The sequence below is a fragment of the Falco cherrug genome, chromosome 6, assembly GCF_023634085.1.
Source record: "Falco cherrug isolate bFalChe1 chromosome 6, bFalChe1.pri, whole genome shotgun sequence".
Classification (NCBI taxonomy): domain Eukaryota; kingdom Metazoa; phylum Chordata; class Aves; order Falconiformes; family Falconidae; genus Falco; species Falco cherrug.
Window position 1 is genome coordinate 81,255,374 of NC_073702.1, and position 288,358 is coordinate 81,543,731.

At 41.2% G+C, this 288,358-nt stretch overlaps 3 protein-coding genes across 5 annotated transcripts; 2 read left to right on the forward strand and 1 right to left on the reverse strand.

Moving 5' to 3' along the window:
* Window positions 1-32,986: 32,986 nt before the first annotated feature.
* NTPCR (nucleoside-triphosphatase, cancer-related) lies at window positions 32,987-45,853 on the forward strand. 3 transcript variants are annotated; one of them, XR_008732731.1, is made up of 6 exons: window positions 32,988-33,132; window positions 35,581-35,743; window positions 36,840-36,936; window positions 39,656-39,865; window positions 40,227-40,507; window positions 44,571-45,853. XR_008732731.1 is itself a non-coding variant. In XM_055713482.1 (5 exons), exons 1-5 carry the CDS (start codon window positions 33,099-33,101, stop codon window positions 44,637-44,639), a joined length of 573 nt encoding a protein of 190 aa, XP_055569457.1. In that variant the 5' UTR covers window positions 32,988-33,098; the 3' UTR covers window positions 44,640-45,853. The 3 variants fall into 3 exon arrangements, 2 of the variants coding, with proteins under 2 accessions (XP_055569458.1, XP_055569457.1); XM_055713482.1 differs by lacking the exon at window positions 40,227-40,507; XM_055713483.1 differs by lacking the exons at window positions 39,656-39,865; window positions 40,227-40,507 and having other exon boundaries at window positions 32,987-33,132.
* Window positions 45,854-50,804: 4,951 nt separating this feature from the next.
* Window positions 50,805-210,502, reverse strand: PCNX2 (pecanex 2). Its single transcript, XM_055713484.1, has 34 exons — window positions 210,263-210,502; window positions 203,994-204,199; window positions 201,285-201,399; window positions 198,974-199,010; window positions 196,796-198,085; window positions 188,302-188,449; window positions 187,988-188,133; window positions 186,678-186,771; window positions 172,380-172,515; window positions 169,055-169,197; window positions 167,556-167,709; window positions 167,433-167,465; window positions 160,096-160,267; window positions 154,987-155,097; window positions 153,327-153,418; window positions 142,439-142,548; window positions 140,164-140,260; window positions 133,286-133,378; window positions 132,620-132,770; window positions 128,371-128,512; window positions 123,144-123,321; window positions 111,285-111,395; window positions 106,491-106,618; window positions 91,850-91,908; window positions 88,777-88,992; window positions 77,054-77,307; window positions 72,614-72,847; window positions 70,358-70,461; window positions 62,718-62,862; window positions 61,283-61,513; window positions 60,673-60,947; window positions 59,523-59,707; window positions 54,511-54,959; window positions 50,805-52,438 (listed from the first exon to the last, which is right to left on the reverse strand). The coding sequence occupies exons 1-34, from the start codon at window positions 210,413-210,415 to the stop codon at window positions 52,262-52,264; spliced, it is 6,369 nt and encodes a 2,122-aa protein (XP_055569459.1). The 5' UTR covers window positions 210,416-210,502; the 3' UTR covers window positions 50,805-52,261.
* A 4,595-nt stretch (window positions 210,503-215,097) lies between these two features.
* Window positions 215,098-258,565, forward strand: MAP3K21 (mitogen-activated protein kinase kinase kinase 21). The gene is given in 11 exon segments (XM_055714099.1): window positions 215,098-215,375; window positions 215,377-216,010; window positions 234,281-234,461; window positions 239,440-239,588; window positions 240,336-240,511; window positions 245,031-245,271; window positions 247,203-247,325; window positions 250,543-250,693; window positions 251,758-251,852; window positions 253,478-254,263; window positions 255,320-258,565. Coding segments are annotated over 11 exon segments (3,072 nt in total). The 5' UTR covers window positions 215,098-215,264; the 3' UTR covers window positions 255,745-258,565.
* Window positions 258,566-288,358: the final 29,793 nt, after the last annotated feature.

Below are 288,358 nucleotides of genomic sequence, written 5' to 3' on the forward strand. Positions count from 1 at the left end.
TTGCGGTCCAGAATGGGAACAGGAGGCCTGTCGTGGCAGGGATGGTGAATAGGCCAAGTATCTGGTACTGAAACCAACAGTGTCTCAAAGTGAAGAAGAAAAAGAAACACACACACACACACACACAAAAGGAGAATCTCCCAGATCAGGCATGAACACAAGAGTCATTACTTCTCTGAGAGAAGTTATTTGTGTTCTGTCTGCTATCTCAGTGATGCCTGAACTGTCTCAAAGGGAAAGGAATGTTAGCATACAAACAAGAAAAAGAGTAAGAACAAAATGGTGAAGCTTTGTGCAACAGAAAGTGGAAACTCAGAGACTTTTGTACCAACACAGAGTAGTGACAGTCCTTTGCGATTGCCCTGTTTGACATCAGTCCCTAGGTGTGGTTTGTCCTGTGTACATTCCGACTAGCTAGCTGGCCATGAAAGGTGTCAGTCTGACAGCCAGAAAGACGTACCTCTGCTGTAGTGGCCTTTGAGGAGGTGGCTGCAGCTGGAAGGAAATGGATGGAAGTGGAACTCATTCTCCTTTTACTTCATACAAAAAAACCTGCCAAAAAACCCGGAGGTGTTTCCCTTCCTCTGCCTTCCCTAGATCTGGAAGGAGAGAAAATTAAAACAAAATCTGGTTCAAAAGGATAACAAATGTTCAGCTCCAGTGAATTATCACTATTATGAATATCATTATTTTTACTTAATGATGCATCTCAAAAAAACTACTAAGTGTGCACATTACTTTGTTATTGCACAGTAGTGCACGTTAGAAAGTAGAAAATAATCTAACCAGTCTTCCTTAAATTTAGAAGTTTTGTATTTAGAAAGCCTTGCAATACTCAGAGCTTAAACATGCAAGCTATAACATTTATTGTACCATACTGTATTTTGCTCCATCGTAACACAGTTCTGCAAAGGTCAGCAAAGAGCCTATTCAGAGATCTTCCCAGTTACAAATTTTCCAAAGGAAATCCATTTTCCAGCGTCATTTTAAAAACATATTATATTCCAAGCTGTTAGAGGACTTTTTTTCTTTGAACTGATTTCACTTTTTGTTCTCCAGCACACAGCCCACTTGCAAAGAGTATTTCCAAGACTCGTTACTCACATGTGAGATCCCAGCAACACTGCAGAACCCACCACTAAAGATGTGTGATACTGAATCAGTTCCCCAGCAGACTGACCTAACCTCTATAAATGTGTCATTAAAGGTAACTACTTCCATCCCCCACCTAGCAATCTGCACATAGAGGGAACATTAATCTTGAAGGCTCTCCATTTTAATCTCCAGGAATATTTCAGCAATTCATTTGCAGCAACATTTAAGTGACTATGGAAAGATGTGAACATAGCTTAAGTAACCACTCAAGTGCTGAGACTACTTTTTTCTCTTTCTGCAGCCAATTCTCAGACCCCTTTAGCTGACGAAAATAAAGTTGTCCTTTGAGATTTAGAATTATACCACATGCTGCAGATTCAGCTAAAAACGCCTTAGCTGCTGGACTACAGTGTCATACAAAGCACATGCCAATAGCCTGAACCACTGTGCAACCCTCAGACAGGCCATTTCTTCTTCTAACCGTGACAACTGACTGTGGGTAGTGAGTGATTCAAGTGGAGAGTAGCAAACACTGTCATGACAGCGAGAAAAGCTAAATCTGTTCATCCCATGGCTGAATTTGTCCCTTTCTGCTATCAGCCAAGGGTGACAGATGCAACATTGTGTTAACCTGATGTAATTAAAAGATAGACCTGGGGGGAAACAGTACAAGTGACAGCTGTCAAAACATAGTTCAGGCACAATATTTAAGCATTTCTTATCAGTGTTTGTTCATTCAGCAGTTGTACTAATAGAGAAGAGCTTGTGTACAGCTGCACATGCATGTCCGTACTTTGGACAAGCAGCCCTTGCAGGCTTCTCGCAGAGCTGTGCAACACTTTAATGCTGATTGTTAGCACACCAGCTCAGTACTTTTTATCTAAGCCTGCTTCTAGACAGTGTTTTATGTTTGCAGTGCTATGCGTCACAGAAGTGGATCTCAGACTTTCCTTGTTCAGTGGTCCTGTTTCTCCATCCCACTGATAGCCAATGGGTTTAAATTGTCCCTTTGGATACCTTCAGCTTAGACAACTTCTGGCTTGACAGTGCTGCCTTTGTGGTTAAAGATAAGTACCACAAATGAAGAATGTTTTGCTAGATTTTACTCTCTGTAGCAGGGATGGTCAAGGAAAATGCTGTCCTGTCTTACAGTGGAAGCTTGGCTGATTCCTTGCAGCTTTCAATTGGCAGGATTCATCCCAGTTTCTTCGAGCACAGTTTCTTAAGGAGTACTGCAGGATTCGATCCAAACCGAAAACGAGTCTTCCACACTTCAGTCTGAAGAAAGAAGTTCTAGTGTCTGAGCCATTTGTCTGGCTGTAGTCACAGGGAATGCTTCCAGGCACCCTGTACAGCCAGATACAGGGAAGCTCTACATGATCCACTGCAAACTGCATGGGCTCAGCAACCACAGGTTTGCTATTCCTGTTACAGTACTACTCTGTCACAAAAAAAGCCAAAGGTCATACTTGGATGAAGCTAAATGTCATACTAAGCTGTATAAATAGATTAAAAGAAAGCTGTAAAACTTCTGCTCGGTGAAGTGCTGGTAGGCATGGTCTGGATTACTGCATCCAATTTTGGTAGCTCACTTCAAGGAAGAGATCTAGAGAAAGTGTGCAGCAGGGTATGATCAAAGGGATGGGAGAGATTTAATCTGGAGAAGACAAGGCGGAGGGGAAACTACTGTGAGCTTCATGTCCAGAGAACGCTACTGCAGTGCAGGGAACTGATTCTTCCCAATGCCTGTTGCAATAGGACAGAATTAATGGCTTTGATTGCACAAGGGAGATGCAAATTTGACATTATGAAGGCTTTCTACTGGGAAGGTTAGTTTAGCACTCAAAGATGCCTGGGGAGGATGTGGAATCTCTATCAGTGGAGGTTTTTAGGAGATTAAACAATCATCTGGTCAGAACAGTTAGGGAGAGTGGATTCAAGGAGCTCTCATAGTCTCTTCCGATCCTATTTATACAGTCCTAGATAAGATTTTTTTCATTTGGTTTAGCTGCAACTGTCTCTTCAGATTCCTGCTGGCAAGGATGACATTTGAGAAAACTGGTGGGTAAAACACCTCGAAGTGGATGTTTCTACATTTGCTTTGCACACTACTGTGATCACTGAAACTCCCCAAACTTTAATGTGTTAATCCATCAAAATAGTGCTTTTTTTTTTATTTCAAAACCTGTGAGTCTGTAGTGGAAGAACGGATGGATGTTAGACATAATGAAACCTTAATCCTAGAAGCTTCTGAGTAATTTCCCTTTGATTCTGTGATCACAATAAGGTTTAGATAGACACGCATACACACAAGAATGATACAGAAAGAATTAATGATATACTTTTATAGCACAAAAAGTTCATTTGAGCATGGTTTTCCTCACAAATATCTCAGTTCCATAAGTCTCGCTCATGCAGGTAATCCCCTTAAAACTGAAGGTACAGAACCCATAATGGAAATAGCACAGCTCATCAGAACAGGAGCTAGGACTACAAGATTTTCAAGGCCAAGGCACCATTTCATACCAGTAAGCTACTACTCTTGCATGACATCCTTGTAACTACTGACAGCTGGAAAAAAGATGATGTTGTCTGGAATGAAAATCAGAGATTAGGCAAAATTTATTTTCTTGCTGCCAATGAAAACACCAACACAGGAGGCCAGATTTTTTTTAAAAAAAACATGTGTCAATATGCGGATATGCATGTGTTATCTTTTAACACTGGGTGTTCCCCGCTGCTGTATGTAATTTAAAGATCTGTTGCCATGAATAACTTATGTATCCAGTCTTGCTTGCTCACCATTGTTACATGTTACTATTCCTATTTTCAAGGACAATTTAACATCTTGAATCATATTTTTTTAAGGGAAGCCCCTGCTGTACTTTTCCTGTAGTGTTTTATTTTCTCCTGAACTTTTGACCTAACTATAAACAGCTTTTAGGTTACCATATTTAATGCAACTATCAAGATGAACTCTCATCTGAGCCTTCTTCATCACTGCTTTCCCACACCTCTTCCTCTACACTTCACATTAGATTTCAGGATTTAATTTTTTGTATATGGCAACACAAAGTGAGTCAGTCATTGGAAACTCTTCCTGCAGTGGTATAGGATTTTTAGTGGTAGTGCGATGTGCCTGCACAAAGCATGGACCAGGGGAATCTGGTTTATGATCCCCATTTGCTTGTGCAGCACACATTTCAGTACACATTGAATGCTGAGCAAGGGAACCTCTGAAGTCTTAAAGTATAATTCCCACTTATAGCTGTGGGCATTAAATGAAATTAGTTGATGGCAAGAAGTTCAAAGCAAATGAGAGATTCTTGATGATACAATACATGGTTAAGCTGCAAAACATCTTAGCACATGTAAAAATGCATGTATGTCCAAAAAAGGACAAATTCACAATGAAAAATCTGTTAAGATCTGTTGAATACAAAGATACCACCACTGTCTTAGGGACTCCCTGAGCCAACAATCCCTGGATCTTGGGAGAGTATTCTAGGGAGGGATAGCTACAGGCTTACTCTGGTCTTACACTCCTCTCCAGGATTCCCCTTTGGGCTACCACTGGCAACAGGATAGTGATTAGGTGAAGAGTCCCATACTTTCTACTTTCACACTGGCAGATGACTCTTAGCTACAAAGTTGACAATATCATGCAGATCCCAGCAAATCTCAGGTACCGAGCACAAGACCTACTCTTTGCTCAGAGCACAGCTTCTCACGTGCTTGCAGCACAGAGCTGCATCTTGCAGCCAGCTAGCCTCAAGGGCAGTGGTAGCACCGAGTGGCTCCATCTGGCATGGGGGTCCTGGAGCAGCAGGGACACCAGGATGCTGCATTGTAGGATGGGAGGTATCTTGGCAGGGGACACCGCTCAGGAAAGGCACACAGCGGTCAAAGGCACGCTCCCAGGTGCAGCCTAGCACATGTCCCCACCTTATCATACAATCCAGTGTGATCATTCTAGTATCCTGAGGTCCAGAATCTGTGCCTCAGTTCCTCCTGAAAGTAATGTAGACACAAATAATCAGTGATATCACCTCTCCAGCTTGATACACTTTCAAAGACACTCAAGAAAACAAACAAAACCCCCTTGTCATAGCAACTACCCTCTTGCTAACCCAAAGCTAAGGCTGCTGAAATCTGTGACCCTGGGTATTTTGCCCTAGTTCTAGAAATGCTGTGATTCATACTGATACCAACAACATCCCTTCATTCAAAGTCATGCACAGACCAAGCATGGTGGGCAGAAAGAACCAACAGTTCTCTGCTAAGGAAACCAACAAACCGTTCCCTCAGCAAGCTGCAATGGGCCTGCCTCACATAGTGTTAACTGCAGACAGACAGACAGTTCTCTCCAGGCCTGTTTAAAACAGTGCAGAGAAAAATCTAGTCCTCTTAATTAGACAGCTGCCTACCCTGCTGGTGCTTGTTTTTTGCTCTCCTGCCTTCTCCTCTCTCTTACACAATGAACACTGTGGAACAAAAAGTGGAGCCAAAGCAAACAACTTAGACCAAGAGTTTCACACAAGAAAGTTGAGACTCCCAAGTTCACAAGCAAACACCTACCAGATTTTCAAAAGTTTGGATGCGTGCTGCCTCAGCCTATAAAAAAGGAACAATCACACACCGTCAGAGTTACAAGCCCAGCCTTGAGATAAGGAACCTCGTCCCCATCATTGGGATACACTACATCACTTCCTCAGGAGACCAGCAGTGGAGAGTAGGCACCCACCTCTTGAGCATCCGTTGGCTCTTCCTAGAGAATATATATGAGCCCCAAATTGTTAACTCCAGAGACGAAAATCAGTGAGAACACTTAATGCAATCCTCTGTTCCGAAGTCTGAGACATAAGTTGCCTTTATCATGTTAGGGGAATTTATTAGTCATATTATTCTGGGGATACTGTGCCAGGCTATGTTCAGTCTTGGAGCCCTCAGCCCTAGTTGAATTATGCTATTTGTAAAAGCCAATTTCAAACCATTTCCTAAAAACCAAACTCTTATTTGTGCATATTTGCCCAAACAGACTTAAAATGAATTCCCAAGTCTTTGCAGACTTCACACAATTCATCAATTTCTCATGATCAGTCTGGGGAGGCGCAGAGGAAGGCTCATGGTACTTTCATGTTTTCTCATTAAAAAACACCCATTGGTACATTAATAAGACAAGAGCATCTCAGCAGGACCTATAGCTATGTGACATTTCAAGGCTTTTGAAGAAAATGCACAAAAAGGAAGTGAACCCCCGCAGCTACAGCCAGCAAGAAAACAAGTAAATGAGCTTTTGGTGTGGAGAACAAAGAGGCAGGGAGCCAGGAATGGATAAAGAAAGTGGAGATATAACAGAAAAGGGGAGATCATTCTGCCTGGGAGCCTCATTAGTATCAACACACTTGAGGAATGAAAGACTTCAGAGGTCAAACTGTTCTGATGTGTCCAGCTCACTTAGGCTAAGATAAAGGACACCAAAAAAACACTGTCCCGTTCTTTCCAGTGTATCACACCCTGTACTGAGCCCCATTCTGAAAGGGCTAAACAAACTGGTTACATTTATTGAGTGTATGTATTATACCCTGTTTATTTTTTAAGTTTTTCCTTCAGAGTAACCCTGCAGAGCAGGTCAAAGATGGAGGAAACCATGTCTCATGATAGGACTCTCTGAAGCAGTATGCCTAGATTCAGTTACAGTAGAGCCAGCCTATCTCAGTTTTTTTGCAGACATGCCTCTCTATTTGGGCCTATCCATCTTCCTGTGATTATCCTTTCCTTCTTTCAAACAAACCTCATCTGAGACCATGCACACCATGCATGCCTTCACGGCTATCAGCGGTAAATCCCCTGCTTTGATGCTACTGCCACGTTGATGAGCACTTCTCCACTGGGAGCAGCCGTTAAGCCCTACCAGACTGAGGGAGTGAAAAGCATCTGCAAATACTGGCTACAAGTCTAAACACTGACTCCCCTGCTCTGGAGCATATGCAGCTGCTGGCAGCAAATAAATGTGTGCTTTCCAGAACTATTTACTAGTAGTGAAAAACTGTTTTTAAAAAGTAGAATCAACTGTTCAAGATTGCCTTTCCATGAACGTCCATAGTTTGAGGAATACAAGTTTACTGTGTACCTGACCTAATGGATTCCCCACCACAGTGAACATGCTTCACCCCTATTAGAAGGGTATCTCCCTCTAGCAGGAGGAAAGCATAAGCCTTTTATTACTCCAGCAGTTTTCACTTATTCCTGTGTGCTTGACAGCCATCCTTCCAAGGGCCTCCATACTTTGTTAACGTACTGAGTGTATTAATCCAATTTTGCAGCTTGCTGAACTCTCTCTATTACTTCACTTTGACCAAGCAACTCAACTTTTATTGTCACAGGTAAAGAAACATCTTAAAATCTTATATTTTCCATCATACGTCCCCAGGCCTTTTAGATATATTTGCATATTCTTTGGCATATAACTTTTTGGGGGAGTTCCCATAAAACACATATTGCTTTTTTTTTTTAACCTTGGGGTTTTTTTTACCATGTAGGAATAAAATACTCTCACAGAGATGCCACGCAGCATAATTAAATCTTCCAATTTATTGTACTGTTTTGGAAATTTTCAGTCAGCAAACCAGACAGTATCTGCTATAGCTGTCCTAGAAATACTGAAGTTTATAAATTTCCAAAACAGTTTCCTCCTGATCTAAAAATGTCCACATTTAGTCTCCAACAAGGGATTGAGTATTTTACTTTCACAACTTGGTCAAATTTCCTTCAGTTTTTTAAAAAATGTTAAGAAAAAAAGCTTCAGTTAAAGGTAAAATGTTAAAAAAAAGCTTCAGTGCTATAACCTTACACAACATACCTCAATAAACAAACTTCAAGATATATGGATACATTTTTTCATATAAAGGAAATAGAAACTGAAGTTGCTTGAACCCACCATATAAAAACAACAACAAAAAAATTAAAGAAACTACCTTAGTAAAAGGTAAAATACAGAACTTTTAATTAAAAGATCTGTTTTTCCCCTTAAAGAAAATCCCTACATAGTTTTGGGACTTGTGACCTTTTAGGGTTGTTTGATTTTCATAAAAATCAAGCATTTTCATTTATCAAAATCTTTTCATGATGAAAGTAAGCAATTCCCTGACCAGTTCTTTGAAGCAACTTGGATTATCTATCCATATTTGGCATGTACAAGAAAAGAATAAAAAATATCCCACAGGTGGCTTCTTCCAAACTGACTGTAATATTAGCAGGCAGATGCAAATAATTAATTTATGAGCTGATATTTATTGTCATTTCAAGGTGATTAGTAATGTGTGTGTGAAGTAATGGAACTTAATAGCCTTAAGGAACTGTTTGGCACACCCAATCCAAAGCACAGCACTCTCATCTAGAAATCCCAGAGACAACTAGCATAAAAAAATACCGTGAACGGGAGGCATTCTTAGATCGTATCCCTGTATCTAAGTTAAGTTGAAGGAAAATAAATACTGGCTTTTATTCCTGTATCACATGAAGAAACAAAAGGGGATTTTAATACTAAATAGTTCAAGTTGACCCTTTGGTATTAAACTGCAAACAAACTTTTAAGAACTCCCACAAATCCAGTATTATGTTTGGAACAGAACTGCTGACAGTCATCGGAGCAACAGTTTACAGTTTAGGCTGGTAGACCAGAACTACAGATAGTAAAGTAATCATCTTTCCAGCACAACTATAATCTGTAAAAAGAAGTGTTTAGGTAATATCTAAGCTTGCTTTCCTCAGATGTACAATCAGAAAATACTATTACCTGACCCAACTTTTAGAGAAAAAGTATTCACATTTTTCTTCCTCAAAGTTATGCTAATAAGAGGATGTTATTATTGATAATGTTCTTCTAACAGGACTTGGATTTGCTGGATTGTCACCAGAAATTGTCTATAGATACCAAACGTGCCACTGGTTTTGATGAATAATCAAACTAAAAAGTTCACAAATTTATTTTCTTTCCATGAAAACAGAAGTGACTTTCATGATAGTTTACGGAAGCTGACAGTCTGTTCCTACCCAACAGGTACAACATGAACAGCCTCCACACCGCCGGTTAGTGGCGATAACCCTGGGAAGTGCTTCTGTTCCTAAGCAGAGAGACTGAATGAAGAAATTGTCTACGAAGGTGCCAGGCTGGGGAGGAACTTCTGGTAGTTTGGACATTTGAGCTTACGCTTCCAAATTGTTTCCCATCTAGCACTAAATAGCATTATTTGGGTAAGAGATTGGAATCCAACCCATACCTATTGTCCTTCCAGTGGTTTGAGCTTTTTTAAATGTCTTGCTTCAGGTAACTGAAAGCAGCCATTGCTTCCTGTGAGAAGCCACACCAAATACCCGTTATTCAGTTACCCTTGATTTTCCCTTGTGGCAATTTGAAATGGCTGCAGAAAAAGTCCAGAGCAGAGATATAACGAAGTTGGTTAAAAACAAGGCAGGCAAACACTGCACAATACCACACAACCTGCTCTAGAGAGCAGCACCTCTGGGAGGAACTCCATTATGTCGATGCTACGAGCTGAAGTAAAGTGTATGGTGCTGTCCCAGAGATAACACATCAAACAGCAAGAAGAAAAATTGGGCACAAAAAATATATTGGTCTCAAATGCTGTTTGCTGAGAGTGCTGCCTCCCACTAAACAGCATTTTTCTGAAGAAATGTTTTATGGTTATTTCCCTATCTTTGTTGTTCTTTATTTTTTAACTGTTGACACACAGGAAGTTTGCACTATCCACTGCCAGTTTCAAGAGCCATCTAGTTTATATTTTGAGTCAGGCTTTCTATGTGTTTCTGTTTGTCCTCCACATATCCTTTCAGTGCCTTGGACAATTTAAACAAAATTTGACAGAGATGCTGATAAACAAAAGAAAACAGGCCACTGGGTAAGAGAAGACGACCACCAAGAGTGCAACAACTGAGGGAAAGGAGGAGGGGGGATCTCACGTTAATGGACACCAAGGAAGGCATATGGGAAAGTGAGACATTCCTAGTGCTTCAACCATGGGAAAGTCTTCACTGCTGCGATCACAGTTCAATCACAAGAAACAAATCTAAGGGGCTCCTTTTGGAACCAGACCTCAGTTTATGATCACCGGATCGTCACTGTGCCACGTGTAGAGACTTCAAAGCCATAGAAACACTCTTGCTGGGTCTCCTGATCTCTGCTTGAAGCCTGGAGACAATCTGCCAGTAGGACCAGCAGAAAGTGAGAGCACAAGGTTATGCTGTTATCCCATCCTCCCTGCTTCTGTGCTTTCCCCCTCCCTCCTCCTTATGACATTCCCTGGGAGTCCTTGGGAGGGTCTGTGCTGCCCAAGTTTTAAAACATCCAAAGTCCCTTCTTCTCCCAGGTGTGCTGTTCCACAGTTGCACTACAGTTATACGTAAATGAATATACAATATTTTTTAAGTAATTTTTCATATTAATATTAAATACTAAATATCTGGTCAGTCAGACCCCTTGCAGGCAAAGATTTTAGTACATAGTATTGGGTGTTGCTTCACAGTTCTCTGCTGTCCTACTGAGCTCACGAGTCTGTCAAGGTGGCAAATCCCTGTTAATGAGGGGACCCACAATGGAAAACTGGATGGTCCCATCAGAGAAGAGGAACAGAGGAGTCCTCTGAGTATGTGAGATGAAAAACGAAAACATCAGATGGGTCCTGTAGTCCCAAAATGAATAGAAATGCTTTTCTTCATTCTCAGAACCTCCATTAAAGGATATTACTGCAATTGTCTCAATATAAAGAAGCAGTACCATGGGCAGCAAAGCTAATCAAACCTATTTTACTATGAGCTGTGTTTTGTAGTTTTTGCTAATATTTAATCAGATGGCAGAGCTGCTTATATAATCTTTTGCCATTAGGGCATTATATTGTTTTTCTTCTATGTGTACTCTCTGGTGTCTAAAATGACACAAATCTGTATGCTTGGTTTTGTTTTTTTTTTTTTCTTGTGGAGACACTAATAAGGGTTCTCTCTCCCCTCCTCCTTGGCTTCCTCCTGAAGCTCATAGGATTAATAACACCTCTGAGATCAATGCTGACCTGCCAATCTGCCTGAACCTGTTGGTCCACCTCAAAAGTTGTTCATGGGGCGGGTGGGCATGATCCCCAAAACCTTCTTGACTTACAAAAATGCTGTAAGAAGACAAGATAACTGTGTTTATTTTTGCAGCTTCATTGAGAGGTAGAAGATGGTTTTGTACCTCGTCGCAGTGCACTGAAAGAGATGTACAAAAATCCTTCAGCTCCCTTCACTGAACTTTCTCCTAAATGAAGAGAAGGGAGGAAGTATATGAAAAAGGTACACAGCAGCAGAAACATTTTAAAAACTCATTCTGAGAAAACAGCGTGGCACAGCATTCGTGTTCCCAGATGAGAAAACTCACTGTGGATTTTTCTACAGCCACACCATCAGTGGGATTGTAGTTGTGTTTTGTGGCTGCTGAAATAGGAAGGAGCCAGAACTGGCAAACCAGCTCCATCAACTCAAAAAACCTCACACCCTCCACCATCCCCACCGAAACCACTAGACTTTTACAGCAGGATTGAATTGTTATTTCTCGATTAACTGAACAGGACTTGCAATTTCTGTGATTTGTCTGACTTTTTCCTTGCTATCTACAGGCACCCATCTGTGCTTTTACTTAAACAGTTCCTTCCCTGGCTGAAGAGACAGGAAACATTTCTTAGTAATCTACATCACCCTCTTTTTCAAAAGCTTGCTAGTGTAATAAAAATTGAACTCTAAACAGCCAGTATTGAATGGATTGGAAGAAGGTCTCTATAGTACAGTATAGTAAATCAATATTTACTGTGTGACAGATGCCCCAGAATTGTGGAAAACTCAAAAAGTATTGTATGAACTTTCTGACAGCTGTATGTATAGCCAAGGACTTTTTGTCTACTAAGGTAGAAAAGCAAGCTAAAAATCCACTTCTTTCACAGACTTCAGACAGTGAGAACCAGCTAATGCAAAACCTGTATACCAAAATAGGGAAGATAACAAGTCTTTTTGAAGTTCTACATCCTCACCTCGTAAGAAATAGTGTGGAATATTTTGACTACATTCATAAGCCCATGTTGATAACGCCTACTGGTTTGAGGACAATCAATCTCTTAACGTAAATGATCTCCCAACCAAGCAGAGCTGGCCGTGGGCAGTGTTCTGTGGTGTTGGCCTTTGAAGAGCTTTGGTGAAAGGCTGTTAAACTATGTGTGCTTAAAAGAACAGGGGGTTACTCCTAAACATTTATGTTCTGAAGAGCTAATGATTTGGTTTATGAGTCCTGACAGGTCATGACCAATACTGTTGCTTTAACTTGTGGCTTCTATGACAAAATCAGACCTTTCAAGATAGTCAGGGCATGTGCCCACAATGCACACTGGGAGCAGAGGGCAGAGATGCTGGAGAGAGAGCAGAGACCTCACATGCTCTGTATCCAGATGCAGTGCAAGCACCTCAGCACTGCAAGATACCTTTCTGCCACTTAAAGCCTTGTTGCAATACAAGACTGTGCTGCTTCTCCCTTCCAGAGCTATAACCTGCACACGGACAAGCACAGAGCAGATAATGCTAACGCAGGTCATTTATAGCTTTGGCATCTCCATGCCATACACCATTGCAGTTGTAGAGATGTGTCCTCTGAGAACTGCAGACAGGCTCAGCCCGGCCTTGCACAGCAGGGAGAGAACAGCAGGACTATCCAGCAAGGGAGACATCCTCCTTAGGTTGCAGCTGGGACCACTGAGAAGCCAGAGATGCAAGTAACCTAGAAACTACAACATATATGACTACACCCATGAAAGCAAATGGATGATTTAGTCCTCTCCTGTGTGATTGCTTCAGTCCTTAAACATGATTAAAATATGAACTGAACACTGAAGAGGACTGAATTTAAAAAAAAAAAAAAAAAAGGGAAGAGTCTCTTTGAGACCCTTTCTCTGAACCCACTCATTCAAATGTTCAAAGAGAAAAGGTGGCCTCTTTTGGTTTGTGGGTGGGGTTTTTTTGTTTGTTTGGGTTCTGGTGTGGTTTTTTAAACTGTACCGGTCTCTTGTGGGATTGTGAGCAGCCTGGGGAAGCTATCTTAAACAGTTTTGAGAACTAAGGCATTTCCCTGTGTTGGGGACTTTACCACAAACAATTTCCTCCAAGCCAAACTGACTGAAAAAGCACTGGTTTTATAACACCCAGATAAACAAAAACCTTGCTGTGATGAACCACCAGAAGTTAGTCCAGAAATCACAATATTAAAAAATTTATGATACTATAGTCACTCATAAAAGTAGGAGAGATTACTCTGACAGGAAATAAAGCAGTTAGCTGAAATTGCAGCTAATAAAAATCTTTCCCTTCACAGATAGTTTCATGTGAGATGGAACATATGCAGCTAAACCTGATACAATAATGGATGCTTTGGTATCTTTAGATGAGCGGTTCAGCCAAGATCAGGTTCAGACTGCTTCTGCATCCTACCAGGTCTTCTTCTGTGCCCAGTGAATTGACGGGGTTTTCTTGTGGGTGGCATCTCTTCAGCACAGCAGGCAGAACTGACACAGGTGGGGGGTGGACAAAACTGTAGGCACTATGAGACACATTCCCTCTTGCAAAATTAGAGTTTTTATTTTCCTGGAGCTCCCTCTTGCACTGTTGAGGTATGAGGCAGGTCACTCCTATAAAACACAAGCTATGGGAAGGACACCACAGGATACATTATACTCTTGCACCAGTACAATCCCATGCAAGTAACAAAGGTATCATAAAGCTGAATGTGTCCCACAGACATCTGTCTCTTTTGGGATGACAGGTAATATCATTACTTCCCCTCACCACTGCAAATTATGTGTGCTGAAGTAACTGTACCACTTGTCTTCAGTTTGTTAGAGCCAGCTTCAAAAGAAACATATTTTTACAGTATAGAACAGGAGTGGATTGAAAGCTACAGTCACAGAAGATGGAGTTGAACAACCTCTCCTGAATTAGCAGCACCCTATCCCTCCACAGTTGTACATACAATTTAAGAGGTTTGGATTTGATTTCCCATTCTGTCCCACCAAAAGTACCACGGCAGCATTCAGTGGAATTTACAGGACTCTCCACTAGGGCTAAGCCGTCTAACAGTGCAGGGAACAACCCACTTCGTTAAGTGCTGCTAAAAAATAGTAACAAGAACATAGGGATCCACCGGGTCTCACTGGAGATCCAGTGAGGACATAGGTGATCAGGATGAGCAGAGATCACACTGAAAAAAACTAGTGCTGCCTAAGAGAAAAAACACGGTGAGGGAGAGCATTTCCATTCCTGCTAAGAAAAGTTCCAGTGACCTGTGATTTTAAAGGCAGTTTGTACTTTCAGTGAAATTGAACCTTGAAACCTTCTGCAGACCAAGACTGTACATCAACTACAAGTAAGTTTAAAACAGAAGACACTCATCTAGCCAGAGCAGACACCCTCACCCAGCAGTTCCTGAGTCACTTTAATGAGCTGCAGTCAAAACTAATTGTATGGAGAAGTGCCCAATCAGATTTAAGGTCTTGGAAGTGATGGAAAATCCATCATGATTGCTATGTCCCAGGAGCTAATTACCATCCCATTAGAAAATTTGGCACTCCATTTCCAATATGAGTTGGTCCAATTCCCCTTTTAGACCTCATTAAAACTGCCCTACTACAAATCTTCCTGTTTATATTAAGAACGATTAAGTCACCTCAAGTCACCTGAATGGGTGATTTTGAGAGCCTAATTTTTATTCTGGGAGACTTAATGAGTTTTCTACACGGCTGTTCTCACATCTCTCCCTTCCTAAGAGTATTAACACCAGCACAGGACAAAGCTCAGTAACAGGCGCACTAATGCTGCATAATGGCAGAACGTGCTTCTCCATCCCTGCTCTGGATTCCCTCTGCTACACTGCCAAGGACTGTGCTAGCTACTCAGCCTCAGCATACAACCAGGAGCAATGTTCAACCAATCACCCCTCGACCCCTGGCCCTTCCCCATCCGTTCTGAAGCTTTCTTTCTCAAGACACAGCCCCCACTGGGCAAGTGGGATCTACATCTTTTTGCTTCCAAAACATGCAGCCTTTCACTTGTCATGCGTAAATGCACCTAGTTCATAACCAGCTGCTCTTCTTAAATGCCCTACCTTGCTCATTTTTTTCATTCCACCAATGTTTACCATCTGCAAACTTCCATGCAATGGCCTTGTATTTTCTTCATGCCACAGATGAAAACTAATTCTCTAGATGAGGCATTAATACTTTTTTAGCCTCAAAAAACTGCAAGCAAGACATGTACTTTTCCTGTACAAAAGATGGCCAGCAGTGTAAAGGAAAGCAGTGTTTCTATTGACACAGATGTGTCACAGTTCCACTAAGGTATCAAACACAGTACAAAAGGCTGTTCCTCCATTCACCCTTCATAGCTTGTTTGAAAATATTTTTTTTAAAGAAACAACTCTAGCCTCACAGTTCTTCCTTTGACCAAGGACACAAGTGATGTCTGATGGCTGCAGCCTGCAATAAGCATACAAAATTCACAGCTGATTTTAAGTAAAAAGAGTTTAAGTTTTGGAGCTATGCATTCTCTGGTATTTACTACGACCATAAGATATCTAGGAAACAGGTGAGGGGAGAAAAATTACTATCTCTTTTTTTATGGACTTTGTCCTGAAAAAGCTTTTCTGTAAGTACAGACTTTTCAAAATCACATGACCTTATAAAAAAAGGATTGTTACTATTTCTGTTGTGGTTTTGTTGTTACTGGCTTTTGTTTGTTTGTTTTAACATACACTTAGCAAATCCTTTTGGCAGAAAGTTCCACAGAAAAGTCAAAGTTGGTCTTCTACAATCTGTATTTTTATGGTAGGAAAATACAAACAGGTGTATAGAATTTATTGTCTGTCTGGCATTATTTTAAGTGTATCTTGCCACCAGTTGTCTTCTTCAAACTACGTTCCATGACACATGAAGAAGACTGGAGGAGTAGATTGAAATAGACTGATTATCCTTACAAAAAGTTTCACTGATTTGCATTCCCCTCAATTTGTATGTTTCAAGCAAATGATTTTTCTAAGGTAAGGTTTTCTCCAGATAATTATTTCCCTTACTTCACTCTTAAATAACTCTTCTCCAGCGTTAAGGACACGACTCTCTTTTCTAGACAGTTCTAGACATTTTGTTAGCAACTCAGCCACTGTTTTATGGTTCTTCCAGAATCAGACCAATACTGTAGTTTATGGTGACTCGTTGCTTTTTAGTTCTCCTGTGCACTCTAGTATTTATTCTTGTTCAACATATTCATACACTGGTGCAGCTTCAATGAAGAGCAGGAGGCAGCACAACAGTTCAGATGCCCCCTACGGCATGACCCTAAGCGCCCATTGTGTCATACTGGTAATGGCAAGGAGAGACAGAAGTTGGGGTACAACTTGTAGGTCCTCTGCCTGCCAAAACCTGTCCCTCCTTCTCACAGGACAAAGTATACAGAAGAGAGGTTCTTCCAGTTCTCATGAATAAAAGGCAGGGAAGAGAAGAGGATGTTCTGCCATCCTGTCAGAACATGACCCAAACTTTCTGCTCAGTTGCACTCCAGAGGCCACGTTCTGCCTCTTATTTGTCTTTAGTGAGGCTGTAAAGTGCATAGGCTACAACCAGGCATAAGAGAAGGAAACAATTTTTAATCTGACTCTGTGTGAAAGGAAGAAAAATTACACAAACACAAGCGCTTAGGTGTTTTTATAGACCAGAACCCCTGAAGACCTACTCCAGCAGAAGATTAAGGAGCAGAAACAAGGCTGAAAAGGAAATCTGGCACAAAAATAGTTTGTGTGGTTGTTTTCATTTCAGAGTGCATCACTACAAAGACAGAGAGAAGTCAAAGAAACCAACTTTTCACACATCCCATATCTTTGGGGATTCCATATACATCCAGTGCACTGTAAACTGTAATTACTGAATAAATGATAATTCATTGGTTTGTTCATTTCTAAGCACAGGAAATTCTCTCCACTTGTACCCTCTCCCTTGCCTTGCTCCTGCTGTTGGCTGGAACATGTAGTGGAGAAGCAATCGAACACATGAAGCATCAAAGGAATAAGGAATCAGAGTTCAGTGTCTCCTACAAGATAATCAGTGTATCACACTTGCTAGAGACTAAGATCAGAGAATAAAAAAACCCCAAACCCATAGCTTTGAAGTAATAAGTAGTCCAGCAAAAGCTACTCTGTGGAGACTGAAAGCCATTTGGAAAATCATCCTCCTATGAGTCTTACTGCATGTGTTTGGGTTCAGCATCTTACTGAGAATCCTTAATAAGAAGTCAATACCTACAACAAACAGTAAGATACATCTAAAACTTCAGCTACAAAATTAAAGACTGCACTTTCCAGTAAGGAAAATACAGCATTCCAGTAATTTTTTACAGTGCAAGGGGTGAAAGACTCTTTACATTGAGTGACATTGAGCTGGTGCACAGTTTTTAATCTCTTTAACTGTTTATGTGGAATACTTAGGGATCTATCCTGACAAAACAACAAAAGCCTCAGTAACACCTACAGGTTTTTTTTTAATTCTTCTTGATGTCCATAAATCTAAATTGAATAGTGAGCGTTGTTGACCACTCTGTGATCTGTACTGGATTCAGACCAATTTATATGTCATCGTGAATTACTGACACATTGTAACACCAATTTTCTGTGTATGATAAAGATAAAACACAGCACGTAATTTTCTGACTCATTCTCAAAAATTGAGTAATCTTCTTAACTACCGTCTGCTTTGGAGAAAAGGTGGTGGAGGGAAGAGAATGTACATCATAATGAGTTTATTAATGCCACCTTTATGAAAAAATGTGGTCAAAATATATTGTCTAACGCACACATCTGCATGAAGGTAGACATGCAGCTATGAAAGTTGACAGGCTACAGACACCATCACAGGGTTAAAAATTTCTGTAAGTTCAGGGAAATCATCTAGAATCTGCATTGCTGGCTCAATCCTGACATGCAGACCACAGACTGTACACTGAGTGTCTTGGCTGAAAACAAAACTCTTCATTAGAAAATGAACTTTCTTAATACTGACCTGGACAACCAAGAAAGGTTTAAAGGAATTTCTTATCCCAACAGGAAAAAGGAACTGAATTTAATGCCACTTCAGAGAGGTGAGACAAATGGAAGACAAATGGGCTTTGCATGCAGTTTGTTCATTGCTTTGAGGATGGGCACCTACATTGTTAACACTAGGAAGTGGGGTAGATGTAAGATGATGCAAGATCTACAGGCCGAGGATTGCTAGCAATATGATATATGGAGTGGAGAGCATTGAAGTAATTTCCATTTTATTTCACCTGATTGTATGATATGACTGTTTGTATTCTTCCCCTTAAACATTCTTTTTCCAGTTCAGCAAAACCCTCCAGCATTCTGAACTGTAATACTCCTAAGCAGATGATTATATTCAGCAAATTATGAAAATTTTCTCCTACTGACAAGATAATCCTCATCAAATCAAGCTGTCCTTATGGATTCCACAAGCCAACTCAGATGTCACATTTAAGTCAGGCTTCTTAAGGGAACAGAAACTTTTCAATCTACCAACACTTCCATCATGCATCATCATAGCAAAGCAATTTGAGCCACACACTGTAAACAAGAATTAAATTAATTTAGGAATTTACTTAAACTGGTAAAGAATATTATTTTAACTGTAAACAGACATCTGTTGTGATACTGACAACCATTCATTAGCCCTGGTGTTTGCCAACATAGTGCAGCAGATGTTATTTTCTTGTTGTGTATTTTCATAAGATGCGGTCATTGTTTAAACTACATTCTAACAAGGACTCAAAATTAAATGGAACCACTTAAATTAAAAATGGAATGTTGTTCTCCAGTGTGAATTAATTACAATGACACATTGAAGTGAGAAGAAATAATTCATGTTCTGTAAATAGCTGAAAATTTGTTGTAATGTTAACATTGGGCTGATTTGTATGCACAAGTGGAAATAAAAGTATACTGGAAATGCTTGTTACTGTGTCTCTGAGCCTTCTTTTATAACACAGATGTGTGCATAAATAACATATATTTGACAGAAGCACATGTATACGTGCACATATAACACAGTCAGGTATTTAAATTCTGAATTTTTGTCCAAGCCAATGTATTTAGTGGGAAATGACAAAATAACTTTAATAAACAGGAAATCTCTCTCTTTTCTCAGTCTCTCGAAACTGAAATGCAGACCAGTGTGTTAAAGAAACCTCCCAAAGTTCAGGTACTTTACATCCCATTTCTCTTCTGATACAAAGAACAGTGAGATGTAATGATGAAGGTTGTCTTCACACTATTTCAGTTTAACACCAAATGATGGTAAACCTATGCAAGATCACCCTGTATTTGAGTGGTTCATATATGTATCTGGTAACAATCGGAAGTGTTGGATGCTCATTTGGACTGAATTTTAAATCCCTGAAGGTTCATTCATCACCAGCCTGCAGTCTGCAGGAACAAGAATGCTATTTATATTTTGTTTTTCTTATCTTTCTCTTTTTCTGACTTTACTACTTGTGAAAGGACCAAAATTACTGTAACTGGAGACTAGACCGGATAAAAAGATGTTCTCTTCATCACCAGAAAAACTGCCCTACCTTGTCCTCTCAACAAAACTTAAGTCTGAAACTTAAAACTAGCTGCCAGATTCTGACTACTAATGTGTCTTTCATCATTGTGCATTTAATAGAAGCTTTATGGCTCAGTTTGAAACTCCCTGTTCAGCATTCAAGGAACACAGAATACGTAAAGAATTCTACAGCTAAGGACAAGACAAAGCTTGTAGGTCAATGTAACTTCTTTTTTTAGATGGACAGTTATAGCTTTCAGAAAAACTTGAATAAGCTTTTGGACATGCGATCCCTTCCTGGGGTATGAAACATGTAATAGAAGCAGCCTACTTAAGAACTATGTAACAGAGAAGACTGAGAACCATAACAATTACAACAAAACACAAGACCACTGAAGACACTAAATTTTGCTATTTGAGATTGAGACTACACAAGATAAAGGCAGCAGCCGAGTTAAACATGACATCTCTTTCCTGAGAGATCAGAGACCCTGCGATTAGCCCTACAGTTAAAAGCACATGACTAAAAGCCTGTTCATGTCCCAGGCTGTGTGACTATGCTATTCTGTTACTAGCTGTAAAACTGTAGTATCAGCTTCCTACCTGTTCCACCAGAGCAGGCTCACACCAATTACATTAATCTGTGTAAATTGCATATGGGACTTCAAAGGAAAGAACTGTAAAGTACAAAGAATCATGTAATGAATAATACTTGAAAGAAACGCACAAAGAACATGCAGTGTTAAGCCCAAAATATCCACAATTACCCGACCTTCAGGTTTTGCCTCCAGCTAAAGTTCTGAACAAAACCTTGCAAGGAAACAGTGGAAGCAGAAATCAGGGATGACATAACAGGAATGGACCTGAAGACCATTTCATTTATTGAGATCGGTGGGTCTTGCTGAAAGTATAAGATCTGAGTCAGTGCAGGTGAGAAGGGGAGAGAGCACAGTGGTCTAAGAGCCCCTTCCCTCCCAAGGTCAGCAAGCATATCAGGCTATTTGGAGGACGCAGGGGCTGCTGTCTCTCACACTGATGGGATGTAACTGCAATCACCCTGAGTTTCCAGCCCTTGAGGCAGGCAGCTTGAGCCTGAGATGAAGCCCATCTTTTGTTTTGATTCCAGTTGCCAGAAACGAATGAGTTTCCAGCAGTTTTAGTTACAAGGCAGGAAGCAACAAACCAAAACAACAAAAATTAAACAAAAAATCAGAAAAGTGCAATAGGAGTGAAGAGACAACATAACAAGCTACTAGAAGGACAATATGCAGGATATATATGTATGTGTATATCTGTGCCCGTGCTGTACTGGTGCTTCCCCTATATGCCAGAACTTGGCTTGCTGTTGATCATGTTAATCTGAGACACCAGTGACTGGTATTCTCAGAAGAGGACATTTAGTATCATTGCTTGCTAGGCATGATGCCTAAATATCATTCCACCCCTTGAGGAATTACACGCCAAACTTAAGTACTTTAAATAGTGGCATATTCTTTGGATGTGGCTTTGACTGATACAGGTTTTATAACAGCTAATAGCACCTACTGGAAAGGCTCTGGGACCTCCTTGAGCAGGAAAAGCACAGAAGAACTAGCACTACCAGCAAGGAAAGAGTGTCAGAAGCATATTTAAGACTCTCCAAGCAGCATTCAGGTTTTTGTAACAGTCTTGATAATGATCTTACACTTACAGAGCATCTTTCATCCAGAAGGACTCATTTATGGGCTGTATGCATACCATGGGAATAACTGTCGTCCCTTCTGCCAGCTTACACAGTGAAATGCTGTTTACACCTCTGGAGGAAAATGTGCTATGTGAATTGCTACATCACAACCCAAATGGATTAGGACAGGCAGTGCCAAGTGCTACAACAGTCAAATACAAAACATAGTAGGGAATTTGAATGAAACAGAACATAAATAATCAAACCCACATTCTGGTCAGGACACTGAGATTAACAGAGAAACTTCAAAAATTTATCATGGTATTAGTCATCATACTTTTTGCTTTTAAATCATTGGACCTTTTGGCTCTCACTTAGGTTCTCTCAGTGTACATTCATACAGGCTGCTCTCTGAAATGTTAGCAATCAGCCAGCTGAGCCTGACAGAGCTGTTCCCAAAACTTTAAATAGTTATGTTACATATAATATATGGTAATTACTGGCATTTTAATTGTACCCAATGTAAAATAAGAAGGATTTTAAATCAAATTACATGAACGAAAAGCACTTATAGAATAACATTTATATTTTAAATGCATTAGGATAATTCTCAGTAGGTCCAACTACCCTCTTTGATTCAATTTGTTTCTGACTTAGTTCCATCATCCTTACTTACATAAGCTGTTTTTTCCCATAAGGGTTGGAACTGCCCATGGAGATAACGGGAGCAAACTTAGGACTCCTGGAACAGAGGAAAGATACCATGAAATTGGTATTGACTGCAACATTGTAATTAAGGCTGGAGTAAATTTGCTCTTGTCAGGGTGCAGTGAGGCTGTGTGGGAATGGATATGGGATGAGGCCAGGGCCTTGAGAGTACATAAAGCAGAGACTGAACTCACTTTGTCACGGGACAACTAACTTCATGCTACAATAAGAAGGAGGCAAAAAGCCCAAACCTGGTCTGAGCTCCTTTAATTCAGTTTCCAGGGGGGAAAGTGTTCCACTTTCACTCAAAAATGGGGAAGCAAAGCCACAACAAGGCTTTTCTGGCCTTGGGTCCAAGCAACTCGGAGTTATATCCTTCCAACCAACCTATCTACCTATAAAAGCTCTGCCCTTAGGTTAGGAAGTCAGAACAAGCACAGAAAGAACCATTCTTGCTATTCTTTCACCACAACACTAGTCTAGAGCACAATCCAGGTAAATAACAACCATTGATGTTTTCATTTAACGGTGTGGGTCAGGAGACTTATGACTGAGGGAAAAGAGAGCATCTCCTGAGCCTTAGCTGTTCCCCTCCACCCCCATGTTTTTTTCCTTTCATGGTTTCCCTAATTAAGAAAGGACTTTTATCACACCACCTCCCACTAGCTTAACAAGTCAGAGCAGTCAGCTCTCTTTATGAAACCAGATTGCTCAGGTGATTTTTAGATGCTATTTTCCAAAAGGTTCTTTCCAACAGTTAAACTTAATTCCAGGTTAACACAGATTTTGACTTTTCCCTCTATGGAACAGGAATAATACTAAATGGGGAAGAGTTTCCTAGTGCAAAAGCAGGTATTTCGAAAGAAACTGGAAGGAAGAAGCCTTCCACCACCCCTAGGAACAGGCCATGACATTGCTGGCCTGTGGACCTATTGTGACAATAACAATGGTAAGACTTAATACAATCCTAAGTGTTTTCAGGGTGATGGCCAATCTCCGACACAAGGTCATAAGACAGGGATCCATCTTTTATTAAATTTTAAATGTTAAATGTATTGCCTTGCCATGATATTTCTACCCACTTGGTGTTGATCCACTTGCTTCACTCATGAAGGATTTTTACTTGAAAAACACCTAAACTACAAATGGATCCAAATATCAGTCATGCAGACAAAGCACGTATTATGAACAAGTAAATAACAAGCTTTTCTTCTGGGAAGAAAACAAATCCTCAATTCCTGGCAAGGAGGCAAACCACTGTTCCTAGCAACCAAGACTTCAGAACAACAATCTAAACTGATGAATCAGAATTTGTAATGATAGAAACAGAATTATACACAGCCCTCTACAAGGGTTTATAGGAGAAATTAAACATAACTACATTACCAGTAACATGACAAATGTAGCTAAGCTAGAAAACACATGACAAAACCCAGTAACTAAAGCAAATGGTAACCATGAAGATGGTTTTATCATTTAAAAAATGAATTTCATCCATCTGATAGCTCAATTTACTTTTTTTTCCCCAGTAATATTGAGCTGAATTGGCTATTCAGCAATTTCATTACCATTAACTGCTAATGCTGAAATAGGTTTTGTTTTTCACATCAGGCAAAAAATGATTGACAGCCATGCCAGAGTTTGTATAGATTTTAGCACAGGAGAGACTGTTTACTCTCTGTGACTTTCCTCATGGTGGCTGGGCAAAACCACAGGTGGCACTAAGAGGAATTTATTTAGCAGGCAGAATTTCTTTCCTTTGTCCTTTTCTTGGTAGAAAAAGAAGGAATAGAAAAGTAACTACCAGTGACTGAATTTTCTTGGGAAAATGTGTTTGTTCTTATAACAAGAGCATGGGTACAGAATCTCCCTTAAAGTAAAAACTAGGGTGAGGGGGAAGATGTTACGAGAGAAATGCACAGACATTTCTTTGATATTGACACCAATGTAAACACACATCGCATCGGATTAGTAGAACAGCATCCAGTTTCTGTAATTAAACAGACACAGACAGAACAAGATTCACTGGATGAAAACCAAAGCTAAAATAATCTGTACAGGAAAAAACCCACAAATTTTAAATGTAGGTAATTAACTACTGGAATATTTTATTGAAATCTGTTGGTAGATTCCTCAGCATCCCACTTGGATATCTTTCCAAAAGATAAACTCTCAAACAACCATAATGTATTAGGCTTCACACAGACTAAGTGAGTAATATTTCATGGCATGTTATAGCACAGATATGAGTAGATGTGCATAATGGTCTCTGCTGACCCTGAATGATCAGAAGCTTTAACCCAAACAGAATAAACAAAAGAACAAGAAAACAATTTATAGATCCTTCTGCCAACTTCACTTATGCTGATTAGTATCTTACTGGATAATAAAATCTAACTGAAATAATTTCAAGGTATCACTATTGTGAGTAAGGCTGGAAAAATCGGAAACTTTCTGTTTTATGGAAATTTGTAGTTATGCTGTCTCTCCGTTTCTTCAGACTTAATACCTTTTGAAACTAATAACTAATTTAAAAAATAAATGGGACACTAAGTGTCTGAGAAATTAAATTCTTGAAGCTGAGGGGCCAGTTGCATAATTTTCTTTTCCTCTTTGCCAGCAAGAATCAACCTATTGACATACCCATGTCTGCAAACTCGCTGCAAGAATGTGGTGTCTGGTCCTGGCAAGAATCCAGTCATGTTTCACAGAACTCCTGGATTTTGTTGGAGCACATGGAAATAGACAATCCAAATGACAAAGTCCATTTGAGTTTCCAAAATGGGTCTTTGAAAAGGCCATTCACCTAAGGTTTTTGAAGAGCCAAACTGCCTTGGAGTAATCTTATTGTGAATAAATAATGGTATAAAATACAAGAAAGAAAATGTAGGGGTAAATGGATGTTTTTCACAATGATGAAGTTCACTGGATCTACACTAGGGGCTATTTTATTCAACTTCATCACAAATTACATAGAGGAGAGTGTACAGTAAAGTGACAAGGCTTGCTGCTGATGCTAAATTGTTCAGGGTAGAAGAAAACAAAAGCTGAATGTCAAGATTTACAGAAGTACTTCATGATACAGAATGGCTAGCAATAAAATAATAGATGTGGAGGGAAAAACAATGCAATTCACAGCAAACCAGGCTTGGTATAGATTTGCAACCAAACCTGAATGACAGGCAGTGAAGAATCGTACTACCTACAGATCTAGGCAGTGGGGCAGGACATTGAATCCTTTTTCCCATTTATGAAAGATAAAAGTAATTTCACCCAGCAAAAGGTGGGACGGACTGTATTGCCTCCTGAAATGCTTTGTGAGGGCAGAAAACAAGCTTGTCTGCTCACCTCATCGGTTTGGTTGTGATTAAAGGCTTGTCTCCACGCACACCAAGGAGCACAGAGGCACAGTGCCAAACGGGGAATCTGAATAACCTCATCAGAGGCACTTGCTCCAGCTTCTCCAGAGCCAGCACAGGAGGGGGTTAAGCCCACAGCCAGGGTGCAGAGCCCCTCAAGATAAGTCAATGGAAAACCACTCCAGAACACCTTACAGACTGAAGGGAGTTTACTGCCTACAGAGGTATGGGACCCACCATTGGGACTGCACCAGACTTAGGGGATGTTCAGGGGATGAAGCAAAGGTGAGGAAAAGGAGTGGTCAAGGTGGTTTGGGGAAGAACAAGCATGGAAAAATAAGAGGGATAAAAGGAGCTGATTTTATATGAACAGGTTGCTGGTCATCACTCTTTATCTGTCCGTGCCCTGCACTTGATCAGCACAGTCTTCCCATCTTCTTGCTCACTCCATTTTAAGCTACTTTCTCGGGTGCAGGAACCCTTTATTCTGTATGCCACTGTGTGTCTAATGTCTAAGTGCCAGCAACTGGAGTCAGACCACAGATCATAGAAGCAACTGTAGAGACTGGAAGCAGTGAGGGGTCTAAATGCTAGCATCTGGAGTCATACCATGAATCATAAGGGCCATTGTGTCTGGGATGCCAGCAATAGGATAAATTGGAGCATATTAAGGTGTAATTGCCAGCAACTGGAGTAAGAACCACAGGTCATAGTGACACCTGTGTCTAGGGTGCCAGCAACCACAGAGACCAGAGTATATACATATTTTGTGGGTGCACATGTCAGTGTACGATCATTAGCTGAAGCTGGATTACCAAGCAAGTAGGATAAAGAGGCTTGGGAACTGAGTATCAAAGCAGCCACAAGTCTGGGTCAGATACTGGAAAGACCAGAGGGTCTGAAAATCAGCTACTGGAGCAATCTGGTAGTCCAAACCAGCTCCTGGATACTGTTTGCATTTATGTGTCTGTGCACAAGGCAAACGGAGACAAGAGAGTCCAGGGCCAGCTGCTGGATAGGCTGAATGCCTACAGCCAGTTCCTGGAGGATCCATAGTGTGCCTGTTTATGAGTGAGCACATGTGTGCCTGCATCTGTGTGTGTATACACAAGAGGGTCTGAGTAACAGCAAGTGGAGTGGAGCCACAAGCCTCAGGGGCTTGTACATCCAGCTGCCAGCAACTGGGGAGAGTAAGAAATCCAGGAGCCAGCTACTGGATAGACTGAGTATCTACGGTCAGCTTCTGGACAGAACCTTACTGTATGTATGTGTGTGTGTATATATACGTGTAGATTTTCTATTAAAGGGCTTTCACCCTGATCAGCCAGAGAGAGGAACAGGATGAATCCATTGCTACTGTTTATGCTGTGTTTTCTGTTGATGTTGATCTGCACGGCCAATCATTTATGTATGTATATAGGTACACTGTGTGTGGGCGTGTGTCTATTGGAAATACAATACGTGCTCAGTCTCACTACTGGTTGAATGGGGGAACAAGGAGCAGGAGCAGCCTTTCCTCCCACCAGCTACCAGATTCAGCAACTCCTAACAATTTGCATGATCTCTCTGCATTTGCGCTCTTCTGTGTGAGTGCCAAAGAGACATTAAGGCCTTCCTGGAACACCTTTACACTTGTCCACCAGTATAACGGAGGGCTTATTACTGCATCCCTTATGCATAAAAGCCATTAATCAAAAAAGAAGCATCTCTGAGGAAAATAAATTTGAAAACTATATTCTTTTAAATACATATATATCTACAGCTTGTCAGACTGGCTTAGCTTTTCTTTGTATTCTCTTAACTATTCATGCCTGTTAACTTCAGATTTTTTTTACTGCATTTAAGGAGATTAGGCCCCAGTGGGAGACAATTTGCTTCACTTCCCTGGGATTTTTGTATTCATCCTATAGTTTCTCTGACTGAACTGTCTTACAAGAATTACTGCTTGATGCACTTGTTCCAGTATAGCAGCTTGTACCAAGCACTCAAAATAGTATAGAAATTCATTTATGTTCCTGCCTATGGAAACCAACCATCAAAAGAATGACATTTTCTGGACAAAATTGTTACACCTTAAACAGCAACTGAAAAACTTAGCAATACAATCAAATCTATTCTCTGTTGCAGTTAAGTTCTTCCTCAATTACAGTTTATCCCATTGACTCTAATATAGAGCAGAATTCCGTTGAAATCTGAAATATGCAGGAAAGTATCTATATCAAAATAACAGATTAACAAAATAACAGCAAATTTATTTTTATCATGCCATAACAAACCAAGCTGGATTTTTTTTTTTCAGAGTGAATTCTTCTTGTTATTTCTACCAAATATATAAGAACACCATATAAAATGTCATGCAATTTCAAGGAGACTATTTTCTTTTTGAAAAAGTAGGAGGTGGGAGATTACTGAAAAGAGCAAGCAAGCAAGCTGTTTCATGGAGAATAGAAACAATGAAACCTGGTTTCCTACGGATTTATGCTATGGGTTGAGCTCTATGTGGCTTCTCTTCTGCCTAATAAGGATTCTGTTTATGCTTTATAATTCCCCTCAGACTGTTTAAAAGGTCCTCCTCTTATATCCCTCATATCCAGGTGTGTGTTTAAAAAAATGTATAGCAATTTATTAGATTTTTTTACTTCTTTCTTTCTGCCAAACTGGCTGCAATTGCCCAGGAGGTGCAACCATGCTATGCTGGTAGAGAGAGAGGACTACATTCTTTGAAGGTTCGTTGGTCTCTGTTTACAATAGAAAATCCAATTTCACAAATATTCTCCAACTTCCATATAGAGGCTGATATAATTTATTTCTTAAGTGTCTGTTTTCAGGAAATGCTTTCAGGAATTTCCTTCGTTCTGGAGAACACAACCATTGATGGAACATACAGGATTTCTACTGCACGCGCCACACAGAAAAGTTCCATAGATAAATCAATGACAGAGGGTGTACCACAGTTTTCATCTAGAGGAGGCCCTGCATGTCGCTAATGGCTTATCTCTCTGGGAAGTTTAAAGACTGGCAGGCTGTAGATGCTCAATGTTTAATCTCAGACACCTGCTGTCACCATGATTACTCCACGGGCAAAACAAAGTCAAGTCAGAAATACCATCACTGGTATCATTAGATGGCCAGTGGTATACAGCTAGGAATACAGCTAGGCCCACTATCTGTGAGCAGGAGCATTCTCTGCAAGTGAGAAGATGGACAAAATAAAGAACTCTTTAAAATGAAATCTCTTAAAAACAAAGTGTACTTCCCTACCCTGAGGTAAGCAAAACGCTGTACAAACTTGAGGTACCAGGAACCAAAAAGCCATGTTCTGTTGGAGAGCAACTCTCTCCTATGAGGGGGGAACCCCCCCAAAACCTAACACCAAACAAACCAAGGGCTAAAACTGTAACAATGTACTAAGCCTTCCTTGAGGCAGAGTGCTGGAATGTAAACTACTGCCCAATTGAGGGTGCATGTCAGAGGTGGTAGATGACGCTCATTCCTTCCAGCTTCTACTCTAGGGAATACCATAAATATCACAAATGACCTCTTTTCTTAGCCACTGGTCTGGAAACTTGCAGTTAATTAATTTTACCCCATTCAACATAAGTCTAGGACTCTATCCAAGTTTTTTTTAGTGAACATCCAGCAATACATGTAGGCTCCCCCAGGCTTAGCTAACAGTTTGTAACGATGATTGGCAGCTCCTCCCAAGGTGTCTACAGGTCACCCAGAATCAAAACCTGTCCTTGGTACTTGAGAGTGGGTCTTTTCCAGGCACCAGACTTTTGTAAACACTTATTTCATGGCCTTGCCTGACCATACAGTTCAATTCAGCTTGACTTGAATTTAACTGACCCTCACCTAACAAAAACACAGTCTAGGTAGTTGGACAGGAAAATATTTTGAGCTGGCAACCTTCTAGGAATAAATGACTACCTATTAAGCTACCCATACTTGAAGGGGAAAAGCTGTGTTTTTCTCCTCTCATCCTAAAAGAAGTAAAACCCATGTTGTGTATTTTCTTTTAGTTAGCTACGCTGCTAGGATATGTCCTGTTTCTACTTACTTCAGCTAAACATATCCAGCCATGAATGCAAAAATCCCATGACCAAGAGAGCACACAGGCAGACTCCAGACTACTGGTTACAGCGTACAGCTACAGCGAAAGCAACTTGCACACTGCACCTCACGCTTCTTGAACAACCTGCATGTTCTATGCAGTCACCAGATTATAGAATAAATATATCAAAGAGAACAACCTTAAATAGTAAACCTTTAACAAAACATACATAAAACTTCCAATTCATTTAGCAAACATAAGGTCTTCTTAACAGCAAAACTACAAAAGCACAACTGGCATAACTACTGCCTGGTTTTGGTGCATTTGAATGACTTCAACCTAGGCAGAGCATCCAGAAGGAGAGAACATTTTATGGTACAAATTACAATGGAAATCAAAGTGGAATGCTAACTAATTTAAGCCCTGAGGCTGCAACTACTTTACTCACACATTTGTTTGCAAGATCAAGGTCTTAGCCACACAGCAAAATAACTGTCAGAGTCCTGTATCTGAGAACAGGGTGAAATAGTTCTTAGAATATCGTACTAGAAATCAGAGTTCTGTCAAACTGTAGTGCTAGCCCTAAAATTCTCCAAACACACTTCTGAAAATGAAAGGTTGATTTATAAAACCTAGTAAAACTCTGTATCGAACAAAACAACCTTGTCTGGGTCTCTTTATGTGGCCTGCCTGGGCGACCAGCCAATAGACTGGAATAGTTTAATATTATATAGAAAACCTACCTGTAAAATCAATCACAGTAAGCTCTGCACAGGAAGTTCAGGGCAAGGGTGAAGTAGCCAGTTATTAAGTGCTGTTCTTGTGTTAATAGTCTAGTAAATATGCAGTTCTTCTCTGTGGTTCTTGCTTTAGATTAAAGATGCCTGGCAAGCGCCCGCAGGAAGCTGTAAGTTAACATCACAATTTCATTGCTCCTGAAAAAAAACACAAAACAAAGTCTGGAATGTAAACTATGAAAATGAAATTTTCATTTTAGATGACATGGGAAGCTTTGTTACCTCTCTACCCTCCTACCCCCCAAGACACATGCCAGAGTTGTTAAGTTTTTTTAATTAAGTATGTAAGCATGAAACATGTTCCACACTACTCCTGTGAAATGAGGAATAAAAGTCATTATGTTTACAAGAAAGATAAATCAACTAAATCTGGTCATTGGTGAAAGCAGAGAAGAGGCAAACAAGAAGTTGGAGTTACGATCTCCCCTCTGAAATGACCTCTGGCCAGATCCAGCAAAGTAGTTAGGCCAAAGAAAGGTACAGATATTCTAAACTATGATACATACAATCCTTGGTCTACTTGGAAGTTAACACTTAAATTTTGCTTCTGATGACTCCCCAAATTTTACATAAAACTGAAGTTGTATATCCAGTGAATAGTAGTATATCCAGTGAGTTGACCATATGTAATATATCCAGTGACTGTACAGCGCTGTTGAGAGCAGAAACTAGGTCTTTCCTCCTCTACATTAACATCTTAACTGTGCTCTGTCTGGCCCAATCAGCTTGAATTTGTGGCTGTACCATGTCTCAGCCTTAATATGAAAAGCCTGTGAATTTGGTTATAGGGGTACTCTCCTGGCAAATGGACAATACAGATTTCAACTCCCTTGAGGCTGCAGTTGAAAAGGATATGTTTCCTACTACCAGAGTAAACGCTAGCCTATTACGTAAAAGAGAAGTGCTTCATCTGCAATTACAGAGCAGCTGTAAAAGGTTCTGGTTTATAAATCCCAGCTAAAGAGAAATATTCTTCTACCATCCTGAACCGCTGTACCAGATTTAGGGGTAGGGAGTGTTTCTAAGCATCCTCCCCACTTTTCCTACTGGCAAGGTTCCTTTCCCTCTGTACTGTCTTGGGGCCCTAGGGATCAGCTCTGGTACTGCATACCACCCAAGGGAACAAATGTGTAATTTATCATCCCCATCCCTTTGTTGCAGTTTCTCCTTCTAAAAGTGGTGATGGCAATTTCTACCTCACAAGAGTGCTGATGAGGAGTGTACCTGGAGCCTGAGAGAGACTTTTCCTTTCCTCAGAAGCCAGAAGTGTGGCGGTAAAAGGTACTCATTATGCAGTGCAATAGCTGATTGCATCCTTCACACTTTTAGATGACCCACCATTCTACACAAATCCTGATCCTAGCTGACCTGAAAGTACTGTGCATACTTTAAGGGTGCAGTATCACTAAACAGAGGGTTGCTCTTCACCCTGCTAAGAATATAAAACCATACAAGAGTGGCCGTATGTGATGTCTGTTGTGATGTACACTCTACCTGCTGACCTACACATCATCTGGCTGACAAGGATACCCATTATCTTTGTGAAAATGATGAATAAGCTCTAAATGCTTGGTAAATTACTGAAACTGAAAGCCAGAGAAAGACGTGCTGAACCTGAAGAGATCCATTCTAGGTGAAGCAATCAACAACAAAGATGTATCCCTTTCATAGCTCGGTATTTCTGGGTAAACATTTCGGTGCTTGTGGCCGGGCAGGGATCAGTACGCCTTGGTAGCAGGGCATCGCCTCAGTCAGATTTCTGCCTGCGCACCGCAGCCCTCCACACAAAAATCTGCCGTTTTACAGCTCCCCATCACCACCGTCTAAACAAATAAGCCACAAAGAAGGAAGCCACATGCATACGGCTTTTAGGGATGCAGACAGATGTCTGTCAGCATCTCTGTTAAACCTGCCAAACCTTTTCACTTGTGACCCAATTTGCCCAGCTCTGTAACAACCCCCTAGCTGTTTATTAACCCCCTGGTTACATCAGTTGTCTGCATCGACATATTAGACAACCCATTTGTCATTTAACTGACTGGTTTGCTGCATGGTTGGAGGACGTTGTTTACTGAGACGGGTAAAAAGCTCTTGGGAGAGCCTTCTTTACATATTCAGATATTAAACAGATCAAGCTGACTGGATAAAGAAAATGCTGATCCACACTTTGGAAGTCAATCGTATTTTCCCCTCCGCCCTAACCTTTAAATATCGTCCGTCTTCTGGGAAATGCCACGGCAGCGACCCACCCCCGGGCCGCGCCCCCGGGGCCGCCTCAGCCCGGGAAGGGCAGGGCCCGCCGCCCCTCGGCGCCCGAGCCCCCCGGCCCGCACCACCCGCCCGGGCCGGCTTCGCCGCCCCCGCCGCCCGGGGGCTCCAGGGCAGCGCCCAGGCTCCCTCAGCAGCTGCCGCGGCTGGCGCGCAACCCCCCGCCAGGCCGCTGGAACCGGCAGATTAAAACCGCGCGTCGGGCGCTGCGAGGCAAGGCGGCCACAGCCGCCACGTCAGGCACCGCCGGCACGGGGCCGGGGGGCGGGCACCGCCCGGGGCGCCGCTATGGAAGGGGGGGACGCGGGGCTCCGCGTAACTCCAGCGCGGCCGCCAGCAAAGCACCGAGCAGCGTCTCCCCGCGGGGAGCAGGCGGCGGCGGGGCTGGGCCCGGGGCGGAGCGGAGCGGGGGCGGTGCAGGGCGGTGCTCCCGCCCTCTGGGCCGCGCCGTGTTGGGGAGAGGGCGGAGCGCGGCCTGCGGCCCTCGCCATGGCCAAGCACGTTTTTCTCACCGGACCCCCAGGTAACGGGGGCAGGAGGAGCCTGGGGAGCGGGGCCCGGGGAGGCGGCGCGGGCTGCTGGGGGCTGCCCTGGGGCCCGGCCTGGCGCCCGGCCTGGCCAGCCGCCCTGCGCGGGGCTATGGAGCGCTCAGAGCCAGGGGAAAGCGCCTGCGGCCGGGCCCCCGCCCCGGGTGGTGATGAGCCCCGGGAGCGCCTCCTGCTGCAGCCGGGCCCGGCGGCTGCCTGCGGGGTAACCTGGCCGGGTAGCCCCGGCTGCAGGCCTCTACCTGCCCTCCTCCCCGGCTGCCGCCTGTTGAGGTCAGAGCTGCCGCATTCATTAACTTGTTCCTAATGAAAGTCCACTCTAGCCTCTGCTTTGTCCTTGGTTCCTGCCCTGCAGTTCAATGTTGGGAAAAAAACACCGCTGGACAACTATTCCTGCTTTAACTAAACTGCTGCCTTTAATAATTTCTGAGCACTCGTTTTTTCTGTAACTTAGTTGTAGTGATTTAGCTCTTACAACTTAAGTAATATTCAGTTATAGGTAATAATTGGTATCCCAGGTGGGCAGGCCTTGACTGAAGCGATGGGGTAGTTCATCATGGTGGGGGAATCTGATTATTGAGTGTTAAACTATAAGGTTGATAAATAAACCAGTTACAATGCAGAGCTTTCTTTTGTGGTCTGGAAGTAAAGCAGCAGGCCTCATTCTCCTTCTTTTGAACCTTTTGCAGATGACTGTCTTCTCTGGAATTAATTTAAAATGCTACTGCTAGGCTGAGGAAGCAATACATCCCACCCGCTTCATTCTGTCTGTCTGCTTGAATAAAGGCGGCCTTCTGGGAGATGTGGGGGTTAGGCCTTGCTTAGGCCTTGTCTCTGTTCATGTGACTGAAATTGTATTGTTTTGATTAGCTAAATGTATAACTGTAAGTTTTCTTAAACTTTCGGGTTTGCTTTCCTTGGCAATTTACTGAATGAAGGTAAACAAATTGGAGATAGCGAATCTGAGTCAAATGAGTATAAATTCCCTGATAGAGACAAGGCCTTGGAGAGATGGTAGATACCAACACTGCCACATTTGTCATTTTATTGTTTAAATGCCAACAATCCCTTTGTCTTCAATTTTGAAAAATTCGCCTAATAGTCTGACTAGGTGTCCTTGCAGCCACAGAATATTTTGCCAATGATACTGACTGTTAAGAAAGTAGTTCCTAAATCTGCTTAAAATCTGAGGGAGGAATTTGGTATGTGCCTGTTGAAATAATTTCTGTTGGTGTCTTTAGGCACCTCACAGTTTGGTCTATGTTCCTTGTCTCTAGGAATTTGGAGGTTTATTCTGAAGGATATTTTTTATCTTTTGATTTTATTTATTTTTTTACGGCAGTGATTAAAAATGAAGTGGTAACACTAAAATTTGTGAGATGCAATAAAGTTGAGTTTAAAAGGAGACTGTCAAGGGATGTACTTGTACAATGGCGAAGAAGAAGAAATAACTCCTTTGTGGGAACTGAGAGGATGTCTGGAATGTGGCCAGCGTTCATGGCATAGAAGGTACATCGAACTGTGCTAGGAGAGATCAGGTGGCAAGGGTTTTAAGGATCTGTCTTAGGGTAAGAAAATGGATTATAGGACCACAGGATAAATCAAGTGAGAAGGGACTTTAGGAGGTGTAAAGGAGGGTCAGCTGTGAGACCAGACCAGGTTGCTCAAGGCTTTATCCAGTCAGGTCTTGAGAACCTCAAAGGGTGCGTTAAGACTGCGTGGCCTCTCTGGGCAACTTGTTCCAGGGCTTGATTGTCCCCATGATAAAAAAGCTTTTCCCTGTATCTAGTCAAAACCCTCTTGCTTCAATTACCTTAGGAAGTGTGTTTCTGTTGTCAGGTCCCACATGGCAAACGAAATTTCCAACGTCTCGGGGCACTGAGTTCTTCCAGTTTCTAGGACATCAACAGCAGTGTGTCCTTTATACCAGTTAGGCTGCTGGTAATAATAGTCAGCTTCGACCTTATGATCTAAAAGGGGCATGAACTCAGCTCTGTTTTTAAAAAGTAGTAAATAGCAGTGGTAGAGATTCATCAGTCAGCCAAGCCAGCTGCAAGACTATCAGTTGTGTAGCAGTGTGGCTCTCACATATTTAGTTACCTGCCTTGGGGCAGGCTTTGTGGCCTGCCTGTGCACTATCTAAGCTAACAAGTTCAGTGTTAGCCTGGGATGTTTGTACCGTTCTGCTGTAACTTCACTGTAGACATACTTCTTCAAGGCTAATAAAACATTACAGTGTCAGTACAGGATGAACTTTAAAAGGTGCTTCTGTTCTTTCCTTTCCTAGCATCTAAAAAAAAACAATTTGCCAACTTCAAAAGTAATCAGTGTTCCTGCTGAACTGAATCATTATTGTGGTGTTTAGAAATGGGCTTTTAGCATAGAAGATTAATCCTGTGTGCTTTTTGTTTCTTTTTTATTTTTAGGTGTTGGAAAAACTACTTTGATACAGAAAGTCACTCAGGCTCTAAAATCCTCGGGCATTCCCATTGATGGATTTTACACAGAGGAAGTTAGAGAAGGTGGCAGGAGAACAGGATTTGATGTTGTCACTTTATCTGGAAAACGAGGACCTTTATCTAGAGTCAGGTACTGAGGTTTTAATGACTGTAAGTGGCTTACTGTTTCATGCTTCTGCTCCAGTCTGTAGGCATGTTAAATGCTCGTCCAGAACGTGATTTCCAGCACACGTATGGCTTTCATAGTCAGGCTCTTTGTTTAGTTCTTGTGTCCTGGCTGATACCTGTATTGTGTGTGGAGACAGTGTCTCTTGTGTAGTGAGCTGTGGAAAATGTGCTTACAGAGGGGTGTCGTCTCTTACTGCCTATTTTACACTAGATAGAGAGGAAGCACTGCTGAGCCTTTTATGGTGAGGCCAAGTTTCTTTGGGATACAGCAAGTAGCTTATTGTAGGCAGGCAGGAAGACTTTTTGTTTCCACCAAATAATTTATGGAGGTGGAAGTGGAAAACAAAAGGGAAATTGCATATAACATTGTTTTAAAGAGCCACTGACTGGCCCTCAAAACCCACATGTGAATTTTAAGAAAAAGAGGGTTTCAGAGCCCCACTAAGACAGGGGCTTCTGAAGTGCAGAGTGGTTCACAGTCTCTCCTGATTCACTAGACGTAGCTTTTCACACTGTGGAAAACTTAGTGTAGGTCCAGGTACATTCAGACATAGATGATCTGACTAAATAATTTGAATACTGCTGATAAAGGAGATTCACCTAGGATAGTGCAATGCAGCAAATGCAAACTGAGTATTTTTCCAAGATTGTTTAAGGGTTTTGCAGCCCACACTGAGATCTGGGCTACTGCTGTGATGCTGTCTGTAGTGTTGTATTACCAAATTCAAAGATCTGAACTGCAGGCATGTATGTTGATTTCAATGTAAATATACCTGCTGACTTTTAGATCCCATTGGCTTCTGTACACTGCTCAAATTTGAGTTTACATACTTAGGAAGGTAGCTTATGGTATATTTATTACCTGAGAGTATGTTGTCTGCAGTACGACTTAATGGATGGTTTATGGTGTTTCTTTCATTTTCATGGAAGAATTAAGGGGATTTGACTTGCTACGATAACTTCTCATAAATCCATTTGAAATGACTGCAGTAAATTCTCATTAAGCTCACTACTTGGAATTGTTTCTCTCTCTCTTTTTTTTTTTTTTCCAAATTCAGTTCTGATTCTTCTACTTCAAGACGTGAATATCGGGTTGGACAGTATGTTGTAGACCTTGTTTCATTTGAGCATTTGGTTCTACCTGTGCTGAGAAATGTGAGTATTCTATGAAAGCTGCTGAAATATGGATGCTTTAGGATAATCAGTTTTATTGAAAGGCCCTTCTAGAGCACTGGTTTTTGATATTAATAAATAGCCTGTTTCTTGGGTATCACTGATCCTGATTGACTTCAGGATCAGGAAGCTGGAGGGACAAATCTGGCTTGTTCTTTTGTGCTTATTGTGGTGGTGGAGAGATTGCAGTTCCCTCTCATTCTTGATCTGACATTGTCCTGTGGGCAGGATCTCCCTGGCCTGAGAGACAGCTAACAGGAAATTTCTTCCTGTGTTGCTGTCTTGCGTATTGGAAAGCAAACAAAATGTACGAGTGGCTTACTACCCAGAACTGTGTAGAGTCAGTGGGTCCAAGAAAAAGGCTTTTGCTGCTGCTGTTCTTTACAGCCTTTTTTTCCCCTCTTGTTCTGATTCCCATCTTCTTCCAGTTTCTTGAATCCAGTGGTTATTTTTGATTACCACTGTACGAGTACCTGCAGACTGGTAGGTTTTAACTGATAAAGGCAGCCTCATAATTTCAGATTTAGCTTGCTGCACAAGTTATCTGACTGTGACAACTTTCCACAATTTTTCCTATCCTTCTGTTACTGCCTTTTTCCTTCTCCTTCCTCTCACTCCAACCTTTCCCCTTTCCAAAATTAAACAAGAGCAGCTCTGATTTTGGCAGTAACGTATCACAAACAGTGTGCAGCAGCTGCTGAACTGTACTGCTGAAAGAATCCTGTTGTGATTTTTCTACACTGGCAGAGCTCAAGGGGCCAAGGAAGAAGGGACTTAACAAACTTTCAAAGAACAAAAAAACCAAAGCGGTGCAAGGAGCTAAAATGAGATTGAGGATCTGATTCTTCTTTTTGTTAAGGAACATTAAAGTCTGAGAGTACAGAAGCAAGGATGTTGGGGGCAAGGGAGAAAGGAAACGAGTAAAATGGGACAATTTTAAAGTAACTTGATTTACTATGTTAGTAAATAGAAGGATAGTTTAATAAAAAAGTCTTCGTTAAGCCAACAGTGTACTCTGGATCCTTTACTGCTGCATTAATGTGAAATCCAGAAGACATCTTGCTGGAAGGATGTTAGCAGTGTTGAATTTTTCGGGTGGTTATATAGCTTTCTACAAGTACAAGAGAGTGAAGAGAAGAAGAAAAGGGGCCAGCAGGGTCAGACAGTGCATGACCCTGTTCTCCTTGAAAGCATTCTTAATCAGTTTTGTGGGAATGTGGTCATGCATGTAGGTGACACAAAACGGAAGAGGAGGGAGAGTGAGGAAGATCATAGAACTGAAACAAGAAGAGACGAATGAATGAGGGCAGAAGAGTCACAGATATGGTCTGGTTTGATCAGAGAGCAGAATGGGCCTGTGCCCATTTGGTTTTGAGGACTGTTTCAGCTCTTAAGGCTTGGATCTTTTTCAGTCCAGTGAGAACAGGGGTAGATCCTACAATGGATGATCTCTTTGGCTCTGGAAACTTTACCAGGCAGGACTGAGGATTTTTTCAAAGCACAATGCTCTGTTTCTCAGTGTGTGACCTAGTGACTGGTATTGGCTTTTTAGCTCACTGATCTATGAAAGGGTTTTAGATAAAAACAGCTACTCATCAGGGACTCTAGCCTGAAAAGATTTTAGGATGCATGTGTACGGTTCTTCCACTTTTCCAGAAGCAAATCCTTTGCCTTGACAAGGCAAAACATTTCAATATTTTCTTTTCTTAAGGTTCAGTATAACATGGCTGCTATTGTTATATATTCATGGATCTACAGTGATGTTTTGACTTGGGTTGATTTCCTCCTTACTTCTATAAATAATGGAGTACAGTTCTCAGTTACTTTTACCGAAAGGGTAGGCAGTGCACTTTCTGTTGAATAGTTCATCCATTCTTCCAAAACAGATAATTTTGCGAGTTGCCCTTCCCGCAATGACAATCACCCATGTTCCCTCCTGGACTTCCCTGCTGCTCACACCACTCTGCAGCATGGTGCTGTTTGGCAAAGTAGTCACTTCATGAAAAAAAGCAAACAAACCACAAATGTGGTTAATTGTTAGTATGGTGCCTATCCTACAATCCAGGAGGATGGCTAGGGCTATAGAATAAACTGCATCTTGACAAAGAAATGGAAGGTGATTGTTCTGATTTGAGACAGGCTTGGAAATGGCTTGTTTGTTGCCCAGGTAGCTTTGAAGAAAGCTAGTTGTTCTGAAAGAAATGCCAGTTTTGACCCTCCTTTGACCCAACTACAAGAGGAGAAAATTCCAAATCTAGATTTATTGCAAATCTTTTTTTTAATGCTTGTGTTCATATATTCTAAATGCATAATCTGTTGGGAAGAGTGAAGTTTTGAAAAATTGATGTCCCTCAGATTGATTGAGAGCTGCTAGAAAGCAAAGTGCAGTTCTTAATTGTCAAGTAACTCATATGGGACCATTGTGAGAATTCTGCTTTGAAGGAAGACTGATATTATGGCTATTTCCTATTGTAGTTGGTATTTATACTGTATATATATTTTCATCTTTCCAAAAAGCTGTGCTGAAATAGAAATGATAGATTCACAAGTCTGTTATATAAGCAGTTTTGACTCTTTCTTTTTCCCCAGTATTACAATGGAATTTATTTCTTTCAGACATATTTATTAGCATTAGAAATTATTTCTGCTGCTTGTTCTAAGTTCTGTGTTCTTTACAGTCTCTTGATGCGCTTTTCCACAGGTAAGCCATGGCAGTGATGCAGAGAAAAAAATTTGTGTCATAGATGAGATTGGTAAAATGGAACTCTTCAGCCAGGCTTTTATTCAAGCTGTTCGTCAAATGCTGGCTGGCTCAGGGACCATGGTGCTTGGAACTATTCCAATACCTAAGGGAAAGCCATTGGATCTTGTTGAAGAAATAAGAAGTAGGAAAGATGTGAAAGTGTTCAATGTGAGTAATATTTAATATCCTTAAAAGCCTTCTGTTCTAGGCTGCTGGTTTGTATTTGGCTCTGTTTAAAATCTAATTGTTACTACCAATTGATAGCTGTGGGTAGCACATATGAAATTTTTTATTTTCCATTTCATTCTTAATGGGCAGGTGTTCACCCTATTAAAAAAAAAAATCACATTTGGCATGTACCATAGCAGTCTCACACAGCTGGCTTTGCTTGTGAGAGGCTGTAGAAGTAAAGATATAGTTGTTTTAAAAGGTTTTCTTGCTGTAGTATTATTGCCATATAAGTATTCATTATTCCTAAGAGTTAAATCTTTTAAAGTACAGATTTTCAAACCTTTTTTTTTTCCCCCAGACTGGCTTGCGGAAGTATTACCAGTAATCATATTCAAGAAAAAAAAAAGGAAACAAAAAAACCCAGCAGTAGTGGAGCTTGCAGAAACGCTTTCTAGGAGAAAGACACTTGTAAATGGAGCGTACTTTCTCTGCAGTCAGTGAACCAATTTTGGGATTCATTATATTATTTTTACAGCCATAATTTTCAGAATACTAGGGCCTCAGAGTGCATTTCTGATCAGATGCGGGGAGATTCTCAAAAACTTAGCACAACAAAACAGCCTGTTCACAGGAATACGTGTAAGTTTTCCTTAACATCTAGGTGTCCTGGATGCTTCGCAAAACCAAGCTAAACACAGCCCCCACTCCTTTGATTTACTTCTCTGCTTGGTGTGTACTACTTGTAGTAGAGAATAAAGTTTTATATTCATCTCTACATCTCTATAAATTTTAAATTCAGTTAAGTGGGACTTACACATCCTGGCTTACTAACAGAGGTGATGTACTGTAAAGCAGTTTACTGTTGCAGCCTGTTCTTTATCAGATGCACATCACAGTGAGAATACTTACTTTGTTTTCATCCAAGTGAATGAGGAAGGAAAAAACATTATTTCAACAACTTTATACTGAACGACCTTAATTACTGCAGGGAAAGCAAAGCCTCCATCTTCTTTTTTCCTCTCAAAGTGAGATTAATAAAACTGCAGTGCTCAGAAAAGTTCTGCAGCTTTCTTTTAGCTGATGGTCCCCATCATCATCTTCAATTTCTGTTTTTTAAATTAAATGTCTGTTTAATGAAGTGCTGAAGCAGTCCTAGGAGCAAAGATGAGAGAAGATCCCTTTCCTTACATAAGCATTCAACTTCTGTTCCTTTCAGAGGTGAAACCTCAGGTTTCACACTGACAAGCTGATGTGTGTTGGTTGTCAGGGTACTGAACAGGGGCGCACATGAATGTGTATTTTCTATGACTTGCTTTACAGTGGTAGGACTGGGGCAGAGGGAATGGAGAATTGCCTCCCCGAAAGTAACAGTAGTTTGGTGCTTAGGCTGCAGTCATTTCAAGACAAGCTTCTGCTGACCTGTTTTTATCAGGTGATGTTCTACGGGCATGTGCCACTTGGCCCTGTGTTGTTAGCTGTATCGGTCTGCTGATAGCTCTTTTTCTTAAGCAGTGACAACAGCCAGCAAAGTCTTCCTGTAAATTTCAGTGGAGCAGTGTTTTTTCTAGCTACAAAAAAACCCCCAAAACCCAACAAACAAGAAATGAGCCATCCTGTTTATCCTGCAGAGGTTAGGATGTGCAAGTTTCTTTGTTTAAATAGAGTTATCTGGTGAATCCATTAGCCAAAAGCGTGGGTATGAAATGGTGTGACAGACTGCAATAGCTCCCAGGTGGCAGAGACCTGCTATGCTAAAGTTTTGTGCAGGAGAGCATCTGTCTCACTTGCTCCAGTGACATGCTACATGCTCTTTCCCACCTAGTTAAAACGTGTGCATGAGCAGGAACAGAACCTGCCCCTGGGGAGTCAGAGGTGTTACTAGCTGAAGTAAATACTGGATCACCAGCTGTGTTCTTCAGGGGCTTTGGCATGGGGAGAACCTGGAGTGCCCAAATAGCTTGTGGTCAGTAATTTCTTACTAACTTCTATGGTGCCTGGGAAGTGCAGAAGTAGGTGGCAACCCTCCAAAAAAGTTCTGCCTGCTTTGTCACTTAATATGGGGTTTGGCTGCATTCAAGTACCTCGCAGAGATTTCTCATTCTTCTGTTAGTGTCACAAGGACGTTTCTGATGTTTGACGCTAAATGCATTAGAGACAGCTGTTTGGGATTGTACAATCCCTTCTGTCTTGAAAGCGTATTTGTTTGGTGTAAGTGGGCCCAGATGCCCTAAAAGCAATTGAGAGTTTGGTCCCAAATGTTTAATTTATTATGTTTAGAGCACTTAACGATAGGAGCTCTGTTATTTAACACATTTCTTTCCATTGTTGCCCAATTCCATTTTGCTGAGAACTAAACTTTCCAGAGAAACTACAGAGGCTCTTTCTGCACTGCCCAGGTCTGTGTAGTTTTGCAGACAGTGTCATAAATGGATCAGATTATCCTTAGCAGCTGGCACATAATTTTTTTTTTCTCATTTTCCCATCTATTAATTTTGCTTCCATGAAGCCCATTGGTGAAGTTTGGTTGTATATGCCTTTTAAGAAGGAAAAGAAAGAGTTAAATGGATCAGAAGAAGAAAAGGCTCCATTTGACTGTACAAGAGGTGTTTCCTTGACGGTACTTTTAAGGGTTAGGAGGAGAAAACTTTTGTCCTTTACTATTGCCTGCTTGGAGTCTAGGTGGTATTAGGAGTCTAGGTGCAAATTACCTAAATTACTTCGTATAAACAGCATCTAATTTTCAAGTCCCTGTCTAAAAATGTATCCATCTGTTTGAACACTCAGTACAGATACTGGGAGATTTGTTCTGTCTGGGAAAGCTGCCTGCACAGAATGTCTCCAGATCTTAAGAGGAGACTTGTATCTATCTAGCAGCCTTTGTAAAACAGTTGTGAAAATTTCCCAACACTTGGCACATTCTCTCTCCTGCTCTCACTGGACTTCTGGCATGTAGGTATGGAAGAGGGATAGATAAAATGTACTATTGTTTTTGTTGGCTGTGAGACAGTGGGAAGAGCTATTAAATGTTCAGAAGGTCCTTTGAAAGTCAGAATATCGGGACACTTGCTGTGAGATTTAGAGTTTGGCTGATCTATGCTCTGTGCCTTGTTTACCTTGGGGTCTCTCAATAGTCTTACTGAAGAGCAATTCCATTCTTTGTTGTCTTGCTCTCTTTGTTATTGTGGGATTTTCTGTTTATATTATAACGGGCTTGGAATTATACTCAATAAAAACAGCAACATTTTCAGGCAGATCATCTCTTTCATTCCCTTTTTTATTTCTTTTATTTTTTTAATGTCACTTTTTCATCTGTCCCATGTTGATCTGCTTTCTTAAATTCAAGTGGTGCAGGTGAGGCCACCATCTCTAGGTTTCACAGTGTTGGTTTTCAGCATTTGGATAGGATGTCTGGGACTCTAAATAGCAGTAGGCTCCCAGAGCCAAATTCTTCAGGTAAGGCTGTCACCTATTTAAAAATAACAACGATAATAATAATACTTTCTCCTGTTCAGTATTGACTGTAGTACTGGAAGGAGTACAACCCCTTGTGCTTATATCTTAAATGCAGCTGCAGGGAATGCAGTGAAACCTTGCTGGTAGAGAGTTTTATGCCATGCACAGTGTGGTGTCTCACCTTCCTCATCAAAGAGCGTTTCTCAAACTTTGTTAAAAATATGAACGCCCTTACTTTTTTTTGGTTCATCTGTCTTTGATTTCTTCCTGCCCTCTCTGCAGGGATCTAAACAGTGGGGAAAATTTCTTAGGCATTTTAAAATGAGGCTTTTACTGACACTTCACAATTGCTTGTTAACCCTTTTACCACCCCAGCTATCTCCCCAGATTTTGCTTGAGTTAGTAGTGCATGGCACTGTGGGACACTGGGCTCTGTATCAGGACCCAGTCTATGAAGAAGGGGTAATTTACACTCCCTCTCCTTCTGACCCCCCACCCCCCACCTCTGTGTTCTGTTGTTGCTGCACCTGGGAGCTGAGCTGACAAGCAATGCTAGCATATGCTTGGCCGTTCACAGTAATTTGCATGTGCTGCGATGCAGATGGGCCCAGCAAAAGACAGGACGCTGGGTTGTATGGATTTTTCACATGTACTGGTCATAAAGCCCAACATTTTCATGGGCTGGCCAACCAAAGGTGTACCTCAGTGTGCTACAAAAGACCCCTGGCTTTCTCAAGTAGTCTTGTTTCAAGGTATTTCTATCCTGCAGTGCTAAGGTTTCTCAGAATAGAGAGTTGTGCTGCTAAGCCTGTTGTAATTTTTTCTCATTGCAGATGTTTTTGACTAGATCTGTCATCCTAATAAATACAACCCTTTAAAGTGCTGAAGACATAAGAACTCCACTTTATAGTCATAAAATTATATTTGGTAATTGGAAAGGATTTCTAGTAATGACGAAAGTACATGCTGGTTCCTCGAGTGATTCCTGTTAGTTATTCAAGCCCTGAATAATACTGCGAAATACCATGGGTAATTAAATCAAATAGATCACTGAATATTCAATTACATATGCAGGTTTGTGAGTTTAGCTTATTGTGTTCTCAGTAGCAGAAGGCGGCAGGTGTTTGACACTCAACATTCCTCCACTGAGAAAGATGCATTTGAATTTCTGCTTTGTTTGTTTTTGAAGTAAACACTGATACAGAGGTTATTCATCAAATTACATCAGTTTTAATTTCTCTTTCTCTAGGTTAGTAAGGAAAACAGAAACAGCATTTTGCAAGACATCTTGGCAGCTGTGGAATCCTGCAGAAAATGAAGACCTTTTCTTGCCTGTAAACGCTAAAGCCTTTATTTCAACAAAACATTACGACATTTTGCGGACGTTTTAGAGTCTGTCCTTCCTCCTTTAGCCCCTGGAGGCTTTACTGGAGCCTTCAGGGTAAGCAAGGTAAAGCTGGTAATACTCGAACATGTGAAAATGAGATAGCAGTATTCTTGTTTATTCAGTTCACAAGGCAATCCATTCAAAAGATTGAACAGATGCATATTTAACATCCAGTTCTAATCTGGGTATTTGGAAGTTAGGTGGCCTGACTCCGATCCTAGTTGCACCATGTAAAAGCAATGAACTGTCAGAACTGTTTGAGATCTTAGCCCTTTCACTGTGCTGAGGACTGTTCTGCCTAAAGAGCAATTCAGTATCTGGAACGTAGCCCTGGTGTAACAGAACAGAACCCTGCCCAAAATGTGCCCAGCCTGCTTCATGTAGAAGTATCTTTGCTGTTGGTGACCCAGCTTAGGTGCGTCCAGGTGTGTTTCGCCATGGGTGTTGACAATTCACATGGTACAAGGAATAAGCAGATGCTCTCCCCCTACCCCCAGATACCCCTTCCTCCAGTTGCAGTACAAGAAGGGTTATCTAGAATTTAAAGGAAATTTCTTGTAGTGCCAAGTGACATTTACAGAACTCTGCTTCAGGAGAAAAAAATAACCAACTCTCCTAAGTGGCCCTGACAGTAGTTGGTAAGAGGGCTGCATTCTGGGATTATTTTTAAGTTTCTTATGGCAATCCCGCCTCGCACCCCCTTAAAAAAAATTATATATAAATCTTTAAATCCATAAAGTTCAGTCAAATCTTGAGTTGTGTATTAATTCGGGATCAACTTCATGCTGCATTCGTCTATATGGGTTTTACAGTCCATTATGTTTATTGATACTTTGGTTGGTTGGTTTTTTGTCTTATTCAGTTCTGTACATGGTTAATGGTGAAATAAGTGTTTGAGAGTGTTAGACAATGTGTTTCCCTATGACGTGTGCAAACATGTTCAGGAAAAGTGCTACCACTTAATCAGTTTTGCATGTTGTGAAAACAGAATTCCCTCCCAGGTGCACACTTGTTCATTGTACGATTTATAGTCATCTCTGGCTGTAAAAAGTTATTAAGAATTTGGTCATTTCTTAAGATTTTTTTCTGTGCAGTTCAACAACTGTTAAAATGAGCAAGCTATATAAAAGCATTTTCAAATATGACTTGTATTTATTTCTGTAAAACTGACACCCAAAGTTGTAGGAGACTGGATGGGGACAGGCATTTTTACAGGTGCCCTGGGAATTGCTGGGACCATGGAGGGAATGTCGTTTTTCTTTCCTGTATTGAGAACGAAGGCCTGGGACAAACATCACCCTAGATGGTAGGAGGTACATGCTATATTAAAGGATGCCATGGCCTTGTTCCCAGATTGGCCTGTTACGCTACTGTTCTGCCCAAATCCGTTTGGATGGCAGTATCATCTTCATCATATTTAGAAAAAAAAGAATTCCTTCTAGGGTCCTGCTCCTTTGACAGTGTACAGCTCCTGGCTGCATTTTGTGCAGTAAGATTGTTTCCTGAATCACTAATCCCTTAATTATTTCAGGCACCTTACTTAGACAAGACAACTTGTTAGAGGGACTTGGGATCAAAGTAAACTTTTTCAGGGCTATGTGCCATAGACATTCAAACAGAAGCCTCTCTGCACTTAAGCGTTGGATGTCCTGCTCTTTCAGCATTGTCTCTGAAGCTGTGAAATATGCTGCAAAAGAATAGTTCTTGCAATTATGAAATTACCCAAAGTCTAGCAAGGTTTTAATGGGACTGCAGTTGAGTCTTAAATGAAGACTGACCTTTAAAGCTAAATCAAATGGAGATATTTGACACTTCTCCATAGAGGCTGGACAGGGGAGTTCCTTCAGGAATGATGGCAGAGTTCAATTTTTCAAATTCCAGATGCCTACTGTAGTCCCATCATCTAGCAGACTGGAAAAAAAGAATCAGAACGACAAGTTTGGGGGAACTTGGCCAGTGTGCTTATAGTACTGTTAAAGCATTTTAAAACAAAGCAGGGAAGACCTTTTGTAGTGAGGGTAGGTGGTCAACAGGAAAAACTTCCAAAACGGAAGTGGATTTTTCCTTCACTGGAACTGTGAAGTGTCAGATCTTTTAAATCAAAGGGTATTTTTGCTACTAATATTGTCTTCTGTTACCTATGTCAAGATTGGTGAGAGTCTTTAATTTGTTGTCATTTTTTAAGCCCAGCTCTCTGAGATAGAGTTTTTCAAGAGAAATAATGAGAAATGTTGTGGTCTTGTGTTCAGCAGATCCTAGATGACCTTAACAGTCATGTCTGGCCTTTGAATCTGAGACAGTCCTGAAAAAGTGATTTGCCTGTTTCAAATATACATGGAGTGGGTGAGAAAAGTAGTATTTCCAACTAAACTTAGTTTCTATGACACCCTGTGTTTACTTTAGAGGTAAAAATTTATTGTCTGGTCTTGCACTAGTAAAGCATTTGGAAGGCCTTGAGAGCATTGTAACAACAAACAGCATTCACAACTCCCCTGATGGGCTGATTTCACTAATAGCACACATTTGGTGAAAATAACCTCTGATGTACCAGCAAGATTCCAGATGACAATGTTAGTGCACCTGCAGGTTTTAATTGGTGCAAAAAAGGGGAGAATATGAGGTACCAATTATTCTCTCGAAGCCTGAGAATCAAGGAGATTTTTGGCAAGGAGGCTTGTAATTCCAACATAAAATTGCACACAGCATGGAATAAATGGGGCCTGCATTATTTATCATGCATTAGGCAATTTTTGACTTGTAAAACTGAGAAGGATGAAAGTGAGAGGTGAATCTTTAACACTGGACCTACTGCAAAGTTAATTACAAGTAATATGTCTGTGTTGCAGATTTAAGGACGTACAAGCACTACTGAAACATTGTGATTAAATACCAGCTCGCAATCCAGGGAGTAAATCTAAATATGGCAATAATTGGGTAGTTAAAAAATATGCATTGATGAGAAGATGATTATTACATGCTAGAGAGTTTCACTGGTAATTCTAATCTTCTAAAATGAGCTGCACAAAATTCATCTAATCTTTAAGTTAAAATTCCCCGGCAAAAGAGCAGTCAGCTGGTGAGTCAGAGCCAAATGCAGGTGACATTTTTTGCTTTATTCTAATAAATAGCTTTTAAAAAAAGCTGCAAATGACATCACAGAGAGTCCTAAGAACATAATGGTTTCAGAATGTGATTCATAGATATTGAGAGTATCTGGCCATCTTGTTGAGGGAAAACAACTCGCACTATTAAGTCCTTTTTGTTAACAGTTGTCTTAAATGCAATGAATGCCAAGACTTTTTGTCTATGGGAATGAGGTGAGACTTTGCAATGAGAACTCCAGTGCCTCACGGGGAAGAAGTTTGTATGACATTTCACAGTGGAGGGAACAGTAGGACCTCCAGCATTTGTATTTTTGGATGAATGGAAGCAGACTTTATACGTTGCACCCATCACTGTTTCCTGCTTGCTTGCTGTGGTGGGAAACAGCTGAGCTGAAGGCCAGGCTGGGGGCTTGTCGGCTTACCTGGTGGATGTGAGCAGTTCAGCAGCTTGTGGTTGGCTTCGGTGAAGTGTTACTAGAAGTCTTTTTACGAGATTTTTGGCCGTGTTTTACCTGTAGGGAACATAGCACCTGGCTTTTACTGTATGATGTAAAGAAGAGCCTATTAGTAAAAGGAAAGTTTAGGAAAACAATGGGAGGGGGTGAGTATACCACATGTAATGCTGAAGTACTGTGTTTGTCCTTGTTTTACCATATACTGGTTATCCTCCCTCCTTTAGCCTGCTGTACTTTCTGTTCCTCTCTGCTCTCTGGTTGCGAGGGACTGCTGAGGGAAAATCACTCCTGATGTTTCTTTTCAGCAGCGGTGATGTTATCTGGGGTTGAGCTGGGGCCAGGGGCAGATAGGGCCTCCATCTGTTCAGCCCTTCTGATGTTTCTGTGAAAGAATCGCATGTACCAAATGCTCTTGTGGATTCAGCACTTGATTTCCTCAAAGGATGCATTCAGCTTGCTAAGCGAGGCTGGAGTGTCGCTGCTTTCAGGTTGTAGAAACAAGAAGGTTCTGGGCTGGCTGAATGAGCATCAGGCAGGCTTCTGCCTTCAGCCCCTGCTGAGTAAGTGGCCTCTGCAGCTCTGGAAAAATTCAAGCATAGCACTTGAATCTTGAAAACTGACCCAAAATGGAACTGCCTATAAAAGATACTTAGGTGGTGGTGGTGGCAGCCACCCTTCCTGCATCACAGCTGTGGTAAGAGATCAGGATGTAATGTGGGCAAACTGTTCAGCCTGAGCAACTTCAGCGCCAAGTTTTAGCAACAGTGTTAGGCACTTTGAAACCTATCAATCATTAGTGCTGTGGCTGATGTAAAAGCAGTGAAAGTTGCCTTTGTTTTTAATTCAGAGCCCAAAACTGCCCCAAAAGTGGGGTTCCTGGGTACCTCCATGTTGCAGTTCTGAGGCACCTCGTGTGTGAGGTTAGGTATCAAGCTGCTTAGGTCTTGCAGGACTGAAAGTATGGCTTATAGCCTTTGTGTATCTGTAGGTACTGGTGCTGAGAATACCATTCCTATGGGCTCAGGTGCCTTTTGGTGCTATGTGGAGCTTTTCCGAGCAGGTTGCTGTTGAAATTAGGCCTTGTGCAAAGGTTAGGTACCCATTTGTTAGCTTTGTGTGTCTCACAGCCTTAAATGCATCTTCTGTCACATACAGAGTAATCGGGTCTCTCTACCTCATGCAGACGTGGGGGGAGGTCTAAGATACGCTTAATCAGTACAACCTCGTAGGTAGTTCCAGGTTTTTATTTCTAACCGTCCTGTCTGATTATTCTGTAGGATTGGCACATATTTAAAAACACTGCATATAGTAGTAGTCTTAATAACAGCAGACTATTTCCAAAACTGTGGAGATATATAACCTGGGAGACTTTGTTCTGTCATCTTCTATTTTTTTTGTCTTTGTTACTGTTAGTGGTCGTTCTTGGGAGTTTTTCAACCCACTGTGCTAAAGTAACAGCTTCAAGGCAAAATGAAAACTGTAAGACATGGCTACGAAAAGGAACTGATTTTTGAATCTATCTTTGACTCCTGCTGTGCCCTGCTTGTGCACTGTGCCTCAACAAAAGAGTTAGCACGTGCCTTTTCTGGCAGCCACCCTGTGCAGAGGCTGAGCTGCAGGGCACACTGCTGTCCCCAGGGAGTTTACGCTCCAGGGGCCAGTGCCTTGAACTAAGGCAGGAACTGTGAGGCAGCTGCGTTAACTTAGGGCGAGGACCAGAGGCTGTGGAGACAGCTTTACAGCGTAAGACTTGTAGAGTCTCTTACAGAAGATGTAGTGCTGGGCCTCGGGGCTGCGCTAAGCAGATACAGCAGCTTGCCACTGGAAGGATTTGTGCAGCTGTTTCCCAGTCTGGTTTAGTATGCTTGCGTTGGGTATATAGAATAATTTATGTTAATTGGGACTAGTGGAGTTACTTATTTTTCATGGAAATCAATTCAAGCTAAAGTTAAAGATGTGAAAATTAGAGGCCTAAGTGAGGATAACTGAGTATAGTAAAGTTTTCAGTGTTTTCCAGTCACCTGTTTGCCCTGCCTTCAAGCAAGGCAGGGCTTAGGAGAACAAAGTAGTGATGGTTTGTCTTAGACTGCCATGCAAAAGCCCCCAAGAAAGAAATGGGGCTGGTGGCTGTTAGGAAGAACCTTCCACCTACCTGTATAATCTCCATCCTTTATTTGTCATGAAGCACTTCATGAGGAGGGTGGCGAGAGGAGAGGTACGAAACTAGAAATGATCAGAAGGGAGCTGGATTCAATTTCCTCTTCCACATCACACCTGGGTGCTGGAGGAGACATTAGTAGGACCTAAACTGCACTGATGACCATGTGTCCCAGGGGGCTGTACATGAATATTCTGCTTTTGCCTGTGCAAACGTGAGCAGAATTTTGTTTAGATTGTGCCGAGCTTTACAAATAACCAATTCATCAAGATCTGAAGTGGAAGAAAACCAATAGATCTCTCAATTTCATGAGGCAGAAAGCAAGTGAAAACAATTCAAAATAAAAAAGAAAACCCAAAAACTGCTGCCACACAAAACATACTTGGATCATTTTATTTCCACTAGGTGTTATTTAGTTCTACTACTCAGATCTTAAGTGTGGCACAGTAGGAAGCTCAGAATGCAACTGTGTATTGCCTAGCAGTAATGAGACTTAGCTACAGTATCTCTTGTTAAATCTTTCTTGTTAATTGGGACAAGACAGCCTGGCTGCACATAATCGTGTTGAGAATTAGAAACAATCTATGGTAGTTACAGTAAAGAGGAACAGCAAGACACTGATAGCTGCAATTTTTTTAATTAAAAAAAAAAAATGCATGTGTGTTAGACAGTAGAGTAGAGAAAGGATTTGTAGCTTTTTGACTTCCAAAGTAGTCATGCATTCCTGTAAATCAGTGTTTTTCAAACTTTGTGAAAGCATGGCCTCCCTTTTTGCATCATCTGTCTTTATGCAACTATTAAATTGGCAGCAGCTCAGTTTCTCTGGGGGAGGGAGATCAGAATGATCTGTAATTACTGGCCACAGGTGTTTATGGACACTGAGCTGTGTCCAGCAATTAAAGGCATCTACCTGTTCCCTTCCTAATGCAAACACTTTCACGCAATAATTACAGCCTGCTTTGCACTTTCCTGTCCTTGAGGAGCATTCCTCTGGGCCCTTTTGCAGCTCCTAAGGGGCTGTTGCCTGGAATTTGAGAAACACTACTGTAGACCAAACAGGAGCATGAGATAATACCTAAGAGCAGCTGTTTATGCAAAGCTGCTTTCTTTGCAAGTAAGGTGCACCATATGCTTTGAAGGCTTTCCATGCACTGAATACTTTCCTCACACTTGACTTTTGTTAGTCTGTGTAGCATGGCTTGTTCACACAATATTTCAATATGGCTGCATGCAGTATATCAATCTGTGATGCTATGTTGCTATTCAGAATTACCACCTGCATAAACATGTTAAAAGAAAAATATTTGCTGTTGGGAAAAAAAATAAGTCAGATTTAGCTCTAATGTTACGGTACATGTTGTACTATCTTTTTATGTATTCATTGCTTCTGTTCAAAGTTGCCTTTGCTGTATGTTATGTATCAAATGCCAATTAGTTTGCATGCAATCAGCTGTTTAGTTATGGCAGGAAAGAGATATCTTGTGTGCTTTTCACTGAGTTGTATTAGTATTTCCCACTGTATTCATTTGTGATTCCAACCGTTCCAGGGGAAGGAACGTTAAAACAGGTTGTATTCATTGTTCTTGGATTTACATGGACCTGAGTTGAAGTGGCACCACTGTGTGTCTTTCAGGACATCTTTCAACCCTACTCATGGCAAGGCCTTTAGCTGAAAAACATCTGCCCCATAGTATTCTTGTGTAGAAGTTAGAAAAATAAACATCAGGAGGTTGCTTGTTACATTTGAAAGAACTGAAATCCTCGTGCAGCTCCCTCACCTAACGCTGTCTTTATTAAATTCTAAGAAGCGTGTGGCCCTTGCGCTAGGAATACTCCTTACTGCTCCTCAGACAGGCTTTGCTGAGAAGCAGTGTCTTCCAGGGCCATATCTTCTTGGCTGGCCCTTCTGCACTCCAGGTTCTGACTCATGAATATGGCATGGGCTGGACCTGCCTCTCGCCGTGGTCTGCGTTCTGTAGCATTATCGGTTGCTTCACAGGTCTCGGTGAGTTGCTGGAAAGAAAGAAAAAAAGTCAACTAGTTTAGGAAATTGCCAAGTAACACTTCAGCTATTTTTTTGAAGTGATAGGTGAAAAAAGTTAAGAAATTATTTAAGAGTGTTGTTTGGTGAAACTGCATGAGATTCGTAACGTACATTATTCACAAGGGACTTATGAAGAGAGGTACTTGTCACTCTGTGTAACACACAAATTTGGAGAGAAAAACAGACCAGGAGCAAGAGGTTCAATACCAAAGATGTACGTGTATGGAGAGCTGTAAAATAATTTGGACTGAGAAGGACTTCTGGAGGTCATCCAGTCCAAAGCGCTGCTCCAAGTAGGGCGGACTTCTAAGAAGTAAATTGGGTTGCTCTGGGGCTTGCTTTATACACCAGATTTTAAATCCAACTTACAAAGAAACCTTTTCATCCAAACTGGAAAGCAGTTATCAGCCTGAAAATGTCATGCACAGTGTCACCCCATTGTGAGGAGTCCATTAGTATAAAAGCTTTCCAGAACTGTGCTGTGTTAACATTTAAATAAAACATTTTCTCCTTACCACTTTCAATCGAATAGGCACCTGGACTCTGAGCAGTTACTTTGGCCAGGGCTTGGCCTCATCTAAATTTAACCATGTAGTCTTAGTGTATCCTCTAAGCTGTCAGTGGCTGACAGAGAGCTATGAGCGTCCCAGGGGAAGATTTCTTCCTGACAGCTATAAGGATGAAGTGGATTGTCCTCTCCCCTGAATACAGAGGCCACACCAACAATCGACTGAGGCTTCACGCCCAGATTTTAGATGGCTTAAAGTTAGGCAAGGTGAATCCTACCGTTAGTGCTCAGTGTTGCAGGCTGGCTGAGTTCTTGCAAATTAGGCTATAAACTGTTGAGAATTGGAATTATGCCTTGTCGTTTGATAGGTTCAGCTGTACATGTAGAAACATTATTAATGCTCATTAGAGTAATAAAGCAGGATTGGACCCCGATGAGTAACGTTCAGTCACTTTCTGTTGAAGTTCATGGCAGAACTCCAGGGAACTGTACCATACATGGTATTTTTGGGTTGAGAGCAAAATACACAGGCTGAGGAGCTTGAACTTTGGAGAATTCTTTCAAAACTAGGGAAGTTATACACAGTTCAGAATGCTAGCAGCAGAAAAGTGTTCTGGACTTTCCATATCCACAGCCTTCCCCTGTTGCCAATTTAGTTTCCACTTTGATAGGCCAAATGTGAAAGTCTGTCTTAATTATGTTGTCAGTCAGCCTCTAATTGCAGTCACCCTTTATCGCCCGTCTATCTTCTCACATTACTGTTCTGTAGTGCTGAGGTGCAAGTTTCAAAATTCAGGACAGCAACTGATGGCAACCCAAGTTAAATAAATATACTTAAGTAGACAGTAAAACAATAACGCTATTATGTGCATTGAATTGTTCAGGGAAGATGGGAATAGAACTGGGAGCCTACTGGGAAGAGGGCTGGAAGTTCTTTGTGTGTACTGTTTTGCTGTTCGAAAATGCTGAATCACAGGGCATGCAGGTTTCCTTTGGGAAGTATTTCCTGCAGACCTCCTTTGACTAGCCCTTTCAGCAACAAGATTTCAGGTCCTGGATTGAATTTCTGGTCAGAGAGAGGGACAGAACAAGTGCGCTGTTCAGTGGGAACCATTCCTCTTTGTACAAATAATTAAGTCCTGTGTAAGCAAGCAAGGAAGGAGCTATTTAGTCTGCTTATGATGGTACTCATCACCTGGGCTGCAAAAGGTGGAGATTTAAGTCCCTTGTCTAAGTGAAGGGAAGAGGGACTTTGCCCCAGTTTGCAGTTTCAGGTGTGTGCTTAACAGCCAACTTGTGTATTACTTACAAACACATCACTCATCTACACACTATATTTCATTGTGTGTCTTATTTCATTGTGATGCAGCAAAATTCAAAACAGATACCAAACTCTTGCCATTGTTTTGGAAAAGACTATTGCCTGACCAGCGAGAAGGAAGAAACCGAACAGTGGTGAGGACAGTTCAGGAACTGATAGGAAAGCAGGACAGCAGCTCACGCTTAGTACTGCTATTTTGGCTTCATCCTTACCCGAGCTGCTTGACTTGCTGCTCTAGCAGATGGACCCATGGCAATATTCATACTGCTGGACGACTGGGTGTCACTGGTGTTACCTCCATCTGCAGCAGAGAGCCCAGAAATCACCAAAGCACTTGAAAAACTTCTCTTGCCGAACAGCAGGCTGAGAGTTGAGCTGGTGGAAGAGGCCAGACTGGACCTGAGCATTGCTGCAGCTCGGTCCTGCACAGTCAGCTGGCCAGCAACAGGAACAGCAGGGGACTGGGAAAACACAGACGTTGCTGAGTTGTGGAATGACAGCTGACTACTAGAAAGCCTTTGGGCGATTTCATGGGCAGATGTAGATGTTTGGATGAAAGGCTGGCGGCTTTCTACAATTGGTCCAGAGTGACTTGAAGCAGGGGGCCTTTGGTTTGAAGCAGTGTGCGCGTGGACGGACTGACTCCTGGCTTTTCTCCTACCTTTAAAAGAAAGATAAATATATTTAAGTAAGTGGCATCCTGATGAAATACATGCTGTTGACAGTGTCCCATGAGTACATATTACTATTGGCATATTACTACTGGTTTTAGCAGCATAGGAATCCCAAGAATAACGGAAATTACAGATTGCTAAACCTATGAACCTTTTCTGTGTTTTCCACTGCAGGGGTTCTAGCTTTTGGTCACGATAGTTCCAGCGGTTCTGCACTGAGTCAAAAGAGAGGAAAATGAGAAGATACCTCAAGGAAAGTACTATAATCAGAGGCTCACACCTATTCTGCCCCATACATTTTAACCAGCCCAGTGAATGCCTGAGCATAGTGTTGCTGTAACTTTACTGCCCTTTGACAACCACACTAAAGTAGGGGATGTTGAATACCCACCTGAAACTGCTTGGTATAATTAAATGTAAAAGGAAAACCAAAAAACTGATAGTTAAAATGGCACATTAAAAAGAATTATTCCTGCGTGTGGGGAAAGAGAATGAGAATTCAGTCCAGTGGAAGACTACAGCATTCAAGGCACAAGATAGTTTTTAAGACTGATTTTAAACTATATCTGAGTTCCAGGAGTGATATTTACAGTATGCCACAGACTGAAAAGACGTGAACACTTCTAGTTCAGGTAGTCTGTTGCAGGTCTGAAGGAGACCCACGTAGTGCTCTTGCCCCGTTCTGTGAAGCATCTCAATGCAGCCATTGTTGGATACAGAGAACAGATTAGATAAGTAGTTCTGACATGCCTAGACAACTTCTGTTTTCCTGTACCTATACACCCCCATTTATAAAATTTATATCAACACCTCATGTTGTTCAAACTAATAATTTCTGTATTTGTTTTGCTTGCATATTTAAATAGGCATAGAATGAAAAATCTGTCACCTTATTGCCCAGTGAACCTACCAGATACCTGCTTGCACCCAGGCACTCCGCAGGAAGCATGCAGCGGGCTGGCATGCGCCACAGGTCCCAAAAGAATTGGCTGTTTCTGCAGACAGGCTCTAACCCAGGCTTACGCAACAAATACCCACTCATGCGAGTGCCTCCTTGGCTTTTTTGCTTTCCAGGGAACTCCAAACACTAACACAAGCTGGCATTTTGGTTTTCTCGCTGTAGCTGTGGGGTAGGGCATTGATGCCAGAAAATCTGTTGAGAGCTATCAACACAGAAACAAGTTTTTCTGGCAGGCATGTCCAGGTTGTTGGTAATTTTTTTTTTTTGCTTTGTTTTTTCCCAATACCCAAACTATGCAGGGGAGGGAAGTACTGAAACTCCTCCAGATAATGAAATTTTGCAGGCATAGAGGAATATAAATCTCACACTGTCTTCTAGAAATGCTGACTGCTGAATTCATGAGGGTTCCAGTAACGCAGAATTTCATATCCAAATTTTTTACATTATAGAGCTGAAACATGCTGGTTTATATCCACAGACCTGCTTTCCAGAGGCTGGTATCATTAGCTCCATTTTTGAGATGCCGAAGCAGAAAGCCTTTAGGTAACTTGGCACGGAGTCAGATGGCAGAGCTGGGCCACAACCTGACTGGAGCTCTTTAGTTGGACTAAAACAGAGTTGGTTTGGCAAGCACTAGACACTTTCACACGCCACTTACAATGTTTCTTTAGTTCTACTTTTACACTCCAAACAATAAAAAAAAATAATTTCCTAAGACGGAATGCAAAGCAGCGTTCTTTGTAATAAGAGCCCAAGATCTCTGCTTGAGAGCAATGGGACAGATGCATATGGCTTCTGTGTGCCACGTTGCGAGTGTCTTCGGCACTTCAGACGTGATCAGTGGGGAGGGCACACACTGTGATGGGGGTTCAAGCCTGGCTGTCACCTCGGCACACGTCTGGCCTCCTGGGGATTCAGGTTCTTCAAACTCTGGAGTTTTACTGAAGTGCTTTGGTTTCCACATCTGATGGTTATTTTAATATGTTACCCTTTTAAAATAAAATGAACGGACTGGAATTAAGAACAGAGGGGCTGTGGTGTGTTAGTTTGTGCAGGGGCTAATGTGGCCAAACATCTGTTTGTGATTTGAATTGCCAAGCTGACCTCTGTCCAAAAGTATTCTATATTCATCCCAAATGCAGTGGGTTAGAGCATTGGACAGGAGACCACCCGCATTTACACATAAATAACTGTCTCTGAAAACACTTAGGAAACAAAAGGTGGTCTATAAACTGCATCATGAAATAAGGACACTTTGGGGGAGAACCCCAGGCATTTCCAATAGTTCTGATTTTGGTCGCACTTTTATATAGGGCTTTAATTGCATTTTGCAGACTCAGTGACACCAGGCTGCAAAATGAAATACAAAAACATGAAATGCACTTGATTCACAGATTCTGAGTCTAGAAGGGATTGCTGTCATCATCTTAGTCAGCCGTGCTATGTAGCATGGGCCATGGAACTTCCTGGAATTAATTCCTGTATAGTGTTATTAATTACTACTGTGATTTTTAAAAAATGTCTCCACTATCTCCATTCACAGAGAATCCATCAACACTTAGTCACTTGTTTCACTGTTTATTTACTCCTAGTGTGAAAAATGTGTTCTTGATTCCAAATCTGAATTTGTTTAGCTTTGTTATATCCAAGTCTGCTTGAATCAATGGTCTTTGGTCACTATTTGTTGCCTAGGTAAGTACTTACAGACTATGATCAAAGCACCTCTTACAATATAAATTGTTTGAAAGCTCTTAATCTTTCACTACAGGATGTATTTCCCAGATCTTTGATCATTTTTTGGCTCTTCTTTGAACTCCTTCTAAATTAAAAATGTCCTTCTTAAATTAGGGCCCTAGGTCTCTGTGTGGTAGGCCAGCAGCATCCTAAGCCAAAGTCAGATTGACAGACGTGCATTACCTAGGTCACCCTATTCATTCTGGTTTTTTAACCACAGACGTAGCATAGGTTCTTCCTCAGTCCTCTGGTATTGCCTTAGTGTCCTGATACTGAAGATCAGAGTTTGCTTTTTAACCAGCTTTCTTAAAAACCTTCTTGAATGAGAGTCATTTGGATTTGCTCAATTAAGCATATAGCTTTGATAGCCACTCTTGTATGTTCTTTGTAGCTGTCAGGATGGAAGGAACAGCTTCATGGTCAGATCACAGAAAGAGATCATCTGCATTTTTCCCCAATACAAACCAGACATTTCTTTTTGCTTTTCTACATATTGGCAACTCCGCCCTTCTGTATAGTGATGGATCAAGACCACTGTTAGGGTTTCTTCTGCTTCTAATACTCTTTAAAAATAAACAGCCACAAACCCGCTTTCATCTTTTTGTCCCTAGTGGCACTAGCCAGAAACTTCTTCTTTCATTCTCTTTCTCTTATCAGTGGTCTCTTAGGTCTCAATACTGATTTGCATTTGCTGTTTTCCACTTCCTTGCATGTGTTTTGCATTTCTTCATTTTACCTCAAAGCCAGGTTGCTTTTCTTAACCAAGTGTGACCTGTGACCTTTTGTCTTGACTGTGGTTTTCTGGGCACCCAATATGCTCTTTTAAACAACTCACAATTAACTTTCATTATTCTGTGGCATGCTCAGAATCATTATTTTACAATTAAGCTTGCCATTCTGATTACTGCAATGTCAAGTTAGGAGTATGCACATGGGGATTCTTCTAACGCTAGGCTCAATTAAAAACAGACGTTATTTTATTCTTGCCACATGATTTATATTCAGGGCAAGATTCTCTCCAGTCCTGTCCATTACCTTTAATGATAGGTCAAAATGATGTAACAGGAAACAAACCAGTGTCATACCCCTCTAGTTCTCTGCTTTAATTTATACAGTAATGCCACAACTTGTTCAAAGGTTGAGGTGATTGGCTTTATATTACAAGTCCTGATCCCACAGCGACAGGTCTCACAGTGGCCCACTGCCAAACTTAACATACATTTCAAATATGAAGGCCAGTAGTTCTACCTCGTGAATACGTCTGAAGTACTTTTGAATCCACAGTTTAATATGAGAAGGGCTCAGCTGTTAGCTGACAGAATGATTGGCAACATTTAATTTTCTCTTGGTAACCGCTGTATAGACATGAGAAGTTATCTCCTATTTCTTTGTTCTCCACATGCACTGATGAACAGCCAAACCAATTCCTCAAATAAATCATCATAGTCCTTCCAAGATAATTAAGATTTCTGCATACTTTCACTTCTGCTGTTCCCAGCCAACAATAAGCAGAGGTCCACTGTGGTACGGGCTCCCTGCATCACACATGTAGACTCCCTCCCATCTGCTTTTCTCATTCTGGCATTGTTAGTGGCACCTCCTAGTCCACAAATTACACATAAAGGAGTTTGACAGTGGAACCGCTGGTGAATCACATTTGTCTAATAGGCCTCCTGGTAAATACCTGGCACGGTATCAGCAAGCCATCTCTTGTATGTGCTTGGTCATTAGGAAAGACAAAGCGCTCTCTTATTTTAGAAAGTTATCACTGGATATGAGCACGCCTGAAAAGCATCTGCGTACGCAGCCCCTTCAGAGAAGACTACAGAAAAAGCCAAGTAAATTGTGCAAATACCTGCACGCTGGTGGACCTCTTGAGATGAAGCTTGCAACTGAGGGGTTCCATCTCTGGTAGGCTGCGAGCTGCTGCTCTGGCTTGAATTGCCTGCAGAATTGCTGCTAGAGGAGGATCCCCCTCCACTATCCACCTCTTCAACATTACCCCTCTCATGGTGAGCTGCGTGGCAGTCCTTCCGCATTCTGTTGGCAGGAACACACGCACGGTCAGCCATTTACTGTGCATGAAAATCCGTGCCACCAACATTAGGAACCCCCAAAATGTGTAATTGTACTCTCATACTGCTGCAGGTCTTCTAATGTTTTATGAGACAACAAAGATGATGATGTGGTAAGCTTATTTGGAATACAACTGTATGTGACACAACCCAAATCTTTCCTTGTCTAAGTGGCTCTGGAGCCCTGCAGGACCTTAGGATTCTTTAGTATCACAGCGATCTCTAAATATGAACTTCTGCATGAGGCAACCAAGTAGCAAACAGGAGGAGCAGGCTGGGGGGAGCTCAGTGGCATTTTATCATGGGGCTAAGCACGCAAGCTGGCTCCCATAGTCTCTCCGTGGTCGCCTGCCTCTCTTCAGCCAAGTGGTGATAGGGCAGGTGGAATGAGACAAGAGTGAGTTATTGCTATATGAAAAAGTGCATGTAGGAATGAGAGATGGAATGTGTCACATACTGATCGTGCATACCTAGGGGAAGTCAGGCAGCTTTGATGGATAGTAAGTACATTTTCAGATATGTTTTGGTCAAGAACAATGACTTGGGAATGGTCATTTATACTGCCAAAGCTTTGGAGCATAACCCACCGACACACTTCTTCATGTTCTGACATGTCACCGAGTTACAGAAAAGATACCCTTATTTACAAGGCATAAGCAGTAAAATTCCCTCAAATAAGGGAAATGTCTGTGTGCTAAATGATTTGATAATGAATCTTGTTGAACATGGAGGAAGCTTTGCTTAAAAGGCGTGAACAAGTTAATGAATTTGCTTTCTGCTGTATCTGTAGGGCCATTTTATGTTATATTCTGAGTTATTTGCAATTGATTTTTTACTCATAGATAACAGTACGGAATTACTCTAACAGAAAACACAGTGGAAGTGAGACAGCAAGGACTCTAGCTGCATAGACAAAATTTAACCACCTACCTTAACCATTTGGATCTGAACCACTTTTTAATGTTGTCCAAACTGACAGGTCCCCCCCAAATGTTCCTCAGTTGGCTGTGTGTCCCAAGGTACGAGGTGGTTAAAGGGGAAACGTACATTGGATATCCCAGTGGCTGATCACACGAAGAATTAATTAAGTTCCGCAAGACCTGTTTATTGTTCTGGATGCTTCCTCTCTCCGGGTTACGATTGCGTAAGAAAATAAGCTCCTGCTGCTGCCCAGCCCAAAGCCCTCTGACGCACTCCTTGTTGACCTACAGGTAGGTTAAAAATGCAGATGATGTGAAAACGTTCGCTACTTAAGCTGCAGAACTACACAATTTAGGTAGAATGGCCATAGCTGTGCGGGCAAACGCCTCATGTCTTCGCACCAGCAGGTTTTAGGAACTTTTGCAGCTACTCCCTAGTAAAGTCTGGAATGGCAGTTCAGATACACAAACATATAGGTGCAAAATGGAAGTCAACTGAAGACAGCTCGTTTAGCCTCCAGTCCCTACTCTGTTAAACTCCTTTTGGCCAAATTACCCAGAAATAATATTAGTTACCGCAGCCCTAAATTCCTGCAATATTAGAAAGATGGCGTATGTACCTTGATAACCTTGAAGCTCAGGTAGCTTTTGTGGAGCATGATAACTTTATATTCATCTGCTCCTTCATCTACCACGTGTCTCAGGGTTAGCAGCTCCTCTCTGTTGGAGAGTACAGCGCTGCGCCAGGCCGGGTCCCCTTCGTGACAAATCACCACCTTTTCTTCAAAAGACTGTATTGCTTCATACAAAACTGCTGGGTCCTCGTACTCATCTGGGCAGGTGAACTGGTCCTGGTAGTACAGGAAAAATTATTGAAAATGTCAGGTCTGTTTATGAAAACACAAAAACTATTAACAGTAAACAAAATCCTGGTTTTCAAACAGTTGCCAGCTTGCCCGCCCCCCAGGTGACTTGCTATTTGATACAGAGTGTCTTTGTGGAAGTAGAAGAATTAATTTAACAGTCATACAGAAAGGTAACGTTTTTGTCTTACTGTAACCTGTTCTGATCTCATGTTTCCACTGGACAAAGGCACCTAGAGAATGGCAGCTTACCCACTTTCTTTTTGTAAAGTGGGAAGCCACAGGAGGCAGAGTTTTCGGGTTAGCCATGGGAGATCGGAATCACGTGAGGCGTTCCACAGTTCTTGTGGAAAACTTTATTTTTATTCACAAAAAACCACCAACAAAAGCACAGACTGGGAATCCATCAGCAGATATCACAATATTGTGTTACTGCTTTAGCTGTCACAGAGCAACATGGCCAGTGATAACATTCATTAAGTTATTGTGTCGAATTCTCAGATATTAATACACAGCAGTTCCACTTCAGTTACATTCAGAGCTATTATAAATAGCATGCATAACAAAAGCGTATTATACTAAATCATAACGTGCCAGAGCAAGAACAAAATCAACTCCAAGCTATACAAGGGTTGACCTGAAGAAATTGGAGCAACTTCAGTGGAGGTGTGCCAGATTTTTACAACTGGAAACAATGGGGTCAGAAACAGCCTGACATCATCAAACAAACAGCTGTGACACTAACCCTTCAAACCCCTCTCCTCTCAGCTGCGTCTTTTAACATATGGAACCATTACATATGTAATTGCCATTCACGAAAGGATTAATAAATTAGCAATGAGATCAGTCTAATCAATGTATTTCTTTTCGATCTAAAAACCATCTTTATAGTGTCCACACAAGTAAAGCATGCCATGACTGTCAGTTTTGTTTTGATGAAAAATGCGGGGTCACGTTCTGCAATACGAATGCTTTCAAATGGGCAGGAAGGGGGCACAGAAAAGAAGATCAAGTGAATGCATAATAAATAAATGCCAAGTTTTTCCATTTTGGTTAAGGAAATTTCTCACAATAAGGCAACAAATACTCCCATTTCCCTTTCTTTTTTCCTTTGGACAGTTTCTAAGGTTTCCTGTGTTTCCCTAAGAAAACAGATATAATAAACAAGTTAAAAATTAAAAAATGACCCTACCTGGTGTAGTTTCAGAGACATTCGGATTGCCGGGGCAACAACCTTATGCAATAGATCCATGTCCGCGAAGACCCACTCATCTTTTGCTGCTATCCGAAAGTCTCCTTTAAACAATGCATGGAGCCCATAAAGAAAAGAGTCCAAGCTGTAAGAGGAAGGCAGCAGTCACTCGCAGAAATCATCCCCATCTCACCAAGCCAGACCCCTGCCAGCCGCCGACCACGTGCTGAGCCGCAGTGACTGGTGGCCCGCCGGCACAGGGTGAGCTCCTCCCGTGGGTAGAAAACAGAGGGCACGTCGCCTATTTCTAATGGAAAAACATTCCTCGGGGTAGGTTGCTTTCCTTCTGCTTGCGCTGGAAATGACTGGCCGCAAAATGAGTGTGGCACCTGGAATGGAGGATGTCCTAAGGATGGGCGGCTGGGTCAGGGCACGCCTCAGGGCGCTGCTTCTCTGCAGCTGTGCCACAGAGACCAGGTCAAAGAGTGCCAGCTGCTCTGCAATCCCTGCGCAGGTGGCAGCACCTGCCCCCTCGTTTGAAAGTTTATTGTTGGGCCTGTTAGCAGTTCTCCTTGTAAGGTAAAAATTAAAAAAAAACAACCAAAAAACAGCCAACCAAACAAAAAACCCCACAAAAAAACCCCAACAAAAACTGACACCAAAAAACCCCCACCCAAACCGAAACAAAAAACAGCTGTAACAAATATTTCCAGCAACTCTGAGACTTTTGCCATGAAACTCAAACCCAGACATGAACATTAAAACAGATGGACTGGAAAAAAAACCAAGTTATGTTTCAGGAACTGTTCAGCAAGGCAGGTGAGAACACGAATCACAAGGCAGGCATCGCACACTGAAACCATGAGCCCTAAACCAAACGTGATCTGGGTGTCCTCTGTCTAATACAAGAAACTCCATACAACCACTTCTGCCTGACCTTGGATGACAGTTTGCCTGGACCTGAGACTTAAGCAAGAGGTAACAGGTACAAAATCAAGTAGTAGTTAGAAATTAGAAAAAACGGAGGGTTTGTGAAGGGAAACACCCAGCCCTCAGCTCCATCCTGCACCCTGAACCACGAGCTTCCCACAGCACCACAGCCACCTCTATAATGCTTGTAGCCTTATACATTCAGGATGTATATCTGTTATATATCCTATTCATTACAGGACTGCCGTCCTAATGCTGCTCTGAAAAAGCCATCTCAAAATTAAGGCAAACGGGCAGCTCCTGCAAACCTACAGGACATGGTTTCATCTACCTGCCAAGATCCTACTCAGAACAGTTGATTTTTCAGATGGTAAAGGCTCTGAGGAGAAGCTGCATTAAGATGTCAGCGGTCTTCATTACCGCCCAGGCTTTCTCTAGAGAACACACAATCTTTTCACGTAATTGAGCTTTCTTAATTATTTAGGGGGGGAAAAAAAAAGTTTTAATTTTTTTTTCTCTTCTCCAAAAGAGGGAGAAGAGAAATTGGGAGACTTCCCAGCCTATCTTCATTTCAAACGCATTCTTAGTTTTGCCCTTAGTGGGTAGCACGTTTTAGAAATTAAAAGGGAAAGATATATATGTTGTTACCAGAAAAACAGCTGGATACCGATTTTCTCTGCGAAAGCACCGTGTTAATACAAATCGACTAATCAGTGGGACCAAGGCCAGTCAGGAAGACGGGGCCACTGTCCCTGCTGGGAATGAAGAGTACAGGGACGCGTTTGTGAATTCATAACCGATTTGCACCTATTAGTACTAAGTTACCTAGACAGGCACTTACACTCCGATCTTCAAAACATGCAGGCACTGATTTCAATGGGAGTTATTATGTGTCTTCAAGAAGCGGGTCCTGATCCCCACTGACATTCAATCAATCGTCTCCACAATTTGGCAAATGATAATATATCCCAATCCTGCTTAATAGCTAGGAAAGCCCTAGAATAAACCAGCTAGGGGAAAAAGAAAGGTGGGTGCAGCCAGTGTGGTGAAATACGTGACTATCATTTCCTTTGAAAAGGCTAGAAATCAGGAAGGGTCCTTTCAACTCGCCCACCCACTAGAAAAAATCCAGCTGAATCCTTGCCTGAAAAATTCCCACTTCGGTATCTAAATATTCTTCCCAGGATGAAACTGAAAAATCTACCCTGAATTCTGCACCTAATGATGATGTGTAGTATAGTTTTTCCCCACGTAACACCCCCTGTATTTGCTCTGCAAAGTTGGCTGGGATGATAGGAGAAGTAGGCAGGAGAGCAAGCTGTTTTCTACATCATTAGAGGCTCTCGGAGCCAAATCTGAATACCAGAGCAGACAAAGAGTTTGCGTTCACATCCAAGTGTCTTATAGGCATCAGCACATGCGAAACAGGCTGCTGCAAACAGCAATGTCTGCTGGAAGCAAGGCCAGGACGAGGACAGCTCTGCACGCCACAGCTGAGCATCCGCAGAGGGAACAGGGGGAAGCACCTACAGCTCTCGCTGCACTTACTTAGGGAAGAGTCCTCCACTTCTCATCCCTCTGCGTAATAAGTTCTCTCACCAGCATTTTTAAGAACAGGTATGACTGCTACAAGGAGTAAAGCAACGGTGGCAGTAGCTGGGAGAGGCTGAGAGTCAATTATTTTATAGATCGCGTTTTCCAACAGAGAGGTCTGGAGGAGATCGCTGTATTCACAACACCGTGGACATCTTTTATTCTCCTGCCAATTGTTATGAGGCTTTTGGGGACAGACATTCTGCCTATAATGTGACACTATCTCAAGCCAGTACTGTAACATGCAGCCCTTAATCCACCGAAGATACAGCTGTTGTTATTCTTCCCATTGTTAATGCTCTCTCCTGAAGACTCTAATGAGATTATAAGGAAGCTGTAAAGCCAACAGCTTTGATCTCGGGCCTCACTCAAGGTTGTTGCTGCTTTCTTGGCCCAGTTTTAACATACCTCAGTTAGTAATCTGCTGTAGTTACAGGCTCATTCAATATATTTTAAAAAGTAGTTAAGGTAAATTCACATGCCAAAGAAATGACATTAACCAGGAAGAGATGTAACTACTATTTCTGGCAATGTTTCTAACCCTCTGGGCTAAGATCCCGAAAAGCTGCTGTCACAACTGCGAGCTATTTTAGAACAAGACTAGTAGGTGTGTGGGAACCGTCGGCCCCTTGAATGTGCAGAAAGGAGAGGATTAAGTAGCACCACAAATACCAGAGGGAGGGTAACACAGCCAAAGCAAATACTCCCTCGTCCTGCACTCCTTAACGTTGCTCCAACAGCTGAAACGAAAAGCATTTGATGCAAGCCTGAAAACAGCACGGATGGAGACTAATGAGCTGGCGAATTTTGCACACCAAAACCCATCCCCTGTCCGCAGTTCACAGACCTTTCCCAATATTAACTCTAGATTTATTTAAGGAATAAAGAAACATACGTGCCTGTGAGCTGGTAATGACCTGAATGTCATAGCTCACCTGCATGAAATATTTTCAGTGGTTGCCCTTGTGAATTTGATATTTTAGACCGCAGTGGTTATGAGCTAAGAGTCAAACATTTCTCCCCTGCTTCTGCCCTGCTTGGCTCTGGCAAACATAAAGCTGCCCGGTCTGCCTGAGCTCCCACTAGCAGTGCAGCATCACCAGCAGCACTGTGTCCTGTGCCCTCCACCTCTTTCCGCTCCGACGCTGGGCAATGCAATGTGGTGCCCAGGAGGGAAGGGGCGGGTGGGACCAGCTGCTTCCCTGGGCTTCAGCATGAGCAGCAGTTCCTCCAGGCAGGGGCGTTCCTTGGGAGTGACCCTCTGTCCACACCGAGTGATGACACCCAGAGGGAGCGCAGGGGACCTGAACATCCAGGCTTGGTAGCATTGGAAGTACCTGATAAGAGAAGCTTTATGAAGAGATTTTTATATTTTTCCAAACGCAAAACTTATACTAAACACTTATTTACTAGTAAGTCTAGTGGCTGAATAGGATTATTAAGTATTTTTTTTACAAATACTAAACATATCACTCCTATTTGAATAAATGAATGGTAATGTCATGTCATTCTTCAAATTGCATTTTGTGCAGGATGCCTCCTAATGACAGTTTAAAAGAGCAAGTGATTTGCATAGCAATGTTCTGCCTTCTTAATGAATGCATTTATTGTGTAATCTAGTGTTAATGCTGGGTTTCTACTGACATTTACATGAACAGGTACACTGAATAATTATTTACATACATTATATAAGAGCATTTAAAATCTTGGTTTACAGTGACATTTACTGATTAATAGATTAGACAGAATCATGCGTAAATGAGTGCAAATTGGTAGTTTACATACACAATGTAAACTTGAATCTCAATTCTGTAGTGCACGGCTCAGTGTAACATTAACTTTGCGTTACTATTTCTGCGCAGCAGTCGGATGGCTGCCTCCTCCCAAGACACAGCAAGGACTAAACTTAATCCAGGAAAGTTCCCTACTGCCTGTGCAGTTACCCCTGAGAACAAAACACGGACTGCAGAGCACAGACTCCTGGCTAGTTTGCTCACGTTGGATGTCTCTGAAACACTTCATAAGAAATAAGTGTGAGGGGGAAGAGGAGGAGGAGGAGACTACAATGCCTATCTGGCCATTACATCTCAAACTTACCACAAAACCTCTAGCGATGTTGTACACAAGATGCTCCATAGCTAGAACTAACAGAAAGTCCTGAGATGAAGTTCAAGGTCATTTCTCAGTGCCTACCAGAGTAACCTAAATAACCTAAACTTTCGCAGTCCAGCATTCAAGTGTGTGAGCACGTTAGGAGCCCCGACCTCTTAGAGTGAGCCAGCTCCCAACAGCCGTATGTGCCGTGCATCCCCCTTACGCACACAGCTGGCTGTGGGGTTGCCTGTTCTGACGCCGCCTCTGCAGAAAACTAAAACACTCTCCAGCAGCAGCAGGTGGTTCCAAAAGGTCCCCAAAATACCATGACATCTTTTCAAGGAAAAGGACTGTGAAGCGTCACCTAAGGAATGATTCCTCCAGCTTCTAAGGACCTTAGCTCCTTCTCCCCCACCTGACTGACCTGCACCAGCCTGAAAGCGAGGACCAGCAATAATGCTCTAAACCACCCTCCGTAAAAGCTGCTGTATCTCCATCAAACACAGGGAGAGGGGAGGGAGACCTGCCTTTAGTGCCCATCGTTAATCCTTGGGAACGTCTCCTTCTGGCCTCAGCAGCGTTGCATGTGCTGGACAAAGTCTCCTTCCCCCTGGCATGCCGTGGGATTGTATTCCTGTCGGCGTCTTGCTGCCTGACTCCTTCTTTATGTTTAAATAAGTTGTGAAGATCTGGGTGATGCAGTAAACACCCTAAGTACGGTAAGAACTGCCCTCTGTGCTGACGTGAATGTATTTGGGGGATTTTTGATAAAGGTCTTGATGTCACAGGGTAGCGTACCCACCTTGCTCTTTAGTTAATTTCTACTGAATTGTTTTTGTCAATTAAAATAAATATATAAATTCTCTAAGGCAAGAATAAATGTATTCACCAAGCCAAAGCCATGTTTTGTAGCTGCAGCAATTTATAACTTGAATTGTGCTACTCAGATTCCTTTTTTTCCCCAAAATCTTTCTGACACTTCAAATGTATTAAAGATAATTTAACCAGGTAGGTAAGTGACACAGTTTTTCCATGGTGAAACTTTCATAGGGAAAGCTTTTGTGAAGTAACACTGAAAAAGATAGTGACAGAAGCTTCCACTTAATCCCTTTTATGCCACAAAATATATTTTAAAAATACAATGATTCAATACTGCCCTGGAGCACTTGCTTAATAAAAAGAAAACCAGGGCTGACTTAAAGATACAGGATTATATAGAACAGATTCAGGAAAACAGGGATGGAGCTGTGCACTGCATAGGACTACTGCATTTTTTGCCTTTCTGCAGATCTTTTCTCCCCAAAAACCATATTTTTAAGTATGGAATGTCCAGTCACCAGAAGAAAGGAACTAATCTGCGTCACTGGTAATATTCCAGATTTTAAAAAGACATGGTATAGCTGACTCTTGCAATTATTCTTAAAATCTTTGGTGAAGACTTTGCAAATAATTATCCTTGACCTTCATACTTTCCATGTTAAGCTTTAGAAAGTCTCTGGTAATATTATCTCTTTACATTAGCTACTAACCATGTAAGCCAATACAAATAAGTGACATTGTTATTGTATCTGTACTAGTGCCAAAACACTGTAATGAGGATTTTAAGATCCGGTGGAAAGTACATGCAACGTGATGGCATGTTTAGGAAGCTTTTGTGGTATTTTTAGATGCATTTCTAATATTGCTGTGACATATCTGTTGCAGGCCTAGATCAAAAATCACTTTAATCTTTTCTCAAAAAAAAAAAATAATCATAAATGCATATCAACTTTTCTATCACGTCCCCAAACCCTAAAATTTGGATCATCCAAAAAATGGGGTAATTTTAGAAATATCAATTACTTACTAAACATCACACCTGTTTGAGTGCATAGAAATGGAGAGGGAACTCAACCCAACAGAAAAGTACTACAGGAAGGGAATGTGCAAAGACTGGTAGAAATGAGATGACAAAAGCCACTTTAAAAAGCAGAAAGAAGCAATACACCAAGAAATAAGCCATGTGGGCCACAAACATTTTGCACGACTGAAAGAAAAAGACATAACTCAAATGTTACAAGAGTCTCAACCGAGAACAAAGCTAGAATGAATATTTAAAAGATAGTGTTCTATCTTGTAACACAAAATGCATTCAAAATCACATGCGCTGTCTTTGTTTGCTTGTTAGCAAGACAAATCCTCTCTAAGGAGCGCGCTGATGGAGGGCTTGCTAGCTTCCTCCCAGTTTTGTGCCACTGCAGCAAGGTCACTTAGAAACTGTATTGACTCAACTTCCCTACTTTTACTAAACTCCTGTGGAACACAGGGAGTTAAGATACTTCTAATAAAAATCTAAAATGTAGGCGAGTAGTTATACTTTATTACAATAAAAAATATTTCATTAATAAAATGCCTTATTTATAGAACGGTGTAAATGGTAACTTCTAAAACCCAAAAAACTCAGAACTCCCAGTGAAAATGGAAGATTCACTAATGAAAATGTAGGATGAAGAGCATATTCATAAACAATCTTAACCAACCATATTTTAATTAACCAGGCTTTCTAGGAAGAAGTATTCTGAAAGAATGAGTAAGGTAGAGTGAAAACAGACAGAGCCTTGGTCTCAAGAGATGTGAAGTTCTCCCTTCCTCATGCTCCAGAATGTAGCGGCACAATGAACAGCAATACAGCCCTGAGAAATAAAGATTCTTTATCGATTTATTATTATTTAGCTAACTAGATGTTGGATGACTTAGCAGTTTCTTCAGCATTCCAGTAGCCAGGCAGGGTATGAGGGAACATGGGCAATAACCACAGGTACCCATTCTTTCAACGCAAACTTCTGCTTTGCCCCACGAAATACAGGCTGGTATTAGTTATTTAGCCAACTACCAAAGTAAAAGATGTCCAGGAATGGCAGAAAACAAATTACTTTATGGAGGAAAGAGACTTCACCTTGATCTAATCTTCTGTTAAGATTCCACATTAAAAGACAGGCAGGTCTTTGCTTTTAAGATGAGGAAAAAGGATTCCTAAAAATTACCTGATGGCCATATTGTGAGCTGCAGTTCCCAAAGCTCTTCGACCCAGTATGCACAAAGCAAAGGAAAGCGTCACTAGAGGAGAATCCTCATCGCTGTCCAGGTGCTACAAAGTTTTAAGAGCACATGTTATTCTACATGCAAATACCATCTGTAAAAGCACTGTAATGCTATAAATGGTTAACATTCATAAAATTGCATGTAGCTGGAACTACAAGCAAAAACATTCTTTGCAATTAAACAGAAGAAGAAGGAAGATCATAGACATGAGAGGCTTTCTCAAAATGCAAGCTTATTTTGCCCACTGACTAGAAACAGAACGTTTTAATCTCGGGCAGCAAGATCCCAAGGGAGGGGAGCTTTGTTTGTGGTGGCTTGTTTGGTTTTTTTCAGTTGGGTGTTTTGTGGTGGGTTGTTTTTTTTTTTTTTTTCCCCCAGATCTGACATTCTAAAACAGAGCAGATTACTTATTGCTGAGAGACACTGCAACTGGAGGCAGCCAAACCCCTTTTCATGGGACACAGTGCCTACGAAACCTCAGCCACGGATTCCAGAAGAACAATCTATGTGGAAAAGTTTGGAAGAACACACACCTCTAGTGAATAACAATACATATCTGAATTGTATACCACTGATGACACTGACCACACATTTTAACAAGCAGCCAAAACATTTCATTTACTAGCTCAGGAGAGTCTCTTTACTGAAATTTTTGCAATAAAAACTTTGCTATCAAGCTGGAGGAAAAAACCTGAAACAACCCCTCATTAATGTGAACCTTCAGGAGGATACAGACTAATATTTCAGTCCATGCAGCGATTTCTTAGAGCTTCCTTTGACTTTGAAAGTGGAGCCAGTTACAACTGAGAATGTAGCTCCTTCTATAAAATACAACAATTTTCAGGATGATGTATACAGTGAAGTTTTTTTTACATCTTATCTCCTACATGAACTTTACCTCTATATAGTCTGTGATTTACAAAAACAGAGGTAAAAGAAAAAGACATAAAAAATAGAAATGTATGTGTCTGTGAACACTAGTGCAGGTGTGCGTTTGCCCTTTTAAGCCTTAACTGTTAAGTTCCAAGTCTGTTGGGCATCCCTGAATCTTACTCTGTTTGAAAGCCTCAGCCACGTAAGAAGTGAAAAAGCATCATTTGACAGCGGCTTTCCCCGCACCACGCAATTCTTGAGGTCAGAACTTGGGAGCTGAGACATGGGAAGAGCTGAGATGGGAAAGAAAAGAGATGAAATATTCCCAGTAGGAGGAGGTGGCGGGGAAGGCTCGCAGGATAATTCAGTGAAAACAGTATCAATGTAATGATAACTGGTGGGGTGGCATTCAGGGTCAGAGACATGAGAAAGAACAGAAGTGGAGAAGAAACACTAAGATGCAGTGATGTTACGCCAGCCACGTTCAGTGGTAGCAAATGGGATGTACACTCAGTGATCCCGAATGAAAAACGCACAAATGCAAGTGCATGGTGGCCAGGAAAGAGACACTTCTCATTTTTTGCCCTTATCAGCAATAATTAAAAAATGAAATCAAGGGAATATGCTGGTTTGAAACTGTATTCTCCCTCTGGGCTATTTTGAGTATTCCGTGGAAATACAGTAACAGTAAGTACTGCATTTCCGACAAATGACTGCTGACCATGAGTAATCTTAGTGCCTCAAAGCACGTAATCGCGTAGTTGTAAACCTGCCCTTGACCTTCTAGAGCTGCAAGGTAATTTCACACGATTTTGTGGCATGGTTCACATTCAAATTATGAGCCCTCAGAGGTGACCTATCCTAGCAGTGACTTTGTTACGCACTTCCCTACCATTTGAAGACTGTACCCAGATACAGGCAAATTTGTGGGAAGGATACACAAACCTCACAAATGTTTGGCAAATGTACCCAAACACTGGCAACACTGAAGGAACTGGAATGTTTTCATCCATGCTTTCTAGAGCTGATGAAATTAATGGTGTTGGAAGCGTGGACAATAAGGAATTGGTTCTGTATTTAAAGACTAGCGTTCCTTAAAACTCTAGTTTTGCACAAGAGTAGTGTCCAAAACATGTTTTTTTCCATTCCACAAAACACGTATTTTCCTTTTATGTTAAATCTGACAGCTTAAATGAAATAAATTTTACTGTATTAATCCTGAGCAAGTAAAAGAGTAACCATGAATCATTTAACTCCTATCCCAAGAATTAAAATGACTACTACTGAAAAAAAACCAACAAACAAACAAACAAAAGCAAGCTTACCTCCACCCTTTTTCTAGCACAGAACTGAATCCAGTCCAGATAAACACTGCAGAAACTAGCTCTTGTTATTCCTTGGAGACACGGAACATAATCTTCATCTATGTTAATGTTAAACATTGCAAGGTCACGTTCAATATAATGCCACTTTGCATAAGGCTGCAGTATCTTTTGTATGGATTCATCTTTTATCCAGTCAAGGATTTTGGGAGAACTTGCTGTAAAGTATATTATACTCTGTTGACAAAATGTGCAAACGTTAGTCACTCTATCTCTGATTAAAGCAGATGTATTTTACACAGAAGAGAATAAATCAAATAGGACCACATTAAGTACCCACAATGGTACGTGGTTTTCCTGTTTTTTACTGCTTGGCATCATTGCTTCACAAAACTGTTCAAGTCAGAATGGTAGTAATTGATATCGAAATAGCAGAAAACAGAAAAAGAAGTCATATTTTTAATACACTTCTGCCTTACAGGAAAATTAATTTTAAAAATATACTCTGATAAGAATAAAGATTTCAGCATTTAAATGTTAATTACTATGTATTAGTGGGATTCTAGAGTCTATCACCAAGAAGGTGGTATGGATAAAAATCTAGGCATATTTTGAAAAAAAAAAACCCCAAACCAGCAGTAGAAGCTGACATGCTCAAAACAGGACCCTCTTTCCTCCATGGACTTGTCGTTTCCTGGGGATGAAGCTTTCCTAATCCTTTAACAGAAACAGTTCCACCACGATAAAACCACAAAGGTGAGATCTGACAGATGTGTACAACGTAAGTCTGGAAATCCCTGATTTAAATGCTGTTTTCTTTCAGCATTTAGTAGCATCACTATTTTTGTTATTTGTCAGAGGCCAGTAAAGAACAATGTATTTTTTCTTACATGTTGGGTCAAGAAGCTGATAGCTCATGTAACTGAGTTTGCTTTTAAAGCACTGCAGGAGGAGCAGCATTCAGCAGGAGCTCTTTTACCAAATGCAGAAATACTAGAAAGCAGCAACACTCACATCTCCTGTCTGTGCCTGTTTCTAAGTTTGTGTCTGAAGCCATTACAATAATAATAAATAAAATAAAAGAATAATTAAAAAAAATCTAAACCAAATCTAAAGCATATTTTCAAAGGAACATGAAACTTAAGAAGTTCTATTGCTGCAAAGGAAAGCGGCATCAGCTGGAAAGGCCCATTATAATCTTTTGTGATTACAATATTAATATATCAATTTAGAACTGGATACCAAAGCAAATGAGGGGCAAGTGAACATGACTGAAAATGAGGTAGTTCTACTTTACCCATGCGATGGAAATATTATTAAGCAAATAAATGTATAAAATGAAAATACGATGGATTAGAAAGGGCAGAAGCACTAGCAGCACTTTTAAAAATCCCAGATGCCCTCCACAGTTTATCTTTCAAATTGTACAAAAATACACAAGAGGAAAGTTAAGCTCCAGAGGAAAAGACAAGTTGGACAGATACAGACTGAGGATGGACCCTTAATTTCTTGGCATGTGGAGAACAATACACTCTTTAAAAAAGATTAATGCAGAAGCAATAGGAGCTGAAAACAGCACTTGCTGAATGCAGACTTCTTGAATACTAAAAGACGCTTAGATAAGAATATATTGAGAAGAGATGGAGGAGGCACAAGGGAAAAATATCACAGTAGCTGCGCAGGAAATGATTTCAAAATATATGCAGAAGGACTACAGGAGCTGACCCACTTTATTTGTGGAGAATAGAATTCCTTTCGATAAGAAGAAATGGGCCTTTCTAGGCTGTCGATGAAACTGCAAATGAAATAAATACATTAGGAATAGGACACTTGGTGCAACTCATTGTGTAAAAGGCCAATATGTAATTATTCTTGAAGGATAGGAGAACTGAAACAAAGCATACATTTTCTTTGTCGATCTTCAAGGTAGAATTTACTTTTTTTATTATTCTCACCTGTGTTTACAAAGAAGCAGGTTCAGGTGGGAAACAAATCAGACTCGCAACCAGACACAGAAACAGCAAAAACTTCTGCCACCTAATTAAATTCTGCTCTTAGTAGATCTTCCTAAATATGTTTTGTGAACGAGTACATCCTCAGCTATCTGGCAATTCAGAAATAATACAGTAAATGCTTACAACATTGTAAGCTACAAAGAATAAACTAGAAGCAGTCCGAATGCTCGGTGCAACGGAAGCGCAGTTGCTGCAGAAACTCCAGCTTCAATGTTTGCGGAGTTTGTGATTTATGTGACCTGAATGCGGCACTAACTGGAGTCCTTCTTACAATGTTTCCTATGCCTTTAAAAAGAAAGCATCACGGCTTGAAAATGTTCACAGTGAAGTTGCGAAGGGTCTTTACAGCTCATGATTCCCCCCGTAAGAGTGAGCTGGGGAAGAAATGAATTCTCACCTCTGTTTCTGGTATTGTTTATCTGGAGGTAAGTACTATATGAACAGGATGAAAGCTGCTCTGATACATACGATAATCTTCTCACCTTCCGAGGCTGTACTAAGGATTTTACCCAATCTTAGCAAGGCTGCCTTTTCTGGACGAAACTAATAACTTGAAGAAATACTCCATATAGCGCTGTTTTGGGATGTGTCATTCTAAAGAAGGGATCTTCTGAGCACACTCCCGTGAGCCCCTGCCCAGGCTAATACTGAAGCTGCCAACGGGTTATCATTATCTTCTGTTCATCCTCCCCTGAGAAGGGAAGGAGATGAAAGGACTGACACCTTTCTCAGAACAAAGATCTGTCAGTGCAGTGTTACAGTACTGGCTCAACTACCTCCAACCAAGAGATGCGCTTTTCATGCCTTCAAAGACACAGGTGGTGGACAGGACAAGATCTGCACACAGTGGAGATGGAGCAGCAGCAAGGCAGAGATTGTTTAAGCCACCACCTCAGATCAATTAACCACACCTGTATCATAAGGGATGAAAGTTTGTCTAAGCCATCTTATCTATGTCACCTGCTTCCCAGCTATCTCCAGAACCAGGAGCCCTAACCTACCTTTCAGTGAAGCTTTACTTCCCATGGGATGAGCCCTCCACGAGTCCTCTACACATTAGTTCAATTAAAGGCACTAGAAAAGTTCCAGTTTACAAGCAAGTTCTTCACTGCTTTAAACTAATAAGCTGCTGATTTGATAGCAGCTTAGACTGGGATTTTTTTCCTGTCTCATTCACCATCAAAAGCTGACTCATGTATCAGCTTGCATCAGTTTATGTTCAGGTTATTCAAGCTACCTTGTAAAGGTACAGCAAAGCAGCTGTAGTGACATATTCATTGCAGTTTACAGGTGGTTTTTTGTTTGGTTGGTTGGTTTTTTATTCCATTTAGATAAAATGCTTAAAAGCCATTTCACTTATACCCCAAAATGCACTTCTAAAACGAAAAAATCATGCTCAAACACAATTTTGTTTGTAATTAGTTAATTAAACAAAGCAGGTTGGTTACCAGGCCCTACAGCCTGTAAAATTATTTATGAAATCTCAGTCTGCATTTTACAAAGCAATTGAGTGCATGATCAAAGCAGCTTTGCGAGGCAATGATCTTGTGTTTACTGCATTGGTTCGCTTGCAAAAAAAGGTGATTAATTTATTTACAACAGGTTTCTCTCTAAGGCTGACAGGATATTTTCAATTGCAGAGATGCAAGGAGGAAGGAGATGTCAGGGATGGTTGGGAGCTTTAGTGACTGGCTTCACAGCAGTACCAGTGACACAGGAGGCAGCATTTGGCTCTTGTTGTTTCAGTAGAAGAGGATAAAGCTCAGAGATTTCTTCATTTGCTGGACTGGAAACCATTTGGCAGAAGATGAAGTTGCCTTGATAGACCATAACGTTCAATTATTTTGACGAATTAATAGCTGTGTGGTCATTGTGATCTTAGTGCAAATACAGAAGCAGTGTAAATGAATTGCTGTTTAATCAATGGAATAAAACAATTCGAATACGTTGTTGTATATATGTAAAATGACAGGTAAGAAGGGGAACTGCACCACTAAGAAAGTACATTTGAGAAACAGCTCTTCAGTGCTTTCCCAAGAAGTTTATGCTTGTTAATTTTTTTTCCCCTCCCCCAAGAAAAAGGCCAAGTCGAGAAGAAATAACAAACTGTCAGTGAAGTTTTGCTTTGTAAGAATGCACCCTCTGACTTTATCACTGGAGGATGTTAACTCACCTTCTTGAGTTCTGCCTAAGTGTGCCGGTGCTTTTCTGTACTAACTGTAAATATAAGTGATCGGAATCAAATGTAGCAAAGGGAGCGATGAATTAATTATCTCCATCTAACATCAAGTCAGTCTGACTGCTGGCAGTGCAAATGGATAAATACAGAACCAAAAACTTTGAACTGTCTTTCTTCTATAGACAGCCCCCGTTCTTTTGGTTTGACAAACCTGCCTAGGAATAAAGGACACTTGACCGAAGAGTTTACCTTTATATAGTATCTGATAAGTATCCTCCGGAGGTCGAACACTTGCAGCATCGTTGCAGCGTTGTTATCAATGATGCTATATCCTTCCAGGATGTACTGGGTTCGCGTTATTTCCCATGTCAGCCATCGGAGGTTAAAGGCTGCATTACATGATAACAAGTGAGGCAAGTGCCCAGGCTTGCAGCAGCAGCAGCCTTCATTGTCTTCATCTCCTTCTGTTATAGCTTCCACTTCTCTCTGCTGGCAATATGTCCCTTGGCAGTGAGAAAAAGAGAGTACGCTGCCAGTTATTGGGGGAGGAGGAAACAAAGGACTTCTTCCAAGCCAAAAAGAAGTATGATTGAAGGCTTTATGCACTTAGCAAAAATCTAACAGAAAGAGCTACGACAACAAATCAGATGTGCCAACTGATCCATGCGCAGCAGCAAATAAAGAGCTGTACGTTATTTATTTACTATCACCTATAAAAGCCAAAGGGGCCTGATCTAATGTTCTAGGCGTTCGGTTCTGAGCTGAGTGAAACTACAGACCACAGCTTCTGCCTTAATAAAAACTCCCCAGGAAGCAACACTAAAGAGTCTTGCTCCATCAGGCACATTAAGCAAATTGATCCAAGTCTCAGTCCGCTTCTTCAAAAAACGCACAGGATGCAAACAAAGGTTTTACAGTGTGCCAGAGCACTTGTAAAATCTGGGGTTTAGCAAACTGTACTAGAACGCATGTTCCAAAAATAACATCCACTGGGTTGTTCTTTCTCCCACTGGAGTAAGAGCTACTCTGGATCAAGTATCTCTTAATGAATACTACTAGTGGCAGTATATCTTCAGGACAGAACAGCTTGCTAATTAGCCTGTTACACAGGCTTTAGATCAAAACAGAGTAAATCTTCCTGAAAAAGAGATGTTAAGGCAAAAAGAAGGCATGAGGCAGATGCAGAAACAATAATGTATCTGCTCTGCAGACTGCATTTCTAGCCTATGCTGTTGTGGACACTGGATGGCCAAGCTGAGCCTTCCAGGATTTGAAATGTATGAATGTGGTTTCTAAACCACGTAGCGCACTACAAACGAAAACCCAGGTGGACACCTCAAAATACACAAGTTCTCCAAATGCGCGAGCTCAGTTCTTGATGTATGGATCTTTTTAAAATGTACTCTCTGTGGGCTGTTGCAAAACTTAACTCTCCACTGAATTTGTACATAAACCATCTTTCAAGGCCACCTCCTGCGATGCAAGTTACACGTACGTCTGGCATGGGCCTTCTGCCCAAGGTTCAGTAGCACCCCAGGAGAGAGCCGGCTCCTTCAGCTTCCCAACGGCTTCAACAGGAGCGGAAGGTGCAAGACACCGTGCTGCAGTTCAGCAGCTGTGACCCCCCCCTGCCAGGACCGACAGGCCTGTTCCGTTGTGTCACTGGCAATGGGAGAAGAATTTGGCGATGTTCATCATCTGAATGTTGGACCTGGAAAGAATAGTGTCAGCTCCAGTCCCCCAGTGTTTGCCAGCACCTGGAAAGCGAGCCTGGAGCAAGGCAGCGCCCAAAGGCCTTTCTGCGCAGCACCAGGACAGTGTCTATCCCAGCCCCATCCCAACTGCCTGGTCAACAACCTGTGGACTTCAGTTTGTACCGACAGAAGTAGCACCCAAAATATTCCTTTCTCTGCACTAAGAAAAACCTTTCAAAATATAACAAAATATGTGAAAGCATTGGTTATCACCTCTTTTTTTTTTTTTGCCTGGACACCTCCTAAAATGTATCGAGCATGCAAAAACATCCAAGAAAAAGAAGAACAGAAAGATCAGAAGGAAACGTGTGAGAAATAAAACAGGATTGTAGCCCTACGAGATGGGGGGCAAAAAAGATCACGTATATCCCAGTGTTCTCTGTTCAGTTTTCTGTAAGTAAAAATTTACACGGTGTAGCCAGTGTTGCTCACACACTGATATATGTATTCCTCCCTGGACTACAGAGATACGCAGTACGACAAATTATTAAATGTCTTCAAGCCTTCCAAATATAAACACCTTTCCTCTCAACACTGCCACAAAGTACAAAACATGACCTATTAGCTGACATTTCCAGTTGGACTAGACATGAACTGGACTGCTTCTGCTTCATATTTCACAGATTTCTACATGAATTAACACTTACTGCTCAACAGCAAAAAAAAAAGCAACAACCGCTCTGGGCCAGTGGATGCTTTTCCGAAGTCAAGTCACAAGGCATCATACTCAAACTCAAGCAGGGAGGCATATTCCTTTGTACATAGCTCCAAAAGAGTGAAGTAACTACCCCATGCTGGTGCTGTTACTAACGCTGTGATGTTTATTTTTGAAAGTTTAAAGGTCTCTCAGTATTAAACTGAATTAAAGAGAAGATACACCTTCATCCCAGGTGCTAAATTAAGTATTACCAAATGTTTATAACTGATGAATTACACAAGCCTAATCAACAGCTGCCAGGGATCCCCTTACAACTAAGGGACCTAAAGATGGCTTTGCTCAGTCTGTGTAAGTCTGTTCTTAAATATTTTCATTTTTTCTTTTGGTATGGAAAGATCACATTTCATTCCTATGGAACGCTGGCTGTTTCTATGTGATCCCTGTATTATTACTATTAATAAATACCAAATATTATTACCATAGATTTTGTAATTACTACTTTTCTTAAGCCATTTATTTTGTAAAATACAGGGCCTAATGAGGCTGGCAATGCAAATAACAGGCGAATTTCAGAGACCCTCGGTGTCTGAGGGAAGCTGTCACCACGTGCATAACCAACAGAAGATGCCAGAACAAGTATTTGCGTTCTCAGCTAATTCAACAGGTAAAAATGTCTCCGAGTCATCATTGCTCGGTAATTTTAACCAGTTAAAAGTTAAAATTACACTACAGTGGGTGCAATTAACGTTGAACTTGGGGAGTGAGAGACATTCTAACTGAGACTATGTTATTCCAGATGCTCTGGGAACCAACCAGAAGAGCTTACATGGTCATTTGGCAGATTTATTCCAAAGAATGAAATCAGGGCTGTGCTCTTCAACATCTGGCAAACGTGCACTTGCTTAACGAAAGCTGTTTGAAGGATGTGGGTACTACCACCTTGGGGATTTGTGTCCGGACTGCTCGCGGAGCCACTGGGGTATCCCTGTTAAGTTTAAAGGTGTAACCTGAGCCATGGCCAGCGCTCTGAGACAACACCAAAACCTATTCCTACCATCATGCTGCTGGTCAGTATTTCCAAAAGACGCCTAGCAAAAGGACTCAAGCCTGCAAAGACAAAATGCAGGCTTGATGTCCAAGTACATGGTTCCCTCCCAATTCTTGCAGTCAGTTCTAGAAAGACTGCCAGTAATTTTCTCTCATCTTTAATTGAGCCTTACTTTAATCCATGATGCACTGGCTGGACTTCAATGCCACAGATTTGCACGTTACTGAGAAATTTCATTTTACCAGTGCGTATATCAATCCTTTTTGGTTCATTACTCTAGACACCGGTACTGCAGAGACTAAGAGCACGTGCTCAGCTTTATGCATTGAGCCAAAAGGGACAAGTCACGGCAAATGAAGTTAAGTATTTGTGTACATCTTTTACAGAAGGGTGGCCCTAAACTTTCCTGTGTATGTTAGAAGCTGATGATTTCAATGACAGCTTTTATATTGCTTCTCAAAAAATTACCGAGTTCAAGCAACTCTGAGAGAATTATTCATAAAACCAAAGAGCAGGGAGCAGAACGTGCACTTCAGTTCTGCAATATAATTAAGTGTAGTACCATTAAATATTAAAATACAGGAAAATGTTTTCACTGGTAATTAGTCATTTTAAAATCTGAGGGAAAACATTTTTTTCACATTTCTTTCTGCACTAGGAAGAAAATAAGCTCTCATGCTTCACTCAAGCTTCATCATTCACTGTGACCCTTGCTAGTACAGATGAGACTGATTCATTTGTATGATATCTAACACTGGATGGTTGCCAAAAATCCATCAATGCAAAAACATGCGCCAGCTGAACAAAGCAAGGTCAATCTATGTGAGCTCAGGAGAAAATCAGGGTGGGAACTTGGAGCTCTTTCTTATTTTCCTGACACATCAGGATTTGAGGACTGACTTGTGCTCTGCCAGAATGATCTGACCTAAATGGAAATGAGAAAATTGAAACTGAAGACTGTAATCTCACTTCAAGAGGATACATAAAATACACCTACATTAATGACCACCCAGCCTTCCAGAATTTAAGGGTGAAATCAAAGTGTGCTTTTGAACTCAATTTTGAAAACTCAAGTGAAAAGAACAGTATTTTTCGGTTCTGAAGGGCCAGAAAGACAATCCTGTAACACAACCACATGCTTCCAGAAGCAGTTTGAGTTTCTATAAAGCACTGCAGTTCAACAACACATCTAGAATGAGGACTAATTATTGCAGCTGAAGGAGGCGATAGCTCGAGCACTGGGCACTGCTGACATACAATAAGCAACTAGGGTGCAAATGTATGTAGAAAGGGCTCATAGGGCTCATGCAATAATCCCACCCCACAAACGTTAAGATGATCATAAGTCACTCTCTTACACTAGGCACTTCAAGCTTTAAACTCTGCGACCCCAACAACCAGTTTTGGACTAGGGGATTTAACTAGGTGTTAAGTCTGAGAGATGGAGCTGGATATAGAGATGGCAGCCGTGAAGGTGGACTGAAGCCCAGGGTAACTCCTTCCGTAGGCCATGCAGAGGTGTCTTCACCGATGGATGACTCCACAAAGATGCCTGGCTGCTCACCAGTTCGGCAAAATCATGCACATGATAAATGCATTACAGTGGAAGTCTCTGACTCTACTCCACCCTGCTCTGCAGCAAACCTGAGTATTCACCAAATCTGATGGATAAGGCTCCTTCTCAGGGAACGCTTCTCTTCTGCTCAGGATAGCAGCTTAAGAAGCAGCACTTATCACCCAGTAGCTGCACAAAGAGCATAATTACAGCCATTGAAAGGCCATCCTCTCCCAAAACAAACCTCAGATACAGCTCCAGAAACACAGAAAAACAAACACTTCAAAAAGGAGTGAACTGAGCTCCCAAATGGAAACTCATGAACCCCAGAACTGGACACATTCTGGAAACCAGCAACAGTTTTGGCTCTTTTCCTTGTGGAATTTGGATGAAGAACAGTAATTTATAGGCTCTGATGGTCTCAGGTTGTTTCAAAGAAGTATCTCAAGACTTAAAAACCAATATTAATTATTCAAGCATCAAGGCTGTCAGTTATGAAACTGTGGTTTGGTTTTCAGGTGCTTGCATGCCTGAAAAATAGCCTGGCTTTCAAGCCAGATCAGTTGCTCTGATAGCAGGCATACCATCTCTTCGGAAACCTTTCCTCTTCTTGGTCCACAGAGACACATTACAGAAGGCCAGGTGGAAGAAAGCATTCACTAAAGATGCCGGTTGTTAAACCTGCAGCTGCCAAATACCACAAAAACCTATCATGTCACCTCCTTTGGAGCACAATGCAAGGTGCCACATTTTGTTTCTGGCAAAGCTATTTTCTCAATAAAAAGGTTGCAGTGCATCCAATGACATTTTCCTTCCTTCCAGAAGTCTTCTCCAGTGCACCCACATTAACATATAAAGTTGTGGAAGGGAGGAAAGGGAAAAAGGACATCAACTATTCATTCTGGTCTGTGTCACAGAAACTATTCTAAGCCTATTTGAAAATCATAGATGGCTTCCACTGTTGGAGCACTGCTGTACACCTAGAAGGGTTGTACATCATAGATTTCCTGCATTCAACATAAGGCAGGATCTTTAAAAATCCCAACTAAATCACCAAGGTTAAAGAAAGCCCTTTGCATCCTCTCTGTCCATGCCTCTAGTATTTCTGAGCACTGTCTCTGTCAGCCTCTGTTCTTTCCCACAAACAACATACTTTTGGTTTTTAACCTTCTGCCCAAAAAGATGTGTTAAAAATAGCTGCTTTTCTCTGAACTTGTAATCTATCAATACCTTTTGATGGTCTGCTGCATACACTGAACATACCTCAAGTGTGGTCTCAGGAAAGACATGAAGGTGGGCACTTTAATTTCCCAGCAGCAAGAGGTGATTTGTAAAAGTGAAAGTTGCAACCACCCTTTAAACAAAGAATGATTCTTGCTAGCGCTACGGAGCCTTCAGACAGAGAAATCAAACACAAATAAATATTCCTTACACTGGTAATGTACTTGCTGCTGTAATAAAACTATACAGTGTACACATGCACTGCAGAAATTAGTATCTTTTCTTATTTCTTAGACATCGTTACTATGCTTAAGGTGTACACCCTAAACTGGCCGCATTCATACACCATTTTGCGTGGGAAATAAGCTAGCTAACACAGAGAAAGCCCCACAGGCGATCCCATCCTGCTGTCACAGCTGCCTTCCGCTACGTACAGTCACATCTGTGTCTGCTCTGTGCTTCCTCCCTTGATTCATCTAATGAAGTTCCAAGCGAAGCATGAATATTGAACATGCAACATGCAGTAACCAAAAAATCATAGCAGAGGTTTAGAAGTCAATTACATGATTGAAGAATCCCAGGCATGGGTTAGAAAATAGCTCCTCAAGATTTCAGCATCACCCTCCATAAGTTATTTCTGCACACGTAACGCCTAACTGGATGTTCTCCAAAAGACACTTTGTAGAGGCACAGACTAAACAGGAAAATATTTTAAGTCTTCCTTATTCTACAGGGAAGTTGCAGGAGCTAGGTATTTTGACATTCATCCTGCTTGTTCCCTGATTGTGGTTTTCCCCTGCCTCTTCCTTTCAAATTAAATGATACATTATGTATTTCCTCTGGCAGGCTGCTTTTAGCATACAGCTCTGGTCTAACACCGACAGCAGAGCTAAGTTAACGAAGGGCTTGATTCCCCAATACCCGTGGGGTCCACCAGTGCAGCTACCTCCCAAGTTTTCACCTAGCCTGAGCTCATTACTACCCTCTCTTCGATTTTGGTAAAGGAGGGGTTGGGCATCTCCTCTGAATGCCTGGAGGTATCGAGCCTCCCCCTCCCTTTACACACAGGATCGATGACAGGGAGGCACATCCCCTCTGTCTGTAGAAAGGAAGAGTGAAGGACTAATTCATACAAGGTGCTTAATTTGAACAGGACTAATCCCCGCTTTGATGACTCTCTTCTTTCAGTCTGCTCAGTCTGTAACTTCTTACCCTGCCTGCAGGGGTTTGGTGGTCGGGGTTTTGCGGGTTTTTGTTTTCATTTAAAAGCTGGGCCAAATGCTTCTATTATATACAGTTAGAAGGGCATCTGGATCAGTCATCATTTATAATGGCAACTCTCCATTAGGTTGGACTGCAGACCGGGGGGGCAGTACCTCCTGCCCTCCATACACCTAAGTTCAGAAGACTCAGTGACCCCTTCTTTGGGCACTGCTGTGGCAGTATCGCCAGCACAGCTTTTCAGCTACCACAACAAGAAACACCCATAGGAAAATCCAGAGCTCCGCAACGCAAACATTGCTTTTAGTTTACTCATAAACAGAAAACAGTCACAGACACAGAGAACACTGTTGTCATTCATTCATTTCCAAAGCAAACATCGACTTCTTATTTAAGGAACAGCAGATTTTTAGGGCCCTCAATTAAAATTACTTGTTTGAAATTGAAGTCAAGCAGCCAAAGCTCGGAAATTACAGATTACAAGTTCCTCCTCTGGCCCTTTTTTTCCTCCTTGCGGGAAACCATTCTGTACAATGAAAGGAATCGGGGTCCTATGTGCAAAACAGTGCACGACCAGACAACTAAAAATAGGAATGTAAGATGCCGAAAGCAGAGGAAATGAGCCTAGTGCTTAACAACTGCCTCTTGACTTTGCAAACCACCATGTTCTTCCAGGGCAGCTGCATACACTCTTCCCACTTACGCAGAAAAAAATTCCTACCGTATTCAGTTGTACCCCACAACAGTCATTTGCAAGATTTGAAATGGTGAAGGACATGCTTAGTCTGCAGAAGAGATGGCTCTCGGTGCTGCCTGGGGACAGCTCTGACCTCCTGCCCCTGCAGGCAGTGATCCCACTCAAAGGAAGCAGCAAAGAAAACCTTCCAAGGAGGAGTTGCAGCTCAGTCCCAGCTTTCACAGAGCTTCCTTGGGATAGCCCTTGGCCCAGCCCCTACAGCTCCTGCCTTCAGGTCAGCCCTTCTGGCTCCTTTTACTCAGACTCAGCGCCCCGGGGTCTGGGCACCCTTGTGTAACCCCTATGGCCCCAGCAGAACAGCCTGGCACCTTGTTGACACAAGGACAAAAACTGTTAGAGAGAGGGCATGGTACCGCAGCACAGCTTACCTGGGGCACAAGCCACCCCCTGGTGTCAGCACACCACCTCAGCGAGTCTCTGCTGGCCACGCAGCAGACTATCTGCCCACGCTTTGGAATTCGTGAAGCTTTTATTAGTGTCTCTGTTGGGCAGATCCATCCTATCTGGCTTGTGCCTGGTTCCCCTCTGTTCCTCCTACTCCGTCCTTAAGGAGGCTTGTAATTCATGTGGTTTCCCTGGCACCCATTCTGCACGGCCCAGTGGGGTTCGACTCTCACAGGGCATGTCAAATGCTACATGTTTGAGCTGTTCTCCCCTCAGGTATGTTCCTTTATTGAATCCTACATGGCTTCTCTGTTCCAAGCCAAACAACATCATAACAACACTCGCACACTCTAGTGTCTCTTCCCATAACACCTTCTCTACCCAGAGAAAATATTCCAAAAGCCGGAGAAACCTTCCTTACACACCATGTCTGCGAGGACACAAACTAACTACACGTTTTCTCTTATTCTTGGAATAGCATCATCCAGTGGGTTCAGAGAAGAGTACGGGGGGAATCCATCTCCCTCCCATTTCCATCCTTTCCCTCTCCTTCTAGTATTGGGTGCTCTCTTCCCCCAGTGACACTCCGAGGGTGAGGAGGAATAGGGGACTGGATCTGTACTGCAGATGAGATAACCTAGGTGAGATTCCCATTCCCGTTTTCCCACTGCTCTCTTCCTCCTCCAGCAACCTGCCTGTGCTTTCCCAGTTCACAGTTCGCTGCTGCTCTGTCTGCCCAGCTCTTTTGAACACCCAGCTAAGGGTGCTGTTTGCAGGCTGCCAGCCTCCTCCTGAGGAGCGTGAGAGAGACTGGGAAAGGGGATATTCTCAATGGGAACTCAGCTGGCTCTAACTGGAAACCCATGAAACACAGGGGAGGCTGCAGGGCTCAGCCCCAGCTGAATGTAAAGACCTGTTGAGCCAGCAGATGTGCTGGATCTACTCACAAAGTGAACCAGGTGCAGTACTAACACTGAACAGCGTTAGGCAATCTGCATGAAAAGGTCAATTTTCAGACGCATTTAGTTACTTAAACTATGATTTTAGGGAATACTGCAGTGCCTTGACAGATAGCACACTGCAATTTTTGAGCTTTGCTCGCTGATCCAAATGCCTGGTAATGAACCATCCTGGCTCAAAGTCAAAGTCTTCCCAAATCGCAATGCAACAAAACTACCCAGTTGTTCACCATTCAACTTCCAGTTCATTAAGCCCATCTGCTAGACCCCTGATCTTTTTATCCAGCTAGCAAATGGTTTGAGGATCCTTTCATATTTTTTTAATCTCTGTTTCCAAGGTTTACTTTTTTTGAACTGAACTGCCCAGGGATGGTGATGATGGAGAGGGATCCAGCAACAGGTGGCAACTGCATAAAGGAAAAAAAAAACCACTCACAAAACTCATGCAATTTAAGCATGAAACTGAGATTTCTTTCTTCTGTTTGCTTCAAATCCTACAGTGAACTATTTTAACACAAAAGGATGATCAGCAAAGATAATTTTCTGAAACTAGAATGCAAGTTAATGGAAACATACATAGTCCTGCTTACTGAAAACCCCAACAAATCTGAACAAAATGTCACCATTGTCCATGATCTATCACTTTAACATATATAAATACCTCCTGGAAGTCACTATTCAGATCTGCAGAAATTGATGAACTATTTTTTTCCTTTACAGAGTTTCCAGAAAGAATTATAACTGTGAGCAATCAAAATGATAGGCTGACTTAAAAAACGACAAAAAAACAATTATCTCAGAGATTTACCAGCCTGTGAAACCAGTGGTCCTGTAACGAAAAGATCTGAACTGCCACAGTATTTAACTGTTCTTGCAGAACAACAGAAATCTGCATTTTTCTGGCCTGGATTTGAAAGAAGTAATAGCAAATTCCAAATCCACCCAAAAAACACTTTCCACCTGTGGACTCTATAGGGTGCTTAATGTCAGTACCTATCCCTGACACAGCAGCACCACTGCTTACCTTGGGGGCACACAAGGAGGATGTAATACTCGCACAGATGTCTTTGTAGTTGAAGAAAGCCACACAGCCAAACATACATCATCATCATGAACAACAAGAAATCACAAGGCTGATAAACAAATTATTTATCTTCTTTCCCAGTTTCTTTTTCTTACAATCACCTTTGTACTGAACAGGTAGCTCTTCAGGTACTACCATACCGAGCTGTTTCAAGTATTTACTGTTTTCTACGTAACTTTTCTTAAGATACAGGAGGGTTATCTTCATCCCCACCACACAGGAGGGGAAGTGAACATCAATCATTTACCACAACCTGTTCACCAGCCTACAGGGCATCTGTCACAGGGCCAAGGCTGGAGCCCACACGTTATTTCCTAGTCTAATCCTCCCACAATGCATTCAAAGAGCCAGTCTGTCTCCTGTTTTCTCATACTCAACCTTGTTGAAAAGTCACCTCGATTATACACTCCTGTTGCCCATTAGATGCTCAGCCCTTGAGCCCCAGAAGCTGTTTATTGGACCTCCAAAACTCACATCACCTGTAATTGCAAAGTGGTATCTTTGAAAGGTTACAAACCCAAGCAAGTAACCCAGACAGCCAACATGTGTAGCATGAACAAAATTTAAAAGCTGTTTAAAGTTTAGTGGGTTTAATTTCCATTTTTCTTCCTACTTTAGGGACAATGATAGACAAAAGGACAGGAGTGTGACACTACAAGCAACTGGCCTCACAAAAGCGATACCATTGAGGAAGGGGATGCAATTATCATTCCCTAAAGAGGAGTGTCCTGACAAAGGAATATACTGAACAGGCAGAAAGTGAGGTCCCTTCTGCAGCTGGAACCAGCCCTTCCTAAATAAGAGAAATATGAAGCCCTGGTCGACTTGCTTCTCCCTCTGCTGTTCTGCTGTGACAGGGACCACCCAGCTCAGCCCACGATCTGACACAGAGCGTTTTCCTGTGGGAGGAATCTGATCATATTTGTTTTTTTTTTTTCAAAGACAAGTTTTGGGGGTTGAACAATTCTAAGAACAACTTTGGGTGTTCTAAGAACTTTTTGTGGTTATGGAGGGAAAGAAATGCTGAAAACACAACTAAGCATAAGCTAAAAGAACTGTGAACCAAGCAAGTAACTCAACATGCCTTCTTTCTGAAAGTTTTGTGATACTGTAAACACAACTCCCAATTTCTTACCATCTAAGTTTCAAAACATTGTCATTCAAATAATCACACAAAGAAGTACAGCGATTTTAGACAGACAAATAGCTGTAAAAAGAGACAGAGAAAGGTCCTTAAACTCTATGTCCTGCTATAGAGCTGTGATAGATTAAGAAGCCAAACAGGGTTTGTTGCTGTTTTTGTTGTTATTTAAATCATCAGGGTTCCTTACCTCGAAATTCCAGCCCTCTGAGCTGAAAGGTGACAAGGCCATTTCCAATTTCGATCAAGTGCACAAAGGCATTTAAATAATCCGATGCCAGAATAAAACAGTCTCCTGTGTTGTAGTTTCCCCAGCGGCCCAAAATCAAATCTCCACAAAGAGACTCCTGCAGAGATCTTGTCAAATGCTCATAAAAAATGGAGTTGAGATTATTGTCATCGTTTCCTACAACCAGAGCAGCACACATTCGTAAAGAATAGAATTTATAACACACTAAGCCATTCTGCATAAAATCCCATATTCTTTTTCATTCCTGCATAAAGATTCTTCCTCTCGCTGGATGATATCTTCCTGATACTTTATACAATCTACATTTCCTAGGTGGTTTTTAGCCCTTCAGAGAATCACACCTGAAAATTCTGCTTAATACAACCAATATTGTAAACAGAACATCAAATTAATAATTACACATATTTCAGACTGAATCAAATCATCTCTGTGTTTTACAACAGCAAGAATTTTTTGGCTAACTGAACGTCTCTGCAATGCAAATATCTACATATCGTTCTTAATTTTAAGAAACCAGAAATCATTATTTCAGTACATAAGCTTAAATCTGAATATTGTTTCTGAGATTTTTAAGGAATTAGTTCACACAGCTTCCAATAATTCTGTTGGGATTGTTTTCTTGCAGTCTTCCAGGAATTTGTCAAGGCTTTGTCCATGACTTATCTCTTGGTACTTAAGATGAGGATACATATTTTTAAAGAGGTCTATTAGTATATTGAGAAACAATGAAACTGCTACCACTTCTTTTAAAATAGTAGCTGTCCAATTACACATTGCTTGGACCAATTGTCCAGGTGAAAAACACCCCATCACAGTCTAGAAGTGTCATCTCATAAAGGTCTATGGCATTTGACTGGATTAAAAGCAGCACTTTATGATGGTGATCTGTGAAAGGGAATGAACCTTTCACAAATGCTAACACAGTGCCACATAATCCAATGTGCTGTTGTCTTGTGTTGTACACTTTTACACAACATATGCCTGACATGAGAACCGCTTTTCTTGCCTATAATGCATCAGCATCTCACCTTCAATACTTCTATGATGCTGGTACATGAATAGACACACATGTACAAACCAGCATCTTGTAGGTGTATTTGTATACAAAAGAGTGTATGTGGATATATATGTACAGGTAGACATGCATATTTATATATGTGCATATTTAGAAGCAGATCTAAAGATCTAACATGGAGAAAAAAAACCCCAGAAGATGACAGGCTGTAGCTTCCCCCACAAATTGTTCCTCCATACAAGAGGAGGAGTGGGCACGTTACTATGCTGCCCGTCATCACCATGCCCATTATGCATCCAGCCCTGGTGTGTATGTACACGCAGGTGTGTATTCATATCCAGACACACTCAGCTATACACCTTCTGAAATTTTTTTGTTCAAAATCTGAGCAAGTCATAAAATGAATCTTTTAAGCACACACACAAAAGGAATGTTTTGCTTGAGCTATGGGGTTTAAATCATAATTAACTTATTAGCATATATAATAATGCTAAAGGTTATTGCTATCAGATGACAGAATGGCTTTGGGAAACATCTTATCCTCCTGCCTTGAAACGATAAATAATGAACGAGCACTATAATATGCCCCAAACTGCTAATACCTCCCTCGCCTTCTTAGACACTCTGGATTACAACCATTTCTGCTTAAAGATGTGTATTTAATCGCACTACTGATGTAATGGATAAGGATTTAAAAATTGTGTGTGTGTATGACAGAAATATAATGCAATGATTACAACGTAAACTTAGACCTCCACAATACAAGCCCCTGACACCTCAGTGGCAAAATAAAATCGGCCACAGAAGGCTAAAGTGGAAGGAACCCATATATGAAACCCTGATCTCTGTCAGTGGGACTGGGAATTGGCATGAAACGCTGGTACCGGTTTCCCCTGGGAACGGCTCTGTCCTGCCAGGTGCTGAAGGGCATCAGCCGAGGTACCACACACTCCCTGCATCCACCCACCTGCCCAAAAATGCTCTCACTTTCCAGCCTCACAGGACCAAGAGGTGCTGTAACTGCCATGGACTGGAGCTCATTTAATGCACCGATACCCAGCGGAGAGGCCCACCATCTTTCCTACCGCTTTCTTTTACTTCCTCCTGCAAAATTTCCATGACCCCTTTCTCCCCCTTCTCCAAAAAGGTTTCTCTTTAGCGAAGAGGAGATACCTGTAAGCCCAAACTGCCCAGCAGCAGGGCACTGTTAACCTGCTGCTTTTTCCCAAAACCTTCCCCTGCCCACGGCTGACCTTTGAGTCTAGCCAGGGTGCCTGCTGCGTGCTCCGCACGAACGGCAATCTTACCGTTAACCGAGCGACTCAGCCCAGCAGCCGCCTGCAGCTACACGCAGCTGAAGAGTGAAATTACTTATCAAGTCACAGAATCACAGAATGGTCGGGGTTGGAAGGGGCCTCTGGAGATCACCTAGTCCAACCCCCTGCTAAAGCAGGTTCTCCCAGAGCAGGTTGCACAGAATCACGTCCAGGTGGATTCTGAATGTCTCCAGAGAAGGAGACTGCACAGCCTCTGGGCAGCCTGTGCCAGCGTTCTGTCACCCTCAAGGAAAAGAAGTTCTTCCTCATATTTGGAAGGAACTTCTTATGTTTCAGCTCATGCCCATTGCCCCTTGTCCTGTCGTTGGGGTCCACTGAAAGGAGCCTGGGCCCATCCTCGACACCCACCCTCAAGAGATCTTTGTAGACATTGTTAAGATCCCCCTCAGCCTTCTCCTCTCCAGGCTGAACAGGCCCAGCTCCCTCAGCCTCTCCTCATGAGGCAGACGCTCCAGTCCCCTCATCACCTCCGTAGCCCTCCGCCGGACCCTGCCCAGCAGTTCCCAGTCTCCCTTGACCTGGGGAGCCCAGCCCTGGACACAGTTAACTCACACGACTCAAACCAGTGCTCTGCTACATCAGCTTCCCAAGCAAATCCTCAACGGTGCAAATACATCAAATTTTGCAAATCAAGCAAAACACCCAAACTCCCAGGCCATACCTGCGTCCTTTTCGATCTGAATTGCCAGTCTGGTGTTGGAATGGTCCGATCTTTTGGTGCTGGAAATAAAGACATGTTGTACAGCCAAACCTTTTTTAAAAAAATAAGATTCTCCCCCAAACACAGTTTTATATTCTTTTTAATATATCTTATTATTCTGTGTTTCTACCATTACGCTGTTCACACTCTAATCCACTCACCAGTTTACTCCAAGTAGGCACATAAAGTTATTTCAGTTCAGTACTGCCATTGATATCATAGTTTATCACCACACAAAAGTGTCTGTGTCCCCTCCTCTTTCCCCTCCAATTCTTTCTTGCCCATTTTCCTTCTTGTGGGGCACAGTCTGTTCAGAATTTGGCATCTGTGATAATACACAACACTATGTACTTAAATAATTGAACTGGCTCCAGAGGCACATCAGCCAGGTGCCACTGAAACGGCGAATAGAAAGAATATTAAATCAGTCTTTCTTCCCTTCAAAGCCTTAAGGGAAACAGCTGGACGCAAGGGGTTTTCTTTGCGTAAAAATATTTCTGTGGGTGTATTAACATCTACAGAAAAACAACAACAAAAAAATCACTTAAGTTTCATATTTAGCTAGGCAGCTATGAGAGAGTCCCTGCTCATTCTTGTAACTTGAAAAAGAGAAAAACACAGGGTCTTAGTCCAGACAGACAGTATCCCTGTCTCTGTTATGGATGACACTTTCCCTACTCAGTATTTTCAGTAGGAGTGGAATATAAATACTGCAGGAAAAATGGTCACAAAACAGAAAGTGACTAAAAAGTAGATTGGATTGAGCTTTTATTCCTACCCCTACCAAAAGACACTAACAAGGTCTGAAAAGAAGGGATGAGCAAATCACTACGGGCAAGCTTGTGTCCAACAGAAGGGAGTGATCATTGTGGTGGCCAGAAATATTCCACACCAGCAGTCCAGAGCATCTCCCAAGCATCCACCTCCCAAGCCTTCAGGGTACAAGTAAAAGCCTGGTTTACAGAAATGCTACAGTAAATTTAGATTTCCCTGAAATACTGCTCTGGCAGTGGTACTTTAGGATTTCAGGACACTTCATTAAGAATACTGCCTTGAAAGTTTTGCCCTCAATCACTAGCTTTAGCAGAAGATCTATCAATCAGATACGTAAATATTATCATTTTGGAAAACGGAGTTAAAGCAGAAAATGGGAAAAGACAAAGCCATTTTCCCTGAATAACACTCAGCATAAGGTTACCTGCGACAACGGTGAGAGTCTCGTCTGTTCAACAGCCAACAAATGCAAAGGAAAAGTGCCTAGGTGCCACCTCTCCCAGCACAGGAACCAAGGGAGACACCCAGGCATGGTCCTCATCGCGTCCCTGGCTGCACTGTGATGAGGGCAGCGTGGCCAGGTGGGACTGGCTAGGGTCTGACTCACTGGGGTGGGGGGCACAGGGCACAGTGAGGACCTTGAAAGGGCTGATGGCTGGCCAGCCAACTTACAAAGCCCGAATTTAGCTACTCACTACGAGAACTTAGCCATGCCCTGAGGAAGACTGTGCCAAAGAGGGTGTAAGTTACATGGGAGGCTTTCAAACAGCTTAAGTGACGCTGAAAAAGGATGGTGTAAACCCTGTAAACCCAAGGTAACGTTGTCTTTGAAGCACAGCAGAGTCTCTCTGGGAGTCTGTCCTCATCTCAGCAGTGACTCCCAGGATTTTGTGTCTCAGTATACCAGTTCTTTAAAAGGCTGGAAGTTTCTGAGCTGAAGCTATCAGCTCATGCTGAAGCCAGCGGGGAGGAGGATGCCGTTGATGCCCCTAATGTTAGAAAGCCTTTTCATCCACGCTCTGCAGCCTCCCGCAAAAAGCTGTGGAAAACTGACCAACAGAAAAATTGCACAGGCTTCCACGGAGTAGACAGAAGAGGAACAAAATTGCTTCACTGTCTCTCCCTACCAGCAACTGATTTTTGCTTTAAAAAGGCACGTTCTTTACTTACAAGAAATACAGTTGGAGAGAATATGAGTCTTAATTAGAATTATTTGTAATTAATATTACTACATTATCTACATAGATTAACATTTTATTTGATGTATTATTTATCTTCTTGCCTCTGGTTGGCTCAGCTTACTGTAACTGCAGTTTTCATTTCCTATGCAACAGAAAATGTCAAGGGGGGAAAGGGCCTTCTGAGCAGTTCAGAATATAAAGAATGATTTTGCTTCAAAAAGATCATCAGAATTCTTCTACCCTGATATACACCCACCTGCAATTGCAGCATATGCCAAAGTAATCAAAAAGATTAGATTATGGAATTCGATCGATTTTCTGTTCTCAGCAGAGAAACACTGCTGATTTCCAAATGTATGTCTTACGATTATGAGATTCCTTATTAACTTTTAGTCCCTCTGAAATCAGCATGGCAGTACAAAGTACAAGTCAATACTATTCTTTACTCCAATCTTCTATGAACCTGTAAAGCATTTCTGTTCTTGAGGCACATTGAGACCCTTACAAATCAAGCAGTACTTCAGAAAATTCTGATCGCTAACAAGCAGGAATCCTTTTGCCCAGAATGCAGCTCTGGCTCCAATTCTCCCCTCCCCCCCCCCTCCTTTTTTTTTTTTTTTTTTTTCCTTTGAGAGAAAAATGCATGCAACAATCAGTGAAAATCACAAGTGCTGCAAGACACTCAGAGACAGATAATGCAGCCTGATGGGAAGAAAGGATGGAAACAGAACAGCTCTCACAAACAAAACAAAACCAGGCTCCACTGGGGCTTTACCCTCCATTCCAAGCACAGTAACAGTTTAAGCAGCTAAAACGTGGGCCTCAGGACATGAGACAAGAAAGGATCTGCCTTTTCAGACACTACCAGAAAAACGCAAATCTTTATGCAGATACTTGCAAGCAGAATTTTTCATTTTTTCCAAGACTGAGGGTAACATAGACAGTTTGTAAAGCAAACTTCAATCCTGAAATTCAGTTTGGTTGAATACATTTCAGTCAGATAACCCATTTTGGACTTTAAAAACCTTCCACAATTACTAGTAACCAAAGCTACTGGGTTCGTACCTTCTTGAAGGCAACGGGAATGTGCACCGCATGGGACTGTAATAGACTGCGCCTAATGACCGAACCGGTGGCACCTCCACTCCTGGGCTTTCTGCTCTCAACTAGGACCTCTCCAAGTGAACTTTTGGGACCAGTGGGTGATTTGGGCTTTCCTCCAGCGGCCTCTTGCTTAAAATGTGGTTGTTACCACTCATCCAAGATGATAATTAGCTCAGTAATTGGATTTCTTCCTGAATCGCATTATTCTACGCAAACTGAGTGCAGGTCCTTCGGTGCTTGCCCTAGAGAGCAAGTGATTGTGTTTGAACATCTTCAGCTAAGTCTTCAGCAATTTTAAAGTCAACATCCTGCTTAGTTCCTGAAATATCTCTCTCATGCTCTTTTAATCCAGCATTTACACGGGCATGGAGATAATCCACTGGTTTGCATAGCACCGTTCGTGACATTATGACTATCGCTTCCCTTTGAAAAGGATGAAGTCACTTCCTATACTTCCCTTGTCCAAAAATACTGCCTCGTTTTTCAACCTGCAAGGACGTTCTTCTCCCACTTTACTCTCCTGATTTCCTTAGAAAGGTGAAAAAAAGACTTGAGGGGGATTCAGGCAGCCTAGGGAACGTACAGCAGATGGTGAGAATCAGGCAAATTGGGGGGGGGGGAGGGGGGGGGGGCGGGGAGGGAATCATTGCTGTGTTTATTTCCAGAAGATGAAAATAAAATTGCAGCTGTTCTAGCTGCCTTGCTGTTGCTGGGTTTTGGCCCGTAACAGAAATTCAAGATTTCTAGGATCCCTGCTGCGACAGAGGGGATCTCTGCTCTCAAAGAGAACAAAACAAAGAAAAGCAGTTTCCCCGTGGGGGATGCAAGAGCTGCCTTTCTAGGGTAGATCCAAAGTTTTTCTTTGTCTGTGTCCAATGAATTTTAATCTGCCGTTCCATGACATCTAACAGGCAAATCTAACAGAGAGAAACTTTACCATGCTGCAGCCCTATGATTATTCATGGGAGTCTGGGAAAAAAAAAAATTCCTCATTTCTGTGTAAATGTCTTACGCTGCTGGCACTATAAACGGGAGGCTTAGCATTAAAAACAGTAGTAGTGGTAGGCTACAACTGTGAGGCAGGAGGGAGAATCAGGAGATAGCAGAATAAGCAGGCATCCATGAATATTTGAAGGACACCAGAGGCAAAAACGATGGTACTAATTGGAAGTGTGAGGATGCCCAAGCAGTTTTATATCAATTTCATCTAAAAGGCAGAATGATTTCACTGTGATTATAACAGCGAAGACTGACATTCTCTTAGTGCATAACCATGCTCGGGTTTTCTGGGCAGCTGCATGGAAGATATGCCTTCAGTTTAACTCACGTTAATAAAGAAAGATCTCTTACAAATGAAAGCAACTTCTCCTTCCTGTCCACTCACTCTGGTTTTTATTTTTCATGTTTGCTTCCTCCCCTCCTTCTCTGACTGCTCCAGTGTTTCATCTAACAATAATAAAAAGTGGCTTTGATTGCACAGTGGAAAACTGGGGGAGGGCTAAGGCTTAAGAAGTTCCAGTTGTTAAAGACGGGGCTGTCGAAGAATCCTTTTAAAACATAGGAAAATCTTTCCTATCAATCACGTTTCCAGTTCCTAGGGTTTCTTTCTTAAAAATGTTTTTATAATTAATTCTGAGAGCTTCCTGTGTTTGTTTTTGAGTTTTTTTGTGGTTTGTTTGCTGGGTTGTTTTTTTGGGAGAGGTGTGTGTGTGTTTGGTGGTTTGTTTTTTTTTAAGTAGGTGTAAAAATCAGCATTGTGGTCATTTGCTGAGATACCAGTGAGGATGTATGTTTGGCATATTCTGAACCCTTTCCTGAAGATGATATTTCTCTGCTCCTCCAGCAATAGGGATGTAAATGAGAAGTGTGAATCTGAGATCAAAAGCTGAGTGCCCAACATCCATTAAACAACCCAACTAAGTGTTCTGACATTCGAAGATTTAGCCAGGGAATTTACCTCTAATTTGTAAGCCAGGTCATTTAAGCATCTGTGTACTTTTAAATACACTAATACTTTACCAAAATGTCATCGATATCCCTGCTTTTGTCTGCCTTGCTACTTAACTTCTTTCCCCTTGTCTGAGTATGCTTTTTCTTTCGTAAGGCATTCAATCACTAGCTTCAGATATATTATCCTAAGCAATACAAGAAGCTATATAAGTGGAAGGATTATGCCAACTGCACAGAGATGGTTGTGTTCCCTCCTGTGTCAGTGAAGAAAGGCTGGGACCCTGACATCCCTGTCAGGATGGGGCTTAGCACAGGACCCTGCATCACAGCTACACCTCACTGTCACCAATTCATAGAAGTACTCTTCATTTAAAAGCACATGTGTTAATTACACACAAACCCATGCATCTGAAATACTGCGGGTGAGCCAAGGCAAACTACAGGAAAGGTACCGCGCTGTGCCCAGCTCTGGGCGAAGAGCTCTGCAGGACCCATTCGCTTGGGCTCTGCACTGGCTGGTGGGCCCACGAATGAAGTGGCAAAAGCCTGAGAAACTGTAAGGACCTGGAGAGCAGAAAGGGGGTAATGAGAAATGGCCAGGTGAAGTTTTCACCAGGAAAAGAGAACGAGATCAAACAGCAACAAAACATTACCAAAATGTTGGGAGCTGCTTCAGCAAATGAGGACAAGATGTTTACCTCCTTTACTCCACACAGAGAGATGCAAGTTGTTTAAACATCATAAAAAGATGAAAGGACAGCAAGGCATCTCATAATTAATTCTTAATATTCTTTACTGCTAATAACAAAGTACTCTTGTGCTTTTTTGGGTTGCGATATTAAAATAACATATCCTTATGATATTTTAATTGTCACTTTTAGACTCAAGGTGACTGCTTAACAATAGAATTAGGAGGTAGAGATGGCAACAAAGTATGAGGAGGTACAAGAATAGGACTAAGACTGGTGACTGGTGCCTTACGACGAAAGCCTACATCAGAAGTATTAGTTTAGCTCACTGTAGGGTTTTCCATATACATATTTCTCACCAAAAGATGCAGGGAGGCAAACCAGAAGCTAACCAAGCCATTCCAATACCATAAACCTGAGTGCAGCATGAGTGGCAATACACTAAAGAAGAAGAAAAAAACCCTTATTGCTACCGTGCAGTTGTACAAAATTGAATCTAAACCAACGATAACTTCTAATATATCTGTTTTTTCTTTGCAAAGACTGCTGAGAGTGTTAATCATTTACAGCAGTCACTACGGTAGTCTCTACAGTACTCTTCAGACTGAAAAAATGTCTAGTATTTTAAGAGCGAATGCTGCTAGTCAAAGGATTTAAAAGAAGAAATAAAATCCCTCTAGCATTCATCCAGTATTTACCTAGTCCCAACTTGCACAAAGCTTCAGAGACAATTCTCAGTGGCGATGCTGACATAATTCCGCATTTTGCATTACCTCAGAAAAAGCGAGAGATATTTTACATTTTGCTCTTACAAGTCCTGAGTAAATCTGGCTCCAGTACATACTCTGGTACATCAAGAGACAACGAGGACTTGAGCATGCTGTAGCATGAATTATTCCCTGCTGCTAGCTGTACACAATTTACGTATCACCCCAGTTAGAACAGTTAGACTTGCTGAACATTTCCTCTGTGATCTCAGCTTTTACCATCTTCACGCAAGTTGCTTGGGGAGGCATCTTGTTGAATGGAAGTTTTAAGTTTAGTGCTCCGAACCTCAGCTTGTCCCTGAATATTTGATTCAGTAAAATCTAAAACAGGAGGTGATCTTCATTATCCAAGTGAATGGGATGAACGCTTGCCGAGAACTCTTATTCTTATGAAAATTCAGTCAATCCATTTCAACAGGTTTTCAATACTTCACATGACAGAAATTGCATGAGTTTACTTGATCTCATTAGATTTACATAATTTGTATTAGCATTAGATGAACAGCTTATAAAATTTTAGTGTCACTGTGTATCCATGAAAGCCCTTAAAATATTACATGCTTTCTATTTCTGATTTATGAGTCCATTCTCATCTTTCTCTTACGTCCTGTTGCTGCCTTCCTTTCCAAGTATCTGTAAAAGTCCTCATCTATCATGCTTATCATTTCTTTCCCTCTATAGGTCTGCGCTCCTGCTTATCAATGTCTGTTGCATTATCCTCTTAGATTTTTCACTGCATGCCTTTTCCTTTTTTGCCCATCCCTTTCCCTTTTCATTTATCCTGCTTGTGGTTTTGATCTCTGCTTGTGTTCCTGCCTGGCCTCAGCATGCGTTCCCTCTCTGATGCCTCCCTTCTGTCTTTATTCTGTCCTCTTAGAATGATTCAGTGAATTGGAGTTGTGAACGCATCTTTAACTCGGCAGGGAACTGCAGAGCACTGAATCAGAATGCACTCCCAATTAATTATCACACATATGGCTCCTATTCAATTAGCCTCAATTTGTTTTATTGACTGCCAGGGGCAAAATTTAAGAAGAGGAGATGTTACCAGTTAAAGAGATACTACCAAACAGTTAAAATACAACTCTGAATTTTGTATAGTGTCCCTTGAGTGTGAAACTCTTAGCAACCCAGAAAACACTTACTTTAATACCAGATCTATTTGATTAAAGGTGCCTGGTTTTCCTGGCCCATCCTTCCCCAGACAGCCCTCACATTTTCCCAGGTCAGTGTGACTCCACACACGGAGTCAAGTGATGAGGTGAGGGCTGGGTTGGAGAGGAGATGTGCATTCCTCCGTGCTACAGCAAGTGGCCAAAGGGACACACGTGCACACAGGGTCACTTACTCCATGCGCAGTAACAGGTCAAGACACTGAGGGGAACATAATTTCTAGTAGGGTTTCTTTTAGCCTGGGGCTTCACCTGAAGCAACACCTCCCACACCTGAATGTTGTGGCTTTGTCACTCCTCAAAGCCCTACACAGCTGCTGAAAGGGATTGAAGACTCCCAAACCAGGCAAGTGCTGCAGGTACCAGTCCATGGGAAATCCTGGTGGTTTGCAATGTGAAGATGTATGGCAGGTGGGCACTACAGCTGGAAGGAGAGACAGGGAAGGGTCTCGAGAAAACAGTCAGATGAGTAAAGTCTAATGAGTAACATGTAACTTCAGAGGGCCCATGAAGAACTAAGGCAGAAGTACGGACAAAGATGTTCTGTTCTTCAAATGTTTTTGGTTTTCTCTATTTTCTGCCCCAATGCCAGAAACATGGCCACACATGTGCCTGGAGAATGGGGCGCAACTTCCCAAAGACTAGTTTATATTCAGCGTTTCAATGGAGGAACATTTTTTCCTGAAAAGAATCATCTTTATTGGGAAATCTACCAGTTATAAGAGAAGAGTAATGATGGAAAAATAGCAGCAACTTGCTAACATTGCAGCATTTGCAACACTGCCAGCGAGGGAGTGCCACCACAGTCAGCAGGAATGCTATGCCCAAGGGCACCCAAGCCAGGCCTAAGCATCTCTCAGTACCAGCCTAGGCTAGATGCTCAAGGATCTAAAGCCCTTTGAAGTCTCCAGAAAGACCCTCACCAAATTCCACGTGCTTTGTGAACAAGACCAGGCAGCCGTTCTGATCTGAACACACCAAAAATTCAGACTAAAACCCACTCATTCACTGGTCCTATTTGTTCTAAGTCTCAGGCACCAACAAGCACCCATTTTGGTTTTACCTACGCACTGATAGTTATTTACAGTATTTTGCTGAGTTCTAAATTAACTTAACACTCAATGAAAGCCTGGAGGACCCCTGAGGCCAGCTCAGTGAAGACCTCTCCTAAAGAGCCATCATCATCAGAGGGGCTAGCATTTGTAAAACTGAGTAAAAGCCGATAACAAAGGAACTAGAACCTCAGCACACTCTAAAGTCAAGTCATGCAACTGGAATACTGTGCTTCTTTCTGGTCCGTTCATAAAAACAGTATAGAAATAGAAGCAGCCAGAGAGAAACACAAAAAGTAGCAGAGAAACTGTTCAGAAGAAACTAAACCGATTACAACGAACGGTAAAACTTATGGCTGCAACGCTTCTTTCACGCCAGGTGGCTGGAAGTACTCAGAAAAGTTTGAATCCTAAGCAATTCCAAGAGAGAACAGACAGCGATGGTAGTCAGAACATCACATTTCTGAAGAGATATTTGAGGAAATAAGGCAAACACTAACTCCTGTCTATTAGGGGGCAAAAGGGTCTCCTGTGCTTAGGTTATGCTGTAATTGTTGACTTCAGAGGTTAATGTACCATTCTTTAAAGTATCCTTTATAAAATCAGTTTCCAAGGAATTACTGAACTATAAACATTTGCTGCAGTTGTTCCTCTGTAAACATCGCCACTATGGAGGTCTAAGAAAATGTGAAAAATCAAACAACATAGCAAGAAAAGACTAAAAAAACAGAAACCCAGCCCCAAGAAGGAGAACTTGAAAGGTCTGAATATGCAGCTCCCAAAGAAGGCCCACGGACAGTTATGGGCGAGTGATGTTTTGTGTTTGGAGCAGGGGTTTAGCAGCTGTAACAGATGAGCAGGCTCACAGGGAAAACATGCAGCAAGGGTATGCTAGAAATAAGCATTTGGAAGTGGAAGACCTGTTATTTCACGGGGAAAAAGCAGGGAGCAGACAGGTACTTTTCACAACTCCTTTTCCCATGCACGTGCATGATGTGGGTCAACCCAAATTCTGCCCACATTGGGAAAAGTCTTCCCACTCCACCTGCAGGCTGTCCATGGTGGGCAGGTTAAGTGAGCTGGTAGGAAAAAAGAAAATGCCAGAGCTGAGGCAGGGCAGGTTGTGCTCACCGTCTGTTCCTGGCTGTATTAACCTTACAGGCGGCTATTTTCCAGACCACAATGACTGGAACAATAACATAGTGATAAGCTTCTTAAAAAGATGAAGAAAAGAGAAGCCTGCTCACATATCCTCAAACAAAGAGAGGCGTCCTGTAATGCCGTTCTGAGACAACTGTCATTTTAATCATAACCTCTTTAAAGACCCCTAGCTAATTCAGTTACACCACACTGTAATTCACTCAAGACCCTTCAAAGCAAATGCAAGCTGTGTCTTACCCAAAAATAGGCACCAAACCAGATGACCGAGAAAGAAAAGCAACGGGAAGGAGCAGGAGAGATGAGCGGCTTGTAGGCAGCGACATCTCCAAATTCCTGGTGGCATTTGCTGTTTGCAGGGACAAGTCACAGCTGCAGCGGAGAACAGTCTGCTTGACGTGATCCAGTGGTTAGACCCACTGGGGAAGGAAAGTAAACTTCCTACTCTGCTCTGCCCATTGCCATATCCCAAGATACAAAGCAAGATAAGAGGAAGGGAGAAGGGGGACAGAGTCAGGCTGTAGCGTGACAAAGTATTTTAAGAAAAAAAGCAAAGCAGAGGAATGGAACAACTGCATTTGAACAAACACATTATGCTTTAAAGTGCCTATACATTAAACAAGATTTACTGCTATTTCCTTTTCTCTCTCTGACATCCACAGCCTAATCTTTCCAACAGCTGTGAAAATAAAGACTAAAACAGGACTTTTCAAACTGGGAAGCAGGACCCAGGTTAATGGCAGAACAAAGCCAGTGTTCCAACAAACTTTAAAAAAAAAAAAAAAAAAGAGAAATTAAATTTTTCATCATTGGACTTCCATAAGGCAACCAGCCCATAAGCAGCAGGCCATCTTTCTGATTTTACATGCCTCTCTTTTTAAAAACAATGGCAGCAAAAGCTGTAAAAACGTGGCTGCATGAGGAGTTGTTCTTATTCATCTTCCTTATAGCCTCTTTTATTCTTTTTCTTAAAGTCATCCTTCCCTTTCCCGCCCGAAGGATCCCTGACCTCAGTGATGTATTGCTGTGCTAGGCTCGGCACGCAGTGAGTACCAAAGTGCACCCCATAAACAAACAGCATCTGCTGATTGCAGGAAGCACACCCATGCTCTGCGCACACACCGCGAGAGCACAAACAGGCACAGTATGGCTCCTGAATTTTGAAGAGCTTGCTAGGAATTTCACAGTTTGCTTACTGTGAAAATGAATCTTCTTTTTTTTTTAACCCACTTGAGTTCCTCCATCTCCTTGAAAAAACAAACAAACCATCATCTTAATTCTCTTAAGTCTTTCAGCTCCAGCTCGCATCATCCAGAGTGGCAGATGTCCACTCAGAAACATGAGGAATCAGACTCCTCTTTAGCCCACAGAAAAAGTGGGACTAAAAGAAACACTGGAAATGCAAGATAGGCACATGTGCGCTGAGAAAACACCAGGTAGAGACAACCAAGCCGACACCTCAAGGGACAGATGGAGCAGGCTGCTCACTGCTCAGCCTACCTGCCTAATAGCCCAGCTCTATTAATAAACATGGTACTGTCTACTTGCTAATGTCCAAAGCTTCAGCTTTGGATCAACTTTACAGAAAATAACTGGATGGCTTCTCCTCATCTGATTTCACACTGCTGGCCCAAATGATAGGCAAAAATAAGCTTTCCTTAAGTGAAACAAAGAAAAGATGAAATCTGCTTGACAACAGTGAAGTGTGCATATACCGATGAACACAAATGACACTCTAAGAACACAATCTCAATTTATGACTTGGAAGAAAAACAAATCCACGATATTTTGATACCTAGATTGCCTGTCAAAATTGTTTTCGGTTAGTCCAACTAAGACATTAAATGATAAAAAAATATAATCATGGAACTGACTACCTCTAATTTCATATAAACGTAAATGAGTTTTTGTGTGTGTAGCTAATATAAATGTGATAATTTAATGTAGTCATCAATACAGCAAGGAAGTTTGAAAATGAGTATGCAAATCAGGAAACACAAAAAAGCTATATAAAGCACATTGAAGGTAGCTTTCCCCTGGGCAAAAGTTCCTGTCAACAAGCAATGAGTATGGAAACGGCAAAAAAATATCTGCCAGAGCTTCTGCTTCATGTAAGCGTATCTCAGACCGCACTGTAGTGAACCTGTAATTTCCCATGAATACCCTGAGATGACCTTGGCAAAGCTGTCAACGCACTCCAGAAAGGAAATCTATACACCAGCTTCCCCATCTGTTTGCTCTGTTTTGTCTTATGGCACCTGAAAACTCACAGTGGCCACGGGGCACTGCAGCCCAAAGCCAGGTCGGTGCAGGAGCCAGAACAACTTTCCACTCCTGCTCAAGTTCCCAATCCTATTAACCTCTGCAGCTATTAAAGAAAGCAGTTATGCCATCCCTTTGAATTTTTAAATGTTGAAGGGTCATCAAGATTTAAAGCAGTGAGGCAAGACCCGTCTCGCTTTCATTCAACTATTTAACGTATTTTGTAGAAAACGTCCATAATCTTAATACAAAATTACTCCCTTCCCTTGCCTTTTTCTGTCTTTTCACTGTGTCCCTTAATAAACCAGGAGTTTTTCAGTCCAATGCTCACTCGCTCTGGCCAGTTCTTCATGTGAGCAGTGAAATACTGAAATAAAAGTGAGGCAAAGGAGAATCAGAAGTGCTAGACAGGAGTCATTACATGTGCATACTGTGGGATGCCAAAGGTTCAGGCAAACTTTTATTTCACTTTGATGACTATCTGAATCATCTACAGGGCTGTTTTCTACTTCTGAAAGGTTTTTGAGAGGCAAGGTTGAGTTTTTTATGTTTTAAGTGACAAGATCATAGAGGATCCACTAGAATTTCTAACAAACAACAAAGCTTGATATTTTCACAGAGCATCTAACTCAAGCATTCAAGTTAAAGACAAAGTTGTAGTTACTGCTGATTTTGAAAGGACAAATAGTGGTGGTTTAAAGTATTAAAAGGATTAGGTTTTTTGCACTTGGGGTTTAAAAGTTTATGGATAAAACAATTAGCTCTGCTTTTAAAAATTATTAGCACCAACTTCCTCATGTCCCTTAGTGGGAGTCACAGATGGTCAGTACCAATCAAAACAAGACACCCCTCTTATTTAAATATCAAGCATAACCATCTTTTGAAATTTTCTTTGAACATCTTCTGTTCATCTTGTCCCAAAAGCCTTAGACAAACCAAAAGCAAATGAAAACAGTCCCCTCTATTTCCATCAACAATAACCTACAGATTCTACACTAACCTAGCTGTATGGAAGTGAAATGCCTACAAAAAAAGAAGCCACATGCCTTCAAAAAGCTCTGGTTGAAGTATATATGTCACAGATGTTCTAATCTCCACTTCCTATTAATATTATTCAAAGTTTTCATCCAAAAATGTAAAACTCTGTGGTGTTAGTGGTAGCCTCCTGCCTTTCCATGACTCCCCTCAACTTCACTCCTATGAAAGATTGAACTTTCTGACACCACCCACGCCCCTCCAGGGGAAAAAAAAAAAAAAAAAGATGCACGAGAGAGAATTTTGTTAAGATCTGGCCCCAGTGTACAAAACTCTGCTCCCCTCAAAAGGTTTTCACAAACATTATCACATTCAGAAATAAATAAAAGCCTTTTTATATGATTTGGCTTTGCCCGAGTAATGTCTTTATAGATGAGTACACATTCACTCACTGTCACAAATCAAAATAAAACCCTTCAAATTGATCAGACCCTTTCCTTTAAAAGATGGAAAAACCAATCACTGTAATCTCTCGCTTTGAATTCTCTTGAGGTGCTCAGGTGCACCAGTGGCACCGGCACAAGACGTGCGGTAAGTGCACAGCACTTCTCACTGCTCCAGCCAAGCCCCGATCTGTCCAATATAATTTTTACTTTGTGCCTCACACCGCTATTCTGCAGCTGCAGTAAGTTACTCCGAGCCTGGTTACATGTTAGTAGGGGGTGAAGAGCTCATGCACTGCCCAGAGTACAGGACTCAAAGGACCCCCCTTAGTCAGTGAATCCAGCCCCTAACATTGCAGACCATTCATTCATTCCTTACAAAGACTACCTCCATCTGGAAAGGGAAGTGTTACCCTGTCTCCAGTACTCTTGATGGGAGTCCATTAGATCCCAGTTACCAAAAGCTTTCAAATCCTACTAGGTAGAAGGAGCAGAAGGTCTTTATTTAATCTTTTCAATATTCTACATTTACATCCTTGTCAAACCAAATGAATGGCAGCTAAAACCTGACAGAAGTAACCGATTCTTAAGTCAAACTGCAAGATCAGATGTAGGAAGTAATGACAATGCACACTCATCACTTCACTACGAGAGCTGCCTGCCACATCCCAAACGGTAACATTTAATCAGGCTAGTATAAATTATATTAATGCAGCCTGACTAGTGCCAAAGGCTTCACACATTTAGTTGCTAACAGTAGCTATCAAGACAAAAAAGGCTGAAAACACGGAGTTTTACTGATTTCTTTTTTTTGCACAGCTTTGTTGTGTCTATACAACGAATGCAGAACGATACCTCATCTATAACATAATAATACTTGTTTAAATACGTTTTCAGAGATAACCAAATAAACATGAAATAGTGAAACACCAGAATCAAGATTCAAAGATTAATCTCTCATGCCCTACAACAGTTTAAGGATTACCTTCACAGAGAAAAGTGCCTCCAGCAATTAAACTAATGAGAGTAAAACCTTTACAAATAACGAGCGTAGAAAAATTCTGAATAGCCTTACTTGTAGTTTTTCTCCCAGAACTTGATCGGTCTTGCATACGATGCGATAAAGATGACGCTACCAAGAAACGGACTCAGTGGTGTAGAAAAGACTGAAGTGGCCAGAGTTTGAAAAAAAAGCATAGCAGAGTCTGAAAATTACAAGTTAAGGTAACACAAATGATTTCATTATACTTTTCAACCACTGTTGAGGCAGCTCTTTGAACAGTTTATCTTTGCTTTTTTGTGCGTTATTTTACCAAAGAGGTGGTATGGAAAGGAAAGGAAGGCAGACGGAATGAAATTGCCAATTACCAGCAAGTATCAGTTGTAAGGGAGGGAATGTGTCTGAATGGAGTATGTTATTAGCAGGGTGACCCTGTCTAAGTGCTGCCTGAGGACAGACCCTGAGCACAGGCAGAGGAGGAAGCACCCTCTTCCAGCTCCCTAGCGTACCTTCTAGAACACAACGTGCCCTTCCAGAGCCTGACACGGCGTTTACAACACCACTTCCTTGAAAATTCTTCATTCTTTGCATTGGACTCTTGCTCCCAATGGTATTCCATTCCGTGTGTCTCTGCTTATTTTGGTATGACCTAGTATGTGGAGAAATATGTATGCCTCTATAATCCAGCCTGCAGGCTTAAAATCATGCTTTCACGTTAATTCTTAGTGACAATTTAGTATTGCATGCTGACTGAAAGGTAAAGAATGTTCAGCATTTCATACTTTTTGAAATATATATAAAACAAGAAGGTGAGGACAGGGGAATAGTAACTATCACATATAAACATCACAACAAATGCCCGAATCCATAGCTTGCTTTAAATGTAAAGTCATATTTCAGATTGCTGGAAAGCAAGTTAGGAGATAGATAAAGACACAGAAAAAGAAGCAAGTTAAAAGGAGCATGATTTAAAAAAAAAAAAAACCCAAGCAAATTAAATGTTAGGCTTTAACTCTTCATTAATTCATACTACATTCATGAAATCTCAGGAAAAAGGTTTTCCAGTTGGCATAGAGACCAGTTGCCCTTCCCTACAACCCTCTTGGGAGGAAGCTGCTAAGTAAAGAAGCCATGAACTAAGGAGCCACTAGCAAAGCAGTGACCAGGTGCATCTCAAACTAAAATTAAGGTCAAATCACCCAATAACCACAGTCTTTTAGCTTAGTCTTTTACAATAATATCCTGTATGTGTGTCCCAAAGTCTCTGAAACTTTACAAAAAACACTTCAACACATGTAGCATCCCTTGTGGTACAATACTTCCATAAAAAGGCTAGCTAGCCATGCTATCAAAGCAATTTGTGAAATCTACAAACAAATATTTGCCAGAAGATCTCTCTCAAATCCCTCCAACTTATTAACAGAGAGTGGTCTGGAATAGTGTCTTTGTGCATTAGAGAGATTAGAAAATGAGCTGCCCTCAGTGTCTAAAGTTCAAAAAGCAACAGAGAGCACAGATCAGGGAGCAGGTGCGTCAAAAAAGTTAAACTGTCACATTACACTGCAGTGACAACTGGCATGGCTGTGAAAGATGAACAAGTATTTACAAGTGTCAGATAAGGGAAAGAGGCATGGGAGCTGAGAAGACAAAAAGAGAACAAGCAAGACAGATAAGGACAGCAAGTCAAGTTTTCTAAGGTGAGTTCTAATGTCATCATTGATTTACAAATTCCCACCATCATGAGTTAAGACATTCAAGACTCCACTGTGAACTGTTTCTGTCGAAGACATGACCAGTAGCAACAGTTTTATTTTTGCTAGAAGTCATAATACTCTACTAAATGTACACTGGAAGACATTTCCCACTCGACTTGTGTAAGAGTGATTTTAACTAATTGTTTCATACAGGGAAGAGAGTCATGAGAGCAAGTAACAGCACCTGACTCCCTTACACATGGTTGATGTGTACAGTGGGCAGTTATCTGTCATCAGGGTTATTTTATTTGATGGTATCCAGCCTGCTTTTATTAGGTAATTTTTTTATATATATATACCAATGCTTTAATTATGCCTAAGTAAAAAATATAACTTAACAGGTGTACTTTCTTACTCTATGTTCCAAGTCAGGTTTCCCGCGTACCACCTTTGTTCAGTGATACTGTGCAGAAGCGGAACTTGTTTCTTTGTGAGTAACAGATTTTCTTTTTAGGATAGCCAAAATAAATTTTGAGAAAAAATAACTAAAAACTTTTCAACAAGAAAAAGAACAGTCTTTGAGGATTAATTCTTATAATTTAAACATCTGTTTAAATTCAAATCAGCTCGAAGCAAGTAACTGAAAGACTGACATTTCCAAAATCTTCCACCCCCTTCTTTTAACACAAAACTATGCTGTAAGGCCGGCCCAAATCTTCTGTTTCTCAAAAACCACATTTTTAATTGCAGTTACTATAGACCAGAAATGTCTGGTCAGTTCCAGGCACACGATCACCCAGAGGATGGGAAAACCAGGTGTCACAGGGCTTCCTTTTCTGATGTTAGAGCTGTAACTCTGGAACAACCAAAAGCAGAAACTCTCATAAACAGGATAATCTGAACTAGAAAATCCTTTCTTTTCAAATCTCACTACTCACTTACTGGGTAAAATCCTCCTCTGACTACAAACTACATTGACTTTCTCAGTGCACTGATAATTGCAAACACACAACCTCGTCTTACCCATTTAAACACTGGGAAGTGAAGTGGAAGATCTGTCCTCAAGCCAGAAGCCCATTCTCATTCCTGGTCTTTTGAGGATTTAGGAGGGTTCTTGAGGGGTCACCTAGTCCATCTAGGAGCCACAAGGCAGGATCAGCTAAACCTGTACAACTCCTGGTAGACATCTGTCTAAATTCCTGAAGATTTCTAATGGTGGAGGCTCCATGACCTCTTCCAGGCAAAGCTCCAGCTGTGCTGCCCTGCGCACCAGAATCGAATACATTAAAGCACGCCAAAGTACTCATATCACTGAGCTCTATGGCAAAAGTTCACTGAAGCACTTCAAAATTTAAAAATTTATGTCCCATTTGCAGATGTGATTGAGGCAATTAAGAGCCACAAATAATTAACTCTGCAAAGAACTGGCAGGCTTAGGGCCTCTGCGAATGGCAGCGTGCATTCATCATTACTGTTTGCAGGGTTACAGTAACAACAAATAAAAATCCTGTGCAAAAAGGCAGAGTTATTGTTGTGGGAATAGTCATTTGGACATTTAACCAGTACCTTAATTGCAACACTACCTTAAAACAGATTTGCATTTACAAAGCACACTAAAATATAAATAATAGAAAGCTAGTCTAGATCACTTTAACTGTGTAAATACGCTAAACCCTGCTTATTTAACTACTTTCCATTTTGCAAAGCTTAATTGGTACTTTTATCAAGAGCAAAGTTACCACTACACAAAACACTTGCGACCAAAGGGAAACTCATTGAAATATAATCTCAGTTCTTAAGTGTTTTGCTAAATAACTTTATATACACTTATCCTGCAATTCACACCTACAACAGAGAGGAAATTAATTTTTTTGATGTGAAACTCTGGAATAATTTGCTACAAATCAGTCAAGATGCTCAGACAGATTACTGTTTTTATAATGGTTTCCTTTCATAAATAGACAATCTAAAGCTTTCCCTCTGGGAGTTACTCTGCCTGTACTTCCCTCTATCCAAGACTCCCGTTTATTCTTCCCATCTAGAAACATAAGCGCTGTTAATCAACGCTGCATATGATTCAATATATCACAGCAAAGAGCAGAGGGAAGAAATCACTCAAGGGAGGAAAAAAACACTATGGGATAAAAGGGACAAAGATTTAAGTTCATATATCTAATAAACAGTAGAGAGTAAACTCTTCAGTAGGTCTGAACTAAACCCACTTTATCAACTCTTCTTCTACAACTTTGTTGGGAGAGAAAGAAGAAGGGTTAGCTTCTGAAAATGCTTTAAATGCCAATAAAGTTAAAATTTATTCAGTCAAAGTGTTCCATTTCATTTTTTGTCTTTTTCCTGTATTAAATCAAGTTTCCAACTGAATTAGACTTCAAGGTGAAAAATTTTTGTTAAAAAAAAATTAAAAATTTAGTTTTACAGACATCTGGGGTTCATCGAACTCTGTGTTTTACTCTCCATATCCACAAAACCAACATTCACAGCCCTGGAACAGGCACTGAAATTGAACACTGAAACAGACACCAAGTGTTTCCGAAGGACTGCTTTCGTGTCGATGAACATATAGTTACTCATAAAACAGAGTGGAAATGTTAAAAAGGAGAACACTTCTCACACCACACTGAAAATGTACATTGCAATGTTAAAATCCAGCCGCTTCAGAAACGGGGAAAAAAAAGAAAATCTGGACAGTCGCAACAGAAATTGGCCCCCTGAAATGAATTTGTATCTGAGACACCAACTAGAAGCAACTGAAGACAGTAACTTCATAGTTTAGAGCTCTGTCAGCCACATGCCCAGCAATTTACAGAACTAGCTTCTGCACACGTAACAGTTGACCCAAGTCGGAGCTAACGTGTCAGTTACGTTTCTTTCTGGATGCATCGAAAGTGAGTGCTGAGGGCTGTCGGAGCGATCTGCAGAACGTGGCCGGGTGGGAGGTGAGCGGGCATAAACAGACCAGTGGGACTCCGAGTTCAGCTTCCCAGTTTCACATCCCATGCAGCCGAGCAAGAGAGAAAACGGTGTTTCTCAGGAGATGCCCCAAGCTTTTTCACTTTTTAAAGTAAGTTACCTAGGAATTTCACACCTTGTTCAAACACTGTAAATAAGTTACATACATGAAGAGGAATTTAAGAATAAAGAAAAATTTACAAAGGATATGAGGTATTGCAAAGAGCTGAGCGAAAACATGGAACGATGACCCCCAGGCAATCTGCCAGGGAGCAATGTACGTCATGATGAACTGCAACTTCTGCAGTAGGTCCCACAGCTGGAAAAAAAGAAAAGAAAAAGAAAAAAAGAGAAACACGGTGACTTTTTAGGCACTGAGACAGTTTCAATACTAGTATCTGAAAGTAACAATTTTTAGAACTGTGCCCCGGAATGAATGTGAGAGAAATTAGGCTGTATTATTACCTTTCATGGGCATTAAGGCCTTAGTTTAGTAAGGCACAAAGGTATATTCTTCTTTTGAAATTCAAACCTGCAACGGGATATGTTTTTAACCACCACACTGAGGTAGCTCCCAGATTACCCTTCTTCAGAAGTATGTCTGCTTTCATCAAAGTGGGAAAACACATTCTGATACTCACTGCATGTATCACCCTGCCAGCCAGCCAGTTTCAAGAGAAGAGACTCCAGGAGAGAGTGGATACAGCAAACAGAGGAAGCTCCATGTGCGACACGTGTGGCTTTGCACGTGGAAATCAGACTTATTTCTCAAGAACACAACACTTTCGTTTGTGGAATCAATGAGAGAGGCCATCACTGTGTCAGCATATGCTTGGCATCAACCATGAACTGTGGCTGCATTTTCAAGATCAAAGCATCCTACCATAAAAATGTTGTGTTAATGTGAATTTTTATTGTTGTGCAGCACAAATTGAAGAACACATTGAATTTCCTTTTGCTTCCTGTAAAATACGCTTGGTGCTGCAACTAGCAGTTTCTGATTCAAGAATGATGTTTACTTATTCTCTAGAATATTTTTTTCCCTGTCAGCTCTCTTGGCATCAGGCCAAAACAGATCTTATGTCTTGTCTGCATTGAGCCACGAGATTCATATTGCAGAGAAGGTTCCTGACAAACTGTCAAGGAAAGCTTTGGCCATCAATAGACGTTAGTGCTCAACACACATACAAGTTGACAGTGAAACAGGAATATATGTGATATTTCACGCTTATATAGCAAATATATGTTGAATTTCCTACAAGTAGATTTTTTTTTTTGAGTTAATGAAAAACAAGACATTGACAACATCCTGAAAGACACTGAGGCTATATCAATACTCACATATTAAGTGCTTCCAGGGAATGTTCCCAGGCACTAATATTGCGTACGTTGTTAAATTGTTAGAAAGGTCCCTGGGAAGGTTTTGGTCGGGCCCAACTAGCACTCTTCCAAGCTATCCCCAGGCACCCCCCTTTCGAATGAAAGCCCTCCACGGTCCATTTCCAGGTGGCAGTTCCATACCTCCACCCTGCCTACAGACTAGGAGAGTTTATTAGGGCGGACACAAGCTTCCCCATGAGAGCTGGCCTCAGGGACAGAGCTTCCAGGCACACTTCATGGACTAGCATGTTGGCAGTCACAGAGGACGCACTGGCTAACTCATTTCATCTGTCCTTCATTACCACCCCCAAAGTAACACTTGGCCATCTGTATCCACATCGGCAATGCATTTACAAGATGTTTCACGGAATTTCTCTATGAGTTGTTGTAAATAACGGCAAATGAATTGGGAGGGAGGTAAGAATGACTAACATTAATGCATTTTGGTCCGTGTGCTACCAAAGGAACACAAAGTAGCTGCTAACTCTGGTGATAACCAGTGTCATGCTAACTCTCGTTAAACTGATAAACCTTCCAGCTGAGACCCAAACAGTGCTTCACATGCTTTCTGTGCTTTAGCACAACTCAAATTAGAAGCAATATGCAAAATACTATTTTAACTATGTTAACTATGTTAACTTTGCACAGGCGTACTATTTAAAACCACCAAAGCAAGCAGCTATGATCTCTTCAAGGCATAGCCTGCTTACCCTGTGCTTAGTTGAAGTATGAGAAATTGCTATTCTACCAGCTTTGGTTCCTCTCAAAAATACTACATGTGTACTTGAAAACGACAACATTCGATAAAGTAGGCAAGTAAACCTGAACTGAAACTAGGACTCACTTCTATGTATTTGAACCCTCTTCAGCACACTGCAGGGTTGCTTTGTTTTGCTTAATTTTTATGTATCTGAAATGTCTGAATGAACAGCTGGGAGAAAACTGTATCTGCTAAAAGATTTAAGTGAAGGGCTGAGAAAGCTAATGACTCACATCTGAAACCTCAAAAATTCAAAACTGCAGCACAAACCAGAAAAGTTCTGCCTGTTACAGACTGAAATCACAAAGCCATAAATCACCCCAGCTGCGCTCAAAGCCCAGGGTTCATCAAAAGGTTTTCAAACCTCAAATAAAATTCAGCTTTTGCCTTTGCTAAGAAACCAAATCCACAAGGAGACCCTTCTGGCTTCTTGTTCCATTACATTGTTTTAATAATTTTTTAATATTTACACATTCTTGCAAAACAGGCCATGGAGGCCAAGTTCCCTGTTGCTTCTAACAAGTCCTCCCACTTCTACACCAACCACTGCTTCAGCTTGCTGTTGTTTCTTTCAGCACTTCCCTAACGTTGCTACCAGGCAGGCAACGGAGCTCATTTCCATTCGCAAGAACAAGAAGGTAAGAAGAACGCTCTAGTGAACTTCTCTTCATTTTTGAACCTCTTGAGAGGCTTGGAAATGTGCGATTACCAAGCTACTGCTTTCATTAAGAGTTGTCGAGTGCCTCTGTTACCCCTTAAATCACTGCTTCCAGGGCATGTTCTGTAATACAGCTGAAGAGTAACACACCATTTGCATTCTACCTACGTAACTGTCACTGCTAAAGGTGATGCCACCTGGCAACTGTAATACAGAGATTTAGGAAGGGGGGACTTGCCTTTACATTTTCTCTTTTTCATTTGGTAGAACCAGCTGAAAAAGTATTTCTCCCTGCCATTTTTACCCAATTTACAATATGCTTTCTCCTTTATCTGATAAAGGAACTCCAAGGATTCGGAAAGCGCAATTGCTTTTGTCATGGGAAGAAGATGAAGTTCCAAAAAAACGCCTTCATAAATAGGAGGAAGCTGATCCTCAGAAACAGTCATTCCCTTATTTCAACTATAACTAACTGCATTTCAGTCTTCAATGATCATAAGACACCAGCTAAAGAGGAAACCCATCCACATTTTTTTAAGTAGTCAGAAACAATATAGCATTTGAAAAGGTTCGAACAGCCAAAGCCCCTCTGGAGCTGCATCCAGTGAGGAAATGAAAAGGCAAGAGAAAGGACTTCAGCGGGTACATTGGCAGTAAGAGACAGACTGGGGGGAGAAAACATGGACTGGCTGTTGAACGGGGCAGGGGACCTGGTGACAAAAGGCACGGAGAAGGCCAAGGTACTCAACGCTGGCTTTGCCTTGGTCTTTACTGGCAAGCCTCCAGGAATCACAGGGCCCTGAGACCTGTGGGAAAGCATGGAGAAACGAAGACACCCTAAGTAAGAACGATAAATTAAGGGTACATTTAGACAACCTAGACAAAAACAATTCCATGGGACCTAATGGGACACCTCAGCCCTTCAATGAATCTGTAAAATATGCAATTTATCCTCTGTAAAGGTTTCTTTGAATGAGGGTAATAACTTGCTCCTGAGGGTGTGAGGTATACTTTTTAACAGTGCTAGATACAAAGGGGGAACCTTCCCATATAAATTAGGAAAAAAAAAAAAAAATCTCTGCTGAGTTTTAACCCTCTCTTCATAATGATTTCCTCAAACATGTATAAAAGAGTAATTTTTCATTAAGACTTCTGCATCCCAGTTTAGGATGATTTATACAAGAATATTTTTATTAAGCCTTCTTAGATCATCTATGTTTTCTACAGTTCACTAAGCAGAAAAATGATATATTATTTAGGGGACATAAAGTTCTAATATTCCTATATATCTTTACTCATGTGACAGTTTTGCAGAGTAAACAGTTTTTAAATCTTTGATAAAGAGTTTAAATTATCAGTATATTCAGTGCATTTAAACCAGCACATTCCCACTACTTTCAAGTGAAAGTCCAGAACATTCATCCATCTTTCATATTTATTTTATGTGGACACAAACATTTTATTATCTTAATCATCCTTAAGTCTTCTGCGAGTTCTGAAGAGCCTCTACAGACCTCTGGTGCATAAGCTAGTGTTCTATACAACTATAAACAGAGAAAAGGCAAAGAATTATCTTTTCAGGGTTTCTTTTACATCTGTTTATTCTTACTTAACAGAATTTAAGTAACATTACAAACTAGAAGTTAACAGAAATTAGTTAATATACATTAAAGAAAAGATTTTGGGAGTCCGAAACATGAAAACGTGACCTCCTTTTGTCAGTTGGGTAGATTCCAATAAACTGGGCATAGATTAACACCTGAATTTAAATGGCACCGAATGTGAGGTGGAGACACCGCAATGCTTTCAGCTTTTGGCAGCCTTTCTATCTGTTTAGCATCTGTTGGGACTCTGTGTGGGCAGAATCCTTGGCAATACTGGGACTAAATAATGCATAAACATTAACATTTTCTTGCTAAGCTTGAATTTTGCTGTGTTTTTTTTTTTAAAGTATATGCACAAATTGGTTTTAAACAAAAATAACTGTCATATACATATGGCTATATGCTTTATGTGCAACTCAAAATTGAGAGATCAAAAAAGTTAAATGCAGAAAGCAATTATTTCCTGCTTTGAACAGGTATTTCTTTATGTTCCTGTTTAGATCCTGAGAAACCGGGATGGATTTGAACTCTCAGATGCTAGGAGGGTATTTAGTTTTTCATGTTATGCTAATTCTAGTCAATTGGTAGCTCCGAGTCTTGGAAGGAAATTCTAATACCTACTGGTAATCTTTTTCTTCTTTTTTTTTATGTCAATAAAAATTAAAATACATCAAGAGGGAAAAGTTGTAAGCATGTATGTGCTTATGGATATGAAATTAAAATTAGGTGAAATAATTTTATTCTAGTTTATGGCTTTGCTTTACAAATCGTTGACTTTCTGGTTTTTATTTAATGTCATTTAAAACAAACTTCACTTACGAAGTCCTACAAAACAAGACTTGCTGGAAATATTAAAGGTTTGTAATGTTTATGTCTTAAGTCATTGTGACATTCTATTGGCATATTTGAAGAGCACGATGTTTGAATCTGCAACAAACACTTTCTGGGCTGTCTTTATTTGCATCTGCTTACAGACATTTGAAGCCTTTATATTGTGGGATTTCAAGATCATTGTCTAATGCAACATATATAAGAGGATCAAATTATAATCAGTCCTAGGCTCTGATATCAAGCCTCAGAGGAATATACTCCTGAAACACAGTGCTCAGCAGTTAACATCGACAGAGTACAAAACAGGCATGTTTTAAACTATTTTGGGTAACAAGCCTCAGAAGCCTTATATTTGAAGTTCAATGTTAACCATCAGGCAGAAGCAAGCATGATGAGGACTATGACAATAAGATGATGATATAACCTAACAGCCCTGGATCTGCTCATGGCAGATGCTGCTTCTTCGTACATTGTCAGATGACAGCAAAAGCCCAGGGAAGGAGCCTGCGGGACTGTAAGAAACCATCTCCCATATCTCCTGAGGTGGGCAAAAAGGACAAAATCAGAGCTAATCAGCTTAATTTGCAAAGGGCCAGACAAGCAAAATAAATCAGCTGGGAGCTGCACTGATCCAGCCTCTTCAGTGAAGCTTTCACAGGCACGGCTCCTGCCAAGACCGCATCATCCCAGAAATCTCCTTTACAAAAAGCAGACGTAAAAAAAGGCACAGAGGAAGTTGTGCGCTGAAGTGCCAGATGCTCTCGATTTCTCGTTCAGTGCCTGCATCACCAGATGCAAAACACACCTCTATCAGCAAGAACGTATATGAACACAGTCCTCAGCGTGCAGCCAGCCAGACTGACCCAGGAAGCGTACACCTCCCTGTGCTCCTGAGTGCGTTTGTCGCGTTCTAAAGGAAAAAACACACAAAAAAAGAGAGAAAATGCAATTTGGAAATAGTGTCAGGAATGAAGTCTGACAAAAAGGTCAGTGACAGAAGGCTGAATGAAAAATCAATTAAACCATTTCTCCAATATTACAAGGAAACATGAACTGTACAGTGCTCAAGAGAGTTAAGGCATCTATGGAAAATGCCACTGGGATTATCCTGTCAAATATCAGGTGTAGCCTTGGGTATTTTACTCAGCAGAAAGTGTCTTAACAGGGTTTATACGCCAGATATCAAAAGTTGAGGAAACAGCTGTGAGCCAAGAGGGCGCAGCTGATTAAGATGTTGGATTTCAGTATGCACGAACAGCAAGAAATGGATTAAAATATGAATTAACGACTTAGTGCCAGAAGCTTTGAAGTGAAACACCAGATTTAGAGAAGGATGAAAAATCACAAGGGGAAAGGAAAAAGGCTTTTGACTTATAAGCAGCACCTAAATCAATCAACAGGACATGCCAACTAACCAAGAGTTTTATTGCCACAAAGGCAATAAAAAGATCCAATAGGTTAATTACTTGACCTCAACCAAGGACCAAGAAGGTCAATGCACTTGGTAGCACTTCCTCATAAAATGAAGGAAAACAAGATGACACGCCTAATTTCTTTCCTGTCCAAAGGACTGTGCTGTGGATGTTGAAAGTTAAGCCTCATCAGCACAGGTCTGGCAGGCTGTTACAAACTGGCTGTCTTAGCTGGAGTTACTTGTGACATAAAGATCCTCTTTCATAAATTGGATCCTATGGCAGAAAGAAGTATACAGGAAGAGAAAGATTCTTATAAAAAAATGCGGATTCCTTATTAGCTGGAAAATGTATTCTGGGAAAGAAGAAAAAAATATCAGACAGGGAAATTGTATTCTTAAGTGAGCTCAGCAGGGGTAAGAGTACTTAGGCAAATGAATTCAGTGTTAATGAAGGCAAATTTAACAAGCTCTGGTTCTTTGATTATTTTGCCTTATGCATGAAGACAAATTCAGAACTCTCAGAGGACTTGACTATAAGAAAATATAAGGTGATTTCATATTTTAGTATTGCTAATTAGTTCATCCACACACACAAATTAAGAGGCCATTAAACTGCCTGCCAGGAACACACAAGGCACTGAAAGAGATGCAGAGTTGTGGCCCTATACATTAGACGGCCAGCGACACTGGGTCTTAACATACACATCCAGATCTGTGTAGCAGACGACTGCATAAACTAGGCGTGGCTCTTTCTTTAGGGCTCAAAGGAAGCTACACAGATTTGTCAAAAATACATATTCGAGAGTACAGGTATAATTTCTCAGTTGTGCTCTACAGATGCAAGAGTTGCACGTAGAAGGGCCAGTTCACCACAGTTTGGCACACAGGAATCTCCAACACGCTGCTGGTTGCTAACCGTAGTGAGCAGACTAGCAAAAAAGTTCCACCAGTTTTTTGTAGCAGCCAAGGGCATACTATAGCCAGAAGCCTCCACGTTCACACTACTGAGGTGGGGTTTTTTTTTTTGCTGTCTTTGCTCCTTCAGCTCAGTATCAGCAGCACCACCTGAGGTTCCTAAAGCAGTTCAGAGAGACACCATGACCCCTCGCCACAGCAAGATTTAGAGGATGCCCCTGGCACTGGGTAAAATAGAAAGCCATATCTTTAAGAGAGCACAGCTAAAGTGCTGTGGACAAGCCTTGCCCTGAGCATCTTTGTTAACACTCAGCCAGTTCCAAACTGATATCCTTGCTGTTTGAATGATTTGCATGGGTTGCCACTTCACAATACCTCTTCATTCTTGACTTGAACAGTTGTTACTCCAGACATCCTTTAAAAGCAGCTCACACATCTGCCAAGAAGGGCAGTGCTGGGCACCGCATTCCTTTCTGACTTTTTTTTAAATCATACTGAGGAAAGATGGACTAGATGATCTGTAACATGTGACCATGCTCACGCTCTCCCTCTCATACATGTCTTAAACGCATTAAGAGTTTTTCCGCCGTTTAGTATTATGCCAGTAGACATCAGAAAAGTAGAAGGCAGGCCCATGTTTTCATCATTCCCAAACAATTTATTAAACTGGTTAATATTCCCATATTTTTTACCCTACTACAGAAGAAGTCTCAGAGCTTTTCCTACTGTTAGAAGCCCGGGAAGAAATCTCCTAAGTCCTATTATATATTCCACCCTTGCTATGCCTATGAAGAATACATTCTCAGTTATTTGTGGGTTTCCAGTTTCAACTAATATGAACATTCTTATTAACCTTGGCACTGTCATCTTTTAAAAAGTCCAGGGAGAACAACTGGGTCATTTAAAGAGTTTACATGGAGTCATGTAGACCAAGATGTCTGTCTTGATTATCCAGTTTGACATCCTGTAGATGTAGAGTATACATCATAGCACTACACCCATCATTTCTGAATGAGCAACCGCGTATTTTTAAAAGGCTGTTCAGCTCTGATTTAAAGAAGGCGTTTTGGATAAAACATTTGTTTTGACAAAAGGAGTTTTGGACAAAAGAATCCCAGGCTGTAGCCAAGGACACAAATTAGGCTGGCTACATGGAAAGCCTTAGCAGAAGAAAGATGGAGAAGTCCTGTTCCACTTAAATTGAAAGCTGCGATCACTCTTAAAAATAAGTAAGGAAGTCTTTCCTAAAAGTTTTTCTTGCTGCCTTCCCAAGACAATTTGAAAGACAAACCAGCACACTCTGCATACACCTAATCAAATTTTATAGCATTAAGTTTTCACATTCTGCAACTTGTCAAAATGTAAACAGCTAATGATATTTTTAAAAGAAGTTAATTAACTGTGTTGCATTAGTAAGTCCTATGATGTTAAAAAGACAAAAAAATCCATCTTGGTTAAAATATCCTCAGGAATTGAACTGAATAGACTCTTTTGTTCTCTGTGTTACTCAGTGTGGGTGGCTTGGCTATTTGCAAACACAGATAGAAATCTGTGAGCAGCAATTCAGACTTCCATGCCTCAACTTGTTCAGGGAGTAATACGCTCTTTTGGAGCTTCTGATTTGACTAAATTACATTAAATCAACAGCACAATGGGGAAAATGAGGGAAGCACAATCAGTGAGATATTCAGAAATATTCTACCGAACATTATGAGCAAAGTTTTATTCAACATAATCTGCTTCAAGAGTCACTAGTGCAGTTGTGGATGTCTGTTGAATTTAGATGCCTGCTTCCCTGGTGCCTGGCAGAAGAAAATAAATGCTTACTACCACAGTGCTTTGAGAGCATGCAAATATTTTTTTGTGGGGTAACCATGCTTAAAAATTACCATCACTCTGCCTAAAGGCACAGCACTCCTAGTGTTCTCTAATTCAGAAGGTGGTAAGTTGACTTTTTCAATGAATAAGCAGAAACCAGCTATGACTGTGTAGTAAGTTCTGCATAGCCAAAAGTGATGGTAATAGAGACTCTCTCAGGTTTTGGTTTTCTTTTTAAAAATAGTTGCAAACATAAAAATGACTGAACTACAGACAGACAGAATGTGTGAAGACCCATAAACCTTTTAGGAACAGAGGTGAATTGCAGCTTGGTTAGGGCCTATAGTATGGAATATGGAATAAACACACACCATCTTTATCCTCAAGTGCCCATATCTGTTCATAAAGTTCCACAATATTGAACTGATTAAAGCTCAGACTTCAATTGGGCTAAAGAAAAGTTATGCCTTTTATGATTTGCATTAATAAGACTTAAATTGCTATTTTTCAGATTGGCTGTAATGATCATTGTGTAACTGTGCATGTGCTTTTCTAATATAAATAATTCAACCATTTAACATTAGTTTTTTAAAATGGAACAAGGACAAGTCCACTTGATGAACTGATGACCTGCAAAATTTCAGATATTATCACACTGAAGAAGATGGCAGATCAATGCTAAAACTACATTTTCAGAACACGTCTGTCGTACAAACTTTCAGTCTGGTAGAGTAGTAATTATTCTAGCAAACATCTCTGCTTAATTTGATAGGCATCCTTCAGTATCTCATTCTTATTGCTATCACCAGTCGTTCTACTGTAAATAGTAGCTTTAAACTACTCGAGCAAGTCCCCCCAAAAAAAGCCCATTGAAAAGCTTTTACTTACCTCTCTTCCAAAAACCTGAAATAATCCTATTTTTAGGAATATATAAAAAACACCACTATTGTGTGATACGCTCAGAAGATCAACATTTTCAAAATAATTAATGAATAGTATGACTTTCAATTCTAGGGTGCCAATTTTTTGATCCTGTAAAGAGATTTTTGGAGAATGAATTCTAGGACTAAACAGGTCATTATCCAGACATGGGATGTCCACTGATGCACATCACCGACAATCTTCTTCGGAGACAGAAATTCACCCCTTACTCTAGGGAATACGGTAATGCTGACAACTGAAAACTGCCACAATGCTCTGCATCACTTTCACTGCTCGTCTTTTGCTCCAAGGTAAGAAGCTTAAAAATTTACTTTAACTGTATTTTAGGATCACGGAGCATGGAGCGGGGGTTCTTTTTAAAGCAGGGTTTGTATCAGCTCTTCTCCTCCTTTTCTACTGCCCTCCCTCCCCAAGTCCTGCCTCCTCACCCCTGCAGAGAGAAAGCAGAACAAGGAGTCTGAGGGCTGAAGGCTTGAGGCAGGTGAATCTCCATTAGAGTGTGGTCCAAGAGTTCAGAAAAAAGAAAAAGCCCAAGTTCCCTCACTGACTTATTCCTCCCTTCTCCTCCTCCCTGAGAGCAGCACAGATATGAACCAGGAAAAGCACCGAGTTTCTGCTTCACTTTTTGCCTGAATGACTGGGAGCTCCCAACATAACACTAACGAACTGCGTCTTTCCTTAGGAAGCCTGGAACTTCTAGGTGGGCATGGACAGTGGTCTGAGCTGACACTCCTTGTGTAGAAGGGCTAAATATCTCCACACACATCGTTGGGCATCTCCACAGCACACGCAGCCGTCAATATGGAACCATGTCTTTCTCCTCTCAGAAATTAAGTGGTGTTAGCTGGGTCATATTCACACATATGGTAGGAATATTTTAGAAAATGAAACCAAGCAAACAAGCCTGACCAAAAAATCCCCAACAACAAAACCAAACACCTCACCAGAGCTTCAGAACAAACTGTATTGTATGTTATGGCAGTCAGGGACCAACAAGTTTTAAACCAAAACAAAATACAAAAGAATTGGTAAAAGCATTAGGCAAGTATTCAATATTTTCTCATATTTTATCAAGTTAAATGCGCTTCTTTCAGTGAACGAGCACAGATAGCAAATCAGGACAGGATCTGATCTGACTGGTGCAGAAAGGTCTTTTTTAAAGTAAATTCAACTACAGCACCCTCCAAGAGTTAACAACGTAAAAGAGAGGAAGGAGCTCTGAGGTTAAGGTTAAGGGCAGCATCACAAGGGTAACAGACTGAAAAAAAGGGAAAAGAAAAATGTTAAGGCTGACATTAGGAAAACATTTATTATCATGAGGATGATTAGATAATGGAATAATTTCCCAAAGGAAGTTGTTGAGTCAAACAGTAGAGGCATTCAAAGGAAACCCAGATAAAAACACCAGGCAATTGATCTGGAGGGCAGCCCTGCACTAATGACTCAAGAGGCTCTTTCCAACTCATTGAGGATTTTCCTCCTCTTGAAAACAACAATTCTGAACTTTCTATAGCAACATGTGAACAAAAAGCAAATGCAAAACATTGCACAAAACCAGAGAAAACATTTAACTGGAACCTTGGTTTCAAGGTTTTTTCCTCTATAGTACCAATAAACTGTCTATATATGCATTCATTACTTCTAAGAAATCCTACCACATATTGATGAGCATGGTGACACTGAGAAGATACATAAAGCTCTGAAAATATATTTACCAAAGTAATGACAGGAGCTATAAAACTTGCCTTATGAAACACGATGGACATCATGAAGAAATCCAGCAAGAAATTTTCTGAAATATCTCTGTAGTCAAATCGGAAGAAGATCACAGTAAAGCTCAAAGTAACAAACTGATTAATAGGATTACAGAACGAGGAGCGGAGGAGTTTCATCCCAGCAACTGTTATCAGGATAATATCACAGCTGTAAGAAAGGCAGAAAGAAAAACCTAATCAAGTCAAAGTCATAAAGCATTAAATTAGGAAGGTCTTAAATACAAGTAGCTGTGCCAGATGTATTTTAGATCACTATATATATCTAAATCTACACATCTTACTGATTTCTGATATTATTCCCATGTTCTTTTAATAATCACATTTATTCTACCCATGTGCAACTTCACATTTTTCCCTTATTACACACTTGTAATCTGTAATAATGAAAGAACACTGTACTACAAAGAACAGCATTGACTACTACAACCTAAGAATCTAAAAAGGATATTTTTACATTGCTCTTAAAATAAAATTTAAGTTTGTGAAGTATCTTGGCACTTCCATTAATACATTACTATAATTTGTAAAGAAATCTTGAACTCCAGGGTTTTTATTACTAGAAATTTCACATGATGATACAGTTTACAATTATTCTCCTAATTTCATTAGCCACAATGTCAAAATTCTGGATAGAAACACTCATAGATGTAAAGTGATTAAAATTCTTACCATTGTTCTTGATCGGAAGGTCAAATATTTCTATATAGAAATTCCTTCATCAGATGAAAAGAAATTGTGTGTTGCACCTATGTGCTGTAAAATGTCTGCAATCTGCATTTTACTCTCCCTTCTTATATTCCAGAGAGTGAACTTCAGCTGAGAACTCTAAATAGCAAGTGACCACACAGAAAAACCAAGAAGTCTAATCTTTAAAAATTAAAGTGCTTGCTGCTGTATCTCCAAGAAGGTAACATTCCTCTTTGAACTCTCCAGAAAACAACACAGTTTTCTGTGTAAGAAAATACAATTATGTGAGAAGGAAAGATGGGGGTAATGTGCTGGCACCTCCTGGATTTAAATAACCACTCCAGTTTCTGGATATATATCTAAACTCTTGAGACAAGGGTGTCCACCTTTTTAAATTTTGGTCGTAAGATTATTACAGAATTAGAAAGATGGTCTTGCTTAGACAACAATTTTGATCTCTTGATAATACAGCCTGTTCTGGGGGTTAGATCCTAGAAAGGTCTCAGACACAGATTATTAACTTCTAGATCACCTGGGTAAATTAAAATCCAACCTTGGCTCCTTCTCCAGCATGAGTGCAGAATCAGGCAGCAAGCAGCTGTCTAAAGCCACCCTACGGAAATTCCTCAGGACAGTGACATGTCTGAAAATACTCTCCCGCCTAACTCACCTTGACCTCAGCCTGCAGGTGAGGATCCTTTGTCCCCCTTTTGTCCCCCCCATCCCCTCCAGCACACCTCAGTGCTTCTCACCATTCTTGCAGGGAACTGCGCACAGCTCTTTTCCTTCAAATGAGCAGCCGTGCAGCCAGACTTTTCTGCAGCAGCCTACTGGTTACACGGCTTCCCTGGGAAGGAAGGAACCCAGATCCAATCACTTTCCAGCTCTGGAGGGATTCGGACACACATCTCATCCTGCAAGTTACCATCAACTCCTCCTTCCTTGGCTGAATCTGTGCCAAGAAGAGTTGGAAGGTCTTTTTCAGTCCAAGGCAGAGAAGCACTGATGGGCACTGCCCTGAGATGTGACATGGTACTGGGCTCCAGACCACGAACACTTGCACGATTCTGTATTTTACTCAACAACGACTAAAACCCACAGCAACAGGGTCAGGAGCAGGAATTGAAACACATGATTCCCCACTCCTGTAAGAATTTCCTTACTGCCAAAGCAGGAGGAATCACACGCAAACCTCCTGTGGCCTCTACTTTCCTGGTAAGTGCTTAGCAGTTGGAGTGGTTAATGGAAATGGACAACACCACTTTCTCTATCAAGGTTTTTAAAAGGAAGGATATCAAAGCAGAGAACTCAATCTTGATCACATACAGGAGATGCTGCAAAACAGCTCTCAGCTCTAAACTTTTTGGTTTCTGGGTCCTAGTCAGGATAAGAGCGGAGACAAGTGATGTTTTCAGAAAGCTCTGGGCATGCTCAGGCTCAAGCCTCCTAATGAACCATCACATCAAATTTCGGAGTGTTTAGTGATATCAGGTACCCTCAGCGTTTTCTGGAAGTTGAACAAGTATATCTGGATTGCAGTTTTGCATGTTGATGACCAAGAACTGTACTGGATCTATTCCTGAAAAGACAACCCAAACCGAATAGAGATGTACAAGTAAACAGCCCCGTGAACTGAGAGCCAGGTGACCTCTCTTAAGCAAGATGCACTGTCTTTTTGATGCTGATGAAAACAACCAGGGACTTCAATGCACAATGAGTGACAAAGTAGGCCAGGTATTTGCAAGATCCATGGAAGGTTCTTCTCCATCCTGCTGTGAACCAGTATACCTGCTGCCATGACTGACACTTGACAAGCCAGGAAGCTCTCAACAGGTTTTTATCATTCTAGCAAGGCTCCTGCATCTGCACATTTCCAGCTTGATTTTATTTTATGTGGCATTTATTCATTATTGTGTATCTTCTGTAACGCAGACTAACTTTATCTGAGTACAGGTCATTCTAAAGGATCACCAGGACATCACTGTTGGAATGAAATGCCAAGCTTACCTTATTTCTCACCTTGTCAAAGCTGTTCTTTTCAATTTGCCCCAGATTTCTGAGTGGAAAATCTAGTGACTAAGCTAAATAGATTCTGAAGCAACTAGAAGCCATTCCAGTGTGCCCTGTATAAACCGTTTGGATCTCACATCCTTCGGAAAGAAAAAAATATCTTTTAACATGGAGGAATTTTCACACGGAAAATTTAAAGTTTCCTCCTTGGATCTGTTAACATGTGGAAAATGTCACAAAAAAAAAAAAAAAAAAAAAAAAAAAAAAGAGAGAGAGACATTTTAAAAAATAATGCTCTCAGGGGTAACAGAAGATAATTTGCTCATTATCCCTCTTCTTTAAAGATATTGCCACACAAGATGCTTTTCCTGGGGCCTGAGAGAGAGAAGGGGGGCTTATTTGTGAAGCCTCCGTGGCAGGTAGCACGGGCAGGCACTGCAGCTTGTCAGCGTGGGTCCCATTAATAACCAGCACATCGGGGTCTGGGAAGCTCAAGCAAACTCTTGGCTGCAAAGGAGCTGTTCTGCCTCCTCAGGAAGCAAACCGCCTCAGTCCTTTAAATCACAAAGCAAGATGAAGCTTCTTTAAAAAACGCATGCAAATTGAGAAAAAACTTCAAAAGCAAATCAGGCAAAATGTACCACCTCAGCCACTTTCAGACACGGAGCAGGAGAGTGCGTTCCCTCCTCCGCAGCGTGATGCGGTCTGATCCTTGGGTGAGCAATAACTAAGGAATGTTCCAACAACGGAAACCAACACGTTAACCCTCAGTAATACTGTACACGGAAAGAGCAAGGAGAACCCAGGACTCCTCACAGGCTTGCAGAGTTGAGGAGAAAGAAGTAGGACCCGAAGATGAACATTTTGTGCGTGGCATTGCCATGGGAGCTGCTGGGGAAGGGTATTAAAGAGGAGTGCCGGAGAAGAAGGGACCCTGGGAGTGCTGTGGATAGACCTCAGTTACAAGAAAAAGAGGAAAACACAGGTTTTAAATCCAAGGTGATCACACCGATACAAGGGGGATGGGGAAGGAAAGGACTGTAGTATTCCCCTACAGGCCAAACAATCAAAGGCTGACAAATGTAATTACTTTCTTTAATCTCAAGATTTCTGGGGGACTGACGCACTACTTCTGAACACTTGAGGGAGGTGACGCTTTAAAGTGCAATCTAGCTTGGAGGAATGACTATGTAAAAATAGCACCTTCCTAACCCTACGTATTTGCTCTGTGCACGTATTCAGTCATGTCTGCTAGTGACAAACGACATTTTGATTACCTTTAGCTCTGCCAGCCTTACAGAACCAAGCAGAGGGATGAGTGTGAACTCAGTTTCACCCTGGACAACGCACCTAAGCTCCTGAACCACCTTGGCCTTAGCATCTCCCCCAAGTGCCTGGTTGGAAAAACATCGGTGGGGAACTACACAGGCTATCTCCGAGTGATGGCCGAGAGCCTCTGCGGAGAAGGAGCTGTCTGGGAGGAATATGCAGAAAATCAGATGAACGACCTAGTCCTAGTTTCAGCCCCTAAAAGCAGGGGCCACATTTTCCTTATAGCTGTGCAGTCCCTAAAGCTGCATTGCTCTTCAAAAGACAGGAATAATTAAAACAACATGCAATGTTTACATCAAAGTTCTTTTATTTAATATTTAAAGTTAAGAATCTAAATTATTATTAATACTGAGGAACTCCCCCGCCCTCCAGCAGTTTTTCTTGCTGCTGGAACCTTCCTTCCTGAACACAGGCTGTTTCTTTGTTTTTATCATCTGCATCACTGTCATTCTGATAAAAAGACTGCAGAAACTCTGCTCGCTGGGGATACTGCAGTCACTAAGCCTGCTGAATATCTGCAGTAGGCAAGTCACTGACCAAAATATTTACCATAAAAGGCTGTCTGCAAGGATCACACTGAGACCACGGATCAGCATCACCAGTGCTGCTTAATATCAGGCATCAGACCCTGGAAAAACTTGTATCCCTGCCTTTCTCAAACCACTCTTAATGCAGGACTACCCACCATTCTACACTGTTGAATATTTTATTCAGTCTTGCCTTAGAAGACTTGTGCGGTGAAGCTGCTGATAATTCCTTTGGGAGACTACATCGTAGTCTTAAAAATCCTCAGCTACGAAACGTTTCCTGATATCCAGCCTAGATTTCTCATTTTCATCTGATTAATTCTAGTTACCCCACTGTGTTTATGCCCATCAAACACCTGCAGCCTGGTATAGTGTGTCTTGCTTTTAATTGACAGTTAGACATTCCATATATATCTATATATAGCTCCTTAATCTTTTAATTTCTTTCTCTCTCACTGGAGTCATGTCTTAGCATGTGCTAAGGTAGTTTTGCTTTTTTCTTTGAGCAAAGCCAATGATTATTGTACACTGAACTAATAATGCACGAAAGCAAAGTCTGACAAGCAAACAGACATTTAAGAAACAATTTCATTTTTCAGTCTTCAGTCTAAAACCAAATATTCTACTAATCACATACTTACTGTGTACCAAGCTTCTTGTATTTACTAATTGAGAAAGCATCAATGGTGAGGGCATTCAGTATTATAGCTGGATACAAAATGTATTTCTCAAAGCACTGAAGCCACACATAGAGCCTTTCAAACCACATCAAATGAGCAGCATCTGAAATAGAAGTTCAGATAATGGATCATTTCATCAAAGAATCAGCATTTTTTGCACTGCAGTACTATAGAAGAAACCAGTTAGCTCACATTAATAAATATAACCAACCAATTCATGAAACAATGGAATTCATAATTCTTTTGCAATAGAGAATCATTTTGTTCTTTTCTGATTTTAGAGAGTATCTGTTTTGCTGCTTATAACTGCACTCATGAGAAGCACTCAGAAACAATAAAAGGTGGTACATGATAGATGGCAGTTTCTACATAATCCAATTACTTAGTCACTATATTAAATAGTGCTTTTAGTGATGCAACGACTGCAGAGGGACCCTCTCCTGCTCTGGCACCGACCTGGTGGATGACCTAGGGAACTTCCTTTGAACTTTGCGCCTCTCCTTCCCCATCTTATAGTGGTGAAACACTGTTCATTAGACTGCAAAGCATCACTGACCTCATTGAAAAATGAAATATCCTTTGAGATCTAAAGACTGAAGAATTAACAGGAGCTAGAAACTGGCACAGATGTTTCTCAAAACACTTAAAACAGCCACTGTAAAAGTATCTGCCAGGATCACATCATTCACCAGTAAAGAGTATCTTTTTGTGTAGTAGAATCTTCTAACATCACAGTGCTTAATATGAATGTTAAACAAAAACTGAATGCTCTGTGCAATTCAACTGCTATAAGAACTTCAGTGAACTGAGTGCAGAAACACTTGTGTACAGACAAAAATAATGTCTTTATTCTCAACTGACCTCAGCCAGACAAGATTATTGGAAAAAACTGAACACAAAAAGGCAGAACGTGGTATTGACTCAGAAATAACAGTGCTAGCTACTGAACCTCCAATACTCTTCCTTGCAGAAACGATGCATACGGATCCCACACTCCCACATACACCTTTTCAATGACAGGCAAAGACGACGTGCTGAGCCAGCAGATTTGTATGTTCTGCAGGCACAGCTGTGTATTGTATAGGCTCAAAGAGAAAGATCTAAAAGCAGTCCTTTCAAATTAGCTTTAAGTCATGTTTTACCAGCATCTTAAGCTAAGGCAATGCTCTTGCAAAAATCTGCCTTCAGAAAATATGATGAACTTCTGTTTCTTGTAATAATGTCAAAATATTTCCTCCTCTTATTATCTGAAGGCCACATCCTAAAAGCTCCTACATGCAGCAAAATGCCCATTTTGGAATCTAGCTGTTTTTCTCCATTCCTCTCCCTTCCTCCTGAACTACAAATTGCTCCCAGAGCTCCACTCAAGAACTTGATCCAACTGCCCAAAGCTGAGCTGTGTGTAAGAGCTCAAGCTTGAATAAAGAGATATGCATATCAAGTAGACCAAAAAGAAGGTAGCTGCAGGAGCAGGGAGAGATGTGTGCAGACAACGCAGACAGAAAAAAAAAAAAAAAGCTTACATTCAGAGGGGGCCCAGGGAAAGATGTGGATGATTTGAAAAAGCTTTACATGAATCTGTGGGGTATAAAACAGCGGTGGGGAGAAGGAGAAAAAAAAATAGTCTCTAGTGTTTCAGGGTTTCTTTCCCACTCAGTCCTGCAGTGGTTTCTACACATCTATTATACCGTAAGTTCACAGATCTTGGCCTCAGCCTTTCTTCCTGCAGTCAGGCAAAACAATGACAAGTAATAAATGAGTTATCTCATAGGGGCATCATGAGAACTGGTCTGATGATTGCTATTCCGTGGAAGGCCTGAGAGTTTGAACAGCTCATTCAGAGTCTATGAAACAAAGCCAGGAATAAACTCATGGAATTGTCAATACCAGCTGCTCGTCTAATTGCAAGCCGCCATTTGTCTCCTCATAGCCTACACTTGTCAAAAATTAGGAACCTGAAAATGAAATTCTATGCAGTAAAAGCTCCTCACAGACATCTTCTTTTGTGTACTTGCCCTTTCATTGTCCACACCTGACAACTACAGGATACTGTCCTTTTCCAAGCTTCTCTTTCTATACAAACAGGGAACCTTTAAGCTCAACTCCCACATTTTTCTTACAGGGTAAAAGAAAGAAGACAGCCTGTCACACGTATCTATCAAAGGGATTACACAACCTTTTCCTCAGCCTGTCTCATCTCAGAACATGATAAAAAGCCTCTGCAGCAGCCTAAGGGAGTGAAAAAAAAATTATATATATATATATATAATTTTCTCTTGTTTTCTAACACACAACACCAGCTACATTTCAATAATACGTAAGCCCCACAGCGCAGAAATGGGCCACATATAAAACGAGGACTGCAAAAGAAGGAAAAAAGCCTGTTGCCCACAGCAGGCAGCATGGGAAATGCAGCTGGATCTCAAAGCAGAAGGAAACCCATCTGGGGAGATCAGTCTGGCAGATCTCTACCCTCAACCTTTTCAAAAGCTGAGTCATTACATTTAGGAAAACAATGTTTTCTGACAAATGAAGACAGACTTAATCAGGACAAGGGAAAGAAAACTTAGAGTAGTCTTTTATGATTAAGTGATGTAACAGACAATAAAACTCGGGTATTCATCAGAATTACTGATCATCAGGGAGAGGAAGCCCTGAACAATGTTTTCAGCTGGGCATGATCCTTAGTAAGATTTATATTTCTACTACACTTTCCTTGGCATATTGCAGTAAAAGTTAAAAGGCAATCTTCAATGAAGTCTCTTGGGTACTTTTTTCATACCCAAACCTTGTTTGGAAAGTAATCGTTTCAAAAGGTGTGATTTTTTTTTTTTTTTTAAAAAAAAAGATTTAAATCCTTAATGCATGGTTTTGCAGAGAGTGATCTGAACTCTTTTGTTGTCTAGCTAAAGAACACTAAAGTCCCTCAGCAGACTGTGTTCTGACAATGCTGTCTTCAAACACCTCAGGAACATATATTGAGAATGATTAAGGCACAGGATCCATCAAGAAATGACAAGCAAGCTTTTGGCTGGTAGCAAAAGCAAGATTAGAGCTGGTGTGGAAAAGAAAAAAACGAACACCTGTGCTTCTTGAAGTACACTGGCTGCTTGCAGAAATAGCTTTATCAGAACAGGAAATCAGACCTTGACACACTAAAATATTTACCGATACTAGCATGTATCAGGGCACTACCCACTGAAGCCAGCAAACATTAGCAAGAACAAATCTTCAAGAAAATTTCACAGTTCCTTTCAATTCTAATGTTCCTCTAAGAGTGTTCTGATGGAAATTGGAACTCTCAGTGGCACTACCCTTGCTGTTCAAAGGATATATAGTTATATGCCAGAAAGTAGAAAAATTCTGCCTCAGTTTCATCAATCATTTAAGTTTTTAAATTATATAAAATGCCAATCTATTAAGCATGAACTATAACGTATCAAGCGACACAGCGCGTAACTACCGTAATGTAAAAGCAAAAGGCAGATCAAATGATGGCTCGTGAAAGGCCATTTAGGGCCAGTAAGATGATTAAGGGATAGGTGCATTTGACACAGGAGAAGAAGCTGAGAGAACTGGGATTGCTTAGGCTTGAGAAGACAAGACTCAGGGGTATATTATTAATGCCTGATTGAGGGCATTTTGGCAGTATAAATACTTAATGGGGAGGGTGAAGTGATGGAGCCAGACTGTTCTCAGTCGTGCCCAGTGATGGCACAAAAGAAAGTGGGTACAAACTGAAATTCCATTTCAACATACTTAAGAAAAAAAAAACCAACCCAACCCAACCTTTCTTACTGTAAGGATGATCACATGCTAGAACTTGTTGTCCAGAACAGTTGGGAAGTCTCCATGCTTGAAGATATCCAAAAGTGGACAGAGCTCTGAGCAACCTGCTCTAGCTGACCCTGCTCTGAGCAGGGGCATTGGACTAGACAATCTCCAGAGGTGCCTGCCCAGCCGCAGCCGTTCTCTGCAGTGGTCTCAGGAGACTACTTCTACAGGTCCACAGATGTGCTGATGATGGGGGGGGGGGGGGCGGGGGGGGGGCAGGAAATGGAAATGATGGGCTATGCATGCTATTCAGAAGAGAGAAATGTAAAGCATAATTTATTCTCCCTACTCTGTTCCTTCTGAATATTATTTTTTTTAAACCAAGACAAGCTGCAAGTCATTGCATCCATTCTTTAGGAAAGATTTTATTACAAACCTCTCACTTCCCGTTGCTGGTGCTCTTTGCTTTTAAGGATGGGGTGGGAAATCCACAGCCAGGGGTGATGCTTGCGAAGCTGAGGCAGTAGGTAATGTGTTACAAATCCCACAGTCCATGCTAAAGCAAACAGGACAATGCTGAGAAACGGCTGGGCCAAAAGAGAAAAAAAAAAAACAGGAACACAGTTATAACTTGCCAACAACATTTTTATATAAAACTTCTTTTTTACATTTTTTTAACACTTCCTATAATTGTAATTTTTGTGCAATTAATTTTTATTCCTATGTTCAAACCCTCTGACTCCATAGGTGGATATGGACTTTGAAATATGTATTTTGCACACACTATTAACCAAATTTTTCCTCCCTAAATGAAAGAAAAAAGGCAAGTGATCAGGCTTATTCATTCTGTCCCTCAGGTTCTGTATTATAAAAGAGCTGTGGACATGCAGAGGTTTAAAGAAAGAGACAGCAAATAAGTAACAATGAAATTAATACAAATATCCATAAACTAACTGCCTTGCACAAAGAATGTTATCATGACTAGTATGTACATTTTCACTCACTTTTCCCACAATCTGTATTCTTTCCAGTTAAAGCACCCTGTGGTTTTGCGTAAGAGATAGTATCTTAGGGGGGAACAAAAATAAAGACAGATACACACCCTTAATGATAGAAACACAGTACTGGCACTGACAGCAAATGACAGAACAGCAGCTGCTGTGCAGACAATGAGATCCGATTTCAAGATTTCTTTCTGTGAAAATAAATATTTTATACAAAATTAGCAAACCAATACTATTTTAACCAAAGTAAATGAGACTGTTCTCAATTACTCACAGTCTGCATTGTGATAAGGCTAATCAGCACTCCCTGATACAAAAGTATTTTCTCCTCTCTGCTTTGGGAAATTATTTCTTCACACTCTAGGTTCATCAAAGTAATCACATTTACATTCATCATGCCTAATTTTAAATTATATTTTTAAATTTTAAATAATGTAGTTTTAGGGTTGAAGAAATGAAAGCAATACATTTTCATGCTGAGTCTGATTCTGTTTAAGGAATATAACTTTTATGTTATGACTTTTTTATTTTGGGGAATCAAAATTCTGGTTCCATTTCCTATTTGCAAGCTTTAAAGTTTCTTCAGATTCACTTTCTCTTGCATTACTGAAATGACTCATGCTTCTCTGTAAAGTCTTCAGAGACACAAAGTTAATACATTTATTATGTTCTAAAGTGACATGTCCCATTCTCTGATTTTCTGTATTGGAAGCCAAATTTTGGCAAGATTTTAGGGATTTCAGGCAAGGCCTTTTCCTAGTGTCACTGAATGATAATGAAAGGACACGTCTGCCTTTACATAAAGATCTATAACTAGGGTAGGAGTAATTTTGTTTCTAAAGATTGGAAAATATCACTGTCTTCCCAGCCCATTTTTCTTGTGATTAAAATGTCATTCTCAGTAAACAAACAAACAAGATAGCTTGCGATCTGTGCTATCTTCCGAATTGTACTTCGGAGGTCACCCAAGTGTCTTTGTGAGTAAATGAAAAACTTGTCTTAGATTTATGAGAGGGGCATTTGAGTTCAGCACTCAATACTACTGCTAAGTCATCAAATGAGTAACTATTTGTAGCTTTTGGTTTAGAAACTGACTTACACTTTAATTCAAAGACATCTAGAAAAAAATAGGTGAAATGCAACACTTTTGTTAGAATTAGCTCATCCGATGTCCTGGTGCTGCAATCTAGGTAGTCTTCATGTATCTCATCAGAGAAAAATTAAAAAAACTAAAATAAAGATAGGATAGCAAAACTACGAGTAACAGAGACAAAAAGAAAGCAGGCAGAACAAGCAAACAACAGAAGGGTTGTGAATTACAAGGGAAGCTGGCAGCAATCACTATATTTAGGCTGCCTATCGCTCCCTGTTATGAAAGAAGCTTCTTCGCAAAAGGTCAGGAGCACCAGCACTTCCACTTACTGCAGCAGCCCTTTGAAATTCAGCAGGACTAAAAAGCCTTCAGGCTCAAGAAGTACTCTTGCTTTGTCCCAGGAAACTCCAGTCTGGCTTAGCTGAATTCTCAACCCATCGCCACTGCTCTTCCCTTTCCCAGGCTGCTCCGGAGCACCTACCTCCAAAAGAAGAGGGCTCCCTCCCCTCCGAGAGCCTTGCCCTCTCCAGGCAGCCCTGTACTCCGCAGGGACTGTAAGTAGGAAGGTGTAGGAGCAGAGTCAGGTCTTCCTAAGCCTTCCTGACCATCTTTTCAAAACACAGCCCTGCTGGTCTTGCTCCTTGCTTCTTGGCCATCATATGCAACAGGAGAAACACAACACGAGGGACCTCTCACAGGAAAGGTCTTCTCTTCCCCTGGTCCCTGCCTCTCCTCACAGGTCCTCTCCGTGCGGTTCAGACCTCCTCTCACTAGCAAGTTGTGTACCCATCTCTAACTCAAGTTGGTTTAGTATGCAGAGCAGTACGCAAAAAACCCGGTCAAAACCCTGATAAAGATGGGTAAGGGAATTACTGCCAATGCATGTAATGTAAGTATTTTTTTAAAAGATGTTGCATACGAAATCTATGTAAAGCAGCAGTTATTTAGCTTTTAAAATTCAGCATCTGAGACAGTTAAGCAGTGCCAGATTTATATGGCACTATTTCAGCCCTTTTGTGAGTACATATTATGAAAAGTCTCGATCAAGTATCATTTTCTGCACAGCTGAATCTAACTACTCAATAATCTAAAACAAGCTTATAGGAACAACAAACACACTCCAATCATATTTTCAAGCTCTTCTGTACAACCAGAAAGGATTACTATTAAAATAACTCATTTCTCTCACAATTGGTTGACTGAAGAAGCTGCCACTTTAAGAACTACATCAAAGTAGTTAGCTGTAAAGTCAGCAGAGGTCATAATAATGGACATTTTGGGGCAGGGCAGCGTCCTAACTTTCCATTCTGTGCCAGGTCGCCAAAGAGAATCTTTGCTAAAGATTACGTTCAGAAGAGAATGTATTGCACAGATTATATTGCACAGGACTAGTATTTCCCACCTTTCCCATTTTTGAGTTTGCAAGCATCCTTTTTAGGGTGCTTTCACTGTTTTTGACACATTAACAATCCCATACAGGAAAAGGCCTACGCTTTTAAAGCAGCGGTTATTATTCAGGTATTTAAACCCAAATTTGACAACTGCATTGCAACTCTGGCAACATCTAAAGTATTTAAAGTATCATATACACCCAGGCCTGCCCTTTTACCCTTGCAAAGAACTGCTTCAAAATGTAAATGCACCGCTCAGCTGCTGACTTGCACAATGGTCCCCACAGGAGCTTCTTCTTGATGTGGCAGACACTTTCAAACTTTGCACAAAATTCAGGTTTATTCCTTCCCAAACCTGAGAAGTAGTTGCTTTTGTTTCATGTCATGCCATAGTGGTCACACGCCCCCCCCAGGAAATGACTGACCCTGGGCTGTTATCTCTGGTTGAGGGGGATTCAGAGCCACCTTCCAGGAAAAAATCTGGGGCATCCACCTGCAGGCTGCTGTGGGTGCATCTGTGGCTGCCACCCTTCCTGCCGAAGGCAGCTAGCTCCTGCAAAGCATGTGTCTACCTTAGACACAACTCTGTTCCCCATCCTGCACTTAGACCCAGCTGTCTAAAAGCAGGATTTTGGACTCTGTTCCCAAGGCCAGGCACTTAACTGAATGCTGAATAGCCCTACAATGTAATTCCCGAGTCCTTCATTGCCATTGCTTCAACATGGAAAAATCTCTGCAGTGAGAGATAATCACTGTTACAGCTTGGACTGAAAGCAGGTGCTCTTTTTCCTCCATTTTACACTCAAGGAAAAAAAGAAACCCCAAAACAGCATTGCTCAAAAACTAGAATAAAGAAATAAGGAACAACTCAACTAGATGTGTGAACTGGAGCTGCACACCAGGTAACAAACCCACTTATAGGACAACATCACTACCTTTGAAGCCTCAGAGATTTTACAAGCAGAATATACTATAGCGACACTTTTTTTTTTTTCTTAATTATCATAGAATCGTTTAGGTTGGAAAAGACCTTTAAGATCATCAAGTCCAACCGTTATTTTCAATTATGCTTTTGCAGCATTGTACGAATCCTTTTACTAGCTATCTAAATGTTTGTATTAAAGGCCAAGAAGGAAGCTGAGTTTGAATGTAACACATTAGCACCCTCAGGCCACTGGTTAATCTAGTAATCAGCCATGTGGATGCCTACAGAAATTAATTATAATGGTAGGAAGCCCCATTCTCAAAGTTGAATGGTCAATTATCCATCACAGCTGCTTTATAATTCAGGCTTCCAAAGCTGGCAATTCTTACACAGCTATTCAAGCAAAGGAAAACAGTAAAGGTCATGTAACTAAACATTAGAAAGGCTGTATTTATTATTCCTAACATCAATGCAAAGCCACTACAGAATACAACACATTAATTTTCAGTATTAACCTTGTTTGCTTTCAGCTCCTTGAGGAGGTGACTTGGTTCTGTATGCCTCAGGATTTCTGATTAAAACAGGTCCTATTTAAATGGCATGTTATGTAGACCATATGTCTGTATATAGACCAGGGCAAGGCTGTTGTGTTGCATCCTGCCCCTTCTTGCTGCTGACAAGGGGTTAGGAATACTCTCCTCACAAAGGAGCACTCCAAGAGGAAAAAATGACCTACCGCCATGGAACCTCCTTCAAATACTGACTTGTCATTTCACCCAGCTTCTGAACTGTTTGAAGATCCTCTTGCAGAAGTTCTGGAAGCTATTTAAAATTTGCTTTTAAGAGTCAGCAGAGTCCTACACCCTAAACATGACTGCTGTTGCTGAAATACGTCAGCAGAGATGAGGCTTGATTGTGCTCCTCAAACCTGGGGCACGTGCATTTTCTCCTACCTCCCCAGGTAGTTCTTCCCCACTTGCTCTATTAGCACTGCGCTGAGATAGCAGTGGGAGTCTGCTGGCAAACTGGTGTTTAACTGAGACAGAGGTACCAGATAACACAGGGGTTAGACAAAGAGCCTGCACTAATCAGAAATTGCCCTCTCTTTCTTCAGGACATCTCCCAGTGTGCAAGAATTAGCGCTGCTAATTGATATCGTAAGCAAACAATTTGCTTACAGTTTTTATACAGATTGAGGGTAGCCTGGACAGAGAGCCAAAGAACAAGAAGGCGAAGAACTAGCAAGCTCCAGCAACACTGGAGGAAAACAGCCTCTGTCTAAAAGCAGCAGCAGCAGCAGCATGGAGCATCAAATGTACAGAGCAGAAAAGTACCAGTCTCCCAAACCAGGTATACTCTGGAAAGCAAAAGGTGCCAGGAACCCCACTTAGTTAAATGCAAAAAACACTGGCAAAACAAGACAGGAATGAGGCATGGTGAAGGGAATGGTGTGAAGTGAGGCATGGTGAAGTCCTGTGTCTGGCCAGTCCCACCAGAGTCCTCCCTGTGCTTCTGCATCTTCTGCCCCAGCGGCTCAAGGGCCCAAGTGCAGTTGAACCACTGAGTGACTGTGTTAGTATACTAAGACATCAGAACCCTGTCCACATTCTTGACGTATTTTTATGTCAGTCATCTGCTGTATGACCTCATTTTGAAAATACATCCAAGATCTTAGATGCAAATTTATTTGGTTTTTGGGGTTGTGTTTTCAATATACTGAAGCCTTGCTCAAAGCTTCCCTCTGCACTGTGAAACGGAACCAGTTAAGTGGGCAGCCACAGCAACCGTGCCAGTCCCTCGGCAGCACTCCATCTGCAGAGCAGATGAGATCAGACTCCCCTGCTCCAGGAAGGGCACTATCAGCAAAAGACACAAGTAGGTTACAAATAAGTGGGAACGAGAAGCTTTCCATCCAACCTGCCGTACAGCCCACATATAAGAATGGACTGACAATGAACTGCAGCAATAACCTGCACATCAGAAATACCACAGAGTATAGCAAAACTTTCACAGAAATACTTGGGCTTTTTTGACTCTGTTACTAGCTGAATGCTGAATGTTCATATCGCAGTATGACGCTGTTGCAAACAGTTTAGTTTGCAAGAAACTGTATACAAGCAACAAGCAATGGACATATCGCCTAAACTTACGTGGGCCTTACTACAGTAAGCAATTTAAAATAACATTATACATGGTAGAATATATCTATAAATAGCAATAGCAAAGAAAAGTAGGAAACACTGGCAGTGTGAGATCAACTCATGTGCTGAATGTAGGCTGTGTAACACCTTATAAAATGCCCAACAAATGATTCAAGATGTACAGGAGAGATCCATCCCTTTGAAGGGACATCTGGAGACCAGGCCAGCTACCCCACGAGCCACCTGCGCCACTAGGCACCACAGGCTTTCAGGTCATGTCTAAGGGTCAAAAAAAGGCAGTCTGTCTTCCAGGCACTCTCCAAACGCTCCCTGCTTCTGCAAGCATTCAAGAGTTTAGGAATAATTGCAAATACATTGCAAACGCTCAGATGCAGGCGTTAGGGACACGGTCAGGAAGGGCTGTCTGAGAGCCAGGAAGCAGGACAGTTCATGGCTCTAAGAAATGTCAAACACCCCTTCATACTTCTGGAAGCTTGACAATCTTACCACATGAACTCTTTATAAAATCAACTTCCATCGGGTAATAGTGAGGTTATTCAATATAAAAAGACCTGAAAAGGAAGATGGGTCGCTTTGGATGTTTAAGCTGAAGTTACGGGAAATAAGCTGACACAAACCTAGAGCTATGTGGCAGACAGCAGGAAATAAACAGCCTGCCAAGCAAAGAAGAGACAATGAGATGGCAATGCTTGACACCAGGCATGTTCCTCCCTCCCGCATACTAGTCAAGCTTCACATCCTTATTCCATCTCCAGGGGACAAGTCTGGTCTGTGCTTTACCTGGTTTGGCTGGGGTGGAGGACATACAGGTCAAGAGTAACTCCTAGCACAGAAAAAGGCATTCCTGAAAACTAGGTCAACCCCTAGATCTAGAAAAAGGATTAACAGGGGCTGTTTTAAAAACACTTAATTCTGTGGAGCAAATCTTGTCCCCCTCCAATGTAGACAGGGAATTTGGCGGGACCGCTCACCTTTTTGAATGCTTGTTGAACAGTCCAGCCTACCTTGCACACACCAGGTGGCCAGCTTGTAACTCTATGCACAGAACCTGCATTAGCTCCGAGTACCAGGATGAGATGCCCCATTCCCCAAGCTCTAAGGGTCCATTCCCCATCAGCTATATTAAGGAATCTATGTTGCCAAGCCCTTCAAAGGAACTCTTCAGAAAGGAAAATTGCAATATCCCCTTTCTCCCTTCTAGCTTCACTGGAAAGAAGATGTAGAAGAACTTCTCTCGGTTTCCATCTGTGGATTTAAAGGAACAGGGTATATACCCTCCCATTTTCTGTGCTTTTAGTAATTTAAAGATTTGCATTACTAAATGAGAATATTTAAAAGGTCTCTCAGTGGGGAAAATGGATGGGAGAGAGCTTTAAACAGAAAGTAATGGAAGAAAAGGTCTTACCACTGATTCTCTCATCTTTTCTGGGAGTGGATCTGCTGATGAATCTTCAAATCGTTGACGTAGATAGTGAGGGACATATTTGCACTGAATAAGGGACCTGTAAAAAAAAAATCCTAGTTAGGATAATTTTGAACATGTCTAACAGATACAAATATTCCTGGGGGGCTGAGGAGGAGGAACTGACCCAGATTTCCTTCCTCGCATATGCAGCAGCTATCTTATCTCTGTATAGCTGAAGATTGACACAAACCAGCTCCACCTGTGATCAGGGCAGAACTTCCTCATCAAAACATTAAGGAGTCCCAGCAGTCCAATCAATATGACTCAGGCATTTATAGGCATAAGCAGAGAGGGAACTGTTGCATTCATGCCTTTTATTAATGTTTTAGCTAAGCTGAAACCAATATGGGAGCTCTTTAGACCCATGTTAAAAAGGCCAAAGAAGTTATTTCTGTATAAATTGTATATTAATCCTTAGCTCAAGATTTATGTGCTACCTCTTCCTCCATCTTGAAGTTTATGGCACAAGCCATCCCTTAAATACTGCTTCCAAGCTCCTTAACTTCCTTTAATTAAGTTCAGAGCTGTTTAAAAATGATCTTAAAACTTTTTTGTGAAGGATTATCCATTTTTATCATGATTGCACAATAAACATTTGATGCTGTTTTAACATTAAGATATTTCACAACCATTTCAGCTGCTGAAGCTTTGATTAAGAACATAAAGAAATCAGTAGCTAGCTTTAAAAGTTAAAATGGATTTAATGGTGTAAGAGTACTGCCTTAAAAATTTTAAGGAAAGCCAAGTTTCTGTTTTATTAAAGAAATTAATGAACTGGTGTGTCCTTCCTGGGGAGTGGGAGAAAAGAATACATTTAAATTACTTCAAAATTGGAAGAGCTCACACTTCCATGCTGATTTGCAATTTACCTGTGTATATTTTACTCCAAGGCTAAACAAATCTCCCTAATACAGCAAGCAGCTTCACTTCCTTCCATACTGTAATGGTCGATGAACTACACACCACCTACACAAAGCTCGATCCAGGTCTAATTGACATCAGTGCTAGACACAGTAGGCTTTGGGTAAAGTTAATGGCAATAGATATAAGCAGGTCTTGTTGCTTTGCCACATCAGAACCTAGTGATGTATAAATATCAGATTTCCTGAATCTTCTGAATGGTAAAGAAGGAATTTCTCAGCTCTTCATAAGATTTACCAGGATGCCAATTTTCTGCTAATCCTTTCCTTTCTCCTCAGAATTCTTTTCCTTTTCCCAAGTTTCCCTCCTCAACTACAATCTTGAATGGCCTAAAAAGCCCTTCACTTTCCCCTTCTCCCTCCTGCATTAGAACTGTGCATCCAGTCACCCTGACTTACCATATGCTTACTACAACCTTCACACAGTAAAGAGCCTCACCTCAAGGCACACACAGCGCACCTCATGAATCAAAGGAGAGAGCCTGTGGGTCTCCCCACAGCCCCTCTGCACTGGTCTAGGGTAAGACTGAGGTGTCTGTGAAGCAGGATCCCAGATGGCACGGTGACACCAGCCGCGCAAAACCCACTGACTCGCTTAATCCCAAAGCCACATACTTAGATACCCAACTGCTTGTGGACCACCACAGCTCCCGTAACGGCCATATAGCACGGCTCCCACATGGGAAAACTCACATTTGCCACCCCTGAGCTATGGATCTACGGACTCTCTCATGTCACTGCAACATGCAGATCACAACGTTGGGTCTTCTCCCTGGATCTCCCTTGTTTGCAATGCCAGCTCTTGATATACACTACCTTTCCTCAGCTACTTCTAGCAGACTGTGTCAGAGAAGAAAAGGAAGGAATTAATCTCAAACAGAGAGGCATATCCTGCTGACAGGGACCCTCAGCAAGAGCTGGAATTGAGACATCTCCCCAGTACATCAAATGTCCTTTCTCCTTGCCACAGCGCACATTCTGCAACTCCAGTACCCTGAGCAACCCCTCAAATAAATCACTATTCTCCAACACGGCAAGCACACAATTTCCCAGAGGGTGAAATCTGCTTCGGAGAATTTGGATAGTGTTGTTCAAAGAGCACCAGCCCTACCAGCAATCTGACCGCAGCACTTCATTTATTTCCAGGACTGACACCAACCAGGCAAATGTGGCAAGGAATTTCCACCTCATCACAGTACTTTCAGAAGACAGTCCCCGTGGTTCTGAAACCCAGGCATCACTCTGGTTGAGTGCTGTATGGAGTAATCAGTAAATAACATTTACAGGCAACTTACATCAGTACAGATGGGTCACTGCTTTGTCTGCTGAGGTGATAAGAAAGTGCAACTAGCAGACCACAGAAAGCAGAAAACAGTGCTGGAATGTGTTGTGCATCCCAGGGTTCCTGAACAGAAGGGCAGAAAGCAAAATATTTGTAAGTTAGGAATGCAGAACTTAAATAAAAAAAAAAAATAATCAATTAAGTAGGCTAAGCCATACATGCAGTGTTAAATGCAGAGCATCTAAATCTGTACACCATCTACCAAGGATTGAAAATCCTTTTTTCATATCAAAGTCTACTATTGTGAAAAAAGACTGCAATTAGAGGCATGTTTTGTGATCACATTATGTAATTCCTCTATAATCAGCAATTAGCCAGGAAACCAGATGAAAGGCAGGTTTTCTTTCCTCTTTAATGAAACACTAGAGGCAAATTCTCATTAAAATGAGATGCGAGTGAAATGAACTGCACTGTATTTGTCTAAACTCTAAACTGATACTTAGTTACTTGATCTGTGGCCAGACTGCATGCAACAAATGCCAATGTCACCTACATAAGGCACCACGCTACCGTTCTGGCCCCTCACTCTCGAATCTTTCTGCTCCTTTGTACGTTGCATCCAGGCCCTCCTGGATGGCAATTTACACTCGTCAGCACACTCCAGGTGTAACTAAGATGAAAAACTGTCTCTGGGTGACTTAAATACCTAAAATTGGCTAGAAATAATAAGAAAAAGAACATGAAGCTTAAGGAACGCTTATCAAGACAAGCTTCATCTGTGGAGTCCTCAGCTACAAATTAGGGATCCTAAGACATACTCGCAAGTCCTGGCTGTAAAAGGACAGAGATTTTGGCTGTGAATGATACAGAAACTTGGTGGATCAGATCCATAGCCATTTCACTTTACTAGACTTGTTGTGCCTCCACACAACTTCTACCTGATGAACTGAACATGAGGTCACCAGATTCTGCCATCAGAGAACTTTTTGGGTAGGTTTTTGAGAAACAGTGCTTGTAGGATCTTTAAGCTAGCACAAACAAGGCATCTTCTGCACCACATCTTTTGCTTGAAAACCTTCACAATTTGTACAGGGCCAATATTTTCACAGAATAAAGTAGGTTTATTAGTCTTATTTTGCCCAGTGCTAAGTGTGTTTTCTTAGCAAAGCTGACTCACATTAAGAAACACTCAATTTCTTTCAGGCGCAATGAATACCTGAGTAAGACAAACTGATTTTCTTTTAAGGGACAAACATCCAACCCACTGCAACATGAGATTTCTTTGGAACTTAACCCTGAAAATCTCATTATCCTAAGAGCAGTATCACAGAAGTGAAATTTTAATACCAAGAATCACCTTCCCCTCATCATACTGAACACTGCAAAGATGAAAGACGGAAGCGCCTAGTTCTATCAAACAATCCTCCTCAAAACAGTCATTACAAACAAAAGAGAGATTTACACAGTATTACTGGAAGAATCTAGCACCATTTGTTTGACAAGTTAAACTCTGCCATCCAATTCCACACTTCATTTCATTGTTCCCAATTTTGGGGCCAAATAATTTTTGCGTTAGCTTTTCCCACGCTTAGTTTCAGGTCAGAAATGCATATTCTTCAAAACACTCAAGGAAACTAACCGAAGCCAAAATGTTCTGAATATGGCTGAATCACAGCCTACCCAAATATCCGTGGCATTCCCAAGGAAATACAACTGCGTACAGATCCACACGGCAGCTCCTAGTGCAGGACTGTCCCTTTGCCCTGCAACTTCTTTCAAAAGCAAAATCCTGCAAAGAGCCCGGCAATATCCCTGGTATTGAAATGTGTCAGGAGCCAATCTGAGAAACCATTCTGCCCTCTTTCTACTGTAAAACTACACATGGCCGGTTCCCCACATTAATGTCTCAGGAACTCTTTACTTCCATCTTTTCTATCTATCGTACACAGCTTCTGCGTCTGGCTTGCCCGTGCTCCAGTTCCAAAGTGTCCCTTTCCCCTCAAAGCTCAGCTGTCAAGGAGCCAGCAAGGCCGGCAGGACAGGCATCGATATTTGCTATGTGCCTAGAAAGCAGGATTATCCAGAATAATGCTGCACAATGGTGTACAAAACAGGAGAATGAACAAAGGTGTCATTTCTCCGACATCAGCGTGATATAACCTGCTCCATTTTGTCATTTTCCTCCCCTACTAATGATTCCTGGTAGAGCTTTAAATTAAAAAGATGAAAAAAACAATATAGCTGATAATTGGGCAATGATTCTTCTCAGTGGGAAAACAGGAATGACAGGTTTTAGTCTTGGAAGCTGGTATTATCTGTCATGCTAGACAGGGAGTTTGACTTCCTACTTTACCTCATTTGATTGAGGTGACATGTAGTGCTTTCATATACAGTTTTGACTTTGATGCAGACACTCACGTAGCCATTTTTAAAACAAGTGAAATGGACTTACAGGGTTAAGGATGAAAGTGATGAGTTACAACAGACCCAGTGGTGGGGGGTGTGCGTGTTCCATTCCAACCACAGAATCGCCTAATCCCAAAACAATCCACTAAAAAGGAAGATAAAGGTGACTTTGAACTTACAAGCCTTTTACCACTGGTGGAGGTAGGGAGGCAAATGTATTTTTTAAAAGTGGTGATATTAGTTTTCTGTCTTACATTATTTATGTTTTTCACTTCTTTCTTCCCTTAAAAAAAATACGCGTGTAGCACACTTAGCTTTCAAAGATAGGCTCAAATAAATCATATGTCCTACTCCAGAGACAAACAGTGCTCTGAACAGAGAACCATTTGTGGTAAGTAGAAATTCTTGTTACTTTTTTTTTTTCCTTTTCTTTTTTCTTTTCTTTTTTTTTTCCTTCCTTCCCCCCCACCCCCACCCCCCAGAATACTCCTTGCAACTCAACAAAGACTTTGCAGATTGCTGCAGCATTAGCATCATCGAAGGTGAAGGCATTACCATGGTGGCTGGCTTTTTAAATATGGAGACAAACTCCAGTTGTTCTTCACTATGCACACACCCGTGATTTTCCACTCTCTCATGATTTCATCATTATTCATAGAATGGTTGGGGTTGGAAAGGACCCTTAAAAGTCATCTAGGTCACCCCCCTGCAAATCAACCAGTCTTTGGTCTTTCTCCTTAGCTCTACAACCCACCTTTAGCATGGTTCTGTGCTATTGCTCCTATCAAACAATACGCAGGACAGCCGTTGACAGCCAGCCATTCTAAATGCGTGATAGTAAATTGAAAGAAAAACTATCATCCTATTTCTGAACTTATAAAATACTTTCTGATTGAGATTGCAAAAGGGAATACTCCCTGTGCCCTCAAAGGCATGAGAAAATGGTGACAATAACTTGTTCTCGACAAAGTTATCTAATAAGCTTAGCTATATTGCCATGGATACTTGTTTTCAGTGAACACTAGCAACCAGGAAATGTGAAGTATTCCAGAGCCTTACGTTACAGTGGTTAGACACAAATTCCAGGGAGAGAAGGCCACCAGCCTTACCTTCCCATCATTCACGGGGGGGGGGGGGGGGGGAAAGAAGTTACTATCCCAGGGGAGCTCCAAAAACTTGACAAATTATAAGCTACCAGAATACAGATATCACTGCCCATTCTGAGCAAAGTTTTGTCTGTTTCTCTGCACTCCCAGCTGCTATTCCAGCTGTGACCACATTTTTCAGTGCTGAAATTTAAAATCCCTAAGGCTGGGACTGATGCAGGGGCGAGCACGTGTGTGTGCACAGCACCTTACACAATAAAGTCCTAGTCTGCAACTAGGATTCCTTGTCTGGAGAGTAAGGTGAGCAACAACTTCAGGCAGGGGCATGGATACTCATGGTTCACATTATGCTGAAGTTTATCCTAAACAAGAAGCGCAGATTTCTACATTCCTGTACAGTGACATATTTCTATAAGAGTAACCCTGGACCGTATCAGATTCTGCAGGCATAATTTACTTTTTCTGTTATATCTGGACAACAAGTTCTCATGATACACAGCAAATGAAGAGCCTAACTACTGAAGTTATGTCTAAAGTGTGAGTCTGACTATGGCTGCAAACATCGCTCACTGAAACGCACCATATCTGACAATTCTCTCCAAAATTAATGCTCCTAACAGCCCTTGCTTGAACCTCAGGGGTCTCTAAATTGGAAAGTACATAAAATTAATGAGCCTTGTCTTCAAGACCTCCAACAGGGCTGGAAGCATTTTATGCAGTAGAAACAAAGCTGTCTAATAACCCTGTATCTCTATTTTTGGTCACTTACACATCCGGGAATTCTGTCTATACACATGGGCCTATTCAGTGCTGTTTAGAAATTTATTTGAGCAGTCCTAGCAGACTGAGGGAGATGTATGCTTGCAATTCCTTCCCATTATAAAACCCTAAGACAAATATTTCAAACTTATTAGTACACAGATGAAGCCTGTGTCCTTGAAAACAGGAATCAAGAAGCATTGTTATTCTGACTAATGAGTTTAAAACTCATTAAACAACAAAGCAAACTACATCAATGTGAGCTGAGAATGGTTTAAAATACACACAGGATTTTTAGTAACTGCCCATTGAAGCAATAAGTAAGTTACCAGAAAATACTTTCTTCAGGTATAAGGTAATGGAAACTACACAACTTTAGTTTTAAAAAAAACGTACAGAGCTGGAGGAGGTAGCTCTGCTGCATATGAACACATTCATATCAGTTTAATTTTTCTGATCCAAGTCCAAAATCTGAGATTTTTTCCAGCTGATTAACATAAACCACAATTTCCTTAAGCAGTTTAAAAAAACAAAACAAAACAAAACAAACCACAACAAATCCCCCCACCAACAACAAAAAAGCTGGATGACAAATAACTAACTGGTTCTGGTTAAGTTTCAAATCCAAACCAGCTGACTGGAACAGAAGGCAGAAGAGAAGGACTGACTGAGTCCAGAAACCTTCAGGGATGTGCTCTTCTGCCCCACAGCAAAACACTGATGTGTTGGAATGCTAAAGACTGATATCAAGATGGCTAAATTCCAGACCGAGTATTTGTGGAAAAAGTAGGAGGGCATACATGACTTTTTTTAAGTATCTGTTAAATATTTGGGCACAGACCACAAAACAGATGGAGCTGGAGACAAAAATCAGCACATCAGGCAATTCCAGTCAAGTGAAAAAGATGGCACAGAAGTTCCTGTGTCTCCAATCTGATGAATGTAGTATCTGAAAATAAAAACACCTCCTCCAGCAAAAAGAGATAACCCTTTCATATATCAAAGCTAAGGTAGCTATTAGAGCTGCCAATTTCTGTTCAAGAGTACAGGACTGAAGCTGAGATCAGAAACAAAGCCAGGCTGAAGTGAACGCAGATAATTTTAAACTAAACTCAGTTACCCAATAGCTTCCAAAAAGTAGCAAGCTGAAAAATCACTGCTATGAGATGTAACAATCCAAGGAATGAGCAAAAGAGGTGATAAAACCATGTTTAGGGTTTAGACTTTTTATTAAACAGAACTAAATTAATGTTCACAGAGGACCTGGAAAGAAGTGAAATAAGGAATGGTGATATCATTAAACAGAGGCCTGGGAGATAAAGAAAATCTCAAAGCAAGCAGGAGAAACTCAGGTCTTTGCACTTTAGAAGCTAAGACATTTATCTTCTGTCTTGTCTGAAATCAGGTTCACAGTATTGTACGTAAGGCTGGATAAGCAGCTGGCGTCATATCACTCATGACAGGGATGTGTCATGGGATAAGATGTATGAAGAGATGCTTTACAGCACCTGAAAGCTGTAGCTAAATTACCTTTGCAACACTGGGATAACATGAGTGTAAAACAAAAATTTATCCAGGTGACTCCACATTGTCACCACAGGGAATGACTTGTGTTCACCAGCTGTGTCAGACAACGACCCGAACACCTGCTCCGCTCACAATACGCTCCTTTGACTGACAACAGGGACAAACAGTGTCCTGTCCATCAGTCCTCAAGGCCTCAAACACACAGAAGGAGACCTGGAATTCCAGCTATTTTATGTTTGGGGGTTTTCTGGAGAAATTATCTGTTATAATTTTAGATGCAATAATACTCTGTACTTCCCTACTGTGAGCAATTTGGAGTTTTCTTTTTAATTTTTCGATTGGACAGCTTTAAACAAAAAGAAAACTGATCAGTCCAGCACCAGCACCACCAGAGAAGGTCCCGACAAACCGCAGGTCCACAGCTCCTCCACACAAACATCAAGCAAGGGCAAAGCTGCAGAGAAGCGCTCTGAGGACGGGAGCCACTGGGCCACAGCGGGTGGGACCCCTTTGCTTCTCAGTCACCTCCGAACAACACGCCCCTCGTCTTCCTCCAAGCATCCGAGTCACACACCTTGAACACAGGTCTCCTCATCACACAATGAGTTTGTGCCTGGCCTTGAAACAGAGTTAGCTGTGTGGAAAGCGCATGTTTGGTCACCTGAGAGCCCGTCTCTGCCAGGTGAGCAGCCCCTCCCCAGGACACATCCCACGCTTCTGATCAAGTCCGGTGATGGGACAGGTAAGCAGCTCTGCCACATGATCCAACCTGCGCACTCACTGTTCGCACAAGAGCAGAGATCTGCCATCCTTTTTTAGGCGATACATGCATTTTAGCCACGAGAGAGAAGCATTTCTGGTCATGTGATGGCAAAGATGCTGCAGGGTCATTCAGAAAAAGAGTGGCAGGGCCACGTGAACTTGTTGGGCACGCCAAATTTTGTCTGCAGATCACAGGACGAACTCTCAATCCAAAATACTGTATCATAATTTTCTTCAGGCAACTTATCTGAATAAAAATCAATGACAATCATTAAGTTAAAGTAATGCTACATCTGTACCGCTGCTGTTTTTTCACAGAGACTCTCAGTTGGTTTTGTACAACGTAATCCAACAGCAAAATCAGTCTGGGCAAGGCACAGGATTAAAGCACAGGCATATCTGTCTGTCTCAATGCCCAGAGTTTGTATTTGCATGCTGAAAGTTACCTTGAGTACTTACACTGTTTTGAAACATGCCAGAAACAATTGCTCAATTCTTACTTTTTTAAAAAAAAAAAAAAAAATTGGGAGCTCTAGAGCAAAGAATTAATTGCTGTGAATTTGCTATTCTAAAATAATCTCCAAATCTGACTGCAGCTAAATCAAACTATTGTACATACAATTGTTTCTGTTCTAAATATGAATAAGAAAAACTCACTTAAGAACACATTATAAAATGAACACCATTTATTTTTTTAAAAAAAGAAAACTATGTGGTACATTAATTATTATTCTAATGAACTTCTTCATGGATAATATCTTTCCTTTTGGAATAATTACCATACACAGAGAAACCAGGCTAGAGTATTTCATCTGGCAAGACGGTAATTAGAACACAAGAACCACTTAAGGAAGGAGAGGCTCAAGCCTGATACCGCTGGAATAGGCCTTCAGCCTGGGCATTTGATGTGAGCAATTGTTCACCAGCAAAAAGCACACAACCACTTAAGAGATCCATTCTCCTCTGCTATTTATTTCAGGAAATAGAACTCTGCTAGTTACACCTGCTGAGCTATAAGATGTTCTGCCAATAAACAGAGTTCACGTTCGAGGATGCTACATTTCAGCCAAGAAATAAGCCTTGCGACCCAGAAATCCTGCACTAGAGTTTATCATGTTTCCCTGCCTTGAACCTTTTTGATTGTGACGATTTTTTCATCTCCATAAATGCTGAAAATTTTGCTCCGTTAGTTTGGCAAACTGACTAAAAGCGAAAAGAGTAAAATAAAATTAAAAAGAATAAAGAATAGCAGTAAAGTACAAGTGTGGAAGAGATGCCACTTCTATCTTAAGGAAAACCATGTACTTAACACCATTGTGCAAACACCTCAATGACATAGACCACAGCATCTGTTCAGTTTTAAGTTAAACTGTGATTTCTAGTGCACCAAAAATCGAAACTTTCCCTTGATTAGGATCAGAAGTTATTGCTCACTACATATCAAAAAGTCCTAGTTTCTTACAGGGGTATTAGACTGGCTTTCACACTGGTCCCTATTAAGGATCAGATTCTTCTCTTACACTTAAGCCAATTCCTACTCCTTCTCCACCAATCAAAGAATCATTCTTTTGCAATGTTAAAGACAACAGCCCAAAAGGAAAAAAATCTCTGGACTTGACTGAAGAACAAGGAGGGTTAACACAAGTGCTTACTTCATTACTTCTGGAAGAAAAACAATGTATGAAATTTTAAGCACCCCAGTAGACTGAGATTATGAGCTGAAGCAAGTGGAATCATCTTTACATGCTTTAAATTAACCTCCTCAGAAGTGCCTTCACAAGAACAGTGCCATAAAAATTCAAATTAACTGTAATTTCTGTGTGAACAGAAAGTCTGCACTTAATATTGGTAATTTAGAACAGATATCTTGTAAATCTTTCACAGCACTCTACAACTTCAGGGTAGTGTTAAAAGCATATTTCTAAGCAGTTTGAAGTCTAATCCACAAGGAGATTGCTTATCTACAAAGCCACCTGCAAGGTGTAATTTGAAGTATTATGCTGAGACAAGAATCTGTAGAATATTGTAAGAGGCTTTTCTTTAATACTGTTTACAAAACTATTTTCTAAAGTATCCATCACACAACTTCCCTACCCTCAACTAGAGAATCACCCTCTACTAACCTTAGGGGGGGAAAAAAAAGATAATTTCCGCAGATATTTGCCCATTGAACGCAATTCCTTCCTTCCATACAGCTCCCTCCATTTTTCTCATTGTCTGTGCCCCCATTACAGCTTTTCTCACTCTGCTCATCCTTACAGAGAACCACCTTCTCTACTCCAGATGCCAGTTCCCAAATCATTAATACAGCCGGAAAATGGTAGCAGGAACACTAGCTACCTGAGGAAACTGCATAAGAAGCAGTTAAGCTTTTTTTTAGCATCACATAGCTGGGTCAAGTCAAACCACTATAACTGATACACTGGGTGAGCCTGGCAACATGTTCAAAGGTGTTTAAAGTGTCTTAATGTAGCACCGCACAGCGGCTGAGTTGCCATAATTCATTGTGTATGGGCTCAAAGCCTTCCAGGGGCAAGACGAAATGGTGGCTTAACACATTCTACTTTACTGTTGGGAGTGGTTAAGAACACATGCACAGCCAGATCTGATCACCTGGGAGACCGTTAAGGCATTATAATCGACCTTTTTTGATTTAAGGCTCCTATTCAAAATTTTAAGTGGAAAACTGTTAAAAGCCATTACAGAAATGCTTATGTTCCTTAAAGAATTCCCCTGAAGAAATGTCTGATCACCCCTCTTATCCGTGTAAATCACCAGACTGGGTGTTCACATGATCCATCCTTGGCTGTTGTAAAATCTCATACTGGGATCTGTGTGGGTGCTATGCGTGCGCAGCACCACAAAGCATCCTCTCACGTATGCCCACAAGGTGTCAAAAGCAGCTTGTAAATCACTGCACGTCCTGGTGCACCCCTGCATGGGCACTGACAGCATCCAGCCTGTAATGAAACACTGTCAAAAGACTGTCCCTTACAGGATCAGTTTTATCACAAGTCTAAGATGAAATTCAGCTCTTGCTGTGGTCACTAGGAATTTTGCAGCAGATTTGAAGGCAGCCAACATTTCATTGCTGTTTTTTAAACAGAACAAAAAAATGCAGAGAATACATACATTAACTGAAAAAAAAATTGAAAAAAAAAAAGATTAAGAAATTTAATAAAGCTTTAGATTGAATATGGCTCAAAATGCAGCATCTGCCAAAAAAACCCCTAAAGTGTGCATCACTGGGAAGGGTACTGAGAATAAGTCAGCAAGTCATTTTCCCAGCTTATGGAGCCGTGGCACACCCACATCCTGAGCACCATACACAATTTACTCTCCATGTCTGAAGGTCATCTGAAAGAGTAAGAGAAGGCACAGAGTAGGATGACTAACGTAGCTACTCCTGAGAAGAGCAGCTGTTTTACAAGGAGACACTAGACAGGCTGGGACTCTTCAGTTTAAAGAGAAGATGGCTGGGGGGGCTTATGCCTGATGCCTACAAAACTGCAAAGGCAGGAGATACAGTGAATGCACAACAGTTCTTCCACAAATCCTGCAATACTAGGCATAGGAACGACTTGGTGAAATCAGCAGAGGTGTCTAAAACCAATGAAGGACAGCACTGCTTTGCACAGAGCACAGCGAACATCTGGCATTAGTTGCACAAAGATGTGGAGAAAGACCGGACCAGCACATTCAGGGACTCACAAATTCATAGACAAGTCCACGATACCAAACGAAATAAGCAGGGACATTGTCTCCAACATCCCTAATCCAACAACTGTGGACACCAGTGGAATATTAGGGAAAAGAGCGGCAGTCACCTGATTTGCATTAAATTCTTAAATTGCATTTCCCTGTGGATGCAGACACATTACTGGATTAGATGGTCCACCGGTCTGCCCATTTAAGTTCTTAGGCACACTGTTAGGAAGCAACAACAAAATCCTTTATTATTTTTTTTTCCTTCAGAAATATGGACCTTATTAGGAATTTCGACCAAATTCAGCCTGGCTTATACAGATCAATAGGAGCTGCACGTTTTTAAGCCAAGGCTGCTCTTAGTCTTTGAAGGGGAAATCCAACAGATCATTTCAGACTGACACATGTAAGAGGCAAACTGTCACCGATATTAGACATAGGTTTACTCTGGAATTTCTACCACAGTTTCAATTTATTTCAGTGTAGCTAACAGACAGAACTTGAAGTATGGCTTGTAAAGCTTATCTTGATAAACAACAATGACAACATAGCACCAAACAATGCTGGTCTCCCCTAGATTATATGAATTTTGAGCTTGAAATTTTGAATTTTTGCAGCGTTGTTTTTCTGGCTTACCTTCACTGCACTGAAGCAGAAAGCATACAGGACAATCAGAACAACAAAGCTTCGGGAAATGCTGTATAGTGCAGATACCAACCCAGCAGCAGCTGAAATAGAGACACTAAATGTCAGTTGATTTCTTCCTAAATGAGAACATGCAACCAAAAGAAAAAAAATTAAACAGCTCTTGCACGAGGAGAGGTACAGAGGTGAAATCAGGGATTGCAAAGCTGGTTGAAGCCCCAGATAAGCTCACAAAACTGTTTACAGCTACGGCTGAAAGCCCAATACCACTGTACTCCATGTGTTCTCCACTGACCTCAGGTCCCACACTATTACTTTTTCTACTGAACACTGCTTTGCCAAAACATCAGTTTGACTCTTCACATTGCTACGAAGGAGGGATGAAGTGATCTACAAAACTGGCAATCTTCTAGTCAAACTCCATGTGGAGTTTTCCTCCTTCCCTTTGCTCCTAAGACACAGGCTCTGGTATCATCCAAAAGCATCCTAACTTGCTTGGTCAACCATGATTTGCACCATATTAAGATACATGAATGAAATCAAAGGGAGACAGAAGGATGCCAGCTGATCTCTTGCTATAACCTCCTTTGAGACCTTCCAGAAGCAGGGTAGGAAAAGCTGTCAGCAAGAATGAGTTCAGCAGTCTCAACAAAGGAGACATAGGAGCTGCAAAACCATACTCTTATTAGGGCTCAACATACACTGGAATCGTTATTATTGATAGGACACGTTATTTCCTCCAGGTCTGCTATGGTATTTACGAGACAAAAAGCAAAGAACACACCTATAATCTCTACTAGTTTTAACCACTTGCCAAGGCTACGTCTACAGTAGCAAACAGAATGACGCACTAAGCGTGAGTCTGTGGAATTAGAAGTGCTGAGGATGTCACAACCATGATATACATGTTTGAGATGCCTTACTGCAGACTATCTCTAGTCTGGTCCCACAGACTGTACGCTCATTAGTGTTTGGAGTGCAAGAGGTGCACCCTTACAGTGCACCTTTCTTCTAAGCTTCATCCAAATGGAATCCAGTTTGCTTATTCTGACATCATTCCATGATGCAAAACAACATGTAGTAAGTGGGAGCAAGGAGGAGGTTTGTTTCTGATTGGAACTAAGATGACAGTGTAGATGCATCCCAGTCTTCTCTGTTACTTAAGCTATAATGAAAAACAAAACCCACCACTACCAACAACAAAGATGCATCATCTCTCGTGGGCCTTGCTTTACCTCTGACTGAAACAACACCAAAAATATCCCACATTCAATATCTTGTGAACATGCTCTACTATAGAACAATGCAAACTTTTTCTATTTTTATTTTTTAAATGGAGTTTTAACTGAATTATATTTTAAGTTTTTCTTTTTTATAAATACAGTAAAGATTCACATCAGACATGCCAAGAAAAAAACGCTTTGATGTCAACAACATCCTGCAGCCTATAGCACAACTTGTATAGAACTTTTCAAAAGAAAAAAAGAAATCTACTCAAGGGGGTCTTATTAGTATTCACCCCACTGTTATATGAATACCATTAGCTGTTTCAGCTTTAACATGCACTGTGCTTTAAAACATGCAATAATATACTCTAATCCAAGGTTATAAACCCAGAAAGGGATAGCTCAGGCTGCAACTGGCTACTTACCAGAACCGCCAAAAAGCAACATGTCTATTTGCTCCAAAAGATATATACAGAAGGTGTTGATTTGAGGGAAAAGACCAAGAAGAGAAATTGCAGGAAAGCAATATAAAAACACTAAAGAAAAAAAAATAAATGTTAGAACACAGTCATACATCACAATGTATGGAGAACAGAGAAACATGCATCACACCAGCATAAGAAAGTCACTGCAATAAATTCTGAAATTACTCAAGCGAGCATACCTTAAACTTAGCATCAGCAATTACGCTCCCCTTCTCATGTATTCAAAATAAATTACGTTATTTTGTGTGTAAGAAACGAAAGCTCAGAGGTTAACTTTAAGCTTTATTCTGGATAAAAGCAGTGGCAGAAAAAAATAGCATTACGTAGCCTCCTTACTGCTTCTCAAATACTTCCAAATTTATATTTGTTCTATTTAAAGTACAGAAAGTTTAACTTTGGAACTTCCTCCTTGAATCTGAGATGGTTCAAGCACAGGTATAACAATTCAATATAAACAAACAAAAAATACTTCAATGGCTAGGATCCTAAGTATCTTGGCTATCACAGCATCCTGCTTCTACCAGCAATCAACAGCAGACACTTAAAGCAGCACGCAAAAATGGGACAAACCTATAGTGAAACTTCCCCAGAATATTTCCCCAGCTTCCAGCAGGAGGGGCCTTGACTTTGCAGTAGTGAAAGAACATTAAAAACAGTAAAGAAACTCGGGGGTAAAACCCAGTCTGAGATCTTTACATTTAGAAATCTTTCTAAATAGAAACGCTAATTTAAATGGCTGCTTTACAGTCAGGGAAAAGCAAGAATCATAATTCAGGTAATGGTGCTGCTAGTCCTATGTTCTGTTTGCCTCCAGCCATTCCTCCTTCCCATCCATTTACTCTTAGCTCCACCCTAGAAAATGCTAAGCACAGCTGTCTAGCAAAGCATCTAAACACACACTTGACCCAACTCTCCAATACTGCCCATTTTCAAGGATACATGCACATGTTTAATCATATTCTTACTGCTTTGTTGTACTAGTACCAGAATGTTCTCATGGTGAAGGAGAGGGATGTGTCAGCCACTCTTCCTCATAAACAAGTATGTATTTGTTAGTTTACATTCTAGGAAGACTGCTGTTTCCTCCTATTCATTTTCATAAAAAGTAAATTAAACAAAACACTAGTACAACTTATTCCCCTTCCCACCCCATCAAATCGTAAGAAGGCAACAATAATGTTGAATGCTATTTTCACATTTTACTCCCAACTCCTCTTACTAATGCATCTTGTGCTAAAATAAAGCAATACACCAAGTTTGATCTGACAGCTTTAACTTCATCGTATTACACGCTACTGCTATCTAATGCTGTACATCTTGTTGCGGAAGCCAAACAGGGGGGAAAAATAACATATCGAAGTGTTAAACACAGACAGAGCTCACTTAAGTATACTGGCATTCACAATGCAGCCTTCATCACGACTTCCTGCCGCTGGCACAAATTATACACGCGTAAGAACATGAGGAAACACTGTCTTCTCTATCTTTTACATGCAAATGCCTTTATTAAGCTCCTCTTCCTTTACTACCCTGCTCTTCTTTTAGATATTCCACCAAACCATACCAAGCCAAGCAAGGACCACTCCTGAAGACAGACAATGGCATGGCAGCAAACTGCCCAGCGGGCCATGTGGACTCACCGTGGGATCAACTATCCCAAAAACTCACTGCTGAAACTCACAGGAGATCTTGTTCCTCCTGCAAAGGACCCACAGATCTGCTAGAATTCATCTTAGCCTACTGACTTACAGTCCAAATGACTGCCTTTGTTGTAGCAACCTCTGAAAAAGCTGAGTAAGAGCAGGGGAGGGAAGGACAAGACCAGATATGTCCTGTCAGGACACCAAAATACATAGGGGTGAATGTAAACAAGGAGAGAAAAGTTGGTTGACTAAAGCAATGTCCTCACCTCACCCTCTCTCCATTAATAACTTGAATAATCCTAACAACTTCTTTAGCTAAGGTAGCTTTGTTTATCTCATCCTCCACAAAGGAGCATGCCAGAGATGAAAATAAACAGTTGTCACTTACAAAAGGATTGAGTTTAGGAGCGGTAGTGTCCCTTGTGGGAAGCAGACAATAAAAGTAATTGATTAATCAGCTGGAATTACATTATGAATTCCAGAGACAATTTGTACACGCATCACAATTTTTCATACAGAACAACAATTTTAAGAGCTGGACCACTATGATATGTTTATGTGAGCTGCTGGCTTTAACGCTGCAGATCAAAGGTTTCCTCTAAATGAGTAGCTACCAGATAAGTGTAGAAAGGAAACACAAATTTTGACTTCGGAAACTTTGGGTCTTTTGAGAAATGCAGAATAGTAACTCAGTGGCAATGTCACTGCAAACCTTTTAGAAGTCTACAGAATTACTATTTTTAAAAAAAAAAAAAAAAAAAAAGGTATCCCTGCATACCAGTCCATTTGTTGTGTAATAATAGATACCTTTTCCACAAGTTAAAAACAAAAGAAGTTTTATTTCAGTGAGAAACAGTATTTTTGTTCTTCCCCTCCTGAACGTAGCAAAGGATAACATTCAGAGAGGCTCTCTTCCCCTGGCGGAAGCTCAGTCGCTGCTGAAAGCAGGCAGAGGACTTGCTATCTCAAAATTTTACCACCACTCGATACTTACTCTTCTGAGACATCCGCCAAATAATTTCACTCACCTGCCTAATGCTTAAATGGTGTCATCACAAAAACTATCATACATTAAGTGTGTAACGACTTTTGTCACTAACCAGAGCTATAGCACATACTGACTGAGGTTGGCTCTGTCTGTGCCCTTGCTTAACACCACGTATGTGAATCTAGCAAAAAAGGTCAATTGAAGTAAGGAATTCAAGATGAAAACCATAGTTAGAATGAATTAAGGCCACGATCCCCCAACTAATATAAATCAATAGCAGAATCACCATCAATTTAAAATAAAATAGAATCAGATCCTAAACAGATTGCTTGCAAAGAAATGGTCCTGTTAAAAAACACATTTCTTAAGTAATTAGGTTATACATCTACACACTTCCATTGATTTTCTTTTATAACCTCGTTTCAAGACTTTTATCATAGTACACTATGCAGCATCACATTAGTTCCTTGGTAAGGGCCTTCTATGATTTCCATCACTTCAGCTTCTTTCCATAGCAAACACCTGAAATAGAAGACTTTTCCTCTCCTTGGTATTTGTAACATACACCAAAAATCCCTTGATTTCCCAACATATCAATTCTGAATACTACAACTAATTTACTCACAATTTTTATTTTTATACAAATCACAAATTGTAGTATTCAGAAATCCAAAAGTCATCGTACGATGACAAACCAATAGACAGGAAAAATACCTAGCAAAACTGCAAAACACTTTATGGGTATGCAGTGGGACCAAATTCCCTCCTGATTTTATTGCCCAGAACAATACAACAGGCACTACACCTTCAGTGCCTAAGGGGATCTATACTCAAAGTGCAGCAAGATGCTGGAGGATGCCGGATTGCCATGGCTCACAGAAGTAGCTGCACTGTGAACACTTGCAAGGATTTACGGCAGCCAGAAGGCGGGACTGTCATAGGGGCAAAGCAAGGAACAGCCAAAGCGCAGCATCAAGCATCGCTTGAACAAATACACCTCGGCAAAATAAGACCAGGGGACAAGCAAAGGGAAATGGTTTCTTCTCCCTGTCTCGTTACAACAGATGCCAGCTGGGGGATGAGCCTGTATCTTCTCTCTCCCCCACCCCCTCCAGGCTGTTCCAAGAACCTGCTCTACCATCTCTTTTGAGGCCAGCCAAAATTAGCACATTCGTAACAACACTTTGTTTTCTTATACTGGTTGCTATAGTTTTTCATTTATCTCTACCCCAAGCGTCATTTAAGATTCTTGTTGAATTATTTATCAGCATTTTTACTGTTCACCTTTGACAGGCAGAGAAAATAAGATGTAAGAAGAAACTTTAATGAGACCAAAGGAAAGTAATGAAAGAAGCTAATGAAAATAAGTGAGATGCAGGTCTTCATTATTCCCCTGTTTCTGATGAGAAGGATGGGGAGTCAATGAACCCATATAAAGGACCAGAAGGCTTTCCTAAAAATAGTGTGCCTTTCGGGCAGTAATAGCCTGACTCCAGTAGAGCAAAAAGCAAGTATAATGGTCACAGGTGAACAAAGACTTTGAAGGTCACACATTGTATCACAAAGTTTCCTCCTCTACTACAGCAGGCTTTCCTGGTTCTGAACTCACAAACCAACAGGTCACCTTTGGTACACTACAACACAGTTCTTGGGAAGTTTTCACAACTTTTACAGTAAACTTCAACTTTCCTGCTTCATATCTAACTGTGTTGCACTACTTGACCTGAGTCCAGCTCAGCACTTGTATCTGTGACACAGCCAGAGCGGCATCACAGTCACGGACTGCAAGTGTGTAACTGGAAGACATTTCCTGACAGAACGGGGTATTCCCAGCTATGGTCACTCCAAATTAGTGCCAAAGGACCATCACTGCCGTTTTGGGGCAATATCTGGATGTCCTCAGCCACCTCAGAACATGATTCCAGAAGGAAACAGGTTGAAGAGCTACTGCGGAGTGGCCACTCCAGATTAACTCATCACGTGGACAGCAAGATTAAACTAAACCAAGAAAAAGAGTGTTCTTCACAAACGGGAGGACTCGGCATGGATTAGCTTCCAGGCATTAAATTTAAAACTTGGCTTATTCTACAGTAACTGCTCCACATGGACAAGCCCTTACTAAGATTAACTGCATTTCACAGATGATGTCTTTTGCTAATAACATCAGTGACTGTTGGTTTTCTATAGAGACTTTTCTATGAGCCTCATTTCATTAAGAACTCTTTTTACGTGAGGGAAGGTTGCCAGCTGACCCCCGCCTCCCCCACGCCCGTCTTAAGTCATTCCAAATGTTTCTATCAGTTTGACTTAGAGTTGTGCCTCCATAACATGCGTTTGATTGCCAACACGAGAAAACACAGGCTTCCCCGGCTAACGCTTAATTCATTTTTACAGCGCTAAGAAAAAAAATTGACTCACCTATCACATGGTCTCTGGCTGACTGGAGGGATCTAGGCGAAAAGAGCTTCAAGCCATACATTGTATAAACGGGAGGATTTGTGTCTTTAGATCCAGCATCTAGCAGCAAAATAAGGCCACACAGTATACAAAAATATACAGGTCTGCTGTAGGTTATGATTTTATTGTGTCCCTTGGGGGAAAAAAAAACCAAACACAACCACATTTGAATTTTGCATTCATTCTCCTACTGCGTTGCACTGCATTAAACAGGAGAGAAGGTCACAAGTCAGGCAAAATATTTTAATGACTTACACATACTAATTAATAATAAAAATGTTACAAGGTATTTTATCTTCTCCAGAGGAGACTTTCAAAAGGCACAAAAAGCAGTTACAGCTAACTCCAGCAACCACTCACACTTTTGAAAATCTAACCTTTTGGACCTTTCAAAACACACTAATAGCAGAAGTTGTAATTTTCTGTGGAGAAAAAAAATCTCAATCTGTCTGGAACTTTCTTTTCAATACAATTTTTTTTTTTCTTTATTACTTTTTATTTTAATGAATGTCAGCTTCTGGTAGTTAGACTTTTTTTTCTTTTTTACTTTATGAAATGTAAGAATTTTAATTGCATCCTGGGAAGTAAAAAAATCGTAGAGCACCTCCCAGGTACCTTGTTCAGCATGGAGATTGATTTTTTGCAACAATACAATTTTTTCGTTGATTTGAACCGCTTGACAGCAAATCAGTGTCCCTCCTGGAGGGGGTGACACTCAGCAGCCGTTTCTGGTCTCTCTCTCATGCTGCACTTTGAAATGATGATCCAAAGGAATTAATAAGTGGAAGGATTCTTAAGTCTTTTATACACATCTCTCACCTGACTGATTCGCACTAATCCTACAAAACACTGCTGTGGGGCTGTGGGCCAGGGGGAATAACAGATGTTTAAGAAATAACTTAATAGTTCTCCTGGTAGCAAGCTTAAGGGTAAATAAGACATTTTGAACACTGGTGAGTCAAAAGATTCCTTGAGTGTGAAAAGCCAGGAAGAAAAGTGACAAGGATTTGAGTTTGCCTTGCATAAAGTTGCTGTGAAATTGTTCTTATTTGCAAAATGTAATTTGAGTATAATAAAAGATCGTTTCTTTTTTGAGTCTACTTACTGATTTGAAACAGCGGCCGTATTTGTTTGGCCGCCAGCCAGGCTCGTATGTTAGCATTGCTATTAACTGATCTGTAGTGTCTTTTGGGATCAAGCAGTTAACAAGGTGGCAGCTTGCAGGGAACTAGCAGGCTTATATCGTACCTCACATCCATGGAATATGAATCAAGTCAGACTGGCAAACCCTAGCTGTTTAATCACTTTTAATTTTACTACTGCCATTTGTGGTTTGTTGTTTTTGTTGGGTTTTTTTGTTGGTTTTTTTTTTTTTAAGTAGGACACACCCATGAAACAATCAAAGGAGAACTAGAAAGATAAAATCTGATTTAAAAAAAAATCACTTAAAATATTACTTTCTGCCTGTTTTTAAATGTCAGTTCATTTATCTTAAATACAAGCTGTGCCTTAGGAAAAGAAATCAGTAAATACTGCATCTAAACAACTGCTTAATGATTTATACCCTGATGTGCACTCCAGACCAAGGTCTATTTTATCATGCTGTTATATTCTTCTCTTATCTCTTGAATTACAGAACCCAGGTCGTATCTTTGTGTGGTAATTATTTGAAGGCAGTTGGGCAAGACAGAGTTGATGACTAGAAGTCCAGAGGTTCAGCTCCACACACCTTTCAGTTCCAAGCAGAACGCTGACATACTCAATTAGGTTTGCAGTGTATATTCAACTCTTAATTCTAAAGTAGTTCACGGTGCGCTGGGTGAAGAACTGGCTGAAGAGCAGAGCTCAAAGGGTTGTAGTGAATGGGGCTACCTCTGGCTGGTGACCAGCCACCGGTGGTGTTCCTCAGGGCTCAGTTCTGGGGCCAGCCCTGCTCAGTGTATTTATCAGCGACCTGGATGCGGGAGCTGAACGCACCGTTAGCCAGTTTGCTGGTGATACTAAACTGGGAGGTGCTGCTGACTCTCTTGAGGGACAGGAGGCCTTGCAGAAGGGTCCGGACAGACTGGAGCACTGGGCTGTGACTAACGGGATGAAACTTAACCAGTCGTGGTGCCGGATTCTGCCCCTCCGACGGCGTAACGCCGGGCACAGGTATGAACTGGGCGAGGAGCGGCTGGGAGCAGCCCAGCAGAAGGGCCCTGGGGTGCTGGGCGGCAGCGGGCTCAGCGCGAGCCGGTGCCAGGAGGGCAGCCCGCGCCCCGGGGGGCACAGCACGGCTGGGGGCAGGGGGCATTGCCCCACCGCCTTCCGCCCCGCTGAAGCCTCGCCTGGGGCGCTGCGAGCGGTTCTGGGCCGCGCAACTGAAGAAGGACGTGAAAGTCCTTGAGCGTGCCCAGGGGAGGAGAGCAAAGCCGGCGCAGGGGCTGGAAGGCACGTCCTGTGGGGAGCGGCTGGGCACTTGGGGCTTGTCTGGCTGGGGGCGAAGGAGGCTGAGGGGCGACCTCACTGCTCCCACGGCTCCCCGAGGGGGGGCTGGAGAGGGGGGTGCGGAGCTCTCCTCCCTGGTACCCAGCGACAGGACGCGTGGGAACGGTTCGAAGCTGCACCAGGGCAGGTTCGGAGTGGACATCGGGACGTTTGTGTGCCGCGAGGGTGGTCAAACACTGGAACGGGCTTCCTAGCGAGGAGGTCGATGCCCCAAGCCTGTCAGCGTTTAAGAGGCATTTGCACGATGCCCTTAACAACCTGCTGTAACTTGGTCAGCTCTGAATGGGTCAGGCAGTAGGACCAGGTGATCGTTGTAGGTCCCTTCCAAATGAAATAGTCTAGTCTAGTCCAAATAAATCATTCTCACCATGCTAACAACAATGATGCTAGTTAGAACTGAGGAAGCAGCTTTCCATGTCTGTCCGAAGCCTGCAAAATGCGAGCAAGTACTACCTCCACTATTTTTCAGGTGGCGGTGCGGAATGAGACAGAAACCTAAAAGCAAAATCTTGCCAACTACTGGATCACCAGGAGCGAAGCAACGCAGCAGCTATGTGCTCGGAAGGACACCAGCTGCACAGCTGTCACACTGCTCGGGATGCACTCGAGCTGAACGAGCTGCCCAGAGCAGCCCCCACATCTGAGGAACAGGCAACACAAGAAGGAGGAACTGCTGCAAACGTTGGTGCTGTATTTCACTGCCATTTACAGCCTTTGTGCAAGGGGGATTATTCAGGACAGGACTGGTTTCAGGCCAACAGCAGATACCTTCTAGGAAAGAGAGGATTACTGGGACAGCGCGTGAAAGCCACAGCCGGGGGATGGACATTACATTTCCTCTTTTCAAGGCTTTAGGGAGATAAAAAAAAAAATAAAAGTGGCAAAGCCCTCTTGTGCCTGCCACTCACAGGCCAAGTTAGGCAGCCCTTCATCAAAACAGGCATAAGGCAGTGCAAGTCATCAACAAGATATTTTAGATATTAAGGGCTCATTTTGTTCTACTAGACAAATTCATTGAATTTTGACACACAAAACTGATTTAAATGTGGTAAAACTACTTCACTCTGCATTCTCCTTCAGAAGAATTTAAATAATGAAGAAGGATTCCTTTTATATTTGACATCTCATTTGCTGAACAATCATTTTTTTTCTCTGCTGATAAAAATGTTGGTGAAACCTCTTCCTTTTCCTAAGTCTGCCAAAAAATGTCACTGACTTTTTCAGGTTCATGTTTCTCATGAATATGTTTCAGAAATATATTCACATCCTACAAACACAGCACTGCTGTATCTCGTATTTTGATAAAAATACTAACATTTTCAACAAAGCTAGAATAATTTCACAATTTAGTAAAATAGCACTTTCAACTGCAAAGCATTTTGATAGGGAAATTTCAGAAAGGTCTAATGATTTTTTTGTTTGTGGGTGCACACATGCAAGATGAAAAAGAAGACTTTATATAAAAAGAAAAGTATGCGTGCTCAGTTCTAAGAAAAGCATTTAGGGACAAATTAAAAATACTTTCTAAGTGGCTTATGGAATTTATGAAACTGCCTCTGGTAGCTACCCAACTGAGTTAGCTATCTGCTCTGGCAGGTAATGGGACCGAGACAATTAAGTTATGCAAGCAATGCCATAAATCTTATTAAGAGTGTGACTACAATCTTTCCAAGCTCAAATGCCTTTGTAAATTTGAGCTGGATCCTGAGCTACACAGGTGTCGTCTTATGAGTGGCTTACAGACAAGCTCTCATGATCCTTCTTTACAGTCATTTACTACAGACACAGCCTTTATTGCCCAATCTGCTGCTGCCTGACCAATACCGAGAAATTCTGAAAAGCCACTTGTCTAAAACATTGAAATGCACATGACAAGGATCCCTTGGATCTCTGTATTTAATACCTTCCAGTCGCTGGCACCTCCAATATATTCTGCTGTTAATAAACTGATACAACTCACACTTGGGGTGGACTTTATTTTCTTCTCCCCACCACTCCAGTGAGAAGGCTGTGCCTGAATTTCACCATCCCAGAACCACATACTCTTGTGTGAACAGCAACTAAAGGCCACCAACTCCCAGTGGACCAGAACTGGAAAGGCTAAAGCACAGGCTGACAGGAAAATTAGGTACTCATCTTGCAGCCGGCAACAGTACTAAACCTGCAGCTACAATAAATGGCAGTAGCCAGCATTAGCTGTAGAACCTGGAAAGTTCCAATTTAAACACCAAAGTTAATCAAAACAGAACCATTATTACCATTCAATGAGTATAAATGAATATAAAATTCAGAAAATTAGCCGAGTTAGATAGGTTCTTCTCTATGTACTGAAACTCATACCTTACCACAGTGACAGACAACATGCAGTGTCCATCTCAGAGACCCTAGCTGCCACAGCATGGCAGGGGGAGCAAGAAATAATCATATCTCCAATAGAATTGTACCAGACTACCAGACCTTATGGGATTTAGTCAGCCGGCTCTTCCTCAGCACCAGGAAGTGAATACACTGGTGCTCAGAAGGAGTTCAGAACAAAAACTTACGTAACCCTCGACACTGTGTTTTCTGAATTGACTGGATGGTATTTTAAAGCAGAGTCTTTCAAGATGGTATAGGCTAGAGGTGACAAAGTCACATCAAACAGTAACAAAGTCTGCATGTGAGAGACAGGGAAAAAGTTTGGAACCTCCTTGGCAGGTATGGATAACATGAGGCATTAGCGGCTACTCATGAATCCAAAAATAGAAATAAATTCACTGTGCAAATCTGTGGCTCGCAACGATTTGTTTCACACTGAAAAAATCTCAGCTGCATTTTCATTCATGGACATGGTACTGCTCATTCTTTGATCCCTCCATTCTGCATCCTTACATTAACATCAAGACATGTTATTCTTTTTAATTTTAATGCAGTCACATGAATTATGAAACAGTACATGGGGCATCTTTTCTCACTGCCTTTTCTTATTTTTGTGATGCTTACTACCTCAAGCAAGCTTTTACAAATATCTGTTGTTTTCTAAAAAGATATAATGTAGAAATCGCTAATCTTCTATTTTCACTTCATCTATAATGCCTCCCACCTTTAAAACCCTCTGTGGAAAACCTCTCTAAATTGTACTTCCATTGGAGTTTGTATGGTGCACCAAAAGGTCTGCAAGAAAACATTCCCCATAAAGTTTTAGGAAAGCATATAGAAGATGGGAATATACCTATTGTTAGTTACTTACATTGCTGCATGACTTAACAAAATACAGTATGGTAAATAATACTTGTAACAGTATTGAGGGAGTCTGAAATGCAAACATGGATTCTGCATAAAAAAAATGTTCTGCTTAAACTTCATTAGCTACTTTGTCTTTAATACTATTAAAAAATATGGGCTAGATAGGCTTATAATGAAGTTTTGATTAAACTGCTTGCCACCCCTTTAAACAACTGTACATATTAGTAATGTCTGAGTAAGTGCAAACTATTTGATTACAGTTCACATTACTGTGAATGAGCACGTGCTAGTTGAACTGGCAATTAATATTTTAGTCCCCCAAAATCCCAGCTTCTTACTGAGGTAGGAATATTTCTTTAATGGATTGAAATATTACCTGACAATGTGTAAGCTGCTGTTTATTAGCCTTCCCTACTTTTTATGCAGACAGATATTTCCTGTAAATGCATTATAACCAACAATACTGTAAGTTCACCCCATAATAACTGGCAGGGAAAATAAACTAAGAATCTTCTGAAATTCATCTCCGTGAAATGTGTAACATACACTTGCAAATAACCTCAGTTTCAAGTTCAGCCTGTATTTCTAGCCTCTCAACTGACAAAAATAATTACTCCCTGCCAAAGGGAAATGATCCAGCAGGCCTGTAGTTTTCAACACACTGGGTTTGAACCCTGAGGGAAGAGGGGGCATCTTCAGAAACATTCAAAGAGCTAAGTAAGAAACGTGAGCAACTAAGCAGCCAGTGTAAAAGCAAGCAAGGGACCTCGTGACCACCGAAACATCTTCCAAAATTCACATATCAAAAATGCCTTGACACTGTGACAGGTGGAGATGTCAGGTTGCAGTTGTAGGATGATGCTCCTAAACCAGTCCTATAACAAGGACAGACTTCAGTAAGGAACTGGTTCTTTGCAAGGTGGTTGTCACCATCAGAGTTCAGTTTCTCAGATACACTCAACAGGCAAATAGCAACCAGCAAAGATCCTTACACCCTGCGTTCACCCATAGATTTGACCATTTCTTCAGGACACAAGCACAGAAAATGTGACTGTATTACAACAAAGGGAAAACACTTGTGCTACCTGATGAGCTATTAATAATACTGCTGGGAAATAAATCTGCTACACCAGATTTTTAAAAAAAAATAAAATAAAAAAAATCAATTCCCAATCACACAGACACACCCACCAAAAAAAGATTTAAAACCCCAGCTGACCAATGACCAAGCTGCTAATCTGGTACTTCAGCTGTTTTCAGTCACTGTTTCTAAAGGAAAGAAAAGGCTTGACTGATACCACAGGATGGAATTTCAGCAAATCAGTCCAGATGCATTTGGGTTTACTGCATATTTTAGCTTAAAGAAATCGTGCTTTTTTAATAGCTGTGATAAATTCAAATAGCTTAAAATTAATTAAAAAAACAGCAAAAAGTCTCAAAATCACCAACAGTATCTTGCTCATTTTCATAAATCACCTAGAACAATAAACTACTTCTACTTGTGTTTCACTGAACAGCCAACTGTTTCACAGTACAGTAGTGATAATAAAGGAGAAAGACTTGTTCTACTGGCCAAGACTTACATGTATTGGTGAAGCAGGATCAGGCTGAACACTCTAGAAAAAACAGAAAAAAAGAGTTTGCTTACAGGATTTTGCCTTTGTAGAAGTTAGAATTCAGCAATTGGATATGAACACGTGTCCCACCTTTAGGAGAGAATACTGGCAGCTGGCCATCACAAGACAGAACAACAGAACCCAAATGTCTTTACAGAAGCCTTGATTCAGAGTCAGGAATCCAAGAAGTGAAACGAGAACTACTAGAAGGACAGCAAATACATTCTCCTTTATATCTTCTGTCCTATGTGAATAAAAGTGTTAAGAGATGTACAAATATTTATATATTCGTTAGAGCAAGGCAGGTCCATTTACAGCTAGTATGAACTGTCATTGCTGAAGCTATCAGAATTCACAGGATCCAAGGTTTTGCTTCCAAAACTACATTTCCATGTTCAATGGTATTTCACCCCCATGCCAAAGACCTTATCCTCTATGATAGCTAAAATTTATAGAAAAAAAGGCATATGTACTGAAGTCCAGCACCCTCCAATTTCACTGGCCAAATACAATTCCACGGTGGAGCTGATTTGAATGTAGGCAAGTGTATGTTTATTAAAAAAAAAACAAACCCAAAAAAAACCCCAAAAACAATCCCCCCCAAAACCCAACACCCAAATACTTCTAAATGAGGAAATAAGGCTTTCATTTAATGGAAAATACATGTCTGACAACAAAGAATTCATTAGATGAAACACCAAATTTGACATCTCATGTTTTATTCATTTTTATCTGTTCTATTAAAACACGGAAGCTGAGATAAAAACCAATGCTAACATTCAGCTATAACAAAAGTGTATCAGCAGATGCTTTCCATGCAATTCAAACACGGGGATAAGACACCACAGGTAAGTAAGTACCTGATCCGGACCTAAGCTCCCTGACTAAACAACCTGGTTTCTGCAGCACATAAAACTGACATCTGGAATTTCTGCTGTGGAGCTCATACAGGGACAGGAGAGCCAGCAGCCATTGGGTATGTAGGCTAACACGTTTGAAGGTCTTAGTAGTCCAGCAGACTACTACATGAGGTCTAAGGGCAAAGGGTACTGCCTGAAGAGCTGATGCCAAATGAACTGACAGACTAGAAAAAGGAGAGATGCCGAGACAAGCAGTTCTCTCTAAACAAATAAACCTGAACCAGAACAGAAGGAGTAGCTGAAAGATCTCCTCCACAGTATTACTCTATAATTTCTTTTTAAAGATTGGAGTACTTGGTTTACAACACCCTGGGACCCTCCCACTTCTGTATTTTTTGCACAAAACCTGGATTTTCTCACCAGAAAGCTCAGAACCATTTGATCCAACAGCTGAGAATGAAATTAAAGACTATTCCACAAGCCTGGTGCTCACATGAATCAAGGTGTCTGCTTGAAGACGAAGGGTAGCAAGAAACACCAAAACCAACTCCAAAGGAAAGCATTTCCTTCAGCTTAAAGCAAACAAGCATCCATCCATCTACTCAACCTGAATATAAGACACTAATACAACGCTCACTTGTTATTTCTCTAGCGGGCTGCATTGCTCTACGGACACGTGGAGCCACCCATCGTAATATTATATAAAGTTGCATTAAAAAAAAGGCTTACCTGTCTAACAATGCCAACAAGGTAAGACGATCATACCAGACTTTAATCCATTTGCCAGGGAATATAATAAATCTGTAAAACTGCCTGTTCAGTTTCCGCTGTGCTGAGGAACAGGAAGAATCCTCAGGGTCCCGGCTGGGTTGCTTTAAAAACAAACAAACCAGAAATACACAAAACTCTTTTCACATTGGCATATGGCTGCCAGCAAAACAGGTGTTTAAAAGGCCAAATTTACATGAGGTTTCAGATTAATTTTGTTTCCCCTAAAAGGGATAGTAGGAGTGTACTTGTTTTCTTCATTTTAAATTAGAAACAAAAATATCACACCTGCTTAATTATTGCAGATGGACAGAAGCTGTATCAATTGTGAAGCTCAACAGTGATAGTATGCTTTAAACATAAATACTAAATACCCATTTAAAAAAATATTTATTTTTTTAGTCCTGACCCACTGCTTGCCTAAAATTTCCTTTTGAAGATTTTTCCATGCGTCAGGCTAATTACAGCACAACACAAAACCACACATGATAGGAAAAATCTGTGGTTTTAATCAAAAAAATCAAGTAAAATTTAAGGCCTAGAGGTGTGACTTAGCAACTCTCCTTCCAGAGCACAGCTTTGTTTATCTTTCCTGAGATGCTTCTAATACCACATCAGGCATGCACCCTCCGCCACAGCAAAAGGAGGGGAAAAAACCTGCCAACAGGCACAAAAAGCATAAACATCACTAGTTTAAGAGTCACTAATCTTTAATCTTACCATCACAACCATAAATTCATCCTTTTGAATACTGCTTTTGTCAGGTTCTAAGGCCTTTTTTTCTTGTCTGTTTGAACTACAGCATTTCAGATCTCAGCCAGCTCTACACCTGCACTCCTTCACCAGCACTTGTGGTGAGGGGAGCTTATCTACAGACCATCAGCCAAGCCTGCAGAGCTAGTCAACAGAATAAAAAAAAAAAACCAAAAAAACCTCTGAAAAGTAGCGATTTCTTTCCAAGGTACGCCAATAATTGACTAAGGGGAAGGAATCACTTCTTTTTCTTTCAAGAAGAATTTGAGATTTCTAATTGCTGTCAAGTCTAGTAGTTTTCAACCTCCTTCTAGCCCCCACCCCCCTTGTTAAAGATAATTAATCAACATTAGATAACAAATATACCTATAATGGAACTCTGGGCAATGTTTGCACTAGAATTATTTGTGTTAGATTAACTTCCCTAGGCAGAGAAGGGGATTTCTGTTGAAGTAATTCATCATATTCCTGGATTCTAACTATTAGCAAAATACTTTTTTTTAAAAAAAACAACTGTCCCCCTGCATATAGGAATTGTTAAATTTTCTCTCAGATTATTGGAAAAATTTCTAATCCTCACTTTCCAGGATTTTTACACATAATTTACACGCGAATTAATTTATTGCTGGCACCATCAGCTGGGAACCAACTCACTGATAACCTCAATCTGCTGGCAAACATGAGGTAAAACAGGCTAGCTTAAGCTTCAGAGAAAGAAATTCAATTTTATACATTTTATCTCAACTTTATACATTTTTATCTCATGCCTCCAATTGACTAAAAGCATACAGTCATGTGGTGCCGGGTAGCTCTGAGTGTTCAGACATGCAAAGGGATGCTGGGCTATTCAGCGTTCTTTCACTTAGTAACAATCGCAAGTAACTTAAAAGCTGTGAGACTGATTGCAATCCTTTCACCACGCTGACTTTGAAATCTAAAAGTACTTTAGGTACTCAAAATTTCAATATTTCTATTACCACTTTAAAAAGTCACTTAAGGGAGCTGGGGTATTTTTAAAGAAAAAAAATATATTTTAAAATATTACAGTTGCTAATACTGGCACAGGTTTTTTTCTCTTGGGTCCTATTTCCCAACAGAAAGTTAACACGAAAATCAACCAACCACAATCACTAGCTTCACTCTTGTAATCTAGACTGCTCACTATAACTAAATAAATTAAAAAAAATAAATATCAAAATGATGGCGAAGAGTCCATTAAAAACACCTGAGGATCTGATTGTTTGGTCCTCAGAACAGCTTCACACATATTTAACTGAGTGCATAAGTGAACATTTTGGCTCCTGAGGAACTGTAACATTTGGATGAAGTCCATTACATGAGGTTTGCAGTACGTGGGCTGCAGTCAGATTTTGGAGCTGCATCTTGGAAACTCTCTGACTAGCCCTGAGCAAGTCACTAAGCCTAATTGTGACTCCCGTCAAAAAAGAGCTTATAAATATTCACTTCATAAATTTATACAGTGCCAGAGACAGCCTGAAACCCTAGCTTTACTCACATCAATGACAGAACTTTTCCTGACTTACATGGGCTCAGAATTTCACGTTTAATTTTAAATAAATAAATAAATAAATAAAATCAGAAACCAGGAAGTTCTGAAATTACTGCCTGGCCTTGTTACAAATTATGTGATCTTGAGCAATGCATCTTACTTCTTAATGGTCCAGTTTTCCCAGAAGAGGGGAAAAAAAGAAAAGGACAAAAAAGCATAATTGTTCTCTAATTTACAGACAGTTTATAAGATTATAAATATCTGGAAAATATCTGAGCCTTTATATGAAAGCCTCTTTCCCAATCTAAAATACACAATTCAGGACAATTTCCTGATTTTTAACTTAAAATAGTTCCTTTATACAAGTTGCTTCTAGCTTTAAGTTCCTGTGCAAAATCTAAGGTGAAAGATAATTAACTGGCATTTTAAGGTTATTCATAAATACCAAACCAGAGTTTACCATGGAAGAAAAGAGACGGTTAAAGTTATTATAAAAGGAATTGTAAAACCAGATTACAGACTTAGGCTGTTGGTCACAGACCTGCAAAACTGTAAAGTTCAAGTATGTCCACATATTACCATACAAACTGAACTCTGAGGGCCTTTGTCTTTTACCAGATACAATGAGGAGGTGGCTTTGACATTCTGCGACAGATACCTAGAATTCTGGTTGCCCGATTCAGAAAAGTGAAACCAGACGTGGTTTTATGATAGTAATGACTCTGAAATAAACACTTCATACTAATAAAATCTGGTAGTGTGTCTAAAATCCTGCCGGCTGTGCCCTCATTCTTTCAAACGCAGTAAGACTGAAGATAGAAGAACAACTTTTTAGGTGGTGGAGTCTTTAAGTGCTCCCCTAGGACACTACTCAGTGTCAGCAGACAGCAGCTGAATTGCATCCATCAACATAAAATACAACTTCTCCCGCAAGTAGCACAGAAAAGTAACAGGAACATTCTTGCAGCATTTGTTTATAAAGCAGTTTATCAAAATGCTAGAAACTGAGCTATTACAATATACCCGTGGGCTTTCTGAAAGGGTCCTTCGTGCCACCATCAGTAAGAGCTGCTGCTGAAGCGCACTTGCTGCTTGATCCCCCGAAGATGGTTCCTGGCTCTCTGAAGTGGTGGTACTGGAGGAGCTGAACTGCATTTCACTGTGCAGAGGGGAGAAAGGAAAGAAACTGTTCTAAGCAGCGCTATTTTTCTAGTATTTCTGAAGCATTACAGGAAGAAGCCTGTAATTGCTTTGCTTTTGGCTCACGGGACATGGAGCCTTCCACCTTGACACCTGAAATCTAGTCCAGACCCACAAAGCAGTTCACACCCAAACTTAGATACACATGGTCTACCACATCCACCACAGAGAAACAGATACTTCTGTAGAGTATTTTTTCTCATCTTGAGATGAACACCTACAATGAATCGCACTTCAGAAGCGCCTTGTTCTGTCCACCGAGAACAATTCAGGTCAAGAGCTGCGTATCTACAAAGCAAGACCGCAGGGCAGCTACTGCAGAGATCCTGGATTAGCTTTCAAACAAGCTCACTTAGGTACCAGAGCCAGTCTGGCCTCACCTGCACTGAATTCGGCGGGTACTAATTTCCCCTACCGAGAATTCAGGCTACAAGAACTTCTGCCCTAGCAAGACGACAACGATATCTGAGCTAACTCACATAAGGCCAGCTCAGATATCCGCTGGACTGAGCATAAACTCACCCTGGGAGGGCTCTGAGCAAGATGCTATTTTTATTCCCCTCCCCTCCACGTTTACTGTTTTGATGTTGTAGATACAGCACTTTAAACAGTGTACTTGAGGAAATTTCTGCACTTAGAGCAGTGATACCTGGTGGGCTGCAGAAACGGTGCGCTACCATGACATGACTGACTGGGTCTCAGCAAGAACTATATTGAAATGAAATAATTGTTAATTGGAGAAGAGATCTGTTTTGGATACTTCCGTCTTATTTTCTTCAAATAGGGTTTATACGTCAGGCGCCCTGCTCTGAGCTCATTACCCCCCTGCCTCTGGATGCCTGCCTGGGGCTCTTATTACTTTCATATCTGCATGAGGTGAAAGCACCTCGGTGCTCATGCAAGGTAGTCAATACCTATTGTTCCTGTTTTCCATAAAGGAAAGACAAGCAGGAAAAAACTAGAGCGATCTGTGTACCGTCAGCCAGGAAGCCTGTGGCAGAGCAAAGGATAAACCCCTCATCTTGCATACCCTTACCCTCAAGCCACCCTATTCATTTTAGTTAACTCAACCTTCCTCACCCCTGGGCACCAATTCCTAAAGCTGTTGTGTGACCCTTGTTAAGCCCAACAAAAGGGGCTTTAAAATTGTGGCTGTCCTGCACATAACTGGTTGTTAACTTCAGCTGCAGTGGCTAGCGCTGTGCTGGGATAAGGTTCTGGATTACTTAGAAGTCTGGATTACTTAGAAGCAGGGCTGAAGAGTCACACCAACTGCTTGAAACAAGCCCACTCTCTCCCTCTCCCCTCCAGGACTTGCTAGCTCTGCCTGGACCAACAACCAGCAGCCTCACCATCCCACCTCTGGTCTCCGAGCCAGGCAGGTACTTTTTTTCAAAGCCTTGATTGCTATCAGGCTTGGATGCCAGACCTGACACTCACCATCTGCCATTCCAGAACTATCAGCTGAACAGAAATGAGAGTACCCCGTGTTCTTGACCATCATGGCTTCCCTTGCACTCCCCACTCCTCCTGCTACAGGCAGATGCACCATCTGCCCCACGGAGTCAGGACAGCTGTCATGTTCCCTTCGCACAGCACTAGGAAATGAGGACTTGGGCCAACACAACCCGCTTGTCCCAACGTGTCCCAGCCACAAGGCAACTCTCTGTAAGAACGAATCTCCTTTGCAGGTCTTGTTTAGCACCTCACCAGCAGTCAATAACCAAAGAATACAGAAGAGACGGGAACTGATCCAAAATCCTGGATCTCAACCAAAAATTTAGGCAGGACGAAAGGGAAGAAAGCCTAGAGGCATGCCTCCCAGAAAGAAGATGCCCACAGATACAGACTATGGAGGACAGACATGCCTTCTGCATATTTTGGAAGTGCCCTACTCAAAGGTGACCTTGTTCAGCTTGAAGAAAAGCAATGGATTTTTTTGATTTTTTTTTTTTTTCCTCAGGATGAGCTGTCCTATCCCTTGTCATTATGGGTACAGCCCAGGGACTCCCTGTTCACAGCAAGAAAAAAGCAAGCATAGCCCAGGTTATGCAGGACACTACCCTGGGAACTCCTGCCCAACAGGCAACCCAACAAAACAGCAGGGGAATAGAACAGGGACTGCTCATGCCTTCCTAAATGAAGAGTTAATCTCCAGTAACGTTTTGCATCTTTAACTGTCTTTCTACAAAAGTCAAGTGGAGTCAAGAGTATTTCTAGATTGGACTGTGTCTTTTATCCCACATTTACCAAGAATGGAAATGGCAGAGGATGGATAGATAGACAAAGATATTCCCCTGGTACTCTACTCTATCAGTTCTCAGAAATCAAAATTCTTCTACTCCTAAGGCTTCTTCCAAGAATAAACTTAAGAGATCAAATCACTTCCCACCAGTCTTGAAGATAACTGAAAAGCCAAGAGAGCCCAGAGCCCCACCTACCAGTGGCCTAACTGGCAGAAGAGTCCGCAAGCAGCTGGGACACTGACTGTGGGAAAAAAATCGGAAACTTCTTAGGCCTGAAAAGGCAATTAGGGCAGAGAAGTTGGGAAGGCAGAGAGCAAAGCAACAACTCCAGAATCAGAAGCGGTCATCTGGCCTTCATCTGCCATCTATACCTTTTATTCATCAGCCTCATCTCTCTGTATCTGCTTACTCTTTCCTCATCTTCCGTTCCCCTCAGCTCCTGTTTGCTGCTTTTTTCCTACTTATCCCTATCTTCCACACAACCTCCTTCTGACATTCACTTGCTACCCCCTGACACTGGATCGCTTGCACAGCTACTTAGAAGCTGTCTCATCTGATGACAGCGCTATCACATGAACAACAAATACCAGTAAGAAATGTGATGGTGGTGTTGGTGTTTGTGTTTTTGTAAGCTTATAAACTAGATTCCATAAATTTATTACCATATATAAATAGGAGCAAACACTCTGTAATCATAAAATCATTATAACAGAGCTGATCGCAGTATAACATGGAATCTTGATAAACAGAAAATCTGTTCATTTGCAGAATCAAATTAATGTTATCAAGATCTACTACAGCAAACTGCACTGCTAATGTAAGCAAAGGTATAATTGAACTAAATTTTGAATAATAAATTATTAACTAAAAATATCTTTGAAAAACATACAACTTATGCAGATCAAATGCAAAAGCTACATAGCACCCTCTACTGATAACTGGTTATGAAGTCAGGCATTTTTTTTCTGGCTCACAATTCAGTTTTGTAAGAACACTGATGAGTAAACATAAGCTAGTTGAGCAATCATGTAACACTTGAGAATGTTTAGTATAACCACATAGCACTGGAAAAATCTTCCTTCTCCCTGATTAGTCTGTGACAGTTGCCTTGTACCACTGACAATTTGGCCCAAGCCATTCAAACATAACCCAGCCCAAGCTGTCCCCTTTTTTAAGGATTAGCTAGCCTTGAGTCCGAACACCTCTCAAGGTAAGCTCGTTACACAGGCACACCGCAAAGAATTCCCGGTCAATACAGCTGTTTTGCAGGTCATAGCTAAATTACATTTTAACTTGCACACAGGAGAAAGGACAAGGACCCTTGTAACGAGCATCACAACAGTCACAATAACAAAGCATCTTCCTCTTGCTCCTCACCTGCTTAAGGCAGAAAGATCCCACTGGATTGCTTCAGACAGCTGTGTGGGTCACTACAAAGCTTAAGAGCATGTAATAAATGTCTACAATGATAATAATAATACAGCTGATAGCTAGAAGAAGCCAGAGTGAAGCTCAGAGTTGGGAATCTCCCCTTCTGCACATCCGACCAGCAACCACTTCCGAGGTATTGGTCTGGGGTGTATTCAAAGCACTTGCTGAAGCGAGACCTGAGCGATCGAGTTGCACAAGAGCCAGTTAGTGCTAACGACATAGCAGGAACTCCAAACGCCCTTACATCTGTGCCCTTTTAAAACGGTCAGTTTGTGGTATGGATGTAGGTGTCTGAACTGACACTGAAAGTGCTGGATCAACAGCAGCCCACTGCTCACTGATGGCACCTCCATTTTTCAATGTCATTGCTGGTGTCTTACCACCACGACCACCTCAGCAGCTTTGCTCCTTCTCACCTGAAATGGCCTCCCTGCCATTTCATGTCCCAATCACTCCTACACTTCATCACACAGGCTTCTTGCTACATCTTTACCCCGTTACTCATTAGGTCTCTGCTACAAAGCTGCCAGCACCAACCTGACCAGAGGATTGCACAATTCAGGACTGAGATTAAAGCCACCAGCTGTGGATATTATTTTTTTTTAAGCAGCAGATGATTTGCAGTTCCCAAGTGTACTTCCAAATAACAAGACTTAAAAAGCAACTTCAGGCACGTAAGACAATTGAAATATGCCAAAGTGATAGCCACATTAAGACTGGATAATTATGTGACAAACCCAATCATAGCAAACATGGAAAAAACATGAAGAAGAAGAAGAAGAAGAGGCAGTCTTCACTTTTTTGGTAAGAAAAAAGAATACAATTGATTCAGAATGCGTATTTTAATTTTTCTTAGCGGCTACTTCCGAGGGGAGCTCAAGCTAAAGATGAAATCTCTCTTAAATCTTGTTCATGTTTTGCTAGGATTGGGGAGGATTTTGGCATTTGTTTTAACTAGCAATATTAACACCCCCAATGACAGCAAGATAGCACACCTGTGTTTACAGAATGGGAAAGTTGGATATACTGCCATAACAGACGGGAAAGAATAGAAGATCACTGTTAAAAGTTTTGCAAGAGGCTACAAAATGAGCAGTGGTACATATTAAGTTCATTAAGGCAGATCCTACACATGGACAGAAGTGCCTTGGAAAGTGTGTTACCAGCAGCGCTGTGGGCAATACGGAGGCAGGGAGTTAGGAACGCCGCCTTGCTCGGGTGTAAGAAAGGGATCCACTAGGTACACTCTTCCTTCTCAGTATTCAGATTTTTTTAGTTTGATCACAAGCACCTGAAGTGATAATTCATAAGCCTATTACATTTGAGAGCAAAGATAAAAGTAGTAAGTTTAAAAGCAAACAGTGTGTACTAATAAACTAGAGGATGCATTTCGAGAAGATGCAGCTTTACGGGGATTAATGCATTAACAGCACCCACGGTTCCATTATCTCCAGAGTATTTTAAAACTGCCCTTTTAGCTCTCCTTCTGAAAGCGTGGGAGGAGGGAAGAGAAACCAGTCCCAAAAGCCGAAGGACCCAGGAAGCTCCGAGCCCTGAGCAGGATTTTGCTGCCATCATGTGGCAGCACAGCCCCCTCCGACCTCCCGGCCTCATCCTGCCCCGCGCCCACAGAGAGGGGCTAAAAACCCCTACAAATACAGGAAAGGACTTGAACCGGCCAAGCTAAGCCAAGCGTTTCCTCCTGTCCCCAGCAAGCCAGCAGGAAAAAGCTACCGAGTTTGCCACGAGTATTTTTCAGAAAAATCAATGGCTTCATTGCAGTTCAAACATTACAATTTTCAGCATGCACACACCACACTCGTCTACCTGTTCAAGCAGCACTAGAGCTCAGGTGACCAGCTCACCTGAAGTCACTGAATCCCAAAAGGAACTATATAATATTTGTCACATCCATCTCAAAACGTGCTCGGCTGCAGAACTGCAGAACCTGCCAAGCAGCTTTAAGAAATATTTAAGACTCAGCAGCCTATTACTAGAGCAGTGGGTGATCTTTGTTATTTGGGTCACCTTGCTGGGAAATAGAAGGATGTTTTAGTGATACACTCTTTTGTCATTCTAAAAGGGCATTTTGAAATGCTAAAAATAATTTAAAAAAATAATAATCTGCTTATAAGTCTACTTTCCCCTATGAGGAATGAACCTCAAAGGTGGGGGCAATTTTCCAACAGTGAACATCCCGAAGCATTAATGAATTCATACAGGAGACATACAGTATCACCAAGGCATTCAGATAGATAACTTTCATATAGTATAATGCACTCAAGCAGCTTATTCAGGGATGTGAATGCAAATCAACCCCTTGAAGTTCTCTCTTTCGCCCTGATCCAGAAACACTAGCACTCTGCAGCTGTACTGGCAGGTAACTTTAACACTATTTTCTTAGTACTTGCCAGTCACTCTTTTGCTGCAACTACTTCTTTTTGACCTATTGGCCCTGCTGTTGCTGAAAAAAAAATATATATTCTCAAAACAAACAAAAAAAGATTTTTTTTTCTTAATGGAGTTCTCTGCACTGCAAAGGATTTTACACTTAAACTATAACATAGCTTCTTAGAAGCCTAGTTTTAGTGTCAGAGCCTCATCTGAAAAAGTGAGGAGTTTAGAGGACCAAATGCTCGGACAGAAGATGAAAAGTACAGCATGAATGCATGAATTGTCCTGGTATGGATGAACCATGCATAATAATGAAACATACATAAATACAATTATATACATACATAACATTAAATATAACTTTAATAATCGCATACATAAATTAAAAAGGTACCTGACCAAGAAAGCAGAAGGCTCAAACTAGAACAATTATTTTTTTAAAGGTGTACAGCAAGTTAGATGTATATATACAATTGATTTCAAGTGAAAGCCCAAGTGTCACTTAGGCAGGCAGGAAAATCTGCAGCTAAGAGGGAAAAATGTTTTTGTTCTCAGGGCTGGGCAATCATTCTTTCATCTGCTGCTGGTTTTGGCTGGGATAGAGTTTGTTTTCTTCATAGCAGCTGGTACAGGACTGCATTTTGGATTCGTGCTGAAAACAGCGTTGATAGCACAGGGATGTTTCGGCTGCCGCTGAGCAGGGCTTACCCAGAGCCGAGGGCTCCTCTGCTCCTCACCCCACCCCACCAGCGAGTGGGCTGGGGGGCACAGGGAGCTGGGAGGGGACACAGCCGGGACAGCTGACCCCAGCTGACCCCAGGGGTATCCCCTACCAAATGATGTCACGCTCAGCATATAAAGCTGGGGGAAGAAGAAGGAAGGGGGGGGGGTTCAGAGCGATGGTGCTTGTCTTCCCAAGTCATCGTTACACATGAGAGAGCCCGGCTGTCCTGGAGGTGGCTGAACCTGCCTGCTGGTGGGAAGGGGGGAATGAATTCCTTGTTTTGTTTTGCTCGTGTGCGTGGCTTTTGATTTACTTATTAAACCATCTTTTATCTCAGTCTGTGAGTTTTTTCAATTTTACTCTTCTGACACTCTCCCCCATCCCACCTGGGGGACTGAGCAAGCGGCTTTGTGGGTCTTGGTGGCTGGCTGGGGTTAAACCATGACACTGCTCCAGTTCTCAAATCTTTCTGCTGCATGCCATACATCCATTTCTGTGGCCTATCTTACATATTTATTTTAAAATCCAGCTTCTATTACACATATGCAGCATGGTAGCCTCTTGATGCAATTTATGGCTATTGCTGACTGCTGCCAGACACATGAAGTGATAGACTGCAGCAAGAGGTCCAGCACTTAAACCTATATATGCATTTGAATGAATCAAATGCTTTTGCATCACAAAGTTGAACTGCTCTTGGTAAAAACTTGTATTGTTCTGAAGAGACACCAACTCTACCTCTTTAAAATCAACACATGCGGTTGATGGTACCAATGCCATCCCTGCACATAAGTGGCAGTTTCAATATGGTTTTATTCTCAGGAGTTTAACATACGAGAGAAGGAAACAGGCTCAAGAATACAAACAGTATTCTTGTTAATTCCATTCACTACAACCTCAAGTATTTCTTGAAATAAATGTAAGTGGCCAAATGCTTCAACAGCTTCTGTGGGCACAACTCCAGTTGGCTTTAGAAGATGTAACACTTGGTTTGAGAGACAGAATTGGCCTATCCTCAAAAAGTAGCCCTTAGCTTTTTTTCTACTTAAGAAAAAAAACCTCAACAAAACCCATTTTTCCTTGGAGGTACACACACCTCCGTTTTTCAGCTAACACTGAGAACATATGGATATAACCACATCATGATTTTGTGTGGATCTCCTGTATTTTTTGAAACATCATTAACCTTAGCGCACATATGTTTGCACACACACCAAAGAAAGCTTTGTGTTTAAAATCGAAAAAATTGCAAGGATGCAGAGAAAAGTACTCAAACACCCATAAATACTATTGAGTATCTAGCATGACCCTGCACTGACATGCTCTTCAGGGATGCTTATAGATCTTTTCTCATCTCAGATCTGAATACCTCTGAACGTGTCAGAGACAGACTGCAATATACCAGAGCAAAACAGCATGGAAAAAATGCAGAAACTTTTGGGAAATAAATCCAGGTCTTCTTAAAATTAGATTTGTTCACATTACCTAGCAAAATGTGATGCTGAAATAAAAACATGGTGACAGACCAACAGTAAAACTTACGGAGGAAAACACCTGAGTTTCACAGGGCTATCATGCCTCTGAATTGCTTCAGACATACCATGGAAGCTTTGGATAGCTTATTCCTGACTGGCAATATTTACAAAATTGTTTGAATCAGAAAAACAGAAAGAAAAATAATTTGAATGCATAATGATTACAGCATTTCACAGATTATCATGTGAATATAGCCAGTTATTTAACAACTTTATACCTAACAGTATGATTTTTTGATATTGGATGTTGTGTTAGTTTCTCCAAACACTATTCCTTTCATTACTAAGAACAAGATTTTACACACGGCAAAAATTTAGGATATATTTTTGGTAGGAACAAAACTACATCGAAAATATCAAAATAGCAAAGTGTGTTACACTAGTGCCCTCAAGTTTATTGTAAGCTTGTTTTTTCTGTTTTTCGTAACCAAAGTGAAGGAAGCAGAGAAAGACTACGCACGCAGGCAGCACATTATTTTAGTACTCGATATTTGAGTAAAGAAACTGCAATAGTTTACATTAGTTGAAGAGTTTTTCATAGATGTGAAATCAGGAAGGACAATATACCTATAGATCAACCTTATATTCTAAATTCTAAAAGTGATTTATAAAGACAGAACACCATTTCATACACGTTGAGGACAGCTACCTTTCTGAGAGGTGCCAAATAGTGTCAGATTTTTCTTCAGTATCTATGTACACACATGCAGAAGGTGCTCAAAGTTCCAAAAAAGAGCCCCAGTATGCAAAGACAGCACACTTAGAAAAACAGTTAAACATTTTAAAACTACTTAGCCTTGTACAGCAAGTATGCACAGAATATATGATTGCTGTTAAATTTATATATTGGCATAGATATATGCTTTACGTCCCTATTAGCCTCTGTACTGTCAATAGATATGCAACTCATGCAAAAAATCATTAATTCTACCGTTATAATTATGGTAATTTTAGGGGCTTACGCTTTCCCTAATATTTATGAGCCACTTTACATGTAATGCCTAGACAATATGATAGCTCACATTTATCTTTTTGACTGCTTATCAGAACTCAGTTACTTAATTACAAGAGGCATCCAAAGTAATTAAACTCCTGGAAAACATCTGCTTTCTGTTACAGAGGGCAAACAAAAAAAGGTATGTCAGAGTGACACCTTATTTGTAAGACATTTATAACTCCAACTTGTTTTTCCTGACCACTGAAAACAGCTACCCACCTCTAACAATGCTTTAATATATACATTCTTTCAGCTCACTTTAAGGAGTCTTAAGTGTTCTTGTTAAGGATCATGGGGTTTACTTCGTATCACCAATCTAATGGGAAGAATTTTAACTTGAAATTTTCACTGTTCTATACAGGTAAGATGTAAACCTAGTGGCCATTTGGTGAGTAGTCAAACTAACTACGCAAAAAAGGCAGTTCATGCTTATACCAGGCACCTATCTTAGACAAATGTGAACTTCCTCATCCTTATCTGCCTTCCCAGAAGCCAAGAACATACTCAAAACACACAGCATAGAAACATTAAGGATTCACTGTAAGAGAGACAAAGGCTGGTAAAGAACGTAATGCAATGGGGCAGAAGAATGAATGGTTTTCAGGATGAGAAAGCTATTTCCAATTTCTCACTCCAAAACAGATGCAAATGGTCTTTCTGTAACTAGTTTCTAACATAATTCATGAGCTGAGAATACAGTTTATACTTTGTCTTGTCAAAGTCTGTCACAAAGCAATTTATGGCTAGAGGTGAAGTTGGCAAGGTAATGGGAACATCAAATTTAGAGGCAATTAGCTCAGGAGGGAACCCATTCCACAGGGACTGCTGGCAAGAAGTGTGGCTGGCAAGATTACAGACAGAAGTGGGGTCAGGGTAATTACATGGACAGTAACTGCGGAATTGATTAGCTACCTGCAAATGTTGAAACAACTTACCCAAGTCAGGAACAAGAATCACCTGCCAAAGTGAGGGTTAAGATAGAAAAGGAATTATATTTTTTGGTGATTATTACAACATAAAAACCTCATTTAAATTTACCTTAACTAACTTAAGTTTCTAAATATTTTTAACACTGGACTGCTGGACTGGTGACAGACAAATATGGAGACAATTTGGAACAATTCTAATTCTCAGTAACCTTTGGCAGAATTAAAGAGTCATTTTAGAAATTATTAGTAAGAGCCTGTTTACGCCACATTTAAGCAGCTCTGAAAATTTCCAGGATAAGGACTGCAGGTACAAGTAGTGTCTTTCATTAAGACAACTACTACAGTTGAAAATGCAAACAATAAAGCTAAAAAGAAAAAAAAATCGAATCTGGTGGAAAACATATTAACATTGATAAATGGAAGATCATCTCACAACACTGCAGAGCTAAAAAGAGGCGATGGAGTGCTGATACCTGACAAGACAGTGCAATTCCCTCAAATAGCATTGCCTGCAATGTCAAGGGGCCTCTGAAGGAAGAAAGCACAGACTCCTTCAAACTTGGACATCTGCTTTCTCTGGCACATTGTAATCCATTGCTGTCCATCTGCCCTTTACAAGCAAAGGAAGAGCAGGAAACACACAAAAGTGGAGAACAAAAAAAACCACAAAGCCAAACATAATGCAGCATCACTTATGAGACAGAGCAACATTGTTAGGATTTTGCATCACTTGTGAGAAATGGATTTCAGGAGCTGTGCCAAGAAGATAAGATAAAATGTTTACAGGCCACAGAAATACTACTCTAATTTCCATTCCTAGTAATTTGTTGTGAAATGCCAGATCGGTTAAGACTTTACTACTGAAGCAGACAATAGTAGGACTCAATAGACAGAAATAGCAAGTTATAATTTGAATTTAAGATCGTTAAACATTAGTTAGTCTGCCTCAAGGCTTTCTTTAATGGCTTCTTTTGAGTAATATTAAAATACCTTATCCAGTTTGCCTAACTTAGTTAAAAGGTATTTACCTATCACCAATTTCATAAGGCAATTACATTATTTTTGAGAAACCAGACAGAGTTCATACTCTCCCCAGTCAAAATTCCTTCCCCCCTCCCCAGCAGCAATGTTACCCAGAAGCGTCACAACTCTTAGCACACCTGTGCCTCTGATCTGCTGCTTCTCCCAACAGCACACCCAAAGCAAGAAGCCTCTTGCCCCCAGCCAACCTGGGCCAATTCTCCTCACAGAGGAGCACACCAGGGCACGGTCCGTGCACATCCACCTAGTTACTCCACCAGCTCAACTCCATTTGACATTTTCCCTTCAGAAGCCGCCTAATCTTAACACTATATAGCAAACATGATTGGTGAAAAGTGCTTTAAGAGCTTACACACATCTACTGCAGACCTGTCTATTGTCCTCCATCAGCTTATTCTAGATTCTGAAATGGGGGCTCCCTGAGATCAAAACGCTAGCCCTCCTATTCAAGGAGGATGGCACCTCTTATGTCCAGGCATTAACTTTCTCCTGCATACTTTGACCTCATAAAATCTAATTTGGATGGCTCGTTAATGGATTCAGACCCCAAGCCTAAAGCTGCTGTTTCTGTACCGTCTCAAGTCCTCATGAAGAACTACTGTCAGAGTCATTGTCTTAGTTAACTTTCTGATGGGCTGGGAGATGTACGTCAAGGACATCCCAGAGATGCTTTCCATGTATCTTTTCTAATATCCTTCCATAAGAGCAGCATCTCCTGTTGGTATGGACTACTTGCACAGCGAACATCTCCACCGGAGGAAGGCCCACACTCCAGGGAGTAATTTTTCAGGAGCTCTCCACAGACAGACATACAGAAGAGACTATCTGAAGCGAACGCCTTGTGCTTTATTTTATTCTATTTGCCTTCTTCTTCAGTAATGAAAAGATCATTGGTTATTAGCTGAGATTATTTGGCTTATCTTTAACCACAGATGAGAAACTAACCTAAGTGACACACAAGTCTGCAGCTGAAACTAGAGGAAAAGGGGAAGGAAAGATGCCTCATTAGTGAACTGTCCTTAAAGCAGATTTGCCCCTCTAATTTCTATATGTTGTTAAGTGTTCCACATTCTTTTTTTTTTTTTCAGGTGTTCACCATCAGGTAACCTTGTATTTAGACAAAAAAAAAACTTTCCTTCCTGTGCTATCCTATGCACAGATGGTAGGAACTGCCCATTGAACAAAAGCTCTTAGTAATCTCTCCGGCCTAAACATACTACATACTGCCTTTACAAAAACAAACTTGTGCACACTTCACGCTTCCTTGTTCCCTTTCACTGTTTTTCATGTGAACTTCCGCATCACACTTTCCTTGGTGCTGCTCTGTTCTTGGAAAAGCTCTTGTGTCTGTCTTCCCATCGACTGCCATACTGAAACAGTCGTGGGAACCCACTCGTCTTTGCTGATTTGTTCTGTTCCCCCATCTGAACTGTCACTCCAATATTTCCAGCAAAGGTGCTGATCCTCAGGAATTAAATCTTTAGAAATTAAATGTAAATGGCTTCAAAGAATATCTGAACTTCCTTTCGTTAAAAACATTTTAGCAGATCCCTTAAAAACAATTAGCATCCCTAGAGGTCTGCAAAACACAAAGTAAAAACCAGTACTTAATAAAGTACAGGAAGACAGAGATACCACATAAGCATCTAGCAAAGACAGATTCAGAAGGACTTCTTATGTGAGAAGGAAGACTGTTCTTCTTCTGGTAAAAAAACCAGATTCACTGATAAATGTCAGGGGACAGTAAACTATTTCTGAATTTAGGACAGATTCAAGTTCTCAGTTGTGATGGGGGAGGAGGGGAGTATTCTGTGCAAGGTGAAACAAGGAGAGTTGCAAGAGTTAAACAGCCCTGAAGTAAAATGTTTGATGTTAGGTCAAAACTGAACCCTGCCAGGTTGGATTTGTTTTATTTTGCTAAAGACAGACAGAACATTTCTACTGTAGATGAACTCTTTTTTTTTAATCTTTGCCCACTGACTATTAAAAAGCATTATTCTCATGTCTCTCGTAATAGCATTGTGTATAAAATGCTAACACTGTCTTTAACATAGTCCCCAGCTTTTCAGAAGTCTCCACTGAAAACCAAACACTTGAAAAAATATTTACTATTAATTATGACCCTCTCACCCCTTCACCCAGCTTTTCCAAATGCTGTATAGCAGTAGGAAAAACATAAATTTATTAAATAAAAATACTTATGAACAGTTAAAATTCTTTTTACTGATATACAAACAACAGATCACATGGGAGAGGCTGTGGAAATTACAGTAACGAATACAGGATTCATGTGGATCACTCCAAAGAGACATTTGTAAAAAGAAATTGTTCATACACCTTTTCAGAGTGGCAACCTATCATGGGACATTTCATGTAAGGTGAAAGGCTCTGCTGCTAGAATCCACAGGGAGCAGTGTCACTGGCCGACACTGACACAGCACTAAAAATCTACAATGGACCCAACAGGGATGGGCAGCGAGAAAGACAAGGTTGAGAGAACAGCTACTAACAGTCCCACATACTTTGTTTTAATTACAATCTTAATTATAATCACCACACTTGACTTTGACTATTCCCAGAAAGTAATGAAAGCACACTGGGTAGTTTTAGGTTTTTTTACTTTTCCTTATCAACACTCTTACAAAGCAGTACTGTATTAGCACAAAACAAACAAACAAAAAAAGCATGCTCTGACACCTCTAGAAGAGGTTAGCACATTTATTTTCCAGTGGTCCTCTTCACATGCACTTTAACAGCTACAATTAGTTTCATAGCTTCTTGCAACGAAAACTTCTAAAGTTTCCAAAAATCAGGGCTTACTTACTGAGCATTTGAAATACAATCACAATTTGATAGCTGGTGTCGAAAATTTCCTTCCTTCTGACAGCCGGCCTTTAAATAACAGGATCTAATTTCCCCTTTAGAAAATACAGAGAAAAAAAAAAAAAAAAACAGTTCAGTGAAATGATCATTTGTTTTACACACAAAGTGTATAAAAAATACATTTTAGGTCAGGCACATTTACACAGTTTTCAGTCTGCGCACTAGGCTTATTTTAGACTTCAGAAAGCAAAATTAACATTTGAACAACTAAAAACCTGAGACAAATGAAAACTCCGAAGTTACAGTGAAAATTTAAAAGGCATGTAAAGTAAATGCAAAACCCATCTACCAATCTAAGTTCCTTGTAAAATGTGAAATCATCAAGTATTTTTTTTTCAGTTCACAAAGTTGAGGTACAAAGCAGGGGAAAATTCTGTTCAAAGCGTAGCCGCTGCTACTCCCTCCCTGGATACGCAGCAAAAAGTGAAGGTTCACTGCTCGTTGACCCAGAAACCATGCAGACTGCCTGACCCGCAGCTGCTGCTCTTAGACCTAGAGCAAACCAGGAGCTGCAGGGCTGCACGCAGGGCCAGGAGGAATCGGCAGAAAACCACAGCATCTCTGGGGTCACAAGCCCAGCTACCACGAGCACCCATTCCACACTGGTTTTGAAGGCAGCTTTAAGGGAAAGACAGCTTTTGGGACAGCTGCCTGTCAGAGGTATGGGCCAGCACCTCACAGGGCACTACAGGGAGTTCAACCAAGCCACTATCACGTCTATTTATTACAGCTCCGGCCTCCAGGAACAGCTGCAGAGCAGCGGCACAAGAAGCATAGGCATGGGGTAAGACTCATCAATTCTCTTGAAAGGGGGAGCAGACCACAACTCCGAATGACAGCAACCACCACGTTATCAGAGGGTTCAGTCTGAGCCAGCTGAAGAACAAAACAGCAAAAAGCAGGAATATTTTGCCCAGCCAGACCAGTGCAAAACTCCTCACCAGGCAGAAAGCATCAGGGTCCTTCTGCAAAGACAGAAGTAGCTTTCTGGCCTAGCCAGCATTTTTTGAAGGTGACGTTTGGAAGATAAACTTCACATCCTGTGTAAGCTTCAGGTCTCTGATGGTCGCTGGTGGATTTTGAAAACTCTAGTTATTGCTGATCTGACTTTAAATTACCAAGCCCTTTTCTTCCATACACACAATAAAAGATGCAACTGGTAACAGACAAGAGAAATACCCTTCCAGGGCATCTAAAGATTCTACAGAAGTTTCCTCACACATTGTAATTATTCCAAGTACAGAAACTCACCATTTTCATCTATGAACACGTGCATTGCATCCACGGATAGCTCGTCTTGCACAGATGCCTCAGGTCCACTTATTACTTGCAAGACAGAACTGTCTTGCTGAGAAGTTACCCGGTAGATTATCTGCCTTTGCCTGTTGCCCTGGTAACTTGACACAAAAATGTTTCAAAACTACTATGAGGAACTTTTTTCTTGTTCTCAATAAAACAAAAAGAAAGAGAGGTTAATTAAAAGTTTATGTCATTTCTACTCAGTGAAACAAAACAGCTTACATCATATCTTTGAAGTACAAAATTGTAAAGTAAACTGGCCTTACAGTGCTGCAAATTTGGCAGACTCTGGTAGCACCGGACTAGTACTAGCACGATCTTGGCTTTGTACATCTGATCTTTCCTGTTTAGGAAGTTGCTCACAGTGCTTTTCTGTTCCCACCATTTCTTCTTTTCTCTCCGTCATCTGGCTATCTGGAAAACAGGGCAGTGAAGTGGAGCCACTCTCTGCAGATGACTGTCAAGAATTTAATTCATTAACCACGAACACGAGCATCTAAAAGAGAAAAGCTAAAATGCTGCAGTAATTAATGTTTTCCATAAAACTAGTAAAATTACTTAAAACAATGCAATCACAGAAACGTGGACGAGGAGGTACTCTGACTGGAGGAGGCTGTGTGAATGGGTTGTTTCAAGAACAGGCAGTGTGAAGCAAAGGACAAACAAGAGAGAATTTCTGCTTTGCTTCTCTTGTTGTTTCAGAGGGAAGAAATCTGTCCCTAACCTAGAATGGTAAAAGGCTGCTTCCCTGGGGGCCGTAATTTGTTCCCAAGCTGTGTACACTGGCAGCAGAAAAGCAGGAGCACTGGCCCATTCCCCTTTTACAAAAGGGACAGCAGCACCTTCAAAGGAAACAGAGCTCCAGGATGGGAAAGCAGGTAGCTGCCTAATCCCTCTTGCCACCAGCCACACACTTGATGCAGGACAAGACAAACCGGCTAAACAATTTCACAGTAGGTTTTCCTATGCTTGGAAAATACAAAATAGAATTAAAATATACATGATGGACTCATCCAATTTCTACTAGTCTGAATACCAATTTGAATACCAGTTATATTTCTATTATCTCCCTACACCTGTACATCATTTACTTATGTACATGCACAACTTTCAAGCAACATTCTTTTTTAGTAACTAAATATTCATGTTGAATAACAAAACATTTTGCAAATGTGCTTTGACTGTAAACTAAAATAAACTGTATGTTAGGATTTTAAAATGCAGCTAAGACAGTGTTTTTATCACCACCATGTGCAGTCACACAATTAAATGCTTTAAATAGAAGAAAAAAAAAATTTGTGGTGCTTGTTGGAGATGTTTCAGTGAGTCCTGTAGCTTCTTGCACTAAGCCAGGTGTATTGAAATGTACTTACCCAGACTTCTTGCAATATTTCCTGTTTAAATGCCTTAAAAATCTAATCATCAAGAAAAAAAAAACCACAACACAGAAATTTGCCCCACAAAGAATACCATTTGTTAAACCACACTTCCTACTAATACAAGTACTATCCTAAACTGCAAGAGTCACCAGTCAAGAACCAGTGGTGTCACAGCTAAGACAGTCTAAGAATAAAACAGATTCAAGGCTTGTAGAGCTGTAATACCTTTTATTAGGCCAACTGATATAATTTGAAAAAAGCAAAGAAGCTTTTGGATATGCAGACCTTTCAGTCTTGTTTTCCTCCAACGGTATCAGTTGATCTAGTAACACGTCACTTCTGCAAACCAACGTACCTTCAAGAGTTAAGACATATCCACACCAGTTTCAATTCACAGGACACACCTCTCTAATGCCCGAAAGCCTCTCACACATAGCCACTTTTCACTGCAGACATTTCACTGACTTTTTTTTTGAGTGGGGCGGGGGAACATGGGACGGGATGTGGGATCCAGAAGCAGAGGAACAACTTTAATTGTACCACCACATCTTGTCCCAGCAGGTCTCAGCCCTTAATGTGAAGCACAACAAGCAGTACCAAGCCTGAAGAGTCTCACTAGATCCCCAGACACTCACCAGCCAGAATTGGGGTACCAGAAGCGTGTGGGAATGGGCAGTAGAGATAAAGACACCATGTAATTCTCACTTGGAACTTCCTTCAGCTTCCACAAGGAAGAAAAAAAAAAACAATCTCACTACAACACTGCCGACGTTCTGAGCCTGTAGCAGATGATGTCTAATGATCTTGACTTCTTGTGCAATAAATAGAATGAGCATAAGTTTGGTTTAGGGAAATCTTTTGTAACTGTTGTGCATGGAGACAAAATTCAATAGGTTTTCCAGATCTACTTATCTCTACTCAGGAAAAAAAAAATAAAGCAGTGGAGAGGGGAGTGGGCCTTTTTTCCTTTCCTAATTAAAGTTTTAAACTCCATTTTAAGCAGAAATCGTGCCTTATTTAACCGTGGCAATACTGAAGCATCCCCTTAATGATGTAACTGTACCTGAGGGAGGCGACGGAGCCACAGACACCTAATCAAAAGCACCTTCCTAAAGGCTTGGGCTGTTCAAGCTATAAGAATAATTGATAGAGATCAGAAACTGTGGTTTTAATAATCTAATTGGTCCCATATTGCCCAAAACTAGCTCTAGGGCTGGAACAATTAAAAAGATTTTTTAATTTGATTATCTAGTGGTTTTAGAAAATGCCTCTCTTTTCCATTCCAAACCACAAGCCTTGCAGACATCCTGCAGTGGTAAAGAGTCATAATAATAAAAACATAAACATACTGCTTCTTACAGGCTTTATATGCCAATCAGACAACGCCATGGTGCTGAGTACTTCCAGCACTAGAAAGGTGGACCATGATGGGCTTGTCACTGGTTTTCATGATTATTACTAATTTTCTTCTGAATGACTTACACCTTCAGTATTTACATGGAGATAGAGGTGTCTAGACTAGGAGTGTTCTGCCAGAGTACGTAATCAGCTCTGCGTCACCAAACGCTCCTTGCATGGAAATTGTGCTGGCAAAGCTCGAGTTACTAGGAAAAACCCTCTCCAAGAGCAAAAGAGTAAAAAGCCCAACATGGCAGTGTACCTGCACCCTCCCTGTGACCTCCTGCTAGAGCCATCTACCCCAAGGCACTGCTCCACACCTCTGCGGTGTACATCCGTGGCCGGGCTCACAGAAGCCCCAAACTCAGACCCGGGCTCTGCAAGTAACTTTGTAATTTATCCGGAAATTATATGCCACATGATTCATACGTGAGGCGTTAAGTATCAGGATTCAGGCCCAGTCAGGCTTGGGGAAGGGTGATTCAGAAGTGTCCTGCACAAATAGCCAAGTTTTGATCTGTACACCACTTCTGTGCTTTGGTTGTGCACAAGATACGACCTTTAGTAATCCTGGTAAAATCCTGATCAGGATAATCATTTCTTCTATGTCCATATGGGTATAAGATACTGCCTGTAAAGGTTTTTATCTGCACTACAGAGTTGTAACAGCATAGCAACATTACTTTAAAATATAACATCCAAATGCTGACAAATGAGTTCCTAATTTAAATGTAGTTACGCTACCAAAATGTCCTTTCCCATATAACTTTTTCACCTGCGGAGCAGATTTTAGGTATCCCACATCCTCTTTGTAGACAAGCCTTTGGTCCATACTGGGAGGTGGCTGAAAACAGTTTACAGCTGAAATGGAGCAGCCTTTGTACGTACAGTAATTGTGATAACCAACTGTCAGTGTATCTCAGCTTTAAAGCTGCCTTATAATTAGGTAATTAGAATGAAATTTCATTGCTCTGGAACTTTTCTCCAGAATAATTTTACTATTTCGTGCCCTCTCTCCAGAGTCTCCCAGATGTTTTCCCACGTTTTACTTGTATATCCCTATCCCAATCTCCACAACTCACCCCTGTAAGCTGAAATGCCACTGTTGTCATAATTTCAAATGCCATCTGGTTTGAAATCTGGTCAGGCAGAATTAAGCTAATTAAGCTTGAGTCTCTTCTGTTCATTAATTGCTCTGCTACAGAATCTACTTCCTTCCACCACACTATGCTCTAAAATAGAAATTTTCACTTTAAAATATTTTTGCTGCCCATCTGGCCGCAGAGATAATTGATTTCAAATGGCTCTATATATCTGCTCTTGTTAATACCAGCACGAAACAAAAGCTCTACGAGTTGTGAACTGTCCCATTCCTATCTCTGGCGAATATACCCTAAGGACATTCCCAACCCTTTCTTCACTGACTGCTTTAGCAAAAACATCTAGTTTATGTACTTTATTCTCAAGCCAAATTTGCCTATTATGCCACTACATTAAAGGAAAAATCTAACGTAAAAGCTGGTCACCTGCCAAACAACAGGAGTGCCCAGGGAACCTGACACAGCCCAAGAGTTGCTATTAAAGTTCAGTATGGGCACTGAAGAAGTGCATGGGATTATCCCTTTATCGGGATTACCACATTAATCCTGAAGTGATGGGAAAAACTAGCAACACTCACTGTACCTGTTACAGGACCGAGAGACTTAAGTGACTTGCTCAAAACAATCTCCTGGGCCCGCAGCAGAGCTGGGAATAAAATCAAGGTTTTGAGGTCTCACATAAATAGTCTCATCATTATACCTAACAATTACGACAGAACACAGCCCTCTCAAATAACCTCGCAGTTTCTCTACAGGTATCAGTCTTGTCATCAAACATGGTATTTACCTCTTTGATTAAAGACTGAAATTTTAAAATCTCAACCCGTCAAGCCTTAACACATCAGGTATCAGATTTACAGCACCAAGCTCTGCACCAGATTTCCTCCTCATCCAAAGAGGGCATGAAATGCCACGTGGTTCCCCCTGTGGCGTGAGAGTCAGGGATGGCACACGGCTGCTCCCAGAGAAGAGCCAGCTCCTGGCAGGGCTCTGTGCCCCAGGTGCCACCTGCCTGCTGGCAAACTCCCCTGCTGTTACCTCACACCGTGGCTGTCATTTGGGCTGGTGATTCAATGCACAAGATCCCTCTTCCCCATAATTATATGGCAGGTGATACCCCTCTTTCTCACATGCAGGGGAAAAAAAAAAAAAATGAAGAGTCTAAAATTATTCACAGAAGCACACCAGTTTTTTATAGGAGAAGGGTAATTGCTTGGGATCCAGAACAACTCACTTGAGGTTGTGGTCTGTGCACTGCCCAGAATGATGAGTACCTTTTCTAAAAAGAGTCTGCAAAACATCTAAATTCAGGCCACACAGCCCTGGTTTAGGTTCTAGCGCGCCAGTCCCCACCTCCCCCATGGCAGGCTTTGGTCCCCAGCTAGTAACAATGCCTGTCCTAGATTACAAGCCAGCTGTGCCAGAGGGGACATACATGAGTTTTTGCTCCGCATAAGTCTGATGCCCAGCTCCAGACACGTCAGAGGGACCCAAAGCAGCCAATAAACCCGATTTCCCTCAAGCTTCTCCAAGACTGAGGAAAATCTGCAGCTGCCCTTCAACAGGCCTTCATTACGTGGGTGGTGCAAGCTTGATTCAAAACTGAAAGGACACTGGCCTGAAAGTCATTTTTAGCAAGTGTCAGTGGTACTTTCTCACGATCTAGAAGAGGTGTGGTGGCAACAGAACAGCTCTTAGACAGTTTTTTTTACATCCTGTGTTTTAACACATTAAATCTGGCATCCTTGGTAGCGTAAAGCAAGGCTTTAATTTTCTTGTACTGCATTTTACTGAGCTGTCTACTGGCAAAGGCTTACATGGTCAGGATGATATCTCTTCTGTTTCCACAGAATTCACAAGTTCTGTGAGGGAGCACCTATAACAAAGACCCATCCATGACATTCACTCACTCGCAAGACTGCTCTGATGAGCACATTTCCCTGCCTTCTCCAAATTATGCAAAGTGTCAGCTTTCTTACACACAGCTCTGAATATTCAGCTTTCCAGGAATTTGCCAAGTTTCTCACATTGCCTAATAAACACCTTTGTGGGGTGCATTTCATTCGGACCAGGCATCTATTATTAGCTTTTGCCAATTAGGCGGTTTGCAAGGTTAAAAGAACAAAAAACAAACACAACCAACCTCCCTCAAAACAACTGCTGCATAGCTTGACTTGCTCTGTATTCCCCCCACACGCTTTTTTTTTTTTGAACCACTTTAATGTGGGAATAATGTTTATTCAGATCTGTTCTAAGATGCTATTTTGTTAGAGCTTATTTGTAATTGCAAGGCTGTAAACAAATTAGAGGCTTTCTCATTCCTAAAATCCAGCCTTACTGTGGGGAAGCTGCCAGTAATGACAGTAATTTATTTTAGCAAACAGCACGTTCTGACTAGGCTGGAAAACAAAGCCTACTTGCTCTTGAGAACAACTGCCTTTGAACTACCTCTCCCCAGTTTAAAGAGTTCAGATTGAATCTCCTTTTTCCCACAGCACTGGTCTGAGGTGCAGGAGATATCTCACAGCAACAGGAGCCACAGCCACCATCACAGCTCCTGCAGGACACCCCTCCTGCCAGCCTTGCTCCTTTCCTAGGGTGACACTTGCCGGGCCCATGCTGGAGACAAGCAGGGATGCTTAATTATACACGTTTGCAGCTCACCTTCACCGTCTCACAAATGTATGGACTTCAGAAAACTAGGCAATTCAGTCCAGGTCGCTTTAAGTAACAGCTTGGTTTGAAGGAACAGTAGAATCCTTCTGTTTCCTCAGGATCTTGCATTCCAATAAGAAAAATGTCATTTGCCAGATCTAAAGCATAATAACTACATACACATTAATAAAGTTTTGGGGCTTTTTTTTGGGGGGGGGGGTCACTGTGGAATCTCAGTCTGATTTATTCTAATCACCCATTGCTTTCTTTTATGTAGCAATCTTCAATCTTCCCCATTCACATTATCTGAGGGTACTTGCCTGAAAGCCCTTTCTAGATTACCAGCGCTCCTCCCTTTATTTAAGCTTACCTCCAAAATTTTTATCATTTCTCTTTTCCAGCTAAGTCACATCACACAGAAGTCAAATTATTTCGTAAATACTCCTTTTAACGGTCAAGGAGTAGCAAAAAATCGCAATCTGCTTGCTGTGACCCTGGTACTGCTGCATGCTGTTGCACTGGGAGGTGACCCCGCACCCCGGGGACCTAGCAGGGCTCTCTGGGCTCAGCTGAGCAGGCTCTGGTCAAAAGCAAGGCTTGTTCAGCACTTGTCTCAGGCAGCCACAGAGCACAGTGTGGAGCCAGCCAGGCAGGCTGATAAACCCGACTGAGCACGACAGAAACTGCTCTTCAGAACAGTCTGAGAAGGCAGGAGAGATGGGTAAGACAGACCAGAAGAGAGGCAGCAAGCCTAGAAGGAGCAACTATAAAATGAAAGAAAAAACAGACACAAACAAAAGATGGAATGAGATAAGGTTCTAATGCATTGGACAGGACAGATAAGAGGAATGACTTAGGAAAGGCAAAGTGAAAGGTAAATGGAATCTACAGCAAAATGACACATTGCGAAGAATTATTTTTTTTTTAACAAGGTGAAAGTACAAATTTCACATTTGTTTTTCAAAAAGCTGACAAACTTTGAAATCAGCTGTGCATTTTTCATGTAATGGAAGGTTCTTGCAGGAAAGAACTGGGGGAGCAGAGACTCCCCAGAGTCTGTCTATGGACAGGCATACCATTGTAAAACAGGAGTGCCCAGCTGTTCTGCTGAGCACCATTAATTTTCTTACCATTCACGCAAAATAGGTATCGAAACTGCATCCTCTTAGGCTGTCTTAGAACAGCTTATTATAGGATCGAAGGTAAACCAAACATTTTGGAGAAGGGGAAGATATGGGTTGTCTTATTTCACTTTGGCCCAGGCCATCTAAACCGATTGCACCCATCACCTGGCAACTGCACTGTGCCTTGCATCCTCATGAAACAGTCCTGCTAGTTTTGCCTAGAGAGCTGCTAAAGGCACTACAAACAATATTTCCAATATTTCTTCCTAACAGAAAGCGGTCATCGAGTTAGGTGACAGCAATGAGAATGCTGATTAAAACCAGGTATTTCTATGTAAGAGCTATAAATTGGATTGCATATAGGTTTTAAAACTAGCTGATTGAGATTTTTTTAAGTAAAAGCCGTTTTGATTAAATGGAAACTTGCATGGGAAAATACCATTTTTCATTAAAATAACGGGGGCTTTCATTGAAAACCACCACCAAATTTTCCTCCTTAAAACCCAAATATTTTAGTTTTAAGCACTATAAATCAAAACTCTTACCTATTGAGAACAAACCCATTATTATTTTTTCTTTTTTTTTAATTATAAACCAACCCACAACTGTGCAGGAAGTTCAGGAATATGAGTGAATGTGCTAAAAGTTGAACCATCACCAATGACAATTCCAATGACAATTTCTATATACTTACGGGCACACACACAGACAACTCTTCAACCTGCACCTGGTAAGATGGGCAAAAGCAGGTGTAACGCTATAGCTATACATATTTGTGGTACTCGAACAATCCAGGCCTGCCACATGCATGCTCCTCTAGTACTGAATACTAGATACGTACCAGACGCTTCCTGACATTAGCATTATTTTCCCAAAATAATATCTTTAAGAAAATAAAAATATTCAAAGAACTGCAGCTGACACTATCACACTTTCACTGAATCACCTTGTCCCACCAAGCGCAGCCCTTCACTGGCCCTATTAGCAAAACCAGTTTTCCTCTAGGAATTTGCCCTACTGCAGATCTCAGGCTAAGCTGCTATAAATAATGTAACTTAGTCACAACTTCTTTAATTCAAAAGAGTTGCAAACCATGCATTATACCTCCAACAATCCCATTTTCCTTTGTTGTCTCCATTTTGACAGTGGACTGATTTGATGACTTCACCTTTGAGGTATTAATGGATTCCAGGAGGGAGACAAACTCTAGAAAGTTAGATTCGTTGGGCACCTGACCTTCTTTAGCTTCTAGATCCGATTTAGAAGTTGGTAAGATCTTTTCTTTGTCAGATACCTCCACGAAATTCTTACTTAAAAGCACATCTGTCCCACTGTCTACACTCAGCACCCGCATGTGCCTCTTTTCATGAGCAGTTCTACAGGACTGCGGGTCTAGGTTCTGCAGGTCTTCCTTAGAAGTTAAATCCACAGTCTGGACATTTTCAGAAGCATTGTCCTGATTTGGATCTGAACAAGTGTTAGTTTCTAAAGGAGTATTTGCTGGGTTGCTGTGCTCTTTTACTGCATCACCCGATTCATAGCCAGAGCATTGATTGGATGACAGCTCTGCCTTTAAAATTTCTGGAGTTCTTTCACTTTCACTGACTTCTGGGAAAGCCTTACCTTTACTGTCATCGGACAGGTCAAAAGTGATAACAGGGATTCTGAGCTGTTCGTTAGTTTGCTGACTTGGCCAGCCTGCTGTAACTATACCAGACTCGTGGGCTGAGCTCACTCCCTCAGTTCCCGGAGCCTTTAGGTGGACAGAACCCGCTAGGTCACTGAGGGTGGTGTTTGGTGTAGTACTCATTGTGATGACAATTTTAATGGGCTCACATAGCTGGTCTCCAGGAAGAGAGTTGTCCACAACTGCAACAGCAGTCTCACTGTCTGAGCAGTCCAGGTCCTCATGGGTATTACCAATGTTGCAAGAACCTTCCATGTGCTTGGAATCTTTGGTTGCAATGGCATTGCACTGTGGACAGTTACTGGTAAAGCCTATCTGTGGTGATCCATCAGGCAATTTCTCTCTTTTGTAGCTTTTAGGGTTACTCAAATGGTCTGAAATAACTGAATTTTCACTGTCCCATGGCTCTGAAGAAACTCCAGTCCTTAGAACATCACCCTGTGATGAAGAAATATTGGAGAAGTTTTTAGCTACATCTCTGTCCGCAAGAATATCTTGGGATCCATGCTGTCCAAACGGCTGTCCGTTTCCTCCTTTTTCATTTATTCCATTACCAGAAAATGTTTCCATAGCAGCTGGTTTTGTCACTATTGCTGATGTGGTGGCACCTGAAGCGGAGGCTGTAGAAACAGGTAATATCTCTTCTTTGATACAGGGTGAGGTAGATGAAACTGGTGGTGCAGCCTGGTCTTCTAATACCATAACACCTAATAAAAAACACATGGGAGTTAGGTCTCACAAACATGAACACTTTGCATTATTCAAGAATGATCTTTAGCAAGCAAAATCTGATCCAGAGCAAAACAAAAGAAGCTCAGATGATGTAGCTGATTAAAACAGTTCCTAAGCAAGGATCTTTTTTGTTAGCTACATCTGAAATACTATAAAAGCAAGCTGGAATCCTTCCAGGTCAGGATACGTGTAGCAGCATGTCTATTTATTTTAAATTATCAAAATAGCTAAAGAAACAACTAATATCCAAACTAAAATGTTTTACAGAATTATCCTCCCTTAGGGAGAGATGAAAAAAAAAAAAAAAGCCAGTGCAGCAGAAGTTTGTTATATCACTTTGTGTAATTCCTAAATAGTTCCATGGGATAAGGTGATCGACCTTAACAAAAAAGGAGATAAACTAAAATATATTGAGACACCTCAAGCACTGGAACTGTACAGAAAGCAAAGCATGCTGCAGTATACACTGCAGAGCTAAAGGTCAACAATCGAAACAGGAGTCTACAGTCAGAAGATATTCAAGAGCTTTAAGATGTGATCTGAGCACCAACTTCCTGGTTTAATGCTTCAGAGGCACAGAGCTGCTCAAGAACGTGGGGGGAAGGCTCCCTCACCTACCCATGTCAAAATGGGAAGAGCTACTTGCACACTCACCAAAATGCCACATCCCAAACAGTTTGGCTTACAGCTAAGAAAGCTTAGTCTGTTAGCTCAAGAGAATAAAATCTCTAGGGAATTCTTTTCCATTCCGCTCCTAACATGAGGCACAACAGAACCTGCCATGGGGTCCTCTGTGCCATTTTTATTTTTGTGTCAAGCAATGACTAAACAAAGGTTTAAAGGGATTTATAAGGTCAAGATACCTCTGAGATCTTCAATAGTTTCCCGTGTTGGCAGCTCCTAAAAATAAAAAGAAACAGACAAAATTAGCATGGGCATTTATTAAATTCTGTTGGAAAAAACATCTATCAATGTAACATCTATCTAATTAAAGGTTAATTACAGCATTGGCAAGTTGCTTAACATCACTGAAATTTGGACATGTACCTTGCACAAAATGCAAGGGGTGGGTGGGGGAGATGGTTATAGAACAGTCATGCTCCAAATTGCATCATTGCAATTGTGTGTGATGTCTGGGGAGGGGAAAAAAGAAACCCCACAGTAAGATTTAAAAAAAAAAAAAAACACATTTTGCAGGGCCTAATCCAGATAATTATTTTTTTTTAATCATTAAGGAATAGAATGTGTTTTTGTCTGTTCCAGTTTTCCAGCTACATGTTTCCAAAGCACTAAAATGAAATGTTTGGTCTCCAGTACTTGGTTACAATTTCTCAATGGAAAACTAGAGGACAGAGCCATTATATCATAGATTTATTTAGTTTGCAAGGAAGCTTTGGAGGTCATTTAGTCCAAATCCCCTCTGCCATACACACACACTCAAAGCAGGTACAGTTTGAGCAGGTTGCTCAGGGCCATGTTCAGCAGAGCTCTGAATATCTCCAAAGATGGAGATTTCACAACCTCTCCAGACAATCTCTTCCAGTATTTGACCACCCTCTTGGTAAGGGAAAAAAACCCCAACCAAACACACAAAAAACCCTTATATCTAATTGATCTAATTGTAGCTTTTAATGCCTGCAAGTTGCAGCCACTGTCTCTTATCCTGTCAGTGGGTACTTCTGAGAAAAGAGGAAGCTTTAGGAAGCTGAAGACAGGAGTAAGTAGTTCCTCTAGTCTTACAAAAGGAGGTTTTTTTAGCCTTACAAAGGCTAACACATCCCATCTGCCTGTCCTCATACATCACATACCTCATTCCTCAACCACCTCGGTAGCCTCTGCTGGATTCTCATAAGCAGGTCAATGTCTGAGGAGCTCAAAACTAAACACAATACTCCAGAAGAATACTTCAGGAGCCTAAATTCAACAGCCTAAATACAAAACTAGAAAAAAAAAAGTTTGGGGAAAAATTAACGTGGCACTCTTCTGTCCAACAGGCACCAAAACCAGAAGGAAAATAATTATTATCTCCTAAAATTTCACGGTGGTATCCTGGCAGAAGGAACAGGAAACTAAGTTTGACAAGACCCGACCCAGATGTTCACAAACAGGAGACTTGGACAAGATCCCAAGAAGAAATGGCTTTGCAGAATGGACAAATACCAGAATACTGGGGGCTAGGACAGAAACAAAGTGAAAAATATTTTACCTCATAAAAGAAAACTATTAATGTCTGTGAATCATACAGATGCTACGAAAAGGTAAAAACACTCCAGGAAATGAGGAAATTGTTCCAATTTGGACCAGGATTTGAATAGTTTGCAATAAATAGGGACACAGGGTGGGAGTGGAGGGATATGAAGACACAATGAAGTATCAAATAGCTACTTATTCAAAGATCACTAACCATCCTCTGCACTGACTGAGGCAGGAGTCCTGTAGAAAAAATAGCATGGGATCACATAATTAAAGATTTTATCACAGTATACATGGGGAGTAGCTTAAGATAACAGACAGCATTATTCTGTTTCTTAATTTTTTTAAATACTTAACTCTTCAATCTTCTCATGGGTGTTTCCTTTTTTTTTTTTCATTAATAACATCTACATACATCCCCTTCATCACTTCATATGCTATTGATTTAGAAAGCATGGCCATTGGCACAGCACACACACGTATTTTTAAGCTCATGTAGGCATTTCCTAGATGTAAATGTTTTTTATGCTTTGTTCAAATACTCAAGATGTGTTGGGTTCACTTTATAAGCATAAGTCTAGTTATGCAAAACCATATTATTAATGCTCCAGTAGCAGATCCCCTTCTGTGGCAATGACAGGCTGCTCTGATTGCATGATTGCACTAGCCTCTTCCTTCTTTCAAAGCAGCCACAAAAACCAGTTGCTCTTGGCGAGATTTAAAAAAGCCATTTGGTATCTATAGAGCAGACAGACCCACTCCTTAGAAGTGCAGAATTATGTACACTAGTTTCAGCTTTGCAACCCAAACCTTTAGGACAAGGCTGACTGATAACATTGGTATACCTAGTAGATCCATGGAACTGACCCTTCCTCCCCAGGGCAGACCTGTGCTTCAAGTGATCAGCACCTGGCAATACAAAACCCTGTGTGGTTGGACCGCACAAACAGAAGACACTACTACAGAAAACCACATACTAACCATTTCTGGTGAGTTCTGCAAGTGCAGAGCCTGTACCCTTGAACTGTCATTAATTGTTTGGGTAGAGTCATCTTGGTTGGACTCAGTGTTGACACCATTGTCCCCAGTGTTATTGCTGAAAAGGAAGCAAATGAAAAATAAAGCAATGCTTCTTACCACAGAGGATCACAGTGAGTTTTGGGAAGCTGAGGAATAATAAACAGAATAGGAAGAAGTAGCACACCACAATGAAATGACAGCAAGTTTTTCCTCTGCAGTGCTGAAGGCAGAGGGCTGAAAAATACTGTAATAACCCCTATTTGTAGCTTCTTCCTCACCAAGACAACTTGCTGAATAAATAAATAAAAATCCCTCGGTATGAAATGGTACTGGTGTCTTTTCAAGTAGAGCATTGCTATAAGAAATATGACATATCTTCAAACTTCCTATGTGTACGTAACGTCATTTAGTCTGCCTGACACACACACTGATTTATTGGCACAAAAGGATGTTGGGGGCTCCTCATTAGACATAACAGTCAAATGCTGCTCCTTTCACAACTTTTGCTTTTTACCTCTTTCTGTACATATTGCTTATCTAACTGCCTGTTTATTTACAAACGTCTCATCAAACAACTGTTTAAAATGCAACACATAATGTGTATTAATATAATCACTAGACTACAAAATAACAGTTGTTCTTTTTGTTTTAGCCAAGGCAAACATACATCCACTATTAATTACACATGCTATAAGACAACTTCTTGATCACTTCCTTTGTAGATGCATCCAACTATCCACCAACTCTTTATGCACCTATTTTCTACCGGCTTTTCCATGGATATAAGCAAGTATTTTCACACAAGGTTTACTAATGAGTGAGAACATGTGTTGGTTTAGCACAACAAAAGTTCAGTTAAAAAAAAAACCACAAAAACAAAACTATAGTGAAATGACAAAAAGTACGGGTTTGGGCTTGTTTGTTTGTGAGGTTTGGGGGTTTTTCCTCCAAAAGCCTTATTTTTAAAACACTAGAGCTGTATACAAGCTATAAAGTTATTTACCTCAGGGTCTCAGTCACTTTTCCATCGATTTTTTTGTAGTTAGCTGGCTTCAAAAACTTGCTCAACGAGCCCATCAACTACCAGGGCCTGTTTAAAAACTTCTGTCATCCATCTTGTCAAAATACTAAGTTCTTTATTTTCTGATCAAGTCCTAAATAATGGACTGTGGTGCCTAGGACCTCCTACAAGGCACAGTTATGTCATTTAACATGCAAGTTTTAAGTGAATCTACCTCTACTTCTTAGCCAGAACAAAGGCAGAATAATGAAAGTTTGCAGTCATTTCATCAGCCAGTGAACAGGAAGACAATGAGGTTCTGTTTAAATAAGCCAGGCTAGAACAACTGATGAACCTCTTAAATAACTGTATCAGACATCTGTAAACAGGAAGTAGCTTTGTGGGCTGGTGAAAACTAATGAGAAAGAGCCTGAAAGGCATCACCCAACCTAAAATTAAAACCTTGTATGGTCAGTGATACACATAAGACGCATTTCTCAGAAAAGCCTCAACACGAGCAAACCTTGACACTCCCAGCAATCTCACTGCCAGGAGCATAGCACAGATGTGCATGTGCAAAGGCACAGAAGACCAGTAGGACAGAGGTACACAAATGATCTTGACACTACTTAGCTTGCACAGAGCTAGCAGCAGCTACTGCAAATGCACCGAAAAATACCCCAACTTCTTTTATGCAGAGCTCTCTGTTGAAGCTTGACTGGTAGCCGTAACAAACCTACATGGTTAAAACTTACTTTGGACATTTTTGTGCAGCCATCACTATTGGATATACCTTATTTCAGCATTTTTCACATCCGTCATAACGCTTGGGAACACTGGAAGCCGCTTGCCAGCTTCATTTGTTGTATGACTTAATCTTGAAAAACCAGCAAGAGAGGTCTCCATTTATTCCAAAAAGTGTACAGTGGAATATTCTACCTATTACATAAATCTGGAAAATGTCAGTACTAGTCTTTATCCCAATACTATTTTTACTTCTAACAGCAGCTCAACCTGGAAGCAGCCTTATTGACTTTGATTGTTTATTTGCAGCAGAGACATAGCACTTGGTTCCTCAGTAGGGAGGCTGTAAATACCTACCAAAAAACCCTGAGAAATACAAGCGGTTCCAGCTTTCCTCATGAATAGGACCACAGAAGCATCATAGGCAGTCACAATAAAACATAAGGGGGAAAAGCAACTTGCACATCTAGGCTGGATTGAGAAGGAGCTTACTACAAACACATAGAGGCAACATGAACTCAGGTTTCAAAACTGTGATATTATAGCATTTTCTTCAGCATCGGGTACATACCACTTCCTTTCCTCTTTCCAGCAGGTAAGCACAGCAGGAAAAGGAAATAGCAAACACTTACGGCTTCCCCAGAAAACTTCTCCCAGGTTTTCTCCAGGACCTTGTAGCACCTCCCAGACTGGTCTCTCCCTGCTGCCTTCACTGTGCCCAGCTACTCCCCTGACCTCTGACTCAGGTGCAGCTCTGCCTGCTCCACCACAAGCATGTTGCAGCCACCAAAAAGAAAAGCACTAGGCAGTTTTTTAAAAGTGTAATTCCTCACACAACTAACTGTAAGGGGTTTCTGCTATGTAGGACCATGGTGCAAACTCATCCATTTACAGAACATACCAGCAATGTGCAATGAAAACCTTACCTATGATTTGAGGGCTGAACCGTGTTTCCTTTTGGAACCTCTGTATCTTTACATTGTCTTCCATTTTTTCTGGAGAGCTTTTGTTGAATTACTTCTCCTTTATCAAACATAAGGTGCAGGCGGTAACTGATCACCTTTATTACTGTGAAGAACACTGTCACCGAGCTGCAGTACACAAAAACTGTAACTGCATTTGCTGGAAAAGCCTACAGAAGGAAATAATAAAGACATAATCATAACAGTTTATTTTGAGAAGAAACTACTAAAATCTTTAAAGTAATGTTCAAACTCTTTATTCCTTACTGTCTATTATTTGTACCTCTACTGAGTTTTATAACCACAAGTAATATTTCATCCAGTATACTTGAGTTCTGCTCACAAAAAAGGTCTAAGCATTCCTTCAAATTTCAAACCATTTTACAAGATTTATTCTTCTTTTGATTAGCTGTGGATATTATTTATTTTTTAACAAAATCAGTAAAATCTCCCAGTTGACAAACTTCATAAACCCTCTTCAAATACTGCATTCCCAGGATAATGTAGCTGCAGCCTTTCCTAAACTATGAACTTACAAAAATACAGACACAAAATGAAACATTAGTTATCCACAAACAGGAAAACCCTTCTGAAATATTCTGTCATCTTACTCTGCTTCTCAGTTACAATTTAACAGTAAAATCCTGTAGTTTGATCTCCTTTTTCTAATACTTCACATGTTCCCAAGTATCTTTACCGCTGAAGAATTTTAAATAATTAATCAGGACTAGTCAAAGCAAATGACTAAAATGCATTTGGAGAGGCAGCATCTTTGAGTTCTTTTTCTGAAGTTCATAATTGTTAATTTGCAGCTGTTTGTGATGTGTTTGCTGATCTGTGACAAGCACCGTATTTCTTAGTCATTAAAATTAATTACAGTTCAACTATAGTCTGTAAAGTTCTTCCACAGACATAACATACTAACAACATTTTAATATGTAAATACTTCCTTACAGTAAAGGGCAAATCATAGTGATAGACACTTGCAGTTATAATTGAAGGTACAAAGCTTTTACCATTATAGTCATGGAACACCCTTATGTATTGTCACCCAGTTCCAGTCTCCCAGTGAGTTTAACCTCTTCCCAGTTTTTTTGGTTTTTTTAAACAGAGCATTGTTGTAGCTGCACAATTTGTAGCAGCGAACAAAAAAAAAAACAAAACAAAAAAATCCCAAACAAACAAACAAAAAACCAGGAAGATTGTGAATGCTCAGGATTTGCTAAAAGCCTACCGAAATTTATTTTTAAGAACGGTCTTTACTTTGGCCCTAAAGCTATCATTTTAAGTATCAGCACTGCAGGCCAAGTCTTTTACATTTGGATATGAAAGATCAGAATTCTTTTCAAATTCATAAATAAACGACATTGACCACACAGGTGAAGGGAGAGGAATACAGCATGCTTGCTTCATCTCTAAAACAAGTCACTGCATTTATCTTGGAGTTGAAATGAACATGTTGAATCATTTCTGTGTTTATTACAAGCCAGTGGGTTGCTATTCTGCTGCTGCTTTTGGCTTAGTGAGACTTCATACCTTCAAGATGTACATGTGAAAATTTTCAGGCAAATCCTTTTTTATGACTATTCTGATTCATACACAAAGAATCTCTTGCACAAAAGTGGAGAAGCTATTTATCATGTAGGTACTACTTACTAATGGTCCCTGACAAGAAAGACAGTACTTTCTACAAGTTGAGGCTTAGTCTGTTAAAAGTACTTTGTAATACCATGTATATATTGACACTAAGCATACCCTTCAGGTTTTTAGCAAATCCGGGCCAGCCGCAGGATCAGTTTGCAAGGCCACGCTCCCCGGGTATAAGGTTTGATGGATGAGGCTGAAGAATTTGTGGTTTATGACTAATTTATTTGCAAAATACAAGTTAAAAATAGTTTGGTTTCACAAAGAATGATAGCAAATTATCTGTAATGATTTGTTTAATAAAAGATTTGTCCACTTCGCAAGGAATCTCTTCAACTATAAACTAAAAAGCACAGGCTGACCACTTATGAAATAGCAAGTCAGAATGAGTCACTAGAAAAGTGCTCCAGGAGTGATGTTCATAAACCTTAATAAATATTACATGAATAATGTCAAGAGGACACAACAAAAATAGACTTCCACTAGTGCAGTCTATGCGCACAGAGCACGCTACAAGAAAGAATCAAAGGAAGCTCCTAGATTTCTAAGTGGAAAAAGAGGGCCAGTTTTAGCAAGTGCTGAGTGCTGGATGTCCTCATCCCTGCCTTGTGACCAGACCTACCGGAGCTGTGCCCGAGCCTGCCTGTCACCTCCCTGCCCATCTGCCCAAGTTACACAGTGCTTCCCCCTGTATACATGCCATGCATGCTCACAATCCCAAGCCTGCCTATCTATAAGGCGGCCAGTGCATCCTTAATATTCTGAATCTCACGGCAAGCTTAGTACAAGCCAACAGCTTGTTCCCTGCCCACATGAACAGGAATTAAGCGAAAGATAAAGCTGAGAATGGAAAGCAATTGATTTTCTGAATCAGGCTTCTTGTGCGAGGTCATATGACTGTGGTTGGTGTTCCCAGGCACAGACAGGCAAAAGCTATCAAATCTGCTTGAGCTAAGGAGGAATTAAGTTACAGACCACTAAAGAATTATATGACAGATTCACTTTTGATGCACTATAGTTATAATTAGCCTGGTTTCCTATGGAAACAAGGTTTTATAATTACACCATGTGTCTGTGTATTCATCATCTCTCTCCATCCCCTCTGCTGAGTAACTTTTTAATTCTTTGGCTACTTTCAACTCACTTTGAGAGAATACACCCCACTGGGACAAGGTCACAGCAGCACCCCTCCTGCATTAACGAGAGGAACCCATGCAGCTCTCTGACCTTCTGAATGACAGTAAAATGAATGACAGTAAAAGCTTTGATTGTGCTGACATCTTATTAGAAGCTAGAAAACAACCCATCCACAAATACAAATTCATTAGAAAGCAGGTTTCATGACATCCCACAGGTTTCTGTAGAAGCTGTAACTCTAGCTTTCTTTCCTTTTGCCCAATTAAAAACTCTACCATAATGTACTTTTTGTTTTCCAGTAGCTTCCGTTGTTATACCCTGCACCAGAACAGTGTGGGGTCTCAGGCAGAAATACAGGCTGGTGTGCTGGGGCTTCCACCCGTCCAGAGAACGGCCAAATTCTTCTCCACATGTCTACTAATGTTATTCAACTAGCAAAAAGGCAGAGGTGACTAAAGTACATACCTCCTCATATAAAGGTGTGTAACCTCTGAACAAAATACCACACCTTATAAATTGGATTGAATTACTAATGTCAATTAGACCCAGATGTATCCCACCTGATGCATCTAAAGCAAGACAGTGCTGCACCTGGGCCTCACTGTCTTGGGTGCTACAGAACACAAATGAGGAAACCACTAAATAAAACATGCAGCCAGCCACTACCTCAGGGTTGCAGGGGTATGAGTGGGAATTACAATATTAGAGCCAAAGAGAAATATTTTTATGTTAATTTAGGTGCATTAAGAAGAAGGAGTTGTCCATCGCACAGTATAAAACACAGGAAAACAGGCAGCAAACAAAAGTCCAGGTGTACATTCAGTTGTAAGTGTGCATCCTACCACACAATAAATACAGTAAGTACAGTGTAGCTTACCACTCTTTTGTGGAGGTATATCCTTACTTTTACAGAGAGGTTAAGTGTGGCCAAATGGGACAGGAAGCAGTTAACACACTGCAAGTTTTATTACAGTTTACCTCTGAGTAATTTATGTGCCCACACCCTTATACTGCCACATCATACTTCTATCACAGCATAATTTGAAGTTCTAATGCGTAAGAACTAACAACCCTGTAAGTTCAAGGGCTTTCTATCCAACACAAGGCAGAAGAAACACTCAAGAAGCCACTCTGGGGACCCACCAAAACGCGGATGCACATTCCCTTGTGGCTTGTAAAATAAGCTATAGTACAAGCATTCCCAAGGTTGCATCTCTGTGTCACTGGTGTTTCACTGGGGCTGAATTCAGCCCAGTGACTTTGCATAACAATTGCCACTATTTTTGTACACAAAACACCTGGGAACCCTGGACTTTTTGGTGGAATAAGGTAACTTTAATTCTTAACCTACTATGAGAGTTGAAATGGAAAAGTTAGAAGAGATCTCATGAGAATTTTGAAAGTTGATTTTAACACCAGCAATGCTCCAAATAATATCCAATGTATATTTTTAATTGTATATTTACTGTTACACAGGATAAGTGAGAAAGAAAAGGAAGACATGGAAATACAGATCTACATTTTCAGAGGTGGAGAAGCTAATAAAGGAACCATTAGTACCAAAGTAAGCTATGCTGACAAAGCTAGAGTGAAATCCTCGATCCACACGACAGACACAACTTGATACTATAAGCTTCCCGACACTACTGTCAGCATGTCTCTGCTGAGCCAGTGTGAAAAAATCTAAAAACAGCTGGATGAGGTTTGCCATTTCATTCAAATCAAACCATTTCAGAGAGGCTGTCTTTGATAAAAGTCTGATTAAGATATCATCCCAAGCAAAGCAAAATTTTAAGTAGTAGCACTCTGACTTGTTTTGACTTTGCCATTTCAAGAAATGTCACTTAGTGCTTTAGCTGAATCCAAAACTATTGGTGTCAAGTGTAACATAAATATCGCCCCAAACATTACTGAATAAAACTGCCCAAAGAAAACCTCCTGTTAAAAAGCAGGTTCGAGTGTCCGAGTGGCAAGAATGCATGTCTTGCACAAAGTTTACAAACCACAACTACTTATAAGCAAGAAAACAAATACTTAAGGACATCATTACTCTCAAGCAGCCAGCATAATAAATGCATTATTCTTATCAAGGATGAAGCATTCCCATAGCAGTATATAGCTCAATAACACAAGTCCTACATTTAACCAGATGATTCATCATAAAGTTGGCCAGTCTGCAGAAAAAGCAAGTCCACCTAGATAGGCAAAGATGAAGCCTGAGAGAGAAACAGAGTTCAGTAGATAAGTTAGGTTTTCTCCCCTTCCCGTTAAATAATGTCTTTTCTTACTGTAGCTGTGGTATAAAACCTTTGTATCCAGTGCTATTTTGTGCAACCCTGCATGCCTTCTTCCATGCTATTAGTACAGAAGTTTCCCACAAGGAAATAAATATTCTTCTAGATGCATGCATCAACTGAAAAAAAAATTAATCTTTACTTTTTTTTTTCTTTTGAATCACAAAACCCACTTTGACAGTAAATCCTACAATGTAAGACTCTTGGTGCTTTGCATAGGAAACAGGCCTTATCAATCAGTTCATTAACTCCATGTTAAGCCATGCTTATAGGAATCCACTACAGCCCACGCCACAAAATACAGTATACCAACTGGTTTTTAAAAATACAAGATTTGCCTTTCACTGGGATTGCAGAGGGATTCATGAATGCTCCTTTGAAAAATCAGGCCAATGTCTGACCACGAAGGGTGAAGAGACCTATTCAGAAATTTTACAAAAAAAAAAAATCTACAGAACTTAGTTGAGTCACTGTGAGAACCAAAAGGATGGAATCTTTTTCCAGTGGAAGCAATATTCAGTTATAATCACTAAAGAGCACACCAATGAATAGACGTAATGATCCAGCAAACCACGCTTTTAAGCTCTTCTCACACAGTAGGAAAACACAAAAAAGGAGCAAAAGTTTCAAGTTTTCAAAGACAATAATCTTAAAGTCTGGCAATGAACTCCAGATATTAAAATTATTTATTTGCAACATTTAACTTTCAGCACAAAGAGAGCTGCATGTCACGAAGAGCCACGTGACTCACCAGTGACATTCAGCAAGGCATATTAATGATGTGCTATTTGGATTTTTCCATCTATTTACCCTTCTCAGCAGGTAAGGCTGGAGCAGACTTAGGAGAATAAATGTCTCTACAAGAGCTTTTTTCGAACTAACGTCCCCACAGCCGTGCAGCACTTGCAGAGGCCGGCGTTGCACCCCTTCCCAAGGCGCCCCACCAGCTGCCTCAGCAGGATTAAGGGGTCCAGCCCCGGACTAACGCACCCACCGTTAACCTTTAGGGACAAAATCCTTCGGGACAGACCTATCTTTTAACACCCCCACCCCCTGCCCTCAGAAGCCAGGTGCCCCCCGTGGCGCTCAGGCCCCCGCCGCCCCCAGGCCGGGCCCGCGCCCCCCCGCCCCCCCGCCGCGCCCCGGGCCGGGTCTCACCAGGTGCAGGGCCATGGGCAGCGTCAGCAGGAACAGCCACAGATAGAGGTGGCAGCTGTTGGTGAAGGCGCCCTGCTCCGGGTCGTGGTACCAGCCCCCGGTCAGCGCCGCCCACACGCCCTGCCCCACCAGCCGCGCCGCCGGCGACACCATGGCCGACCCCCGCCGCCACCGCCGCCCCTCAGCCGCCCGCCGCCGCCGCCGCCATGCCGGGCGCCCGCGGATTCTCCCATGGTGCCCCGCGACGCCGAGCATCCCGCCCGCCCCACCCCGAGCGCCGCCGCCGCCGGGAGGCCGCTGCCAACGGGCCGCCCCCCCCCTCCGCCGGACACAGCGACCCGCGCGTCCCCACCGCGGTGCGGGGGCCGCTGCCCCACCGCCGGGCCGGGGGCCGCGCCCGGTTGCCGGTAGCAGGCGGCAGCGCGGAGAGGGCGCAGGGCGGAGAGGGGCCGGGCCGAGCCGCGCCGCGGCGGGCAGGGGGCGGGGGGGCCGTTCTGGCGCGGAAGCGTCCGTCACCGCGGCGTCCCGCCCCGGGCGGCTCGAGGTGCCTCCGCAGGTGCAAAAAATGCGCGGCCGACGGGCGGCAGCGGCTCTGGCGGCGGAGCTGCGGGCCGCGTCGGTCGGAGCGGCACAGAGTCGTTTAGGTGGGAAAAGCCCTTTAGAGCTCACCAGGTCCGGCCGCTACCCCAGCCCTGCCAAGCCCAGCACTAACCCACGGCCCTCAGCACCGCATCCACGCGGGCTCTAAACACCTCCAGGGATGGCGACGGCACCACCTCCCTGGGCAGCCTGTCCCAACGCTTCACCACCCTTCCCCTGAAGAAATTTTCCCGATACCCAACCTAAACCTCCCCCGGCGCAACGTGAGGCCGTTTCCTCTCGTCCTGTCGCTCGTTATCCGGGAGAAGAGACCGACCCCCGCTGCCTACGGCCCCTGTCAGGTGGCTGCGGAGAGCGATCAGGTCCCCCCTGAGCCCCCTCCTCTCCAGGCCAACCCCCCCAGGTCCCTCAGCCGCCCCTCACAAGGCTGGTGCCCCAGCCCCTGCCCCAGCCCCCTGCCCGGCTCTGGACACGCTCCAGCCCCTCCACGTCCCCCTGCAGTGAGGGGCCCAAAGCTGAACACAGGGGTCCAGGGGCGGCCTCACCGGTGCCCAGCGCAGGGGGACGGGCACTGCCCTGGTCCTGCTGGCCACGCTGTGTCTGCTACAAGCCAGGATGCTGTTGGCCGCCTTGGCCACCTGGGCACACTGCTGGCTCCTGTTCAGATGTCCATCAACCAGCACCCCCAGTCCCTTTCGCACCAGGCAGCTTCCCAGCCGCTCTGCCCCAGCCTGTAGTGCTGCCTGGGGTTGCTGTGACCCAAGTGCAGGACCCAGCAGTGAGCCTTGTGGAACCTCATACAACTGGCCTCAGCCCATCAGATCCCTCTGCAGGGCCTTCCTGCCCTCAGGCAGACCAACACTCCCACCCAACTCACTGTCATCTGCAAACTTACTGCTGTCACAACCCCCACCATCTTGTTTCATTGCCAGTTACTAATTTTGCTTGATGCATCATGAGTTTCGGATCTTTGCCCAACTTTAGTGTTGACCTTTTTTTGTCATTTTGAGCTGTATGTTGGGCAGGCAGTTGGGCAAATTCCTTAAAAACCATTCGGTTTCTTTTATGAATGAGTTTAAAGTGAAACACAGTCAGTCTGCCTTGCGTTAAAGAATTTCATGGCAGCTGACCTCAAATTAGCAGAGTGAAGAGGTACATCAGGGTCAGGGGAGCCTGGGTGCGGGAAGCAGGGGGAAGTGAAGCTGAATGGGGGATGGAACCAAGTGGAAGCCTTCAGCAGGGGAGGCCAAAGGCAGTGAAGGATGAGACATATGGATAGGGGGCATATCCCTATGGGATACCCCTGAAGGAAGGGGCATCAGGCTAGGCCGTGAACACCAGAGCTGATCATACACAGCACGCACTCCTTACCGTCTACCATCAGAAAATCACTGTGAACTTCAATTGCATGTCTCTCGTCAACACCTTCCAGGGCCTTTTCCACAAGTATAGACTTTTGTTGCAGTCAGTTTTGTGAAGGATGTGTGTACAAAATGGGGGCAGCCAAGCAGCTTGCACATTACTTCACCAAATTTACCCTACTTTCATTGCTCCTGACTGTGGCTACAGCTTCATGGACGAAACATGCTGTTCTGGTGTACTCTGCACGGACCTTTTAGACAAAGGTAAAAGAGACCAAAGATGCTATTAAACAACCGTAGCTGTGAGCTAATGAACCACATCTCAGCTCGCTTCCTGATGTTGCAGGCAATGTGGCCATGTTGGATGCCTGTGTTGGCTTGATGGGAGCGACAATACAGCAGCAGGAATGAGGAGCAGGGGAGGAACAGCACTGTTCCTTTCAGCAGCACTGGTACCCTTCCGATACCTGTGGATCTACAGCCACAAGGCTCGAGTACTTGCTTGGTGTGTCCTCAGTAAGCAGTGAAGTCTCTTGAGCTCTATGAAGGAGGCACAGTCCCAGCAGCGCCTCGTATGCTACTCCTGTAAACACATCTTACTAAAACTGCTCCCTTGTTGAGTGGAAATTTTTATATTTTTTTACCCTTTGCAGATTCTTTTCCAAGATGACAAAGTTGGTTAACACAAATGTAGTGACTGAATCAACTGTAATAGCCAGCTATGAATAATATTTTTGATGTGTAGTAATCAAAAATGTTAATTTTCAAAAACTATGGAAGTTGTTTTCCACCAGGCGTACTGGCAAATAAAATCAATTACAAGCACAGCTCCAAAAGAGATGAGTAAACAGAGGTGGAAATGGAAAGCTTCTTCAAAACCTCCTCTCTTCTTGAGACTTCTAACTCATGTAGGTTATTATTTGGAAATCCCAGATAATGCAGGCTTCATTGGAGTTGATATAACATTGGGTCTTATTAGGGTGTCTTGTCTGCCTATCGCTCATAGCTTTCAACTCTTCCTTGACTTTGGATAATGTTGACACCAAATGTTTTTTGGTATAATGGTACTCACAGAAATGAAGGGTTCCTGTAATATCCAGCTCAGGACACGCGTTCCAGAGACACGTAGATGCACAGTGCTGTATCTATAGTTGCAAGAGTGCTGAAATGCTACCACTTTTTTCTCAAGAGATGCCAATGACAGACCAAGCCGAAAGCTTTGCCCTGTATGCCACTCTTCTCAGCGGCAACTCCACTAGATGGTGCCACCAGAAAAGCTACAGCTGCGTTAGTGTCCTCTGTAACTTTATTTCCATTATTAGAACTCCTTATACCAAGATCCTAGAGCACTAGGTGCTCAAGAAACACAGCACAAAGAATAACTCAAGTGTAGTAATTGCCAACGGACAGTAGTACTTCAGAGAACAAATTCTGGAGTAATAGCTCTAAATAAACGTTTAAACTTTTCACTGTACTGCAACCAATACCTCGTCTGACCCAAAACATTCCACACTTAATTAGCTCCTGCAGATTCTTTTAGATAACAGATAAAGTTCAAGGTGGAATTTGTGTGGCAGAATGCTTGTATTAGAACATGCTTCATGGCTTTTATAATAAGGCAAATATGCAGATAAGGAAAAGGCTTGTAATTATCTCTCTGAATAGCTTCAAGGCAATCTTATATTAAAGGAAATGGGAAAAGAGTCGATAAGACATGCAGGTTTTGCATTCTTTCTTTTTGGTTAACATGGTTCAGTAAGTCCCTTTCTACGTAATTTTATTTTTGCCTCGTGTGTACAACTATAAACACAGTTTAGACAGTGGGATAAACGTGAATTTCTGATTTCTGGGTACCGTATTTTTTTTTTTTTCTAATTACTGCCTTTATGTTGGAACCTTAGCCCTGCGATATCCAGCCGCAAACTCTGTGTTTGTGTAGGGATGCACAGCGCTCCAGCAGTGGGGGGTTGTGCGAGAAGCATTCATTGTGCCAAGCTATTCTACGTGGCAGCGCGGTGTGACACCTTCCCCAGGCCTTTCCCACCCACCCAGGGCCTGGGCTGGCAGCGGCCTTGTCCAGAACCACAGCTCCCGCTGCACACAGCCATCAGCTCCGAGGATGGCAACACATCTGCTCTGAACCGCAGCGCTGGTGGCCCACACGCTTCCCTCCGTCTGCTGTGGTTTAGGAAGCGATACCATTTTTCCACCTAAAACCAGAAAAATCTTGATCCAGAAGTAGCACGGGCGCAGCAGTTGCTGATTTCCAGGCAACCCCCTAAGGCAGGGGTTGTGCCACTGCGCCAGGCGGAGCCGGGAGCCCCTCGGCCCGTGCGCAGGCGGGTGGAAGAGGAAACACGAGCCGCGGAAGCTCGGTTTCCTCAGGAACTGCCCGGGTTTTATTCCGGGGAAGTCCTCAGGGCGGACATCCACGGAGAGGGGGAGCTGCCGGCGGAGGCGCGAACCCCCGGCCTGCCCCGCCGCCCCCGGGGATACAGCGGGCCGGGGCGGGCGGACCGCGCCGAGACACCGCTTCGCCGGGGCCCACGGGCTCCGCTCGGTGCCGCACCGGGCCTCCCCGTTCGCCGCGGTGCCGTTACGCCGCCCCTGCCCGGACGGGACCGTTGACGACCACCTCAGCCGCGCGCCCCGCCCCCTCCCCGCGGCGGCCGGAGCCTGCCAGTCTGCGCGCGTGGGCGGGCGCGCGCGGGCACCTACCTGCCCGCCCGCTCCCCCGCCCCCAGCCCTCGGCCCCACGTGACGGCCGGCGGCCAATCCCCGGGGGCAGAGCGCGGAGGCGGGAGGGAGGCCGCGGGGCGCCGCCGCTCCCCTTCCCCGCCTTCCCCGCGCGCGCTTGCGCCCTACCTGCCGGAGACCCGCGGCGGCGGCGGCGACCGGGCCGGGCGGCCCCGCCCCTGCCCCAGGCCCCGCCCCTGCCCCTCCCGCGGCTCCCGCTCGGCGGCGGCGGCAGGTGAGGATGCGGCTGGGCGGGCGCCCCCGCGTCGGCGGCGCTGGCGGCCGCCGGGGCTGAGGTCGCTGCCATGGCTCTGCCGGGCGCCGGGGCGGCGGCCGCCGGCGGGGGTTCGTGCCCGCTGTGGACGGCGCTGTACGACTACGAGGCGAGCGGCGAGGACGAGCTGAGCCTGCGGCGGGGGGGACGTGGTGGAGGTGCTGTCGCAGGACGCGGCCGTGTCCGGCGACGACGGCTGGTGGGCGGGGAAGATCCGCCACCGTCTCGGCATCTTCCCCGCCAACTACGTGACCCGGCAGCCCCGCGGCGGGGTGGCGGCGGCGGCGGCGAGCGGCGGCGGCGGGCGGGGGGACCCCGCGGGAAGCCTGACGGAGATCGACTTCCAGCACCTGGAGCTGCAGGAGATCATCGGCGTGGGAGGCTTCGGGAAGGTGTACCGGGCCACCTGGCGGGGCCGCGAGGTGGCCGTGAAGGCGGCGCGCCAGGACCCCGACGAGGACATCACGGCCACGGCGGAGAGCGTGCGGCAGGAGGCCAAGCTGTTCTCCATGCTGAGGCACCCCAACATCATCGCCCTGCACGGGGTCTGCCTGCGGGAGCCCAACCTCTGCCTCGTCATGGAGTTCGCCCGCGGCGGCTCCCTCAACCGGGCCCTGGCCGCCGCCGCCGCCCCCGGGGCCGGGGCCGCCCGCGGGGGCCGCCGCATCCCGCCGCACATCCTGGTGAACTGGGCGGTGCAGATCGCCCGCGGCATGCTCTACCTGCACGACCAGGCCATCGTCCCCATCCTGCACCGGGACCTCAAGTCGAGCAACAGTGAGTCCCGGCCGGGGCGGGGGTGGGGGGATGCCGGGGTGAGGAGGGGCCCTCGCACCGCCGCGGGCGGCCGAGGGGACGGCGAGGGGCTCCCCGGGCCACGGCGGCGGCGCCCGCCTCAGGCTGCCCGGCGAGCGGGGCCGTGTGGGCCCGCCGTGGCGGCGCGGGGGCGGCTCGCTCGGCGAACGGGCGGCCGGGCCGCGGCCGGGCACGGGCCGGGAGCCTGGCTTCACCGGGCGGCGGGTGTCGCAACATGGGCGGCTCGGGCAGCCCGTGCCAGCAGCTGGGGCTGGCGGCGGGGTGGTTGCCTGGCGGCGGGCTGGCAGCGGAAGGGCGGGGGAAGAGAGCTCACCTGCGGCGCAGGCAGAGCCCCGTCCCGGCAGCTCCCTTGAAGCGGGACAGAACCCCGTGCGCGACCACAGTGCGCATCCAGAAGACTTCTCTTACTGCGCTGTGCGGCCCTAGCTTTTGACGGTTACAGCAAACCCAGCGCCTTGGGAAGGAAAGGTTTAATAAGGTTTCGCTGCTGAACGATCATACGTATTTCTGTTTTTCGTTGTGTGCGTTTAGCGTTGCTGAAATTCACCCGCTTGGCAAACACCAAGACAGAAAAGACGGTGGCTTAAAACCAGTAGAAACTCTTGTGCACTTGCCAGATTTGCTTTCAGCCGTTGGCACAGACAAAGGCACCTGAAAAGAGCGAGGTTGCTGTTCAGTTCATGCTGAATGGATCCTTGGTCCGTCTGTCAGTACGAGAGCATCTAGGATTTTGGCAGTTGTGGTGTTGGAAGGCTGTCTTACTAGAACAGATGTTTATGACTTGCTGTTATAGTTGTGTTTTGAATTGGTGACCCAAAAGGGGAAATCTGTATGCTTCCGTAAATGTCTAAAGCCATTTTAACTCGCTTTCCTTTTTGTTCTGAATGTGCCAAATGTGCAGCAACATGTTACTTCCCTCCCACCCCCGTTAGGAGTCCTTAAATAGTCCAGTAGAAATAAAAAAGCTTCATTCAACTTTGAAGCACTTTGTTTTAAAAGCCCTTTGCAGCGTGTCTTGAAGGTCATCATGCATGGGTTGTTAAGACAAGGCTCAGTCATGGGACTGTTCCTGAGAATACTTTCACTATTTGTTTGATAAAGAAAGGACCTAGCTCAGCTACCTTTGTGGTTCTGTCTGTAGCACAAGACAATAAACTCTTGGAACATACCTTTCAGGTCGTGGCCAACATCTTAATTTCTAGCAAGTTGTCTGTAGGCAGCTTGTGCCCTCCTAGTCAGCTGCTGTGTTCACTGAGTTGCTGTACCTTAAGTATTAAGTGGCTTTCCTTAGACAAAAGTGCGTTGCTGTATTTTAGCCTCCTAAGGTGACAATGGCAAAGTCCATATCTGAAATGAATTCATAACCCTGTGGTTTAGCGTAGCACCTAGAGCTGAGTCAGTTACTGCTGTGAACTGATTACCGTTATCACCTCTGTGTATGTGGATAATGGCAGAGCATTTTAAAAAAACATGCTTTGGTTATAACTTTGGTATATGTACCTGTTTTGCTGCTTTCATTACTGCTGTTGCACATGTGCTTAGTTAGCTACTTAGTTTTCTCACCCAGATTTTGTGTTGAAGTTTGAATACAGTATCGAATATGATAAATAAAATGATGTCTCTTGATCAGCCAGCTGAATGACAACATTGGAAGACAATGGTATGCTAGTGGTGCAATATACTATTGTACGCTATTGTAATTAAGTTCAACATGGAATTTAAAATGACTGCCAATCGTGACAGTATCCCCTGTTCTATTAACCCATCCGTTCATCAGAAGTTTCACTTTATACTTTTACTGTAGTCTTTTCGAGTCTCACACAGTGGGAGTGGAAACCTGCCAGGGTTGACTGATGGACTTGTTTGGTGTGGCTAGTAACAGTTCAGCCGTGGCTATAGCTGCAGACAGGGATCCAGCGGCATGCGTTCCTCGGCTGCTCGCTGCTGCTTTTCATAGACTGCTGGTGGTAGTGGTTCAGTTCTCTCCATTAAGCAGTTCTAGGTAGTTTACAAATGTTTGAGTTTTGTGCTAGCTCAGTTATTTTCATTAAGAAGGAGTTTTTCTTCCTTGTCCAACAAATTAGAAAAATGACTGCCCTTAACATGGTGTAGTAAGGAAAGCTACTCGAGCTACTTCCTTAGCAAACAGGCAGGAACTAATTTTTCCAGTCAGGGGAAGGGAGCCCCTTCCACCAGTATATTTGATCCAGAAAGGATATATGTCTGGGCTTGTGGTTGGCAGGCAATAGGCAAAGCCAGCATCTCAAAGACAAGGGTGTTATTTCTCTCCAAGTAGTTTTATGGAATTGGAATCTGTAGGACAGCGTCTCTGGTGTGGTTTCACTGGTGCCAAATTGACGTGACGGGGGAGAAGGTGCCACAAACAGAAGAGCCATGAGAGCCGCAGCAGGGTTTTAATAACAACAATGACCATCTAAGTTTGTATGCACAAGTTTCCTTGGGCTCCTTTTTTGGGAGGTGGGAAAAGGTTTTTGTTTCTGCCAAAGCAAAAAAAAAAAGGGAAACAAATAGATATGCAAATGTTTCCTATGTTGGGAAGAAAAACTAACAAGCTTGAGGGCTGAACAAGGAAGTAAGGAGCAACTCTTGAGTTCTGTTGGTAGCAGCTTCTTCAATTCTGTAGAATTGTAAAATAAACTTACTATTTAAAGGTCATTCAGAAACAGACAAAGGTGTAAAGAACACTTTTAGCTTTGGGTATGTGTGATAAAATGAAACATAGTATCCATGGCCTCTAATGTTGATTTGCAAACTGTGGGTGCTTTATAAAATCTTGTGCAGGTGGCATGGTGAGAAGTTTCTCTGGAAAAGAACATGGTCTATTTTGAGAATAACGTCCTCATAAGCAGTTCTTATGTTTTTTTATGTTCATAGATACACTTTATAGATTAAGAAGATAACCTAAAATTAAGGATTAGGAGGTGAACTTTACCTATCTAAAGCCTGGAGAAAAAAATTGAAAGAAATTTTTTCAGACCATCGTGGATAGTCAAGGAGTTTTGAGTTAAACGATATTTTGACTGAAAGGCAGGTGTCTTAAAAATTGCAAAAATACTTGAACATTCTTAACTGTCTCCTGGGTTCAAACTTAAACTTGGTTAAGTGTGTCATTCGATTACGATAAAGTTATGTTTTTCTGAAAATAAAAGACAAGCATTCATCTGCAAGACTGGGCACTAATACTTACATGTCTTTTTAGCACATCTCAGCTGTTTTGCTGACTCTTTGAAAGGGTAACTTTTTTTTTCTCTGGTGGAGTCAAAATGCTTTTTTCTGAGCAAGGGCACTCACCCGATTAGTTATGAGACCAGTGTTTTTTTAAGGGCTTGGTGCAGCTTCTCCTGATTCTTTTTTAGTATTCTGAAGAAGGCTAGTAATATGTTTGGGTAGAGTATGCAAGGTTTTTATTTTCTGAAGTCTAGTGTAGAGAAAGCAGAGGTTTGCAGTTCTGGGATTGATTTCAGACTTGTGCACTTAACAGTCACATTTAGACTTTTACCTTAAAAAATAAGCAGTTTATCTCTAGTGCAGCAGCTTTGTGTACTTGTAGGAGAAGTTACAAAAAGTTCAGAATATCTTGCTTACGGCATAGGCCCATCCATGAATGCAAAGTAAAGCACAAAGCTGATTCTGTGCAGATTATGTGTACTAACACAATACTGATAAAGTGGTTTGTTGTAGATGGATATGTGAGTAGGGTTCACTTTGCTATGGCTTTCACCCGCTCTTCTGGCATCCCGGGATCCTTTGCAGCTGTCTGAAGTGTCTTGAGTTTATATTGCTTTTTGAAATGATTAAGGACAGCTTGAGTTTCAAGGATTGTTGAATTTGGACGCGACAGTTCTAATGAGAGCAATACTTGAAATCTGAAGGAATCAAACATACAAGTGAACAGTAAAACTGCAAGAGGACCATCCATTTAAGGTGACATTCTTCAAACTAGTCTCATGAAAAGCAGTCAGAAAATAGAAATCATTTGGTTTTAAAACCTAAAAAGGAGGTGTGATGTGGTTTGACAGAACTGTTGAATCAGTTGCTTTTGGTGTGGGATGGTGTCCTGGAGTTTGAGAAAGGCAAGAACAAATTGTCTTTGGTTCTTTGCTTTTACAGGTTATTTGTAGCAGGGTTGCTCAAGTTATGCCATTAAACACCTTTAAAGTTAAATGGAGATATTTTCAAGAACCTATAAAAACTACTTCCTTTCTAACTTCTCCACCTAGCAACTTATGCTAGCTGGCTGGAGAGAGGAAGAAAAAGAAACTAGAGTTAAGCCTATCTGCCATCTTCTGAACTTTATTCTGAAATCAATAGGGTGCATAATTTGTCTCTTGACTGTGTTTTAAACAGGGAAGACTTGCTCAGAATCATCTAATGTACAGTTACCAAGAAAATTCAAAATTAAATTTTATTAGAATGGTCTTTAGTAGTTTTGAGGAAGAAGAGAGATGGCTTTTCAGCAGATTTGAGCTTCAATCTAACTTTCTTTGGAAAGTTCCAAGAGGTCTCGTAGTGGCAGTGGATCTTGGAGTTGTTTCTGTCAATAACACTGTGCCAGTTACTGCTCGCCTATCATATTGTAACAAAACTAAAAAAACTCATTTTCTGCAGGTATGTATTTTGCGCCTTTTGCGCCTCCCTCTCGTCCTCGTGACATTCTCATTCACAGAACTTCTACTCTCCTGTTTCCTTCCACATCCTCAGTGTCCCCGATGGGCTAAGCCTGGCGGTCCCAGGGTGCGCACCTCCAGTACTGGGTGGCTCCTGCACCTCCTATAGCAGGCCGCGTGTGCTGTAATTGGTTTGAAACTGCTTGTATTGCCTAGCTAACTGTTAAGCTCCTACTGGCTGGTATCTGTGAGGTCTGGAGGGGAATGAACATTTTTTTCTGGAGGACTAACTGGAGTTCCTCTTCCATAAGGAAACTGACCTTCATAAAACCCATAGGAGCCACATCTCTGAGAAAGTGGTATCGCTTTGACTAACGTCAGATAGATAAGATAGTGGGGCCAGAAGTTATTTACCAGTTTAAAATTCTTATGCTGTAGTTTTCCATGCTGTGCTTGTATAGGAAGTCACAGTCATTAAGTGCTTTGCACTATTCTTAATTATTTGAATTGCATAAGGCTAGAAATTGTTCCAGGTACACCTGCTTCCTGTCTGATCTCTGAGTGGCAGCAGCCCTGCCTTGTGCTTTGCTGTAAAGATAGTACTGCTGCATTACAATATAAGAACTGGTCATACATCCTGAAGCATCTGGAAGTGTATAGCAGGAAAGAGCTCTAGTTTTAATAACCTTGTCCATTTTGTATTCTTAAAAAAACCCAAACACCAACAAACCCCCTCAAACCACCAAAAACCCAAAATCAAACCACCCTTATGCAAACTGTGGCAGGATTGCAGAATTTAATCAACTTGGGAAACAGCATCCCATGATAACAGAAGGCTGTGGTCTGTTAAAAGTTAGCACGTCACTGAATTCTAGTAAGTTTTTCTTTTGAATATAGTTATGTCATATGAAGGTGGTCCATTTTGCTTCATAAAACATTACTTCCAGTAATTTTGTTTCATTATTTGATGTGTGCTCACACTGTGTAGACAGGGATTTTATTTTTTAGAGACCCCGAAGGCTAGCTGGCTTCTGTGGGAGCAGCAAATGCTTAGCAGCCTTGAGCTATGGTGTATCTTCTTCCAGCTCATCAAAGGAAATGTTTTATGTTATGCCCATTTTATATTCAGTTGATATATTTACTTGCTGTATATAAATATGTTGTATATTTTGTGTTCAGAAAGATGCTGGGATTCAAGAAAGAACAGGTTTGAGTCACTGCTGTGATTGTCTCAATCTGCAGTAGAAATAACTAGCACTACAATGTATGTCATAGAGGCTGATTTCCAGTTGAAGGCTATGTTTCAGCATTTAAAATTAGTATTTAGGAACTTAATGATTTTTATACAGTATCTGTCAAATAAAATTTTGTGAACTACTGCTCTGTAGCACAATATCTATTTGTATGGTCTGTAAGCTTCCAGAGGAGGAGTAACATCCAGCAGTTATGTTACTTGTAGTTGAAGACTTAACTGCAATAGTCATTTATTTCACCTTGATCTGTTATCTTCGAAACTTGCTACCGCTTGGTGGTTTTCTGTATCTCAAGTCTGGACATTAACAGGTGGAAAAAAATGCTCATTAATTTAGAACAAATTCCCTCAAAGTAAACAATGTGCAGGTATATTTATATATAGTCCTTAATGCTGGAAACGAGACTCTAGGCTGTAACACTAGCTAAATGTCATATAATTAAAACACCTATGTAAATAACCCCATTTATAACTCATTTTTAATGCAAACTTTCACTTAATGTTTCTCCAGCTATGTCCATCTGACAACTGTAAAGTTGTGCTGTATTTGGTCTTGAGGCTGTTTGCATCTTTAACAGGTAGTATTATTAATTCAAGAGTAATGATACTTTGATCTTTTTCTGGATCTTACTTGGTTCTTCATGTCTTTATCTTCTCCTTGTCTTTCCTCTCTCTCATTGTAAGACACCTAGTGATCAGTTTACAGCTGCTGGAAGGTTTTTTCTCTTTTCCTGCTCCATGTTGGACTCTCTCCTTAGCAGATTTCTGCAAGAGGCTGCTGACCTCTTGATGCCCAACATGGGGAGTCATGTTCTAGTCTGTATGTCACATTTGCTGACTGTATATTTTGAAAAAAAAGAGTTCTGTATTGGGGTAACATTATAAATTGAAGTCTAGGACTTTGGATTAGAGTCTTTGCCATATTTGGATACTAAAGAAGAATTCAAGCATTACTTGGCTTGGTGGTTTTGTGTTTGGTTTTTGGTTTGTTTTTTTTTTTTAAAGCTGGTATCTAAGGCTGTGGTCACATACTTGCCTCTGAAAACTGCAGTGAGTGAGCAACGTGTTTCCATAGAAGTCAATGGAAAAACAGCAGCTAAACACCTCCCATTAGTTGTAAAAATACTTGCACAGTTTTGTTCGTTCCCCTACACAGTGAGAAATAAGTTTAGCTGCTGACCATAACACTTGTGAAATGAGATATTGTACTTAAATAAACAGATTGCAGAATGGGGTTGGGATTTGGGCATTGATAGTGTAAGCCTAGCATTAGGAAATATTGAAATATAACTGAGTTTTCAGTTACAGATTATTCTCCCCCACCCCGCCCCTTGGGACTGCAAGCACAATGCATGCCTTTGGACCCTCTTAACAAAAATTATTATTCTATTAGAGTGTTGTGTTCTGCAACCTCAAAAGAATAGAGAAGTTATACATCATTGAACTGTATTTGGATGTTGAATGCTATCTTGTGGTTTCTTTGACCTTAGAAGAGAATGGCTTTTTGTTTGCAATCTGTAAGCTTCCTTATCACTGAGTATAAACTTTTTTCTAAGCATGCTTCAGTGTTTCAAGTTCTGAAATGTAATGGCCTTGTACAATGCATGTTTGCAAGGAGGGTTTGCAGCATGGGTGACTTTTGTCCTTGAATTTTATTTCTGATGATTTCTTAAAATGTGAAACGGTGAAAGTCATCTCAGTGACGTTCAGTAATAATGCCTCTAAAAAGTGCAGCAATTTTTTTTTGTTATTGGAGCTTTGGCTTGCTGGTTGTGGTTGGTTTGTTTGTTTGTTTTTATTAGAGGCAAAACTATGGCATTAAAGTCAACAAAAATATAGACAATATGCATAGATAGAAATAGATAAAATATATTAAATACCGAATGACTTGGCTGTCTATAGTAGCAGAACCGAAATAACAGCTGGTATCATAAATGTGCATTCCTGGATTGACACTATAAAAATAATTTCACCATTTTTATCTTACTTGACCATGTTACTGAGAGCTTACCTCAGGTCAGTAACTGAAAGTAAGAGGATGTTTAAATTTTGTATCTTAAAGTCATGGGTTATATATGGTAAGGTGGAGAAGTTACTTACTTGTATAGTGTCACCACAGAAGTATTCTTCCTTCTTGGAGCTTCCTGCCAAGTTTAACCTTTTTTTTTTTTTTTTTTTTTTTGGGGGGGGGGGGTGTCATAGCTCCAGTTAAATCAGTCCTAGACATGCCAGTGTTGGCTGTATAATCATGCTTTGTTCTCTTCAGAATGACTAAAATCTGTGTTTTGGCAGGTGTACTATTAACTTGGAGCTGATAAGTTGGCCCTCCCTCTCAAAAATGCAGGAGTAACTGCTTCATTGCTGTGGTTCATTATGGGGCAAATTAAACCTTGGAACTGGTTATATTTTAGCTCTAAATGTTGGGGCACTTTTGTGGTTTTCTTTTCCACTAGGATGAAATGCCACTGTTCTTCCTGAAACTAATTGCATTTGTTTCCTCATGTGTTATGCAAAAAGGGAAAAATGGTACTTTTTAACTCATTACTGAATGTTATGCTAATTATTGAGTCAAAAGAGCAGGTTTTCCCTTCCATTTTCTCCTCCCAAGTGAAAGGTAGTGCTGCCAGTTTTGCAGAGCTCCCATTTCAAAGTAGGTGTTTTGCCTGTGCTATTAAAGAAGATGAGAATTCTTGGAAAAGCATGGTCCTAGGGGTGCTTGTTCCTCAGCCACTGAAGAAACTGCAAGGATGGAAAGCAGGAATCCTTCTATCTCACAGAATAAATTTTGATTATTTATTTATTTTCCACCAGTTTTGTGTTTAAAAAAGTGGGCTCAAAAATTCTGGGTTTCTTTCTGCGTTGTTTTGAAGCAGGTTGGTTGGCAAAATTTTTTTAAAGGAATAAAACTCTCTCAAAGAAACTGACAACCTAAGTCAGGATAGTTTATGGACTGTAACCTATTAAAATTCCTCATAGAAAAGATGTTAAAGGAGTTTCATGTTAACTGATGAAGTTCTAGGGGAACTCAATGACTGAAGTTGACTAAGCATCTACAACCAGAGTTTGTTTGGATTCGTAGTGGTAGGCATCTTAAAAGGGACAGAGAAATTTTTTTTTGTCTTCAGTTTATTCAACTGGTTCTTTTCAATAGTGAATTTCATCAAAGATTATTTTATGATGGAAAAAAGTAGTAAAGCTGGATTCAATTGTTACATGTCTGATTAAAACTAGATGTAAAAGGGGTTAGATCTATTAATTCTGAAACGTTGCTCGACTTCTCACTTAGTACAGCAGGTGATGTGCAGCTTGATGTAGCAGCTAGCTGTGGGAGGAGGCTTCACCCATCTCCAGGCACAGGTTCTCCCCCCTCCCACGTGTCAGCAGAATCTGCTCCTCTGTCTGCATGGCCGGTAGGTCTGGGTTAAATCAGCAGAGGGATCCAGCAGAAAACTGTTCTAAGCTGTTTTATTTGCAGGCTTAGTTTTCTGCTGAGCTGTCTGGCTAGTTCAGTCTCCCAAGACTACCTAGCTGCTGGGCTCAGGGCAGGGGAAAAAAAAAAAACTTGTGAGGATGAGGGGCTATAACTGGGGAGGAGATTAAGATAAGTATTTTAGTGACAGCAGGCTCTTAAAGTCTTGGCTGTGACATCAGCCTACACCCTTATACTTCAGTTAGTAAGTCACCTTTAAAGGTAGAATATGTTTTTACTATTTATGTATCTATATATTTATATTCAGCTTTTGTAAATTTGAATTTTGAAGTGACATTTTTTGTGCATTAAATGCTCTAATTTCAACACATCCAATACCCCTTGATATAGACCACAAACTAAAGCAACAAGGAAGTATGTAACTGCTGAGTGTAATACGTTATGATCAGAAAAAGTATGCCAGGTATGTAAATACTTGTGCATATTCAGAAGCTGTGTATTCTCCTGATTAGCTTGAAATATCAAATTGCATTGTCATGTTCTAATTACTTCAAAAAAACCCAACAAACAAAAAACCATATAAATTCAAAACAAATTTGAATGAAATATTCTTGTTTGTTTAAATTAAATCTCGAAAAAGGGATTTGAATAATGATAGGTAAATTAACTTGTTAAGTCTGAAGGAAGGTAATGGCTGTCAGCTCTTGCCCCTGGATGCTGTTTTTGAGATTATAAATGTCAGCTGCACTGCCCTGCTGAATTCTGTATGTTACATGGCATATATGTATTTACTTTGTTTTGAAGGGAATGACAAGATCTTGCATATGGGGTCAGGGAGGCGATTAAGGTGTTTTCTGAATGTTTCTGTTGAAGGAAACTGTACCTGGTGCATTATATTTTGGCTGTGACTCCTTTTGCAGCTTGAATGTAATAGCTTTAGGGGTTTTATGAATAATAAGTTCCTAAAAAAAAAAATTAAAAATCACTGTTTCCTAACAACTGTGGTGCTCTCTAAGGAATGGATACACAACCACTTTATTCTGTAGAGTTTGAAACCAGAAGGGTATCTTAGTCAGGAATGACTGTTTCACCGCCTAACTGTTATTGCTTGTTCTATGCACGTCTTTCTGAAATCTGCTTGCATTTTGGTCACTGTTTTTATTGCATAGCTGCCTTTCAAAAAGTTATAGCAAGCAAAGAAGAGTGAGCTTATAAGAAAGTAAGTGTTGTTTCAAATCAGTAGGGAAGTTCCTGGCAGATGCCACATAACATGAATTTTTTGAGTTTTAAAGCTGAGTTTCAGTGTTGACTGATTTCCATGTAATTGTAATATTATGGAGGAATTGCTGTAATGAGGTAACTTTTTCTTAAATGTAGTATTTAAATAGGAGAACTAAGCTTAATATTTTAAATATTTTAAATGGGGAATTTGAGGATTTTTAGTGTTCAGTCTGCTTTTGAATTTTGGCTGATGCAATATCCAAATCCTACATTTTTCAGAATTTACTGAAGATTTACTGTTTAAATGATGATTATTTGAATGTCTAATTATAAACGCTTCTTACCTATGGTACTTCCTTCTACGGCACAATAGAAATTTCTGTTTTGCATTACAGAACTATCTGAACAGCAAGTGAAGCACAAATGGCAGGCAGTAAAGTAACTCACAGTATCTACAGCCGGTGCCAATAACTTGTTTAAACTGCTTCATTCTCTCAAGTTTCCATTTGCCCAAAGATACTTTAATAATGGTTATTAAAGAAATGAAGGGGAAGCAAAAAACGGTGGTGCAAGGTGCGTTGAAGCTGTTGAAATCTTACCCCTTTCTGATCCTTACTCCCTGTCATTCTTACACTTCAGAGGTTTTCCTGTGCCACATGTCCCTCTGTGGGATGTGTTTTTCCTACAGGGTCGGTGTGTATTTGTCAATTTTTGCTGTCAAAGACTTCTTATGTCAAGTCTTGTCTTGTTTTGGCTTTCCAATTGGGAACACTTCATTCAGGATTTTTTTTAATGTATGTTGGCTGCTGTGAAGTAGGACTCTTTTTTTTTTTTTTTTTTTTTCTCTAGATGTTTTTAGACAAATACATTTAAGAATAAACTTGCTTTCCATTTAGTTTGAAAGTTAAGAAATGCTTGTATGCCTGCTGTAAAGGGGTGTAGATGATAGAGGAGCACAGTATCCCTGTAACAAAAAGTAGAGAAGTGCCTCCTGAGTATGTAACTAGTGTTTAAAGGATGAAATTCCCTTGCTGATGGTGAGCTCTAAACTTAATCTAGTGAGATAATCACAGTCTGACAGATACTGGCTACAGTTAACAGTTGTTATCCTGAGAACCCATAGGAGGAAACCAAAGTACTTAAGAAGCAGTGCTGTATAGGCCAGTGTATCATTTGTATGTGTTGGAGATGTTCTGATCAGTTAATGTTTTCACTGTGGTAATTAATTTGCAGCTTAAAAACTGAGCATGGCTTCTATAAGCAGTGTTGAATTTTTAATTTCTAATTACAACTGGGACCAAACAACAGCTCCAGATAATGGAGTTGGTCTCAGTATTGATGAGGTATTGTGTTTCCTTAACTGGATATGCAACATCTAATAAGTTTTTCTTTCTGCCTGTTAGTTCACAGGTAAAGATGCAGGGTTGCCCTGCTGGTTTTGTTGCATGTTGATTTAGTGAATTAACAGGAACCAGATTCACTTGCAAACAGTTGGAGAGGGAGCTGGCCAGGTGCGGGGGAGACTGATGACAGTGGCAGCATTGTCTGTGCAATCTCTGTTTACAAGTAGAGGTGTATAGTGTAACATCTTTCTTTCTGCTATTCTCTAAGAATGATTTTATCAGTGGTGGTAAATGTAGTGGGCATGTAGGCGATCTTACCTGTAATCCTAGTAACTTAAATAGCTATGCTATTAAATAGCTTATATTTGCAAAACCCATGATAGCCAGCTATTTAGCAAACTGTAGATAAGGTAGCAAGAAGCCATTGGTGACAATTAACTCGTGAAAATAAGGTTGCTTAATCTTTTTAGTAGTAACAAAGAGAAAATAAAGAGGATAGAGAAGAAAGTATGAAGAGGGTAGGAAGGACAGAAAGGACCTGAGTATTTCGGGATGATTTTTTTTAAGTTTAAGCATGAAAAGGTAGTTTGAATTCAATACGTTTAAACTATTAAAAAGGTGTTCAATCCTTTGACTTGGCTTATCTCAGAATGCATTGTTTACTCAATTGGTTTAAATGGCTGGTAACTGAAAATGATCAAATGAAAGTGCTGGAATGCATTATGGAATAAAATTATTTTAACTGCATGAAGTCTTTGGATTTCAGAAACTTTTCAAATGTAGTGTTGGATTAAGTGGGGGCTTTGAGATAGATAAGGTTGGAGAAATACAATCTATATGTATTTAGTAACAAAAAGAGAACCAAGACTGTAGGCCATAACCTGTGTTAAGAGTAGCATTGAAGAGCTTAGTGCTCGGTGGCCGTTTCTTGAGTGTGCTACCAGCTCAAAGGTCTGTCCAGGCTTCCCTTGGGCTTGTAAATACTGCTTCTTAAGCTACATGAATTTTAAAATAAAAAAGGAGCAGCTAAGGTAAGAATGTAAGCCTTTTATTTAAAATTGTGCTTTAAACAAAATACTTTCAATTTAAACGAATGCTCTTCGTTCCTCTCTAAACTTTCAGCATAGTCCTGAAGGTAGCACTGGAGGTGGAGTTCTGGACCTGTCTGAATTTGGTAGAGCAGGCATGCACCCCAGGAATCTGTTTTGTCTAGATGTGCTTTTTTCTATTATTTCTTGACTCGTTACAGCCTATCTGCCTGTATCCAGGCTCTCACTTATTATTTTTTTTTTCTTTTCCCCAATAAAATTTCAATCCATGCTCACAAGAAAAGATAATGGAGCAGGGTGGGCAGCTCTTACCCAAATCTGGCCAGACCTGGACTGCCACTTGTTGCATCTCTAACCTGAGCTGCTGCACTGGATCTATTACCTTTTGCTGTCAGTAGTTCAAAGCAAGTGTTAATGCCAGAGGGGAGAGTTTGGAGTTGGAAAGGTGGGAAGGGAATGGCACAGGAAAAGGAGGGGGGACTGGGAGCATTGGCTGGGATTTTGCTGGGACTTCTGCCTCCTTTTCTTTTCAAGCCTAAATTCTGTGCCTTTCCTGACTAAGAAAACCGGTCATATGGGAACAGCAGCGGTTCAGCAGAGAGATGTTGTCGGTTCTATTTTAATTAGAGGAACATGGACTTGGGAAGTACTGGCTGGCTCAGCAGGTCCAGTTCCATTGCAGTCTTGAGCATCTGTGTGATAGATTTTAGTTTTTAACAGTGTGCATCTTACCTGCATGCTGTTACACCGTAAAATACTTGGTGGTGTGCCATATGATTAGTAGAAAGACTCCAGCTGTAACTATGATAATGCAGAAAGCATGGCTGATTAATGGCCTTACTACTTAAGGAACCATTACTTTTTTGACAGGAGTCTATGTTGGATCTTCTGAATTATTTGAGGAGTAAACTGTGCTTTACACTGCAGAGGAGGGCCAAAAGGGGGTGGGAGAAAAGAGGCAGTATCTTGAAATCTGGTATGACTCCCCAACCTGGTAGCTCCAGATCTAGAAGTGAGTTTAATCACAAGTGTGCCTGTAAGATGGATCAGTCAGGGCACCTGGGAGAATATTTTTACTGGTAAGAGCACCAGTGCTCTAGAGTCTGCATCCTGCTTCTATATATGGCTAACATCTGTTCTCATAACTTATTTCAACCTTTGTTTACCCTAGCAAAAAGCACAAGCTCTTCTGATTTTATATAAATTAAAGATGTTACAGTATCCTAACTATTCTACTTCTGTTTTCTGCATCTGCTTCAGTTTAAGTTCCTGTCGTTGAATACATATGTGCTTTTTTAGTTGTTCGGTATTTCATGTGAGGTCTTATGCTTGGTACAGTTTTTTTGACACTTCCCTGTTTCTACTAAAAAAAGCATTTTTTGTGTCTTTTAGAATTGCATGAGCTACTTGTGCAACTATGTGTAGCTCTGCTTTTCCTTCTGTTAGCCAGAATAGGCCAGCCATTTCTTCGGCCTTCACCTCTGCTTTATAGCTGTAGATTTTATGATTGATCCCTTCCAACTTTGCATGTTTGCTAGTATGATGGTCTGATCTTCCTCAGAGTGGGCAGTATGTAACTCTGTTATCAGTTCTTGAAATGCACCTTGTATTTTTACTCTGATTGTGAATTGGCATGTGAAACAAATGTGCTTCCTAGTAAACACCTAATTATCCTGATAAATTGTCTCCTAGTATTTTCCTTTATACAACTGCTGTACAGAATTCTTTGATTAATCCTTATTCTGTCTGTATGATTAAACTTCCTGAAAAGTACTCGTATGTGCTCAGGCCTGCTACCGTAACTGCTTTCTAAGAACCATCTGTCAGGACAAAATGGAATTAGTGTGTTGTAAGCTACTTGTAATGTAACTCTGCCATAATTTTGCTGTTTTTTCTGTGTCTTGATGTCCTTAATTACTGTCCTTAATTTTCTTCAAAATTTATTTTAAATAATATTTAAGTTAGATTAATGTCGGTAGTTGAGTGAATAGTTCAGTTTTGAATATAGTTTACTTATTTCTGTCAGAGTGCCATAACTTTAGTTACATAAAAATGTTCGATAGTAGCTTTGCAGTTTTTACAGCATTAGCCCTGCTCCAAGGTGGGGGGGTTGACATCTTGAGGTCTGTTCCAACCTAAATTATTTCATAATCTGTTGAGCTACTTCCTTCAGTGAGCTAGGATGAGCAATACTTGGATTTCCAAGTTCTTGTTAGTTATATTAGACAGCTTAGGAATTTAAGGCTTTTTCCATCTGTGTGGTTAGATAGCAGTATCTTTGTTGCAGATGTTCTTAGAGTGCTCATGTATGCTTGCTGCACTGTTGAAAGTGTCTTGAATTATTAGGACCTTTACAACATCACATCTACCAATTTCCGTACCACTTTTACTGCATGGTATTTGTATGTTTTCATTTTTCTGACTTAAGGGCTTTTTTGGGGGTTTTTATCTTCAACTTGCTGATTTATATTTCAAGGAATTATGGAAAGTAACACGCAATAACATCTCTTTGTTCTCACACTATAAATGGTTCTGGGCATGTGCTGTCTCTTATATTCAAGCAGTGCCTGGCATATGGCACCCTAACCTCTGCTTCTGTGATGTTAATAAATTTACTTTCCCCTTCATCACATTCCAGAAAGGTAGAGTCACAAAGGGAGGTATGCTAAACTCAGAATTGAGTTGAAAATGGTGTTACCAGTGGGAATCATATGCAGACTTAAAAAATATTTGGTCAAATGCTTATTTCTGGCTGTAGTACATACAGTTTTTGGGTAACAGTCCAAGGTGAAGTTTTACATTAGTTTGATGCGAAGTAGTATTCTCACATCCAACTTAGTCATCTCCTGTTAGATTTTGAATCTAACCATCTAACTGAAGAAACAGTCTCTGGCTTTGCTTGTGTCAAAATAAATGAGGTGGACACAGGATTTTTCTGTACTTCTGCATTCCTAATTAATTCAGGGGTTTTGGTAGGTATGATTTTAAATAGGCTTTGTACTTTGTAAATATTTTTGCGCTGTGTTTGCCAGAAGTAAAGCACTAATCTAAGTATGAATTTTACTCTTTGTGGAAAATAAACCATCTGGAAAATGTTAAAAGTAAACCAAAAAGTGCTAAACTGGCTCTTACCCAACTTAACATTGTAGAGGTATTGGAGCCCAAAAAGGCAATTTAAAGGATTTCGAAAAGAAAAAAGGTGGAGGCTGAGTGAACAGGATAAGCACAAGATTGTAAAGTGACTGCTCACAGGTCAGCAGCCAGCAAGGGCCAGGAAGCTGTGGAAGAGGCAGAAGGATGCTGTAGTAAAGGTTGCTAGGCTACTGTGAAGGACGGAGCACTACTCAGCTATGCCGAGCATTTTTACTACCCAGCTGCTAAGTAATCTGTGTATAGTATTGCTGTTTTCCTGGCTACTGTCCGGAAAGGGAAGTTTGAACTGCTAAGAAACGTTGTCCTTTGTAGGACGAAACTTGGTCCCATGCCAGTTATTACCTTTTGCAAGACCAACTGTTTTTGGTTTCGGTCACATTGACTGACAAGGAATGTCAGGAATTCTGCTGAACATGTTTGAAATGGAATAGCAAACAATAGGTCTTTGATTCAAGTATAAAAGTATAAAAACTCTTGCATGAATTTAACTTGTTCTGGTGGTGCTGACTGGTGAGCTCTTGGTTTGTCTGGACCATTTTGGCCTGCATTTCTCCTACTTTGTGTTAAGAAGCTTACTGAAAATGCAGTGTGGGTTCTCTTTCTTTTAATCTGGATTTGATGTAATTTTTTGAAATATTGGTAAGAATGTAATTAATCTGTACCGGTAAAAAAGATTTCTTGTGATTGCAAATACAAGGTCATCAGTTTTTTCTGTGAGGGAAGGTAGTTCATCTGCTTTTCTTGTATTAATGGGTTCCTTGTACTGTATTTTTGCCATACATACAGTTGGAAAACACATGCATTTATGATTCTTCTTATTTGTAATTTAACCTTTGATCTTTGTCCCAGGAGATAATTTTAACAGAAAGTTAAGCTAAGTTACTCCCACAGACAGTGACAGAGGGACTGGATATGGAACTAAAATTATGCTGTGTTAATGATTCCTTTGCAGCTGTTGTCTCTCTCCTTGGTAACTGTAACAGAATAACCAATTTCTCTTTTCTTTTAAAACTATTTTCTGAAGGTGTATTACAACTCTGCCAATGCTGTCATGTTGCAAACAAGTCAGACACTGAATGCATGCTGTAGGGTGGCACAGTGATAAAAGATAATTTACTCTTTAGCATCCATAAAGGTGCAGTGGGTATAACGTAACATGCATTTGATCCAAGTCCAGTGTCTTTTTTTGCCAGTTGGGGACTCCCAAGGCAAGTCAACTCCCCTGGTCTATAGTACCCCAACTTGTACTGACTCGTGCCTAGGGATTTCTTGAACTTATTTTGTGATATAAATGCTCTTTATGAAGTTGTCTTCTGTGAATTTGTATAGGCGCTTTTTAAATCTGTGTAAAATAATAGTATTCACATGCTATGCCAACAATTGCAAAGTTCACCTACCTCTGTGTTGTGTGAATGACTGCCACGTGTTTGATTCTTATCTGCTAATTTTGCTCAATGATGTCCTCTTGTGTTGAGAAACCATGAGCAATTGTTACTTACAGCTTTCTTAAATCCATAGGTGTTGTTCTAGATTATGTTCTCAGGTGTTTCTTTTCCTAGGAAAAGACTCCTTGTCTGTTAACCATTCCTTGTAGCTGGGGACATGCTGTTTTAAGCACCCTGCTTGTATTCTTCTCTATGTCTCTTTCAGTTCTGTTACATACTTTTTGAGATGAATAGGAGCCAGGATTGGGTGCAGTATTAAGCATGGATTTTATACAGTGGGATAATGTGTCCTGCTTTGTTTTCTAAGTATTTTATAAGAATTCTTAGTATTTGTTTTTGGTTTACTACAACTGCTATTTCTATTACTTCAGGAAATCATTCCAGAGTGAATACTTTTTTCACAGCTGGTCATCATCTGTGGGATGCTAGGATTCTGGGCTTTTTTAAACTTACATGCATTACTTTACAGTGGGTATCTTGTGCTAGTTCAATATCTACTCGCACAGTTGCATCAAGAACTCATGACACTAGATATTTCTTGCTTTTATAGCTTAGAATAACCAAAACCCTCTTTCATGTTTATAAAAATTGCAATAATATTTTCACGACATTTAAATTATACAATTATATGTGCAGTACGAGTTGAATGTGAAACTAATAACAAGATGACATTTTGATTCCCATTAATTTAAAAACTCAATCTTTTGCAGTTTTGTTGCTAGAGAAGATGGAACATGATGACATTTGTAATAAAACTCTGAAGATTACAGACTTTGGTCTGGCTAGAGAGTGGCACAGAACAACCAAAATGAGCGCAGCAGGGACTTACGCATGGATGGCTCCAGAAGTTATCAAGTCTTCCATGTTTTCTAAAGGAAGTGATATTTGGAGGTAAGAGGTTTGTCTGCTGAAGACTGTGTTCAGTAGAACTATGTCAAGGTTTTTGAATAAATTTTTATTTGAATTTTTTTTGGTGGTTTCCTTGGTTATCATCTCAACGTGGCAAGTATAGCTGCTCTAAGAAATATACTTTCACTTCTCAACATCCACTTAATTTGATCTACCTTTAGTTATTCACTTACCAACTGGAGGGAGCAGGAGAGAAAACAGGAAAAAAATTCTTTTTTTATAAAGAAAGCAAGATCTCATTAAGAGAAGCTTTTAAAATAGCTGTTGGTTAAGATATCTAATTGTTTTATCTTCAGTCTTAATATTAGTAGCCATATGCTCTTAATACATTTATATATGATTGATCTCATACTGGTATGATTACATCAGATGTCTGAAAAGTCTCATTCTGTCTAAAGAAATGGGACCTGCCAGTTATTACATGTCTGATAAATAAAAATAAGCTTCAAACCAGAATTCTGCCAAATGCAAACTTAAATTAGTGCTGGGTTTAGGAATCTAGAATATGATCATGTGTAAAAGTGAACATGAGATCTAAGCTTTTACATTTATAGAGTTTGCTTCCAGCAGCTGGAGTGAGAAAAATATATTCAGCACAAATTTGTTTTAACTTGCTCTCTAATTTTAAAGGTGGGGAACTCCCTATATTAAATTTGTGAATTTCTTGTCAAATACATTGTTGTGGATCATATAAATAACATGGCTCTCAATACTGATGTTATTTTTGAGTGATGTAGCATGGGATATATCTATTGTAGAAAGGTAACTTTAGCTTTTATTTAATTCTGGCTTGTGAGTGTGGAAAAGCAGTGATTGCACAATAGGCTCTAAAAGCTGCTGTGCCGCATCCTGAGAAGTCTACATTTCTTTTCTGTTGGAAATGTTTTCTCTCTGAAGGATCCAAGATAGGTATTTGGGGAAGGAGGGGAGGACCTTAATCTGTTTTCTCATGCCGCCTTATGCATGTTCTGTGTTGTATAATTCTTAAATAGGGTCCTATTTTGCTTAGATGCTTGATATTCTACAGCATGAAGTAATACTTCTGGTATTCTCTGGATGATTCTGTATCTGCACTACTGTTTTGTGACACTTATTTGTCGTGTCTGGAACCAGTTTTCAGCATTTTGTTTACATCAGTCTGAGTTGATGCCCAGTTAAGAAACATCTTTGGCTTCATTCTTTTTTTTTCCATTCTTTTTCTTTTTTCTTTAATTTTTTTTCTTTTGCGGGGTGGAGGTTGGGTGTAGGCGTTTCCCTAATCAGCTGTATTCCATGCTTAATTACAGGTCCTGTCCAGTCTTGTTGCTGTGATTTTAGGTATCTGAGGGGGTATGCTTTGGTGCAATTATTTTATATTCTGCTGCAACATTAGTTTACATTTTTGGAACCTACAGTATTTCTCTTCTTCGCCTTCTCTCCTGCACGCCTCTCTTGTAAAAATGTAAGTATTTAGCTCAATGATGGACATCTAACAGGAGAGGTTTTTTAAGTAGAAAGGCTGTATTGTACAGTATGGTTTAGACCTTCTTGGCTTCTAAAGATTTTCTGCTTACTGCACCTTGATCTGTTCTGTTGCTTATCTTTACTCTTTCTTTAAAAGAAAAGCAAATAAAGAATACCCTGGTTATAGGAGTGTTTTTTGTTTTAAAAAGCATTCAGGTTATAAATTTAAGTATGGGTCTCTCCAAGACAAGAACACAGTATTTTCCGGAAAAGTTCTAAACTTCAGTTACACCTATGGAGTGCTGAGTCTCCAAAAGAAATCTGCAGACCTCTTACTGGGGTGGGGGAGAGCAATTGAGGCTGCTCTTGCAGAATCAGCCCGTGCTCAGAAACGTTGTGGGAGTGTTTTCATGCAGAGCCTTCCAGGCTGCATGTTTGCAGGTGTCATCCTAGATAGCAGAACTGGTACTTTCCAGGCCCTGCGTGTGTATCCTTTTGTTTCCCAAACCAGAGTTGGAACTACTGCTTTTACTACTCTTTGGTATATGCTTCCAAATCCCCAAACAAGAATTCCACTCTCTCAGCCCTTTCCATTGATCATCACGCATTTCTCAGCAGTCTGTTAGTCTCGGTTTTGTGTATGGAGTCTGAAAGTGCGAATATGCCCGCAGATTTCCAGGTGCTGATGGTGTGCTTCAGCAGTGGGCTTTACAGGAACGTGTGCCTCCATTGTGCGAGCTCTTGGCAAAGCTAGGAAGCATGTCCTGTACAGCAGAATTAGCAGCTGCTTTTGCTTGGCACATTCTTACAATTTTCAAGTGATTCATGTAGCATGTTCAGTAACCTGCTTTAGAAGATGGATTGTAGAGCAAAATAAGCTTTGAGAACTTTTTAATTACTTTTGTTTTTACTAGCTTTTAAAATACGTAAAACCAGCAGGTTATTGCTGGAATGAGATATAGTAAGGCTTAAATCACATTTGACAGCAGGAGAATAGTTTTTAATAATGAAAATACTTAAAAGGACATATTTTTGAAAGTGTATTCATTTTGGTGTTTTAAAAATGTATAATTCAAGCATATTATTTCTGTGTTTTTGGCCTTTTGCTGAAGACTGAGAAGGACATTAGCTTTTGCTCTTATAAAAAACCACTCTTTCTTAGAAGCCATGACTGTATATATAGGACAACTGTACGTGGCCTGGTGAAATTTAGTACACAAAATAGCTACTTCTGTAGTTAAGAAAGTTAATAAGTAGTTGTTGTCCTAGGTAATGGTACATTAGTATCTCCCGAAAACTCCAGCCTGGCAGGACTAGAATGTCTTTAGGGTTCCTCCTCACAGTTTTGCGCCCGCAGTGCTGACTCTTGGTGCTTGGTATTAGGATTGCTTTCGTTAAAAGAGGTGCTTTCAGGCTATTACTGTGTTGGTCTGCTTAACATTTTACAACCACCTTCTTGGCACTGTTGAAAACTATTTAGGATTATGAGCTTGAATTGCAAGTGTAACTAAAGCTAATAGTGTGACACAACTTTTATAAAAATTATTTTTAGTTTAATTTATTGTTCTGCTTAACTTCAGAGTTTATGCTAAAATATATATAGAATACTCGGAACAAGGGAATTCCTTGAATTAAGAACAGTCTATGCTTGCTGAGATGGCAGACATTATTTCTGTGTTCTCTGTAAGCAAGCAAATGTAGTTCAGTAGAATTCCTCCATCATGCGTAAAATGTGCGTCATGCATATCATGCAGGAAGTGTTGTACTCATTATGGTCAGAAGTATATAATATTCATTTTTTATATAAATACAATATGTTCTATTTATATAAAAATATAAATATTTTTCTATTGGAAGAAAATACCACTGATTTAAAACAAAATTGGAATTCATTATTTTATCCTTCTTCAAGTATACAAGCAACTGCAGAGGTTAGACTGGAAAAATCTGGGAGGAAATTAGTAAAAATCCCAAGACTTCCCCTTTTTATTCTGTTTTCTTTTTTTTGGAGGGGGGGAATAGACCGCATTCCTCAGGTTTTGATTAATTGTTAGCACTGTAAATTCATTATTTTTGTAAGATTTTGTGATAGGCAAAGCTTCTTAGATCAACAGAGTGTAGGTAAACAAAACACTGCTGATGTTCATGCTAGTATTGCGTGATTTGCTGTTTTACTATTTATTGAAGTGTTGTTGTAAGGTCTTGTAATAATGCTGAATGACTTTTTCTCATTAAGGGAGGGAGTGATAGAAAAGCTTAACTAGTGTGTGTTCTTCCTGTCACATCTGCTGTGGTTGAGGTGATATTTCTGGTACTAAGGGGTACATATTAAGTGGCGGGGTACATAGCCCTTCCCTTCCCCGTGCTGTATGTATTTCTCCTCATGTAGGAGAGTTCAGTCTGTTCCTGCAAAACCTGCAGGTTGTTTCTTTAACCACTGGAGAGGAGGGGCAAGAGTGATACTTTCTATTCTAATATTTTTTTCCCCTTTGCCTTGCTCACTTTACTATTCAAAAGCAGCAATAGGTTGTCCTTTGTATCCTTGTTCTACAGATAGTGGTTCCCTGGCAGGACTAGCTTACGTTTTAAAAGGAGTAATTTCTGCTTCCACAAAAACGGCAGTGAAAGCTATCCATTTCAGTGGTGGTAGGAGCTCTGGAGCGACAGCAGCGAGCCCTTTGTAGTGGCTTGGGTCATTCAAGCATGCGAAACGTTGGGCATACAAACCCAAAGAAGGTCAAAGCAACACCCAGCTGCTCTTCTGGTGGAGAGCATAGTAGAAATTCTTCTGATTAATGCTGTTGCAATAGGAATTCCTACGATTCTTGATTTCTGTACCTGACGCTTCAAAAAGATCTCTTCATGCCACCACTTTTCACTGGAAACAATATTGTTTTGTTTGGCTTTTGTTTTTTTTTTTCTACTATGGAGAAATTAGTAGAGAGTGTGTGTGTGTAAACATTTCTCAATCTTGTTGCATCTTCTGTGGGAAGCAAAATGTTAACAACCCTTTATATAATACACAAGGGATAAGAAACGCAAACTTGCAAACAAAGCTGGGGATTTTCTGATGTTTTTTATTACTGTTAGTTTGTTTTTTTAAAAAACGCATGTGCATCTAGAAAAATTGTGTTATATTTGGAAGAGGGAATGGCCTGAATGCTTTGCTGAGATTTCTTTTTTTGTTTGGTTTTTGGTGGGGAGAAGGTTGCCTGTTTTCCTGTCATTCAGACTTCCAGTTGTGAGTTTTACATGATACTAACATTTCTATAATATGACCTTAGGCTACATTTTGAGTAGGAGTGTGAGCCAGTCTTAGTTGCATGCAGTTTGGTTAATCACTGCTAGTGCAAAGGTGCAAGATGACTAAAATAGAGCTGTCTCTTAAAGGCATTCACCACTGACATGGGAAATCCTCAGGAATTTCTGTACATGGTTGGACAGATACTTGTTTGTTCTTGAGTAAACGATGTGTCAGTATTCAGCAAATAACTGTTAAAAAAATTACCTTTTGTAGTTATGGCGTGTTGCTGTGGGAACTGCTTACAGGAGAAGTTCCTTACCGTGGCATTGATGGCCTTGCTGTGGCTTATGGAGTTGCTGTCAATAAGCTTACTTTGCCCATTCCATCCACCTGCCCTGAACCATTTGCAAAACTAATGAAAGGTATATGTGTTGTTTCTTCCTACGTATTTAAATAGTTATGTTTTGGGGGGGTATGGATCCTTGCCTGTAATAGTTATGGGGTTGCAAAATAAACACGTCATTTTATAATGTGCTGTGTACAGAGTATTTTGTTTTTCTTTACGCAGCAGTCTGGTGTTATAGACAGTTGAATGTGTTTCTGAAGAAGTCATACAGCATTACTGTGTACCACACATGTTCTTCAGTGGTGACAGTATGCTTTTTGCTCTAGTTCTACTGATTTCCTTTTACACTCAAATTAATTTTCGTAAACTAGAGGATATACTGCTGATCAATAGAAGATCAAGATTAAAATCCCAAGGGGAAGAACCGCAAATGCCATTTTTTTTCCTCATTGTTTCTTCCTGATTGTCAAAAATGTTTTGGAAATCCTTTAGAGAGAAATAAGCATGGCTTGCTAATGGCTATTTCCTTGTATTTAATAAATTTCTTTGGTTTATATGTATCCCTTCTGTGCAGTACTGCTAGTTATGCTATTTCAGATCCTAAAGATAAAGGTAAAAAAAGTGACTATTAATACAAAAACAATCCTCTGAGTACACATAGGAAGATGTCACTTTGGTAAATGGAAAAGGAACTAGAGAAGCCTTACAGGTAAAGGGAACGCATTAGAACTTGAAGTACAGTAGCAAGTAACTTGAAATTCATGTAGTTCTTCAAAATGTTCTATGTACTGTTAAAAACTGATGGGATTTTGATAAATTCTAGAATGCTGGGAGCAGGATCCTCATATCCGACCATCGTTTGCCTTAATTCTTGAACAGCTTACTGCCATTGAAGGGGCAGTTATGACTGAAATGCCTCAAGAGTCTTTTCATTCCATGCAAGACGACTGGAAATTGGAAATTCAGCAGATATTCAATGAATTGAGGACCAAGGAAAAAGTAAGTTGATTTTTCCAGTTGCATAGTGGTGGAGGAAGGTTATGTGTGTAGGTGCATTTATGTGATACAGCAGTTTTGAACTTTTGAATTGTGGCTTACCAGTATACTAGAAACCTGATAGCGGAGATACACTTGGCAGGGTAAACTACTTGGAAGAGAGGATTTACTCTCTCATTAAAACATCGTTAATGTAAGTTGCCTGTTCTTGTTGGTAGATATACTATTCTTAAATTCCATTAGTATGTTTTGGACTGTATTTTAAATAATCCTGTAACTGTTTGGCAGCAAGTTTACTTCAGAAAAAAGGTTTGAGTACTGATTTCTCAAATTTTAGACAGTGTTGCTTTCTCCCTTTCTTCCTTAACAAAACCAATAAACAGTTTGGTCTGCTCAAACTACAGATAGAGGTATTTCGGTTGAAGTGAAATGTTCGGTTTGACCGGAAGCATAATGTTGTTTTAATGAGGCTTATCATATGAATGGCTCATTCAAGAAGTACAGGCAGTTGAAAAAGAAACATATCCACACCTGTCTCCCCAAAGAAAACAGGCTGTAGGTCTGTAAATGTGGCAGGTTGGCTCTTTTTAAAAACTGTTATTTTTCCTTGGATATTTGCATGCATCACTTAACAAACAAGAGTTTATTTACCTCTTAGCTAATCTTATAATCTGCAGATTTTCAGCTGCTGCTGAACATTCTCAGCTGTGGGAATGAAAAGCTTTTCATCCTGTTATATGACTGTATCACATGGCTTCTTTTCCAAAAACGGAATAGTGCTTTTTATCTCCTCTTCCTGGACAGTCTGATAATATTGATCTCTTTCAGTGTTGCAGTTTTGGAAGTATTCCTGCCAGATATTAATAAAATTAAGTCAAACTTGTACTCACGAATCAGCAAATGCGGTTTCTCTTGTCTGTTATCCAGATGCCTGTCACTGTTTTTCTTTCCTTATTCTTACATCATGATATGTTTGTGCTAAATGAATGCCCACTGTTAGTTCTCTTTGCCCTCTCTTTTAGTTACTTTTAACTAGTTTTTAATCGCTCTGAGGTTTATATTTTTCTTTAGACAGCTTGCTAACAGTTGGAATAGGCCAGGTATCCTCTTGAGTCCCTGTTAGAAATGCTTCTATTAGGAACAGATTTGTTCCTTGGTCTTTCTTGCAGTATAGTTACTGCCGAGTATATATTTGTTGTTTTTTGTGATGTGGTAATAGATGAAGAAGAAGAAATCTTTATAAAAAGACGTAGTCACTTTGACAAAAGCAAAAATTGAACTCATCTTGCTACACTGTCAGTAGCTTTATCTCTGGCTTCTCATCAAGCACCACAGATGGCTGTTTGTTGACTGTTGGCTGGGCATGGGTGCGATCTTACCGATCTACTGTAATATTAGCCTATGTGGTATCAGAATTTAAGACTGCGGTATCATCAGTGATAACCTTATGTTGTTCCTGTCTGCCTTTTCTTGTACCCTCTGCTTTTCCCTCTTCCATTTCAGTTCACAGAACTGGGCAGGTGTTGTCTGTGTAGCCTCCGCTCTGCCTGCAGTGAGCCTATAGGATGCTGGAGCTAAGCTGTGTGCCTCTGTAGCTGTCGGATCTCTGCCTTTCTGGATGGGTTATAGCCCCTCTACAGAAAGTCGAGACTTTCCTTTTTACTTGCTGTGGTGTCACAAGCCACTGCATTTAATTGCCACAGCTTGCCATAGGGCATAACTCTTTTCTGCCTCTCCAGCAACTGCTGAACTAACCATTTTCCCCTTTTTACTCTGGGAGCAATTGTAACAGTCATTCCCATACAGGTTTTTGTTTATTTTTTTTATTATTTTCTGGAGGTATTAGTCTGGTATGAGATTTCCTATTGAAGAAAAATCTCAAGTTTAGGATAAAGTAAGATGTTGCATAGCTTTGGGAGAAGAGCCATATTTTTGGTGTAAAAGTGAGTTAAGCTTAAATAGGGAGGGGAATAGATAAAATTAATCTCCCTTCTCATACGCCAAAGTAAATGCATCTGCCCTAATTAGGTAAACTTGTTTAAGAATGAAAGCACGTAACTTTGACTTAGAGAAGGTTTTTGTGTGTGTGGGCTTATTTATTTTGGCACGTTATCAATGTTACTGTTCGGTACTTGGGAGAAAGTAATGTCTATGAAGTGTTTATACAAATAATAATAAACCAAAAAACCGTGCATGGGGTCTCATGCCCTGTAAAAGAACTTCTGTAGCTGGAGGAATTTCCTCAAGGGCTTGCTGTAAAGGAACGATGGTGAAGCCACCCACTCCAAGTGAAGATCACAATCTTCTTTTGACAAACATTCTTGAGCAACTTAAATATAGGGTTTTTTTCCTAGCTTCCTTACAATGGGTGTTTTAATTGTAGAGTGGTGTAGAAACATTGCATAACTAATTGCAGTAAGTCTGTTTTTAATTAGTTTATTTGGAAAAGAGTAAATACTTAATCTCTCAGTGAGGAAACACTTTTTCTAGACTGTCTACCTTTTCAATACGGACTCTTTAATTTTTGCCTAGTTACTGAGCTTTATGGACCTGGATTTTAAGACAATGAGAGATGGATAATCAACAGTGTCTCCTAATACATCTTAATTACTGTATTGATACAGTTACAAAGATCTTTTCTATTTAAACTCTGAAGTACCTTTATTCTAAATTTGAATTCATGAGGCTTCTGCTTCCAACCCTTGTTTTAGGTTGTCCAGTTTTGACTGGATGGGAGGAGGGAAATGAGAATTTACAGCAATCTCTAAGTTAGGTGGTTAAATATCTTTTTAAAAACAAAACCATAAAAGGAAACAAAACCAAAAAAAGCAAACCCCAAAACCTTACTTGCTGATGTGAAGGCAGGCTCCTTTGAATTTCCAAGAGGTACAGTTGCATTTTGCAAAAGTGTGTATGTTAAGCAGAGCGGACTTTTTAAAAAATAAAATATTTTTTCATATATTGTGTTGAAACAAGCTCACTTAGAATTACCAAACTGTATTAAATTTGTCAATAATTCCGATTAAATTTGAAAATGGTGAAAGTGTGTGTATGCCATAGCTGTAAACTAAAAACAAGTATCTTTCTGAGGAACAGATACTTTTCACTGAAGCAGTTTGCTTCAGTGCTTATCTGTCTTTTGACATGCGTAGTCTTTTTGGAAAAAACGGAGAGATTGGGTGTGGGTTTTTTTACCCTTATTTGAAGACACCAAAATAGTATAGTTCAGGAATGAATTAATTCAAGACAAAGTGGGTGTTAGTAAGAGCAGAAGACCAGGATTTTGTTTTCACAGTATGCGATAAGGAATTGTGCTGGCATACAACATTGCTGGATACTTATGAGCAGAAGTAGGCAGTCTGCTCTGAAAAAAAAAAAAAAACCACCAACAAACCACTACAATTTTAAGATTGTACAGTGACAGAATGAATGAATTTTAAATATGAAGAAATTTCTAGTATATCCAGAACTTTTAGCATAGCATCATTTCAAATGCTGGCTTTCCATTTGAATTGAATTTCAGCTTCTATCCAGGTAGAATTTACACAATCTTAAGTAAAAATGAAAAAAAATCTGTAGTGAGAAACATACAGTATCAGTCACATTGTAGCTTCTTTTCCTGTAGTCTTTTTTGTTAGCAGTATTGACTATAATACTTCTGGGTAAGTCTGTTTCATGTATAATACGCCCCATACTATGAAGGGACATCTACATAAATTTCAGGTATCTTTCAACAGATATTGGAAGCTGAAGTTTAAGATGTTTTTAAGATGGTGGGTTTACAGCTGTTTAGCCTTGGGGATTCATTTACCCTGAAAAATTACCTAACTTCCTTACTGAAGCTTTTCCTTCTCCAAAATAAAAAAAAAATTAAAAAGAGAGGAACTATTCTATGGGATTGATGGTTGGAGAGTCTACATGGTGTAATTCAGTGGTGAGTAGCTGTTTGATGTTATACAGATAACTGCTAGATTTTAATTAAGAAACAGCTGTCTTCTGTCTTATGACTTGGTTTATCCTGTTACACTAATCCTCATTTGGTGTAATGCTGATTGCTTTTCTAGATTGAAAAGTGCTACTTAATACATGGCTGAAAAACAGGAAAGGTTAGAAAATTTAAGATAAAGGCATTCATTTGTCTATTCGTCAGGTCATTTGCTTTATGTTAGTGCATAGGAGCTATGAAAGAGTCTCTAAGAGTCTCTGATGTGAAGTACTTGGAGCACACTTTCTGCTAGGCTATAAGCTGATAATCTTTGATTGGATGTGTTGTCCCCATTGCCAGTGCTTAAGTAAAGCGACTCGGGTTAAATGGTTAAAAAGAAACTGTGCAATGCTTGGTTTGTGTCTGGGTACAGAATCTTGGTTTATGCAGGATGGAGGACTTTCAGAAGGTTGTGTGTGCATATTGTATGTATCTAGTGCATCGTGAAAATAAATCAGAAAATACAACCTACTGTGTGCTTTATATATCCTTTGATACGACCTTCACGTTATTAGTTTTACTTGTGTGACTCTTCAGGAGCTTCGATCACGAGAAGAGGAGTTGACAAGAGCAGCTCTTCAGCAAAAATCTCAAGAGGAATTACTTAAGCGCCGTGAACAACAGTTAGCAGAACGTGAGATAGATGTACTGGAGCGTGAGCTGAACATCATGATATTCCAGTTAAATCAAGAGAAACCCAATGTGAAGAAGAGGAAGGGCAAATTTAAAAGAAGCCGGTTAAAACTTAAAGATGGACACAGAATTAGTTTGCCTTCAGGTTTGTGATTTTTTTTTTTTAAAAAAAAAAAAGTTCACAATATATGTTACGATCAAGTATGCAGGCTTCAGTTCCATGGGTAATGTTTTCAGAATTGGCTACTATTTTAATTCATCATCCAGTCTTTCTACCCTAATAGTACAAAAGGGTATGGTAAGATTTGTATAGCCCTCCCCGCCCCGCCCCCCCCCCCCCCCCCCTTTTTTTTCCTTTTCTCCGTCCCCTGTCCCAGCCCCCGTGTCCCCTCCAAAAACCACTTTCCTGTATCATATTCTTGTATGTACTAGTCCTGATTTCAGCTGGAAGACTCTTTTACCTAATTCAGCTAGAAGTCCATTGTATCTGGAGGGAAAGGTTACTAGCATGGGAGCCACATGATTTAAGACTGGTTCAAAGTTCAGATTTTTGCTACCTTTTTTTTTTGTACGGATAGAAAAGTACCTTTTTATCACATCCTGGAACATTCTAACATGATCAAATACTAGTGCTGTTTACCTTAAACTTAAAATACCTAGCAGAAAAACAGCACTTTGTAAAGGCCGGAGGTACGTGTGTAGTAAGTCCAAATTACATGCTTATTGCAGCCCCAAATACAACACAGCAGTTACGATCTTTGGTGCTTTACTTCTTGCAAGAAAACGCTGTAATAGCAACAGAAGATATTATTTCAGAATACAAATATGGTATAATTTGAATGTTAGAGCATTTAATTCCACCCGTGAATGTATTAAAATGCCCCCTTTGCAAAGGGGATGTGGTTGTATAGTTGGGGTTTTTTTAGTTTCTGGTTCAGTGGTACCTTTTTAACGTTGCCATGAGATGACGCTATGGAAACTCAAGATTATACCGATGGTTAGAAAGCCTTCAGCAGTGCTGATGGAAGTGTGGAAGATGGAAGCCTTCAGTGGCTTCCAGGTCAAGTCTGTCAGTTTAGTACTCATACAGTAAGAATCTAGTCACACTGACACAGGTCTGACCAAATCATACCTGTCTAGTAGTTGGAAAGAGACAGAGGGTAGTAGTATTTAGAATACTATTTCAGCACTAGTAAAATAAATTTATTTTTCTTTTCTTTAGAAGTAATAATAACAGTAAATATAAATCACACTACAGCCTCCCACATAAGCATGTTAGATTGCTTTATGCTGGATCACGAGCTTAAACTAAATATTTGGTCCTTTGTTTCCAGTTCTGATCATATTTAACTTAGTGTTTTTCAGAATATCGCTTACCACTTAGTTCTTTGTTGTCCAGAATCACCCAGATGAACTTGTCTGTGAAACAGTTCTGTTTTAACAATAGCATACAATGTAATTGCACTGGTGATGGGGATTAGAGGGGCATATTGTCAAATTTTATTTCATAAGGTTTTTCCTTCTTGCCAATACTTGCTGTTCTTTTTTTACTACATTGCTATAAATATTTGAAATTCTGTAGTTTGGTGTCTTATTTTTCTGACATGTTGATAGCTACGGCTTCTTTGTTAACGCTGCTTTTTATGTTGTATATGAATTACGTTGTTAAAAAAATAATTAAGGCAAATCTGATTTCCGTGAATATTGATTGATTGATTTGAGATGAAATACTGAGATTTTTCTTTCCCTCTGTGACAACCAACAAGATTGAATAACAGCTTGTGATGTGGATGTGTCTCAGTTTGGGTCCACTTGGACCTGCCTGCTTTTGGTGATGTTACTGCAAACCTGTCATACAGTGTCTGTGGAGGTGTGAAATCCTGCCTGTTGGACTCAGTGTTTAAATTCTTACATTAAGAGTTAAAGTTTGTCAGCGTTTTTAATAGGAACATCTCCTACACTGGAAAGTCTTAATTCATTATATAGCTTTAATTGTTTTAAGAAGTACAGCATTATAATCACCTGAAGAGTTTTTTATTTAGAACATTAAAACTGATCCGTTTTACTCCCTTATAGATTTCCAGCACAAAATAACAGTGCAGGCATCCCCCAACCTGGATAAGAGGAGGAGTTTGAACAGTAACAGCTCTAGTCCATCAAGTAGCCCCACAATAATTCCTCGACTTCGAGCTATACAGCGTAAGTCTCCACCGTTTCTATTTGTTCATTTGGTCAATAGAGACTGTTTATTCCATATACTCACTGAAATACCCAGAGTGGTATCGGATTCCAGAGAGATTCTGTCTGATTTCTAGGTCCCCTAACTTGTTCTAACATTTGTAACTTGTTCTTTGATGGGAGGGATAATACTGCTAAAATGCTAGCTAATCTTCAGTAATGCAAAATTATTGTGAATGTTTTAAATCATATCTTTCCTTAATCTATTAATCTTCTTGATTAATCACTTTGTAAACTGACAGGGATAAAAGAATGAGGAATCAAAATTTATAGTGTCAATGGGCAAAGCATCACATTTAGAACCCATGTAAGATGGAAAACAAGTTTTTATTAGGTATTGGAATTGATAAAGGAAACCAGTTATGGACTACCAAAGAAAAAAAAAAAGATTCAGAGAATAAGGGTGTCATGTAAGATGGAAAGGCCAGCGAATCAACCAGCAACCCAACTTGCTTATGGCAAGAGAAGCAAGCTTTAAGCAAATATAAACCCAGAAGGAAATGAAGAAGAGAGCTTGCTTTAGTTTTTTTGAGAACAAGAGAAAGACAGAAAAGTAAAATTGTCAGTACACGTGTAGATTTACATTATTCTATGTAACCAGATGACAGAAGGAGAGGTGTGTTCATGCTCATGTAGTGGAGGTACCTTGTATGGAAGAGGACTGTGCATATTGTTACAGTGAAGCCTGCATTTATATTTGGGAATGACATATGTAGAGATAAACAGTTCCTACAGGATTCACTGCATATGTACTGTCTGTTCTACTGTGCAAAGCAGATTGTCTAATTATCCATATTCAGCATGGAATGCCTTAAGCTTCTCTATATGAAATCAGTGGAACCTGTTCCAGCTGATTGCTTGTGGATGGTGTCTGTCTTCTCTTGCAAGGATAGTCGCCTCTGAGGGAAATTACTTCAGAATCTGACTTTATCAGATGTAAATAAGGAGGAGGGGAAACCAAAATGCACGGGGATTTTCTTTTCTGCATACTGTTCTGTAGCTAGTATATGAAGTTTTATTTATTATTGACCAGCCTGAAACTTTCTTTAGAAGTTTGGATAGAAACCAGATCACTCATCTCCTTTGGAATACCTCTGCCTTATGAAATCCTTTTCATTATTCATGTCTAAAGGAGAAGTGGTCTTTTCTGGCAGTAACTTTATTTTTTGTTTGAGCTGTAACTGACACAGTTCCGTGGGCGAAGACCATTACTATCCATGTGTTACAAATAAAGGAGAGAGGTGGACAAACCCTTTCTTAATGAAAATTTAAGATGGAAGGAAAATTACATAAATTATTTTTCAGAAGTTAGCTGACAAAGTATCTGTGTTGATAATGGTTTCCTGACTTCAAACCATGTGGTGGGTTTTTTGGTTGTTGGGGTCTTTTTACTGCAGAAAGGTAAGAAATGTTTTTCTTAGTAAAATGTCATAATTACATATAAACAGGACTGTCTCATTTTACCTTTGATTCTCCTTGCTCTGTATGGAAATGCTTGGAAATGAAGCAAATTTCAAAATCATGCCAATACATGACAACTTAAGGGTGTTTTTTGGTGTTTGTTTTATTTATTTATTATTTTTTTTTAAAGCATAGCCATATGTAAGCTATAGCAGTACCACTCCTTGCATATGTGCTAAGTGTCACTTGGGATTTTTCTTTTTTTTCTTTTTCTTTTTTTTTCTTTTTTTTTTTTTTCATTTGAGCAGGCATTTCTGTTTGTAGGACTAGAACATACAAAACAAGATAAAGGCTCTCCTTTAAAAGTACACTTCTGTTTCTGAGTTTGGATCCCTAGACTTTACCTAAAAGCTTATCAGATCTCTCAGGAGTATCTACCTGAAACAATTTAGCTTCCACACCCATCTGCACCTGTGCAAAATAAAGTCTCTTTCCCACAATAATGTTTTATCTTGATTTAACTTCAAAGTGTCTTTGTTTCAAGAAGACTTGCTCAAATACAGGTGATTTGAAGAGGCATATCTAAAAATTGGTTACTTGATTGCTTCACTTTGTTGTGACTCTAGCTTCCAATTCTAGAAGCTTTTTAAAATTAAAATAAATATCTAGTTAATTGTAAATCTTGTTATTAAAACAAATTTCAACTGACTTTGAAAGGTGTTTTAAAGGAAGGAGGAAAACCAGTAAGATACATATTCCATAGGTCCTGGAATGTGGTTGAAAATGGGAGTGTAAAGAAGGTAAGTAGAGTGCCATACTACAGGGAAAGCTGTGCTGGCAAGGTGCTGTACGGTGAGGCAGGAGGAGAATCCTGTGCAGTGCAGGAGCAGCAGAACCACAGGCATGTACATGAAAATCTACTTGCCCGGGTTTGGTCCTAGAAAGAGGATCCTCTAAACCCTACAGTAAAAACCTGCTATCAAAAGATGCTTAATGCCTTTGTAGGTTTGGGCTTTGTGACCCGAAGATAAGAATATATGGGAAACAGTTCCATTTCTGAAATCAGCTTGACTAAGTTCTCTACTACATTCTCTTAATTTTTCCTCAGTGATTCCCAAAACAGATACACACACAACTAATGGCCGAAGAAACAGTGTATATGTGTACCAGCAGGATGTAGATATCACAAGTGAATATGAACTTCCCAGTGGGGTTATGAAAAAAGGCAAGATTTCATTATGTTTCAAAGGTGCTGGTTCTGTTTAACTTAACAGTTGAGACAGTGACAGACTAAGCATTTAATGAAGGTTAGACACTTTCATAGTATAATTAATTTTGGCTTAGTGAGAAAGAAAACATTCATCATTGTCACAATTGGAATATTCTGTTTCATTTGATACCAGTTGTTCCACAGCATATATTTTCTTCATTGGAATTTAAGTGCTCAGTCTAATTCACTTGTCTGAATTACCTACATATAAGGTTCTCAGTTAAAGAGAGCATGGAAAATATGATTGTTTTGCTGCTTTATCTTTAATTGGGGTCTCTTGTCAGCTCATAAATTATTTTTCTTGCTTGCTCATCTTTTTGCATCAGTGCAGTTTGTGTGGTGGTTTTTGTAAAATAAAATCTCAAATTTTGTCTACACTTCATTGTGTAACTGTGTCAAAATGGTTTTGCAGTGGAGAAAATAATCTGTTCTGTCAAAATATTTTGATTTTAAAAATACTATTTATTTGTGTGGTTTTTTGTTTGTGCTTTTAAATCCAAACTCTAGTAACTTCAGATGAAAGCAACAGAACTTGGGGAAGGAGCACAACTTATCACCAAGAAGAGTTTGAAGATGTGAAGAGAAGTTTCAAAAAGAGAGGTTGTACATGGGGACCAAGTTCAGTTCAAACAAAGGATCGTGCAGATTGTAAGGACAAGTATGTGTACTACATCTTGTTTGTTTGATAATACTAAGCGTTCTTGGTAACTGAATCACTAACATAAGTAGTAAGTGAGAGAAGTTCTGCAGTCTCTAGTTACAGCTAAAGCTCAGTCCTAACTTGCAATTAATTTAGGAGTTATGTTAATGGTGGATGGCTCCCCCACACAGACTTAAGGATAAAAACTTATCTTAAAGTTTTAGTGGCGCTTATCTATTACCCTTTGTCTCTGGTTTTTGAGATTTGGAACGTACTGGGAGGCTGAGCTGCTAATGCACACCAGGCATTTATGGCCTGTCTGTCTGTCTTGCCCCTCCTCACATTTACTTGAGGAGCTGCAGGCATGGCCTCCAGTGGGCACTTCCAGTGCCACTAAATAAAACTGACTCACTTTGCATACGTGAAACACAATTCACACCAGCAACATCATTTACACTGATAAAGGTAGGGTGGAAGGGTTCTGAAAAGCAGCTGGACACATTCACTTTCAGATTATTTTTTCTGATTGCTCAAAACTGGAGGTTATCGTTTTTTCTGGAGCAAGAGATCCTTTTCCTTGTCTCTTCTAGTATATATAATTACTTATAGTGCCTTTTTCTTTTTTCTTGGTGGAGACCTCTACTCATTTACCTGTGGCAGTAGTCGGTTCCAGATCATCTGTTAAAACCGGCTTTAGGATATTTTTGTTTAGTCACAATGCTTAATAAATTTCCAATATTTGCGTCATTCCTTTGACACAGTGAAACTATTTTCAAGGTTTCCACCAACTTTTGTTCTTCAGTAGGTAGTCAAGGCCTATTTTTTTCATTGTCTTTCTTTTGTGGCCTGAAATTTTTATGTTATAAGGAATAGCTGATGTAGCACATGTATCAATTTATAATCATACGACTCTGTGCTATCACATATATATAACTTTTGCTACCTGTGGAAAGCTTTACTGTTTTCAAGTTCTGTTACTGCATGTTTATAGTTTAAAAAGAAAGATATTTGAGTAATTTTCTGTAAAAGCATATATAAATATAGTATCCTCTGTAATATCAAAATAACTATTGTTATTTCAGAATAAGACCCCTTTCAGATGGCAGCAACCCTTGGTCAACTGTTTTAATGAAAAATCAGAAGGGTGTTCCCCTAGCTTCCCTATTTGTGGACCAAGGTAAGAGCTATTTTTGAAAAAAATGGAAGTTGCCATATCGTGACATTAGGTCTATCGTGGCATTAGATGTTAAAATGGTATTGCTCGAATTCCTCAAGAATTATGCAGACTATTAGAAGAGTAGTCATGCTACAAAAAAAATACGGTAAAAAAATGCAAGTGTTAACATCTTTACATTTCCATCATTAGCAACTAAGAAATATATATAGTGTGTGAGCAGTACCACATAGGGATTTTTGCCCCTGTACATTTTTTAGTTGCCCGTTGATCTGTATATGAGGTCTGCAGTCATCAGGTTTTAGTTTCATCTAAAACCAAACATCTAAATCAATAATTATCTTGTCATTAACGATCATTTAAATGTCTTTAATTGTTAGTGGGCTCTGCACAGTTATTTAAAAAAAATGCTACTCTCTAAGTTTTCAAGAAAAAAATACGTAGATTTCAAACCTTAGTTGTTTAGGCAGGATTCTGGGATTTACAGGTAAATCACAAGTAAAAACATACTTAATCCTCTTAGGATCAGGAACCTAATAGACTATAATTTTCAAATCTACACAGTTTCTACTATGCTACAGATTCTCTTATCTGAGAAAATTAAGTTACCAGTGTCAGGAGAAAAACTGTGATATAACTTGGTGTCATACCAGCAGCTAGATTTATGCCAGCTGGAAGAGGAAATGGTAAGGTGCTTGGGCACTGCTCCCGGCCACACACACCCCCCCTGCAGCCCCCCAGGAAAGAGGCATTTTCATCTTTGTATATACTGGCAGGGGTATAAATCAAGGCTACCGTTAGCTTACTCTAAACCCCTGTATACAGACATTTGGAGATTATAATATACTTTTACATATTTGCATTTCAAATACTTATTCTGTAGCATTCAGTAGTTTACAGTAGAATAACACATGTAAGTCCAATTATACCTTCCATTTTATTTGTCATGAGGTGTGAGATGTCAAATTTATTTTTACTCCAGACAACCATGGCCTAGTGAATTGGAAAATTTTCTAGTAACTCACTGGATTTTGGAACACAGCTTAATTGAAAGTGTTGCAAAGAATGTGTTCCAGATCTTACCTGGCAGTTTGTGTATAGTACATTACTTCACTGTGGTCCATACACAGAAATATTTTCTGTGTTATTTGAAAAGCACTACCAAAGTCTTGTAAATCCTCAAATATCACAGACAATGCAAAGACAATACCTGTTCTTGAACTGTGTTGGGTGTGTAAAGACTGGAAGATACGTTATGCCCCTCTTAAAATAAAGGTAAGTCTTTCAGATGTGGAAAACATAGTTTGTTCACAGTTAACTTATGCTCAGGAAGGCAAGCTGCTTCTAATAGTTTGCTTTTGACTTGCTAAAAAGGTGAAATTGTAGCAAATGGTACTTCTGCTACTTTAAAGGCTATCAAGAGAACATGAAGATGTTTAGGCTTAGGATACATTTCTGAATCTTACAGTGTGAGTCTCTGAGCTTCTAACTACTTTCTGAAGGGGACATACAGTATACCTCAAGATTAATACTTGTGCAAGTGAAAGGAAATAACGATGTACATATGCAGACATGCAATAGCAAAATAGCTGAATTGCAATCTTAACATATACTGTAATGTTTTATAGGTGTCTGTACTGATAAGAAACTTCTCCCTGAAGGTTTGGACAGTAAAAGACCAAAGCCAATTAAGTTGCCGAATCAGGCCTATATTAATCTACCTCTTTGGAAAGATGATCAGGGAGAGAATACAGTAGAACATGAGAGCTTTGAAGAAGGAACCTCTGCTAGTTCTACAAGTAGTACTCCTCAAATGACACCTACGAACAGTCTGAGCAGGACGCCCCAGAAAAAGAAGACTGATTCAGTTCTGTATGGGTGTGCTGTCCTCCTCGCATCTGTCGCGCTGGGCTTAGATATCAGAGAGCTGAACAAATCACAGGGTCCAGATGAACTCTTGCCTAAAGATGAGAAGAAGAAGCGTGATGGAATATTTCAGCGTGCTTCAAAATTTCGCAGGAGTGCCAGCCCTACACGACTGCAGTCCAAGAAAGAGGAAGCAAATACTCCATCCCTAAATCCAGCTGCAAATACTGTGAATCTTCTGTCTATGCCCTCCATTTCCACAAAATGCCTACTTCAGTCTGACAGTGAAGATGCGTTTGTAAGCACTGTGCTTGGTGATTGTGGCCCATCTAGTGCCATTGATGACTTTTCATCTGAAACCTCTGAAAGTAAGAGAGAGCAGAGGATACACCTGGCTCCCAAAACAGTTTCTACACGATTAAAAAAACAGCCTTTTAATCTTTGTCTGAAACACGAATCTCAAAATGTGCCAAATGATTCCTTTACAAAGTTAAGTGTGTTGGGTCACAGGCGAACCTTATCAGATGGGAACAATTTTCAGACCACAGGTGAGTAATTAAGAACTTAGTGTAAAGGATTTTTAAACACAGAAACAGAAAATGTAGGGAAACTAACCATTTACTAGTGAGTTGCTAAGATTTTTGTTACAGTTACGCGTTAGCTGAGCCACCGTAACAGCGTGTGGGTAAGCCCTCTGTGTCTGAACCCTGAATAAACTAGTTGCGCTTGGAATAGCGTCCTGTTAGGAGTGTTGGTATGGAGATTTAAGGGAAAGAGATGGTTCATTTCAAGGCGATATCTGTTTTTCTCAGGTGTTGCAAAAATAGGTTTCCCTGGTCTTTTCGTGTTGTCAAGAACCTCCTTTCTGAGAAACGTACAATACCAGCATTGTGGCTGAAATAAACTGAGAGTGTCAGGTGCATGCATTGAGTAGTTGTGGACTTCCTGAGACTGAGAATATGCTTGTTTAATTTTAATATAGTTTCACAGTCCACATAGGTGAGTGATTAAGCATCATTTTAGTACTGCACATTTTATTAACTTCAAGAAAAACAAGTCTGGTAAGTTTTGATTTGCCTGCTTGACCTAGAAGCTATGTCACATGTTCCATAAATCCTTAAGATAAGCTGTTGATAAAAACGGTCTTTAAATCTGGTTTCCATGTAAATGGATAAGTTCATGATTAATGAGGTTTTGAAAAGAAGTTCTAAATTTCAATACTGGCATTCTGTGGTGTCTTAAATGTAATATTCTTCACGGTACTCTATGCATATGTAATTACTTATAATAACTGGACAAAATTATGGGGCTTTATTCCAGTATTAATATTCATCCAGTTACTGGGTGGTTAATGCTTTATCTCTTTCTTTTGTATCAATAAAAAATAAACTATTGTGGCCTCGAGCAGAGAGTATAGATACAAAAATGTTACTTGAGCACTGCCGGTCCTCTCTTAGGAGGTTCCCCATGGATGTACAAGCCCCTTAATTTTTCAGGTGGGGGGGAAGAAGCCACTAGTGATTATGGCAGCTCAGTTTTACAAATAGCAAAGAAGTCACATGGTTTAAATTGGCTCATTTTGTTTGGCCTTTCCTTTCCCCTAGCTAACGGATTTGCTTCAACCGATGATGTCTCCACATTACCAGTTCTGTCAGTTACTGGAACTCTGCACTCTCCGTCTGTTCAACAAAGAAGCAATCACGGTGGTGGTTCAACTGAAAAGCAGAGCGCTGTCAATAGTATAGCAAGGCCTCGACCTTCTTCTCTAAGAAGTAAAATTGATGCATGGCAGATTATTCCACGTATTATTAAATCAAACTCTAAAGACTCTGAATATTTAGAGGGCAATGTAGATCCAGATGTTAACTTGTTGCCAGATACTGAGGAAAGAACTAACTGCCACATGCCCTCATTACTTGATATTGATGTGGAAGGTCAAAACAGAGACTGTACTGTGCCTTTATGTAGAGTGAAGAGCAAAACTTGTCGGCCATCTATATATGAACTGGAGAGAGAGTTTCTGTCATGAGTGCCTTTCATTTTAAAAATGTTTGCTTTTTAAAGGGGAACAAATGCAAAATTCTTGTCCATCTAATGCTTTGTGCTGCTGTTTTCTGATGTACTGTGACAAATAGTACCAAAATTATTAAATTGGGCAGCTAATTAGGAAAATGTAGTGGACGCCTTTTTCGAATGTTCCTTGGAATCCCAGCTAATAACTCTAAAAGCACAATGCTGCAAAATGGTATTCTAGATTAACTTTATAAATATATTTTGAATGACTAAAAGAACATATCCACCTCCTCCTGCAGTGTCACGGAAGTTTTCTTTAGGTTTGAGGGGTTTTGCTAGATATTTAACTTCTGCACATTGAAAAAATGAATGACATAACAGTAAGGTTGTATTCTGTCAAGAAGAGTTTTGCCGAAGAAGTGGCTGTCTGCACCTTGCCTCTGTGGCCTGTAGAATTAGGGAGTGGGGCAGGGGATTTAAGGTGCTGGTGCGGGAAGCTCTGTTCACTCCTCGTTAAGTAGCTGGTTACTTTTCAGCATTTGATACTGAAATTGGCTAAGGACCAGCAGCTGAGTTTGCAGTCTTTGCCCTTGCTTTTTGTGAGAGCTTTCAACTGTGTGCATTAGTTTCTCCAGAAAGTTACACCACTTGTATAAACACCTAGGTTTCAGCCACCGTACTGATTTGAGAGGGTAAACCAGTATTGCGATTGGATTAAAGGTATTTGACATACTTTATAATGTGAAACAACATTCCTTGTTAGGTAAGGATACACTGGAACATAAATATTTGTACTCTTAAGCTTTTGAAGACTACAGTGTTTGCACTGAAAACAATATTCTTGGTTCGGGATTTTTTGTTTGTGGTGGAGGGGTTTGCCCCCATTCTTGTTTTTTAAACTCTGCTGCACCTTGTATTGAGGAAAGATGATGGGTTTTAAGGATGATTGGGCTTGATTTTAAGTGAGCCAACAGTGCATTTTACTGCACTCAAATTTTAAAACTGCAATAATTTAATATTACATCTTTCAGTATGATTTCTGTAGCTTTTCTTCCTAAAGTTACTACTGAGTGCTCAGTTGTTCATATTTAGGAATTAAAGGACAGAAACAGATATTCTTGACTGGTTTTCAGTGATAGAAGGGTTCCAGAAAATTGCAGATAGTTAATTGGGGGGGGAGGAACATTTAACCCGATGACACTGACAGTTTGGGTTTTTTTACAGTATCACTAAGTGATTAAATAAAACCAACTGTATAGTTTACTTTCCCTGCTGAAAGCATTTCTAGAATTAAAGGAATATCCCTCATATTCCAGTATTTGAAGTCTTTAATTTTACATATCACTTGATATTTAAATAGTCTTCACAAATAAAAATAGGTAATGTTAGAATAAAACTATGATATTGCCACCAGAACACTGTTTTGTTGAGACCTTTGTTTTACACGTTTTCTTCTCCTTTACTCTGGGGTCTGGGAGTTCAGTTGTTCAATAAAATACACAATTGCTTAAAGCTTCGAAACCAAGGGATCAAAAAAGAAAGTGTCTGGCATGCTGTACAGTGGCTACCTTGAGGGTGGCAGATAAATACATACAAAATCATGAAGTCTTAATAGCACAGAGCAGAACGCAGAAAATGCAACTTCCCAGCTCTCAAAGTGAATATAGAAAAGGATTTCCTTAAAGTATTAGTTTACCAAAAGTAAAGACAAAACCACTAGTTGTCTGTAAAACTAAATGCTTGCATAGCAGATTAAGTTATTACATTTTGTTCAAACCTGTTTCTGTTCCAGTATTCTTTGTCAACGTGATTCAAGTTGCGTACTGTTCTTTGCCCTTTCTTTAAACTTTAATTTCATCAGAACACTTTAATAGATGAAGTCTTAATATGAATTGTTTTCATAAAATAAAGTCAGGTAATGCACATGGATCAAATTTTAAGTATAGCTTGATAGCAGATTTATCTTCAAGGCTTAATTAGAATTTTGGAGCATTATGTGTATTTCAACTCTTTCTTTATCAATTATTCCTGTGTAATACTGAGAGAAAAGGAGTTGATTGTATTACATGTTTCTGAAGAAAGTATCTCTGTTTGGCTTTCTACAGGAAAATCTCAGGTGCTGAAATATTTTTACTTGTAAACTTCTGTTAAGTTCTGTACTTGTAAGGCTTATATAATGTTAAATATTAAATTTTTCACCCAGTGTTTTGTAATCAGTAGTATGAGCATAAAAAGCCCTTTGAGTTGTATTGTTTTCAGTTATCAGTGACTTATCTCTCTTTTAATTAAACAAAGATTTCTATTCCTGTTCAGTGGGTAATTTCCCATAGGAGTGGGACATGTGATATGACCAGCCCAGTGCGTTGTAGGTAGTTTAGCAGTTTGTATTCCACCTCTTATTCTAAGACTGTTTAGGTAAGCCATCTCAAATATTTCTCTTACGTGATGCAGGGTTTTTTAAAGCTGTAGCTGTAACACTTTATAATTGTTTTTATAGTTTAAAATTATAGGCCAGTCTTCACTGAAATTAAAAAGAGAAAAAGAAAAAATTACTGCAATCATGGTTTCACAGTCTGTATTTCACTTGTCACCAGAGAAACTTTCTATAAAGGTATGGGATTCTGGTATGCCTTAGGTGATCTGTCTTGGTTAAAAGTATATTTATTTCAATGTAGTTTAATACCCTGACCAAATAATAATTTATGTGGACTGTTTTAGCATAAAACTGAAGGTGCTTACACTACAAAGATTAAGATAAACACTTGACGTGCTGTTTTACAAAACCTGATGATTTAAATGTTTTTATTTAAAAAAATAAATATTTTGTAGCTCCTGTATTGCCAAGTGACCTGAATTTTCTTGAAAAATATATTTTAATGCTTTCTTAACAAGTATAAAGGAGTTCTCTGGTGAATAACCAGGAACTATAGACTATGGGCCACCCAGTTCTTGAAACATTAGAATGTAATTGTTACTTTAATTATCCAGTACAGTAACGTGAACGTTCCTGTAATTTCATGCAATTAATGTGGGCAGAAATATACGGTGTAAGCTTGTTCTTTCTTTCATGTGACTATAGTATGTCTTTTGATGCTTTTACAATGTTGGCTGGGTAGCGATAGAGCAGTGGATAGAAATACATTCTGCGTCTGATTTAGCATCAAGAACACAGGTAAGGAATAACATACTTCTGTTGTGGGGTTTTGGCGGGGAGAGTTTGGTTTTTTTGATTTTGAGGGGGGCATGATACTTTGTTTTATTTGGAGTTGGTTTTAGGCAAACGAAACCAGTATTTTCCTTGGAATATTTTTTTTTTTTAACACCTTCATTTGTGAACTTTCCTCTTCTTTTCCCCCTTTGTGCCACGTAGCCCATCTTTCAGCAAGGAGAAGAGGAAGTATCCATGTGTATGGTGGCAACAGGCGAGGTGCAGCAAAGCCTCTAGCGGTGCAGTGAAATTCAAAGCTCTACACTCAATCTTACAAAGACATGTCTGCCTAGAGCTTTCGGGAAGGCTGGCTAGATAACAAATTACGTGGCCTGTGAGTGTCAGTGTCGAGCCCAAATCATAAGCCAAGCTGCACGGGCAGTTAATTTTATACATAATTTTATAATGGTAATATTAAGATCTGCATACAAGTGCGTGGTAATGGGAAAGAACCCACTCTCCCTAGCCACCTCCCTTTTTAATACAACCAGTCAGATGGCTACAGTGCATGCATTATGAGGAGCTAACAAAACACTGTTATCTGGTACTTCTTTTTTTTTTTTTTTTTAATAAGTTGAGGGCATGTGAGATGGCAGTATCGGGTATTTTAAAGTAAGGCCAGAGTCCTTGCAAATGTGTAATGGATTTCTCCCTGAATGTAAGTGAAAATGAGCAAACCAAATATGAATTGGTCATTCCAGTACTGTTAAAAAATCCAGTATCCACGATGATCTAGCTAGTTTGATAAAATAGGGGGGTTTAACCTAAAGAAAGGCTTTTTGTTATAATAGGTGGAAGAATGGATTTACTTTTCTATTTCACAGAATCATGGGATCATTTATGTTGGAAGAAACCTCTGGAGCTGAAACAGTCCAGCGCGCTCTGCTAGAGCAGGTTGCCCAAGACCATGTCCAGTCAGGTTTTGAGTATCTCCACAGATGGAGACTGCACAGCTGCTCTCCGCAATCTGTTCCGGCGTTTGACCACCCTCACAGGAAAAACACTTTCTTGTGTTCAGATCAAACCTCCTGGTTTTTTAGTTTGTGGCCATTGTCTCTTGTTCTGTCACTGCACAGTGAGTCTGGCTTCCTCTTCATTTCCCCTTTTCAGGTTTATAAACAATAAGAAGATCCTCCTGGAACCTTCTCTTCTCCAGGAAGAGAGAATAACAGTCCCAGCTCTCTCAGCCTTTCCGCATATGAAAGATGCTTCAGTCCATTAATTGTCTTTATGACCCTGCACTGAATTTGTTCGAGCAAGTCCATGTCTATCTTGTACTGGGGAGCCCAGAACTGTACCCAGGACTCTAGGTGTGAGCTCACCAGCACAGAGCAGTGGAGAAGGGTAAGCTCCCTCAACCCGCTGGCAACACTCCTCATGCAGAATGCCATTGGCCACATAGCGAACTTACGTTCAGCTTGTTGTCCACCAGGATCCTTGGGTTGTTTTCTGCAAAGCTGCTTTCCAGGTGGTTGGCCCCCAGTGTGTACTGGTGCGTGGGGTTGTTCTTTCCTAAATTAATTTCCACTTGACGAGATTCCTCTAAGCCAAATTTTCCAGCCTGTCCAGGTCTCTCTGAATGGCAGCGCAGCTATATCTGGTGTATCAGCCACTCCTTACAATTTTACATCATCAGCAAACTTGCTGAGAATACACCCTGTCCCAGCACCCAGGTCGGTAATCAGCAGGACCGGCCCTAGTATCAACCCCTGGGGTACTCCACTGCTGACTTGCTGAGATTTAAGCAAGTTGTAGTTAATACCATCTCATATTTTATTCATGTCATGTAAAATATTTTTCCTAAGTGGTCTAGGTAATTGCTATTTTTCAATTACATTCAGAGGCTTTTTTTTTTTGTATCCGTTTGGAAAATAAAGGCATAGAGACTGTTCTCACGACAAGGCTTTAGTAAATTGCGTCCAATAGTTGAGATCCAACATCAGGGTGGCCAAGGTCAATGCTTCTTAAGGTAACAGCTTGTGTCTCTTCCAAATCTTTACAGTTTGCTTTAAAAGCAGAGTCATCCCTTCAGCCAGGGTGACTTCAGTCAAATGTCAAATTTGGTGGTACTCGCTTGAGTGATCACTGATACGGAGTCTTGTGCGCTGCCGCACTGCTAAATTGCTTAATTTAAGGAAAACATTTGCGTTATATCCGAGAACATCTGTCTTCCCTCCCACTACACCAACGCATGCAGTTACGGGGTCTAACAGCTTGAATCTCTTGTGGCTGCTGAAGACATTGGTGGCTGCCGTGGTCTCCAAAGAGGAGACGGAGAGGGCACAGCAGTGAACCCCTCGGCAGAAAGCTGCTTCTTAGCACTTCTCCGAAGAAAAAAGGTGCCCGATGCAGCCCTGCCTACTGTAGCTGCTGGATTCTTTGCGTGCCAGAGAGCTTAGACAAATGCTACCTCCTGCGCCTCTGCCAAGAGTTCAAATATACCTAGCTGAGATCTTCGTTGCGGTAGTCGCTATGAATAGTCTAGTCATCGGAGGGCTTGCCAATCGTTACGGAAGCAGGTGGGAGTCTGCAGATTTGGGGCCCAGGAGAAAACGGAAAGAATAGGGCTATTCATTCCCCTCACTGTTCTGCAAATCACTTGAATAATTCAGAAGTTTCTGAACTCCCTTTAGTGGCAGGCAGGATTAGGCAATAATATTTTACAAAGCCTTTTACTTTCTGCTGCCTCCCGGACTGAAAGTGATGTTTGTTCCTTGTGTTAGATGCCACTTGCTCTGCCTGATAAATGTTACCAACAGTCAGAGGGATCCAAGATTCCTTTCCAAGCCTGATGGAGGGAGGTAGTTGTGCTAGAAAGCAGGTGGATCAAACATCAGGTGTATCTGCCAGTAGTCTAGGTAAACCCAAGATTTACACTAGGTGATACATCATCCAGTGATTTAAGCTATTTTGCGTGGATGGTTCCTGACAGTGCTGGGTAATCTCTTGCAGGCTGTTTCCAGGGGCAGGGTATTCATCCAAAGGGAATCCACTTCGGCTCCACAGGTGGCCTGCACATGATCAGATGCCTTCTCGACTGTTGTTAGGGAATGGGTACGCATCTCCTCCAGTGCCCGCGCCGCCTGAAATGTGTAAGGCAGAAGTGGTAATGGGATTCTGCCACCCGTTGTATTCTCATCAAAACAGTTCTCTCACTCTAGAACCCCTGAAATTATTCACACGGGTGACTCCACTCTCAGTAGCACAAATTTTCCATCACCAAGGGCCTGATTCCTCTGTGTTCATGATGCAGCTACTTGATGGCTGGATTTGGGGCTAAGAGAGACAGACCCTGGTTTACCCACAAGAAATACTTACTAGACAGATGTTTGTGGGCAAGGGAATACCCTTGTCTTTACATTTATTTTATTTTTTTTTATTGTACCTTAGCCAATTTAGACCCACTGAAAGCACATCTCTTGGGTGCTTTGTCAGGTTGGTTGGTTTGTGGTTTTTTGTTTGGTTTGGGTTTTTTTGGTTGGTTTTTTTTGTTTTTTTTTTTTACCCTGGCGGTTCTTCTCTGGTTAAGCCAGTTCTGTTGGTTTATAGAACCAGACCATTAAGGAGAAAACCTGTACTGTCATTACCTATAGCTAGAAGATGTAAAGAACAGATACTGTCTATGGTGACACCACATTGGATAACTACGGTAAGGCATTTTAAGAGTGTCAGAGCGTTGGGGTGATCACTTTAGCAGCTTTGGGGAACTCTACAGAATACATTCTTCTCTCAGGCCTGCACAGCTGCCATGGGGTACTGATTCCATAGTTGTACTAAGCATTGCAGAGTATATTTAGAAGAAGAGTGTGCTTGAGGCACCTTTTTGGGGTTTTTTTTAGACAGTTCTGAATTACTTCCAGAAAGTCAGGGGTGCTCTTTGTGTTTGCACATTATGTGGCTGTAGATACTAAAAGCAAAGAGAGATTCTCTTGTAGCTGTAAATATGCTTCTGGAGTATTTTTATCTCCTTTACCTTAAAACTTTTTGACGCTTTCAGAGTTTTGGAAAGGGATGAGCAGTGCTCCCGCTTTTTAGCTGAATATGAGCCAAATAGAGGGGTCTGGCTTATATGGACCCCAACAGATATTGCTGAAGGTAGTTCTCTGATGAAAAGCGCTGTGTAAATGTCTATGTAGTATGTGTATATATAAAGTGAATGCTTTTTTTAAAAAAGATAATTAATTCAACTTTTGTGTGCAATGATTGTAGTGCTTGTTTTGATTTTTTTTTTTTTTTTTTGATACCTGATGAGTTTTTCTGAATACCTGTGGTAGTCAGGATAGGATGAGGCTGGGTTACAGTTGAAAAGAAGCCAAAGTAGGAAAGTTTTGTCTCCATTTTCTCCTTTTCTATATAGTCCAATTTATCTTGCTGCAAATTTATCTTGCTGCTAGTGGTGAAAACACCATGAGATCCTGTAATTCACAAAAGCCTTCATTGTAAAAGAAAGTACACTAAAAATAGCAGTTTGAGGCAGAGCGTGAGAAGCAATGAGATTAAAGAGATACACATACTGAATATGGAAATTTATCAATATCTAAATCTTGTAATGCAAGCCAATTAGCTTTTCTCTGTGAAAAGGAACTTAAAGAATAAAAACTGGAAATATTGGTTTACCAGGTATACAGAAGACCAATCATATTATAGTTCAGAGACCGGTTATTTATCACCCTTTTCCATTTGCTGTTACAATATGGTTGAACCTTGATTTTGCATTTGGGCAATACCAAAAGACCTCCTGCAGATTTCTCCTGATGCTGTTCAGGGTGTGTGCACCAGTTGTTACAGAGGCAGGAAAATGCGTTCTGTCCCTGGCCGTTGCTGCAGTGAGCATAGGCAAAGCATCACGCTGCTCGGATCTGTTCTTTCTTGCAAGTGTGGCTGTGCTTCCGGGGTCTTTTTTCTTCACCTGTTTCTGTGAAGCCTGTTTGTTTCTGGAACTGTGCCCAGGGACTTGGTTCAGGACTTTTTAGGATGGATTGGTCCCATAGATCAGTCAGTTTTTCTTTTAACTGCTCTGTTTCGGTGGTAGGAGGCACCACCGAGGTGTTTGCTCATTTTTTCTTTCTAACAGTGACCTCCTAGTGTGAAAACACCCTGATGTGCAGCAGGTCTCCCCTGTTTACAGGTGTGGGTAAGCATCAGGAAAAAAAAAAAATATCACTTTTGTGGTCTGCTGCTCCACCAGTTCTCGTAACAGCAATTCAGTGGCTGGTGCAATGATGTGGTATTTTCCAGTATTAGATGTGCTGGTGGGCTCAGAAAAGAGGTGTAAGTTAATTGTTCTGAGGAAAGTTAAAGAATGATTTCAATAGAGATGGCTATTCTGTATCCCAGGGGCTTCATTTTGTCGATCCTTCTAGAGTAACCAGTGTCTTCTATCAGTAACCAGTAACTTCTAGAGTAACCAGTGTCATTCCCTTACCCCAGTCCACTCACAGGCAGGTTGCTTGACTTGTTGACGCTTGTCTGTTAAGGAATGAAAAGCTGATCCTGTAGAATACACTGCAGGAGAATTTTACAGCTGCCAAACACGGCTAAGTGGAAGTTTTTTGACTATGTTGTAAGCAGAGTTTTTTACAGCACCGGCTTGGCTGATGCTCCAAGAGCACGGCTCATCCATGAGAAAAGCACTGAAGTGCACTGGCAAGGGAACAGATTGTTTCTGTCCTTATTGCTGACAGTTTCTAGATTTATCATGTTCCACCTCATTTTTTTCTTTACCAGGGTAAACCATACAATTCCTTCAATGTTTCCTCCTGAATAACTTCCTAGAAATTGGATCACTCTCTGGGCGCTCTGTTGCATTCACAATTTGGGAGGGAAGCAAAACAGTGTCCAAAAATCTCCAGCTGAGATCATTTGCATATCTGTGACAATGTTAAAAGCCTTGTTGTGGTCAAAATTCACCTGCTACTTCTCCCATTGCCAGAAGGCTTGTTATCCTGTCTTAAAAAGAAATGGGGTTAATTTGTCAAGTCTTGCTGAACACATAGTAGCTGTTACTTGTCATCTTTGAGATGCTTTCAAAGGGTCCTGATTGTCTTTTCAAACATTTGAAGGAAATTTGAAGGTGAGCTGGCTAGTTCAAGATGTACCATTTTCATAGCTCTCCCCTGCCCCCCAAAAATTAAACAAATAAATCACACCACCACCATCTGTTCTTTCCAGTCTTTTGCTTTCCTGTGCTGCTTAGAAATGACTACTCTAATCAGATCGGCTTCAGAACAAAGTTCATCAAGCCCAGCTAATTAGTAATGTTTTGGTTTTCCACTTTCTAAACTTTCTCTAGACTGCTTTTCCTACTTAAGTCTTACTTTTACTTGTTGGTCTTCATTGTGCTAGTAACTGTTTAACAAGTGACCTTTTTGCAAAAGATTGATGCGAATGGGATAATACAATTTCTTGGCATCACCTAATGATGTGATGGCTTTGCCTGCCTGCTGGGAATTGTATCACCACTTGCGGGGCTTTGTTTACTTGGTTTTATTACTATTGTATTTATAATATGACTTATTTTGAGATTTTCCTTCCAATTTTACCTCATTTTGTCTCCATGTACTCTTGCCTTTTTTAAAACTTTTTGGTTTTTTCTACAGACTTTTGCCTTGTCTTCGATATCAATAAATAATTCATAATTCACCCAGGTAATTTGTCTTCTGTATTTTCATTTCTCTCTCGCTGAAATAGTTTGAAGCCATGCCCTTGATCCAAAGTTTCTAACTTATTTTTCCCTTCTATTTTTTCAGCCTATCCTCAAGTCCTTCAGGTATCAAAATTCAGTTTTGTCAGTCTGGGGAAGGGAGAATAAGGAATCTCCCCTTTTGAAATAAGTTCAAAGAGATTTTCTTCAGCACCTGTAGTTCTTCCTATGTTTTGGGCTACTGGGCAAGCATATGAATCTGTGACAAGAAAAGCAACATTTCTGTCCTCCACTTTTTAATAAGCTTTGTCTTTGATGATTTGTATTCTGGTCATGATAACTTCTCATAAATTATATTAATTGACTCATTGTTCATTGTATTAAGACTTTCAGCTCTTCCTGATCCTTCCTGTGGTTTTCTACAACCATCTAAGACTATTTTCATTCACTTCTCTCTCTCCTTGCTTTACTGTGATCATATTTATAAATCAGTGTGCGTTTTCTCATTTTTAGGCCCGTATCCACGTTGCCTTATTTTCCTGTCTGCCTTTGTCAACTGCCCCGTTCGATCCTTATTTAAAACCTTCCTCACTAGGTTAAGAAATCAGTGTGCTGGATGGAGTCTTTGTCTGACAGCTAGTCTAGGTAGGCTTTTCCCCAGAGGTGTCCAATATCAAAGAGTTAAAGCCACTATATCGAAGTGTTATCAGTGCAGTGACCTCTCCCATGCCACTTTCAACAATAATTAACCATGCTGTTTCAAGGAAGATTTAAAAAATGTGCCTGTGTAATTGTACTGGATCGATCCAGCCAGGTTAGTTTGCATTTGCGGTTATAAAATACAAGTACTTGAGGATCTCTGCAATTTTCTTTAAAAGGTCAATTGGACCTAAGCTTCTGAAAACTCACATTTGATTAAAATAAATGCTGTCTTTTTACTTTGGGACATGTTTAATGTTTTTTCTTGGAAATGTGACATTGTATGGTGTCTTCTAAAGTAACTTTTACTTTTATGCCGTTTTCAGTGTCATGAATTCAGCCAAAAAGTTGTAGCTACCGGCGGCACAAACTGGAGGCCTGACCCTGGTTCCCGGGCACGCCTGGCATTTAATCATGGGCGAGTCACTTCTTTGTAGTTTACCCTGCAGCTCTGGTCTGTAAGATGAGCACAACTGTTTCATCCTTTGCTGTAAGCCACTCGGAGAGCTGCAATCAAAGGCACCACGTTTCGGTGGTAAACAGCAGCTAGAGCAGAGTTAAGGCATTAACTTCACACACAAAGAGGAGCTCTGGCTCTGGGAACAGAGTGCGCTGCAGCTGTGCATACTTCTCTTTCAAAGCACAAGTTCCTTGCAAGTTAAACTTTAACTTTAGTAAGCAATAATTCCAGTAACAACTGGCTGCAACGATTTAGCCAGTGATTGCCACATTAGGGAGATAATTACACAAAGTTTCATGTGGGTGGTGTGGTTTGTTTTTTTTTTTCCCCAAAGTTCTAATGATTGGTCAAAGCTATTAAAACTTCACATTGATTTCCTGCTTCTTACAACAAATGCTGTTACGTTTTCTCCCCCCCCCCCCCCCTAAATTTATCAGGATACTAGGTATTTTCTTTTGTCTGAATAAAAGGACTCTATATTTCAGCCACTGCTGCTTAATCCTAGTCTCGTAAAGCTGCGTTACCTGATTGCTCCCCACGTCTGGAGGGGGCAGTGAATAGGCTTTATTTGCATAAAGAATAACGATTTTACAGCTTGTTGAATGTCAGGAAAAATTCTTCATGTTGTTCTTCACAGCAGCATTCTGCCTTGGAACTGTTCCATCTTTACGCTGGAGATAGGATTTAATAAATTAATGTGAAACATCGGGATGAGGGAGAAGAGTTACTCCATCATGCAGATTTAGGCATCTGGCTCTATACAGAAAGAAGTACTTGCTGTAAAACGGAGTAAGAGCGAGCTCTGAATGGGTCTCTGGAGATTCAGTCAATGGTATAGAAAGCCTTGGCTCATAACTGAGCTACAGTAATTGGGTGCCTAAAGCTATACCATAAATCTTATCTCCCTAAAATACAGATTGTGCAGTAGTCCACTGAAGAGCTAGAGGAACGGTTCATTACTACCAGCATTCACCACCACAGTATCTGCATGCTTTAAGGGTATGAATGTAAGACATGAGAAGTAAATAAGGTTGAAAGCACGTGTGGTTTAAAGCCTCCGGCTTCAAATTCCAAGGGAAAGCAGTTGATGGAAGAGCTGCACAGCAGCACCACATGATGCCAAGAGTCAGTTCTTTAAAGAAGCCAAAATGCAGTTCTCTGCCTTTCAAGCTAACCGCCACAGAGAGCTGAGGAGGTGTTTTCTATGAAGTCTCTACTGATTAATAGTTGCCTTTTTGTTATCTTCACTTTTGGGCAGGCAGCCTTCAGGGTCGCTGTGGCTGTAACCTGCCTGCTGTGTCTGTGCACAGACGTGGGATGTTCGCAGGCAGCCAGGGGCCTCTAGCAAACCCCAGTCAGTCCCTTTTGTTTCAACAATACGTTGCTTTTAGTGACTTCTAGAATTGGAGCAAGTTGGGACTCTTCAATAATGCTTCTTTGGACAAAAGGAAAGCAAAACTGTCCAAGCAAAAACTTTTTCAAAAGTGTGGTTTTGATATCCAGTGTATTCTCAGTTTATCTCTGGGATCCCAAAGATTTCCCATCACAGAGAAATTATAAGCCTCTTCATTAATTTAGAGGTGTCGTAACGGGACACCTTGCATTTACTTGAGCTTCGTGTATCACCTTGGATTTCTTACATTACAAATTAATTTCCTATTAATGGACTGTTTTGAAGAGAAGTTTATCACACAAAAGCTTGAAATGGATAGATGCCAAAAGTTCGGAGTCTTTTTCACACAAGACAGAGTAATTCCTAGGAGGAAATCTTCTACTTCGGGAGAACATATTTTGGATAAGATGCTAAAAACCAATGTCTTAACCTCTTTTTTCTGAAGGGGAGAAACACAGCAGTCATGCTGGCCAGATTCCAGCATACTTTTAGTTCCCTACTCGTCACAAAAACAGATTCTACTCTTCTTACTCTGAACTACTGCAGAGAGTTGATAGCTGAACAATTGTATTGCAAGGTACGACAGACTGCATTTCAGCAATAACTGTTGCTACTCTGTGCCCTCAGCCTTGTACATTTGTCTTAGGATTTTAAACAATGTTATAAATGCCTTTTGGAAGGTGAACGGAAGTCTAAGGTTTTCTGGATTTAATGATGCTTCAGTTGCTCGCTCACTCACTGGTATGCCAGATGTGCTCATTTTGATGGACAAGTTTGCTGGTTTTCTTAAGATCTACTATAATCAACTTTCTGATGTAATTTGAGTCATGCAATGAGTGGATGAGAAATAGTAAATGAAAAGTGGTGTCTTGTAAACTCATGGACTTTAAACCAGTTAGCAGAGATTAAGTATTCCCAGTGGCACTTTATGGAGTAGGTTAACTAAAGAAGAAATCAAGATTAATCTGCTTTCCTTGGTGAACCTTGGAGACTGTCAAAATTACAACAGCTGTAGCTGCTGGGATGTAGAAAGGCTGGGGCTTTGCTGTGGGGTGGGGGAAAACCCCAAACCAAACAAACACAGAAACCCCATCCTTCAGCATAGTTTCTGTCTTGTAGGCCTGTGGACAAAGGCGAATGGAAGATGCCTGTATTTCCATAGAGAATAACCAATAAGGGCAAGCACGTTCTCTCTGTGGCAAGTAACTTGCTGACAAAGGAAACATTGACTGCAAAGCATGGATGAGAAGGATTGCCAACCAACCTAAGTGTGTCTCCAGACTCGCTGGGTGGGGAAAACTGGAAGGTGTAGCTTGCCCCCAGCATCACTGGAACCTCCACTGGGACAGGGGCCGAAATCAGTCTCAGAAATCTTGATCGCATTCTTACTCTGCTCATCAGCTGTGCCCTTTTGAATAATTGATAGGTCTTTTGAACAACTTAAAGATATAAGAACAGCATGTGCTCTGCTCCTGCAGAGTTAGGGTGTGCATCTGCTTCTCTTAACCGAGAACTGAAGACCAAAAGAAATCCTTTCCCTTCAACAGCTTTTTATGATGGCTTTTCAAAATGCTGTCATCTTTTGGTACCCAAAGCAGCAAATGGGTAAATGCTGCCTCCTCTTCCCCCTGCCCCATACTGGTAGTGAGTACAGCAACAGAACAGAGCTGTTTTCTATTCAAATATAAACATTCAACACCTGATTGTCCCTGCTGATTAGCAGGGAAAACTGAACTTTAACCCATTCAATTAAACTCCTTATTTCCTCCAGTAATCATGAGTATATGCGCAATGCCAAATTCCTCTGCTGCTTACAGTGATGAAGTTGGAAAAAGCGACAAGTCCTGAGGAAAAGGGGTTGCCTTTGCACTTGGAGATTTAAAGATCATCTTGCAGGTTAGTTTGTGTAGAACGTTGAACTTTATGCTCCAGGTAATTAACTCTTCAAGCATTTAATGGGAAGGTAGGAACCCTGATGAGAAAGTAATCTATTAAGAGTTGTGTACAATGATGTAGCAAAACCTAAAGCAGTTAAAGAAAATCAGAATTCCTTTGCCCAAAGTGGTTAACAGGCATGATGATGTGTATGCAGCAATGCAACAGGATTATTAAATAAGCCACCTTTGAAAGTGGGATAATTAAGCAAGCTAGGATTGCATTAGAGGCATAGTAGAATTAATTGTCTTTTAAAAATGTTTTTTTCATGTGTTGTTCAAAGCTCATAGGGGTGTCTTCCTGCTCCTGCAGTGTGGTATCGTGTGGTTATCTGGGGGTAATTACATCTGAGCTTCCTTAATGCTTCCTTCACCGCAATCACAGCTGGCTGAACCAGTGCCCTTGTGGTTCGAGGGGAGGCTGTGGGATGACTGGAGAGGAGAAATTCCACGGCGTTAGTTCAGGCTGTCTTCCCTGGGATTGTACGGAGCGGGAGTGCATGGCAAACATTCGCTAGGCAAGAAATGAAGGTTGACTGGATGCAGTTCCCAGATGAGGGGGTGAAGCCCTAACAATACACGCCAGAAGCTGAAAGAGCACCTGCTGACTATAGAACGGGATGGCTGTAGGGGTGCTGCTGCTGCAGGGGACCCAGGGCCTGGCTCTGGAGCGGTGGGAAACAGGAGCCACACGTGGCTCTGGGTGAAGGCTCCAGCTTCTTTCCCTGGACCGTGGCCAAGGCAAACGGTGCTGTGTCAGCATGGTGGATATACAATACCACTGCCCTTGTTTTGAACAGTGTGTTTGAAGCTACAAAGAAGGAAGAGAGGCCCAGTTTTTCTGTCTTGCTGCTTTAATTCCCTTTTAAAACTTTTTTCAAAGTGCCGCTGTACAAATAATCCTCTGAGAAGTTCACCGAAATGTAAGGCACCAGTCCCCAAACGCATGTTGCATAAATCGTTCTAGGGATAAATTAGTGTGCAAATTCTCGGTTTAAAATAAATTTATGCAATCATCTCAGTGAATTAAAGATTCTTTTTTCTAAAATAATAAAGAATGTCTAGAAGAAGCATAAATCTGCTACAAATGTAGCCTTGCCACTCCAAAAAGTTCTGGAAAGTGCCTTTAAGCACCGTTTGTAGCTGCATAAAGGTCTGGAGCTTCCTTGAAACTTCAGTCCTGTGCTTGAGCTCTGGGAATTCAAGACTAATAATTAAGGTGAAAAGTTTGGCAGTCTTGGTAGCGCTGTGTAGATGTAAAAGAAGCTGGGACTTGAATCCTGAGAAGTGATATAAGCCATTTGCTCTTCCCACCTTTCACCTCTCTTGTCCAAGCTAAGTGAGCCGATTTTCCCTGCAGCATCTGGCTATTCCATTTCAATCTGCCAGTTTGGTTGGAAAGCCCCCTCCTCTCCAAAAGGAGGCAGGATGGGAGAGGCTGGAAGACAGCAGCCAAAGCTGGGGAGGCAGCCCCCCTGACAGAGAAATTGCCCTGGGTCCTTGCCACCAGGATGGCTCCTCTACAGCTACTTCATCGCTTACACAAAAAATAATGGACTAGCAGAGCAAATAAACTGTGCAGCTTCCTTTGTCAGATGTTAAGTCAAAATACTTGCAAAAACCTGTCCCCTTGGACAAGCACCCAGTCAAATGATGAGCTTAATTGCTTATAGTTATTATTTCTCATCCAAAGAGGCTTGGACCACTTGAATCCACTTCTACGGGCAGAAGGTGAAGGTACCAGCAAGTAGCGTAACTTCACAGCAAAAAAATTAATGCTTTTTGATGATGTGGCAGACTATTTTTCTTCTCAAAAAGCCTGTTATTTTAAAAACACTTTTGATATAGTAGATTGCTTGTACTTTTAAAAGACCACCAGGAGGACTTGCCAGCAACAAGTCCTGGTGTGAAAAAGGAGAGGAAGCAAGGAATAGATGGCCGTCTCTGGAACATTGTCTGATATCTAGAGGAGCTTGACACTGTAAGGTGTTAGGTTTGGGTTCAGATTTGCGATATTTGATGTCATGCCAATGCCAAAATCAAGATCAAGGGACTGAAGGCAAAATTTTATAGAAAAAGCGTTAAGTCAAAAATTATTTTCGTGTGCTTCATCACGCAGAAGCCAGCTTGACTGTTAAGTTTCGTGTGCCCACTAGATGTCACCAATGTATGCAGCTACTCATAAACAACTTCCATCGTTGCTTGAAAGACTGGGATTAGCTGGAAGTTCTGTTAAAATTTGTGGTGGTACAAGGATTTATTAATTAATGGGCAGGTAGTAGATGGAATCATGGCAGGCAGAGGGCAGCTGCATGAAATAAAAGGGAATATGTCTGTTTTGAGTGAAGAAGTGACCCTTCTCCTTTCCACGTGCTTTGTGAAGTCTTCCTCCTCTTCCCTAATTCTTCCCCCTGACATTCAGCAATTAACATAATGCGAAGTGTGATGTCCTGCAAAATCCCGGTCATCTAGAACGGGCTGGGGCAGCATATGGACAGGCTGAAAAAGCATCCACACAGTTCACAGTTAGTGACTTTTGCCGTTGCTATATGCAGGTTTGGGTAACGATGTTAACTAGTTGCAGCAGTGACGGGGAGCAAGCTTCCAAGTTTAAGCAGAGAAGCACGCCATACAGTCTCCCTCCATGCATGGACCTCCTAAAGAGCAAAGCTCTGGTCTTGGGCAAGTTCCTTTACCCTTAGCTGTGTCCTCCAGAGATAAAGAATGGCTTCAGGAGATGCGGTGAGATTTAATTATCTCAATTTTTCCAATTAGTTTCCCTTTGATTTAAAGAGAACCAGTATTATGCCTAAGGGTAGTAAAGGGCTTTTAAATATGGATAGGAATATTAAATACTAAGTATTTTTATTTGAAGAACCAAAAAGAAAGAGGAAAATGGCAGAATTACCCTTTCACATAAATTTCTTTTGATGAAGACATTCTCTTACTTTTTCTTTAGAGATGAAGGAAGAGGTCATCTTGCCGAAGCCCTGGTCTGCAATATGGGAGATGTGAGTTTACCTCAACTTCTTCTATATGACTTTGGGAGCAAGGTTCAAGGAAGAGACTTTAAATAAAGTTTATAGGGGAGAAGAACTTAGCAAGGATCTGTTTGACGATACCGAGTGCTCAGACCACTTCCTTTCTCTCAATGCCTTCGTCTCCTGACCTAACAAGTTCAGACCAGGTCTGTCCACTAATCTTTGGCTCCTCTTGAAGCAACCATACCTATTCTTTACTCTTTTTCCTTTCTACATACAGAAAATCATCTAAAATTAGTGTTGTGTTGCAAAACTCACCCAGCTGTACAGGCTGCTTATTGATGCTCATTGCACTTTGCAGGAGTTCTGGATGTCCTGGCTCCTCTCAAAGAGGCATATTTTTCTCTCTCTTGGTTAATTTTCCTTCTCACTCCATTGAGGGTTTCTACAAGGCTTTCAGGTTTGCTTCCTTTTGTGGAGATATTCAAGAAAATGGATTCTTCTTCCATATCCTTATTTCTAGAAGGAAGAACACGCAGGTACTACTGTTAGACCACGGCCCTACCCCATCATATTTTTTCCTATACTGAAGTTTTACATGGGTTGACAGAGAAAACCGAGTACTGGCCAGGATAGTAGATCACATGATTTCTCTTTTGTTTTGTATACCTCTGTGACCTCCTTGTGTCCTTAGAAGCGGGTCAGGCTGTAGTGCCTCTGGCAGCACTTTTCTCGTGCCCATAAATAGCAAGCCAGCAATTACAGAAAGCCATTGTAAATTGAATTGGTAGTAGGGGCTTGGTATATAATTCCGCAGCCACCCAAGAGAATAAGCTTTAATGACTTTCTGCAACTATCTCATCTCTTGTTATCACTTCTGTAAATACATTCTGCGTTGTTTCTGTGATTAGTTAATTCTTCTGCATGGAAGTTGCATGCCTTGTGTCATTTTTCATATGGTTCTCAAGAGCGGATTGATCAGGTGCTCTTAGAGGCACATCTTCCATCAGCAGCTCACGTTGCACTACAGAGTCCTGACAAGTCATACACTAACGGTTGTCAAAGGCTGGTTTTCTCAAGGTGTAATTCTCCTCTACACACGATGTATAGTCACTGCCAATTTTTGCCAGAACTGTTCTCCACTGCATACACCTCTGTGCCTCTGTGCAGTAACACCCCCGGTATTCTGGGGGCATATGTCACTCACACCCAAATTCATCATATTCTTGCACACACACTGTGCCTTATGTTGCCTTTTGAAGTGTCTGTAGAAAACTTGCTCTGTCTTTTGGTGTAAAAAGCATACAAGGATGATAGCTTCATTTGAAGCCTTTTTAAAGCAGAGAAGTCCCTTCTGAGGAGGGCATTTCAGCTCCTTGTCTCTGTACAAGGGCATGGAGATGAACAGTATGAATGTTCCTCCAGAGTTCATGATGCCTGCACGCCTCTGCACGAGTTGTATCTTATTTTCAGTCTTTCTCTTAGTGACACTGTGTATGTGACCTTCAAGTTATCTCTCAAATTTCAGTTCTGCTCCTTAAGTCCCACTGAACGCTTTCTGCAGCCTTTCATTCTGACCCGTTCTTGTCCTTTCAGGACACTGTCGATAGATACTTTGCCCTGTATTCCTTCAGGAAACTGTGATACTATCTAATAGGGAAAAAAAGTACTAGGAACAGATTTTAAACCACAGAGCAGTCTGTAACAGTATTTTCTCTCATATGGCATATTAGAAGTGCATATTGAACTCTCCCTATCTAGGGGAATGTGCCAGAACTGTAAAAAAAATGTTTTAAAATATTGAGCTTCAATCATAACAGTAAGAATATCCTGCTAGCTGGATGCAGTTGTGTTTATCAAATGTTTCAAGTTCTAAATATTTACTTCAATGATTTGCTGCTACTCTCTGCTGCAACTGGTAGATTCAGTTAGTTATTAAATGCAATTAGTAAACTTAAAAAAAAAAGTTAACAACAAAGGGTATTCTTGGTAGCACAAATTACTGGGCAGTGGAGCACTAAACATACGACTTTCCATGCCCAGTCTACCTCTCCCATTAAAGATATCCGAGAATGAATTTTGTGTACATTTTTTTTTTGTTCCTTTATCGTATGCATTCTCTAAATCAAATCCAGAACTCAGCCCTTTAAAAAAAAAAATAAATCTCATATTAGCTCTTTGTTTCACAGATGTAACAGACTCTTCCTTTGAGCTGTGATTTTTTGGTTTGTTTTCTCCATTCAAAATCACATAATTCCCATAGTAGGAACTGGATCCTTCATATCCATTCTCAGTTTTTCTGGTTTTTCCTCTAAATTCTATTTTTTTTTTTCAAACTCTAGGTTCATCTGGATGAAATTCGCTGCTTGTGGAAGAGTTAATCTGGGTGATCTTGCAGATGGGGTACCCCCTAGGAGTCTGCCCTGCCCCCTGTGCTGCCTCCTGCTGTAAGGTACCAGTGCATTGGTGGGATGAGCCTCACTGCACTTGGTTCCAAACACGTGCAAAATTATTAATTTTCTTCCAGTGTTTTCCAGATGCTGGAGAAAGTCACCCCCTCATGTTTTCCATGCTTTTTTTTTTTTCTTTGTCAATTCCCAGCAGCTGGCTATGCGAGGTGTCTTCGAAAGCTGTTTGCTCCATGATAACTGTTTTTCGTCCTTGCTCACGGGCGCGAGCTTCTCATTTCATTCTCTGCTGCAGGAGCCAACAGTTTGACAACCTTTTCCATGGAACAGCCTCTCCCTTTAGCCATCGGGTCTCACCGTCAAGCTCTGGTACATGATTAAGGAGTCTGTCACATCTGACTTAATTTAGTCACAAATGCCTAGCTGTAAAACATTAAAGGGGCTTTTTATGTTACTGAACTTCCAGCAGTTTCCTTTCTTTTGGAAGAGAGCGTTTCTGAAACCTGTTTCTGCAGGTGACGTGGTGCTGCTGGCACCGGCTCCCTAAGCCCACTGAGACTGCCACGGGGATGAGTTGCTCCATCCCTGGGAATCCTGCTCCTCCCGCAGCTCGGCTGGCGAGCGGCCACTGCCGCAAAGGGAGGTCCACCCTGCGCCCCCCCAGCCCCCCGTGCCCATGGCCCAAGACCTCCAGCTCACTTTGGAGCTGGGGGTACCATTGTGGGAAGCAGCGTGAGAATCACACGTGGGCTCTTCACTCTGGCAGCGTGCGCATGCTGTTAGCCTGCCCTGACTGGAGACTTACTACATTTGGGAAGTAGCTCGCTGATGAGTGTAAAAATAACACTCGTATTGTTTAGTGAAAGCCAGAGGTTGTACAAAATAGGAGTGCAGCCTGCGTGCACCAGAGGAAGATGTTTTAATTGGTTTCAGAGCTGTACAATGGGGAGAATGAATCCAACAGCATGTGATGAACTGCATAAGATGAAGACCATAAAAAGAAACACAGCTTGTCTACAAGGCTGCTTTGTAAGTCGGAGCACTTTCTGTATTGTAATAGAGAAGTCTTTTTAAAAAGCTAATTAAAAATTTATCTGTAACGATATTTTTTGGAAGGGCTTGGAAATGTTTGAGTGCCAAGATTATTGAAGGTGTGCTGGAAGAAGAAAATCATATTATTTTAAGGAAAAGATTTCTTTTGGGCATTCCTCATGGACTCCTTTTTTGCAAATGTTAAAGCTCTGTAGCCTGGTTTTCCTCAGTACCTTGTAATACACGCAGCATCACAGCAGTCTTAATCTGAGATATTAAAATGCACATTTCCACAATTATTAAATGGAAAATATTTGTTATGTAACTCTTGCATGGTTATACTGATGTAGTACTTTGTTACTTAAACTGTGTTGAGAAGTTTCTAATAAGGTTTCAGAGCTGCTGCAAATGAAGTGGTTTGTTTTTCATAAACCCCTTTTTTTGCTTCCTTTTGCTGTCCCATGCTACCTCCTCCCATTTTACGTAAAATACGCATATAATCAGCATATGATTTAACACATGCAACCTAAGTGTGCAGCAAGTTAAGGACTTCTTGACAAAATGTCCTTACAGAAAAATGGATACAGAATGCAAGAATCGGTTCAGCTTTAGCCCAGCAATCTCTGAGGACATTTTCCTTCCCAGCGAGTGCAGGAACAGCTGGGTGAGGTGGTACCAACAGATGGGCTCAGCCGTGCCCGTGCAGGCTGACGGGGGGGACCTGATGGAGATGGCTGGGGCTGCCCCCGTGCCCCTAGCCACCCTTGCCCAGTGCTGCATGAGGGGGTGTTATCCCTCACCTCCCTTGTGCCATGAAGCCCCTGGTGCTGTGATACCAACTTCTCGCAAAGGAGACGGTGGCATTTCTAAATGGCAGAATTACCATCTCCACTCCAACCGCTACCGCTGTCCTCTGTGAATACGGTGAGATACAGAGCTGGTAGGTGTCGGAGACATGCAGAGGAATAGTGGCGTATCCATTCCCCTGTTTGCAAAGAAATGCACAGCCCCTGATAAGAGCTCGGTGCCGGAGCGAGATAATTAGCTGCAGCAAAGTTGAAGGTTTGATGGAGCAGCTGCTGGGGATTTGCAGAGTTGTCTGGCTCTCCCTGTCCCTGATAAATGACAAAACATTTCTCAAGGAGAGCAAACTAAAGGAAAAGGTTAGCGGACTTGTATCTGCCAGGAGCTTGCCAGTCTCTTTTGCGAGCCCACCTATGCTTTTGGTCCCCAACAACATCGCGGGACAGTCAATTTTAAAACTGAAGCTGAAGTTACATAAATACGTATCCCTTCCTAATAATTTAAACCTGAATTCTGATACCCTCACTAGGCTTTCCATCATCTGGTATTCTGATTATAACAAAGCAGTCCTTCCTTGCTTTCCCTGGCCATTAAGAAGTTCAGGTAGCCCCACAGTCCACCTCCACTACTCATTTTCCAAAATTAAGAGCTTTCTATCAGCTAAAGCAATGCTGTGGAGGCAAGAAGGTGCAGAGTCCAATGCAGCTGGGTAACAGCAAAAGCACAGCTCTTTTTGGTGTTTGTCAAGCTATGTGGCCACAGAAACAGCCGCTGGAGGATGAAGGCTGAGCTGGGCTGGGCTGTATGGCGGCAGCAGCCCCACAGCAGGACCTGCAGTGGCGATTGCCGATGCCGTGCAGGGGCTGCCCAGCTGTCTGCTCCTGCATCTGATGCACAGCGTCAGAGAACTGGAGAGAAACATCCTGGGAACCACTGGCTGTGAGCAGCGTGAGGGTGGCATGCCCGTAACAGGGACATTTGGAGGGCTGCTGGCAGCTAACATGAGGAGGTGTGGAAGGATGAGGTGTCCCCACAGATGTGGCAGAAGAAAGAAATGACATGAAGGAAGAATTACCCAAAGTGCTGAAAGCTGAGAAATGCTCTTGGCTTGTCAAATGAACAAAAACAACGCTGTGAGCTTTCTGTTGTTTGTTTTTACCAAGAACTTTTGTTCAGATGAAAGTGGTACTCCTGCTTTCTGCTTTGCAACAGCATTCATGGCCACTTCAAAAGCCTGCATCTTCTGTCAGATGCACAGAATAAATAGAGGCGGTGCATTTTCACAACAGAGAATCATTAGATCCGTATGGAATTAATTTGCTTAAGGACTACTAGGGCTGGCAGCTGTCACTGTGATCGACATTGTATTGTCATCTCTTTGGGAAAAATGCAGTTTATTCATCCCAGAGGAAGGGAGAAAATTATAGAATTGGATTTTCTTCTGGTGCAAATAAGTAAAAAGATCAAGTTAAACTCCACAGCTGACAGGAGCATTATAGAGGCCTGTAGCACCTTCTTCTGCCTCCCTTTATCTCTGGGGCTGTCAGCGTGATGGGAAACGTCTCACTTAGAAGATCATGAGATTTGGATTCTCTTTCCGGTGATCCTATAATATATTTATCGCTATCTTCTCCAGTGTTCTCCTTTTCCTGTAGAATGATTTCAGACATCGTGCTTTTTGACTGATTACCCCCCCAGCTTTAAAGAATCACCACTTTTCACTAACAGGCTTTAAAGTCAAAGACTCCCAAGCGGCCACCTGTCCTTAACAGCCCCGTGTTCTGCCCCTGTGATAAAAGACCTCAGACTACAGAAACTGAGACTGGTTCTTCCCAAGCCTCCTCTGCCAGAGGCCAGCGGGTGGTCTGCAGGGGGAAGGTGGGTGTTACTGAACAGGAGAGGCTGCCCAGCTGGTGCAAACATCGTGCTTAATGTAATGATGGTTTAATTTTGTTAAGATGGGCATTTTGCTGTCTAGTGATACAACGTGTGCCCTCTGCCACTCAAAGCTAATTGAAATGAAGTCACGAAGCAAAATCAGAGTCTTCCCTGCTCGGAGTAAGACTCTCACCCTAAAAAGGGCACTAAGAAGCAGCAAATATTTCACTGTCTTCCACGGTGCTCAGCAAAGACCGATGTAAGAAACCACCTGTTAGTGTTTTCCTATTGCAAAAAAAAATCAACCAAACCCAAATTTGGACAAATATTACCGTTTTCTAAACCACCTGGTAATATTATTTCAATATGATGAAGCAGAAGAGCATTAAAGGACATCCCTTTATTTGAAGAAAAGTGATGTTAAGGACTCAGCCAGAGGTGAGAGGTATGACCAGAAATGCTGCAATTACCAGAGTCGATGCTGCAATCGAGCTAGAGGAGGGGAAACAGACTCTTTCCCTCTTCTTAACCCCTGGGTAAAACAAACCTCTGGACTCATGGGTTTATGCCACATGGAATCTGCAGGAGCCTGTGCTGGTGACAGGAAGAGGCAGGTGGTGGCCACTCTGCTGACACGGACCACCGTGCTGAGCTCGCCATTGACACACCAATACATGGGGAAACTGAAAACGGGGCTGACGACAGGGCTGTCGTTTCAGGCGGCGAGTGGGGGGCTGAGCTGCTTCCAGAGCTGTCCCTGGCAGTTTGCAGAGGAGGGAAAGGAGATGTTGGTGTGGGGTGCCCAGATGCCTGCCCCTGGGTGGGGAGCCCTGGACTCCAGCCTGGCCCCGTTTGCTCCCTGCACACCGAAACCTGCCGCGGAGCCTGGGCAGGTGCCAGGGGTAGCTCAGCCCTGCGCTGACGGAGACCCCTCACCCACTTTGTGCCAAAGCCAGATTACAAAACTGCTGCTGCTGCTACTGCCACACAGCCCACCCAAGCTAATAAAGGTGAGTTTTCCAAGACTCAGATTTCATCACCAGCTAACGCTTGAAAAGTTTTGCTAAATACGGCAGGAACTACAATGAGCATTAACTGTGGAGTAAGTTTGTGGTCCCTGAAACAGGCTGGTGTTTTTCTCCTGTGCTTCCAGCTGAGCCAAACCGTGGCAGAGCACGCCTGCGTAACGCTGGGAAATTCTGCAGCTGCCAGGAAGGTAATTTTTTTGGTTCGCTTTACTATTGCTATTCAGTATAAACACAAATGCTTTCAAGCGGATTTCTTTGCAGCACAAATTTTCTTTCTAGTCAGTGTGAAGTAATCTAGCAACAGCAGGGTCCAGCTGAGGGGAAGGTGCTGCAAAGTAGTAATTAATTAGTCTAATTGAAACAAGGTTGAGATTAATGGCCCGTGGTTCTGGTTCTGGTGGTGGGTAGGGTTGACACAGCTGATGGTTATGTTGTTCAGGGTGTGCTTTGTTCAGCTTGAGAGTCAAGGTACGTGTGTCAGTCTTGCTGGGCTGTGGCTTGGGGTGCTTGTTTCTAGTATCCTGTAAGTGCTTGGGACTGTGGCTATCAAGAGGTCTCTGGGTTTTCTGTGCTTCTTCTGAAGCTGGTGGGATGTCCTGAGCTGCAGGAGGTTGTCTCCCATGCATCCCTGAGGAAGGTATGAGGGAAGTCAGGCAGCTCCCCCAGTGTTCCCCTGCTGAGTGTTTTTTGTGACTTTGTATTTCTGCTGCTTGTTTTAGGCTCTCGAAGCCTGGATTCAGTCCCCTGGGTACAAAAGTTCTCAAAGGGGTGTGTATGTTTTTGTGCACACGCACAGTCATGTGTTTATACGTGGGCACAAAGCTGTGTGTCAGTGTGTGTAAATGCTCGTCGTGTCCACAGCTTTTGTGATCACTTAAAGTTCCAGAAGATCTTCCTGCTATGGCACTGTAATGAATGAAAACTACTGGGTTTGCCTGTGAAGTATCAAGCAATATCCTGTTTTCCTGAGCTGAACATCTTTTCAAAGGATAAGGTAATTCATTTATTATTCTTCTTTTCTAAAAGTAAATTATAACCTCTGATAGGAAATGATAGAACGGTTTGGTGTTTTGCCTCTTTAAAAATGCTATACGCTCAAACGTTAAGAAGGTGAAATTTCGAGAGAGGAAGGTAGGACAGGGGATGGAAGAGTGGAAGAAGCATCAGCAACTGCTGGCTCACGAGTGCAGGGGGAGATGGTTTGCTCCAGAAATAGTAGTGCTTGTACCCTCTCGAGTGGGCTTCAGGCTGGTGCCTGGATCCACACGTGCTTTGTACTGAATGTGCAGGCTTCAGCTGGTCGCTGCGGAGACCTAATTGCGGAGTCTATGCATGAGCACAATAGGAAAACACATGTTAAAACTCTTGCTTCTCTTCGTTTCACCTTTCCTAGTTCAGGACCGTGTGCTAGTGGCAGATGTACAAGCCCTGACAAAAATGTTGTCGTAGACTAAGCCTCTAAGTCACGTGCACTTTAAATCACAAGGTGGGACGGGCAACCATCCAGCCTTTTGGGGGCCATGTCAACACGCTTGTACACTGCGTAGGAGAGTGAATCTCAGTGGGATTGCTTAGGCGTTATTGCAATGCAAATATTGAATTATAATTATGCTAACAAGCACAAAAATGCAATAGATGCTCTTTCACTTGAAATTAGGGCTCAACAGAGCTACTGTCTTCAGCATGCGTGTCACGCAGCCGCTACAGCAGCACCAATCTTTCTGTGGAGAGAAGAGGGGGAATGAATATTCAACAATTGTTTTCGTTAAGCTGACGCTACAGTGGTCTCTGTTCTTTCTCTCTGGCTTACTCTTTGAAATGCAAATTTTCTAAAAGCAGAGAAATCGAGAGATGACAATCAATCTTTTTCTCCAGGGTATAAGGAACTTTAAAAAAATTAATTTTTAAACCTCTCTTCTCTTTAAGATTTTTTTTTTTCCTATGGAAACACTGATAATATTTGTAGGGGAAGGGTGTACAGAATCCTGCATGTATCTGGAAACAAATCTAGTGAACTAGGATCAGGACCACGCTTACTAGCTGTAGGAAGATACCTAGTCTTCTCTATCTCCTCGGTGATTGCTCAAAGTTACTTTTCCTCTGAGAAACTCCAGCCACCTGCCCAAACCCTGTTGTCAGCCTAAATATGTGCACTTGCAGCCTTGAGTTTAGTCCTTCCACTATTCTCTCTCTCCATGTTGCTGACCCTTGTAGGGGGACAAATACATAGTGAAAGCTGGTGGTTTCTGCTCGGCACCACGCTTTGCTGCCTGCAGCAGAGGGGAGCCCCGGCCAAGGGCAGGGAGCCCCACCAGGGCAGCTTCAGGCGGCTGGGCTGTGCGTGGGGCAGCCGCGTTTGGGCACTGCCACTCGTCCTGCCCAGCCAGTGTGGGCAAGCACTTGGGTGTTTGCTGCTGGAGTGGCTGCACGTGTCCTCTCCGCTTCTGGTGTTGTGCTTGCTTGTGGATGGCATGGGTAGCTAATGATGAGTACGGGCTAGCATTTTTCCAAAGTTGGTTTGTTGTTTTTTTTTTTCTCAGCCCTCCAAATGCATATTTTGGTGGTCTTAAACTAGATTCACGCATACTGCCTCTTCTGTTCCTGGCTGTGTTGTGTTCGTGTGGTTCCCCTGGCCTTGCTCTTTGGTATCCCACAGTGAAGGACCTTGCTCCATCAGAGGAGACGCTCAGTTGTTAGCAGCTTCTCTCAGCTCATTGGTTTCAAAGTGACTTGTGGTCACTCCTAGGAAGGCATTTAAGAAAACTGCATGAATGACATTTTTGGTTCTTTCTCTGGTGAATACAAATCTTTATTGTAGCTAAAAGGGAAAACAGTAGATGTCTGAAAAGGGACATTTGCTGAACCCTTTGTTTGACTTATCTTTCATAATCTTGGGCTGCTTTACTAAGAAGAAATAGGTATGAAAGCTTGGTCCTCTGTCTCTTTCTGTCTGATTAGTTTACCCTTATCAGTGAATGCAGTTTAAAACCGCATGACATTTGTTCTTACCTATAAGCATACACTAAAGAGGATGTAATCTATTTTCTTGTCATCCTAGAGGTGCCAGGAGATGTCCCTAAGATTATATAAAACATAATAATTGCCCTTATTAGTATGGAGCTAATGAGTATTGAACTAATCAATCAGCTGACAGTAATATATTACACAAAGGGATCCCAATCTGTCTTCCTGAAAGACAAAAAACGTGCAAGAATTTTCTTCTACAACATATAGAAAATAAGACCCAAAATGGTGGTTAAAAGGGTCTCTTCGGTCATCATCTGGCATTTGTCGTCAAGCTAGCATTGCCTAGAGTATTTTGATAGAGAATAGAGCTTCATTAGTCACTAATAATGCCTTGCGAACCTCTGTCTCAAAAAGAGATTCTCCGTTTACGGGGAGAAAACGGTCGCGTTGGACATGCAGCATGGAGGCTGCGTTGGTAAGAGTTGCTACTGGTTCTAGATGTTGGGGAACAAGTTACCTTTCTACCCATGGCCAGCCTCATGTAAAGCAAAATGTTTCTTAAAAAGAAGCATTACACAGTAGTTTCTGAGCGCGATAACATTGGTACTGGAAAACTGATATATAGGCTGTTGTGTAGTCTGCTGTCGGTGAAAAGGAGAGAGCAGCAGGGTGAGGGCAGATGGGTATCTTCAGGTATCCTGGCCGGCACTACAGTGATGCTCTCTGAAGTGCTGTAGATCCAAGGGAATGTTGTGAGCAGTGCTGGCAACTTGGGAGAATAAGCTCCTTCAAACAAGACGGCCAAATTTCATTGCAGGACAATACACACCCAACGGGCTTTAAATCTTCACCTCAAAAATGTATTAGTAAGGGGGAAGAAAGGAAGGTAGGGAATTAGGTTGCTATTTTCTAAGTGCATATAGGCCACATACGTGAGCTGAACCATGCTGTTCTGCTACAACATGAAGCACAGCCATAAAACTGGGGTTCCAGTGTGGCCCTGTGCCCTTGGTCAGGTTATAAGCTACTGTTCCTCTAAGCACAGCTTTAGGGAAAGGAGAGGAATTGGAAAGGCAAATGGAGACCTTGCTCTTGTGAAGAAATTTCTGTTTCCAAAATGTCCCTTTCTACAGCATCCAGAAGAAACTCTGAAACAGATGGCTGGAGTGTCCATGCATCTGCTGTGTGTGTGGACACAGTGAGCTGGGGCAAAGTGTAGCTGCCAGTACCATGCTGGGCTTAGTTGCAATCATCCATCCACTCAGCCACCAAAAGGATGTTTCTGCTGCTGGATTTGGCAGAGCCTGTATCTGTTTCTTGCTCTTCAGAAGCAGAAGAATGAAGGCTTTGTCCCTGCCTGTCCTGTGGCTTCCCTCCCACCGTTTCCAGTGGACAGAAGGATCTTATGAACCATCACAAAAGCATGGTGGAAATTTCCTCTCCTCTCTGTGTTTGTGCTGACGTGTTTCTGACTCCTCCACCTTTCTTTCCCTAATTGGAAGGTTCATTTAGACATAGGCATGGCCTAGATATTGTACCACAAAAATCAAACCAAGAGCCATCTCCAATACTTGTAGGCAAAAACCAGCACAGAACTGGTGAACTGATAATGATAGCGAGCAGAATTTTTGTTCTGTCACTAAAACTGTGATTAAGGATTTCAGTCCAAATCTCTTTGGGCAATTATGCAGAAATATGCTTCATTCAGTCTATCACGCAGGACCTCCAGGAACACGAGCAGCCAATTTGTACCCTGTGCCAATAAGCATGCTGAAATTTACCCTGCCAGAGATGCAGCCCACCACCAGAGCAACGCCATGCCACTTCAAATCTACTTAACAGTAACACAAAAGGAACACGGGTTACTGGGTTCATCCGCCATCCATCACTTGTCCTAAATTGTTTGAGACTTTATTGTATGTTTTATTGCCCATGCTGAGGGGCCTACAGTGATCTAAGCTTCTTAAACATACTTTAAAAAAAACCCAAACCCACTAGGAACTGCTATTGGGAAACAGACACGAAGACAACTATCTCTGGATAAAAGCAAATAGGTGTAGGATGGAAGTTTAAGCTAGGAGTGTGTGGTTGCAGTCGCTTTTCCATGGATTACAGGTTGTCACAGCCACGGCTGATGCGTTGCCTCTCCCCTGCCTGCGGCTGCCTGTGCTAAATCTGGGGTCTGCAGAAGAAGGGAGCATCTCTTGGGCTCTGGAGCTAATTATTGTAAGCATCAATTTTGTATCTAGGCACAGTGAAATCTAAGAGATAGATGGACTTTTAATTAACCTGCTCATCTAGGTTACTGGAGTTTTGAGATGAGGTCTTTGTTTTGCATATTATTTCATTACACTGGGGGACTGGGTGCCTTGCCCTACAGCCAGTATCTTCCTAACAGTGTTTGGAGCTGGGGGCAGGTGGGGGCTTCCTTACATACAAAAACTCTGTCATTCTTTGCATGGTAATGACCTAGGAGAAAGAGGCTTTCCCTAAAAATTAAATTCTGCCTTAACATACACAGAGTAAGTGGACACATTTTTCCTCAGGGAGCTGAGAGTGTTAAGTCTCAAGCACAGCAGGGCTGCGTTCCGACACAATTTAAATGCGTTGATAGTTCTGTGCCACTGTGACTGTACTGAAGGAGCTGCTACAGAGCTGCATTTAATGCCCAATTACATAAGGTATAACTAAACGTCTCAAGCCGTTAGGAAGTTCCTGCAGGGCTTCTAAACTCTCAAAAATATAGAACTGCACCTAAAAATCATCGAGAACTAACATTCTGAGACTTGTGGGGTTTGTGGCATGGTGGTTTTTTGGCTGATGGTTTTTATTGTTTGTTTTATTTTACTTTTTTTTTTTTTTTTTGGTACTAGCTGCAACTAGTTTAATGGGAGATAGTCTCCTGTGAATCTCTACTCATATTACAGAAGAGAGGGAACCCAAATTTCTCATTAGTACTTTACAGTGCCATTAGTTCTCCCTTCAGACTTCAGGAGGCATTTAAAAGCCTATGGGCATTCTAGCAGCAGTTGTACAATGCTGATAATAAAAGTCACATAAGCTTTAATTTGAGTATATGGTGAGCAGCATCTAGAAAGGTATTCTTCCTACTTGGGTTGGTAAGCCCGTAATTGTGTCCTAACCTATTTTGTACTTGCTACTTATCATCCATTTGCCATGGTTCTCTCCTTGGTGCAAGTTGGAGGGGCTGCTCCTGAGCCTTTCAAATTCAGCTGCACAGAGAACCAAAGACTTGCCCAGGGTTTGATCCAGAATTCAGGCTCAGCTCAGTGCCCGCCCATGCTTCCAAGGTCTGTCTGGCACTTGGGCCACAAAACCATGATTCAAGAAAAAAAAAACCCAAACTGCACTAGGTGGCTTCTCCTGTAAAATTTGTTTAATTTCCCTGGATGTTTGAGCAACGCTCCAGTTTCTAGAATTCTGTAGCAAAACCGAAATTATGCGGATGCTCAAGAAGTCTTTTTAATAACACTGGAACAAAATTGTTCCCTCTTTTTGTGAAAGTTTCAAATATTTGCTTTTCAGTCTGTTTTTGGAATGAAACCACACTTTGAAGTCCAGGATTTTCCTCGGGGAGAGAGGAGCGCCTTTTTCATATTGGCTTTACACACTATGATCATCTTGGAGCCCTGGAACCAATTCTCTCTTGTCACAGATGCAGACATAAAAGCAAAATTGGTAGAGATAAATTCATCGCTTCATGGTTGTCTAATTCTTAAGGAAATCTCTGTCCCCCTCCAGCTGCTTACCCAAAGTTAGTAAAATTAAAGGTCTTTGGAGCTAGGGTCTTAGACATGAAGTCTTCAGCTTGCTGACCTTTTCTCTGTGTCGTGGCTGGAGCAGCGGGGCTGGAGGAGGTGAAGGTACACAGTGTATGGAACCATTTTCAGGCTGCAGCTCCTGACTCCGCTCCCTATTTACTTTCTGGAAAGCTTTTTGCAGGTTTGTAAATGACAGGTTGTGAGCCAAAAGCACAGAGAGAGCGTCTTGAAAGCAGTGTTCTTGAAAAATGATTCATTGTATTTCTAAGACCCATCGTATCCCAAGCAGTAGTGTGCCATCATGACTTTCCCTTCTCAGCACCTATTAAAGAGAATCCCTGGGCTAATCCTTCAGAGATAATGAGCAGAATGATGGTAGTCATAGAAACTGCTGCTTAAATATCTGTTTTGCACAAACTCCAGTGTATGGCTAATTACACAAGTGATGGAAATCTGTTTCAGCCCTGTACGAAGCACTGCCATTTTACTAGCTCCAAGCAAGCTCGCTGTTCAAAATGGGTATAACTACATCTGTTCTTTAGCTGGGCTTGTTGGTAGTGAAATGAAGGGGAATTTCTAAACACAGTGCTTGCTATCTATTGGTAAAGGGCCTCTTGAACAAATGTTAATCAAGGACAAAATAATAATTGAGGTGGCCATAGAAATAGGTGCCTCATACATGTACCCATTGTATCGTAAACAGGCTCTGTTAAGTCCTGAATTCAGTGTATCGTGTTTAAACCCACTTTTTCCAGTAAGGCTTCAAATCTGTTGCTCTGAGAGCTGTAGACCTGCTGGTCATGTGTCCTTGTAGCTTCAGGCTGTGAGACCTGATTGATTTTCACCACAGCAGCTAAACTGTGTGAATATTGGAGGATGCTACTTGGGGCAAACAAATGTGACTGGGCACATTTAACGAACCCTTTGCCTACAAGGACTTAAGACTTCTTGGGCTCTTGCTAAGTCTGTCCAGTTCAAATCCTCTTGCACAGCCAGTACAGCTGGCAGAGTGCTAAGCACAGTTTTATACCAGTCCCCCCGTGCCAGCTCAAAGGAGGGATGAACAAACTGGAAAGAGCCCCAGAACAGCGTGGCTGAAGTGGCCACAGGGCCGGAGCATGGGATGTACTGGGAGAGGCTGAGGGAAAGGGGCGAGTTCAGCCTGGAGAAGAGAAGTTAAGGAAGGGCTAACTGCCGTCCTGCACTGCCTGACAGGGTATGGCAGAGGGGGTGCAGCCAGGCTCTCCTCAGGAGTGCAGAGCAAAAGGACGAGAAGCCATCATCACCAAGTGCAGAAGGGAGAACTTTGTTTGGAGGTAGTTGTAATGAACTACTTAAGCGTTAGAACAAGTGCTCAGAGGGCTCTCCAGCCTGGGAACTTCCAAAAGTCGGCTAAACCAAGCCTTGCACAAG

Bases quoted from the DNA above. Each gene is read 5' to 3' on its own strand.
- PCNX2 (XM_055713484.1), bottom strand. From the start codon at position 210,415: ATGGTGTCGCCGGCGGCGCGGCTGGTGGGGCAGGGCGTGTGGGCGGCG. The intron at 140,261-142,438 runs GTAAGTTGCCTG...TTTTTTTTACAG, and splicing joins AGTGACCCATCTGTACTGAT to GTCCCTTATTCAGTGCAAAT. The intron at 106,619-111,284 runs ATCCTTTGTAAA...TAATTTTCAGAC, and splicing joins AGCTCTTTGCAATACCTCAT to TCTGCTATGCTTTTTTTTCA.
- NTPCR (XM_055713482.1), top strand. From the start codon at position 33,099: ATGGCCAAGCACGTTTTTCTCACCGGACCCCCAG. The intron at 33,133-35,580 runs GTAACGGGGGCA...TTTTATTTTTAG, and splicing joins TTTTCTCACCGGACCCCCAG to GTGTTGGAAAAACTACTTTG. The intron at 35,744-36,839 runs GTACTGAGGTTT...TTCCAAATTCAG, and splicing joins GGACCTTTATCTAGAGTCAG to TTCTGATTCTTCTACTTCAA.